A 287282-nucleotide genomic window follows, 5' to 3' on the forward strand; every position below is an offset into this window, starting at 1 on the left:
GAAACTTCCCGGCCCGAGCCGCCTCCGCTTTAAAGGCCGGGGTCCCGGTCCCTCGGGGACGCGCGGCGCCGCGGAGGGGCGGGCGGGCGCGCGGAGGCGGCGGCGGCGGCGGCGGCAGCTGCGCCGGTCTCCCCAAGGGTTAACCCGTCCCCGCAGCAGCTGCCGCGCGTGCCTTGCGGCATCTCGCCAGGAGAGGGTACAGCCCGAAACGCTCTTGACGTCAGGCCGGAATTCCTGTTGTGTTTAGGAACGGCTCGGGCAAAGCAAGCCCGCGTTGGCTCCCCGCACAGCTCGGCGGGCTGCACGGGGCCGGCGGCTCAGGACTCGTCCGGCGCTGGGGGCGCCTGCGCGCGCGCGGGGGTCCGCGTGGCTCCGGGACCTGCCGGCCGCTGTCTGCGCGCCCCAGGGCGGAGGACCGTGCCTGCCGCTCGCCAGGAGACCCCCCTTCTGCGGGAAGCCGAGCCCAAGGGGTGGAGCACCAGGGAGCCGAGGTGAGTGCCCGCGGCGAGGCGGGTGGCCGCGAGAGCGCCCCGCCAGCGCGCCTCGGCGCCCGGATGCCCGCCCGGAGCCCCGCTGCCGCCGCCGCCGCCGGGTGCATGCCTCCTCCGAGGCGCGCCTCCGCCGGCTGCTCCGCTCAGTGACCGCCCTTCCAGGCAGGCGAGCCCCGGCCCGGCTTCCCCGAGGGCCGCACGCCGGTGGGACCCGCGGACCCCCAGGCGGCGGCGGCGGCGGTGGCGGGGCACGGAGCCGGGAGGATGGACGAAACCGCGGAGCGCAGCCTCCCGGAGCCGGGCAGCCAGGACTCCCGGGCTGGCGACGACATCGAGATCGTCGTCAACGTGGGGGGCGTCCGGCAGGTGCTGTACGGAGACCTCCTCAGCCAGTACCCCGAGACGCGGCTGGCGGAGCTCATGCACTGCCTCGCGGGGGGCTACGACACCATCTTCTCCCTGTGCGACGACTACGACCCCGGCAATCGCGAGTTCTACTTCGACCGCGACCCGGACGCGTTCAAGTGTGTCATTGAGGTGTACTACTTCGGGGAGGTGCACATGAAGAAGGGCATCTGCCCCATCTGCTTCAAGAACGAGATGGACTTCTGGAAGGTGGACCTGCGGTTCCTGGACGACTGCTGCAAGAGCCACCTGAGCGAGAAGCGCGAGGAGCTGGAGGAGATCGCGCGCCGCGTGCAGCTCATCCTGGACGACCTGGGCGTGGACGCGGCGGAGGGCCGCTGGCGCCGCTGCCAGAAGTGCGTCTGGAAGTTCCTGGAGAAGCCCGAGTCCTCGTGCCCGGCGCGCGTGGTGGCCGTGCTGTCCTTCCTGCTCATCCTCGTCTCGTCCGTGGTCATGTGCATGGGCACCATCCCCGAGCTGCAAGTGCTGGACGCGGAGGGCAACCGCGTGGAGCACCCGACGCTGGAGAACGTGGAGACGGCGTGCATCGGCTGGTTCACGCTGGAGTACCTGCTGCGCCTCTTCTCCTCGCCCAACAAGCTGCACTTCGTCCTGTCCTTCATGAACATCGTGGACGTGCTGGCCATCCTGCCCTTCTACGTGAGCCTGACGCTCACGCACCTGGGCGCCCGCATGATGGAGCTGACCAACGTGCAGCAGGCGGTGCAGGCCCTGAGGATCATGCGCATCGCGCGCATCTTCAAGCTGGCGCGCCACTCCTCGGGCCTGCAGACCCTCACCTACGCCCTCAAGCGCAGCTTCAAAGAGCTGGGGCTGCTGCTCATGTACCTGGCCGTGGGCATCTTCGTCTTCTCCGCCCTGGGCTACACCATGGAGCAGAGCCACCCCGAGACGCTGTTCAAGAGCATCCCGCAGTCCTTCTGGTGGGCCATCATCACCATGACGACAGTGGGCTACGGGGACATCTACCCCAAGACCACCCTGGGCAAGCTCAACGCGGCCATCAGCTTCCTGTGCGGGGTCATCGCCATCGCCCTCCCCATCCACCCCATCATCAACAACTTCGTCAGGTACTACAACAAGCAGCGGGTCCTGGAGACGGCCGCCAAGCACGAGCTGGAGCTCATGGAGCTCAACTCCGGCAGCGCCGGCGGCGGCGGCGAGGGCAAGGCGGGCGGCTCCCGCAGCGACCTGGACAACCCGCCGCCGCTGCCGCCGCCGCCGCTGGAGCCGGGGGCCGGGAAGGAGGGCGGCTGGAGCACGCTGAAGGTCTCCCACAGCGACACCTTCATCCCCCTCCTGACCCAGGAGAAGCACCACAGGACCCGGCTGCAGAGCTGCAAGTGATGAGGGCCGAGTGGGCGCGGGTGCGGGACGGTGTGACTGGCCCCTCAGGGACGGCCCGGAGGGGCTGCCCTTGGTCCCCCAACCCTGTCGTGAATGAACGCCAAAGGCCCCCTTGGGCACCTCTGATGAGGCCGGGTAAGGCCCCCCGTGTGTGGCTGGCTGTTCAGGAGCCGGGGGAGGGAGGGGGGGTGTCCAGGAGCCCAGTGCAGCGTGGGATGGCGGGGGTGGTGTTTTGCTGGTGGCAGGATCCCTCGCCCAGCTCTGTATCTCTTTCAATAAAGCCCCCTGCTCTGTGTCCCCACCTGTGTGGCCGGTTCTATCACAGACTGAGGACACCCCCCCCCGGCCCCCCCAAGACGTGGGAGGTGCAGGCCTGCCCCTGTGCCAGGCTGGGAGGTAGGTGTGCGGCCCAGGGGGGCTATTTCTAGTTGAAAACTAATTGAAGAAGGACTCATATCCAGGGTTCAGCGCCAGGAGCCTTGCCACATTCCTCGGGGCTGTGTGCCCATGACTCCGGCTTCCTTCTGAGGAGAAGCGTGCTCTCCGGGCGCTCCCGGATGGGACCAGTTCCCAGGGCCAGGGTCCCCGAGCAGTGTGGTCACTGCCCATGCTGCTCGGCCCTTTTCACAACTTCTGTCCTTGCCTTCCAGCAGCCCTGCTAGCTGGGCATCCCCACTTCACAGCTGAGGAAACTGAGGCCCAAGGTCACACAAAGGAGGGGTTCCGTCCGAGATCTGATCCCCAAGCCCTTGCACTCTCTCTGACACCAAGAGACCTTAGGACAGAGGCATATTCTTGGGTCCATGAGGGGAGGCTGGTCCTACCAGTCAGGGCAGGTGTTGGGCTTCCTCAGGATGGGCGAGCCTGTCCTCCAGCCCGTCTGGAACCTTCTAGAACCAGCACCTCTGAGGTATCAGCTGCTGGGCGGGCCTAACCATGCCCCTGGTGGTCCTCTGCTGGCCTGGTCGGAGAGCCCCTGGGTTTAAAGCCAGGGGAGTGAGGAAGTGATTTCTGAGATGCCTTCCAGCTGGGTTTTCTCTGCTGTCCCTCCCCGACTCCCTTACTAGCTTTGTGGTCTCTGGCCTGTCCAGTAAACCCTCTGATCTTCCTTCTGAATATGCCCGAACTGGGAGTGTTAGAATGAACCCCAGAGTATCCTGGAGCTCTGCACTGTGCCTGGCACATAGTAACTGCTCAGTAAACGGCGTTTGTCCCTGCTCCCCTGGGCTGCCCACTCTGGCCTCCTCGGGCCGGGGCTGCTGGACCTGCAGGTGTGGGTGTGTGGGGGAGGGCAGGGCACTGTCACACAGGCCTTAGTCAAAGGCAGCCTCCTTGGCACGGAGCTGGAGTCGGACCCCACAGGCCCCTCTCTCTGGGTTTCCACCTCCCGGGAACCTGAGTGCTGTCCCTTCTCTCGCCGAGGCACCTGCTGCTGCTGGAGCCTGTGGGGGAGTGGGGGTGGGGGGGTGGGGAGGACCCACTGGGGGATCGGGGGAGGTGGTCCCCCATGGCACTGTCCTGGCCGGGTCTTTCCTCCCCTCTGGGACCTGGTTTTCCCGTCTGTACAAGAAGGGATGATTTTCTGGGCTTCCATCCCCACCGACCTCCCAGGATTTCAACACCCGGAGCTGCAGGGCCTGCTGTGCTGGGGGTGCCAGGGCCTGGGAGGCTGTCATGTTGGAGGGGGCCTTGGAGGGGTCACTTGGGAGACTCAGGGCCACCCTCGTGGGGTACAAGTTCCTGGCCAGTGCTGTGCACCGTCCCCCATCCCCCCACCACGTTTCCAGGGAGATGCTGGGTCAGGTGCCCACGGTAGGAAGGCAGAGGAAGGAGGTGGGTTGGGGCTGTGGGCTCAGGGGGAGGGAGGAGGGCCTGGGGAAGAACAGACTGGGGCAAGGGCTCAGTGGGGCCGCTGAATGGGGGGCTGCCTCTCTGTCCCCCTGCCCTAGAGCCCTAGAGAAGGGGGCTCTGAGCCCTGAGGGGGAAGGAGCTGGGGCAGGGGGCAGCCGGAGAGAGGCCAGGAGAGGCTTTCCCAGCGGCCCACCCAGGGTCGGGGGGGAGCATCTGTACACCCACCTGGAAAACACCTGGGGCCCCTCTCACCCACTGTAAGGAGGAGGCTGAGCCCCGAGAGGTAAGTGTTCTGCTCATGGGTTAAGATCGGGCAGGACCCAGGGCCCAGGGGAACCCAGAGTGTGACAAGTCACCCTCATCTGGTGCCATGCTTTGTCGTAGAGGAGTGTCCAGGGGCTTCGGGGACTAGGTGGAGGGGCAGCCGGCTCTCCCTGGGGACTCTCTGGTGTCCAGGCGGCAGCTGTACCTATGACATTAGAACCTGGGTGACACCCAGGCCTCCGTCTCGTTTCACACTGTGAGGTGCACACAGGCACCTGGAGACCTGGCTGCCGTGCAGACCTTGAACCGGCGGCTCTGGGCGGGCCCTGCGGCTCTGCACCCCCAGCCAGCTCCCCGGGGGGGCTGCACTGTGTGGTCCGTGGATGGTGCTCTGAGTGGCGAGAGGCCAGAGCAGGGACTGGGGGGCACAGCCCTCAGACTGTGTTTGGACAGTTCATGAGTTCAGAATGGTTGGCATTTTTTAAATGGTTAAAGGAAAATCAAAGAAAGAATAACATTTTGTGACATGTGAAAAGTACCTGAAATTCACATCTTTGTGTCTACAAGTCAAGTCTCATGGGAACAAAGCCACGTCCATTTCTCAGGTTTCTCTGGCTGCTCCCCAGCTGCAGGGGCAGAGGTCAGTGATTGTGACGAAGATGACACGGCTCTTTAGTACCTGGCCCTGTACGCCCAAGTTCGCCAGCCCAGGGGCACAGGAAGTGAGGTCCGAGTCCCGGAGCGTTGCCAGCACCAGGAACAGCCCGAAGACAGACCATGGAGGCTCCTTGGAGCACGAGGGGCGAGAGCTGAGCCTCATGTCTCTCTCCCCACGTCTCCGGGGCACGGCTCCCCTCTTTCTTTTCTGAGAACCCCTGGTTTTCTGTGGCGGGTCCTCTGCAGTCCTGGCTCCTGCTCTGGAAGCCGGCCCCTTGCCCTTCTCTCCTGGCCTCTGTCTCATCAAATACCCCCCACCGGGGGCCCATGTCACCTTCCCTGACGGGAGTGAATCTGACGAACCTCCTGTAACCTGCTCATTTCTATCGAGAGAGAGAGAGAGAGACAAAGAGAGAGAGAGAGAGAGAGAGAGAGAGAGAGAGAGAGAGAGAGAGAGAAGAGAGAAGAGAGATGTGTTTCCTGGAATCCCAGAGCATCCAGTGGACAGGAAAGCAGGCACCCTCCGGTCCACGCCCACCCGCCGGTCAACACCGGTGCGGATGGGACAGCTGTGCCTGCAGGTCATGAACAGTCCAGGCTGGGCTGGGTGGCAGGGGCAGGGGCTGCATTCAAGGTCTGAAGGCCCCCGCCAGACTGAGGGTCCACCTTGCTCCCACGAGGCGGGGAGCACAGGTGATGCCATCCTGAAGAAGGAGGCTGTGACTGCGTGGCTGTAGGTGTGAGTACACACCGCTCATGCCATGAGCTCGCTCTCCACAGCCCAGTGGGTGGGGACGCGGGGGCCCGGGGAGCAGAAGCAACAGGCTGGCGGCAGAGGGAGGAGCTGTGCCCGTGGCCTGCGGCCCACACGCACCCGGAGCCCAGTGGGGACCCTCCCCTGCCCCTGGGGGCACTTGGCATCCACAGGCCCTCCCAGAGTTTGCCCCCAGCTTCCTGCGGGGTGCGGGGTGCTGCCGTCGGACCTGTGCGGAGGCATCCCTGCAGATGGCTAGGTTCCGGCCGTGGTGTTTCTAGGGAAAGAAGAGAAGGGAGACAGTTTCTTGGGCAAGCAGCTTTGGAGCAGCTGTCCGGGCCATGCGGAGTCGCGGAGCCAGCCTGGTGATGGTGGGAGGTGTCTGGAGCCTGAAACCCGCCAGCTGGGGTCTGGAGACACCGCGTCCGGTGGTGAAATGAAACAGCCAGAAAATGGGGGAGGGGACTCTGTGACCTGGAGTTCTGTCACAGCCAGTCCCCGAGGACACGGGAGAGAGGCAGGTAAGACCCTAGCAACTGCCAGGGTGATGGTAATGGGAGAGCACCCCCGATTTATAGGGGCCCTATTCATGGGGAAGTTGGGGCGCTGACAGGCAGGGGCCCCTGCCTTTCCCATCCCTGGCTGTGAAGGGGCTGCCCCCGCCTCCTAAGCCCCAGCCGGGCTCGGGGGGCCCCCCTCCGCTGCAGGAGGATAATTACACGTCTCCCACAGTCCCCTGACGTCTCCCTGGGTGACGAGGGACAGGCGCTTCCAGGGAGGCTGCCCCCCTTTCCGCCCGTGAGAAGACGGACAGCTCTGAGCACTGTGCTCGTGGGACCCCATGCGGCAGGTTAGAAAGGGGGTGTCAGCCGCATCCGGGAGGTGGAACCCCGCCCCTCCCAGATGCTTTTCCCACTTGAAGCGCCCGAGATGCAGCTGCAGAGACGCTGCGGGTGACCCAAGGGGGAAATCGGAACAGACAGGAGCGAGGGTTAGGAGACTCCCCCCTCCGGGATTTCGCACTTCTGAGGCTACTGCCTGCGGCCAGCAGCCAGCCCCCACTGCTGGAACGCTGACCCGTTTTCCCTGAGCAGCCGTCCAGAAAGGTAGGGCTGCTCTGGCTTCAGGTGAGACCCTGGCGTCCCAGGAGGCACCGGCAATTACCTGTGGTCCCACAGCAGGAGAGAGAGGTCAGCAGGGTTGCCTCGGCCTCCCAGAAGGAGCTGGGAACCTCTCTATCTTATTCCATACGTGGGAAGAGAACACAGTAATCACCCCAATACTTCTAGACCCAAATCCTTGCCCAGCTCACGCGGCCGGGCGCCCCCTCCAGACCTCTGGGCCTCCCCTCCTCCGCTTCCTCTCTCTCACTCTGCCCTCTGAGATCTTGTTGCCCCTGGGTCTCTCGCTCCCTCCCGCCACAGGGCTGCTGCACGGGCTGCTCGTACTTTCTGGTGGAAACGTTCCCCTCCTCCTCCAATTACGTGGGGTTTTTCTGCTCTGCAGCCAATCACGGCGCCTTTCCCTGGCCTCCCTGTCCGGGCCCAGCACCTCTTCCTGCACCCTGTGCCTCTCTGCTGCACTCACGCATTTGCCGCGTTACCTTCACTCGTGTGATTTTTGTTTACATAACTGACATCTGTCTCTCCTACCAGACGGGCAGGTCTTGGAGGACAGGGTCTGGGTTTTCTGCTTACCCTTGACCTCCCAGGACACAGTGCACAGTGCCGAGCACACAGCATGTGCATGGTAAGTACACGGTGAGTGGAAGAGTTTGCCGGTCACCCAGGGAGACGTTTTAGCCTACTTATGTCAACAACACTTCCCAGCCTACCCGAGTCTCCCTCTGCCAGACACCAGAAATGTTTTATTCCCTCTACAGCTACCCCGACTGCTTTCCACAGCACGTACAAACCTCTGTGTCTCAACGCGTCAGCTCTGGTCAGGATCTCCTGATGTATAAAGTGAGGTTCGGTTCCCGTGGTTCCCTGTCCCCCCCACCCCCCAAACTTGTGACGGCCCACTCGCTGGTCCCCAGGCCTCTCGTGGCTGCATTGCCAAGCTGCAAAACACGGACACTCTGTTCTGTGACTATAATTATTTCTGCGCTTTGACAGTCCAGCTGATTCTAAATGAATTTAAACCAATAACCAGCATTTTAAATAGGATGATTATGTAACGGCCTTCGCAGCTGTGGAGAGGGGGTGGAGCCTGACGCTACTAGGGGAAGGGGCAGCGTGCACTGTTGCAACATTTCAGGTTGCCATGTGCCTTCCCAGTGCCTTCCCATCCTCACTGGGGCTGTCCATTCCTTCACTAGTTCTTGCCACAGGAGGGTGTGTGTTTCCTCTTGGAGGCATTCTTTTCAGAGCCGCCTGGTTTCCTGGTTGGAGGGGCACCATTCGCTCGTGGGGTCTATGGCACAGTCGTTATCCTGTGATCTTTTTGTTTGTGTGTTTTTTGATCCTCACCCAAGGACATGCTTATGGATTTTTAGAGAGAAAGGAAGGGAGAAAGGGAGAGAAAGAGAGAGAGAGAACAATGTGAGAGAGAAACATTGATTGGTTGCCTCCTCTCCATGCCCCGACTGGGGAATCGAACCCACAACCTTTTGGTGTACAGTACGATGCTCCAACCAACGGAGCTACCGGGCCAGACTGTCCTGTGCTCTTTCTTCACATTGCACCCCTGGGTTTGGTGTCAAGTTCTTTAGTTTCTTTGCTACGCTCATCCTCTTTCTTGGACTCTGTCTTTGTTTTGCTGGAGCTATATCCTTGGTTATCTCTCTCAGGATCGACCCATGGGTGATAAACCTTCCGAGTGTGCGTGTGTTTGAATGTGTCTTTACTTTGCCCTGGGACCGACGGGTGGACTAGACAACACTTCCCACGCTACTGCGTCCGAAGTCAGTTTTCTGCATGTTCCTTGGTTGGTTGTTTGATGTTTTCCCTCTGGAGGCTTTTAGGCTTTCCCTGCATCTTTGGAATTCTGAAATTCGTTCAGGACATAAACTTCCACCTGGAAAGTGTGCAGCCTTGTAAGCTTTTGCCCTCCAACACTTGGCAGTGACTTTTGATTTGGAGACCCAAGTCTTTCGTTAGCCCAGAGACATTGACTTTTATTGTGCTTTTGTTTTCTCTCCTGCATTTCTTCTGTCTTTTTCCCTCCTCCAAGGGCTCCTATTAGAAACTGAGGATCAATTGTACATATGTATTAATAATAACTTTGTTTTGTGTTCTCCTGCCTTTCTGACCTATTTTTTGAAGATTCCCTTGGCTTTATCGTCTGCCATTATTGATCTGGTGCTCGCCTATGTACATTTTATCCTTCACCCAATTACCTCCATTTTTTTTTTGGAATTATGACTCTGAATTCCCAAGGAATCTTTCCTTGCTGATTGCTCCCGGCGGACGGCAGCTGGGGGTCCCGTGCAGCTCGGTTCCCTCGGGCAGCGGGCGGGGGAGCGGAGCGGCAACGCTGTCTCTAAGGAGCCGGAACCTGGAGGAGCAGAGTGGGGGGAGTCTGCTCTTTCTAGGGCCTGAGACAGGTCTCGGTGGGAAAGGCAGAGCCTGGGCTCAGAGAGACCACTGCTCAACCCTCCTCTCGATGCCCCCAGCCTCAGCCCCCCAGCGCCTGTAACTGGACCTCACGGACTTCTGGTGAGGAGGACGGAAAGGTCCGTGCGGACACAGCTCTGGAGAGCCCTGGGTTTGCACGTTGGTTGTGAATGAGCCTTCATCGACTCACCCGGCACCAGGCCCTGGTGTCTTCCCACCCCCTCTCGCCGGAGTGCAAAGCCGCCTTTTGTCGCTTTTCACCCCAGAGCCGTCTGGCTTCGGGACTATATATACGGATGGATGTATTTTAGTCTTTTCTGGGCAGCTTCTCATGCATATTCAAATCCTAGCAGTTAGGGTTTTGGGAAGGATCCAAATGTTTGTTGCACAGTGTAATTGATCTTAATATAGCCACACCACCAAAGGCTGCGGGCCGAGAGCTCCCGGCTCCATACCTCCCCACAGCCTTCTGGGCCGAAGATCGAGACACCGGATACACTCCGCTCACGGCCTCACGGAAACATATCCTCAGGCTTGGAGGGGTCCTGTGTTTCCCCCGGGTTCTTGTTTCTCTTTGAACCTGGTGCCTGCTTCTGTGTTCACCATCCTTTCCACAGGTGACCTACCATCACAAGGGGGATACGAGGGAGGTCGAGCATGTCCCTAAGCTCTGGACAGTGACAGCTCCTCCCACTCAGATCCCGAGCCCCCTCTCGTGGCTGCCCCCGGGGCCAGCACTGCCTGGAAATGTCCACGGGAGGCTGTGGGCACTGTGGCAGAAAGGCAGCAGGCTTCCGGCCACCAGGCCTGGGCTTAAGTTCTTCCGTCCCTCCTCCCAGTGAGGGTTGGGACATGTCATCCCCTCCTCCCGTGGCACATGGCAGGGGAGGCCACACTGTGTAGGGGGCAAGTCCTGGGTTACACCGGCTGAGCTCACATCCTGGCTGACGGGGCTCCCCGCTGTGTGAGGTGGGGCAGAGGTCCCCACCTACAGGAAGGGGGTGGCGGCCATAGTCCTGAGCGGCTCCAAATAAAGCGCTTGCAGGTGTCCGAGGAGGGCGGGCAGGCAGGCAGGCAGGGCTGGCTGTGCGGTATTATTAGCACAGAACCGGCCAGGAGACGGTCACCCTTTCTTCCACCAGGAAAGCTCTGGAGATGTGGAAATATTTCCAAGCCTTTAAGAAAGTATTCATAAATCCATACTTATGACTGGCAACAGCAACCACAAAGGAGTATCTACCCCAACTGTCAGAAACCGAGACAGACGCATGGACGGAGAGCTGGAGGACAGCTGGGGGGGTGGGGGGGGTGGAGGGATGGAGCAAAAAGGAACAAGGTCTCACGGACATAGACCTCAGTGTGGTGATTGCTGGGGGCAGGGAGTGTACGGGGGATAGATGGTAATGGGGAAAACACAATAAAAAAGTTAAAAGAAGAACTATTTCCAAACTTTCAAAAAATACTTGTAAACCCCCATTGATGGTTGGCAATAGCAACCGAAAAGGAATGTCGGCCCCAGCTGCTGGGGGCAGATCGACGGGGCTGATCCGGGGAAGGACCCGGTGCACACCGTGAAACGTAAGTCACCTCCTGTGTCCTGAGCATCTGACACGAAAACATGGGGCAACCTCGCGTCAACGGCACATGCCCGGTGACATGGAAGGCACAGCCCATCAGCTGGGTGTGCCAAACGTGCCGACCAGCCAGGGAGAGCGGAATCTGCTTTAATAAACCCGAGGGGAGCTGCTGGCCGGCCCGGCCTGCAGGGAGCTGGGAACCGTCCCCCTCTGGACACACGCGTGAGTGTGTGTGTGTGTTTTCCCCAGGTCGTGGGCGGCTGCGGAAGCGCCCGCCCGCCCCGGCGTCTCTCGGTCCCCGGGATGGGGAAGGGGGCGGGGCAGGTCCCTCGGCAGGAGGAGGCCGGGCCGCTGCTCAGCACGAGGAGGCCGGCCGCGGGAGAAGGCTGCCTCAGGGAGAACTTGCTGTACGTATCGTAAGCTCGCTAGATGATGCTCATTACATAAAATGGAAATAATTCATAAAAGTGCAAATTAAAAGCATAAATCCCACCACATGGAGACAGCTAGCCATCGTTCAGACTTGGGTGAGACGCTTCCAGACCCCTCCCCAGGCGGACAGTGTTACGCCCGGGGAGCACACGGCTCTCTCCCCCGTGAGCCCAGAAGGGAAGGGGGGGCCACAGTGTGCTGCTGTCCCCCTCCCCGGGAAGGGGCTCTCTCCATGGCCTGCAGGCGGCCACCTCCTTGCTGTGCACTGGCGCTGGTCTTTTCTCGGGGTGTGCTGGTGGGGAGGGAGAGACAGACACAGAGAGGCAGAGATGGAAAGACAGAGCATGCTGCCTCAGGCTTCTTCTGAGAAGGACACTAACCCCATCAAAGGCCCCACCCTCCTGACCCCACCTAATCACCTCCCAAGGCCCCGCCTCCAAATCCCATCCCCCTGCAGGGAGCGACCCTCCACGCATGAATCTGGGGGATGCAAACATTCGGTCCATAACAGGGGAAAGCCCTTGTTAGGCACCTACTGTGTGCTGGCATGGTGCTGGCTGCTCTGTGTCCACTGCCTTATTTGTCCTCACACGCCCTGAAAGGCACGGGTCACTGTCCCCATCTGACACACCGAGAAATTGAGACTCATGGCAGAGTTGAGGTTTAAACCAAGAGAGAGCTGTGTGGCTACTCGGCCAAGGGCTCAGGAAAAAAGAAAATTCAAAAGTGGCCCCAGAGGGAGGGAAACCGCCTAGTCGGGGGGACCGGAAGGGTGCTCCGGCCACTCTCATGTCCCCTCTCTGCCCCCCACCCCCCGAGCAGGCTGTCCTGGGGAGGGGCGGCCGCAGGCACTGCTGACCCTCTGCCTCCCAGGAAGGGGTTCTCAGAGCCCTGTGGCTCGTGACATCAAGCCTCAAATTGGGCAGAATAAGTCCTTAAAGATAGTTTTCTGTGGCAATTACACTTAGCTGTTGAGCAAACCTTATTAGTAATTAGTTTGCCAAAGATAGCAGCCCCTCGAAGAGCAGCAGAAATGGTAATTACTGCAGCCGGCCTCTCCAGCTATTTCCTGCAAAAATAAACACCCACCCCAACCCCACTCACCACCCCCCAGGATCTCCCTGAACCATTTTAAACCCTGAAGCCCAGGGCCCGGGGCTTGCTGCTCACCAGGCATGCCAGCCTCTCTGAGACGCACTCTCCTGGTCCGCTGAGTCGTGAGCGCAGCTTCACCTTCACCACCACACCCTCGTGCCCTCGCCAACCAGCAGGGGTGTGGGGAGGGCATACTGGGGTGCTTCACTGCTATGGGGGTGTTTGCTGTGAACGGCGAGGGCCCTGCAAGCAGACGCCCAGCCAGAGCGCGGGGAGCCTGACCCGGGGCTGCACCGGCAGGGACCGTCACCCAGGACGTGGGGCCTTGTGCCGGGATGAAACTTATCCTCAAGGCCACCGGGGAGCCACCGGGGAGCCACCGGGGAAGCCAACGCAGGAATGCGACAGGATCTGATTATTGGGCAAGAGAAAAACTTTCAGTGGCCTGGGAGGTGGCTGAGACGGAGGAAGGGAGACCAGTGAGGAGGCCACGGCAGCCCCTGGGGGAGGAGGTGGGCTCCCAGGGACCTGCCAGAGGACAGAGCAGCCACACACCTGTGCTGGCTGCGCCCACGGCGTCCAGCAGGGCGGCGTGCAGCGGAGAGTCGAGTCGTTTGGATTTTTGTTCCCGCGTGACTTTGGATAACCTGAGATCTCCGTCTGCCGGGCTGACTCTCCCCTCAGGCAGTGACGGGGTTGGTAGCGGGGGGGCCCCAGGGGTGGGTGGGCTTCCCAGAGAGAATGCGGAGCTAGAGCAGAGGGGATTCCTGGGCAGCCTGCCCTTAGGGACCCGGTGCAGCCAGGCACCGGCCGAGGAGACCAGGGCACGCTCAGAGCTGTGTGAGCAGGACCAGGAGAACTCGAGGTCACAGGGCAGGGGTGGAGGGGGTCAAGTGCAGAAGTGACACCAGCAAATATGTTTTAAAAACGTGTTATGGTCAGCTGAGGACTTCCGGACAAGATGGAGGTGTAGGTAGACCCTCTGTGCCTCCTTGCACAACCAGAAGGACAAGAACAAATGTGAAAACAAAAACAACCAGAACTGCCAGAAAATCGATCTGTATGGAAGTCCAATAGCCAAAGAATTAAAGAAGAAACACTCACCTAGACCAGTGAGAGGGGCGGAGATGGCAGCTGAGTGGAGAGGGCTCACAGCAAGGCGGCAGCTGGAGGACCGGGCAGTCCCGCAGTCCCATGTGGATAAACTGGGAGGAACAACTGGGGAGCAAGACAGACCCACAATCCAGGGCTCCAGCAGGGAAATGCAGCCTTAGACCTCTGAGTGAAAATACCTATGGGAGGTGAGGCGGCAGCAGGAGAAACTCCTAGACTCATAGGAGGGTTCACTGGAGAGACCCACAGGGTCCTAGAATGTACACAAACTACTCACCCAGGAATCAGTGCCAGAAGGACCAGTTTGCTTGTGGGTAGCTGGGGAAGTGACTGAAATCTGGCAGAGAGCTGAGCAAGCGCCATTGTTCCCTCTCAGCCCCATCCTCCACACACAGTGCCACAACGCTGTGACGTGGGTTGCCCCGCCCTGGTGAATACCTAAGTCTCTGCCACTCATACATAACAGGTGCGCTGAGACAAAAAAAAAAAAAAAAGGTGCAAATGAAAGAGCAGAGCAAAGCTCCAGAAAGAAGAGACAAAGAGATAGCCAACTTATCAGATGCACAGTTCAAAACACTGGTAATCAGGATGCTCACAGAATTGGTTGAGTATGGTCACAAAACAGAAGAAAAAGTGAAGGCTATGAAAAGTGAAACAAAGGAAAATGTACAGGGAACCAACAGTGAAGGGAAGGAAACTGGGACTCAAATCAATGGTTTGGAGCAGAAGGAAGAAATAAACATTCAGTCAGAACAGAATGAAGAAACAAGAATTCAGAAAAATGAGGAGAGGCTTAGGAACCTCCAGGACAACTTTAAATGGTCCAACATCAGAATCATAGGGGTGCCAGAAGGAGAAGAGGAAGAGCAAGAAATCAAAAAGTTATTTGAAAAAATAATGAAGGAGAACTTCCCCAATCTGGTAAAGGAAATAGACTTCTAAAAAGTCCAGGAAGCTCAGAGAGTCCCAAAGAAGCTGGACCCAAGGAAGCACACACCAAGGCACACTGTAATTATATTACCTAAGATTAAAGATAAGGAGAGAATCTTCAAAGCAGCGAAAGAAAAGGAAACAGTTACCTACAAAGGAGTTCCCATAAGACTACCAGCTGATTTCTTAAAAGAAACCTTACAGGCAAGAAGGAGCTGGAAAGAAGTATTCCAAGTCATGAAAGGCAAGGACCTACATCCAAGATTACTCTATCCAGCAAAGCTTTCATTTAGAATGGAAGGGCAGATAAAGTGCTTCCCAGATAAGGTCAAGTTAAAGGAGTTCATCACCACTAAGCCCTTATTATGTGAAATGTTAAAGGGACTTATCTAAGAAAAAGAAGATGATCAAAAAATGAATAGTAAAATGACAACAAACTCACAACGATCAACAACCAAACCTAAAAAAAAACAAACTAAGCAAACAACTAGAACAAGAACAGAATCACAGAAATAAATGGATATCACAAGGAGGGTTATCAGTGAGGAGGGTGGAGTAGGAGAATGAGGGGAAAGAGGTACAGGGAATAAGAAGCAGAAATGGCAGGTACAAAACAGACAGGGGGAGGGTAAGAACAGTGTAGGAAATGTAGAAGCCAGAGAACTTACGTGTATGACCATGGACATGAACTAAGGGTGGAGGGGTGGAAGGGGTGTGCAGGGCGGAGGGGAATAAAGGCGGGGGGGATGGGACAACTGTAATAGCATAATCGATAAAATATATTTAAAAGGAAAAAAATTGTCAGCTGAAAACAACCACAATTTTTTCCTGATTACAAAAGTATTTTGCATTTAATTTAAAAAAGGAGAAAAGCATAAGAAAGCAGAACCAGTGAGGCAACCGCTGTTCACACATGGCTTTTCACCATATGAATGCATATCTACATATTTTACATAAACACGTAACCCATATACAGTATCTCCGTACGTATAAAACACAGTCACAGTTGCAGACGTAGTATAGACGTCATTTTGAATTCTGTATTCTCGGGGGCGGGTCATAACAAGTTCTTAGAAAACGCGCAGCACCACTCTTGGCCATATTGCTCATCAGGCGAGCCCCGTTTCTCTGCCACGAACACGGCATGGGGCGAGGGACACGCGGCGCTGTCCCCTCCTGGGGCTGAGGGACCGGCCTGGGCAGGAACTAGGGTAACCAGCTACAGGCAGAACTGGAGGCCAGGGCGGGACGGGAGGCAGGGGCCCTGGCTGACCCCTTCCCCTCTCCCTGGACCTGGCAGGGGGTGCCTGTCTTCACACCCCACCCATCGTTAGTGTTAAGAAACATTGCTAATGGCCCTGGCTGGCGTAGCTCAGTGGATTGAGCTCGGGCTGCGAACCAAAATGTCGCAGGTTTGATTCCCAGTCAGGGCACATGCCTGGGTTGCAGGCCATGGCCCCCAGCAACCGCACATGGATGTTTCTCTCTCTCTGTCTCCCTCCCTCCCCTCTCTAAAAATAAATAAATAAAATCTTTAAAATTAAAAAAAGAAACATCGCTAATGCAAGAGGGCAGGACTAGCATCTCTTTTTGTCGTTGAGAAGCTCTTGCAGTGCTAAAACCCACCAAGCCGCAGAGGGCCAGCTCCCTGTGTCTAAGCCCTTAACCAGTTTCCTGCTATGAAGCAATCTGGCGGCTGGGCCTCCAGCAGCCTGTCACCGCCGGCCCATGGGTACCCGGCCAGGCAGGAGGGAGGGACAGCGGCAGGAACAGCGGCAGGAATCACCACCCTGGGTCTGCTTCCTACGGGGCAGCGGAGGCCATGCACACAGGCAGAAAATCATCCCCGCGGAGTCCGGTGCCTTCCCAGGGAGCCCGTGGCTAAGACGCTAAGACGCAGCCGGTCCCTCTGGCTGGAGGCGGCGGCTGGCTCACTGCGGTGTGTTTGTGGCAGAACCATCGGTTGTCGCTTGCTCGGCTCAGAGGGCTAAGGCCCGTGACAACCCCCCACACCTCGGCGAGGCAGAGCCGGGGGCCTTGGCTCTGGAGGCCCAGAGAGACGGGAAGGAACTTTGGCAAGGCCACACAGCAGGGCACCACCCGGATCTTCTCCGCCCGTTACCCAGCTCCTGGTCAGAACATAATGTCCGTGACTGGATTTTATTCTCAAAGGACTCCTGGGAGACAGGCAGAGCTGGGAGAATGGCGTGACGCCCCATGGGTGGGGATGAGGGTGAGGGTGAGGATGAAGATGGTACAGCCTGAGTGACCCGAGTGAGCGTTTACTAAGGCCTTCCTCTGTGCCAGGGTCTCTGCCCGAGACCTCCTGTCCGCGGTCTCCTTTAGTTCTCGCAATAGCCAAGACTCCCACGGATGAGGGGACAGGTCCAAAGTGGCCACAGCACTCACTGCCACCGTTTAGATGCCGATCTCAGATCGCCCAGGAAGGGTGGGGCCCAGCCGCCCCCCGGGTGTGCCTCAGAGCCCCCTGGGCAGAGAGGGCTGCCAGTTTCCTCCCTCCCTCCTGCCACCTACAGTTCCCAGGTGGATGCCTGATAGGTGGCTCGCTTGTCCTTTCACCGAAAGGAGAATGGGGGTGGGGGGGTGTCCTGAGCTCCCAGCTCCGGCCCTGAGACCGCGTGTCCTCTCCCCCCACTCTCCCAGTGTCTCTGGGGAGCCCCCTGCAAGAGCGCTTCCTGCTGGTCCTCCCCCGCCCCTCCACCTGCAGCTCCCCCAAAAACTCACCGGGGAGGAAACGTGGACCTGGATCTGGGGCGCTCTGGGGCACTGGCCCAGGGGGAGCCTTCTCTGGGCTCCCACACCCCCACCCCACAACTGTCGACTGACCGTGAACATGCCACGTCCCAGGCTCCCGGTTCCTCAGGGCGAGTCCCCACTGATCTTCTCAGCCCCGCAGAAATGGCCAGCGGGGTGGCTCCCCAGGTCCCAGCCTGGCCCCCTGCCAGCAGGCCCCCACCCCACCCCACTCCTGGACCCATGTCACAGGACACTGTCCGCCCCCCCGACCTTGCTGTGCCCTTGTGGGCACCCCAGCCTGGCCAAGCGTGGCCTCTTCTGCCGGGGCTGCCCTCCGCCCCCAGGCTCCCGCCCGGAAATGCCAGTCTGTGAGTGGACGGCCTGGCTACCCGGCTGCAGAAGGACGAGATCTGGGCGAACGCCGCCCGCACCCGATCAGATCAGTTACCCCCTCCGCTGTCCCTGTGGCGTTTCGTGGGTTCCTCCTCGGTGGCCGTGCGGGTCTGCCTCTCCATCTCCTCACCGAGGCCAGAACTTTCCCGGGGCACAGGGCACGCCCACTTTTATTCCTGGTGGCCAGCCTGTGCTGAAGGGGGGGTCTTGTGGGGGACTCTTTCCCCTACCCCCACCCCTGTAGGTATAATCTAAAAGTATAAGAAGGAGTTTGAAAAGCCTTCTCACCACCCTGGTGCCAGCAGAGCATCAGGGACTGGGGAAGAGGGGGAGGGGACGGGGTGGCTGGGTGTTCCTGCGGAAGAGGCCCACGGGGGCCAGCGGAGCCGTCCTGGGAGTCCCCAGAAGCCCGTGCAGGACCACCCACTGCCCTGGGACGCAGGCCTGAGCCATGTTGGCGGGTGGTCAGGAAAAGGCCCGAGGAGAGGGGCAGCCAGGCCACAGCCACTAAGGTGACAGCCCGGGCTCTCCAAATGTCCCCGTGTCCACCTCCTTTCCTCCGGGAGCACAGCAGACCTGCTGCTCCGGGGTCCTGGCACCCACGGCAGACCCGCCCAAGGCCCCCTCTCCACTGCGGGCCCCACTCGGCTCCAGGCTGGTAGGTGGGATCCCGCTCCCCCCTCTCTGGAGGTGCTACCCGTGTCTTGAGTGACACAGAACCCCATGGCCAGTTTCACGCTTGGCTGGCACCACCTTGAGATTTGTAATAACTTTTGTACAAGGGTCCTTGTTTCTTCATTTTGCACTGGGCTCCAACCCATGTAGTGTGCCCACCGCCCCTGTTTTTTTTATGGAGGCACAATTCTTGCACACAAAATTCACCACTTCAATGGTTTAAAAATATACACTTCAGTGGCGTTTAGTACAAAAATCACAAGGTTTTAGCGCCATCACCGCTGTCTAATGCTAGAACACTTGCGTCACCCCAAGGGAAACCCCTCTCCACTAAATGCTTGCCTGTTTCTCCGTCCCCCCAGCCCCTGGTAAGGAGCCAGTAATAACCGTCTGCATGGGTTTGCCTGCTTTGGACACTTTGTACAAACGGGATCGTCTGTGTTTTCTTGTGTCTGCCTTTTTTTTTCCACTTACGTTTTTCAAGGTTCATCCGCACTGTAGCTTGTACCAGAGCTTCGTTCCTTTTTACGGCTGAACACCATTCCACCGTGTGGATGGGCCGTGCCACGTAAATCCACACATCTGCTCACGAACGCTTGGGCTGTTTTTCCTGGGGGCTGTTGTGAGTGACACTGTTGTGCAGGTTCGCGTGCACGTTTTTGCTGGGCGTGCCCTTTCGTGTCTCTCTGGAATTCACCGGGCACAGCGTGGCCGTGTCACAGGGTAACGCTCCGCGTAGCTGTTCGAGGAGCTTCCAGACCGCTCCGCACAGCCGCCGCCCCATTTCCCAGGCCCACCAGCAGCGCATGGGGGTTCTGGTTTCTCCACATCCTCGTCAACACCTGTTTCCCGTTGTGTTGATGACAGCCGCCCCCGTGGGTGTGAAGTGATGTCTCACCGCGGCTTTGATCCACGTCTCCCTGATGACAGATGGACAATGTGGAGCGTCTTTTCATGTGCTCACTGGCCACTCACGTGCCTTCTTGGGGGGACTGTCCCACAGACCCCTCACGGCTGTGTTCACAGGCTGCGTGTCTTCTGCTGTTGCCTTGTGCCTCCTGATCTGGGGTCCCTCGAGGTTCCGTCCCCCCCCGCCCCCGTCCCCAGATCCTCGCCACAGCCCACCCCCTTCCTCAGCGACAGCACGGGCAAGTTGGCTTCTCTTTCCAAAGAGAGAGCACAGCAGGAAACTTGGGAACTTCCTACCATGTCCTCCTTTCCCCCCCTCGTCCCTTGCAAGGGCGTCCGTTTCCCTTGGGGGCCTTTTATGTGGGTGTCATCCTCCCTGTCCCGGGTCCAGGTACGCTCTTCGGGCAGCGTTCTCCTGACTCACTTGAGGTTTGGGACTATTTTTAAATGCATCCATTTAACCTTAGACAATTAGCATAATTCTGAGATTTCCTCCGTTCCTTCCTCTCTGGGAGGAAAGAAGGCCATTTGTTCCCTGGGCTGAGGATTCATCAAGACGCTCATCAGTGAGGGGCTGTCCAGGGGCCCTCCATGTCTGCGGCGGAGCCCCCGGCACCGAGTAGCGGCCCCCTTCCTTCCCACGCCCGGCTCAACGTGTGTTGTGCTGTGAAGATTCCCAGCGTCTGCAAAAACAAACGCAGTGGTGGCTGGTGGTCCGAGGAGCGTCCTCTCCCTGGCAGAGCTTGGGATTTCGGCCCCCAGGATCCTCTTTTATCTCTGACGCCCCTTTCCCCCAGCGCCCTCCCCGACAACCCGCTGACGTCCCCTGCAGAGCAACATGGCACAGCATGCCCTGGCTCCCGTGGGCTCTGCTTGGGTCTGTCAGAGGATCAATGTTTGTTTAAGAGTAAAATTGCAACTCTCGTAGAAATGGAAAACGGACACAAGCCGAAGGTCTTTATTTAGCTAATGAACTAACGTGAGATCCAAGTTTACAGGAGAGCCCCAGGGAGACCCGGACGCCGGGATGGATCGGCTCACAGGTGCCAGACGACTCCTTCCACAGGGCTGGTAACCGATGGCCGTTCCACAGGACAGAGTTATCTGCATTTCCACAAAGAGAAATCATTTGCCTCCTCATCAGCTCTCCACAGTGAACTTCATGCTTTAAGAAGCTGCCTGAAAATCACAGAAAACCAAAGGCAGATCCTTGTAGCCTCAGGTCACCCCAAGCAGGTCCGCTAGGTGATGCACAGCAGCTCATTAAAAGTACATCCGGCCCTGGCTGGTGTAGCTCAGTGAATTGAGCATGGGCTGTGAACCAAAGCATCGCAGGTTCAACTCCCAGTCAGGGCACATGCCTGGGTTGCAGGCCACGGCCCCCAGCAACTGCACATTGTTGTTTCTCTCTCTCTCTCTCTCCCTCCCTAAAAATAAATAAATAAAATCTTTTTAAAAAAGTACATCTGATCATCTGATCATTTTCACTCCCTTCAGTGGTGCACAATTTTTTTTGGCAGGTCACACGCCTTGGGACCAGTCGGTGGTGGCCGGAGGGCAGAGTGTTGTGAGTGGCCCAGCTTGGGGGACAGGTACGTCCCTACAGCCCCTGATCCGTCCAGGGGCGTACACCCAGGCCAAGCTCCAGGGGGCCCATCCGAGGGTATCGGGGTCTTTCCCAGAGACGGAGAAATAGTCGTCATTGTGCTGATACCTCCAACTTGTCTCCTAGACCAGTTTTCCAGCACTTTATTTTTTTAAGGGAGGGAGAGAAGCATCAACGCGTGGTCGCCTCTCATGCACGCCCCCTACTGGGGACCCGGACTGTAACCCAGGTGTGTGCCCTGACTGGGAATCAAACCTGCAACCCTTTGGTCTGTAAGCCAGCACTCCATCCACGGAGCCACACCAGCCGGGGTGCAGTTTCTAAAGTCTGCACGCCACTGATTGTGCACAGTCGTCCCCCTGCTCAACAGAGGCTCGCCCGGACAGTGCGAGGCAGGCTCTGCCTGCTGCCGAGTGTCATCTACACGCATCGTGCACACACACCTACCATGGCCATCACGGCTCGCTGAGCGCTCCTTCCAGTGGGGAAGACAGACGGCACACACAGGCGAACACACACGTAATATTACTATTTCCAGCAGAGTCTTAAGAAGAAAAGGGGTGAGGTCACTGGACCAAAGGTGAGGGTCGGGGTAGGGTGGGGCACCCAGGGCGAGACCTCGAACATGAGGGGGGCCAGCCGTACAGAGCCCACGGGTCTCCCTCACGTCCTGGGGCTGGGCCCCCGAGGCCGCGGGGGCGTGTTTGGTGACCAACTGGAGCAGCTCGGACGGGGGCCCTGAAAGGCATTAGGAAGACACAGCTCGGGTCCCTCGCCTCCCAAGGGCGGGGGCCTCGGGAACGCGCTGCTTGGGTTCCTCCAAATGCGCACGTAGTGTGACACGGCTGCTGTCCCCTACACAGTTAGCCATTCCCTTGCTCCTCGGTAACACTCACGGGTCTAACTCACGTGATCCATCCCGGGTGTGCTTTCCCCGCCCCCTGCCGGGTCTAATTAGCGCCTTCTCCGGCAGACAGGAGGGTGGGCGCTGGCGGACCCCACAGTTCTACCCCCGACGTGGGGACTGCCCGCTGTGCTTGGAGGGCTGGGCGGGGAGGGTGACACCGGGGACCCTCCGCCGAGGAGAAAAATAGGCACGACAGGGTCCCGTCCACAGAAGGCCACGGACCACCTGGGAGCTCAGGGTGGGGGTGGGGGGTTCTCAGGGAAGGGGGAGGGGCGTTTTGGGTGGGAGGACTCACACCACCCCGTTCACCCTCATCTCCAGGCGAAGTCACCGTGCTCCCAGACGCTGGTCACCAGGATTTGTGCACTGGCTGCTTCAGGGGCTGAGCCCTGGCTTCCTGGCCCCCAGGATGGTCCGTGAGGCCCAGGGATGAGCAGATGCGGCTCTGGTCTCGCCCACCAGTCGGGGGTGCTCCCCTGGGCTCCAGCAGGAGCCACGGCGGCTCTCTGCTCTGCTCCGGCCGCCGGAGGGGGGCGGCGGCACAGGGGCGACTGTGGAGTTAATAGCCCAGAATTCAGACTCGCCCTCAAATGACCAAGTCCCCTTCCTATCAGCTCGGTTTTTTGAACAGTTTGGGGGCGTCCTGTGAGGCTAGACCACGCATCCTCAGCCCAGGGGCATTCCCACCCAAGAGGACCAAAGCTGGCTCTTGGTGGAAACTGTTCGCTCTTTCCATGTATGGAGCAGGGGCGGGTACTGGGTGCCTCTGGGCGTGCAAACGAGAAACCAAAGTGCGAAGGCTCTTCGGGGTCGGCCGTGAAGACGCTCCTGGGGAACGCTGCGCGCGGTGGAGGGCGTGGGCGCCGCAAGGAGACACGCTTCATCCATTCCGTCCCTCGTTCAGCCCCCGTTGCGCCCGCTCGGTCCCAGGGGCCGGGAGAAGGGCAGCGAGTGCAGTCCAGGGACAGACCCACCGGCGGGGGGAACAGAGCATGCGAAGGTGCCCTGGTTTGGGGGAGCAGCGAGGCGGCGGGGACGGGGGCCGGGCGGAGAGGAGAAGGAGGCCATGAGCGCAGAGGGCTGGGGTGGCGCCAGGGCGCGCCGCGAGAGGGCGCTCTGCGTGGGCCGGGAGCCGGCGGGAGCTCTGGGCCCCAGGGGACACGCTCTAAGGCAATCTGGAAGGGTCTCCCCGGCGGCGGGTTGCGGACCTAGTGCCGGGGACAAGGCTGAAGCTGGGAGACCTGTCAGGACGCGGGACGGTGGCCCCGCCCAGGGTGGCCGGAGGCTGGACGGACACTCAAAGGCGCCGCTGGACCCGCACTCCTTCTCCAAGTGCTGCGGTCCGTGCTGGTTCAAGTCCACGTTACAGGACTGACAGCTGGAAATGGAACATCAGCGTGTGAATGACAGGGCTGTGGACGCGGGGCCGCGCGCCGGGCCGGGTGTGGGCGCAGCGAGCACATTTGCGACTCTGATTCACACGCCGGGGGACACACGGACGCTTCCCGTCCCTGCGGAGCGGTGGGGGAAGGCTCGTGTGTGTGCGTGTGTGTGTGTGTGGGGGGGGGGGGGTGCTTAGCCTGCGTGGGTGACCACTGTGTTCTCAAGGAACCACAGAGAAGCCGCACGTGCTCTTTTTAAAATGTTCAGGAGAAGTTGGGAGGGGGAGGGTCGTGAGAGTCATCTCAAGTGTTTAGCCTTCGTGGGTAGGAGTCGATAGAAATGGTTTCAAATCAATAAAACAGAGGCAAAGCTGAAACACATGATGAAGGCAATGTGAAACGAAAGCAGGCAGTTTACACTCTGAAATGTTCCTCGTCGGTAGTGCTTGAAATTGTGTTTCCATGTGCAGTTATTGCTTCTTTTTTTAAAAGATTTTATTTACTTATTTTTAGAGAGGGAAGGGAGAGAGAGAGAGAGAGAGAGAGAGAGAGACATCAATAATCAATGTGCGGTTGCTGGGGGTTATGGCCTGCAACCCAGGCATGTGCCCTGGCTGGGAATTGAACCTGGGACACTGGCTCCCAGCCCGTGCTCCATCCACTGAGCTACACCAGCCAGGGCCAGTTATTGCTTCTTAACAAAAAAGTATGTTATCATCTCTCTCTGACTCCACAGCCAGAACTTGGAGAATCTGAGGAGTTCAAAGACACAGAGAGAAGCCTTCGGTTTTCCCAGCACAGAGAAGGCCGGCGAACTTAGTGAGTGATGTCATAAACTGAGAGGTAACACTCGTAACAGTGAGATCCCTCTAACACTGTGTGAAGTAACAATTCCACGGAAAGCATGAAGTGCAGCGTCTGACACAGAGCAAGGGCCAAACAAATGTGCCTTACCGATCTTCCTGTTGTTATAATACTCTTCATACCAGTGATACTAATATATTGATCACAGTGGAGAAGGGCCGTTAGGTGTGACATTGTATTGAAATAATAAGTTCACATATATTTTTGTACCAGTTCAAGAAACGTGCCGATTCAACCCCAGGAGGTGAGCCCACACCGGTGGAACCCCCCGAGGTCATTAACCATTATTTTGAAAGAAACTGTTCCCCTGTTATGGGAAGATATTAAATGAAAATGCTGTGTTTCAAAATGGTGCATTTCACTTGATGCCAGCTTTGTTAACAGGCGAAGCATGTATTAAATGAGTGCTAATAAATATTTATCGGATGAACAGATGAACTGATGACTATGCATGCGCATCCCCCCCACACACACACTGTCCCCCAAATGCTAATACTGTTCATCACTGGGGAGGGGGGTGTGGAGCAGTTCCTACTTTCTTCCTTTTTTAACTTTGCATTTTCTGGATAATCCACAACAATTCGTGCTACCTTTGTAGTACAAAGCCAGCAAACAAACTGGGGACAGGAACAGTAGGAAGTCATTTAAAGGTCTATCAGAAACTCTCAAAAATTGTTCCCATCAAGACTTGTCATTTAGTAAAGAGTGTTTGGGCTGAAAATGCATCATGGTCAGAGGAAGGTAGCTCCATGCTAAATGACCTTTATTTATTAAAAAATATTTTATGTATTTATTTATTTATTAGAGAGAGGGGAAGGGAGACAGAAAGAGGGAGAGAAACATCGATCGGTGGCCTCTCCCACACCCCCAGCCAGAGACCTGGCCTGCAACCCAGGCATGTGCCCTGACCGGGAATCGAACCTGTGACCTTTCAGCTTGCAGGCTGGTGCTCAACCCACCAAGCCACACCAGCCAGGGCTAAATGAGCTTCAGGAAAGGGGTTTGGGGCCAGGAGCCCCATTTTCTCTTCATCTTTCCCACGTCACAAGTACAGAATTGTTGACCGGTGCCTGGGAGGAAATAACCAAGCTCAGCAGGGTCGGCCTCCGAGCCCAAGATGGATGGTGAAGTAACGCACTTGTGGGGGAGGGGCCCGAGCCCCAGCCCAGCCGTTCCCTCCCCCGGAATGGGGCCGAGAGCCCGGCACCCGACATGTCTGGGCCGGATTTATCCGCTTGGACATATCCGATCCTCCCTCCAGGTTGAGGGAAGTCCTTGTGGGCCACGCTAAACGTGGGCTAAGGAATTCCTCTCCCGCAGTTCCCTGAAAAGCTTGAGGTCGCTCCATGCTGCTGCTCATGACGACGGCTGCTACCAAATGGGTCGCCTGTTGGCCAGGAACAGTCACTGTGTTTGTGATGAACCGTGAATGTGTATCTTTTGAAAAGTCGGGGTTTCAATTTTTGTTCCTGTCATGGCATCACGGTGCAGGTCATTTCGACACAGGCGCTGCTCTTCCAATGGTTTTAGAGCTTTCCTAAAAAGGAATCACACTATTTTTAAAAAATGGTTTTTCCCTAAAAACAAAGGGGCTGTCGATTGTCTCCACAGGTAGGCGGGACAGGGTGGAGGGCAGCGAGACGCATTTCTGGGGGCGTCTCTGCCTTCCAAGCCCCCCGCCCTGCCCGCCGGCCCCACGCCTGCCTCAGCCCGGCCACAGAAGTACTCGGAACAGGAATCTGAGATGAGCCCCTACCCTCGAATTTTCCATAGTTTTCAAACAATATCTTTTCTTTTTAGTTATCTGGAAATATGCAATGGCTTCCAAGGCTGTGTAGCCTGCATGCAATTCTTTCAAAGGCAGAGCTGCTGCAGCAAGAACAGGGAATAAGTGTCTGTAAGACATTAAACTGAACCGAAAGCAAACACAGTGGCAGTGGCTTTGGCCGGGAGAAAGGCCAGGGACTGGGAGGCTCGGGGAGACTGTTCTCGGGACTTAGGGAGGTGGCGGCGGGAGAGGGTGAAGGGACCCCAAGTCTCCACTGGGAGACGCTTTTCGTGCGCTGCCTGGCTCGGTCCCTGCAGGACTCGGTGACGTGCTTGCCGGTGGTGGTGGTGGTGCTGCCGCGGGGCCCTCCACAAACCAGGACGGAGAGAACCTCCGCTCCGCCAGGGGAAAACTCCCGCAGGGGGCATCAGACTCATCTTGTGTTGAGGTCTCGGCGCTCCGGGGCTCCACTCCCCACCCACTGTCCTCCTTCCTGCAGCCTGACCTGGCGCAGGGCGGGGGCAGGGCTCCCGCCGCCGAGGGGAACTTAGACCCTCTCCCCCAGACCCTGGCGCGTTCCCTCTGAGGGTGGGGAAAGCCGTGGAGAGCAGAGGTCCGTGATAGAGCCTCTCCTATACGTCAGCCGGGCGACCGCTCGGCTCGCTGCCCGTGGAGCAGCCCGGCACCCAGGAACGGGCGAGAGTCACACCCAGGAGCTCTGCTCTTCACTCAGCTCTTATCGAGTGCGGGGTCATTCACTCAGAGTAGAACAGCAGCACACGTTCATGTCCTGCTCACACTGTGGCAGTCTAAGAGGAATATCTCACACACACACACACACACACACACACACACAGAACAATCCTCGGGGGACAGTGAACCCGGGTCCCAGAGTCTCAGTCTGCGGGTCCAGGAATCAGCACGGTGGGGAGTCCTCAGTGTCCTGCAAGGAAGGGTCTCCGGAGCCAGGTGGGCAGCAGGGCAGACCACATCCTCAGCCCAGCAGGGCAGAGCCCCCAGCGGCCGATGCCCAGGGAGGCCAGCACGGCGTGGAGCAGCGCTCTGGGGTAGGGGGTTCGGCCGTCTCAGCAGTGGTCTGGAGCCTGCCTCAGTCATGCCCTTGAGAGGGGTGCACCCCACCCTTCTGGGCCTCTTGATTAGTGTCTTGGCGCCCCTGATGGCACGTGGGGACTTCCCCCGGGAGCCCGTCTGTGGGTGGCCCCGCTCTGCAGACACGGCTGTTCTGACCACGGGGGCAGGTAGCTTGGGTGCGTCTCCCTGCTGGATGTGTCCTCTGCTCGCTGGCCACCCTTCCTCGGAGAGGAGCGACGAGAGGGCGGGACAGAGCTGTGCCTGGGCAGGCCCACCTGCGCCGTGAGGGAGCGCCCAGGGGAAGGAAGGTGGGGGGCTGGCCGAGGGAGGAGGGAGCCGAGAGTCCCGGCAGGAGCTGAGTTCCTCGGCCCGCCACGGAGCCCACGCCAGCGTGGGAAAGATGTGATGAGGAGGGGCGGGGCACAGCAGAAAGAGGTGAGACCTGTACGGGGTCAAGTGCAGGTGCTACAGGCGTGAGGGAGAGAGGGATCGGGAAGGTCAGGGCAGATACCAGGCATCAGTGCATCCAGGACAGTGTGTATCTAGGTAAGTGGGGGGGGGGGCCCCGCTAGCTGGACCCCGTCGCTAGTGACCCAGAGTCCCAGGAACCACCGAGTGGGGGACAAAGAAAACCCAGCAGCCCTGCATGGGGCCCTGAGTCAGTCAGACTCCATCATTCCTTCCAGATTTGTCTCCCAGCTCTGCGGGTGTATTTAAAGGGCCCTCCTACAACGGTTCTGCTCCAAGTCACCTGCCTCGGTTCTCCCTGCCCTCCGCCTCTGGGACACCTGAAGGAGGTTCATTCCTTTTTTGGGCAAAACAATTACTGTGCACAACACAGGCTCCTTTTCTCCTGCCAGTTACCTTGACGTTATCACTTGCGCTTAAATAGAATCGGAACTAAAAATAGGCGTGCATGAAGCGGGCTTCCACCTGTCTCGCCTCGCTTCCTGACACCTGCGGCCCTGTGTGCTCTCCGAGCAATGCAAAGCCGCGAGCAGACTCCCAGACACGCCCCCCCCCCCCTCGGCTCCGGCAACCGGGAGCCCACCTAGGGAACGGACCTTGGCATGGAGGGGGGGCAGTCCCTTTCATCTCTCAGCCTCCCGTCTCCCCTTTATTTCCCAACAAGCGAGGGAACAGAAGCGGCAGAAACTCGAGCTACTTTTTTGGCCGTGGCTCTGGAGGAAGAAGAAGGATGTGCAAGGCGGGCGGCCCCTGCGACGGAGGCGTGGGCCGGGTGTGCTGCCTTTTTAAATGCCAAGGCTTTCTGTTGCATAAGCACCGAGCCGGAATGGAAAGGTCAGAGCTGACAGGCGAAACTCAGACTCAGAAAAGCAGCTACCACTTCCTCTTCTCCCCGCCGCCTCCCTCCCCAGGGGCAGCTCGCTGGCGTCACCCCAGCGCTCCCGGCGTAGCGAGGAGGGGGTGCCCGGGAGCGCAAGCCAAAATGATAAAAAAAAAATAAACCGGCTTCAGGAAGTGCTCAGTAAAATGTAATAGCTGCTTAATGTCTTCCTTACACATAAAACGGTTTGTGGCAACCAGAATCCTATTTTTTTATTATTACAGAAAAGTCTCCGTTGGAAAAGAGCCAGGGAGGGTAACAGGTCCCTGCAGGCCTCAGCTCCTTCTCTTCTCCTCACAAGGAAATCGCGGGATTCCTCAGCCAGGACACGGGGCCAGCCCAGCCTCTGTCCGCGGGGGTCTGGAAGCACCAGACTAGTACCGTTCACCACACGCCCACCAGGGGCCGGGCATGTGCTGGGCCTGGTGCTGGTTGCGGGGATGCTGAGGCCGGAACAGCAGAGGCTCTGCCTTCCTGGGTCCCCAGCAGCCTGGGAGAGACAGGCTGCCACGTGGCCACCGAGCAAGGAGGCCAGGCCCCGACGGCGGACCGGAGGTGGTCCTCCAGGGCAGCCCAGAGAGCGAGCATGAGGCCGGGAGATGGGGCCCCTGCCAGTCTCTGCCGGCTGGGCTTCGGCTTCCAGCCCGAAGCGGCCCCTTCCGTCCTCCGCATGCCTGGGAGTCCTCACGTGCAGGCGCCTGACGGATGCAGCCAGCCTCCGACTCTGTCCACCCCAGGTCCAGCGGCCCTGCTCTCGGTGCCACTGGCCTCAGCCCAGCTGCACCCCAGAACTGCCTGGGGAGCAGTCAAATGGTGCTGCAAGGGCCACAGGTCCTACCAATGAGGTCAGAAGCCCCCAGGGATGGGACCCAGGCAGCAAGGGGTTCTAACGCCTCCAGGTGGTTCCAGTGGGCGGTGGCCAAGCCCGGGAGCTCCTGCCTGCATTGCACCCTTCCGACAACCCCTGCTCTGCCCCCAGCGCCTGCTCTTGGGTGTTCCTGCCGACCTCTGCCCCGCCTGAGAAGTCACATCCATTGCCAGGTCCCCGGCTTCCCAGCCTGGCCCGTCCCCCAGCCGGCGGCTCCCAGCGCCCGACGGACAGCTGGAGGCATGTAGCAGATGAGTCGCACTTGTCAAGGGTGCGGGAAGGAAGCTTGTAGCTCTGGTGCCCCATATGGGTTTCAAGAGTCTGTCGCGTCGATTTGCTCCGAGTCCCCAGGAGAGGAGCCGTGCTGGGAGGAAACCCACGAGGACAAACAGATCTGCTGCCCCGGCGGCACCCGCCACGGGGTCCTCGTCGGTGCCGACAGTGCACCAGCGTCTTGGCCGGCTCCGGGAGCTCAGAGCACCAGCGACACTCCCCATCTCCAGGGCTACGAGGCGCCCTGCTCCGGGCGTTTTCCGTTGTCCCTGTGGCCCCACTGTGCGTGGGGGAAAACCAAGCCCAGAGAATAATCGAATGTTCAAGTTCATCCAGGTGGCAAACGGAGGAACCCAGATTCAAGCCCAGACGTGACACCGAAACTCGAGTTCTTCCCGTAGTAGAAGCCCGAGGTCTGGTCACCGCTGGAGTTCAGACGGATCAAATGACCCGGCCCTCGGGCCAGACAGGCGGCCGTGGGCACTCCTGGTCCCGGCGGCCCCCGCCTGTGCCTCAGGTGGACCCCAGCTGGGAGGGACAGCTGGCCTTCCACACGGACAGCGGCACCAGGGTGTCCGGCCGCCCGGGCCGCCCCGCGGTTCAGTCATCTGGGCCGAGCTGGGGGATTGGGGTTCCCGCCCAGCCTCCTGTGGGCCTGGACGGACGGGCCTGCCGGCCAGACCCGGGCACAGGGCTCGGTGTCCAGTGGGCACGGGGCCTGTCTGTCCAGGGTGGCGCCCCGCTCCCGGCCTCTCTGACCAGCCGCCTCAGTTCCCAGCCTGGAGGTTTCTTTCCCCTGCTCCGAGGTTTCCCCCCAGACGACAAACCTGGCTTTCTGGCTGGAGTGCTGTGATTTTTATTTAAGCCGGGACCCACTTAGGGATCAAATGACACGGACGAACAGATTTAGGATCTGGTGTTCGTTTCTCAGCAGGGGCCGGGTGCGCAGACAGCTCGGCGATGAAGCGTGTGTGCGGTGCTTTCACAGTCGTCATTGGCCTCGTGAGACTTTTCGGGCAGATAAACATTTCGCCAATAAAAGACCAAATTCCAGAACCCTTTGCTCTCGTCTTTGCAGCTTAATGCCCCCTGGCTGGAGAAAAATAGCCCCGGACAACCCTGGGGTTTTCAGGCGGGTCCAGGGAAAGGAGTTGGCGGTTCAGGGGTGCGGGCGTCTCGGAGACCCAGCCGGAGCTCAGACCCCGGCCTGTGTGCAGCGTGGGCTCTGTCTCGGGTCGCTCTTCACGACGGGCCGCGAGGACCCAGCCCTGGGCTCTGCGCCTGCACGAGCAGCCGGGATGCGGCCGGGGCAGGCGCCCCAGGCCAGCCATCCTCGCCTCCCACCCCCGTGTGCTCGCCCCCGCCAGGCTCCTGCATCCGGCTTCCTGCTCTGGCAGCCTGCAACACCAGCTGGTGGCGGAGATGTTTTCTCATTCAAGACAAGGAGCCAGACTGGGGGGGGGGTCTCTGGAGGGAGGACCCTTCCAGCGCTGGGGGTCCAGGAATCCGGAAAGCAAGAATGGCCTCCCTCGGGCTGGAGGCTCCGGCTCGACCCCAGAGACCCCGGGGGAGGACGCAGGGCTCAGGTTGGGACATGCTCCCCACCAGCTGCCTTTGGGCCAGAACGCTGGGCCTCCTTAGTCCCTGAAACAGGTACACCCGCCGGGCAGGGCAGAGCGGGGCCCACGGGGGGGTGTGTGCCCGCCGGTTCACGGGAATCCGCTTCTGCAAGGCCACACTGTGCGACGGGTGACAGGAGACTGGAACAGTTGCCACGCGGTCACCAAGGCAGGACACGTCCCCAGGCATCCGGTGACGGCCCCCGGGATGCATCTGTTCGTCAGGGAGAAGCACCTGGGGGCTCCGCTCACCTGGGCAGGTCAGCCCGGAAGGAGCACCCCGATGGGGTGCTGATGTGCGGGTGCTGCGGGGGGGGGGGGCCCTGGGTACCCTCCAAGGCCAATGGCTCGTCTCAGCTTTGTCCTGTGGTGGCATTTGTCACAGGGCGGCAGCCCAGTGCCCACGGCAAGGGGAGTTTCCATACAGTCTGGTCACGGGACAGTGACCCCCGCTGCAAATAACGTCGTAGCATCTGGGGAGCACCGTGCGGGCCCCTTCAGAGACCCACACCTGCCCCCAGGACACGACTGCCCTGCGGGCTGCCTGTTTATTTTATTTTTAAAATATTTACTTACTGATTTGAGAGAGAGAAAGAGACATTGATTTGTTGTCCTGCTTATTGATGCACTCACTGGTTGGTGCCTGTATGTGCCGGGACTGGGGATCGAACCTGCAACCTTGGTGTACGCTCTAACCAACCGAGCCCCCCGCTAGGCTGGGCCACCTGTTTAAATAAAGGCTGCAGAACTGACGCCAGGCGAGGGAGTGAGGGAGGCGGCGGGGGTGGGCTGGGGGGAGACACAATGGGGATTGCAGGGAGCTGGACAGACCCCAGCCACCCGGGAGGGTGAGTCCCTGGGTCTTAAGCGCTGATGAAATGGGGGCTTCTGGGAGGAAGGCCAAGGACCGTGGTCAGGAAACCAGGGTGGCGGGCAGGGTCAGGGGGAGCGCCTGAGCGCCGCCAGCGGCTGGGAGAAAGCAGCCCGGGCTCTGCGCCCATACGCGTCCACCGGAGCCCCAAGGGGAAGCACCCCTCTGCAGAGAACGGACGCCCTGCCTGCCTCGCAGGGCTCTGTCGGCAGAGTGAGCTTTCCCGCCGGAGTTCTGGAGGACCCCGTTCTGGCCTGACGTCTCAACTAAGCGCACCTGCACAGACCCCGTTTCCGGGTCCGCCCCCGTTCTGTGGACACGAATTTGGGGGAATGGCGTCCCATCCAGTACCTCTGTCCTTTGTTCTGGTCGCACTCATGTTTAACTTAGATTTGCACGCGCGGCGTCTTCCTGAAGTAGCTCGGGCGTGCACGCCTACACACGGCTCACCACGTGACGGTGCGTGCGTCGGCAGAGCACACTCGAAGGCGTTTCACAGACGCGAGGAGACCACGGGCCATGTCACGGTCCCAGAAGAAACTAGGGGGGCTCTAGGATGAGCCCGCCACGGTTTGGAGGCAGGGGGTCTGGCAAGCATGGGGGGGTCCCCTTGGTGGAGAGAAGGGCAAAGCTCCGACCCTTCCCCCCTCCCCCACTTGAGGAGCCGGACCCCCCCAGACTGCCTGCTCCGTGTTGTGCTCAGTGTCAGCAGCCGTCATCTCTGATGTGTTCTGTTGTCCAAAAGCAAACGAGAGCCATAAGACACAGCCCAGAAAGCCTGCTCGCGGGTGGACGACAGCCTTCGGGGCCGGGGGTGTCAGTGCGCACTGGCCGGTGTCCCACCGCGGAGCTGCAGAGCGGCTGGTGGTCTCGGAGCTGCCCCCACCTCCCCCTGCCGGAAGGCCGGTCCCCTCGGGCACCGCAGACGCTGTGGTGCCAGGTGGGGTGGGCCAGGTGGGGTGGGCCAGGCTGTGGGTGGCGCCAGGTGCAGTCAGAAGGGCAGCGGGGCGCCGGGGGTGGGTCTGACCCCAGTGGAGGCTTCAGTCTTAGGGGTCTAGCGTCTGCAACACCCTGCCCAGAGGTCAAGTGGGGCTTTTCCAGCTCAGGCCCCGGCTCTGACCCTTGGGAAAGGCAGCCTCCCCCTCGCAGAGCTCTCCTGCTGAGGGTCCAGCCTCCAGGGCGTTGGCCTGGGGCGTCCCGGTGACCCCCCAGCCCCCCAGGCCGCGCTCGTTCGCACTGTCTCTCTGTACTCCCGATGCCTTGGCCCTTCCTTCTCTCTCGGTTCCTAAGACCCACGAGCTGGTTCTTCCTGGAACGTTCTGGAGGCTCCTTCCTGCTGTACTTGACCAGCCAACTGGCAGTGCGGGCTGTGTTCGGAATCCAAGAGAAATGTTAGGAATATAGAAAAAACATGCCAAGGACAATAAGAAGAAAGTGGTGACGGCCACCCCACGGCGTTCCGGGGGAGGACGTCCTTCCTCTCAGACGGGGTCTGTTCTTCTGTCCAGGGGACTCTGGGGGTGTGGGTGGCAGGACTTCCCAGACCGGACCGGACCGGACGGGCGAGCGGTGAGGCAGAAAGAGCGCTCCACGGGGGCCGCCTCTCCACTGAGCACAGCAGGTCTCAGCCACATCCGGGCGAACTTGCCCACAGGGCAGGTTCTGTCGGGGGGGGGGGGGGGGCAGGGCTCCTGCGTGGGGGCGAGGCTCCAGAGTCAGCTCTGAGCCACCACGGACCCAGCGTCGGTAGTAAGCTTGCTCTTGGCCTTGGGATTTCAGGCTTGTCTTCCTTCTTCCTTACACTTGCACGTGCTGTTTGAACGTTCCATTCCGTTCTGTTCTGTTCTACAGACGGCCATGTCCTCTACCCTCCTGTCTCCCTCCCAGACAGGGGGGCCCAGCCCCCCCCAGGGGCCGGGCCATCTTAGCAGCTTCATTCCCTCGGCCCCTTGTGGGCACCCCACCCCGCCTTCGGAGTGAAACCGTGGTCAGCACAGCACTGCTGAGAGATAAGCCGGGGCGTGTTAAAAGTTGCCCGAGCTCATTCAGGTGGAGGTGGGTCCCAGGCGGGCAGCACCAAGCCAGTGCACTGCCCACAGGTGTCCGGCCCCACGTCTATTGAGAAGAAGCAGGAGCGAAGCAAGGAGGCCGCCCGATTGGCTGCGGCTGCAGCAGACGCCGTATTTGGGAAAGCCCAGCTGGCTGCCTGTGGCTGGTTGTCTTTAAGTTTCTGTTTCTTAACTTTGAGGCAACACAGGCTTAGGCTATGGCTTGCTTACTAGGCTACCGAGGCATTAGAACCTGCTGTCGCGGTCCCACTGGGGAAGAGCCACAGAGGGACAGCGTGCTGTGAGGGTGGCCCTGGGCAGCTGGATGGCTTCGGTAGCTCCCGCCTCATCCCCAGGAGCCATGGAGCCAGGCCTGAGACGCCAAGTCAGAGCCAAGCCATCCTCAGCAGCACCCCTTCTGGCTGACCTCAGGCTGATGGCCCCCCCGTGTTCAGTTCAGCCCCGCAGTCTGCCCCTCCCTGGGGCGCGGCGCCAGTCCCTGGCCTCGGAGCCTGCTCCCGGCTAAATCGGCACCGTCCTCTTCTACCAAAGCCCCGACAAGAGTCTCACCGGTCTCGGCATCAGTCAGAGCCACGCTTTTCCTTGGCAACGGGTTTATTTTTACCTTACAGACGCCGAGAGCCGAGGGAACAATCGTGTTCCCTATTCCCACCGGCGGCGGGAAGGCTCAGAAGCGGGACGCGGCTGGTGCTCGCAGGCGCCGAGGGCTCAGGGGCGGCACGCCCTCCGTGTGCGGCAACCTCCCTCCCGGCTTCGGCTCACTTGCCTGTGTTTACTTTGTCTTTTCGTATCTTTCTCTTTTTTTAATAAAGAGAGAATCTTTTTTTAAATATTGAAATATTTTTTAAAGATTTTACTTATTTATTTTTAGAGAGGGAAGGGAGGGAGAAAGAGAGGGAGAGAAACGTCAATGTGCGGTTGCTGGGGGTCGTGGCCTGCAACCCAGGCATGTGCCCTGACTGGGAATCGAACCTGTGATACTTTGGTTCGCAGCCCGCGCTCAGTCCACTGAGCTACGCCAGCCAGGGCTTTGTATCTTTCTTATCATTAGGTTTCCATATCTATCTTGAAGTAGTGTTTGTCTATTTCAAGATTTCTCCTCTTTTCTGGAAGGAGGTAGATGATGGAGAGATGGCTGCCTGGCTGGCTGGAGAGATGGGGTGAATGGGTGGCGAGATGGATGGATGGTGAATGGATGGATGGTAGATGGATGGATGGTAGATGGATGGATGGTGGATGGATGGACGGACAGATGGATGCATGGATGGCCTCGGAGACTGCTCCTGGCTAAATGAAGCTAAATGGAACCAAAAGTGAGCATGGACAGATGGATGGATGGATGGATGGATGGATGGACAGATGGATGCATGGACAAATGGATGCATGGTGGATGGATGCACGGACAAATGGATGCACGGACAAATGGATGCACGGACAGATGGATGCATGAGTGAGCAGAGGGAGAGGGAGGGCCGAGTCCTCTGCTCTGGTGGGTCTGGATCTACCAGTACGCCCGGCACTGTGCCACGGGGTCTGGTGTGCTCTCTGAGAAGACGGAGACCCACCCCCCTCCCAAGAGCCCGCTGCCACGAGGCTGCGTGTGTGACGTGAGACCTAGAGACCTTCTCTGCAGACAGCCGCCACGCCCCCAGGTCCTGTGTCCACAGGATCTCTCCCCTCTTGAGTGCTTTCCACACGCGGCGTGACCCATGAATCTTGGTGGGAGGGGTCACCTCTTCCACGCAGAAAGGAAGGGGCTAACGAGCCGAGGACCGAGTGTCTAGGGCAGAGGTCAGAGAGGAAGCTGTGTCCAGGTCCGGCGTTCAGGGCATCTGGGTGGGAGTCCAGCCGTCTCAGGGCCCTGGGAACTACCACAAAACCAAAAGTGAGCAGAGAAGACTGCGGGAATCTGGAGCCTCTGCCTCGAAGCCCGTAAACCCCACCCCCGCGCAGAGAGACCCTGGGAGCGGGCTCTCGCTCCCCACCGCATTCTCACCAGCTGGGTCCCCCGGTTTCCGAATTCCCAGGAGATCAGCAGTTTCCTCCTTGCACTGTCTAGCGCCTTCCCCCCTGGACTCCCTTCCCGCCCTCGTTCTGCATTCACAAGAACTAAGTGCTGGCTGTTTTCTGAGCGAGTCGGTACGGTTTCTCATGTTCTATTCATGTCTTCCCCGAACGGTCTGTGGACCCAGCGGCAAGATGACGCTGTCCCCCCTCTTGGTAATTTTCCCGTTCCCTTTGATCTTGTTGATGTTTCTTATTCTTTCTTTTGTCGTTCCACATAAAAGTGATAGGTTAAAATTAAAATTGCAAATGTCTCTTTTCATTCCATTCTCCTCAAGAAAAGTTGTGGGGCTTCAAAGGTTTTCAGCCAAAGGAAAGGCGCTGAATCTGGAGTTTATTTTTGGAATAATCAGTTCCCCGCCGATCGGCTCAGGGGTTGCGTGACTAAATGTGGGGAGGGAGTGGGGGGGCCCAGCCCCGGTGACTCACCATATCAGAGCCTTCCCTGCCGCGGAGCTGGGGAGGGCAGAGCAGGAGAGCTCAGGCTGGGAGGAAGGAAGAGGCCAGACCCCACAGGATGACACGCAGGACAGAGTGGTCTTGTGAGCACTTGAGAAATCCCTTTCAGAGCTGTTTCAGGGAGCGGATCAGGGAGACCAGTGAAGGGGGTCCTGCAGTGACCTGGCAGGTGGATGGGCAGATGGATGGACGGATGGTGGATAGAGGGACAGGTGGATGCATGGGTGCTCTTTGGATAGAGGGACAGGTGGATGCATGGGTGCTCTTTAATAGTGACCTCATGTAAAGTGCCCCTGAATCAATTAAAGGGCAGGCTCAGGACAGGAAAGATGGAGAAGCCACCTTTCAGAGGTAGAACAGCCTCTTGCCTGGGCTTCCGGGCGGGGTGCGTAGATGTGGAGAGGGAGAGAGGGACCCGAGGAACGAAGGCTGCATTTGGCCTTGAGAGCTGGGTGGACATGGGTGTCACAGGTGGGCGTGCGTGCCCTGGGAGGACCTGTGCAGAGAGGTCAGGTGGGGGCGGGGAACGCAGTGCCTGAATCTGACAAGAGGGGGCGCCACCACATCCGTCCCACCGGTGCAGAGAGGGGGCCGGAGAGTGTAAGGTGGGTCACTTGCTTGCCAGACCCCCGCCAAAATACAGTGGAGTCCGTGTTTGCACCCAGCCTTCCCTCTCAGCAACTTAGAACCTGAGCGAGTTGATGTGATTACGGTTTTCAAGTGATTGATTTACACTCTTAAAGAGTGAAGCATGACTTTCAAACGTTGATGGGGATTCACAGACAGCAAGTCACTGAGAAATGTCTCGCTTCCTCAGTGCCACCTGGCACGCCGTGTGTCACCCAGGACCGAGCGTAGGACAGTCTCAGGGTGACAGCTCCACCCGGGGTCCCCGGAGTGTGTGGGCAGCGCCCTGGGCGCCGGGGCCCTGCCCGCCTGGCTTTCCCTGGACCGGTTTGAGGAAGGACCTCACACACACAGTCTCCATCTTCGCTCTCCATTGCCATCGACAGGAATAATAGGCCGTTCTTGCTGTTGCCAGTTCTTACTAACTTGGAAAGCCAGGTCATCTGTGTGCAAGGTCGGGCCATCTACCAACGAGGGCCAGAGAGAGAGGTTATCTCACGGAACAGTGTGCCCTTAGGGGCTTCGAGGTTCGGGCCACACAGGGATCTTCTGGGTCCGTGTCCGTGGTCAGAAGGTCGCGGGAGGCCAGGACGGAGCCCTCACCTTCCAGGGTGAGGCTGTGGCTTTTGCCTGAGGCCACCGATGACAGACACCGCCAGTCAATGGCTGGGTAAGGTTTCTGTTTTCTGTGGTCAGTGTGTCTGGCTGAAGAGACTTGATTTCCAGCCGTTCAGGCTCCCTGCCAGCGTGGGGCCGCAGCCATGCGACCTGGCACTTGTTACGGGAGGGACTGTGTTCCCCCAAAGCTCAGTCCGAACCCCAGGTACCTCGGACTGAGACCTTATTTGGAAATATGGTCTTTGCAGACACCATGGGTTAAGATGAGGCCCTGATGGAGTAGGTGGGCCCCTAATCCAGCAGGACTGGGGTCCTTACAAGAAGAGAAGAGACAGAGATACCGAAACGCACAGATGGGACATCGTGCGAGGACACAGGCAGAGAGTGGGGGACGCATCTACAAGCCAAGGCCCGGCCAGGAGCGCTGGCCGCACCGGGAACTGGAAGAGGTGGGAAGGAGCGTCCCCAGGAGCCGTCAGCAGGAGCCCGGCCCCACCTGGCTGCAGACTTCCAGCCCCAGAAGTACAGAGCGAAAGGACGTGCTCTCTCAGCCCCGGGGGTGGCACTTTGTCCCCGCCGGCCGGGAGGCCAGCACAGCACCCAACCAGCAGAGCTTCGGACCACGGCAACCCCCCCCCCCCCCCCCCCGTGTTGCGGAAGGGAAAACCTGGCTCCCGGGCCCCTTCTTCCCGCCGGGTGGGGACCTGTGGCCCGAGGTACAGGCGCGGGGACCAGGGCACCGAGCCGACCTGCCCAGGACAGCAGGGCAGACAGACATGACAGCTGCCAGAACAATGCTCTCCCCCCCAACCCCAGAGCAAACCAGCCACATCCCCCAAGTGACACCCCCCCGCATGTCAGACGCCGGGGAGACTCGGAAGTCTCTTCGCAACGATGCGAACACAGACATCGCAGCAGGTAAACCGGAACACGCCAGAACCGTTGTTGTTCTAACGAAAGCCGCGAAGCTGAGATCCTAACAGAACAATTAAAGTCCCAATTAGAACACAGAAAGCTCAGCCACGCTGGAGAACACAGTCAGGATTCACAGGGCGGGGGCGTGACACTGGGGGAACCAGAGGAGAGCTGGGGACGGAGCAGGTTCACGGAGCCCGGGATGAGATTTACAATCAGGAGATGCCCCCAAGACGGCGGCGTCTCATGAATATTTCAAACCCCCGGTGGGGGGGGTGGAGAATCCAGCCCTCGCCCCGGCAGGGAGGCAGGTTACCGGCAGAGGAAGGGTGTGAATCACAGCTGCCTTTGTTTTCTCCAGCGACCTGACTTCCCTAAGACAAACGAAATATGTGCGAAGGCCCCGGCTCGGCAGAAAACAACGTGCCCAGAGAATTAGTTACCCAAACACGTTGTCGTCCCTACCTGCGGCTGCGGAGGGACACTCTCAGACCTCAGGAGGCCCTTATTATAGGGCGCTGGGGACGGCAGACCAGGGCCCCTGACAGCCCCCCTTCTGGGCGGGAACCTCACACGCGAGGAAACGAGCAACGCCGACATAAAAGGCCGTTAATTACGTGGAGTTAGACCAATTGCAGAGGGACGTGGAAATTGATTTAGACCCACCTCGAGCACCGTGCGCCCCAAAGAGACTCCAGGTGCTTCGGGGAGTGAAACGACGTTAAATATGGGAAATCAGAGGGAAAGTTGCTGAAGACGGATCGGAGTATGTATCTCGACCTCAGAGGGAGGCCAGCCTCTTCGACGTGGAATCAATACAAGACATTTCCGTGAAAAGAGCATTTGCCTATTTTTGTTGGCAATTTACATCCCGAGTATAGCAAACGCCAGCCAACCTAAAGTCTAAAAACATTTCTGACTATAGTGTGGTAAGCGTCAGGTGTGGCACCGGGCACCCATGTGCCTCCCCATTCCCGGGCGCAGCCCGACGAGGCGCTGGGCTGCCTGAGTCTGGGGTCGCCTGTCACAGCAGCCATAGAAAAGGGGCACTTTCCCACTTCTGGGCTGAGTCACCAAAAGGGTTCCCGCTTGACCCGGGAAAGCCAGGGGCCCAGGCGTGTCTGAGTGAGTGAGCCGGGCCTCCCTGGTCTAGGACCCCCCATGCCTCCAGGAAAGATGCTGCTGTTATCTCTGCTTTATACATCTGGGAGGCACAGAGAGGGTCAGCAACCTGCCTGACGTCACACAGCTGTGTCGTGGCGGTTCCAGGACTCGAGCCCAGGCAGTCCGCCTGTGAGGCTCTGCTCTCATCCCCGGCTTCCGTGTGACGCGCTGGTGCCTCACAATTTTCAGCAACAAAACACTGGAAACGATCTCATTGCCTAACAACAGGACTCAATAAATCACGACACGTCCACTCGGCGGGATTACGGAAGACAAACAGGGAAGGAGGAGCCGCTGGGGAGACACTGACAACAGTGAGCACCGAGAGCAGCGGAGCGCGGGGCTGTACCCCCCGTGCGGTTGCCACCGGCCGAACAGAGCCTGACCGTGACGAGGAGGACACGGGGGCCTTGACCGGGTGGTAGGAATGCGGGGCAAGGCGTCCTCTGTGTCTCCTTAAAGTGACGGAGGTACCGAGTGCACAGCACAGGGAGCCGGAGAAGCGGGACGTCGTCACGGACAGACTGGTCCACCAGACACCGCGGAAGCTCTGTGACTGCCCAGAGCCACGCGGGTCACACAGGTCGTCTGGGAAAGGGACTCACGCCCCCGCGGGGCTCGCAGGCTCCTTAGCCTGTCAGACCAGACCTCGTGCCCACAGCCTTGGGTGCCGCCGGGCCCCGTGACCGCCGCCCTCCTCTCCCTGACACCGCGTGAATGTCAGTTTGCGACACTGTCACATAGTGTCGTGGAGCCAGACTGGAGAGGCCTCCGTGTGCCTGACAAACGGCAGGACTGTCCTCCGCCCTCTGAAAGCAACTGTAGATTCACCCATTCATTCATTCATTCACTCAACACCCACTAAACCCAGGGTATGAGGCTGGGACACCGAGGAAATGAAGGTCTGATCTTGTGCCCAGAGGACGCCGGGGGAACAATGATACTAGCATGGTGTGGTTTTCCCAGCAGGAAGCCCACGGCCATGTGGGAGAACACCGGGAGGCTTCCTGGAAGAGGCAACATCCCTACAGACCACAGGGTGTCGGACAAAGAAGGGTGGTGGGGGAGCCGCAGACTCCAGGCTGAGGAAGGAGAAGGTGCGAAAGACTGGAGGTGGGGAAGCTTGCACGTCTGGGCTTCAGCGTGCCTGGCGTCCCGCGTGGCTGGCTGTGGGGTCTCAGGGGGGAAGGATGAGGGGTTGAGGCTGGAGCAAGCAGGGGCCCATCGCAGTAAGGGTCATGAGTCCCGCACGGCAGGAAGCACAGACACGTTGTCCCAGCAGCAGAGAGGGGAACCGTGGAGGGGCCTGAATGCAGGCCGGGAGTCCAGGTGAGCACTGCTGTAGAGGTGGGGGAGGGGGCCACGGCCCCCAGGAAGCGCCCAGAGTCACCCACGCCCGTCACAGCACCGAGAAGCCATGTGGGCAGCTGTCCATCACCTGCACGGCTGTCCCTGCCGCACCGGCATGTGACTGTCACCCAGGGGCCGGGCGGATCTCGGGCACTTGTCCTGCCGCCTGCACAGCCTGGATACCGAGAGACTCCCAGCTCCTCCCTGGCGCAGAGCCCTGAGCCTCGCTGTCGGACCGGCTGGCACTTGGCTGGAGGAAGCGTGTGGCACTGGCTGGCGAGACGGCTCTGTGGTCTTCTCAGTTCGCCGCGGGCACATCCCCTCTGCCTTGCGTGTTCTGCAGCTGCTTCCCAGGCGCCATGCGCAGTCCCCTGTCAGGGACTTCCCCGCACGCCACCGGGCGGATCGGGGCTTCCCAGCCGTGCGCCCTCTGCGACCCCAGTGCACTGGCGGGAAGGGGGGGGGTCTGATTCCACCGTGTCTCACCTCTAGCACAGGGTGGGGCCCTGGCAGGTGTCTGTGGGGCTCAGCAGAGCCCTGCTCCGCGGGCTGCTCGGCCACAAAGCCCCCATCGGAAACCCCGCACGGGCTGCGGCGGGAGGCGGCCACAGGGGCAGGCCGCGCTCTGGGTGGGAAATCCGCGTCCTCTGCTCCCTGCTGGGTGGTCCTGGGTTCACGTGTCAAAGGCCTCGTTTGGTTCAGGGGGTCCAGACTTCTCGTGGGATTAGGACGGTTCCTGATTTCCGGTGCCGTGACCTCAGGACACAGCAAACAGCAGACGAGACACACCCACTGTGAGCCGGGAACCCAGCGAGCCCACCAGCCATTCTCCCACCTGTCAGGACGGGCTCCCCCGCAGCCGGGTGGCCTGGGACACGCTCCCTCCTCTTCCCTAAGCAGCCTCAGGTGCCCCTGCCCTTGTGGTCCCGGCGTGGGAGGGGCCCGCAGTGGAGAGACCACCTGGATGTGACGTGCGGCTCTGCCACTTCCTCCGTGTGTGACCGGGGCCAAGTCCCAGGTCCTCTCTGAGCTCCGTTTCCTCATACGCAAAACGGGTGTGAGGACAGCGGAACCGGTGGCCGAGAGCTGTTGGGAAGAACTAATGAAATGACACATGCAGAGGGCGGCTCGGAACGGCACCCGGGAGCCCCACTAAGCGCTCAGCGGTCACCAGCTGTTACCCTTCATGCCTGTGCCCACGCTGGGGCTCCTCGGGGGCAGAAACCCGCGTTATTACCCAGCGCCTGGCAGCACCGTCTCGAGTGACTGCGGAGGGCGGGGGGAGGAAGGGGAACAGGCAGGAACTATGACATGTGGGATGTCAGGTAAATAATTGTGCCTACAGTTACAAGGCAATTTCATTACCTTGAAACAAGTGTAGGGAATGTCAGAAACAATCGCAGGCATCGGCTTTGGCTTCAGTTAATCCGACTGACAAGTTACAAAATAATCATGGTCTGTGGCGGGCACGAGGGACTGGAACCAAGTGGAGTCGTGGGACCAACAGCCGATGACCGAGAGAGCCAGGTGGGTGGGGAGCAGAGGGCCTGAGGGGCGGGGCTGGACTCCTGCTCCATCACGTGGGGGTCATGTCAGCCGGGCAGGTCACAGACGCTCCCACCTGACTTCTCTCAGGGTAGCTCCGCCCCTTTGGGGTCCCTAACAATCGAACTAAAGAGCGAGAGCAAAGCGTCTCATTATGGAGGAGCAAGCCCGGCGCTCAGTCGATGCTCCTCCTCCCTCAATAGCCCGAAAACTCTATTTATGCTTCAAAATTGGAGACTTGAAAAATCATGCAATTTATTTTTTTAAAAAATACATAGAGATCCACTCTAGAGTAACTCTCGAAGGGTAGACAGTTCCCAGGCGCCAGTGAAACCTACTGGCCGTGCAGGTGACAGCTGAGGGGCTGTGAATGACCCACGGCCAGCCCCAGAGACGTCGTGACCACTGGACTCTGACCGTGGCTGTTGGCTCCAGTTACGTGGGGAAGGAGGCTTCCGGGCCAGGAACAAATGCACACAGCGCCCCACCCTCAACCCCGCGCCGCACACAGGGGGTCCGCACGAGGGGTTTCCGGTGCCAGGGCAGGCGAGCGACAGAAGATTTGCCCAAGTCCAGTTTGTTTCCCGGACCCGAAAACCAACCCGTCTCCGTGGGACCGGCACCTCAAAAACCACGTGGCATCCACTTCTCTCCAGTTCAGAGACTTAGCGAATGTCTTATTAAGTAGCACGCTCCAAAGGATTTCTAAAATTATCGAACAGAATTCTAAATTATTGTTTTACATTATTTTTACAAGTGTTGGGGAATACCAGATGGCTCATAGGAACAACGGATTCTGCAGCTACCCTTTTATTCTTGTAAAAAATTGAATTAAGAGCATTCACGGGTATTCTAGCTCGGAAACCTAAGCTTTCCGACGGCAATCAAAACTTGCACTGGCCCAGGGTGAGAAAAATCCGTGGAGCGGAATAGCCAGTGCAGAAACAGACCTACACGTTACGTGTGAGCACACGAGCGAAGCGTTTCAAACCGGCAGGAAAGAGACAGACAAAGCAAGAAATGGTGTGCTTACAATGGGCGATCCATTTAGACAGGAAGATGGCGCCCCACCTCACATCCCACACCTAAATTCAGGGTGCATTAGATAGCTAAGCATGCCTTTAAATCTGGAAGGAAATTTAATGGCCTTTAAGTGGAAAAAAACTAGCTCTGCCCGGGTAGCTCAGTGGGTTAGATTGTCATCCCAATAGGCCAAAGTGGTGGGTTCGATCCCTGGTCAGAGCACATACAAGAATCAACCAATAACCCTGGCTGGCATAGCTCAGTGGATTGAGTGCAGGCTGCGAACCAAAGTGTCCCAGGTTCGATTCCCAGTCAGGGCACATGCCTGGGTTGCAGGCCACGGCCCCCAGCAACCGCACATTGATGTTTCTCTCTTTCTCTCTTTCTCCCTCCCTTCCCTCTCTAAAAATAAATAAATAAATAAAATCTTAAAAAAAATTCCCCCCCCAAAAGAATCAACCAATGAGTTCATCAGTATGTGGAACAACAAATCGGTGTTCCTCTTCTTCTCTCTCTCTCATCTCCCTCCCTCTTCCTCTGTCTAAAGTCAATATATTTAGAAAGAAAGAAAGAAAGAAAGAAAGAAAGAAAGAAAGAAAGAAAGAAAGAAAGAAAGAAAGAGAGAGAAAGAAAAAAGCCAAATGCCCAGTTAGTTTTCACAATGAAGTCTCTCTGATTTTGAAGCCTGAATCTCTTTCTCCCCCGGAGGCCTCCACACTTTTCGGTGACAAGTGAAATTACTCGGTTCTTACGCCCACGCCCCTCCTCCGCCCACCCACTCCATGCTGAATACCAAGGCAGAAGAGAGGAAATAGAAATTCTAAGACCTCTTGCAAGAAAGCAACCTCCAGCCCACCTTTTCCTGTACAGTCAGCTTCAGTCCCCCCCACCGTCCCGTGGAACGTTTCATTATTTTCTGGATGAAAGGAAATAGGAAGAAAGGCATGCTTGTACCGAGGAGAGAAAGCATGCCGATGTTCCCGTCAGATGGCGAATGCAGAGAAATCACGGAAACCGGGTCAGCTGGGGGGGTGCTGGGAGGGGGACCATGGCTCGGGGTAAGTCAACCGACATCAGAGGCAGCAGATGAGAGGGAACCGTGCCTGGACACAAAGGTGGAGGGGGCAGGGTGAGTGAGAGAGAGAGAGAGAGAGAATAACCAACACCCAAGCATACCCGACAGATAACAAAGACACAGACCAGAACAAGGAAGACGAGCATCACAAGAAAATTCCAAAGCAAACCCACTGGTGTGCGTGAACCAGTGTTCCACGGGCCGAAGAGCTTCACTTTCACTGGCTGAGCCTTTGGGCCTCCGTCCCACCTCGGCCAAGTCTCCCTGCTCTTTCCAGAGCAGAGGACAGGCCTCCGGAAGTCAGGAGGCTGGCCCAAGGTCACGCAAACAGGGCGTGACGGGCGGGGACACGACCCCAGGCCTTCTGATTTCACCTGGGGGGGCGCAATTTGTATCGCTTTATGGATGCTTTGTCAAAATTAACAGCAGGGAAAGGTGAAGTCAGGGAACTGAAGGGAAATCCCAGAGGTCCCAGAAGGACGACAAGAACCAGTCTCCAGGCTGTCCCCGAGGGCCACACTGAAGACCGATTCTGGGCATTTGGTACTTTGAAGGCAGTATTGCATAGTGGCTGCCACCCTTCCTATTTTGAAAAGAAGGATTTCAGCGCGGGCTGCGAACCAAAGCATCGCAGGTTCGATTCCCAGCCAGGGCACGTTCCTGGGTTGCAGGCCATAACCCCCAGGAACCGTACATTGATGTTTCTCTCTCTCTCTATCTCCCTCCCTTCCCTCTCTAAAAATAAACAAATAAAATCTTAAAGAAAGAAAAAGAAGAAGGATTTCGTGCCGGGAGACTGGTGATGGAAGCCCACAGAAGCAGTGTCCATGGCTGCTCCCCTCTGTACCCTGGAAGCACCCGGGAAGCACCCGCCTCCTCTCCCGGCCTGGGCAGTGAGCGTCCCCGAGGCGCCATGCCCCAAGCGACAGAGCCCGGCTTCCAGGGAGGGCGCTCACAAAAGCCAGGAGCCGCAGCGTGTATTTTTAACGGACTTCCAGACGGCTCTCTCAGGACCGGACGGTTCTTTCTCAGCACGCTGCCCCCCGCCCTCCTTCGGGAGACGGGTGTGCCGGGGGCCCTGCGGAAACAGCTCACTCCCAGGCGCACGGGGGCGGGGTGGGGGGGCATCTGGCCCAGGCTCCCAGGTCCATGCTCAGGGCACCCGGTGGTTTCAGACCAGGCAGCAAGGGCAGAGGCTGAGGGCAATTTCCAGAACCAGAACCAGACTAAAGCTCCTCAGGGCACTGCCGTTTCGCTGAGCGCACAGGTCAGAGCGGAGCGATCGCGCCCTGTCGGGATTAGACCAAGACGTGCAAGCTGGACGTGGCGTAGGAATCCTGCAGGAACCTGGAGGGAGCGGCCAGAAACCTGGGGAAGGGGACAGGATCTGTGGTTCCGCTCGGGAGGCTCGGACTCCAGCCTCCCACGCGCCAGCACCGTGCTCTGAGGTGACTACCCCTCTGGCTGAGATTTGGTGTTTTTCCCGGCGAAACAGTGCAAGGCTGGCCTTCCAGTTGGAAGAGGGAGAACGCCCCCCACCCACCCCCGCCCCAGAGCCCACAGCCTAGAGTGCAGTGGCTGGTCGGCGTCATCTGGAGTGGAGGCTGCTCACAGTGCATCGGAGCTGGAAGGAGTCCACCCTGCCGCCTGCCTGGAGGAGGCGTCAACCCAAAGGGGTGAGAAGAAGCTAGCAGACAGGCCAGAAGAGCAAGGAGAGCCTGGGGTGCCAACTGGCGGGGTTCAGGGTTTGCCCTGAGGGCGTCTGTTTGAAGCAAGGGGATCGTGTGCTCAGATTCGCACGCTGGGGAGATTTCTCGGGCTTTACCTGGAAGGTGGACCGAGGAGAAACAAAACTGGTCAAGAGGCTGTTACAACCGGCTACCCCAGAGGAGGCCCAGGTGTGGACTTCTTCCAAAGAAAATTCGAGATGTTGCAAATGCAAGAGCAGCAGGTTCCCAACTCCCTCGAGGGGGAGGAGCGGAGGTGCCAGACTGAGGACCACTCAGTGGGTCTGGTCAGCCGGTAGCTCTTCCAGGCCTCAGGTGACAGGCTCAGGTGGACAAGCGGGCACGCGTGACCCCATGCGGACAGAGGCTGGAACGCCAAGAGCAGAGAAGCGACTCAGACCACTCGGCCCATCGACAACAGAGCCGGGCTGGGACTCGGCTCTGCTCACTGTGTCCAGGGCTCTGCCCTCAGCCACCCCCAGCCCTGCCCTGGGCCTTTCTTTGCTGGAAAGTGCTGGAAGGTGGATGTGACATGCACCCCCGCAGGGAAGGGGAGGCCTCGGGAGAGCGATGAAAGCATTTCTGCCGTCATGGAGATGGCACCCATACCTTTAAACTGGGAGCTTTAGAATCAGCTGAAGGGCTTTTTATTTTAATATAGCAGCTGAGAGGCAAAATCAGGTCCCACTTGAAGTGCTACTAAAATCTGCTGCGTGGGCAGCACCCTTAACAGCCGCCCACACAACAGCCTAATTTTCACTCAGGAGTTGCTATTGAAAAAAGGGGTGGCGGGGGAGGTGACTCAGAGCCACCAGCAACTTTGAAGCTAGCTTCTGCAAATCCCCAGTGGAGGGAGCGGGGACCCACCCAAGAAATCAGAGTGAAGACTCGGAGCCGGCAGCCCTGGGCACCGGCCTGGAAGCTGGTCACCATCTGGTCCCCCAGTGTGTCACCATTCTGTGCGTGGCCGGGCCCGGGCCCACACGGTGCCCCTGAGCCCAGATCTGCCGAGGTAAACGCATCCGTCACCAGGCAGCCATGGGGGGTGCCGGAGGAGGTGATGTCGGTTCTCCCGGATCCAAGGGACCTCTGGGCCCCACCCTGTCACCTCTTGTGTCACTGGGAGGGTTGTCATTGGGGCAGGATGGCTTCGGTCTCTGTCCAGCAGAGGTCAGGCCTTGTCTGTCCCCTCCCCCAGCGGCAAGTCTCTGGGAAGGCGCCAGGCTCTCCGGGGCTGGCCCTTCTCCCTCCCCAGCGCCTCTGGCCTCGGAGCCCACCTCCCAGGGGTGACTTCTTGGGGCCACGTGGCCCGAGGGCTCCACCGACCGTGCTTTGTGAACACCGTGGGCTGTACAAAGGCCACCTGCTGCTCCCAGCAGGAAAGGAGCAAAGCACAGGGTGGACCGGGGAGAGCCTTCCCCCAAAGCCCGGCCAGCGGGCCATGGACGGTCCGGCTCCTCCTCTGCCTGAGGAGCAGGCCTGGGAGGAGAAGGTTCCAGAAAGAAGACCACAAGGAGGGGAGACACACAGTCCCGCACCAGCCAGCGAGTGACCCCACGCTGGGGCGCTGTCCTCAGGCGGGGAGACCTGCACACGGGACCGCAGGGAGCCGAGGCGACACTCCCTCCTGACCCGGGCTTTCGGACGCACGCACGGTGCCGGCAGGAACCGCCCGCCGCCTCCCCCGGGACCACGCGCTCCGCTGCCCTGTCACGGGGCGTGTCCCCCTGCGTCCCTCTGCGGCTCCACCCGCACCTCGCCGCATCTCCAGGGGCTGGTTTTGAAGGAGAACAGCTGTTTTTTATTTTTAACATCCACTGAGCCTCTGAAATATATCCACACATGGTTTAAAAACAGAACGATCGAGGATAAAAGTTTAAAAATCACACCACATGTCCTCCACCTGTCCCCGTCACCCAGCCACGCGTGGCCACCTCGGGTCCACAGCGTGGCCCCCCACTCACCATCTCCCACCTCGCTGCCCCTCCTGCCCAGACTGCTCCGTTACAGTTGTTTCTGTTGGCGTAGTTTAATGTCTCTAAAAATACTCAGGAAGCTCTGTGTCTTGTTCCAGCAACTTTATCGAGTATTTCCTAACGTTCTGTCATGTGAGGGGGAGGGGCGCTTTCCTCACATGACCCGGCGCCCCCTCCCCGCGCCCCCTCCCCGTCTCCCCCCACCTCCCAGTTTCATCGGCTCCGCCATTACTTTTGATTATTATAAGGCCTCAGAATAGTAATCCTTTGTCCGGTGTCTGTAATTAACTCCTGAATTAATAACTTAATTGCCTATAAATTAACGCTAAAGCTAAGGTCAATGGCGTGTATTGTATTATAATCACAGGATATTATCATCTCCTGTGAAGTAGTGTGACTGGACCCACGGGAAGAAAGCGCCGTGGCCTGGTGTCAGAGGCTCCCTCCAACGAGACAGTGATGCCCCGCAGGTCTGCATCCTTGGGCCCTCCCCCACCCCTCACGTCAGGCTCGTTGTCACCTTGTACCTGTGGGTCCACCATCACTGCCTTCTCAAAGGAGCTGAGGAAGCTTGCATCGTGGTTGAGTCCGATAGCTTAAATGTTTAGTACGCCGCGTCACCGACGGCGGTGGGCTCGTCCCCTCTGACACCTGACCTCCCTGGGCTCCAGGCCCACTCCTGGGTGGCGGGACTCCAGGTTGTCAGGTACAAACGCCAGGTCCAGTTTTGCAGTGTTGGGTGAGTCGCCCCTGCACAGCGCCTCCTGCTGGCGAGAGGAGGGGCGATTCCTGAGCTGTCCACACCAAGCGAGCCAGAAAATCTGAGTTTTATTTTCTCTTCCCACCCATCTAATTAGTAGGAGAACGCGGCCATCAAGTACACAGCTGTCCGGTATGTGAGGTCCCTGTGTGTGACTTACCAGCGATGGGGAAGGAGGACCTGGCTCGCACACACACCAAGCGGACCCTGGGTCTCTCCCCGGCCCACCTCTGCTCTGCCCCTGGCAGGTGAGGAGCAGCAACAGGGAAGGACCCGGGGGAGGGCGTGCCTCCCTCTCCGGCCCAGGGTCGCTGTGCAGGCCTGAGCGCCGCAGGCCAGAAACAGGACAAACGGGTTTCTGGTTGGAGGCGTTTTATCCCCGAAAAGATCAGGAAAACCGTGGGGCTGGCACTGACTTTCATGCAGAGACAAGAAAGCAGAGGCCGGCCTTGCGGAATGAATTTAAAGGGGGGCAGGAGGCTGTATGACTGCACCCCACCCGTCGTGGTCCTTCTGCCTGGCAGTCACACTGTCACGGCCGCCCCGTCCCCCAGCGCGTCTGAGGAGACATCTGGTCCTTTGTAGGTGCAAACACTTGTCTTCCCCTCTGAGGGCTTCAGAGAACTTTGCTTTTCCTGTGCTGTTCGGATTTTCGCCCAGATGGGTCCGGAGATGGGAGTTTCACAGAATGGTGTTAAAGGCTGGGGGACGAGATGTGAACACGGACCAGAAAACGAACCCGGCCCGATCCCCAGGTGGAGGGCAGCGGCAGCCATCGGGACCTCCGACGCATCTTGTGCGCGCCCAGCTCTGATCCCACGCCTGCGTCCCCCCCACAGTACCCCCTGCCCTGAATTTCCTCTCAGCCCCTGCCATTCTGTCTTGTCTCACTACATGCGTGTTCTACACACTTAGATTTGCGTGTTTTTGAACTTGATAAAAATGACATCACGCTTCATGTGTTCTCCTGGGACGGACGTAGGCTGCCCCAAATTGGGCCAGATTCGCCCACGTTGGTGCCTGCGGCCGTGATGTTTATCGTCCGTGACGTTGCACTGTATAAAAACGTATAAAAATGCCAGAGTTGGTTTAGTCGTCCTCTCGTCAGCAGACGCTTGGGTTTTCTCCAGTGATTCTTGTCCTTTTTACCGCTCACGCCACCGTAAATATTCTTGTGTGCTTGCTCGTGTGTAAGATGACCGAGACTGTTGAAACAGAGGGCGTGTGAAAACCAGTGTGGAGGGCGCTCGAAGGGATGAGCGCGGACTCAGCCCCTGGCCCGGCCATCCCACCCCGCAGGAAACACCCGGAGGAACCGAAGGCAGGGCCTCAAACGGGCGCGTGCCCACCAGCGTTCAGAGCGGCATTGCTCGCACGAGCCCGAGGGTGGAGTGACCGAGTGCCCGTGAGCAGATGGGAGGGTGAGCAGAGTGTGCTGCGTGCACACAGTGGGGGGTTTATTCGGCTGTAAAAGGGGCGGAGATGTGTGTGCACCAGACAGCATCGGTGAACTCTGAAAACATTACACCAAATGAGATAAGCCAGATCAGAAGAGGAAGAAGAAGGAAGAAGAAGAAGGAAGAAGAAGAAGGAAGAAGGAGAAGAAGGAGGAGGAGGAGAAGGAGGAGGAGGAGGAGGAGGAGGAGGAGAAACTATGTAGGATTCCACTTCCCGGAGGCACCCGGAGCAGTCCCATTCACAGAGACAGAAAGTCGAGTCGAGGGGGCCTGGGGCCTGGGGCCTGGGGAGGGACTTGAAGAGTCACTGTTTAATGGGTTCAAGGTTTCTTCTGTTCGGGATAATAAAAAGTTCGGCGAGTGGCAGGGTGACACTGGGAATGTGCTTAATGCCGATGGACTGCACCCTTCAAAACAGCGGAAATGGGAAAGCTTACGCCCTCTCTATAACCTGTGTACATAGCACCAAAACTTGAAAAGGGACCTGGGGGAAGGCGGAGGTAAGAATGAGGGACTGTCGCCGACCAGAGCAGACTCGGGCAGATGTGACAGCTCAGTGCAGCGCGGCGTCCCGGAACAGAAAGGGGGCGTCGACGGGCAAACCGGTGCGGTTCAGATGGAGGCCCGGGCCGGCTGCCGTGGGCCGGAGTCTGCCTCCAGCAAACGTAAGACTTGGGGTGGGGGTCGGGGGGCTCCTGGGGAGGGTGACCACACACCCCCTGCGCTACTATACCTTTGCAGCTTTTCTGTAGATCCCAAATCATTCCAAAATCAAGGGATTGTAAAACCAAAACAGGTGCCGGTGGCCCTGTGCCCTGCCCTAACGGACGCAGCTCCCCAAGGAAGGTGTCCCGGGAGGAGGGAGGGGGCCGGCGTTGCTCCCGCTGCTGCTGCCGCCGCCACGCGGAGGGAGCTGCAAACCCGGTCTCTCCCTCCCTCTGTGAAAAAAGCCCCCAGCGGCGCTCCGAGCCCCCCAAGCGCTTTGACCAGACACGAGGCCCCGTCCAGGCCTGGCAGCCACCCAGGGAGAAAGAGGAGACTTCAAAATTGACAAAAGTAGCCCTGGCTGGCATAGCTCAGTGGATTGAGCTTGGGCTGCAAACCAAAGTGTCCCAGGTTCGATTCCCAGTCAGGGTACATGCCTGGGTTGCAGGCCATAACCTCCAGCAACCGCACATTGATGTTTCTCTCTCTCTCTCTCTCTCTCTCTCTCCCCCCCCCTTCTCTCTCTCAAAATAAATAAATAAAAACTTAAAAAAATTTTTTTTAAAAATTGACAGAAGTGAGGTTTCCGCCCCCTCTCCATATGCATAATTGGTAACAAAATAGTGAGGGTTTCTTCCTTGTATTCCATTACCTGCTACACTTCATTCCTCGAGGAAAAAAACTCACTCTCAGTTCCCACGGCGGGAAGGGGCACGTCCGGACAGGAGTAAGGCGACACCCATTCCCACTCAGGGGCCTGTTTCCTGCCGCAGGTGTGAGAGTCGGGGCCAAGGAGGGACTTGCTTCTAGAAAAGCGTGACCGAGGGGGAGGGGCAGAAATGTGCCGCTGGCTGGCATAGGAGTGGGGGTGGGGGTCGCGGTGGGGGGGTGGGGGGTCCACCGAAGCTTCCTGATCGCCTGCTACCGGCCATCCCATCGGAAGGGGCCCCACGGGGTGCCTGGGCCTTGACCTCACTGCCCGCGGGGCCACCGGTCGCCCCCCTGCCTCCGTCACCCAGATCTTTGGGGGCGGAGGCTGCGCTCCATCATCTCTGGGTGCTCACCCAGCACAGAGCAGGGCTCCGAGGCCCCCTCCATCACGTGCGTGTCCTTGACGAGTCTGGGGAGAAAGAAGCAACACAACGGCTCAGAGGAAGAAAGACAAAGGAAGCCCGCGTTTCTCAAACTCCGTCGTCACGCGGCCTTGGGTCCTTAAGCGCGTGAATTCCTTAAATGCGCTCCGCGCCCCAACGCAGGCGCGTTCTCTGCGTTTTGTAGATCCGGACACACACCCAGGGCGGGGAGGCAGTTTTCCCCAAGTCGCTCAGCCAGTCAGCGGCCCAGCTACACAACTCAGACTCCCTCTCTGTCCGCTAAATCGGCCCCCTGCGACCCGGGGTCCGGATGCCTGCGGGCAGCAGGTCCCCGGCTTCCCCAGGGAGGGCGCGCCCCCTGCGGCGGGCTCTCCTCAGGCCACGCCCCCGCCCCGCCCCGCCCCGCCCCCGCGAGGGGCCGGGCGCAGGTGCCGCGGGAGAGGCACAGGGTGAGTCACAGCCCCCCACCGCGGCCCCCACTCAATCAGCAAGTCTCAAACCGAAAACCGTCACAGAGGATCCAGTCAAATTAGCATAAAAGCAATTACCAAGCTGTCAAGTCGCAGCAGAGGCCCAGGAATTTCAACAACTATCAAGGCATCGTTTTAAAATATTTGATCGCACTCACACCACTCCAGCGCGGGGATCAGACTCCTCCTGCCGAGCTGGAGATGTTCTCCGGGGAAGGCATTCCAAGCGCCCACAGGTAGTTTTTCCCGCAGAATGAGAACAGCGGAGTCGTGGAAGAGCACATTCTTGTGCAAATGGCTTTTGTGATATCTGCTTAGGTACCCGGAGAATCCACGTTGGTTCTTGGTGGGTGAGGATGCGGTGTCACAGCGTGCATTAGAGATTGTGACGGAATAACAAAGGGTTTTTACCCAGGTATCCAAAGACCACGTGAACTTTAAATAAGATTAAAAATCCGTCCCACTTCAGTTTTCAGGTGATTAACAGCACTTGCTGCCTGTGGGTTTAAGGCCACGGAACATCCCAGCATCTTTCCTTTGCGCACGGGAACTCCTGGGTTAGGGTTCCGCAGAGTGGCGGTAGCCGGCCCTGGTGCTTCTGGGGGACGGGCAGCTCTCTCCCAGGGTTTCCCCAGCGCCCCCCCCCAATTACTCCCCCATCCCCTGACGGTGTTCGCCCACACAGGGCTGTCCTAAGCGTGGCCGGATCCAGCCCTCCAAAAGGAAGAGAGAGCCACACGCCGCCGTGTGCGGCCGCGTGGTGCCGGCTGAGCAGAGAGGACAGCCGGAGTCTGCAGGTGAGAGCGTGGCCAGGAAGCCTGGCAGGTATTACGGTTTCATCAAGGACGCACCCTCGTTTTCCCCCGAATCCAGATTTAACATTTAACAATAACTGTCCGCCGCCCCCCCTCCCCCAGGAAGCTCTTTCATTCAATCAATCAAAGTGAATGTCTCGTTTCACTGAGTTTTTTCCAACAGAGGAGGCACCTGGGAAGGATGACAGGGAGAAAACAGGTGAGTAAACCTGTGGGGCACCTGTCTGTCTCCTCCGGGGGTTCCAGAACACTCTGCCCACTCAGAACGAAGCCCACCGGCACCCCCTCCCCCCCGACGCAGCGAACACACAGGCTTGCCCCCGAAGCCCACACCCGCCACCTCGCCGACAAGCAGCAGCCTGACATTTGACATTTGTGCAGGCGCTTCCGTTTAAGGTCAAAACGCCAAGTAAAGACTGAAGGAATTTGAATTTAGAATATACAAATCCCTGGTACTTTAAGCCAGGATCTCCGCCTGGGACCACGGAAGGAGTTGTTCGAGTCCTCGGGTGTACGACTGGAGCGAAAGCCCCCGTCAGGAAGGCTCTGCCTATGGTGGCAAACCCGTTGCTGCCCTGGGCGTGGACTGGGCTACACCAGCATCTCCTCCATGACTTGCTCCTTTGTTTGAAAGGCCCCCGAGCTCTGCCCAGGCCGGTGTGGCTTGGGGGGTTGGGCAGTGTCCTGCAAAGTGAAAGGAAGCGGGGTGGGTCCCCCCCTCAGGGTGCATGCCTGGGGTGCAGGCGCAAGCCCCAGTCAGAGCACCGGCGGGAGGCAACGGACCGATGTGTCTCTCTCACGTCCATGGTCCTCTCCCTCTCTTTCTCCCTCCTCTCTCTAAAAATAAATAAATAACTTTTAAAAAAACTTCCTGAGTTCCCAGGCACTGCGCTGTGTGCCAGGCGCCTCGTGCAGACGGCACAGATGGGGCCGCTGGCTGCAGAGACCGGACCGTCCGTCACTCAGACAATCCCACGAACGCGTCACCGTGACCTGTGATGGTGTCGGGGAAGGGAGAGGCCGGGACCAGCCCCATTTCAGGGCGGGCTTGCCGGGGAGGGCTTCCCGGCCCCCAGCCCCGCTCCCTGCACACAGTGAGTGTTTCATAAATGCAATAGGTTAGATGTTGACATCCCAACCCTCCGTTGCTGGCATGAGGAAGGGGGGTCTTGGGGAGGCTCCACCCTCACGAATGGATCAGCATCTTCATACAGGGGACCCCAGAGAGCTCGGTCACCACCTTCTCCCGTCACGTGAGGACACAGGGAAAAGACCGCCGTTCGTGAACCCAGAAACTCTTGTCTCGCTCCTGGAGCCAAGAGCTGATGCAGGCCCTGACCGTTTGCCGCACTTTGGTTGGTCCCCCTAACACAGACTGAACCCTCAAGGTCACGGTGCCCCTGGGAACAGACAGAGACCCATGAGACGCGGCAGCAGGTAGAAAACTCCTGAGCAGAGGCACCAGGCATAACGCTGGCCCAGGCAAATACCACCTGTAGGAATAAAATGGGATCGTTTGAGCACCACTGTATACACACTGCCACTGTTTACGAAATGACACTGCCGATGGCAGTGCTCAGTCCTGCTGCGTTTCCCAGGTCAGCGCTGCCCCAGAGCCCCAGGAGACCCAGGTTAGACCTCCAAGGGAGAAGCTCATCAGGACTTAACCCGGGTCCACATACTCTGGGCCGAGTACCTCGACTGGTGGAGAAATACGTTCGCAGAGAGGATTTCTCTCCTCGGAGGGGAGGGGCGGGCGGTGCTGGGATCGTCCCAGACGGCACAGTGGGGTGAAGGGCTCCAGAACCACTAACTGTGGGAGCTACAAGGGACCCCAGAGATACTGTTCCTCAAACCTTCCTTCCTGCAAGTGAGAAGGCGATGCCCCACGAAGTCACAGCGCCCTGCACACGCTCACTCGTGAATTCAGGGGAAAGAAGAACCGAGCATTCGGTCCAGCGCTCCGTCCACAGCGCCGCACTACGAAGAGTGTAGGTGTGACCACGGACGGCATGTCAGGCTGGAGGAGGAGACCTCGGGGCCGGCCCCTCCGGCCTTGCTGTGTTGTCCTCGGCTACAGGCTTCCCTTCACGCTCCGTAAGTCGATGACCTCCTTGAGGCTCCAGAAGACCCCACGCGACGTGCAAGCTCACCTTATGGCGTGACTCCCTGCATACAGATCCAGGAGGGCGAGAGAGGTGGGGGGACTTGTTTTAAAAAGTCCTTTCTTGAGCGTGGGCTGTGAACCAAGGCATCGCAGGTTCGATTCCCAGTCAGGGCACAAGCCGGGGTTGCAGGCCACGGCCCCCAGCAACCACACATTGATGTTGCTCTCTCTCTCTCTGTCTCTCTCCCTCCCTTCCCTCTCTGAAAATAAAGAAGATAAAAATCTTTTTAAAAAAGTCCTGGCCCTGGCTGCTGTGGCTCAGTGGATTGGGTACCAGCCTGTGAACCAAAAGGTTGCTGGTTCCATTCCCAGTCAGGGCACATACCTGGGTTGCAGGCCAGGTCCCCAGTAGGGGGCGTTTGAGAAGCGACAACATATTAAAAAAAAAAAAGTCCTTTCCTTCTCTGTTGGTGAAGATACTGTCTGTAGTGGAAAGAAAAAAAATGCATTATCTTGCCTAATAAAACTTGCCAAGGTAAGACAGGTCCAGGATTGGTTAACGTCGGGATTTGGTAACATCTCCAGACACCCCAGTTCCTTCCACCTCCCCCTTGGACACACTCAGCAGGTCGCCCTGTCTTCAGGCTAGCCCTCCTCACGGTGGCAAGACGGCTGCCGCGGCCTCAGCATCACGTCCGAACCAAAGGCTTCCATTGGCCAGAGCTGTTTCTCATACTCATAACCTAAACCAATCATGAGCAAGGAGACTGAGACCCGGGCGACTGGACTGGGCCTCCTCTGAATCCTATGGGCGGAGTGGACATGTACACCAAATCAGCCACGACGACAGAGAGCCGAGGATTTGAAACAAGGAGCCCGCTGCCCACTGTCCGTGGCGGGGTTCCCAGCACTCTCTTCTTCTCCCCTGCCCCCTCTCATTTTTTTCAGTCACTAAAAGCGAGGAGTCTCCATCCAACAGCACGGTCTTCACAAAGGAGTGTTCCGAGGCACCAAGACAATAGGCGCGCCCTGCGGCGCTTATGATAATGGATTTAAATTCTACTTCATTTTGTTGAAAAGTCATGTTCAAAATTCCCATTTCCCTCCCCTGCAGGGGCCCGCGCTGTTCAGCTGCATACCGCCAATGGACCGCTAAAAGCCTGTGGGAGCGCGTAAGTGAAAATGAGAACAAGAAAGCTTTCTTCGCTCTTTGTCCTCACTTAATATCCTGGGGCAGCACTTGGATTCATGTATTCGGAGTGATACTGCGGCTTGCAAAAGCCCAGGAAAGCTCCCAGTGCTATAAAAACAGCTCTTAAACACAAAATTCTTGCAGGAACTGAGTTTTTTTTGTTGTTGTTATTCTGTAGCTTAAAAAAAAACCCTAACAAATAAAAATAATGGGACGTTTCTAACTTGACAGCATCCATGGTTTTAGTGCCAGGCTGCGGCAGAAGGGGCTGTTGTGCAGAATTTCCAGCCGCAGGGACGGTGCCCACTTTACGGGAGTACGTGGGGGGGTGGGGTGTGAACATGCATTTCCCAAGGAGCTCTGAGCTCGCCTCCTGTGTATGCTGTTGGCTTCGTTGCACTAATAAATGCCCTTTCCTGGTCCCCAGCCACCTCAGGGTGACACCCACAGGGGCTCAGCACTCACCCCGCCCTGCGCCCCCACCCCACCCACACCCCTGTCGGCCAGAGTCGGATGGGGTTCCCTCTCACCTTTGTTCCCTCACACAGAGGGTCCCACGGTCTAACATTCCCTCCCCATCACGCTCCCTCCTCTGCGTGGATGATCCCCCCGGCCTCCGAAGCCCTCTTTCAAATCCAGCTTCTCGGCTGCCAGGAGCGTGTGGCTGAGTCCCAGCCCCACTGCCGTCCACTGTTCGGGGATCCGGGCAACCCCCACCCCCGGCAGGTCCTGGACGGCCCCTCCCTGCCCCCACTGCTCCAGCAAAGCCGCCTCTGCCGTGGCTGCCACCTTGGGCCCCACGTTGTGACCGTCCGTGTGGGTGGGGTCCAAGGAGATGAGCCCACCTAGAGCACAGGCCCCACCCCTTCCAGGCCCTGCTCCAGGGGCGCAGGCTCCCAGAATTCCTGCCCAGATGGCCCCAAGTCTGCTCCAGGCCCCCAACTCCTGCCCACTTAAGGGGCCGTGCTGGTGTGCAGGCCCCCAGGCCCAAGGAGGAGCCAGGAGTGTGTGGACATACATGCCACCCTCAAACACAGGTCTCACCCTGCAGGGGAGAGGCAGGCGAGCTGCGTGGGGAGGGGTCATGGGCCAGCAGGGGCCTTCTACAAGCAAGCCTGGCCTTCTAGGCGCCTGGGTCAGACAGCGCTGTTTTGTGTAACAGTTCGTTCTGGACGATGGACTGGGGGCCTCCGTGGGCTTCCGCACACACTGGGATCGGGTCTGGGCACAGGCCTCTCGCCTGCTGCTGGGCATGATAGCCCTGGGAGCGTTGGTAGTGCAGGTCACCCTCCAGACACTGGGGACCGGCTGGGGTCGCCATCACCTGCTGGGGACCTGCAGGGTAGCCAGGCAGCTTCCCCAGGGGACACTGACCCCTCCGGGGCCTTCTCGTGAGAACTTGGTGCTGACCAAGTTCCACAGAACCACGTGAGAGTCCCAAGCAGGCAGGCGTTCGGTAGAGACGGGTTCTACTGGAAACCTACCCCCGGCAATACTCACGGTGCGGGTTTCGGCTCATACTCAATTTTGAGGACATTTCTTCATCAGTGGTGCATTCCAAGGCCAGGTTACTGGCAGTGCTATGGTGTCAGGACAGAATCAGCCCTCTGCTGAGCGCGTCTCAGTGCATGTCCCCAGGGACAGCCCTGTGGGTGGGGGGCACAGTTTGGTATCTTCTCACCCTGACCCTGCGGTCCCCCAACACGGACACATGGACAGCGGCACAGAACCACAGACGTCTGGGGGGTAGCCACTGGGATTGTGGTGGCCTGGATTTTGCATGTTTGGGTTTGTTTGGTTTTTTTTTTTTTGGTTCCCCAGATACTTTCTGTAGGGTGGGGGCTGTTGCCTTAAACCAGAAGTGGGCACAGGTCTCAGGCCCCTTCCCCTCCCTCCCAGGCCTGGTGCTATTACTGGGCTGTGTGTGTCTAATTTTGTGTCTAATCTTCTCAGCGATCCTCCAGCAGACGACACAGCTGAGCTGGGAGAGGGCTGGGTGCTGCTTCACTCAAGTTCACAGCCCAAGTTCACCGTGAATCCAGGGCTTCACAGAAGACTGGCTCTCAGAGCCCCACAGCCTTGCACGGTGGGCCGGGCAGGGGGGCACCGGCAAACGGCGGGCGGGGGAGTCACTTCAGGCCTCCAAGCCTGTGCAGAAAGGCCCTAGGCCCTGCACTCCCTCCAAAGGCGTCCGCGAGCCGGGGTCGTTCCGGGCGGCTGTGCACCTTCCACGTTGAAGACAACGTCTGGCCACAGATCCAGGTGGCCCCCACGGACGACGGAGTCGGGCCTGGCAGAGAGAAGCCTGGCGTTTCAAAAGATGTCGGCTTCTCAAGCGGTAATAGGCCATCGCTGGAGGGAACGGCTCTCCTTCCATTAACGACACCGCTTAACACAAGAGCGTAAAAAAGCTTTTAAAGCTTCAAGAGCGAATGCATGTTTTCTCTTTAAAAGAAAAAAGGAATGTCCCCAATGAATGTTCTGCCTTTAGAAGGGTCCCCGAATGATTTTTTTTTTTTGCCATTAATTGCACGGTCCTAAACTCATCCGGCTGTTTCCACAGTTCCTCCAGAAAACCGAGTGCAGGAGCAGCATCGCTCAGAGGTAACTGGAAATGTGCTTCGACAGAGAGCTGTGGTCCCCCGCCCTGAACCGCTGCCTCTTTCCGGCAGAAAGAGCTCAGGGCTCCCCCGGCGCCCTGCTTGTCTCCAGCTCCCCCGGCCAGAAGCCTGCCGTCTCTCCTCCCTCCCCGAAAGCCCCCTTGCTCTGAATTCCAGGCAGGTAGCAGCCCTCTTTCCATTGCTTTTTAAAATTTTTATTAATTGATTTTAGAGACAGAAAAGGGGAGAGGAACACCTGCTTTCTCTCCCACACACTGATGCCCTCATTGGTTGATTCTCCGATGGGCCCGGACCGGGGATCGAACCTGTGGCCTCTGTGTGTCAGGGTAATGCTGTACCCAACTGAGCTGGCCGGTCAGGGCTTCCTTCCTTCATCGTTATTATTCTATTTCATCTTTATTGTATGTTCTCCCATTACCCTTTAGTCTCCATACTCCCCTGCCCCCCCATTTCCATTGTTTTGTAAAACAAACATTTTCCTTGAACCCTTTTCCTTCCCGATTGCCTGTCACCCTGATATTTCTGTGGAGCAAAGGGAAGGGTCCCCATTATTAAACTTCAGCTCTGAACCGAGAGATATCTTTGGTCTACCAGTTGTCTCCCCAGAAGCAACCAGTGTCAGCCCTTTCTTGGGGTCCCCCCGGAGAGAATCTGCATGGATACCCAGGCCTGGGTGCCTGGGCTCTCTCCCCGCACAGATGTTCACAAACTGTGTAACTCGTCCCGGATGACGCTGCATGTTTACACCCTGACGTCACACACAGCCCACGCTTCCGAGCTGCCTGTCATGCACACAGTGTGGTGGTGGTGGTGGTGGTGGTGGTGGTGGTCTTGGGTTTTTCAACTAAACAGCGGTGACATCTGACAACAGTGGTCATTTCGCCTGTCCCTTACCAACTGGAATGCCTCATGTCTTTCTCGTCAACCAGTCAATGACGTGTCACCATAGTCTGAGGCAGCTTCCTGATTTCTCCGAAGGGCACTGATCCCATTCATGGGGGCGCCACCCTCGTGACCTTGTGACCTCCCAAAGCCCCAGCCCCAAACAGCACCCCATAGGGGATCAGATCTGTACGTATACACTGCGGGGCAGGGAACACAGCATTCGGTTCGCAGCACCCACTCCGGCCCCTTAGGCGGGACAGTCAGCCTGGCGTGCAGAAGTCCCCAGGGCTGGCTGGGTCGCGTCACTAGCGGTGCGCCCCATCCTGTCGGATTGGTCCTCGCTGCTGCCCGCGGCGGCTGCTCCGCTCATGAGGACAGTTCAGGAGCACGCTTCGCCGTGTTCCGTGCCCTCGTGTTTAACGTGACACCCTCCGCATCCGGCGCCCAGGCGCACGGAGTCTCCCTGGACTTCGTCATGCGTCTGCTCTAGGAGCGATGGGCATGAGCGACCCTTTGAGACCATGACGCTGCCACCTCTCAGGGCTGAGACGGGCCTTTCCGACCCCGCACAGGTGAGGCTAAGGAACGACCCTCCGGTTGTACACCTGGGGCCCCCTGCCTGCAGGTCGCCCCAGACCTACTTGTCGGTCGGGGACACCAGAGGCGTCAGGAGCACACGATCGGGCCCCAGCTATGATGACTAACATCCGATCGAGGGGCCTTGGTACCACCCACCACCTCTCGGGGCCTCGGTTTACTCGCCTGTCAGGAGGAGGAGTCTCGGGTCCCTCTGGGGTTGCATGCTCTGGGACTTCGTGGCCAGATAATGGCAACGTGATTGCCACGACCCCAACCACGCTTTCACTGGCATGGGCCCACACGTGCTGTGGGTCCCGAAGGGTGCTAGCTGTGGCTGGGGGAGCTGCACCAAATCTCAGGAACTAACCTGGGAGGTCAGCTGTTCTTAGCCCTGCAGGGACACCGGCCAGACCTGGAGCCGAGCCCAGCAGTCACCTGCCACTGTCCCCATGGCAACAGAGAGGAGGGCGGCTCTGTGGGACTCACTGTCTACCTCCAAATGGGCTTTCTACACAGAGTGTGTCAGCATCTTATCCGCGTCCCACAGAATCCGGGAACTGACCTCCTCTTGGCTTCTGACGTGTTTCCCCCAAGATTCCCCCCAACCTGGGGTCAAAGGGGGGGCCAGTAAAGAGGTCCGCTGAGTCCCCAGGGCTACGGCAGCCTCGAGGCCAAGGATGGGGGCCGCACCCACGCCTGAGCAGGGACCGGGTCTGAGCAGGGACCGACGCAGGGAGCAGGCTGCCTTCCAAAAGCCAGCCTGGAGGTAGATGCAGAGCTCGGTGGAACATTACACAGCCGTGAACAGGAACGGAACTGTGACATACACTACAGCAAGCACAGACCTTGAAAACGTGGTAAGCAAGGTAAGCCAGACACAGACAATCACCGCGTGTTTCCCCGTCTAGGAGGTCCTTGGAGCGGGTAAGGCGACGGGAACCGAAGGCAGGACGGAGGTCGCCAGGGGCTGGGAGGAAGGGGCGGGCAGCGCCATCACCGGCCGGGTACCAAGTCTGTGGGGGAGGACAAGGAAGTCTGAAGCTCAGGCAGAGCTTGAGATGGGTGCCACCCCACACTGGGAGCCACCGCATCGGACGCCCATGGGTGGTGGAGTTCTTGAATACCGTGTTATGTGTATTTTACCGCAATTAAACAAAACCCTATCGAGCCAAGAATGCTGGGTCCTGGCATCAGAAATGAGGAGGAGGTGGGCGGGGGAGCCATTTGCTGGGGGCAGGGATGCCGGAGTGGGAAGGCCAAGTCCGGGCTTATCCCCTCATCCGGCGCAGAGACCCGGGCCAGGCTGGGGTGTGAGGGGACACAGGGAGGCCACGCCCTGGGCTTGGCCTTTGACCAGACTTGGCCTCCAAGCACCCCTGGCACTGCTGGGGGGCCTACAGCTCATCCTGATGGTCCTCCTTCTCCTCAGCAAACCAGGGACACAGTCAGCGCCAGCCTGTTCCTCTGCCCCCGGCAGGCGACAATGATCATTATCAAGAACAAGAGCATGGTCCACTTGTCACCCTGACACCGGGAGTCCAGAAGGTCCTGTTGAGTGTGGCGTCCCCGTCCTCCCGGGTGTGACGGGCCGTTCCCCGGACAGGAGTGACATCCTTTGTAGTCATTCCATTCACAAGAAGCGAGCACAGCTCGGGGGGACTGAAGCTGTGTAATTGTAACACTGAGTGACTTTGCTCTCCCATTGACAAGACAGCGGCACCAATGCGATTTGTCATCTCATTAGGCCACACACACTGAAACCAGAGAACACACCGAAGTCTGCGAGCAGAGCTCCGGCCCGGCAGCAGCTGACTCAGCTGAGGCGAGGGGACCGGGGTCCCCGCAACCCCACCCCTCCCATCTCCCTCGAAATCGGACGGACCCACCAGTGGGTGCTGCGCCAGCCACCACCACCACTTCCGACCCGCAGCTGCCACACAAGGGGCTCCGACACCAGCTCGTCGGTCCTTTGTTATGACGACACGGAGCGCCCTGTCTCGGGTCCCCAGCAGGCAGCCCGGGCGGGAAGCGGAATTATTGCTCTGTGCCCCGCCCCCCCCCGTCTTCAGGCCATGGAGGTCCCCCCGCTGGTGCCGGACTCCGCAGCGCTCCGAGGGGCGAGCGCGCAGGCGCAGGAAGACCTACGCAGGAAGACCTGCGCAGGCGCGCACAGACCCCGCCGCAGAGAACCCCACGCTCGCCCGAGACACGTGGGTACCCGTGTCCAGTGCTGGTCAGGCCACCGTCCATCCGCCTAAGTAGCGACAGACACTAACCACGCCATGAGCAACTGAAGCCCTTTAACAATGACACAAATTGGCTGAGAACCGAAATATAAAGGCTTTTTATGGGATAAATGTTTAGTCGTGGATATACGATGGCAATGACGTCTTGAATCTGTCCCATACGCTTTAAATAATTTGGGGGGGTTACATGCCCCACCTCTGAGCTGTGTTCACAAGAACAGCCTCAACGAGGCGCGGCCCCCCCTGAGCTCTCGTTTCCCTGCCGCCCGCCGTCGGGGCCGTGGACTTGAGCGTGCTGTTTCTTTGCACCTGGGCTTGCTTTGCGGGAAAACCACTGAGTGTCCCGGAGTATCGTGACCGGGGCGTGGTCGTGTTTCTTAGGCCGACACCCACGTTGTGCGTCAGTAACCAGCACGGCCGCAAGGGGCCGCGGGGGCGGGGGGAGGGCTCCTGAGCCCCGCCCTGTAATTCCCGATCCGTGAGAGCCATGTATCACGAGCAGGCGCCGCCTCTTCTTCCCGCCCACAGGCACCTGCCAGCCCCACCTGGCGGCGGCGGCGGCAGCGGCAGCAGCACTATTTTGGTGACCGGATGTTTTTAGTCCAGCATCCCAGCACCGGTCCAGCTCAGGTCCAGGACTGACCGTCTCCTTGGAGAGGCGGGTGTACGAGCCAGAGGAAGCGGAGAAGGCGGAGCTGTGCAGAAGGAGGCTCAGGTGTCCCCCACATTATCAGGAGCTAGACCCTGACCCCTCCCTGAGAATGACCCTGACCCCCGAGGGACTGTCCTCTCCCGGCAGAGGGGCCTGGAGGAGGGGCGTGGGGTTGGGGCAGCCTCTGACTGCTGGAGGGAGCAGGGCTGCCCTGGGGCTCGGGAACCCGGGGTGGACACCAACGTCCGGTCGACAACGCTAAGGCCACCGAGCCTGTGAATCTTTTTTGCTAAATGTTGACTCTCCTGTCTGATCTTTCAAACCCTAAAACTCCCCCCCAGGTATCCTAGACCAGCCGTGTCAGGCCTAGCGGGCTGGGCGAAGGGTGGCGTCTAAATGTATCAGCTTCAGTGTCAGTTCATTCCCTTGAGGCCCTCTGCAACACTGACTAGTGAAGTCGCCCCGTGTCCACGCCAGTGTCGGTTCACCTGCTTGAAATTCCAGACCTCTGTGGAGAGTGCTCCACGTTTAAGAAAAAAGGTGCACATATCAAACCGGATGCCTTTTCCTGTGCGGCTCTGTTGAAATGTACGGTGACTGGGGAGGCGTGTATTGTCGCCAAACCCCAGAGGTCCCCCTGTCTCTCTGTCTCTCCCCCCCCCCGCCCACATTGCTCTGTAGAGTTAATGGATTACACAATCTTAAAACCACGTCCTAGAACGCAGTGGGCCCGAGATGGGCTGGGCAGGTGCCAGCTCTTACCCTGGTGGCCCCCCGGCATTCCTTTTACTCCCCAGTGACCTCATCCTGTCCTCTCTGCATGGACGCACTGTGCCTCCGAAAGCTCCCGGGCATGTCCCTCAGGGTTACGCCAGCGGTATTTTTTTTTAACTATCCAGGCAGGGAAGAGCCGCTCGCACGGCTGATTAAGGAAATGACACGCTTGTACTTTCTCAGTGACGGTGTCGGTTCTGTAGAAGTGTAAGGCGGCTCCGTAGCGCATTCGGCATTCCCAGGGTGCTGCTCCCGCCAACCGTCACCCAAGGGAGGAGCCCGGCTCACCACCGCTTTCTCCGAGCGTACGGGGCGGGCAAAAGTAGGTTCACAGCCGTTCATACGGAAAGCAATGCAATCGTTAACAAGGGATAATACAGGAGGAAACTGTGTTCCGTGTGCTCACAACTGCGAACCTGCTTCAGCCCCACCCCGAACGGGAAAGAGCCGCTCTGATCCGGACGCACAGAGTCCCTGATCGGAAGCCAGGCCAGAGCCCACGGATTGTGGGTTTGCAAGGGGAGCTGGGCAGCCTCCCGAAGGCTTAATAACAATGAATCCTTAAAGCTCGTTTCTCCCCACCCCCATCCCCACGGTGCAAGCCTCCCCCACCCCGCCCCCTGAAAACAACTGCACTTGTAACAGATCAGCTCCGCAGACCCGTTTTTATCTTCGTAACAGAAATTACCTAGGAAACCAGATTTCCCCGTGGCGCCCTGTCCTTCCCACCTAACGCATCTATTGCTCTCGTTCGGCTGAAATGAAACAAGGTAAGTAGCACGGCCAGTTCCGACAAGGTTGATGCTACCGTGTCTTTCCTTGGTTTCACCGGTGGTAACTCCGCCAAACCACCTCAATGTGTTCTTCAAAATTTTAAAAACTTCGGTCGAAGGCACGCAAGGTTTACCACCTTAACCGCGTCTCGGTGCCCAGTTCAGGGGCCCTCGCCCCGCCCAGCTCCCAGCTCTGCCCCTGTGAGACAGCGACTTCCCCTTCCTACCCTCAGCCCCTGGTGACCACCAGGCCATTCTGCCTCTGACCTTGACCTCGCTGGGGACCTTGGTAAGTGGAATCATGCATGGCTTGTTCTTTTGGTCTGGCTTATTCACTTAGCAGAATGTCTTCAGGGCTCATGCACATTACGACATATTTTGGAATTTCCTTCCCTTTCTTAAATTATTTTTTAAAAATTAGTCCTCACCTGAGGATATGTTTATTGATTTTTAGAGAGAGAGAGACATCGGTGTGAGAGGGAGACATCAAACAGCTGCCTCTCACACACCCCCACTGGGGATCGAACCCGCAACCTAGGTATGCACCCTGACCAGGAATCAAACCCACGACCTTTTGGTGGACAGGACGATGCTCTAACCAACGGAACACCCGGCCAGGGCCGAATTTCCTTCCTTGTTAAGGCTGAATGATACCCCACAGTACGCCTGTGCCACATTCTGCTTATCCATTCATTCGTCAGTGGACACCCGGGTTGCTTCCATGCCTTCGCTGTCATGAAGAATGCAGCTGGAAACATGGGTGCGTCTCCATATAATGGGGCGTTTCCTTCCATAAAGGGGTGAAGTACTACACTGAGCCACACATTGCAACGGGATGAGCTTTAAAAACATTACATCCCCAGAAAGAAGCCAGAGACCAAAGCCACATATATTGTGTGATTTCATTCCCAGGAAATGCCCGAACCAGGCAAATGCGGGGAGACAGACAGGCCCGCGGCTGCTGGGGGTGGGGGCGGGGCGATGGAATGAGACTGCTGATGCCGATAGAGCCTCCTGGGGCGGGGGGGAGGGTAAGAGGGTGTTCTGAAGCTAGACGGTGGTGACAGTGGTCCAACTTTGTGAATAAATGGAAAACCACTGAATGTGCCCTTGAATTGGGTGACTCTGTGGCCTGTGCATTATAGCTCAAAAAATTTTTAAGGTTTTATGTATTTATTTTTAGGGAAGGGAGGAAGAGAAACATTGATGTGTAAGAGAAACGATAGGTTGCCTCTTGTGCACCCCCAACTGGGGGCCTGGCATGCAACCCAGGCCTATGCCCTGACCAGGAATCGAACCGGCGACCTTTCAGTTAGCACTCAGTCCGCTGAGCCACACCAGCTAGGGCAATGGCTCAACTTTTTTTTTTTTTAAGATTTTATTTATTTATTTTTAGAGAGGGAAGGGAGGGAGAAAGAGAGAGAGAGAAACATCAATGTGCAGTTGCTGGGGGCTGTGGCCTGCAACCCAGGCATGTGCCCTGACTGGGAATCGAATGTGCGAAACTTTGGTTCACAGCCCGAGCTCAATCCACTGAGCTATGCCAGCCAGGGTGGCTCAGCTTTTTAACAGAGCAGCTGCAGCAGCATCCCTGGGCTCCAGGCCTGCTTGTGCAGGCTGGGAGGAGCCCTCCAATGGGAGAGGAGAAGGGGGATGTGACCTGCCTGCAAACGAGGTCCTAGTGACCTGGTCCTTCAAACCTGGTCTCTGGGAGGAAGGATCAAATCACAGGAAGGGACCAAGCGAACAGCACAGTGGGGACAAACGTGCAGGCGGTGGCCACAGTGCCGGTGGAGCCCGGGACAGGGAGCTGGAACAAGACAGGACATGCGGCCAGCAGCCAGGCCAGCGGAGAGGACAGCGCCGTGCCTGGGTGACCGCCAGGAGGTGGTCCTGAGCCGGGGGCGCACTCTCTCCATGCAATCCACGGGTGCCTCCACTCTGAAAACTCAACCAACTAAATCCCACTGGGATGTGTTTCGGAGAGCGGACCACCTAAAGGGGAACCCACAGTGAAACATCGCGCTAGGAATCCAAGACTCACACGACCTCCCCGTCGCAGCGGTTTTCACCCTGTGCACCCCACGGACGTCTAACACGTGAGACACCTGGCTGGCTAGTCGGGGGCACCGGCCACTTTCCCCTTAGTAAGCAAAAAATGTATTTTTTGGTGTGCTGCAAAACTTTAGTCATTAGTTTATGTGAGCCCCGAGATGAAAAAGGTTGCAAATCGCTGCTCGGCTGGATAAAATGTTTATTACAGGGTTTATGGGCACCCACCCGGTTCTCCCCGGTTTAGTCACTTGGAGCAATAAACAACGGTTCCTTGCATACCGGGCGTCAGACACCGGGCTTCTTCCATCGCTCCCTCAAGACGCACGCCCCCTAGGGGCAGCCGAGGTCCAGGCAGGCCCCGCCCTCCGCGAGCTCACCGCGAGCTCACCCACCGCTGTACCCGAACCACCACCAGGTGGGAACCACCTGCGCCCATCCTGTGCCAGCTACACTGTGGCCCGACATCCCCCCATCTCGAAGGTGGTCGGACACGTTCATTAGAAGTGCCGCTCCTGAAGCCCCACCCGAGACCTGCTCCGAATCTGAAATCGGAGCAGGTAGACCCCAGGTGATTCCTGTGGACGGTACGCTTTGAGAGGGGCTGGCCTCGCCCTTCAGCTTCCCGTGACACCTACTGCGCAGCCTCGGACAGCCACCCGAGGGGCGTCCGCCCCGCGCGGCCTCGCAGGCGAACCCAGCGCGCAGGTTCTGTCCCCATCCCGGGCAGGCAGCTCTCAGCTGCGTCCCACGGGCTGTCAACAATCCATGACGCCTGGAGACCCACGATGTGCTGAGCGCGTACTCGGAGCCAGGCTCTGGGCTCTGGGGTCTCCTGCACATTGTCCTCCTTGGACCCCTCCCCCCCAGACGGCGGAAGGGGCTGCCGTGCGCCCAGGTTTGGAGACGGCTGCAAGCCCATGACCCAGCGCAGCACTCTCCGGGTCTAATGGCGCGCTGGGCGAGTGAGGAGCTGGCAGAAGAGAAGATTCAATTCAACCAACGGGCGATTTTCTCCATCACTGAAATGTTTGTCCTGAAGCCCACCGGACTGGAGCTCGCCAACGGCAGCTGGACACGTGGGCTGCGGTCTTCTCCCCGACCGTAATCAGGCCGGCATGCCTGTTACTGCCGGGGAGACCCAGAAGAGCGGGTCCTGCGCGGTCTTTGGCAGTGAACCTCCGCGGAAGGTTCCGAGTCACCCCGCTCACACGAACAGGGGAATTCTTCCAGGTGCCCACCTGCGGCCTCCTCGCCCAGGAGCCGGGCACCGCCCCCGGCACAGGCCAGAGGCAGGAACCTCCTCTCTGCAGAGTTGCGGGAAGCTGGCGCCCAGGTGGCGCGCCCTCTCGGTGACGGAATGAGACGAGAGGCTGTCATTGCTCAGTGAGAAGGACCCACGCAGTCCCCCACCCCTCAGCCCTTCTTCTCCTCGTCATCCCAGCAGAGGGAGCGAGTGGGATGAAGGCACCCGGGTGTCCCCAGGGTTCCAGCACGGGAGCCCGCAGGGAGAGGGACCCCACCCGCATGCCCGCAGCCAAGACACTCCACCTCGGGGCTCCATTGTCCCCCGGCACCAGCCAGTGCTGGGAGGTCACAGTGCCAGCTCCCCAGCACTGGCCCCATGCCAGGCCCTGTCCTAGCTTGTAGCCCTGCAGGGCCAGCAGGAGGGCCATCAGTGTTCCTGGACATCAGTGTCCACAGCTTCACCGTAAGACGCAGCTTGCTGGGCCGCAGCCCCGACACGGCTGCAGGCAGCAAGTGAATGCCCAGGCCACCCAGTTACACTTGACGTTCAGATGAACGACAACAATGTGTTAACATAAGTGCATCCGAGTATTGCAGGGACAGTGTTCATCGGCTGTCTGAAATTCAGATTTACCTGGAAGTCCTGCAATTTACCCGGCAACAGCACCCTCAGGGTTTCCGAAACACCCCTGTCTGGGGGTGGGGGGAGCTGGAGGATGTGCTTTGACGTCGGTGGTGCCAGTCTGAGGGCCACCCTGTGCGGACCCCTAAGGAAGGTGATGCGACACCCCATTTTACAGGGGAGGCAAATGGGGCCCAGAGCGCGGCCACGGCGGGGACCCAGCAGCCTGCTCGCTCGAGGTCGGCCTTTCAGCCCCCAGGCTCCACCCGCCCCCGGCGAGGTCACTCGTCCCCTGCTCTCGGGCTGTCTCCTTGCACACCCACCCCTCCCCAGTCTAGTCTGAGCCGCACCCCTCCTCGCTCAGACCCAGCGAGGCCCCCGGCTTCCTCAGCCTAAAACCCGCAGTGCAGCCTCCCGGCTACCGGCTGGGCCCAGCTTCCTCTCGGATCTTCGTTCCTTACCCCCTTCCCCGGCCACTCGTCCTGCCTCAGGGCCTTCGCATGTGCTGTTCCCGCTCTTTCTCAGCACGTCACGCTTCACTCAGGTCTCTCCTTCAGGGTCGCTTCGTCAGACTCTTCCCAGTCACCGCCCTAAGGTGGCACCTCTGTCACTCGCGTTGTCCCTTCGTCCTGACGCGGTTCTTGGCAGTGCCGCTCCCCAGCTGACCTCTGGTGTGCCTTTGTCCTCAGGAAGTCCTGTCCGTCGTTCGCCCTGTTTGTCTGCCCCACTAAAAGGAAGCAAACCACACGTGTGTTCTCAGGGCCTGGCATGGAGTGGGCAGGTGAGGGAAACGCTAAATGAATGGATTGTGTGTTCGTCATGTCGTGACCCTCGTTGCCTGTGCATGATGCCACCCTGTCCCACAAATAAAGGTGGAAGCTGTATGGGCAATCAGCATGCAAAGGAACTCTTGGAAAAGCCTGAAAAATACTAGTCACCACATTAACCGGCTCTGGGAAGTGAGCACAGCACCGAAACACGGGGAGCACCGCAATACGGGGAGCACCGCCCAGCCCCACTCTCGAGAGCCGGTCTTGGTACCGCGCCGCTCGGAACCGAAGGTGTTAACGCACACGGCTGTTCCCTAGCAGCCACTCTGCATGCAGGCTGAGGCCTGGAATTAAAACGTCTCCACTTTTCTTTAGCCAAATGGTGGTTCTAATTATAGCGTTCAGGCTGGCATGCATATTTATTTACTCCTCCCCAGCCCCGGCTGATAATTAAGACTTAGTGCGGTCCACCTCGGAAATGGTGACACGCGATTGCAGAGTGTTCCGGGGCTGCGCACGATCAGAGCAGGGGGTGCTGGAGGCTGAAGGCACCCCCATGTCTATAATTATGCCATCGTGTTACATCGAACACGCGTGCCCAGGGCCTGGTGCACACGCAGGGAGCGCGCACCTGCTGGTCTAGAGTCCACAGACCAGCCAGCGCACAGCGGCCGGGGTCCTCAGTTCTGACCCCGGCCCAGCCCCTCCGGGCCGGCAACCCCAGGGAAGCCAGTTGGCATCTGGCCGGGGTGCCTCCTTTGTGAGCTTGTATCTGGACGTCGGCATGGCCCGTAGCAGGTGCTCAACAAACAGTGCGTGACTGCATGAATTAGTGAATGACGGGCACTCGGCCCCACTGCGGTGTTCACTCCTGGCGGCCTGTCTCTTACCGACACTGCCCTACAGCGACAGCAGCTCTGATAGCGAGGCGGCGGAGTGGGCACTGCAGGCCCAGAGGCCGCGCACACCAGCCCTCAGCTTCGGATTAGACAGTCGTGTTGGCCTGAGGCCCTGAGCACTTGGAGCAGAGTCTGCGGCAGGAAGACAGGAGGACAGAGAGCTCTGCAGAGGACGGCTGAGGGGCACGGGCCAGCGAGCGGCCACTGGGAGCCCCAGGCCCCCATCCTGCTCACAGGGCCCAGCACCCGAGGGGGGCAGAGCGCTCTCTCCTCCTGCTGAGCCTGTGCTGAGCTCGGGTGGAGGGGACGCCCAGGGGCATGGGGTTGGGTGGGGGCAGGGGAGTGCCGGCGGCCATCAGGTCGGGTGGTCCGAGGAGTTGGGTGGGGGCTGGCCCACTCTGCTGGGCACTTGGGAGGGGAACTCAGTCTGTTCACCCACGTGAGCGTAGCCACCGCTGCCCAGTGGCGGGCTGGGAGCCCGCTGTGGGGTTCAGAGCGCTGCAGGCAGGTGAGCAGGAACACCCCGAGACCAGGCCTTGCCCGGGGTCAGGACGCAGGACGGGCAGACTGGGCAGGCTGGGGTGCACTGGGCGGCTGGGGCCGGGCGGCCCTCACGAGGCCAATGAGTCTCACAGGAGACTCCGAGGTCGGCCGCCAGCAGGCAGCACCCCTGGCAGGGGGATGGGGGGCTGAGTGCCTCTGTCCAGACTGGGGGCGCCAGGAAGGCTCCTCGGGGGTGGACGCCGAGGCTGCAGGATGAGGCTCGTTCTGGGAAGACGACCCACAGGCATGCCGGGCACATCTTTTCTCGGGACCGATGAGTGGTTTGGTGTGGCGGGTGCAAAGGGGGCCTGGTGAGAAGCAGGGAGGAGGTGAAAGGGAGGGGTAGGCGCCAAAACGTGGAAGGCGAGAGGTGCACGCCAGCGGGGGGCGGCCACGGGACTGGGGGAGGGGGGAGGGCGCTCTGTGCCACGTGCTCGAGTTGGGGCGGGAAGGCCGGCTGGGTGCCGGCGGGGGGGGCGGGGCCCCGAGGTTGTGGCGAATGAATGGGACTCAAAGGGCGAGGAAGAGGATGGGGTGCGGAGGAAGGAGCTGTGACCCCGAACCCGGCGCAGACCCTGGAGATGGCACTCGGGTGGCCCCCTGCGACCCCGGCAGTGAAGGGACCGCCGGAAACAGCCCGAGGGGACTTCTGGGAGCACGCGGTGCTTTACGGGGACCCTGTGCCGTGCCTCGGCGTTTCAGGGTCACCGCCGCGCGTCCTGAGCCGGGCAGGCCCCACCTGCGGGCCGTCGAGGGAGAGTCCGCGCCAAAATGTGCCGCAGATCGCCGGTCGCTCCGCCTGCCCGTGGGACTCAGCAGGGAGCCACGAACAGCTGTCCGCATTCCCAGCTGAAATATTAGAAGAAATATTTTCGTGTTGTGGAATGTCAGTCTCAGCTCTGCCAGGATCTTGCTGTCATTGCAGCAAATTCCTGGGCTCCTTGGAAGGCTGAGGCTGAGGCTGAGGCATCGGCCCAGAGGTGGGCTGCGGAAGGACCGGGGTAACGTCAGAGACGTACAGGCCAACAGTCAACCTACAGCTGCGACTCCACGGCTGCCCCTGTCCTCACAGCTCTGCCATCGTAAATTCACCTTCCCAGGTTTTTAAGAAAAGGGTTTATCTATTTATTTTAGAGAGGGCAAGGGAGGGAGAGAGAGAGGAAGAGAAACATCAGTGAGTGGTTGCCTCTGGAGCGCCCCCTACTGGGGACCTGGCCCACAACCCAGGCATGTGCCCTGTCTGGGAACTGAACTGGCGACCCTTTGATTCTCAGGCCAGCCCTTAATCCACTGAGCCACACCAGCCAGGGCTGACCTTCCCCATTTGATGGAAGAAGTGGACACCAGCCAAACACGGAAGCATCGGGGGATGTCGGCAATGGTGCCTGGCCGGTCTCCATGGAGACCCCCGTGGGGCCTGGGCTGTCCCACGTCATGGCACCTGGAACTATAACTCTGGGTTCCAAGGCCCCTGAGATGCCACTGAGCCTGACCCTTCACCTCATTTCACAGATGCAAAATCGAAGCCAGGGGGGCAGCAAGCAATAAAAGTAAACTATTTTTAAAAGGTTGATGGGTGCCTAGAGGAACCTAAAATGAAGCCAGAATAGAGTCCCGAGGGCTACAGAACGAGCCAGAGGCGCTCCCCCCAGCCCTGAGCGGGCCGCAGTGCCTGCCCGGAGCTTCTGGAGGCTGTGGGTCCCCGTGAGGGCCTGGCGTGGGCCTGGTGTGGGCCTGGCGTGGGGCCTGGGAGAGGGAGGAGTTGGTCATTAACCTGCAGTCCCCTCCCCTTCCCTTCCTGCCCTTCCCCGGTCTGGAGACGTCGCCTGAATCCCAGGTATTCAGGGATCGTGGGGCTTATTTTTTCCATTAACTCAGGCCTTGGCCTTCCCCGGGGCGGGGGGGGGGGCGGGGAGCCCACGTCTACCGAAGACCCGCAGCCCTGGTCTAGGCGTTCTGCGGTCACCACACTTCTCGGGAAGGAGCGGCTGCGAGCCCCAGAGAAGAGGCGTGGGAAACCGTTTCTGGTCACAGTAACTCACGTTGCATCTTCGGAACCAGGCCGTTGACCACCTGCGGGAGCGGAACACCTGGGAGACCTCCTCGCAGATCAAACGCAGGGACCGGGCAGGAGCCCGCAGCGGAGAAATGGGTCGGTGGACGGGAGAAAGGGGAACGCCGCCCGGTTTTCCAGATTGAGGAAAAGGTGGGTTCTGGAAACACGCTAGCAAGACTGATGCATTTGAGCACAAGTTCCAGCGTGGAGTGATTTTGAAAGGAAACGCGGGAAGGAAAGAGCTAAGTGCGGGAGCAGGTGCATGAGGTCCCCACGTTCTTACTCCCTCCCAATGGGACGGATGTCATTTCCCTGCAACGAGGTCGTTAGGTGACACCCGGCGAAGGCGCGGAGCCACACCATCCTCATCTCAGCGAGAAAGTTCCCGTCTTCCCACCAAGTCATGTAACGACAAAAGAGCAGCCGCGGCAGCGCCCGGAGCTGAGGAGTGACAGATGGCCACTGGCGCCTTCGGGGTGACAATCCAGGAGGCCCAGAGTCCGGGAAAACGTGCACAAGGAGTCGGGACAGACAGAGGAGAGGGGAAAGAACAACACACACACACACACGTGCAAACACGCACGTGCACACACACGCACACCGAGCAGGTTCTAGAAGAAAAATAAAGGAGGCCGTGGGCGACCATCATGCCCTGGGTTAATGAGAGGTCAGCCCCGGGGACTCGCCCGCAGCAGGGCGTCCCCGCGGTGCAGTGTCCAGCAGAGACCCAAGGGGGAAGGACGGCCGGGAGAGAACGCGCAGATCCCTCCGCGGTGCCGGGACACCCGAGAACGTCCCTGCGGAAGGAGAACTGTGCACCCCGTGACGCCGTCCCTGGAGAGTGATGGAGAATCCAGGTATTTACAGGCAAGTAGGAGCCCGTGAACGTCCCACTGGGTCGCCAGTAAAGGAAATGCTAAAGGACGTGTGCCGAAAACAAGAAAGTCGAACCCGAAAGGACGGGCTGCAACCGGCAAAGGACGCAGTAGATGTGCCGGGAAGACCGGGCACTAGCCGAGGCTGCAGCTGACGGGAGAGGGAGTAAGACACGGTGCAGCCGACATAGCGCGCACAAAGGGCATGTCAGATCGGATAAGGGATTGCAGTGGGACGTCCTAAATTTTGGGTGCTTTATGCAATTTTTGGTACTTGAATAATGTTTGGAAGAGAGAGAGAGAAATTTCAAACCTTTGGAACCTCAGTTACGCGCACAGATTAAAAAATTTTAAAAAACAACCACTCAGATAATGGGCGATTTTCAAAGAGCTCAAGAAGAGGAAGAGAGGAGAAATGGACATTCTTCAAAGCGGGATAAACAGAAAAGCCGAAGTACAAAAGTTCACATTATCAATAATTGTAATAAATATACGTGAACTAAGCTAGTTAAAATGGAGAAGTTGTCAGGCTGGATTTTTTAAATTTAGGACCTGATGCTGTTTAGGAAATACCTGAAACCTAAAGATTCACACCTAAAATAAATGGACGGGGAAGACACAGTGGGCAGACACTCGCGGAGGGAAAACGAGTATTGTCAGGTTATCGGGGGAAGAAGGCCACGCGCCCGTAAGACAGCGAACCGGCTGCCCGGTGACACAAGGCGGCCGGAAGGCGTGGTCACCTGGAACCCGCTCCATCTGATGACGCGGCCAGTATTGAAACCCACCCTGTCGGGACCCCGTTTCCTCCCTCTCGGAAAGGGAACGAGGCACGCGGCAGAAACAGCGCTGCGAGGATTTGGGGGAACGCGGAGTGGGAACGTGAGTCATGAAAGCCGGACCCGCTCCCCAGAACGGGAGGTCGTCGTGAAGGGGAAAGACACCCACTGCGCGCCGTGGAGGAGAGCAGGCCTGAGAGTCTAGGTACAGTGGGGCTGCTGGAAGCTTCTGGACCGCTCTGAGGTCGAGGACCCTTTGAGAAGCTGATGGTCACTACAGATCCGGTCCGCACCCCGAAACGGCATGCCTGCAGAGCGCCTCCCAGGTGATACCGAGGGTTGCACAGATGCCTTGGAGGGCACCCTGAAATTCTGCAGGGCCCTGATGTGCAGAGAAGAAGGTGGGGCGCCTGGACCCCGAGTCACAGGAGGGATGTCTGCAGAGACGGGCCCTCGCCTCTGATAAACGCTGGCTGGCCGGAGGTCGGAGGGGCAGCCTCCGCTACCTGAGGGCCCTCGTGAGCCCGGCCCTCGGCGGCTCTGGAGGCGGAGCAGAGGCCAGGGTGCGAAGCTCGGTAAGCAGGGAGCTTCTGATCGGAGCACACTGGTAGGGAGCTCTTTGTGATGGACATGGTCCAACAGAGGCCAGGAGAGGATGCTGTGGGAGGGCCCACTGCCTCCCGAGGGAGGGAGGCTGGCCCCTTGACCTCAGACGCCCCTGCCAGGAGCCCTGAGGCTCCACAGGGAAGGCTTATGTGTGGGCGGGTACCCACGTCCCTCCTTCCTTCCACAACTGTTACCTGAGCACCTACTACACGCCAGGCACCCTTCTAGCTGGAGGGGCACCTGTGGTGGTGTACCTTTAGTGAGGGGAAACGGGCGAGGAAGGAGATAACATGAGAGAGATACACGCTAAGAAGGAAACAGAGCCCGAGGCCAGAGGCGGCGGGAGAGCTGGGTGGGGAGCTCGCTCCTGCGGGTGAGGAAAGGGATGATTCGGAGCGGAGACCTGACTGGCAGGTAAGAGCCCAGCACGGATGGGCCAGCTCCCAGGTTCAACAGGCAGGCAGATGCAAGGTGGGGCCAGCCAGGTGGCGCTGGCACACAGGTGGGGACACGAGGCTGAGGGACCCCCCCCCCGTTTCAGTGCCTGTTGGGGGCAGCGCTCACGTGCTGGTGTGGACGAGCCCCAAGCCTTGGATCCGAGATCTGCGTCATCACTGAGCAAGTGGAAACCAGCCCTGCCGGCAGGCAGACCGAGACGAACGAGATTCCAACCGGCACGATTCTGCCGGCAGAACCACAGCGGCAGCGAGAATGAAGGACCCCTGGCAAGGCCACGCTGCGGCTGCACGTGACCCCCTCTCCCCTCCCCCCCACAGTCGCAGGCACAGGGAGGCAGGCAGGGCGCCTGTCCCCGCTGGCCGAGGGCCTCGGAGCCTCCGGGGGGGCTCTCCTTGCTGCAGCAAGGCTAGCCAACCCAGCCGTGGGGACCACAGGAGTGTTCTTGGGGCCACTCCACTTGTGGGCTTCACGTGCCCATGACATTAGCCAGCCTTAGCCAGGCAGCTCCCCGACGGCTTCACACACACAACCCGTGCCACTTCCGGGTCGACATCATCCTGGGCGGTGACCGTCTTTGTTGCCGCTGTCACCCGAGGGCGTGGGGCTGGGACTTGGAGGGAGGCGCTGGAAACTGCGTCTGCCCCCAGGAGGAGCCGCGTCCTCGCCACCCGCGCTGCCTTGCCGCTGGGCTCCCAGCCTCCTGCGTGCCGGCCAGGGCAGGAGCTGCCACTCCCCTCCAGGTCGGACCCCTAAGTGCTCGCTCTTTGTCTCTCTGTTTTACCTCCTTTCTGCACAGGAAGTCACTAAGTGGTTTTCAGCCCTAATGCAAAACGCAAGAGGCTTCCCGTTCTGGGATGCGTGTTCCCGGAAGAATGCACGGTGTGAACGCGCACACAGCCCCCGTCCCGGGGGGTCCCTCGAAGGAGAGGGGCCCGAGTTCAAACGCACCATTAGAGCCTGTCACCCGGAGCAAATGTCACGCACCGTGCAACAGCAGCACCGTAAGGGGCTCCCCAGGGCCAGGCGAGGTCTGGGGGGGGGGCTCCCAGGGACCCCTCCTGTGCATGGACTCCCCCTCAGTTCCTAGAACCAGCGTGTCTAAGGCAGCTGCCTGTCTTCGCAGCCGTCACAGCAAGGCTGATGTTGGCAAAACAAAGAGCTGGAAATCGTGACAGCTCCATCAGTAGACGGAGCGCTCTCCTGCCCAGTCTGGTGTGCAGCCCCAACACTGGCTCTGTCCCCCCACCCCCCGCCGTCTGCTAGGAATGTGACTGACAGCTGTCAGAGACTGTCCCGAGACCAGTCTTCCCCTCCTCCCCAGGCTGGAAGCGGACAGGAGACGCCCACTTGGAAAGGGAGCGGGGGCTCCGGGCAGCCCGGCTGCCTCACCTGGAGCTCGTGAGCAAGCCCGCTGAGCTCTCCGCACCTGCCTCTCCACCCACACATCGGCGCGAAGACCCGTGGGGCACCAGCCTGAAATCACCCAGTCCCGGTGTCAACACTTTCCTCTGGAAGGGCTGCAACCTGTCACTGGTCACACAGGCTGCATCTCAGGCTCACCCACCACCCATTTCCCATCTCTGTCCTTTCTCTGAAACCAAGGAACTTTCCCTTCCGTTCTCTGCTTCTCCCCAGCCGCCAGCCCCCAGCCCTGGGCAGAAACGGAACTGCTAGTTCCGGGCAGAAGAGGGATGCAAAGCTCTAGGCTGCCCCCTGCTGCCGCAGACGAGTGTTGCCATCACCCCCAGTTCTTTCCTAAAAGGCCCTGGGCTGCAGAATAAGGTTAATCAAGATGAGGCCCCGGAACATTTTTCCGGATGCTGAAAGCGGCCGCACCCGGGCAACCCAGAGTCTACAGAACACAAACCACGGAGGCATACTTCCAGTAGCCAGAGTTAAACCGTTTACACGGGACACCAATAACCCATCAGAAGAGACCAGGGGTGGCGGGGGATCTGGCCCTGGCACGGCCAGCGGGCTCAGGGAGGGCCGTGGTTTTCCTGAGCCCCCAGGTTCTGCGCCCAAACCCCGATGCCACCACCCCCCCATGGCTGTCACGTGCCACCGAGAAGTGCAGGTGGGCCTCCTCTCCAGCCTGGAGTGGGACTCGACTTCTATTTTTAACCCACTTGTCTACCAGGAAAGATTCACACGAACGCCCAGAGGCCAGGCTGGTATTGGAGCGGAGGATCTGATGCTGAAAATTAGCAGGGGGCCTCCCGGAGAACGACGGGGAGGTGTTCAGCGTTAGGCCGCAGCGTCCTGTCTCGGCCTGGCTGGTGGCCCAAAGCACAGACCCCGGACAGGAGGCCGGAGCAGACCCCAGCGCCCGGCCCTTCACTCGCCCCCTCCCTCCCCGGACAAGTCACTCGGCCCCATGAAGCCTTTGTTTTCTCAGCCATAAAGTGACACTGACACTAGTCACCTGGTGAGACGGGGTGACACAGGAAGACACCATGAGTAAAACGCCTGGCGCACAGGAGGGGCTGAGCAGAAGCTGGTCCTTCCTACACCCGGTGCGTGGCAGAAGGAGTCTGAGTCCACGGAGGTTGTCGTGGGTGGCGTCACGTTCACCCGAGAGCCGTACACTGGAGGCCTACACGCCCCTACCCCTTGTTTGGAAACCAGGTCCCTGCAGATGTCACCGGTTCCGATGAGGTCACACCGGAGTTGGGTGGGCCCCATGGGTGCACCCACGAAAAGATGGCTGCAGGAAGAGAGACACGCCTCCAGGCCTTGTGAGGGAGGCGGCAGGGCCTGGCGTGCACGGCTGCAGGCCGGGGGTACTGGGGGTGCCGGCAGCCACCACCAGAGCCGGAAGGGACCAGAACCCTCCGTGTTCCGGAGCAGGCCTGGCCCTGCCGGCACTCGATTACAGCCACGTCAGCAGCCCAGGTCCCAGATCGCCTTCCTCCACGAACCCTTAACCTTTAAATACAAACAGACCCTGCTCTTATGGATGGCTGGGGCGGTGACTCCCGGTCAGGTGGCCTGTCCTTGCCGTGCTGGGGGCACAGACACCTAAGGGGGGACGACCACCCCCCCAGGGAGCCTGCTCCCAGCCCTTGGTTTCCTCACAGTTTCTTCTTTACTGGGAAACTCCAAGGTCACTGACCGCCAGCCTGTCTCGGCCGCAATGCTGGGCTCTCTCGCGCGTCCCGGCCTTTGCCCCTGCCCCTGCCCCAGTCCCTCCACCTGGCAGGTCCTTTTCACCTGCGAAGACCCAGCTCCTTGGAGCCTCTTACCTGAACGCAGAACCCCGAAGAGGCGCCAGGGGCTGGCACACGGTGCGAGCTCAGGCGTGTTGGCTGAACTAGTCCTCGTGCCCTGGGGTGCCGCGAGCACGCCGCTCTGCAGCCCACGCGTGTTTCCCAGCCACGCAGAGAAGGAGCCCGCGCCCGGCGCCGAGCAAGAAGCCCAGAGACCTGGAAGCCGGGGCCGGCGGCGCCCCGAGGGGCTGTGTGAGGAGGGGCCCGGGCCAGAGCAGCGCAGCTGCGGGTGCAGGACACGGGTGCCCCACCTCGGGGCCTCACCGTTTCCTTCGGAGGGCCTCCTGGACTCCAGGCCGCGCTTCAGTCAGGAACGGCGTGACCTCGGGCAGTCACTCCGCCCCGCTGGCGAGGGCCTCAGTTTCTTCATCTGCCGAGTGGGGCTGGACACCCCCGCAGTGGTTGGTCCAGAGGGCCCGGAGAGGTAAGGACGGTGCCTCGAAAACCCTGCAGGTCTGCGCGGATGGAGCGGACTGATTCCTCGGGCCGCGTTGCTCCTGTCCCCTTATTCGGCGCATGCGCACAGCGCTCCCTCGCTCCCTCCGCTCCCAGAGACGTACCAGTGACACCTGGTCTGTGACCACAAGGCACCCTCACTGCCACCATCCATCGCACATGCATCCAGGAGGGGCCGCACAGGGTTTGTATTGCCCCTCCATGGGCCTCCCAGAGCAGGGGCTCCCCAAGGGCCAGGAAGCTGCGTCCCAAGCCCAGTCCTGTCTGGGAGCCCAGGCCCTTCCCTCCGGCCCCAGGAGCCAGGCCTGTGGCTCCTCGTCCTCCTCAAGGCTGTATCCAGGTCTCCAGCCGGGGGTGGGGGGCGCACAGGGCAGGGCAGAACTGAGGGGCAGCTGAGCTGGGCCTGGCGTGGCCCCAGGAACTCTCTCCACCCCACTCTGGGGCTCAGACGTACCAGGCAGACACACACACACACACACACACACACACGCGGAGCTGCCCGGTTCCCGGGGCAACCGTCAACACAGGCCGGAGCTCAAAACACAGCTGGGCACCACCGCTCTCCTCTGAGCCTGGAGAGCTGGTCCCCAGGGGCCCCTGTGAGCTCGGGGTCCAGAGGGGCCGTGACTCCTCACTCCTCCTGGTGTCAGGAGGAGGGGTGCCCTGGAAGAGGTCCCAGCTCGGGCAGAGGTGCATCATCTCTCTCTGTCTCTTCCTCTCTCTCTGTCTCTCTCTCTTACACACACACACTCACTTGCACCCATGGGGAGCCACCCCATCTCTGGCCCCCAGAAAACCACATCAGTTGGGTGCCGACTGCCCTCCCCCAGGCCTCCAGCCCTAGTCTCCCCCACCACCCGGCGTGGCCCGGTAGCGGGCAGGAGAGCCGCGGGTGGCCTGGCCCCCCGGGCTGAGCGGGAGGCCCTGGCAGCGGACGGGGTGCAGCGGGACCAGCTGTGGAGGGAGCTGCTGGAGGCCGAGCAGCGGAGCCAGCAGCGCTGGTGAGTGCCTGCCCGGCCTGCCCTGACCCCCTGACCCCCAGCCCGACGCGGGGTCCAGAAAGCTGCTGGGGAAAGAGAGACCCAGGTGCGAGGGAAGCCAGGCCAAGTGCATGGGCGGACACGTGCTGGGCTGAGGAGCAGGAAGCCTGGGAGAGGGGGTGGGGGAGGGGGACAGCCGGGTCCTCCCTGACTCGGGCCTAGAAAGTGGGAGGGAGAGCAGGCTGGGGTCCCCTAATGCAGGACGCCCCTTCGTGCAGCCACTGGGTCCAGCAACTCCTCGGGGAGCCGCCCAGCCAGGCTGCAGGGGCACACAGTGGCCTGGCTCCCCGGAGCCGCGTTCCCAGGTCAGGGCAGCCGGAAGCAAGCGCAGAACAGCGAAAAGACGGGACAGAGGCCCGGCCGTGGGGCCCCGGGGCTGGGGAGCCTGGGGCAGAGGGGACTGTTGTTACTGCGAGTCTTCCGAATTGCTTGAGGGCTGCACAAATCGATTCAGATGATGTATCGAATGGTCTGCGGTGGTTACGTGGCCGGCGCTGCCAACGCGTTTCCGTTCCAGGGCCCAGAACTGGAGTTTCCTGAGCGACTACGACCCCTTGGTGAGACCGCTCGTCCGTCCATCCGTGCGTCCGTCCGTATCCATCCGCTGTGGCTGCTGCGCCGGGAGCTCGGGTCACTCACTGAGCGTGGGCGGGGGGAGGGGGGCCGGCGGGCGCGGGCCAGGGGCGGGGCTGTGCAGGGCCCGGACAAACGCAGGCTGGTTCCGAGAAGTCCGGAGTCTGGTGGGGAAGACAATGCTGGCGTGCAGCGTGTAGAAAGTCACCTTTCCCGGCGTTTCTTGATCTTATGAAGAAGAGCCGGCTGGAAATGGGGCTCGTCGTTCCTGCTGGGGAAGTCGGCAGCGAGGGGCGACGTGGGGTGGAGCCCCCCAGCGGACGTGCGTCGGGGTGGAGTGCTTGGTAAACCGATTCCCGCCTCAGAGAGCGCCGCCTCCGGCCTGTCCTCCTTGAGTGATTATTTCCCAAAACGCAAACCTGCCCGTGTCTCTCCCGGGGTTCAGATCCTTCATCGGGTCTGCCTCCCTTGCTCACCCCACACCGAACCCCCGCACGCTCTTAGCCATGCCTCTGAGCATGCTGTTCCCTGCCCGAAATGCCCTTCCCGCCTTGTCAGCCCGATGGGCTCCTAGGCGTCCTCCAGGACCCCACTCAAGGGCCTTCTCTCCTGGGGGATCTCCCCGTCCTGAGCGGGCCTGACCAGTTACTCTGTCCTGTTCTGTAAATCCTCACCTGAGGACGGGCTTACTGGTTTTAGAGAGAGGGGGAGGGAGGGGGAGGGGGGGAACTGTTGGTGTGAGAAAGACCCAGCCGTCTGCTGCCCCTCGCATGTGCCCTGGCTGAGGACCAGCCCCGCAGCCCCGGCGTGTGCCCTGCCCGGGAACCCAACTCCAGACCTGCTGTACCCCCACGGGGGACGGGGCGGACACAGGCGTGTTCGCTTCACGCAAGTCTGCGGGGCTGCGCAGTTACCACCTAACGCACTTTTCTGTGTGTTGGTGAAACCTCGAGTAAAAATTCACCAAAACCCCAAACCGGCCCCCATGGCCTGCAGAGCTCCGCCCTCGGGCGCGCGGTCCTGCCACGCTCCGCCACCCCAGAGCTGGCGCTCTTCTCAGCGGAAAGTGGGGCGTTACTTTAATGCTTCAGGGCTCTGGGTGAGGTTCAAGGCGACCCCGTGCCTGCGCTTGTGTGCAGTGACCGGTTTCACTCTGACTCATCCTCCTGCAGCCAGGGCGGGCCGGCCCCGAGGGGCCCTTCCTGTGACGCATCGCCCACTGCCGCGACGGTGTTAATTAAAGGTCTCTTTGTTCGCAGAACCACTGCCACCACCACCGCAGAACCCGTGGCACTGCCAACACAGGCGGAGCGGGGTCTCAGGTGCTTCCCCGTGTGACTGACCCGTCCCTCTCTTCAGGGCAACAAGAAGGAGCCCGTGAAGCTGCCGGAGCACGCGCCTCTCTTTTCCGACACCGTCCCCCATTCCACCAACCGGACCGTGGGCAGCAGGCTGGACACGCCTCTGGGGAGGACCCTCATCGGCCTGGACTTCCTCTTCGTGGAGGGCGTCCGGAAGAAGAAGCTGGAAGACGAGCTGCAGCCCGTCTAGGAGGAGGAAGAGGAGGAGGAGGAGGCGGGGGAGGCTCGCAGGGCTGCCCCAGGTGGGTGAGGGGGGCGTGGGGGAGCCTGTGGCTGACCTGGCCCCGTGGCCCCATCACCGTCCCGGAGAGTCCTTCCAGGTGGCGACCCTCATCCCAGGCTGGAGAGGCGTCCCAGTGGGTGTGGGTGTGCACTGAGGACACACACACACAGACACACACACACCAGTCCTGACACTCCTCACCCTCCCGAGGACACAGTGGGGCCATCGGTCCCATGCGACTGGGTGTCCAGCAGGGGGGTTGGAGCTGGAACCGGAGCACCTTCCTGCAGGGCCCACGCCTGGCTCCACCTAGAGGGCCCCCCGCCCCCCGCCCCCCCAGCTTCAGGAGCAAAGCTGGTGCCCACAGATCCCAACAGGATCGGTAGCGAGTTTCTACCTGGGACAGAGAACCGCCTACCGAACACCCACTGTGTACCTCTCAGCAGCCTTCGGGGGTGGGGTACGGTCATCCCCATGTCAGAAGGTGGACACCGAGGCCTGGGGAGGCGAGGGCTGGCCCAAGGTGTGCAGCCTGTCAGGGTCAATGCCTCAAGGGCGGCTGGGGCTGTGTGACACCTGAGTCCCAGGCCCCACATCCGCCACGCCCCAGGCTTCCGGCAGAGCAGCCGGCGCAGGGAGAGGCTCAGAGCCAGGCAGCAACCCGCTGCCTGTGGCCCTGCCCCTGCCTGCAATCCCGCCAGGCAGCTCCTGTCCGTGGCCGGCCAGCGGTGAGTGCTCGTTCCACACCAGAGGAGGAGCAGGGCTCCACCGCCCGAGGTCTCCACATGAACAGGCAGGGCAGCTGGTCACAGGGCCCGGGTCGTGGCCCCCCCTAGGACAAGCAGAGCCCAAGACAGGCAGGGTGGAGCGGGAGCCACCCCATGTGGCAGACCCGGGACTCCCAACCAGGGCCACGTCAGATGGGGACCCGCCTCCTTCCCACTTCCACTCACGCGGAGACGACTCACTGAAAGTGGACGCCCGCCGGGTGGCAGACTCCAGAGGCTTCTGCAGTTGCTGCTGCCGCCGCTGCCCCCTAGCCTTTCCCACCCGCGACGGCTTCTCCCCGGTTTACACCTCCTGCACGCGGTAACTGTCCATGCGACCATCACCACCCAGCGGTGTCTGCGGAGCAGCTGACTCTGCGGAAACCCTGGGGGACGCTCCGTCGACCGTCCAGACTCCCCTTGCCAGTGACACCTGAAGGGAGAGCAGAGGGCTCGCCCCCTGTGCTCCCGAGCTCCGCCCCGCGCCCCTTCCGGAGGCTAATTTCAAAAGTCCTCTAAGTATGCGTGAGGTCACATGGTTTGTATTTATCCAAACGGCCAGAGTGTGGCTGCATATGAGAAAAGATGTATTTGGCCTGGCTGGCGTAGCTCAGTGGATTGAGCGTGGGCTGTGAACCAAAGTGTCACAGGTTCGATTCCCAGTCAGGGCACATGCCTGGGTTGCAGGCCACGGCCCCAGCAACTGCACATTGATGGTTCTCTCTTTCTCTCCCCCTCCCTTCCCTCTCTAAAAATAAATAAATAAAATCTTAAAAAAACTGAAAAAAAAGATGTACTTGGGTATTTTTTTAAGTGACAACTATGATTTTAAAAGCCGCGGACTGAACAATTTCCTTACTTTTAGATGTCATGTTTCCCTGCGGGTCCCCAGCAGGAGTCTAGGATTAACCGCAGTTTATATTTTTAAAGTGGCATTTCACATGGCTGAAAACCAATCGCATTAAAACAGACAGTCTGAAGACTCAGAGTTCAAAATATGAAAGTTTATTTCACACAGGCAACCAAAACATCTAACAAATATCACTTACATCCTGCAGATGTACACACCAGAAGAATGCCCTTCGATTACAAGGGGAAAGAGAGCTTTTAAAAGTTATGGCTTATAAACTTTTATAGAAAAACGCAGTGCACAATAATCTTGTCATGTTTAGAACATGCAACTATAATGAGAATAAAATCCAGAAGAACTCGGCAGAACCCGGGAATATAGCCATTACTGCATATATTTCCAATATACAAAACCTGGTCCAGGTCAGCTCTGTGTGATACTGAGTTCTAGTAATGGTTACTTGTGAGGATGTGGCCCTTTTAAGACGGCAGCACGGTGCTTGAGTGAGAAGGTGACCTGCTTCATCACAAGGAAGGCACCCAGCAGGACGTTTCGTTAGGAACTGCTGGAAGGCACGGGAGGAAGGGAAGGGATTGCTTTGGTGCACGAGCTCAAGCGGGTGCGCGCCTGCTTGCCCTGACACACTCGCTGCAAGCGAGGGAGGTGTTACGCTGGATTCGCTACAATAAGGCCCTCCTCTGACACCTGTGTTACAATCAGACCTTAGTCCCGGAAGGCGAACCCTAGTCCTTTATTACAATTCCTCTTCTGACGGAGCAAAATCCCACCCCGTGCTCACTTGTGCTGGGGAGAGGGCTTATTTTTTAAACGATTCCGAAAGCTGAAAAACAGATGCAGTTAGCCCTTTGGAGAGAACTTGATCGTGACTTCTATGGGTCAAAGCGATCTCAGACTGAGTTCTTGGACGGTCTCCAGCCGTCGGGTCTGAGCCCTAAACCTACTTGGGTAGCGGGGGGGCGGGGGGGAGAGCCGGTTCACACGAGGGTTTGAGGGGCTCACGTCTAAATACCTTTGGCTTCGAAGGCTCTGAAACGACCAAGTTTATGAAAGACTTGACTTAGCAATGAGGCGTCCTGCCCTTTGGTCCAGTTATCCGACTTTCACCTTAGGTGCGAGACTCTCGTCCCCATCACTCAGCCTTGGCGGCCGGCCTCCGGTAGCGCAGGACCGTCACTGTCACCCACAGGTTCAACGCCAGCATGATCACAAAACGTGTGAGGACTGAAAGCCATCGCCAAGAGAAAAAAAAATGCACATTAAATGTGGTTTTCACGTGATAGAACAAAAAGTCCTTCTGCTCTAGGAACCTAAAGAAAGCTGCACTCCCCCCACCCCACCCCCGCGAGCTGCCCCCTGCCCCCAACAGTGAAACTCATTAGAACTGCGAGTCTTGAGCACCTGTAGTTCCAAACGAGGTTCCCACTATTTCTGGAGACATGATCTTTCTCCTGTCATGACTGCCCTTGGCCACCCGGCCTGACTCCATGAATAATAATCTATCTTTGTCAACGCTGAAATCGGAGGAACCTGGTGGGGGCCGATACTGTGACTTTAAAACCGCCTTGCCCATTCTCAGGGCAGTGAGCGGCGTGTCGGAACCCCCCCCCTCCCCCCACGCACAGGCGAGGCAGTGGAGAACATTCTGCTACGGTAATTCTGAAAAAGGGCGCCAATGTCAAAGCACAGTTTGCACCGAGCTGACCCTGAAAGTGTGGCTCTTTAGGAAAAGAAGTGATGGGGACTCGGGGAGTGCCGTCCTGATGGAGCAGGTGTGTGAGGCTCAGCGCACCACCTGCGCCAGCTGGGCTGCGGTGAACGGCTACCACCCGACACACGGGTCGCCTGCGGGAACCGCGGTCGCCTTAGACACCAAACAAGCCGCATCACACACATTCTCGACTTCCAAAGCTTCATTTCCTGTCCGTGGGTGGGTCTGGTTTCAGCACGTCTGACTTCTTTCGTGCCAAGAATTCGGGGGCTGGGGCAAAGGCCTGTGTCCGTTCCCTTGACCCAAGCTGACCTTGGACCCCAACACGTGTACCCCTCTCTCAGAGCTGATGACCACATGGGAGCCAACGCTTCAACCTCCAGGAAGAGATTAGCTGCTCCCGCAGCTCCGAGGCCACGCCCCTCGAGTAACCAGGCGCTCACTCACGTGGAAGGGGTCTGTGTGTCAGGGACCCGATTGTCAGGCTGGGTGACCCCGTCTGTTCTAATCCTTTCCCAGAACCTTCTTATGGGAGTTAAAAAACAGCCTACAGAATTACTAATCTTTTCAGGGTAACCCAAGTATCTTTTCCTCCATCACAGTATCCCTTAAAAAAAAAAAATAAGGCAAGGACACGGAGTCAAATGAGCCTGTCGCCCCTGTGCTTTAAAAGGCGGGTCCATCGGCTGCTGGGGGGCGATTCTCCAAGGCTCTGGGCCCCGTGGCCGGCACCTCCTCCCTCCCTCCCCTCCCCGGGCCCGGCAGAGCCCCCTCCAGCCCTCCGGGCACTCTCCCGGGGGCGGACCCCGCACGTGCTTGGCCCCTGTGTGCCCACCCCGTCCTGTTCTTTCAAAACACATTTCACACTATTTTCCAATAGCTCGTGGTGTGACGACTATGCATTTCCATCTGGAGGGCTCCATTTCCACGGAGACAGCGAGCGACTCGGGTGTGCGTGTTCTCTGGCAGAGCCCACGCTGCCGGAGACCAGGACTATACCGGGACCGGCCTCTGGGTGGCGCCAAGTGACCCTATCTGTTAAGCCCTAAGGCGCTTACACGTGCAGGAAGCAAAACGAAACGAACAACCGGCAGGAAAACACTGGGCTTACTTGTGAGATCATTGGTGGTCATCACGGTCGTTATTATTCTTGCTGTAAAGGAAAATATTAAGCCATAAATGGCAACTCGCTTCTCAGACATCCTGGTGTTTCGCTATGTCTTTCCATTTTAAATACAGGGATGTATACTAACCGTCCTTGAAAGACTTCGGTAGTGTGGAACACCGAATAGCACCAGACTTCATAAATACACCCAAGCCAGCCCTGCTTCCCGGCCAGCGGCTCCGAAGCTGCTGGCCAGCAGCTGCCCTCTCCGCAGGGCCACCCGGTGCCACCCAGGGGAGCGGGGGTGGGGGAGTCTGTCACAACAGACTCAACATTTTACAACAAGGTGGGGCCTTCAACACAACCATGCTCTTGCTGCTCTTCAAAGAACAGAGAGAGGACTCAAAACGGTGCTCAGTTCGGGGTGAAAGGTGTGCTTTCACTTAGTTTCAGTGCCTGGACGACGGCGCTGGCAGAAAATGGAGAGTAGTCGGCGTTCAATCAGCCTGTGCACCTGGGCTCGCTAGCAGGGTCTGTCTAACAGCAGTTTGCAGAGGACTAGAGCTGGGACTGACCACGCCCCCACCTGCCCTACAGCCCAGGGACCTCGCTCTGCTGGGCGGATGCTGGGGGCTGGGAAGGCGCCCCCCCCAGCCGCCCCCCGAGGAGTTCAGTTCTCACTGGCACAGGTGTAGGAAGCGAGGATCCAGGTCAGGGCGCTCACGGCCCCCGAGTCCCGGCTCTTCCACAGGTACTGCAGCTGGGCGAACTTACTGGCCGCGCTGATCAAAGTGCAGAAGTTCTGTTTGCAGATAAAACGGGAGAAAGTTCGGAGTCCCTTCGTTTTAAAAAAAAAAAAAAAGAGCACCAGAGGCAGAAAGCGCTTTTGAAGCAAAAGTGTCAGGCCAACTAAGGACCAATTTGTACGAGGGCAAAACCCACGTTAGTGGAAAAGAACGCCGCGGTGAGACGTTGGTGGGGGACCCGCCGACTGCACCCCTGGAGAGTGAGCGGGGCCTGGCGCGGGTGTGCAGAGGGGAGCCAGGAAGGAGTCAGGCCTGGGCACAGGGTGCATCCCCCCACCCGCCGGTAAGAGAAAGTCCTACGTGTCTTCACACGGTGTTGTGCTTCGGCACCCGGGCAGGCCATGCTGCTTTGAACTGACGGGCTCTTAAAGTCACTGTGTCAGCTCTGGCTTCCTAGCTCCTCCTCCTCTCTGTGGCTCCGAGACCCTCAAGCCAGCATCTCTTCCCCAGCGCCCCAGTGCCTGCCACGGAGTAGGTGCCAGCAAGCCAGCAGGGACCGCAACAGCACTCAACGAGGGGAAAAGGAAGCTACTTCATGAACTATTAGGGTGCCAAGTTCATTCACTGAGAACTCGAGGCACAGAAGAAACGAAAGAACCCTGTGGCCTTTGACCTCTGGACCCAGTCCTGCCCCGTCCAAGTAGCCGCTCCCGAGATCTTGGAAGACCTTTCTGGAGGGTGGCCAGACTTAAACAATAAAAATTTGGGGTGTCCAGTTAAATTTGAATCTCAGATCAACCACAAATGATTTTTTAACATAAGTTATGTCCCATACATACTATATTTGGGGCACAATTATACTAAAAAATTATTCATCATTAACCCGGCGTCCCTACGTATTCGCGGTCTCGCTGGGTTGAAGCCTAACACAGTTACGTCCACTTTCCAAGAACAGGCCGTGGACAAGACGTCGGGAGAGGAATTCGTGAGCCGAGCGAGGCGGGCAGTGGCTGGTGCCCACCAGTCAGCTCCCTCCCGCCTCTTCCCGCCGCCTGGGAGAGTCGGTCTGCGGCGAAATGCCTCCTCACCCCCCACCAGAATCCCGTTCCCACAGCGCGGGGATTTGGGCCCTGCACCAGGAAGGAGGAAACGGATAGGGTGCTTGTACCCTCTTCCAAAGAGGATGGAAAGTGGGGGGAGGGGGAGAACAAATTTAACAAAATAATGAGTATGTGGCCAATATGTAACTATTAGCCAGACAGGAAGCTCTTTATCTTACACTTAGTTCTTCATTCTGCTGCTGCGAACTACCTCCCCAGCCTGGTTCTCTAGACCCCAAAACGGAAGTAAAAACACCTCCACACGCTGCAGTAGGAATCATGTCTTTTCCTGTTCGGAGAACACTGCACTTCCTCCCCACGGCCCTCGGCACGGCTGCAAACCCAGCCGGTCGAACACTGGGTCTATCGCGTTCTTTGCAGGGCGGGCAGGCGGGCGGGCGGCCGGGAGAGGACAGAGGGGCAGGCCGCTGTTGCACGGCCGGGACTCTCACCATGGCCAGGTCTATGATCCACTTCTGCAGGGCGAGGACGAACCACGACGCCACGAATCTTACCGAGCGTTAAGGAAGTGGCTGAGCTGCGGCTCCAGCAGCCTGCCCCCCGCCCCAGGCCCAGGGGGCTCCACCTAGAAGCCAGGTGTGCAACCGGGGGCGGCTCTGCCGGCACTTGTCGTAGTCGGAAAAGACAACGCCGGTGTCAAGTGCGCGTGCGCTAGGAGTCCCCAGGACCAGAAGCAGCTCAGGGAAGAAAAGTACAGAGAACTCCGGGGTCGTGCACGGACCCTGGGGGTGGGGACACCGCCCCCTGCCGGATGATCTTAATTTCTGGCTTCATCCCCGACCTCGAGGAAGCGCCCACGCCATGTCACCGGTTAAGCGCTGACAAGAGGGGCCGACCTTATACAGGAGGCATCTCCTGCAAAAGGGGTGTCCCGTGAAGCCCTGGACTGACCGACTCCCCCTTTTTCACTGCCTCCGGCGGGACGGTGCTGCCGTGAGGACCGAGGAGCTGGCAGGTGGAGGAGGGGGGTCCGGTTTCCACCCAGCTCAGTGGTGCTGAGGCGCACACAGCACGGCCAGAAGCCGAAGGGGACACAGGAGCGGAAGCGGCCAGGCAGCGAGGGGCTGCCCACGACCTCTGCTGGGACGAAGGGCGAGTTCACTTTTCTCTAGACCTTGGTCTGCTTATCTGCAAAATGGACTTAACACTCCTTGCCCCGTCTTCCTAGTCAGTGCCTTGGGGCTCACTTGCAGGGACCCAGCAGGTGGCTGCGATGATAATTAGGAGCAATATTTAAATGAAGGGACTGGAACAGATAATGCTCTGTGCTAAGAGTCAGTAGACTACCAGTAAGCCGGTCAACTCCGGAAAGGCGGCCTGGAGCTGGGTGGATGAGATCTGGTTTTAAAACGTCTCTAATCATAGCTCAGTGGATTGAGCTCAGGCAGCGAACCAAAGCATCGCAGGTTCGATTCCCCGTCAGGGCACATGCCTGGGTTGCAGGCCACAGTCCCCAGCAACCACACATTGATGTTTCTCTCTCTCTCTCCCTCCCTTCCCTCTCTAAAAATAAGTAAATAAAATCTTTTCTAAAAAGTCTCTAATTTTTTAAACTAAACTTTGTGGTATTTTTTTTGTCCAATACCTTGCCATTGCACCTCATTCTGTTCATTCCTGACACAGTTTCTAAAACTTGACCACCAGCTGCAGCTACTAAGATCCCAGAGGTGACTATTTTTTGTAGGGTGGCCAGATCTAGCAGATGAGAACCCAGGGCACCCCGTTAAACTCGAATTCCAGATCCCGACCTACATCCCACGTGGCCTGTCAGCCCCCACTGACGCCCAGGTCTCGGCGGGGGGGGAGGCCACTGACCAGGGAGACAGCATGAGGGCACCTCTGCGTTGTGGAGGCATGTTCGCTCACATGGAGTCTTGCATTTGGGATTCTTTTGAGTTTAACCTGAAAGCCCCATATCTGGTAAAGGGCCCTGCTGAGTAATGTATATTGTTTTCTTTTTAAAGATTTTATTTATTTTTAGAGGGAGGGGAAGAGAAAGAAAGAGAGGGAGAGAAACATCAATGTGTGGTTGCCTCTTGTGCGCCCCCTACTGGGGACCTAGCCTACAACCCAGGCATGTGCCCTGACTGAGAATGGAACCGGCAACCCTTTGGTTCACAGGCTGGCTCTCAACCCACTGAACAAAGCAGCCACGGTGGATTCTTTTGGATTTAACCAAAAAGGCATGTATCCAGTAAAGGGCCCTGATGAATAATGCACAATGTTAGCGGACAGCACCCCGGGGCCCGTCCCTGACTCCCTGATGCCAGAAGGATACAGGGTGAGGTAGGGCGCCACCCGGTACACGTTCCCGTTGAAGTGGAACACACAGAGCAGGAGGATGACATCTGGAGGGAGAAGGTCCCAGTGAGAGGGAGGAGGGGCCCCAGGGCCGCCCCGGGCACGGGGGCTGGGGGGGGGGCTCAGTTACCTTGAGCGATGAGGATGGGGTACTCCAGGTAGGTCAGCAGCGGGTACTGGTAGTAACACTGGTATCGGAGAAACACCAGGAACCTGGGGAGAGGGAGGGCATGCCTGAACTCGGGTGGATGGTACGGGGAGGCCAGCCGCGCCCAAGAGCTCAGGCTGGTTGGCAAAACTGGAGAAGTCAAGGAGGGAGGCTGAGAAAAGGGCGGAACGTTCATTGAACAAACGCCGCCATTTCTGGAGCATCCGGTACGGGCTGGGCTGTGCGCGTATTCTACACAAGCTCTGTCAAGTTCCTTAGGGGAGCCACTTACAAACGGTTCCTGCAGAGGGCAACCTGCTGACCGGGGTCAGAGGACAAACCTAGCTGCCTGTCCCCAAAGCTGCCCTGAAGAGCTGCCCCAGTAAGAGCGAAAATGGCAGCAGCCGCCTGTCAGGCAGCTCCTCTAGCAGGCTGTCCGGGCCCCTCCCTGACCCCCAAGCACCTCCCGCCCTGGCCAGCTCTGGGGGTCCCCTCTGCACCTAGTCTTCTCACTAGTGTCACTCTGCAGGACCCCAGCCTCCAAGTGCAAGCTGACCCCGGCAGGACCCTAGGACAAGCCACCTGCCCAGGGGAGCTGCACCCCACTGCTAGAAGGCCGGGTCTGGCGAAGGTGCGCTGCCAGAGGAAGTGACACAGGTGACAGGCCGGGTGAAGGTCGAGCCCTCGCCCCTTGGATCTCGGGGAAGGAGTGGCAGGTGTGGGCAGGCTCCCGGCTCTGCAGGCTCGTCAGTCTCCCCCACACGCCACCGGGGCCAGCCTCATCGTCCCCAGCTCAGGGACCCCCCCAGGGACCGAGGCCCTTCTCCCTGGCCTTCCGCCCCCCAGCACATGCCCTCTGTCTGCTCACCCCGCCACCCACCTGACCAAATGTGAAGGCCACTTTGAGCCGGTGTCCCCATCCCCCAGGGCCCCTCTACTCTTCGGTCCCAGCCCCCCAGCCCGGGGCCCCACATGGAAGGGTCACTTGCAAACCTGTGAGGGGCCACACCTCCGCCCCTCGGCCTTGCTCTTCCAGACAAAGCCTCTCACAGGGTGGGAGCCCAGAGCAGGCCCCCTCGTCGCCTGGGCCCCTCATCCCACCCGCCACCAGGTCTCCTCCGGCTCCCGGCTCCCTCCCTTCCAGCCTGCAACGTCTGCCAGAGCCTGGGAGATACGTCGGGCTGGGGGCTGGGCTGGCAGGAGAGAAGCAGGAAGGGCCCGGCCCAGCCAAGGACAAGGGGCTTGGCCACTCGCCGGGTTTCATATACTGGCTTTTTCCACCAACTCAGGTTTTCCCAACCTAGTCTTACCACCGTGAACTTGCATTCAGATCTTTAAATACCGAGCCACGGGCTTCACCCCGGGTTTGTGATGCAGGAACCACCTCCAGGAGCAGCCTCTGTTGGTCTCCGCCCACCTTTCACAGACGGAATCAAGTGCCCCTTCTCCACTGGCTGCCCCCAAAGAGCTCTCCCCACTCTTCCAATCCACCCCACCCCACCCCACAACGTGCCGTTTAAAAAAGCCACAGGGTCCTTGGAAAAGTCCGGCCCTTTATTTTCCAGGTGAGGAAACCGAGGTCTGAGACAGGGAGTGAAGGTGAGGGTGGGTTTGGGAAGGGACAGTCAAGCCCCTCTGGAGGAGAGGGATCGGTTGTCTGAGAAACGTCCTCCCGCGAACATCAGAGAGCGACTGTGATGCGCGTGCACCGGACAAGCCGAGCGGGAGCGGCCCACGGCTGGGATCCTAGTGCTGTACTTTTGCACAATGGGCAGGCAGTGCACTAGGTTTGCTCACACCAGCATCACCACACACCGGTGAGCGGTGCGGGGCCCTGTGGCATTACCTTGGCTAAGAGGCCACTAGGCGACAGAAATATTTCAGCTCCATGTTAACCTTATGGGACCACCGTGGGATAGGCGGTCCATTGTTGACCCAAACGTCGTTATGCAACAGGTGAGCGTGTAAGAGTCTCCGGGCGTATACGAGAGTCTCCAGACGCAAGCGGCCCGGCTCGGAGCCAGGCGGTTGGTTTTGCCACTCACTGGGGGAGCAGTGACTCACAAGGTGTCCGGTTTCCTCTTCTGCTAAGTGGGCGTGCGCGGTCGATGCCTCACCACGGGGGTTGGTGGGCAGCAAAGGGCAAGGGGCCGTGAGTGGCCCCGGGAAGGGCCCTCCCCGCAGTCAGGGGGTCCCGGCCCCGCTCCCGCCGCCCCTACTTAATTACGCCCGCGGCTCTCCGGACTCCCGCAAGTCAGAGGCGAGGAAGGAAGGGCACCCCGGCCGCCAGGGCCCTTACCCCGCCAGCTCCAGAAGCAAACTCGGGAGGCTGAGGCCCCGCGCACTACGCGCCGCCAGCAGGGCGGAGATCTGCGGCAGCTTGAGCGCCGTGCACACCGCCAGCGTGCTCCAGTTGCAGAGCTCCAGCAGCCCCAGGGCCATGGCGTCTCGGGGGGCGTGGGGCTCCGCGGACTCGGGCGCAGCACGACCGGCAGCAGCTCAGCACTCGGGCCCCTCGGGTTCTTCCAGTCTTTCCGCCTTCCCCTGCCGCCAGCCACCGCCCATGTCGGGGTCCGCCCTTGTCCAGCTCCGCCCAGCCGGGTTCTGCGCCCCGCCCCGCCCCGCCCTCCCCGGATGGCTCCGCCCTCGCCCCGCCCTCTGCCCGAATGGTCCCGCCCCCTGAGGCCCAGCCCGCCTCCAGACTCCAATGGTCGGGGCCTCCCCTCCCTCGTCTGCACCAGCAGGTCCCCTTCCCGCCCGGCTCCCGGGCCGCCCCGCCCCGCCCCGCCCAGCCCCCCGCAGGAAGGATGAGGAAGCAGATTCTCGTTAGCTTTTCCCGGGAGAAACTCCCAGCCCCTCACCGAACAGTTAGTCGCTCTGGGGGGGCGCTGCGGTCGCCGCCCCGACCCCTGTCGGCCAGGGCAGGAGACTGCCGACTCAGGAAGCTGCCACCGCCTCTGCCCGGTGCTCTCCAAGCCCGGACCGACCGAGCCCTCGGGCCCCAGAAGGCCCCGCCCCTGTGCCTCCGAGCTTCCAGAAAGGCCCCGGGGCCGTGCTCCCGCCTTCCGAGTCTCCCGAGCGCCACGCTCGGGCAGAAGCCCCGGGAAGCCCGGGGGCCGGGTGTGTCTCACCGCCCAGGGCGTGTCTCACCGCCCGGGCTTCGCACAGCCACGCCCTCGGCCTGCAGCAGTGACCCGGGACTCTGCACCGAGACCCGGGAGGCTTTGGACAGAAGGCGTGACTTCTGTTCGCGGCTCCCCGCTGGACCCTAGGGAGGGGCGGGAAATGGGAGGGCAAGTCCAGTCTACCCTGGCGTGGCTCCGCTGGAGGCGCGGGGCCGCCACGGCAGCGTCTGCACGGGAAGGAGATGGGGAGCGGCCGAGGGCCCAGATGCTGGGCTGGGCAGCGAGAGGGGCGCCGCCTGTGCCGACCTCCACGACCTCTCCCCCAGCCTGTGCTCGGATGCTCCGAGCACGAGGAGCCGGCTGCACTGGGCCGCAGACCCGCAATGCCAGATGCTATGGGACCTAACACTGGAGTGTGCCACCGCCCAGCAGCGAAGGGACGCCAGTATTCACTGCTTGTTAAAGCAGTTCCTTTAAGAATATGCTATCCTGGATGAAGAGCCCACGGTTTCTTCCCTCCGGGAAGGAAGGGAACAAACATCGGAGCTATCCCAGGTACCCCACTCAGTTTTCCTATTTAACCCTACAACCACCCCGTAAGTGAACAATCCCCAGGTTACAGATGAAGGCGCAGGCTCTGGGAATAACCTGTCCCAGGTCAGATAACCATTCAATATGCTAGGAAAGAACCCACTGACTGCCAAACAAATGCTTCTAGAAAACCACCTGTCGGCGTGGTTTCTGACGGTACAGGCACCTTGCCTCTTCCCTTCATCCTCCACGCGAGGCTAGTGTAGGTGTGCATGCCCCTACACCACCACCATCAAATCGGAGACAGACTCCTGGTGGAAACTCCGTACTTCGTATTTCTCCCTGTACGAAGTGGTGGGGACGAAGATTCACAGGTCACCTGCGCTATGGCTTGGGTGTAACCCATCCTCTATCCCCATCTTTCAGAAAAGGCAAACTTTGGGGGTAAACGTTAGCATTCCAGGAATATTTCACAGGAAAAGTATGAAAATGCTCGTGTCTTAATTATTTATTTATTCTTGATATATAAAAAGCAGGCATAATATACAATTACATTACTACAAAGATGCAAGAGTCAAAAAAAAATCAGGAGGGAAGATTTTCGTTCAAAGGGGACAGCTGATCAAACATGTATGATCATCTAAACCATGCAGTTCATAACTTACTACAATGTCAAACGAAGCTCGTTGGGGGGGGGGGAGACCGAGGAGAGGACCCCAGCGTCACGGTCAGCGCTGTCACACAGAGCTGGCCTTCAAAGTGCTTCACAGCTCGGCCTCGGCGGCAGCTACCCTCGCAGGGACAAGGGACGCGGGAGCCTGGTTCCAGGGCGGGCGGGGGAGTCAGTAGCAGTGAGTGTCAACACAGACGTGACTTGCTCTCAGTGGACTTTTAAAAACACGTTTCTCAAAGCATGTTTCAACAAGGTAACATAGTGTTTGTTTTACCACCAGAATCCTAGACACGGATCAGCAGCAGCAGCATAACGTCTTACACTTTGTGGTTTGGCAACCTAGAGCGTGTCTCCTTGAGGCCCTGTGGACCGGCTGACACGGGGGAGGGGAGACCCTTCGGAGCCGGTTCCCGCAGCTGCGGCGCAGGTCAGTTCAAACTACACTGACCTTGAGTTTAGGTGGGTTGGTATACCTAGCCTTCAGCTACAGCATTTTAAAAGTTCAGAGATCTTTAAAAAATTCTTGCTTCGAGATAGCGTTTTTTAAAAATTAATACTTTTCAAAAACTCACTATACACTAATTTCAACAGTAATACAAGTTTCCTTCTACTCCTCACTATCCCCACAAAAGTACAAAAACCCAACTAAGAAAACCCCGGTATTCGCTACTTCTCAGTTCTCAATAGGAGGTATTTAAGGCCCTGGGAGAAATCAGGGGTGAGGAAACAGGCAGCTTTCAGGCTTGTGTCTGCCTCGGAAGCTTGGGAGCCTCAGGAGAACAGAGCTGGCACAAAACGTGGTGGTTACACCAAGTCGATGTCACACTCCGTGAGTGCTGGGGAGAGGACGCTGGGGCAGGCGCATGCGCCACTCGTGTGCGTGCAGGAGACCGGCAACAGGGTAGAAAGCACATTCTTACCCAAGATCAGAATCTTTATTAATTAAGCACATTTCCATTAGTTGGACAAACGACCTTATAAATCCTCATGTCAAACCATATAATGTGAAGAATCTCCATGGGAGAGATTTTTTTTCACCCCTTAGAATACCGCCCCCTCCCGAGTCACGTCAATACTCCGTGTCCAGTTGCATCACACCATGATTCTCCGTAGTTTCCAATATATACAGCATTCGAAATTTTAAACGTTTGTCATTTTTACTCAAATAGTTCAATTACTCATGTGTAAACTTCAAATTATTTCACCTTAATAAAGCTTATTAAAAATATATATATACTCTCCAATTCAGAATAATATGATAGAACCTCCCATAGTGTAACAAAATCTTTATATAAAATATTAATTCAGTCTCCTTTTAACAAGTCTAATGAATGGAAATATTTATTCTATATAAATTTTATATATTTTTCATTTTTAAATCTTACTTTAAAAAAATTCTGTGCCCCCAAACCAGAACTGCAGAACGCGCGTGCCGGGGCTCGGCCTACGGCGCGCGCGTCCACTTCCAGCACAGGCGGCGCGAGCGCGCGCAGACCGCACTGGGAGAGGAAGAGAACTGTTTCGGGACGCCGGCGGGCCGAAGGCCCTTCTTCAGCTTCCACAACAGCATATGCAGCTGGGGACCCAACTCTTCAAATATCTCCACACTGACCTCAGAGGGGATCCGTGAGAAATGTCCTCGTTCCTTCATTGAAATAGTAAGGGATGCTTTTCAGCATCACACCAGACTGTGCACGTGCTCATGTATACAGAGACTGACAGAAGGCTACATGATTCTTTTACCTGATGCTTACCACCGGCGCGTGCTGTCTCAGTGCAGGACGCACACTGGCGTGGGACGGTGAGAAACACGGCAGGAGTGGCCCTGCATAAACTGGAACAGCATTTGAAAAATAAAAGGCAAGGGGCCTTTGAGGCCACTTCTTCCCAATCACCAGTTTTCACAACCCAATACTGAAATCTTGTCATACACAATTGTGTGTTTGAGGGATCACATTTAAATATTTAAAATATATCTAGAGTACATTTTAGTTTTCTTTACATTTGAGATAAATGCTGAATGTGAAATGTAAAAATAGTCACAAATGTTATTACCAGAAATAAAAATACATCTAGGGTAGTCAGCAAATTCCAAGTGTTTCAGAGTCACCCGCTAACACTGAGAGCTGTAAAAAGGGCTGAATGAGTAATAGACATACATAAAAGATATATTAGTTCTAATACTATCCATTATTGTTTCTATCACCAATATTTAAAAAAATTCTGTTATACAATCAAAATAGGCTGACGTTGATAACTATTACGTGTAAAAATAGTGCACTATTTTCTTCTGCAAAGCAAATTTGCATCCTAAGAGCTGGTAAACACTTGTTTTTCTTTTTTTTTAATACAGAAAAGGGCTAAGACTTTGAAAAAATTAAATTAAGGCATTCAAAATGGATAAAGTTGCCTATCATGAAGCATTAGGAAACTGATATACTTAAGTTCAAAGGTTCTGTTACAGTAACACGAGCATGCAGCCCCGACAGGTGCGCGCAGATGACGACGGAGACCCAACGGTATGGCTTCACACGAGTGCATAGTCGCAGCCGCAGTTCAGTAACGACATCTGATCAATGTGTATACAAAAATAAAGTGGGGAGTCTACAAACCCTCTTGCAGTACTACAGTACTCTCTCTATGTGCGTATGTATGCACGCACACACGCACACGCACACACACACAGTATAACGGTCACTTCTTACTGATGCAGTCTGTATCACTGTAGTGAAATCCATTCCCAGATTCTTCTGGTGAATATGCTGGTGAAATCTCTCTGCTGGAGCCGAAAAAATGATTTCTTTAACTCTTCTTTAGCTCTTCTCAATCCTTTTGTGCAATGTAGTGTGAGTGCCTGCCAGGAGAGCTTAATGGAACAAGTCCGGAAGAATTGCGTATGATGTTCTTACTCGACCGACCAATGACTTGGTTCAACCTGACGCTCCAAAGAAGCCCCAAAAACTCTCCGAGATTTACAATGTATATTGCAGGAATAAAGGGAATATATATGTATCTGTATACGCATATGTATATGTATATATATATATATATATCAGTCTCTCAGAAAATATAGCTTTTTAATAAATTTTGGGCCATCATATTTCAGTCTCGTTTGAACTGGAAGCATATGATCACCTCGAATAACGACTGCATTCACAGAAGGCAGTTAGCTGGAAAGAAAGGAAAAACAAAGTTAGCCGAGATAGTGCAGCAACTTAAGAGACTGCTCAGTTCTTTGAAGCAGCACTCCATGCGCACCCTTCAACTCCACAGTCTTCCGGTCACTGCACTTGAACACCTGCACTGTGCGCAAAGCATGTCTACCGTGTTCCTCTTCTAATCCCCGGGCACATGCAATTATATCCCTTCTCGCGTTCTCCCACACTGGCTACAAACGCAGCACACAGTTCCAACCCGGCAACTAACTGTCAGGGTTAGACACCGCGTCACCGAAGCAGCTCGCGTGGACCTGAGTCCGACCTGGAGTTCACCTGCCAGCTGCCCCCTGCAGCTGACAGAGGAGCAGGCTTACGCAGCAGGCTCTGCTTGACCGTTTGACCCTTAACATCTGTCTAATTTTAAGGAACTTGATTCCTTTAAGGAATGTTAAGGAATCAAATTTAAGGAATGTTCGTGGGAACATACATGTCATAGTAAATATGTAAAAATACTCTATCCCCTGGTTATAAACAGATCCCCAATATTACATGACTCAAGTATGCTTTGCGATGTGCTTACTTAGGTTAAGACAGGCCTTAGCTTAAATCCATTCCATGCAAAAAGTTTAACTCATAAGATTCAATTTTCATTAAAGCTACTTCAGCCATTATTAACCAAATTATTTTACATTTTCTAAAAGCACAAGAGCTTTCACAGCATATCACTGGCATTCTTCAGTAAGAAAAACATTAAATTTCCAAAAAGCAAACATTTCACAGCATCACAAAGAAAACCAGATCAGAAACAACCCTTCCACAGCACTCACTACACTTAACTAAGTTCTGCCGGTTTCAACACTTGCAAGGCAGAGAGAAGCGAAGAGGAGGGGGCAGGCGCGGGGGAGGAGCAGGAGGGAGGGAGAGGGGCATCCCATGCTATGTTCACAAACTGACATGGTTTAGGGACTTGAAAACATGGTAAATTTTACTTCTCTGAATGTGGTTTCTTTGGAATGAACAGAAAATACCACAATTAGCTAGCTCCTTTTGTTATTTCTACATGTTTCATTCCTGAGATAAAAAATTATATAATTCCAATTGTATTGAAAAATATATAGCCAATAAAGAATCTGAACATAGCATTTCACTTTTATACTTAACAAAAAATTTCAGTTAGAAACTTCTGAAAACTATTTTTCAAATATATACTATTAAAAACAACTTAATAAAATTTCAAAACTAGTCAAAAATAATGAAACCCAAGTGCAAACCACATGCGCTACTTGGAAGTACTAAAATAACTCATTTTCCACTATTTGATTTACCCCATTCATTTCTTCAGAAATCAAAAACATCGTCATCATCATCATCATCATCATCATCACCACCACCATCAACATCATCAAATGACCAATCCCAGTCTTTAAATGCCAAATCAAGCAATCTGCAATAGGAGGTTTGCAAGTTTATACTGTAACACTCTTTAGAAGCGGCAGTTTAATATGTACAATCTCAAAGCCATACTTTGTGCTACAAGCGTGTTCCCTTTCCCTCTGCCAGTAATAACATGATTAAGGTGGAAATACACAGGAAAATCTTCTTTCCCTTTATATATAAATGCGTGGGGCTCATGTTGGCCAGGTGCGCTTTCCAGAATACCCGAGAACTGGAGACAAAGACAGTATCTGGAGTAAGACACGATCTCCTCCCATCAGTCCCAGGTGAAGATACGACCGCCCCGATGCCCAGTTCGATTTGAGACCTCTGGGCGCTCACCACCTGTCAACATGCCCTCACGGAAGCGCCCAGACTGCCCACTCGCACTCTCTAGAACAGCACCACGTGCCCTAGTGTAAGAGGGAAACGATTAAGAACAGCTTTCTCCACTCCGGGGCACCCTGCTTGCCCAATGGGTCACCCACAGTTATGCATTCATTCCAGGGAACACTAGGGACAAGGGAAAACCAGGGGGGTAAGCAGCACTAGCAAGTTATCTTGGCTACATAAAATGGACTTAGAGCGGTAGTATATGTAGTCTTTTCTTTCCAATCCCCATAATCTAACACTGCAATCATCTTTATTTAAAAAAATAGAAGTAACTTTTTCGAGGTTTAATAACTGTGCTGTTCATGAATCAACTTATGCCAAGGAATTCATGTGGCCCCTAAAGTCTCATCTGTGATCACTACCACTGGTTCTGAAATTTTAGTGTAAATGATTTTCCCGCTGCTATTTATAATGTATACTCCCAGGACATATTCCAAGAGATTCTGATATAATGGGACTGAAGGGCAAATATTTGCATTTTATTTTTTTAAAAGATTGTATTTACTTATTTTTAGAGAGAGGGGAAGGGAAGAAGAAAGAGAGGGAGAGAAACATCTATGTGTCGTTGCCTCTTGCATGCCCCCTACCGGGGACCTGGACCACAACCCAGGCATGTGCCCTGACTACGAATCGAACCAGCAACCCTTTGGTCCATAGGCCAGCACTCAATCCACTGAACCACACCAGCCAGGGCTATGTTTTAAATAAAAACCCTGAGATAAATTCTGATGCAGATGGTTGACTCTGAGAATCACTGACAGGCTAGGTTGATGGATGATCAGTCTAATTTAAAAGTAAACCAATACAAATTACTCTATTCCAAAATGTGCTAAATGCAGAGCAATTATTTGAGAAAATATATAGACTCAGATATAATTATTTACTCACTTAATATGTATCACAACCTAGTGTACACTCATTTTTACAGGCTTACATAGAAAGGATCTTGCAGCGATGGCTGGTTTCAACTGCCCTGCTGGGAGGCAGATCAGCAGGCCTCCCGAGTGCCCAGGCCCCGACTTTATGAAAAATCTGCCTCTCGATCCTTCCGAAACCCTTGGAGTGTGTGCCTTTCAAATGTTCAGTCCAATCACTAAGTTCTTAGAGCCGTGCACGACAAGACTTCCCCTAAAAACTCTCCTTCACCCCCTTCCAGTCTTCTCTTTCTTGTTATTTTAACTTAAGAAATGTTTCTTTAACCTGGTTTCTCCTGCTGTCAGTTCTTTCGACCAGGATCTCATCGAGTATAAATGTGCCAATCTCTTGTGGAAAGACTTCAATCTGAAGAACAAAATAAAAACTCCCGTGGCATAATGGGCACGGTCCCTTTCAAGCTGGCTCAGTGCCCTCTCCCCAGGGTCATCCTCCACCACTCCGGTCTTGCCCTGGCCCTACAGAGCACTGCGAACACACACGGAATTCTGATAGCCTAGACCCTCTGCACATCACGTCTTGCCTGGAAGTATCTTTTCCTGGAAAATTACTGGGACTCCATTTTTTTGACACCTTTCTTGATGTCTCCAGGCAGAATTCTCCATACTTTTCCTTTGCTGGCCCATAACATTTGTGAACCTACTGTAAACAACATTTTAAACAACGCTGCAATTATCTGTTCAACTGTCTCCTCCACTGAATTAATCAATCACTTCAGGTCTATGAAACTTACCGCCAAACACTGCTTGGGAACAGGCGCGCTTAACCTGGAGTCTAACTAGCAGAGTGCGAGATCACCCAGTTCTCCCCACCTTGCCAACGCTACATTTCTTAACCTGTACCAGTTTGGCCGGTAAAAATGATTTTAACATTATAGTTTTAATTTAATTTCTCTGCTTCATAATCAGGTTGATCACTTCATACTTACGGCAGTACCTGCATATTCCTCACCAATTTTTATCCTGTATAGAGGGAATCTCCTTTTTCTTAACGATTTCTTTGAAAACTCTCTACAGAAAGATGGTATATTGTAAATATATGGGGTTTTTAAAATTTACAAGGCTTTAATTTTTGGTTAGTCAATCTTCGATTTTATTTTCTTCCTTTGTTTTTATTCTCAGGGAGTTCTTTTACAACCCAAGATCAGACACATATTTTCTTCTACTTCGTTTATGGATTTTTTGACACTTCAAGTCATATATAACCTTATTAGTTTTTCCCAAATAATTATTGTTAAATATTTCCTGATATTTAGAATTGGAAAAGAACAAAGATAAAATAATGATGACATAATAGCTCCCTCCATTCCTAGTTCAAACTGTGTCGGCAATGCCTTACACTTCCTAAAACTCAGTAAATGAGAATTTTTTGCATGTGTGTGTTATACTCTTCTATGTGGCTTAAATATTGCATTTAAAATAAAAGCTCTTTAAAAGAAAAATAATTAAAGAGACACGGCCCTCAGCAGAGGCCAGTACTTTGTGTCTGGCATTGCAACAAAGGTTTTCCCAAACTGTCTTCATCGAAAGTCCGCACTCTGCTCACCAATTTCCTAACTTCCCAATGTGGTATTTTAACATCAATTCAAAATCACCAAGAAAACACTTCTCCGGAACAGCATTTCCACATGCTTTACAAACTGTCAGTCTGTTTCTCTCTGCTCGACTGTGAGGCCGTGCAGCGCTGGGCACGGGAGAGAATGCCGAGCGCGGAACTAGACCGGGGCTCCGGGCTGCCGGGCGCGGCCCTGGGCGCACAGTGTGTCTGCGTCTCAGTCCCGTGGTCTGTTAGGTGGGAATTAATGCTGAATCACAGCGTGACTGTAAGGGCAATTTAGTCCAGTTAAAGAAAGTGTCTGGCATATATACTATGCCCTCAAAAATGCTAATAATAACAACAACAGCAGCTAATACTTATTTAACTATCACTTTAAAACGATTCACCACAGAAAAGGGGAAGTGGTGCAGAGAGTCAATGGGAGAATCAGAACCGGGTGCCACACGAGTCAACGGGGAAAATGTAATGGTGCAGCTGTTAACAAAGCAGACACTGAGGAAAAGTTAAAAAAAAAAAGATTAGGTGTATTTATGGGTGTTCTGTTACAGCATTTATACCACATCATAGATATATATATTATATATAATATATATTTGATCTCTAACAAAGCCAAATATTTGTTTTTAAGAAGACTCCATGTTAAACTAAAGCTAGACCGACTAGTCCTAAGAGTAGTATTAAGTGAACACAAATAAATAGCTAGATATTAAATTCCTGCTGATACACACCTGAAATTCTGGTCCTAAATTTTCTTAGATGATCTTTTAACAGCTCCACCCGCCTTTCCAGAGGAGCGTGTCCTACGTGGGCAGAGCACTATCTACGGGAGCCACGCCGCGCGACGTCAGGCGCGCACACAGGGCAGACCGAGGAGCCTGCGCCCCACACAGGCTACGTCAGTCAATGCCTGTGGCGACAGGCGCACGCTCTCTGGAGCAAGCCGGCCCCCCCACTCCGGAACTTCCCACCACTCGGTAGCCTGCCCCTGCTGAGTTAAAAATGTGCCTCTCTGCTTGGCTCTCGTTCTAACACATCTAAGCAGAAGTACTTCATACTTTAAAAATCTTTATTGCTATTTATGATCACCCATCCTTTCAAATAATTTCTTCAGAACACTAAACACCCTCAGTTTCTTCACGTGCACCATGAGTTACACTTTCCAACAACTCAGTAGCCCCTCCTTCTCCTGTGCACACCCTCCGATCTGTGCTCTTCTTAAGCGTGACACCCACAAAGGAGTGCAGACTATGCGCTTACTCATGTGAGACAGACACAGACGCAAGAGGTAAAAAGCAGTGGAGGCAGAGATGTTAAACCCAACAGAAATACTGTTGCAGAGGTATAATAAAATACAAAACTGTATTTTAAATGTACCCATCTTTACATTTAAAATTTCAAAGAGTATATTAGATTAAAAATCTTCACAAAAATACTCTTTACACTTTACAGTCAGTTTTGCTATTAGTTTTATCTACATGTATAGTTGTGAGAGAAAGAAATCCCTATTACTTACTGTTGCTATGCAAAATGTATTAAAAAAAAATCAATGAAGAATGATTCGAAGGGCAGGGCCAGAACTAAAACAAAACAAAAAGTAACAAAAATCAAAAGTAAACATGCTTTCAAGTAGACCGTAACCCTGAACCGGGGAAGCAGGGAGGAGGAGGGAAGTGAGAGAACATGTGACTGAACACGTGCCCGCCGGGTCTGAACACCGCCCCACAAACAAACCCCACGTGCCATCACATGTAGTGAAGTCATTAACTCGTCAAACACATCAAAAGAATGAAATATATAAAAAGACTAGACTTCTTGTAGTCCTGAAACTAAACAAATTATTTGCACTTCTGGAGTCTGAATCAAAAAGAAAGATAATACCAAATACGCTCCACAGGAGTATTGTAAAGATCAAATAAGAGAATTAAATTATACACAGAAGCACTTCAGAAGCTGTAAAGCACTATATATGGTAAATATTAAAACAGCATTTATGCATTAATAGTTCTACAATATTAACACTGGAAATTTAATAAGTTTTAGATGTTTGGCACATGGCACACGAAATGACCTCAAGCATCTCTGAATTCTTTAAATTTCTTCAGCTTAATTACTATCACATAATCACTAATTTTGTAATATTTTTTAGCATATCTCACACAAAAATTCAGTATTTTCACTGCTGTAACACCAATTCTACCTCTGTCATTCTAAATTATCTCCTTGAGATATCAGTTTCAAGGAAAGTTTCATATAAGATGCTTGTGGTTAGAATGAAAAGCTTTCTGACAACACAGCCCACGCACGTCACCACTCACACACTGAAGGTCCTGTGTCAGGGGACGAAAAGGACACCTGCAATCACACGCCTGATCGAAGTGCACACCTCACCCTTCAGCTGACCAAATCTTCACTGTAACCAATAGCTGTATTTACAAACGTTGCAGTACCCAGTAAGACCAGAAATGGTTTATTCTGAATGAGTAACCACATTACTACAATGTCGCCACATAAAATGGCTCCCCTCAAATATTTCTGTGCATTAATGCTACTCTCTGATCTCACCCATATCCCCAACTCCACTTCGATTACAGGGAATGTCCACTTTGCCCATTAGTTACTCTCCGCATTTTTAAAGGTGATCTAGATTGCTCTTTAAATCAAAGACAAACTATTACTTTAAACTCAGAAACCTCAGTTAAGACGGAGGACCCCAGCCCTGCCTCCCCAGTCACCCAACACAGAAGACGTCACCACGCTGCAGCATCGCACACAGCGTGCGCGCCCGACACTCGGAGGGCGGTGTGCGTGTTACGTCCACTAAGTCACGGGGTCAGTCGCGTGCTCGTACTTCTAAAACGGTACGATTACATAGAGAAACGGGACAAAATGAGCCCTTTATGTGTTTTTGGTTGAGTTTAATATATGTGTGTGATTCGGTAAATAAATTTATATTACATTCATCTAAATCAATGAATGAGACATGCAAACTTAAATAGTTTCAAACATTTGGCATTCCATAGTTAAGTAAAATATCAAGGAAAGGAAAACTAATTAGAAAAAAGTATAGTTTAAATATGAAGAGCAAAATATTTCTAAACACTATAATCTTCACATTTTCAGTTATTACCTTGGTTTATTCGGAGCAAGCTGTCGACTTGGCCGTCTAATAGACTGGTTCTGCGGTATCTTCATTGAAGTTCTAGGCGAGGACCGTGCAAAAGGGTCCGGAGCTGGAGGCTTTTTAGGTATCTTTTTCACCAGCCGACTAACCCACTTTTGCTGTTCTTCTGTAGAATTTGCTAATATCAACAGATTCTTTGCCGTTGAAATATCATAATACACTATAAAATATTTGAAAAAAATTTAATGTGTTTAAAAACGATTCAAACATAACTAATATTGATAGAAAAGTAAGTTACTGTTTACCTTTGCAAGGTGCTATAATCTCCTCCTTTTTGTCCATGTGATCTTTATGGCATTTAATATGGCAGCGGCGGCACTCTAGAGCAGGAGGGGGTTTGAACATATGCCACAGCGGCTTCATACAAGCCTCACAGTTGGTTGGGAAATGATAGAGAGTAGGAATAAATTCATGTCCCTTGTGGCAAATATAATTGGACTTTTCTCCCATGGGCTCCACTGGGAATTCTTGTTCTTTCTTACTTTCTCCTTCATTGGCATACAGAATCTGTAAATAGCAAAAAGCACAATGAGGTATTTCTAAGCATAAGTAATTTTGTATATAGTAACATTCTTATAATATAAATGAAATTAAATTAACCTAAATCATTCAATAAGAAGAAAATGCGCCTGACACTGAAATGTTAGTAAGTTCTGCCTCATCATGAGCTTATATGAGAGAAGTCATTACACCATCACTTTGGTTCATTTCAAAAGAATCTATCCTGTTCAAACGGTGCCTTCTTTTGTCCTCCATGATATCTATGTTTCAGCAGTTTGATCAGATTAAGCTAGCAAAATGTAAATTTACACTTGAGGGGTGCCAGAAAGTTGTTCTGGAAGGCAGCGTTCAAAATAATCACCCGAAGAACTGTGGCAGCCGCACAGCTGCTAACTAACTGAAACACAGCTGTAACGGAAAAGATCTGTGTCTGCAGAACCGATGGAGAAAGGAGAACGGGGGAAGAGGGGAAGATGTGTGACACGCTCCAAGCTGACACGACGAGCACCAGGAAATAACCCCTCCCAGCACACCAAGCACAATGGTTTTTATGTGGAAGGGACTCAATAACTAATTGTTGGTTTGACTAATTTTAAATATTTTATTTATTTATTTTTAGAGAGAGGGGAAGGAAGAGAGGGAGAGAAACATCGATGTGGGAGAGATACATCAATCAGTTGCGTCTCACATGCCCCCTCTACTAGGGAGCCTGGCCTGCAATCCAGGCATGTGCCCTGACCGGGAATCGAACCAGAGGCCTTTCAGTTTATAGACTGGCATTCAATGCACTGAGCCACACCCGTGGTTTGACTAACTTTAAAATGAAAGCAGTTAAAAAAAGAATTTGGCTTCACTTTACATCAGAAGAAAAGGGCTACTGGATGCAAAATTTAACTTTATGAGCAACTTTTTTCACTTTCTAGAGAGCAGAGCATAAAACCAAAACCAGAAGGAGAAAGTTTAATGCTTAAAAAAATCATAAGCAACCTCGAACAAAAGGTTGGCAAAGGCAAGAAACATGATATAAATACACTACAGACTTTAAAATATAAAATGGAGAGGAATGAAGACATATGCAGACAGCATAGGCATGAAAGGCACAGAAGAAATGAACCACCTTTAAGTGGGACTAAAACTGAAAGGGAATCTGAAGATGGCCCAGGAATAAAAGAATTTAATATCACGTAACTCTTAAAATCTCTAAAAATGAGAATGGAAACAAAAACAAAAAAATAACAATCAACCAACCAAAAACAAAGTGAAACTATGTTTACCTGAAATATCCTTGGAATTTCTTTAGCATCTGCTCTATATACATCTGTCTGTGTGACTGGCCGGACATGAAACAACTTGCTATAAAAAATTTTTAATAAAGGAATGAAACATTACCAAAAGATCAAATGACACTAGTTACCCTGTGCTAGTCAGACATTAAGACTGGTTACTTTGGCCCAGGTTAGGAAGTCGAAGAATACCCTGCTCTATGACATCCATCATTCCTTGAGATTTGGAGAAATTTTCAGTAAGTCAGAAAGTTTTATGATTAGTTTCAGAAAACAACATAGTAAAGACACATGAAGTAAAAATGTTTTGGCTAACTTCATATCCTAGACTTCCATCTGTATGAAGCAAATATAAAAAATGTACCAACAGTACAGCAGGAGCTATCCTGTATGAGTAAATACATATACCATATGAGAAATACATTACATTAACTTGACAAAAAATGGCATTACTCTCTTATACTGTAGAAAATGAAGTTCTTAAATATTCTAGTAAAAAACACTTACTCTATATCTAAAACCATGTAAGGATTAGATTGTTCTTTATCTTGTTCACTGTCATAGAAAAGAATCTTCTTACTGCTCACAATCACATACTGTTCAAAAGAGGAAGGGAAGAAATTAAACAATGATTAAAATTGACATATATTTTATTTTCTTTTAGCAATAAAAATCACATAAAATACCTAAGTTAAAGAACTAAAAGTTCTTAACACACCCTTAGAAAAGTCTTCTTTAAAATAATAAAAAATGTTGCTTGTATATAATTTGAATAAGCAAATTAAAAATGAATCAGACATATTTTTAGGCTGATGTGGCTTCAAGATCCAACAGCACAGGTGACCTATTGCTGTTTATGCTCCACTCAGGTTAGTGCATCAGACCTAACACCTGACGGGACACTGTCAGGAGGACGGCCTTCGGAAGGTGGCTAGGTCAGGAGAGCAAAGCCCTCACGAAGGGGACGGATGGTCTTGTAAGGGGGGTTCCGAGCCCCTTCTGCCCCGGGAGGGCTCAGCGGGGGTCTGCGGTCCGGAAGAGGGCCTTCACCACAGCCCAAGCACGCCGGCGTCCTGGACCTCCAGCGTCCGGAACCACGAGGAGTAAGTTTCTGTTTTTCCTAAGCTACCCAGCCTGCGGTACTGTGTTACCACGAAGTACCTGAATGAACTGCACACATCAAAAAGGAACAGGATAACATCAATAATCACAGTAACAGAGGAAAAGAAGTAAGGGGGTCTTTCTGTCATATCCAGAGTTGTTTTCCCACCAAAAGCGCCAAAGCACGGGTTTCTGTTTTCTTATCACCAAAACATGTTTTATTAGTAACAATCTATTAATGACAAAGTTACTTTTTACAGAGATACATAAAATTGTATCACTCCAACTCAGAAAGCACAAAGGAGGTGTATGCGTCTCAATGCCCCAGTTACGTCAGTTAGGTGTACCTTACAACGGCAGAAGTGAAAGGGCTGTAGCCAAACCCACCAAGAATGAAGCGAAAGGCCATATTCTGAAGCACCACTTACCTTTCTAACCCATCCGAACTTCTTAGTGTTATTTCTCACAGGCAGTGAAAGCCATCCCTCTAGTCTTGATTCTATAAGAAAAACCCAAGATATGAGGAAAAATAGAAAAATTCTCCTAAAAAAATGGGAAATTTAATACAATTTTAACATAAAAGTCACAAAACAAATCAATTACACCCTTCAGAATTTAACACTGCACATTATCTGGGATATAATAATAATGCAGGATCAGTATAAGCAAGCTCTGCAATGCCAACAAAATCCAGGTTATATCACATTGGAAATACATATTCTGTAGTTTATAAAGTCAAACGCCCCACTGGTTAAATCCAAGCATTTGCAAAGTCCAGCAGAAAAGTTGCCAGAAAGAGAAGCAGCTCTCTGTTCTCACTAATCAACCTGAGGTGGAGTCCCCTGTTTTTCCTCTGGAAGGAGGCCTAGCTGTAGATATACCACACGTTTTCTTCTACGAGAAAACACTTTGAGTAATTCCATGTTTGGGAAAAATGAACTTTTAGAATGGCTGTAATAAAATGAAATAGAATTGTGTACATTATAGATTAAGTTTGATTAATGAGTAGAAATATAACCAAAAGATTTCTAAATTCCAAAACACCAAAATCAATAAAATTCTTGTAAAGGAAACTGAATACTTAAAATTTATTCTACTGGCATTTCATTAATATCTTTTAATAAACTAAGTAAAATAAACGTTTTGACATTATTCTAATAAGAAAAGTACCTATCACTTGTTTTACATCCACTGCAGGTCTGGGCCGTGCGAGACGCCTCACACAGACTCTCCTTACTCCTCCGTGCCCGCAGGAAGGTCACACAGGGACGGCCTCCGACCCCAGCCCCCACACACCCTCTCACCTCCCAAACTCTCCCACAGAACACTGTCATCAAAACAGCCTGCATGGGCAGCCCTGGACACGGTCCCACACCAGTTTAAGGGGCTAAATCAGATGACTTCTAACAATAGGCACAAGACTGAAATAATTTGTTGCTAAGCTCTAAAACAACTTCAATACAACCACTTGTGTTGTGTATTATATACTGATGTATACCCAGGAAATGTGGTGACAATGTAGCATTTTGCCATGTATAATGCGTATTTTTTGGCCCCAATTTTTGAGGGAAAAATAAGTGCGCATTATACACGGGAAAGCATTATACATGGCAAAATATGGTAACTATTGTTATTTTACTTTGATTTTTTTAATTTTATTTTTTATTGTTGTTCAACTACAGTTGTCTCCATTTCCCCCCACCACTCCCCCCAATAAGAGGCTACATTTTATCTCACATTCAACTGTTCCTACTCTAATTTTCTGTGGCATCTACAGTACATGTTTTTGTACTTATGCTAACTTGGTGTTAAACATAATTTTATGTGTTTTCTGTCCAGTTTCTTCATTTGTACTACAAGGACAAAGATCAGGTCAAATTGTCTTGTACTCTTTTAAGGCCTAGCGAAATGGTGCCTAGGTGAGCCCTCACTAAAAACCCAAGCGCATCCTCTAAGACAGCCTACATGTCTTTTCTGTACTGTCACTCTGGATATGAAATTTCAGAAAGAATTTCTACTTGGTTGAAAATGGATAAAACAGGCTGTGAAACCATACGCTCTTAAATGATGCAAAGCACTGCCTCATTTCTTGTAAGCCAACAAAATAAATCCATCAATTGCACAGTAACAGCAATGCCGTGTGCAGACACCCTGAAAACAAACTCTTTGTTCATGCAGCGGTCTCTTTTTAATTGAGACTAGAGCAACTGGTTAGGGTTAGTGAATGGTTAATGTTTCAAAGTTTTTCACGAGGACTAAAATTAAGGACAGTGAGAAAGGTGAGAGGTTTTCGGGATATCACCTGTATCATCAGGTCCCGACGAAACAGGTAAGTTAGGCAAAGAGTCTTCTTCTGAGTCAGAGTCAGAGTCAGAGTCAGGGTCAAGGAGCGGGCGAGAGCTGGCAGGCTTAGTGGCAATATTGAGGGAGGTGGAGGAGCGCTGGTAGGAGAAGGACAGGGACTCCACAGTGTGTGACTGAGTGATATGGACTAAACACCCAACACAAAAAAGGTAAGAACGCAGAAAAGAGTTAAGAGAAGAAAAAATGAAAACCTAAAAAGAGAGCTACCTGAACTATATAGTGAGCTAATTTAAATAACTACATATGTGGAATTTTCCTTTGAGTTTTTTAATGAAAAATTTCATCAAAAATCACTAAGTAAAGGAAGTTTAAACTGTTGTTTGAATCCTCACTCCAAGGAGTAGGTTTTTCCCTTAAAGAAATGACATTTTTCCTCAAGAACCAAGTCAGTCACAGGGCTTTAAAACAATCATCAGATTTATATTAAAGACAAAAGTCTTCTAATAAAAACACACACAAGGGCTAAAAACAAGCTTGTACCTGGAAACCCATCATCCGCCTCGGCGTCCCCGGGCCCACTGCCTGTGCTGGAGCTGTCCATGCCCATGTGTAAGGCCTGGAGCTGCGACCGCAGCTGCTCAATGTCACTGTCTTTGCTGTCCAGTGTCATCTGCAGTTCAATTCGAATCTGGCTCTCTTCAGCTATTTGCTATTGGAAAGTAAATTACGTTATATTAACTGGATGCCACATATCTCGTGACTTTGCTTCTTAGTTCAATAATTATTGACAGAAATGTTCTATAACCAATAAAATATACGCAGATATTAAAATCTACTTCTTAAAACAGAAGTCTTCAGTCTAGAGTTCAAAAAGCGTCCTTACGGCCTGCATTTCATTCAGTTCTTTCTGATACTTGATCATCTGCTGCGTCAATTTTTCGCGTTCAGATTTAAGCTCCATGTGGAGCTTTCTATTCTCCTTCTCTTTTCGCCGCACATCTGTGTCGCTGCCGCGTTTGATAGGTTCTTTTCGATTCATGATCTCGGCCAACTTATTCACAGCCTTAAAAACATAAGAACAAGAATATGAATAAATAAAATACATTATGCTGATGGTATCTTGGTAACTCACCCATAGCAAGTTATACAACCACTGATAATCTTCGTCGCTTTACACAGGGCCACCCAGAAACACCTGACATTAAGTAACACGCCTCCTTTCATTACTTTTTATCCTTCCCCAGTCTGTACTCTGTTAGTTTTTCACTCATGTTTTCTGAGAACTGTGACTTGAAATGTTTATGGGTTCGACCTCATGTCACTTTGTCACTTTGAGATTTTAGTTTCAAGAGAGATTTTTACTTGCAGTGGCATCACACTGATAAAATACATGTCCCACCACAGAGCAGAGCCCCTGGGACCCACGAGCACGGGTGGTGTACATACAACCGTGAGCGCTGGCGGAAGGTGGTCAATAATCACAAGTACCCTGTCACAGACTGACCCTTTTCCAGGCTGTCAGCAAATGGCCACTCTCTATAGTTTATTAGAAAGAAAAAAAACCTTATCAGATTATGATAAAAAACTAGGAGGGAATGTGACTGGATATGAAAAAAATCAATAAAAAACTTAAATAAACATTGACCTGGACAATGTTAATCAAATCTAGCTTCTACTAACTTGGCAAAAATCAGATAACTGTGACTGTTCATAAACACTGATACATTCAATGATTGCTGTGGACAATCTGTAACACCAGAATAAACTGTAAAAGACATAAACTAAAAAAATGCAAAATCCTATCTAGAGTTTATTATACATACTTGGGTTTTGAGTGTTCTCTCTGTTAACAGCTGCTTCTCGAACTGTGCTTTAATAGCTGCCGCACTTATCTCTTCGTCTTTCAACCTCGACAGTTCTGAAAGATGGAAAAATGTAAACATTGTATCTATAACTAAGCCACTTACAACTATGAAGTATATTTAAAATAAACATTCTTTGTTAATACATACGTTCTTGGGCATCTTTCAATTTGTTATTTAATTCTTCTTTCTCATTTGCAAGATTGGCAACATCACTAGTTAGTGTCCTATTAGTTTCCTCAAGCTAAGAAATTAAAGTAGAATAAATATCACACTCCAATTACAAATTTGTTATAAAGTAGTAATTCAAAATGAAAATATCCTAGAACGTTGCTACAACTCTTGTTTTTCTAAGTACATCTATCTCTAGATGTCCTGTCTTTGTCACCTTCCCAAACTTCGCTCTTGAAGAGATTTTCCTAACCGCAATAAACTTCATATGCACCCCCAGAAGCCAAAAAAACTGTCCTTCTCTCAAATACCCCTTAGGCAGTACTTTTAATGAGAAAAACATTTATTTAAATAAACTGAAAAAAGCAAATAACTATAACAAAGCTCTGCATTCTACCATAAAGAATAAACAAAATTAAAAACTGCAGTATTTCTTTCAGAACATTATTTTAAAACAGAAAATAAAATTTTACTAAAGAAAGTTGATGTTCTTCTGTGTTCTCTCCAAATCCTCCTGCTCTTCCTTCCTGAAGGAGTTTTTACTGTGAACTCTGTGTTTCATCCTTTTCCTTCATGACTGTATATTTTACTACATCAACATGAAACAATATATAGTGTTTTATGTGATTTTAAGTTAGCCACGAAGAGCACCATGCTGCATCTATCTTTCTGTAGCTGCTTTCACTCAGTATTATATTGGGTTGTTGACATAGAGGCTTAAGCGATTCATTTAACTGATACGGGAGTTTCATATTCTACCACATTCCATCCATCCACCCATTCACCTACTGACAAGACATCTGAGTTTTTAATACTACGGACATTCATGCTGCTGTGAGCACTATGCCTGGATCCCTCTAGCAATTCACTCTAACGTGTGTGGACTGCCTTTGGATAATATGAATGTTTAAAATTTACTGGAGATGACCATACTATTCTATGTGATACTAAATCTACATGCTTCACAGCGATAAATATGAATGCCATTTTCCAGACATCCTCCAACATTTAAAATTAGTCGAGTTATTGAATCTCTGCCAATGTGATGAGTATAAACAACGCTGAGAAGCTGATGTTTGAGTGGTTGGAAATCTTGTAGCTGGCATGTATAATTCTTCATTTAGATCTATGTTACAATATCTTCCTAGTGCTTCTAAAGATGATTTATGATATAGTAATTTAATTATAATAAAGAAAGAACCAAGAATTTACTTACAGACGCAATTGTAGCATCTTTTTCACTGAGTTCCTGTTTGTGCCTAGCCATCATCTCTTTGATCTCCAGCTCTTTCATGATTTTCTCTTTTTCCAAGTCAGAATATTGTTCTTCAGCAATTGAACGTGCCAGCTGCTCAGAATCTGCTTTGGTCAAGGTGATCTCCAGCTGAGCAGCCAAGGAGTCCCTACATTTTAGAGACAGATCATCTTAATGTTCAATTTTTCACTATGAAGTCACAGTTTGTGTCTAATTCGCTTCATTAACCAATTTTTATTTGGGTGTAGCAGGCCCCCTTCTGGGAGCAGGGTACGTGCCTGTGAACCAAAGAGACAGGACCCTGTCCTTACCTCTCATCCTGTAATTCCTGTTTCTTCTGCTGTAACTCCTTACAAAGCTTGGTCTTTTCTTCGCATTCTTCTTTAAGTTCCCTAACCTGTGTCTTATAGAGGGTCTACACAGAAAAATATAACGAACATAAACCACCATCACCATCAAGAATATTATTTTTACATTTGAAATCTATCTACACAAAAAGTTGAGTACATAAAAATATATTCATAACACTGAGTAATGTTGAGCCACTGAACAAATTAATAGTTTAATGAGCTTTTCCATTTTCTTATAATCAACCAATTAACTAATAAGTTCAGCTAATGATTCAGAAGCATAATTTTCAGCTGGATATCATACTAGGATTTCTCATTAAATGATACAGATTGGTAGGGATGAAGAGCCAAAAAAATATTACTAATTTAGACTAGATAATTTTGTTGGCTTAAATTGGTGAAACAGAGACAACAGCTACTATTTCATATTTTAAAACTGAGCTCAAAAAAGTATGAAGTTAAAATAAAAATTTTATGTGTTTCATTATGAAAACATGGCCTTCCTCTAAAAGCAATGCTTTTAATCAATTTCATAAGGGACAGGCGTGTGCTTACAACTATTTTTCTAACAATGATAATCTATTCTAAAGACAAGGATCATTCTCCAGGCTGTGCAGCAATTTTTTTTTTAGTTCTACAAATATAAAAATTTTCAAACTAATGTGTTTGGAACTTACTGAGAAATACTGTTCTGCTTCAAGCTGATCTTGGAGCTCTTTCATTTGTCCATCTGCATCTTGACGTTCTCTGTGGTAATATTGAGTCAAATGTTAAATGAGTTACACACGTATTAAAACCAGAAACTCTTGAAATGTAGTGTGAGAACCCCCTGCGAGTCCCTCGGACCCTTTCAGACACTCCACGAGGTCAAATCATTTTCATAATGCTACATAAGCATCACTGTTCTTAACTCTCATCCTCTCACGAGTGTACACGGACTTCTGTTGAAGCTAAATGACATATGACGTCATCACTCCAACAGCTAATGAAATGTGTTTTTATGTTTTTATATTTTAAAATTCTCTCAGTTTTAATTTCTAAGACAAAAAAATACCATTAGATATATCTCAGATAAAAAAAATTCTATGGTGATCAATAATTACAAAAAAAATTCTATCCTCACCCGAGGACATTTTTTCATTGCTCTTAGAAAGAGGAAAGGGGTGGGAGAGACAGATGTGAGAGAGAAACATCCATCGGCTGCCCTCTTGTACACACCTCAACTGGGAATCGAATCCAGAACCTGGGTATGTGCCCTGACCAGGAACTGAACCTGCGACTAACCGGTCTACGGGACAACACTCCATCCAACTGAGCCACACCAGCCAGGGCAACCTCAGTAATTTTTAAGAGTCTAAATTACATATTCTTATACATGCACTATAATCAGCCATTTATGCTAAGCAAGTATAGAATTAAAAGAGAAACCCAAAATTGGTTATCTCATATGACTGAATGGGAGAAGGCGGGAGGGGAGGTAAAGAGTACGGAATTTTATATCTAAATGTAGATGGTAACTGCACAGATTTTACATTTTGTAAAAACTCAGTGAGCTCCACACTTATCATCTGTGTACTTTTCCTGTATGTATGTTAATCTTTAAGAAAGAAACGTGTACTTTCTCTGTATGTTAATCTTCAATACAGAAGTAAAATTAAATTATAAATAAAATTAAAAGCGAGCCTAATACCCCATTTAAGAGGTTAGGCTGAAATAAGTTAATTTTAGGCTTCTTAAATAAAGCAAAAATGAGTGCTGGCTGGTGTGGCTCAATGGACTGAGTGCCAGCCTGTGAACTAAAGGGTCACGGGTTGGATTCCCAGTCAGAGCACATGCCTGGGTTGTGGGTCAGGTCCCCATTAGGGGGGCCTGTGAGAGGCAACCACACACTGATGTTTCTCTCCTTCTCTTTCTCCCTCCCTTCCCCTCTGTCTAAAATAAATAAATAATTTTTTTAAAATGCAAAATTACAGTTTTTCAAAATGTTATTTTAATATATTTTCTAAGTGCATAGAGCACTAGAGTATATCCTGGAAAAATGTTTTAAAATTTTACATGGTATTTGCTTAACAATGAAACATTTCCAGGTCCCACACACTAAAGGAACAGACAGACAATGCACGGACAACGGACAACAAGCTCGAGAGCCAGCCCCGAGAAGGAAGGTGAGGAGCACGGGCGGAGAAACCAGACATTCTCTTCCGCTCCAGCACCACCACCCCCTTCCCACTGCTCTCTCATACTGAGGCGGCAGCAGACAAAAGTGCTGGGGAAGCAAGTCCGATCTTAAAGAACAACAGTGGCACAACGCATTACTTGTACGGGGAAAAAAGAGACAAATGGTCAAGGAAATAAATGGTAAAAAAAAAAATCCCAGATAAACCAAATTTAAAATATTATATGTGGATAGTTTTGCATATTAGTAAAACTTTGTTTCAAATAATTAACTTACTTTCGAAGTTCAGCATTCTGTTTTTCCAAGTTTATTTTCATTTCCATGAGATGATTATTCTCTTGTTTTAACTGCTTTTCTGACATTTTTAGTGTGTTGACTTGCTGTGTTTGCATCTTCAAGTCATTTTGTGTGAGGCAGCGCTTTTGAGTTTCCTGCTCTATTTTTAATGTCAAGTTTCTAACCTAAAAAATAAATTGTGTACCTTGATATGTAAGTAAATAATTTTGATTTTTTTATCAATGAAGCTGGCAGCCTATATGATGACTCAAAACAGATTTTTGTCCTTATGTAGTAAATTCATTTCAGAGTAAAATATATTTTTTGTATTTTTTATGGTTATAGTTTTTAAATAAAGTATGGTCTTTATGGTAAAAATAGCTCAAGTTCTTAAAATTATGATTCATTTAATATATTACCCAAATTCACTAAAATTAAAAGGTCATAGAGTAAGAAAAAAAATTTTAATTATGAAACCATCATTGTACCTTACAAATAAACCCAGTTTACTATTAATTTATTAAATAGTTTATTATTTATTAATAAACATACTTACATCTTCATTTAGCACATCTTTCTGTTTAAGGAGTTCATTTATTTTCTGCTGTGACTGTTTAAAGTCACAGTCTAATATAGAGCATTTTTTCTCAGCTTCCAGCAGCAAGTTCTCTACTTTCTGTTTTAAAATCCTTTCTTCCAAGAGCTTTTTTTCCATTTCTATTGCCACAAAATTAACATAAATTTACAAACAAAAGAACCATATCAAATACATGATGCAGTATTAATAAAAATTGTAGCAAATGGTGCTCCTTAAAAACATTTTTTAATCCCCAGTTTAATATTTTCATCATTCCTGTTACTGTATTTGAAACGTCAGCAGTTTTGTTTTTGAAAGTTAGGTGTTTCATTTGCAGGGTATGCCTCTGCAATATTACGTCCGTTCTAATGGAAGTAAAATAATCCTACCTTTATTTATGGCTCTAAAAGATATGAGTATCTTTTAAATACAGACTTCTTTTATTTTCCTGATATTCTGTGCCTCTCACTGTTACCTGCCTTTCCTGACAGTCAGGTAGATTCTCTGACCTCTTTCTATGGCTCTTTCCGTCTTGGCATATTACTAGACAAGGGTAAGAGCTACGTTTTAGGGAGGTGGAGGGGACTGTGCTCTGGAGGCAAACTTGTGGAGTTTAAACCACTTCCTAATTATTTGACTGGTCAAGTTAATTAACCTTCCTGAGGCTCAGTTACCTTATCTCTAGAATGGTAGTAACAGTACCTACCCTCGCAGGGAAGTTACACAGATTCTGAGTTAGTATATGTGTAGCACTTAAATGATGCCTGGCGCACGGCAAACAGTAAGTTGTCTCTATTAAAAAAGAATTTTTAATGAACCAAGAAAATGTTCACAGTATTGTTAAAAGAAAAAAAGCAAAACTATGAAAAAACTGAGAAAGTATACAAGTGTCACCCTGGTTACTAGGATTATGGTTAATCTTTACTTAGTTTACACTTTCTTATATTTTCCTAAAGACTTGCAACAGCTTTTGTTTTATTAATCAGAAAAGGCTTTTAAAAGCCTTTTTCAATTTCAAAGTGTACAGCAGGCAAAGTTTATGTCTAATCAAGTTACTCCCTATTAAATGTAAGGTATTACAGCTGAACTTACCTTTTGATACCCCAATTAGAAAACTTGTTCAAATCCAACTAGGTCCCTCTGCTCCTTCATACCTGAAGCTCAATGTCTAGTTATCATTTACTACAAAGTTATACTAACTAAAAACTAAGCCTACGACTTTCAGTTTTTAATGAATTGTCTTCAAAAGTGTAGAAAAATGAAACTTTTTCACATATCACTAATAACAGCTAGCATTTCTAAGCACTGTTCATGTATCATTGCACTTGGTTTTCACAATAATCTAATACTTTAATTGTCCCTTTATTGGAAACAAGGCACAAAAGTTTAAGTAACTAGGCAAGATCACATAAGTAGTAATTCATTGATGGTGAAGTTATATTCTTAATCAAAGTAGGCAATAATATGCAGTGGAAAGATCAAAGGATTTAGACCCAGATTTGAGTATCACCTATAATATTTAAGTTTTATGTACTTATGTAAAATACCTAATGCATCATACATCTTAAGACAGTGCTGTAAAAAGGAGTTTAAAAATGGTAGTTATTATTATACAGAATTTATTTTCATTATTTCAGAGAATAATCTATGAACAAGTGCACTCATTTAAAAAGAAAATAATCACCCTAATGTGGGCATAGAAAATAGAAGGAGGCATAAGTGAATTTACCAAGGTGATGAAAAAATAGATTCTACACTTTGTTTGGGTAATAGTTACATGTGTACACTACAAATATGAAAAATGTTTGCATTTTATTGCACCAAATTGTACCTCAAAAGAAATTCCACTCTGTCTTCTAGGCCATAGACAGGGAAACAGGGCCACCAACTTCATCTCTTCTAACCCAGTTTTTCCAAGTAAAGCACCATTTCATCTTTCATCAACCCGAATCAGTGCCTTACACTACCATTAACAAAAACCTTCAATTCCAATTATATTCACTAAAAACCTAGTTTTTGCTAAGTTATTCATAAATGTTATATTTTAACATGAAATAAAGTTTCTGTTAAGAGTTTTATGAATCTTTCACAAGAATATTGATTCACTTTGGAATTTCAAACCCATCATAATTATAAACACTCAGTTTGGAAAATAAGTATTTAACCTAAAACAATTCCAAGATACAGGCTGGCTTGTGGAAAAGCAAACTCAGTTATCTTACCCTACATTTATCAGTATTGCATGGTTTTGATCAAATCTAGCTAGTATCTTCTTTATGCCAGAGCTCCAAAATGTCAGTGTGCTTCTATTTTAGTTAATTCAGCTATTATTTTAAAATATTTATCTTGAAGAAAGTGGCAGGAACCACAAGCTGATGAAATATCGAACTAAGTTATTAACAAAAGAGCACCCCCCCCCAAATCTGAGGAGTGTAGCAGGACTTCATATTCTGTATGCCTGTCACCACCAACAGCACCAAAATACTAAAAACGTTGTTGAATTCTGTTGTCTGGGCCCTCTTGCCTTAGAGATGACTGTTGCTATGGGGAGGGGACACACATATGTGTAAAGCTTCCGTGACAGTGCTTCCCTCCCAGTATTTGAAAATAAAATACAAACAAGTATTTTCAAAATCAAAGAATTGATTGAACACAGAATCAAGTCTTAGTAAAATGCTACAGGAAAACCCTCATAAAAATGTGTACCTTTCATGGCTTCTGATTTAGCTTCTTCAATGGATTCATAAATCTTATTTTTATCTGCCAGCCGTGCTTTTGTAGCTTTATGTTCAGCTTCTTCTTGTTCCAAGCTCTGCTGTATAACTTTTAGTTGGTATGTCATATCTATCTCCATGTTGTTCTTCTCCTATTAAAGATTAAAATGACAGCTATAACAAAAAAGACTGGCTGACGATTTCAAAAGCTTATGAGGATTTTTTATAGACTCACTAAGAATGCCCAATACTTTCCCTCCTCTATCCATTCCGATTCCTGTACAAGTCATCTGTGCCCTGTGCCAGCTCTCTTCCCACTACCCCCACTGCCGCACCTCCACTCCACTACTCTGAGGCCATGCTGAGATCATTCGATCTCAGTCAAGTGACCCATGATATTCTCAATATCAAATTCAATAGACACTTTTCAGTCTTCCCTCACTGGAACTCACTGCTGCCCTGGAAACTATGTGTCACCGAACTCAATTGGTTCTCCCCCTCGTGTGCTCACCTCGCCTGGCGCTTGTGAAGTTCCCCCCCGAACACCCCCTGAATGCCGGTGTTCTTGGAAGTAGTGTCTTTAGCCACAATGCTTCTCCTTTTCCTATATTATCATTTCTCAAACTTTTAAAACATACCAAATGTTTCCTTTTGCTATATCAATCTCAGGACATGTATTTTAAGTCGAGAATCTTTAATAATAGAAGTCAGTTTATGTTCTACATATCCTCAGATGATTTTCTAATTCTTTGTTTTCTATAGTTCGTATCATAAATGTAGGTATTTCTTTTGTGTTTTAAATAAAATCCTGAATACTGAAAATGACTTTTTACACTAATAATTCACCAATATCTGTCCTGAAAAAACCACTGCTCTAAACAAATTCTTCCCAGATGGGCTCTTCCATTCGCATGACTCCAGCTACTGCTATACCGATGAATCGCAAATACTGCTATAGCTCCTATTACCATGACTTACTGCTTTGTGGATGCCCTAATGTGGCTGTCTCACAGGCTCCCCAAACTTATGACTAAAATAGATCTATCATTATTTCCTCTACGAGAGCCATTCTTCTCTCATTCTTTATTAACCGATGGCACTTGTCTCTTGTCACAAACTAAGCACCTGAACTCATCCTGGAGTGCTTGCTACTCACATGCCACATCTAACCAACTACTAACTGCTGCCAAACATGCCTCCCCCAAACATTCCTCAGATTCACCCTTATTTCCATCTTTTTAGCCACGGCACTGGTTACGTCTCCATTACCTGAATGCTTAAGAGGCCTGACTAGCCTCTACCACTTACCTCATCCTCCTCGAATCTACTCTCCACATGGTACACGGTGATTGACCACTTTAAAAATCTTCAGTGACCAGTCCATTACTTAAAGAAACTATTAACAGAGTATTCAAAATCTTGCATGATCTAGCTCACGCCTAGCTCTACAGCCTCACTCTGGCCACTGAATTCCCACTCTTGGAGGGGAGGACCAGACTGGCCTGCTATTTTTGTAGAACTTCACTGGAACACAGCCACACCCATTCCTTTAGGTACTGCAGCATAACTGGGTAGTTGCTACGGAGACTCTAAGGCCTGCAAAGCCTAAAATATTTACTACCTTTCTCTTAAAAGATTAAAATTTGTTGCCCCTGCTCTATATTCCAGAAATATTGAACAGTTTGTAATTAACTAGGCAGACTAGCTTTTTCCAACTTCCCATCCTCGGTGCCTCGGCCTGTGCTGTCCTCCCCAACTCGGAGTGCACCTCTCCCCTGCCGACCGGCCTGCCCTGTCAGGGAGTCGCCCTGTGCACCTGCTCATCTCCCTCATCCAAGCCGCCACCATTCAACTTACTACGCTGCACTGTAATTAGCGCTATGATTCATTACTACTTTAGAAATCACCCATTAGACTGGACTGCATGCATCCTGATACTTCTGCCACAGGTGATACATTACATACTTAAATGAACAAATAAGTAAATGAAAAAATATTAACTTTACAGAGCCTAGAAATTATCCCTAGCTTACAGTATTTAAAAAAAAAACAAACTTCTAGCCCTGGCTGGCGTAGCTCAGTGGATTGAGCGCGGGCTGGGAACCAAAGTGTCCCAGGTTCGATTCCCAGCCGGGGTACATTCCTGGGTTTCAGGCCATAACCCCCAGCAACCGCACATTGATGTTTCTCCCTCTCTCTTTCTCTCTCTCTCTCCCTCCCTAAAAATAAATAAATAAAAATATTTAAAACACACACATACACCTTGTTAAAAAAAAAAACTTCTAAATGCTGAAAGTCATGATAATTTTATGTAACTTTTAAGACATGTAATTAGTGAAAATGTGAGCCTTCCTTGGACCCCTAGAGAGAAGCATCCTCATTATGCACACTCCAGGAGAGACCCTCCCCCCATAAGCATCCAGCATACTAAGGGCTGCTTGTGTAGTGCTATGGCAAGCCTTACAAATACATATGTATCCCCGCTCTACACAACCCAGTCTAAATGTGAAAGAGTCCATGAGTCTGCAGAAATAAATGATCTCCCTCATTTCGGAATAAGTTTTCCAATCCGAGACTCTACAGTTATTTTCTAACACAAAAATAAAGCATCACGTGTTCTACCTTTTCCAAATCAGTGAACCTCTCCTGTAGTTGTCTCTTCTCCATCTCTACTTTTGTGAGTAAGATTTTGCCACTCTTCAAATCTTCTTCCAGGCCAGATATTCTACCTAAAATGACAACATTTAAAAAATGATAAACCCACAAAGTGTATGTGTATGTATACTATATACATATAAAGTATGTATGTATATTTCTATATAATTATATATAGCATGTAATTATATGTGTATAATTAATATATCACATAAAGTGTATATATTAAGAATAAGAAATCTGGACATCACCTCATACTTTGAAGCAGTTGTTTATGAAAAGTTTTACAACTGTTGATATGGTTGATATTAGTATGGTTGATATAGCTGAGATACTACTTTACAGTTAACTCAACTGGAATCCAATCTACCACCTTGGGAGGTGGCTTAATACTTAAAATACTTCAAACTATTTGAAAGTAAATCTCTGGCTCACAAAATTTTACATTAATGTATTTCTAATACTCTAACTTCACATAACAGAATAATAGTATATTCAGAAATGCGCTACCCCAGCACATTATCTGTCATCTAAATTTATTTCTGAAACATGAATCATTAAGATGAATTCAAGTGCAATCTCTCTGTTAATACCTTGTAAATCATTAATGATCTCTGATCCATGGGTTCGGTCCCTCCTTTCGGATTCCAGAACCGACTGCAGATTGATAAATTCCTTTTCAAGTTTTAACTTGGCGGTCTCCAACAGGCAATTTTTATCCTGCAGATCTCTATTGTTAGATTCCAGCTGTTGAATCTGTTTTGAACTTTCTGCCTGGCTTTTTCTTAACCGGGCTGCAGTATCAGATTCTGTTCGCAGCAAAGCATTGGTTTCATCCAGCTGTTATTCCATTCGAAGTTAAACAACAACAAACAAACACATACAGGTGTATATAATGAAAATGCTCCAGTTTCTTACCCCACAACAAAGTATTTAAAATAAACAAAAACTTAAAAATATGTCCTAACAATTTCCTTTTAAAAATAGAGGCAAAATCCTTTTGTACATTGCCAATTAAAACTATTAACAGGCAATCATAAGTAAACTTCAATATCCTTATTACAAATTGGGATCAACTTACTTGTCTCTGGAGTTGATTCACTTTCTCAGTGGATATCTGAGAATTCTGATTTCTTTTTTTCAAATCTTCAAGTTGATCTTTTAAACTGTTAACTACGATAAAAAGCATTTTAGTGGAAAGCTTCAACGCAATACATACACACACACAATTTTTTTGATAAGTATTTAATATTCTACACCACAAACCATCATTTTCCAAATTTCGTTTCTTGTCTGCTTCATGATCAGCTTTCCGCTGATATTCTGCATTTTTGTGCTGAAGAAGAGCCTTTTCTCTCTCTAATTGTCTTAATGCCGATTCCACATTTTTCCTTAAGGTAATCTGAAATAGTGCTTAAAGTTATTATCAGGAAAAGAGCATGTATAAAAATCAAATAAAAACAAAAACTATTTCAGTTATTTCAAACAGATAAAAAGCCTAAATAAAAGCTGTAACTACTGTATTATTAAAACTATAATGTTTCCATATTTTTCAAATAGCACACTACTCTTGAATAATCAATATTATAAGCATTTTGTTTACTACTGAAAGCAAACTTTCTATTCCATCACCATCTTTAAATAATAAAAACCTGAATCTAAAATGTTATGAATAAAAATTTTATAAAGGAAACAATGGTTTCTGTTTTTAATCCATGTCAGTAATACAAACACATTTTTTTACTTGAAATATCTATACATTCTAAATTAACTCAAGTTTTACAAATACGTAACAAAAATGAAGCCTATTATCATGATTATTCTATAATTTCAGTCCTGTCCACCCACGCTACAGCATGGGTTTTATTACAGATGAAGATATGAATTAACATGGTACTGGGAGAACTCTGTAGATAAGTCAGGCACCAAAACTTTTTATGAACAAAAACGTCAATGAAAGGGCAGGGCAACTTTACCTCTTCTTCTAGCTCCTTCACTGCTTTCTCTAGGCGAGTATTAACAGATCTAAGGAATTTCAAAAGAAACAGTAAACAAATAACTCCTAGCTGACAAAAAAGCATTTACTATAAATTTGAAAATAATCATATAATTACACTTTTGGTAATATGTTTAAACTTAAATTTTATAATATACTATTTAACTATCTCCAAAACATACTTGCACTTCTGCTCCAGCTCCTCTTTGGCTTGCACCTCCGTGCTGAGGTGCTCTTCTAATGTGTACAGTTTTTTCTGAATCTGTTAGAAAACAAGACACAAAGTTTGCTCACACTTTGTAAGTGTGAGGCTTAAAGAAAACAATGACAAGCTCCTCTTTTCTTTCAACTTAATATAATCTCTATTGTACAGTATTTGTATCTTCTAATGTGATGTTTATTGACAGAGGAAAAAATCCTCCATCTCTTGCTTTCTGTCTATGACAGTCCACATGTATGTGTGAACACACTAAGTAAACATACAAATGAAGCTCTAATCTTGGCAAAGTTCTTTCATGACACCAAATTTCTCATTCGTTATGAATAAAGGATATCCTCTAGTGTTCTTCTGCAAAGAACTTATTTTAAAATATTGTTAGCATTTGTGCTTACTAGATAAAAGGTCTACATCCAAAACAAATATTCAGAACATTTTATTGAACATGCTCAAATATGTATTAGTGTTACTAAAAATAAGACTATAGCCCTGGCTGGCATAGCTCTGTGGCTGGAGCACCAGCTGCGAACCAAAGCATCGCAGGTTCGATTCCCAGTCAGGGCACATGCCTGGGTTGCAGACCACAGCCCCCAGCAACCGCACATTGATGTTTCTCTCTTTCTCCCTTCCTTCCCTCTCTAAAAATAATAAAAATAAATAAATAAAATCTTAAAAAATAAGACTATAAGTTCTTCTTTATATCTTCTTACACAGTGCCAGGCACAGTACTATAAAGAGTTGTAATCAATAACTCTTTTGAATAAATGATAGCTAATTAATTACAAGTCATCTCTTTGTTATTCTTTAAATCTTTAAAGGTCAGATCTGTCAATTTTTAAACAAACTAAAATTACAGAAGGTGTTAAATAATCCATTTTGGAACATTATTAGCTTTACAAAGGGTTTAACTTTCTGGATTCCTCTTGTGCCTTAGATACAGCAGCAGGCACTTGACAAATGTGGTCTCATTAATCCTAACAAAACTCCTAGGAGGATGGTAGTGTTATATCTACTCAGGAAAGAAACTCAAATCCAAAAAAGGTCAAAAACTGGGCCAAGATAGCACAGCTCATAAATGACAGTACAAAAATACAGCCCAAGTCTTTCAGATTCTGAAACCAATATTCTTTGTAGTGATCAGATTTTCTAGTTTCTTAAATATTTCATATACCTTAAACAAAACTGTATTTTTCCCTAATAAGAATATATAGGCCAATGAACTAGTCAAATTTAATAGCTATTGCATTAATATAATTTTATCACACCTGTTATCACATGCCAATGAGAAGTTCTTGCTGCCAATTATAAGTTTTTGGTAAATAAAAACAAAAACTACATAATATTGATTTTGAATAACAGATCTGTAGGAGCAATAATAAAAGGGATACTTGGTAGAAAAAAGGTTGGGAACTTCTCTCTTGAGAGATGTAGCACTGCAAACGCTAAGTGAAGTGAGGCTTTATCAGAACCCGGCCAGAGTGATGAGTTTTTCTGTTTTTTCAAGATATATGACATCTACATACCTCTTGACTTTCCTATTTAAAACAAAGAAACAAACAAACAAAAAAAACATAGAAAACATTAAAATGCTTGTTTTTCTTTGTAAAAGTCCTAAAACAAATCATACCAAAATTAACCAACCAAATTTTTTAGTTTTTATAAGTTTTGAAGAAAAAAATGGTTAGCATAAAAAATACTATACCAGTTGATAAAATTATCCTTTTATATGAATTTATTGCTAAATACTCAAAATTTGAATCTCTCCACCACTTGTGTACTCTTACAACTTATTATCTGTACTTTTATAGAACTAAGACTATAAAATTTTCTAATTGGAATTGTAACTGTTCATAAACCTACTCTATCACTTTGACTACTAAAACTTAGCCTAAAGCCATGTATAATTCATCATTTTACTAGCCATTGTATCTTACACAATTATACCTACCAAAGAAATGAATTATTTCAATGTTATACTGAATTATATTACAACAAGGAATGCCATCTAATGATTCAAAAAGTAGCATCAAATAAACTTTTTAAAATACATGGGCATTACTAAAATATTTGAACAGGTAATTTAAATAGAAGAGTAAAACTGTATACATACTTCATTTTTCCTCGACTGTACTGAATCATTTTCTCTGCCAGGTGGAGAGTCGCTTAATAACCTAGAAGGGAAGGCAGGAAAATAGTTGCGTGTCACTTGAATCCATGTTCTAATACCAACTTGTTCTCAGAATTAAATTCCAATCACACAGATTTTTTTTCTCACTTCAACTTATTTTAAATGAACCAACATCTTCCCCTCTAGATTTTTAGACCATTTGCAATAAAATGAAATGCTAAACTTTTCTTGCCTCTCTCTCATTGGATGTTCTGTTATTTAACATTGTTCAGATTGGAGTCACTAACCTTCCCTTCTTTATCTCAAGTTCCTGTAGCTATTTTATTCTTCTTTCCTAGACATTTTCTAGGAAGAAACACCTCTCCTCTTTTTCAAAGATAACATCTTTTGATCTCCAGGGCTTAACACATAGACGAACACTTCTATTTAACTCTCATCTCCTCTCTTTCTCAGTGCCAGTCAACACGCTTGCGTCTCTCCAGGCACTGATCAGCACACAATCCCGAGAACACTACTGGCAGCAGGGTGACCAGTTCCTCCTGGCTGGCCTGGGGTTTTCCCCAGTGTTAGCATGAAAAGTCCTGCACCACATCCTAGGAAACCCCTCAGTCTGGGGCAAATCATAACGTGTGGTCAGCCCCATCATCACACACGGAAGTATGAAAAAGTTTCTCCAAGTCTTTAACGCTTCACTCAACTGTTTCACAGTTTTCAGTGGCTCCTCACCACCTGTAAAGTCAGAAGTTCCTCAGCACAGCACACAACAATCATCTACTGCAAAATTCTCCCCCTACTCCAACTTCAGGATGCTTTCTAAGCTTACTCCCCAAAACTCACTTCAGTTGACCGCTATTTCTTGAATGACCCATGCCAGGCTCTGTGCCAGAGGCAAGGACTCAGGCAAGGACACCAGCGTCTTCTCACGTCCTCCAACCAGCGAAGTCCGGGAACGCCCACCCGATGCTCGGGCCCCCGGCATCGCACTGCGCTGCTCTCAGCGTGGGCTTGCCTCCCCTCCTCGCCACTCGCACCTCGGCCACTCAGAAAGCCCTTTCCTGTCTTTACATTTGGCTAAAATGCCACCTTCTCCCTGAGGTCTTACCTAACTTTTTCCTACCCTCACCCCAAAGAGATGTGACTTTTATTTTTCATCCAAACCATGTCGGTTTTGGGGTACCTTTCTTAAGGCAAATACCACATTCTACCCTTCATGATGAGTATATCATCTTCTCATACCCCTCGTTAGTTGACAAGTTCCTTCAAAAGCAGGTATTTGGTCGTATCTACAGCCCAAACAACACAGAGCATTGCCTTGCATTTATTTGTAAACGAGTATCATATAGCATTTTAGAAATAAAATAATGAAATTAAATTAACTTCTTGATAGTCCTTTTGAAAAAAACCCCAAGTTTAAAACAAATTAATACTTTTCCTTATATAATCCAGTCTCGAAGTAAGACAACTCTTTATAGCTAGACTCTGAAGACAACAAAAATGTAACAAATTACATACAAATTTTCTCTGTAGTAGGTAAATCCTATAAAAGGCAGCTGATTTCCCACGAAGGCTTTAGGAATGGGGAAGGTTTCTACATCTCCTTTGTCATCTTCAATGTCATCGAAATTGCTGCTGTCTATGTCACTGCTGAGTTCAGGTACCACCGGGGCTGCCGCTATTAGAAGAAAGGAGTTATTTCATTCATAACAAAAAATAAATAAATAAACCACCCCTGCTTTGTTTTATACTACTAGCTATATATTATATTAATATCAACACACTGTACGTCAATGATATATAATAACAATATATTTTTATGATATACTATAGAACTCTTTAGTAACACGTTTTCCACATTTAGTGAGACTTTTCAAAGAATTACAATTTTATTAAGTATTTTAGTACCATATTAGATCAGTTTTAAATATAGATAAATCAATTAAAAAAGAAAAGCAATATATTACTCTAGGTATTAAAATGACAAGCAGCAATGCATTCTTTGGTCTTCAGTTTTCTACGTTCTTTAAGTAGAAACATTTCTTGTTCTTATAATAAATTACTGTCAAATATTCATAAGGTTAAAGTGAATTACCATGTTTAACCTAGTATTTACCGGAGTATGGTCTCCATATAGTAATTAATTACTGATTTATTAATTCAAACACCTTCAAATTAAAACTTTACATTTCCCCATTCTGCAAAATATTGACATACATAAAATTTAACTTCACAAATTAAGAAACCTATTAAGATTTACTATAAAAGTACTGCGAAATATTGTTAAATACACATTTACTGTATGCTTACTTTGCTAAAATATTGAGATATTAATTTAGTTATAAATATTGCCACTGAACAAATCTGAAATGAAACCTCTCAATTTAAAAATTAGTTAGCATTAAATATATAAAACATGCTTGTTAATTCAAAAGACAAAGCAATTTAAAATGTGATGGGATGGAAATATTTAAATTTACTGACTTACTCTCTCTTATGTTATCCCAATTCCATTGATCGTTCTTAAAGAAAGGATGTTGTTTTATTTCTTCTACCCCATTTCTCCCAAGTCGTACCTCCCTAAGCAATGCAGATAAAGGTTATATAAAAAGTAAGGTTAGGAAAAGACAAAAATATTAACTCTTATCTCGACAAGGATCAACATAAGGATCACAAATGAGTTTGAGACATCTTTTTAAAAAAGCTTCAGCATAAATATGTCTCAAAAAAAAAGCTATCAAGTAGTATATAATCTCTACAGATAGGTTAAAAAGACTGTAATATATGTATTGGGCTGGCCAAAAAGTTCACTTGGTTTTTCCCATAGGCTGGTTCTAGTAGCCTTTAGTTGTCTTTAACTTCATTGAAAACAATTTTGTTAGACTGTATTGTGACAGCTGTCATATCAGCATGCATTTTAAAAATCTTATCAAAATTGGGGAATTCTTGTATAGCCATTTTAATATTGAAGATAGAGGAAAATATGCAACATTTTTGGCATATTATCCTTTATTATTTCGAAAGGTAAAAACGAAACTGAAACAAACACACACAAAATTTGTGCAGTGTATGGAAGAGGTGCTGTGACTGATCGCACATGTCAAAAGTGGTCTGCAGAGTTTCCTGCTGGAGATTTCTCCCTGGGCAGAGCTCCCCGGCTGGGCAGACCAGTTGCAGTTGGTGGCGATCAAATCAGGACACTGACTGAGAACAATTAATGTTTTACCACATGGGAGATAGTCAACATACTTAAAACATCTAAATCAATAGTTATTGATGAAAATGAAAAATGTGCTGTTTATTTTACAGAAAACATCACATAAACTTTTTCACCAACCCAATAAATGCCATGGAAAGTGAAACATTTCAATCTGTAGTTTGTGTCAAACAAAAGTACACGAGACTTTCAAATAAAAAAGTTCACCTGTGCATGCCAAAACCACATGACAAACTTTAGGATGTAAAAGGAACAATGATCTAACTTCTAGCCCAGAAGAACTATCAAAACCTCTCTAATAAAAGTTATTTTTAAAAATCTCTCCCCTTCTTAAAAAGAAATCACATACTATATTTGAAGCTATCCATATTTACTCTGATAAATTATATTTCTATATTTATACTAAAATTATTATTCTGAATGCAAGAAAAATGTAAATAATTTTACTCTGAGTCTTTGATTAAAACTGAATGAAAAAATGTTTTAAAAACTATGAGAATAAAAAGCATTTGTTTTTTTTACATGCCCCGGAGCAATGTTTAATATAAGGGAAAAAACCTATGAACTTTAGAGGGAAGTGCTCCTAGCCACACTAATGGCATAAAATTCTTTTTAAAACTGCAACCTCCTCCCAATAAATTGCTACAGCAAATCTTTCATGAACGGTACTCCTTTCAATGACATATGCTATATCCTATTTTATCTTTGACAAATTATGGTCACCCTATCAAAGCAAAACAGTGTACAGTATTTGTTCTGAGTTTATCAGCACAGGTTGTACATTAATCATATAATTAACAAATATTAAAGTTTTATCCTACAAATGATTGATAAACATAAAAATGATTAATTTCTATGAGGAACAATATAAACAACTTCTGTTGCTTCAGATGGAAAAAAATTCATAATATTCAGTTTGATGAGAATGAGGGAAAGAATTATTGTTAGTAAAAATATTTTCTGATGTGACTTCTCAAGGTCAATTGAATTCTCAGAATTCCACCTGTAAGATTTTATCCTACAAAAAGTGTACAAAGGCCACTACAAAGATGGTCAGTATAGTACTTCTTATAACGGCAACTAGCTAACAAATATAAGGTGTGTGAAGAAATCACAGCATTTTAAAGTTATAAATGGCCTTACTCCTTAATCTATTCTGATCCCATCATTTTATGGATGAATAAAATTATTTCCAAAAAACAGTAAAATAATCTCCCTAGAATCATAAAGCTCGTCAGTGACAGTCTGGGCTGGAGAGCGGGCAGCCTTGCGCATGTGTGGGTCCTCCGATGCCACGACCCCTGTCACGATCCCCAGTCACAATGGCGAGTGGAGCCGGAGAGGAACTGCAGAGCGCGCCAGGGAAGGAACTCTGTCTGAACAGCTGTTTAGCTTCCCTGTCTGAGGTCGGTTTTCACAATGTTGTTCATCTACTTTGTTTTAAGAAATATAGAATTTCCAGGACGGACCTGCTCATATTCAAATGCAAATAAAAACAGGTTGGAAAGAAAGCACTCGAAAGTTAAACACGAACAGTTTTTGAGATTATAATCTGTTGAGTATTTATCTGCACAAAAGGCTCTTCTTTCAAAAATTGTGCAACAGGGGTAGCATGGCTTAAGCCCCCTTAGAGGAGAAAAATGTCAATAATACAAAAGTTTTATTTCTCTCAAATGCATTATTTTACAAAGTTCTATTATTTTTCTTTTTAGACACGAGGGTTAAGAGTTAAATTACAATTGGGCTGCAAACCCAAAATGACAAGGTAACCCAACCCCAGGCTTAGCAGTAAGAAAAGGCTAACCCAGAATTAATCCAATTTAGATAAGAAGAGGATTGATTTCATAGGTAACTAAGAGTTAGGTGTGCCTTCATCTCCACAAGTTGGAAGCTGAAGGTGCCCTCTCCCCAGAGCCCATCAGTGCATATCACCTGTCTGTGAGGAAGGCACAGATGAGATTCTTCGCGTGTTTGGAAATCTCTGCATCTTCGGGGAAACACAGGGAGTTCTTATGATCCATAATTCTGCTGTATGTTCCCACAAGTGAATCTGCATAAAATGGAGTATCCCCTAAAATTCCAAGAAAGAAGACATTCAGTGTAAATGTAAATTCAACACTTTTCACCTAATACTTATGTTAAGTTTAAATTTGTCATGTGAATGAAAAAATGGTTACAAGCCAGAAGTCTCATTAAAAAACAATCAGATATAAACCAAGGATATGTTTAAATTTTAACCATACCAATGAATCATCAACCCTTATGAGCAAAATAAAATCAATGCTAACCCTACAATTTTATGGGTTTTTAAATAATGGGAAACAGTTTACTGAGTTACTAAAGGAAAAGATTACTAAGGGAAGTCAGATCAGACTCCTCTAGAGCTTGATCGGAATCACGGATCAGGCTCTCTCGAGTCTCTAGCTTTGTTATACAAAATGGTGGCCACTAGTTACATGTGGCAATTTAAAGCTAAATTAATTACCACTAAACAAAATGAAAAATTCAGTTCCCCAGTCCACTGGCCACATTTTAAGTATTCAGTGTGGCCAGTGCTACCACAGAGAAGGCACAGGTATAAGCCCTTTTCATCATGATAGACTGGGTGGTGCAGCTCTAATAGGAGTTAGACCAGCCCTATTATTTTATATATGGGGAAGCCAAGCCCAGGCAGATGACATGTGATTTGTCTAAGATGACACATTATCTGAAGTTCAAAATGGCAGAAACGGTATCACAATGTAGTGTTTGTGAGGACTGATGACTGTGACAAAGAGGCACTGAGATAAGTGTAAAACAAAAAAAGTCGAAGGCATCATTTTTGTCAGTACTCAGCTAAAGCCACAAGGCTTAAAGGCCCTGCTGGTATGCCTTAACTACAGGTCATCTTAGTCCAAAACAGACTTTTCCAAATCGGCCTATCCAAAACTTCAAAAGGGGTACTCAGGTAGGTAGTTTTCAACTTGTTTTCAAAGAGGAGCGGAGGGAGCTTTGAATTCAAGATTCTTCTAGTGCCATTTTTAATTGCAACAGAAGCCTTTAAATGAACTCCAGTGCCAACCAACCTGAGCAAGCAGCAGAGTAAGCTCAGAATACTGCAAATCAGTGCCACCGAAAATCATTAAATTTAGCTCTCAGAGTGGAAAACAGTGGCAGAAATTTAAATGGAATCTTCAAATGAGCCATGTGACTTCCTACAAAGTGTATTATTTTCTAAATCCTTAGGAGAGTCTAGGGAAATAATGGAATATATTCTATTTCAAAAGACTACAAGATACACCTAATGCATCATCAGATTGGGCCAGACGTGGGGAGAATGGACCGCTACCCGGAAACATGGTGAAAACCAAGAGGCCCACTACAAAGGTCTAAAACAAAGCTGGTCATGCCATGACATAATACCAAGCATAGCAAGATCGATGCTATATACCCAGGATGGTCAACAAGGGAAAGCAATTTATGTCACAAAAAAGTTCCCTGCCTAATTGTTCCTTAAATTTGGGATTTACCAAAATGTTCTGTATTTTTTTAAAGCAATAACAATACTCAATAATTGTACAGATTTTATAGATTTTCTACTACCAATTTCTTTTAGGGGAATCACCCACAAAACAAATTCCTCATCTTCTAAAAATATATTCTCAGCTCTGAAGTCATTTCATATAATATTATTAGCTCATCACTCTTGCCTCAGAGAGCAGCCCTGGCTACGTCTCCCCTCCTCCCCGGCCGAGTGCCTCGGTCACTGGCTCCTGAGCCGGAAGTGTTTGTGTGTCCTCATACTCACGAGTGGGAAATCTTAAGAACGTAAACCTATGATGTACAACACTTAAGCCTTTTAAATTTTGATTTAGTTAAAGTGAAAGAAATTATTAAATTTCTGGGACTGAAATATTATAAAATATATCTTGATACTTGAATAGTCAATAACTACATGATTTATTTTACTGGAATTTCAAGCCAAATATATAAACAAGTAATAAATACAAGAAATACAATGAACAAAAATCACTAACATAATTACATAAACAAACTAAAAAGTATTTTTAGTTCTCTATGATTACTGGAACAAATATGAACAGCTTTATATTCAAGATATTTACAACAAATATGATTAATCAAAAAAGTCTTAGAATGGAGGCCCACTATAGCTGTTAACTTGCTTCTTGTTGTATTTTCTTAACAAAAAGGTCTGCTGGAGGAATATTTCCCAGCAGTATACTTTCAATTCCTTTCATATTCTATTCAATCAATTTCCCAGTATGAGATTTGGGTTTAATTCTCCAATTAACAATCTGTCACATCAGACACTACTAATTCAAAGTTTTCAGAAATTCTACTTCTTCCCTAGGACACATGCAATTAATATCCTTATATTCCCAAATTCCTGAACTAGAGCTAAAGTATCATGAGATGGATTTGGAAAAAAAAAAAAGTTAAATATTTACTTACCCACCAGCATCTCAAAAAGGAAAACACCCACAGACCACCAATCACATTCTCGCCCATAGTAACCATCACCCCCTTGTGATTTCAGAACCTCAGGTGATATATAATCAGGTGTTCCAACTGCTGTGTCACAATGCACCATGCCTGTCTGGGGAAATAGCACAGATAGAGAGAAGAGGATGTGTGTAAAATCACACATAAATAGAACTAATTTGTTTATTACATATAAGCGACATAAACTGCTCCCAACAGAACTTCACTGCTGACATGGCTTTGGCAGGACAGAGAACAAGTGCATTATGAAATGCATAAAAATTTGGGTATTTCCTTACCTTGTTGGAGTCATAGTTAGCAAAACTAAATTTATCTTTGTTTAAAACTCTAAAGTCTAGATTTGAAGTGTTTCTTTTATTTTTGTTTCTCAACAAAACGTCAGCATTTTTTTAATTGCTTAGTACTTACTTCATCCATCTTCATACATGTGCCAAAATCTGCTAATTTCAGATGTCCATGTTTATCCAAAAGCATGTTGTCAGGCTTCACATCCCTGTGAATTAAACCCATGGAATGGATGGCATCCAGAGCAAGAACCACTTCTGCGGTATAAAATTTGGCCCATTTCTCAGGCACGTCATAGTTACTCATGAGGTTTACAAGGTCTCCACCAGGCATGTACTCCATCACCATGTACAGATACTTATCGTCTTGAAAGGCACAAAAGAGCTGAAAAACAAAATGGTAAAAAAATTTTTTAGGGAAAGACAGAAAACCCAAACCATAAACAGAACAAAAACCAAAATCTGTTATTACTGTTATTGAAAAAACACACAAATTATTTTATGTACAAAACTAAGTTGAACTTTATGAAATTTTCGATTTTAGATTGATTTGGACATCTTTAAAGGAAATCAATTACAGACAAAACTTTGATATGGGTATCTTCTTCATAGTTACTAACAAAATATGTATAAATAAATCACGTTCCCTCCTGGAAAATACAGGAATCTTTTTACACAGAAATATTTGAAAAGAAAAAGAATGCAGAACATAAAAGGTGAAAGAATAACAGAAAAATTCATAACGAAACCCCAAAACACTGCACATAACTCACAAAGGGAGCCGAGGCAGCAGGAGCTGTTCACAGACTCGGCGGCTGCAAAAAGAGGGGATGAGCGCCACGCCCCTGGAAGGGCGACTGGTAGCCACATTTGGAGCAGGTCCTTCCCCTCTTTCCCCTTCCCCACCTTCTTGCTTACAATAGCAGCAAGTGACAGTGTTACCTGGACCCATACTAACACAGTGGCACTGACACCAGAGAAATTAAGACCCCAAGCTAGGCTGCCCCCAGGAAAGACACAGGAATCACAAATTCAAAAGGAAAGTTATCCATATTCCATCCCCAAATTCCATGCCCCACCCCTCCCAGAAAAAAGCAATCACAAACAGAAAAGGTTTCCCCAAAGAGTAAAAGAGAGCAAAACCAAGAAATCAACATTTGAGTAAAACAAACATCATGACATACAAAGAACTGGAGAAACAACAAAACTGTCCATATACACATGGATTTATATTGAGGTTTTCTATTCCATTTAGTTACTTTATTTTTACTCTTACCACCAAGTACCACAGTATTTTAATTTGTTCTGTTAAACTTGATTGATATTGATTAGGGTCCTTAGATTTATGGGTTTATAGATTTCATTAAATTTGGGAAAATTCTGGCCATTAGTTCTTCAACTATTTTTGCTGTTTCTGCTCCTGTCCCATGACCTCCAACCCCTTTCTCACACTGGAATTACTCATGTCATCTGCTTGATGTCATACAACAGGTAACCGATACTCTCTTTGGTATTTTCCCCCCAATCTTTTTTATTTTCTTGGTGTGCCTCATGTGGTATAGTTTTTATGCTTTGTCTAGAGAAATGAAATAAAAGGCTTGTATGCAAATGTTCACTATTTATAATAACCCTAAAGTAGAAACAAATTCAAATTCCCAGCAACCACTAAATGGACAAAGAAACTGAGTATTATGCATATACTGTTTCCACCCACCCAGACATGCTGCAGTGCAATTCTGATGGCAACAACACCTAGAGTTAGTATCAGACCCCACAAGTTAGAGCTCAGCCCTCCACAAGACTGCCCTCACCTCAGACATCAGCCACACTTTCGGAGTCCCCAGGCTACCAGGGTGACTCCGAGAACTATACTTACGGTCCCAGTTTTATTACAAAGGATGCACACAGGGTAAAGTCTGAGAGAGAGCACAGAGTTCCTATGCCTTCTCATGGAATCGGAGTGCACCACACTCTGCACGTCAGTGTATTAACCAGTCGGGAAGCTCCACTGAGCGTCAATGCCCAGAATTTTAATCAAAGTCTCGTTACATAGGCATCATTAAATAAATCACTGGCCATGGGATATAACTGAGTCTTCGGCTCTCCTCTCCTCCCTGGAGTTTGGGCAGCTTGGTCTTTCTGGTGACCAGTCAGGTCCTGTCTCAAAGCTAGCAGAAGGCTACAGGGAGTTGTCTCATTAGCACGACAAAGATTCCTATCACTGTGGAAATTCAAGCACATTTAAAAGCTCTCTGCTATGAACTGGGGACAAAGAACACATATTCTTTGTTATCCTATGCCATACAATGAAATATCACTGAGCACTAAAAAAGAAATGAAGTACACGTATGGCATGAACTTCAAAACAGTACACTAAGGGAAAGAGACCTGACCCAAAACACAACTATTGTATGATTCCATTTATCCAAAATGTCCAGAAAAGGCAAATCTATAGAGACAGTAAGCACATTAGTGGTTGTCTGGGGCTGGAGGAAAATGGAAAATGACTATAAATGTGTACAAGTTATTATTTAGGGATGCTAAAAATGTTCTAAAATCAGATTTCAGTGATGGGTACACAACTGTAAATTATTTCCTAAAAATCATGGAATTGTACCAGTTGATATGCAAATAACTTAATAATGCAGCTTTATTCACAAGAGACAAAAAATGGAAACAACCCAATGTCCATGAACAAGTGAATGAACAAACTGTCATGTATCCATGTAAGGGAATGCTATTTGGCAATAAAAAGGAATGAAGTGTTGAAACATTACATCATGGCTCTGGTGGTGTGGCTCAGTGGACTGAGCGCCAGACTGCGAACCAAAGGGTCTCAGTCAGGGCACACGCCTGGGTTGCCAGCCAGGCCCTGGTACGGGGCGTGTGAGGGGAACCACACATTGATGTTTCTCTCCCCCTCTCTCTCCCTTCCCTTCTCTCTAAAAACTAAATAAATAAATCTTTTAAAAAAAAGGAATATACTTATCATGGATAAGTCTCAAAACGATTTTGCTCAATGAAAGAAGCCAGGTGGGATGGGATTAAAGTTAGATTGGACACTGGAGAAAAAAAGATAAGTGAATTTAAAGACATAGCATAGAAACTATGTAAAATGAGACACACCAGAACAACAACAAAAAGGCTGTGAAATAATAATAATAAAGAAAACAATACCAATTACCCACAGGACAACATCAAGCAAATTATATATGTGTAACTCAGGCCAGAGAAAGAGGCTGAAGAATTGAGACAGAAGAAATACTCGAAGAAATAATGGTCAGCTCTTTTCTGGCTGGAACCATGGAGGGTGCGGAAAATAAGAAAAAGGTCCCTGCTGTGCCAGAAACCCTTAAAAAAAGCAGAGGAATTTCGCAGAGCTGAAGATCAAGCACCTGAGAAAGAAGTTCACACAAAAGATGCTTTGAAAGGCAAGGAGGAAGCTTATCTATGAAAAAGCTAAGTACTATCACTTGGAATACAGGCATGTACAGAATTGAGTCGAATGGCTAGGATGGCAAGGAGAGCTGGCAACTTCCATGTACCTGCGGAACCCAAACTGGTAATCGTCATCAGGATCAGAGGTATCAATAGTGTAAGCCCAAAGGTCCAAAAGGTGCTGCAGCTTCTCCGCCTTTGCCAGATCTTCAATGGTATCTTTGTCAAGCTCAAAAAGGCTTCAATTAACATGCTGAGAAATGTAGGACCATATATTGCATGGGGGTGACCAAACCTGAAGTCAATAAATGAGCTGACCTACAAGCATGGTTATGACAAAACCAAAAACAACAAAAAACTAACTGCCTGACAGATAACACGCTGACTCCTCAATCTCTTAGTGAATATGCTTCACCTGCATGGAGGGTCAGAGCCATGAGATCTGTACTGCTGGAAAATGCCTCAAAGAAGCGAACAACTTCTTGTGGCCCTTTAAATCGTCTTCTCCGCAAGGTGGAATGAAGGAAAAGACCATCCACTTTGTAGATTGTGAAGGTGTTGGCAATAGGGAAGATCAGATCAACAGGCTTATCAGAAGGATGCAGGAAGGTATCTACCACGGTTAATTTGGTCAGTTAATCCTGTGGAGGTCACAGCTGATCTCAGAGATACAAACTCTCTTCTTAAATATTGTTACATATATCAGGTGCATACGTTCCAGGTCATGACTACCTGCACATTTGTATGTGAATGTTAAGCCATAATGTTTAAGCCATCATTTTGGTTATAACACGTTTTCGTAAGGGTGTGTGATATTTGATAGTAAATTGTATCTGAGAGATACCATGAATTCTGAAGTCATTGTTGGCATACTTTACTTCATGAGCTTCAAAGTCACTGTTGTATTTTTTTTATTTACCATTGAAAATGTCTGGAAAAATATATCAATTTGATAATCCAGGAGATGTTGAACAACTTCAGCGAATACTACTCAAGTCCAATGATGAGAATGATAGAGTCAAATGTGAAAAGGAAGGCGATTTATAAGAGGAAGATTATGTGGAAGTTCGTTCAGAAGATTCGGATAATGAGCAAGATATTTTTAGTGAAGAGAGTGAAGATGAATTAGACATGAATGAAGAGTGTTTTTTTGGAAAGGATAAAGAATCAAAGTGGAGGGGAAATCCAGTAAGAAAACAAATTAGAAAGCAGCCACAGAGTATTTTGTGTCAACTTCTGCTAGTTCAGCTGGACACAAAAATGTCAAGACAGAACTTGAAACTTTGAACTGATTTATCAAAAATAAGATTTCAGATCTTATTTTATTATATACAAATAAATACATCAATTCTATCTCAAGCCAGTTTTCATGAGAAAAGAGGTGCTAAATGAATAGACAAAACCAAATTGAAAGCATTTCTAGGCCTCTAATATACAGCTGGTTTAATTGCAGTAATCAGCTACATTTGCAGTATTTATGAGCTACAGATGGTAGTGGGACTGAACTTTTTACACTTAAAATATCTTTACAAAGATTTAGGTTTATTCATAATTGTATCAGGTTTGATGACAAACTTACCCACTTAGTATGCCTGAAAATGGACAAATTAGCATGAAGTTTTTTTCATTCATGTGGCAATTTTTTGTAAACCTCAAAATTGTCTTCTGTAAGCAAGGTATCAAACTCCCAGATCATTTAAGTCACAGGCGGCAAACACAAGGCCTGCGGGCTGAATCCAGTCCTCTGCCTTGTTTTATCCGGCCTGGCACCTTGTTTCTACCTGGTGGCAGAGCCGAGCTCCTTGCCCCTAGGTTAGGGAGTAGTTACATTTATACAGTCCTAAAGTTACATCCGGCCCCTTTGAGGGCAACCATGAGGTTGATGTGGCTCCCACTGAAAATGAGTTTGACACCCCGATTTAAGTATTCTGCATATGCATTGATACTGCTAATTTTACTCCTAACATTTGTTCAAAATGTCTGTAAAATTAGCTATTAGTATAAAACAATCTTTAGAGAAACAAAGCTAGTGAGGGGTATCACTGAAAGAAGGCACAACAGAATCATCAATTCCTTACTAAGAGTCAAATACAAGGCTGAATTAGGAACCCAAGACTGTCTTACATTATAGGTAATACATAAAGGACTGCAGAAGAATTTTCAAAATCTTTATTGCATGAAATTGTTTTTTCTTAAGTTGCCGATGGTTTATTGATAGTATTAAAGTAGAAAGATTCAAACAGCTCCACATGGTGTTTTGAAATTCATCCAAACTGCAGGCTGGGTGACCTGCAGGTTTGAGAGGCTGCCCAGTCCAAGAGCTTGCGTGAAGTTTTTTTTTATTTTTAGACAGGTGGATTCTTATTTTCATTACATAAATCACAAGAAAGAGTAGACAGGAGATAATGGCATACTTTTAACCAACCCAACCCCATTCTTTGTAAAGGGATTAAAAAAGTTGTAAGTAATACTTGCTTCTATAAATAAATGTAAGTTTTACAGGTCATGTCCATATGAATACTACTTAGGGACATTAAACAAGTATATAAATCAGATCTTATTTAAAATAAGTGCGTTGTCACTATGTAAAGGAGATATAGGATATTTAGCACATAAAAACAATAATTAGGAATGATAAGCACTTACAAAAAAGAGAAATACACTTATAAAAGTCAGTATGCTTACCTGAACCACCCAGGGACTGTTGGCAAAGGCCATAATATCTCTTTCTTCCCAGAAAAAAGCAGAATCTGATCTTTTTATCATTTCAAACTTACTAAGAAGTTTCATAGCATAAACCTTCTGTGATGCTTTATGACGAACCTGTTGATTTTTAAAATGCAAAAAATTAATATTTTAATTTTATGAGAGAAAGGTGAACAACAGATCATACTATAATGCTATTATTAAAAGACTTTAGATACAACACATAATGATCCTTAGGTAACTAATAAAAAGTAAAAGAATATCATTTCTAATGAAAGAAACAGGAGAAAATTCTCAATAGCCTGAATATTTCATAAAACATACCATACCACCCTCTTTAAATGCCAAGTTCAAAATACAGCTCTCATTTCATCTCAATAAAGCTGAATTCTTGAAGCTTCATTCCCTCATGTAATTGAGCTAACCAATTTTAAGAATACTGTAAAATGAGAAACTTATAAGATATGTACATGTATCCTTCACTATCTTAACATGAAAAGAACCTAATAAATGTAGGTATTGAGGAATATTTGTAATTTTGTTGTCATCCTTATTTCTTTCTACATATCCTATTTAAGAGGTTTTTAAGGGAAATAAGCTATCAACAATGCAGTTATTTGATTAATTCTTATCTTCTTCATTAAACTATAAATTCTGTAAGGGCAAGCACAGTGTCTATTCTGACCTCCATTTTAGAATATAACATAGCAAATTCACAGAGCCAATCAGATTTAATGATTATAATAACTAACATTTACTGGATAATAATAAATAATAACTGCTAACATTATGCCTGGATATCTAACAGGATGTTTGAAACTGAACTCCAAGTCTTCCCCCGGAACTTATTACCCCGTCGTCCCCACTGCGGTGAATGGCATCTTCGCCCTTCCAGCTGCTCTGGCTAAAGCCCTTCAGCCCCTCCTTTCCTCTCACACAGCTCCTCCAACTCATCAGCAGTCATGGCACTGCTGCCTTCACACCGTTTCTAACTATGTCCACTGGTACCGCCCCCATCTAACATTTCATTTCAACTTCCTGCAATAGTCTCACCTAGTTTTCCTGCTGTCACTCTCACCCACCAACAATCTGGTGACCTCTCCAAAATATAAACCATTTCCTGTCACTCCTCGCCTTAAATAACTCTAACAGGTTCTCATCTCATCTCTATATGTCTTGTTCCCTCTGTCTGAAATCACCTCTTACAGCAAGCAGAACCCAGTCCCTCACTTTAAAATCCCTGCTCAAATGTTACCTTCTCAGTGAGGTCTACTCTGATCAAGCCACTTAAACTTTCAACTCATCCTCCCCCTCTGCTGCCCACACATTCCCTGTTCCATTCTCTCTTCCTTGCTTTTGCTCCACTGCACTTATTACCATCTTATACACTATTTTTAACTTATTTATTATCTCTCAGCACTAGAATTTAAACTCAATGAAGGCAAGGATCTCTGTTTTGTTCACTGCTTAGTCGCCAATGTCTACGACAATGCCTGGAACATAATAACCTTTCAATAAATTTGTTGAAAGGATAAATTTACTGTGTGATGCTTCCTATGTGGCAAACACAGAGTGTTTTGATAAATGGACTATCTTATTTAATGTTTTCTCTTTTTTTAATATTCACCCTAGGACATGCCTATTGATTTTAGAGAGGGGGAGGGGGGAAAGAAACATGGATGTGGAGGATAAACACGGACCGGCTGCCGCTAGGACACACCCTGGGCACGAGCTCTGCCTAGGAATCAGACCTGCAACCTGCCAGTTTACGGGACCATGCTCTAACCAACTGAGCCACACTGGCCAGGGCCATCTTATTTAATCTTCATAACAATCCTAATGAGGCATTATTTCCACTTGTTACAAATGAGAAATTTGAGGCACAAAGAAATTAAGTAACTTGCTTGAGGACTACATAGATAGTGAGTAAAATGAAGACTTCAAGGTTGTCTGCATCCAAGAATCTGTACCTATGCTATTTCCACACAGATATTACCCGCAATTAGGATGCTTTCCCCAGAACAGGGCCAGACTGGGGCTGTTGAACCAGCCTCCATTCACTCAGTGCCCCTCCCCTTTCACTCAGAGTATGCCAGTCTTTGTACAACAGATTGTATGTTCATGTACTGAGGACTGGAAGAAAGAAGATAAAAGGTAACTGAGCTCCTGCTGACAGATCAGACCTAAATGACAGCGAGACCTAAATGAGCTAGCCTACTCCCACCTTCCCAATTTAAACCTTGTCGTTTTCCTCTCCTTGTTCATACTTCAGGCACACTTACCTTCTTTCAGTTCCTCTAATATATCTTTCCAGAGGATCTTTACTGGCAACCTGGAAGGTACTAGAAAATCTATCACAGTTTCCTGACTTCAACTCTTCCCCAGAGACTAGCCCTTCTCTACTTAACTGAAATATAAACTCGAATGAGTGACCACCCTATCCAAAGCAGGAATTCATTGCTCTCCACCCTAGAACTCTTACTTGTTTTTTTCCTAGCACATACCATACTTGTAATTTTTTTATGTTGTTACCTTATATTTATTGTCTATCTCCCATATTAGAACGTAAGCTCAACAAAGGGTAAGATTATTGGTGCCTGTTTCATTCTCCAGTATACATACCCTCAGTGCCAGGTACAATGACATCACTGGCAATTAAAATAGATACTCACTAAATATTTGATGAGTGAATTAATGTCTGAAAAAAAACTTTTATATTGGCCAAACTATAAATTTCCAGTTATAAGAAAAAATCAACAGGTAATATTTCTAGTTATCATTCATCAAGTACTGCCCACATATGAGATCAATACTTTTATTATATTGATTAAAATAAGACCAACCAGCCCTAACCAGGTGGCTCAGTTGTTGGAGCATCGCCCCACACACCAAAAGGTTGCAGGTTCAATTCCCTGTCAGGCACATGCCTAGACTGCGGGTTCAATCCCCAGGTGGGGTGCATACAAGAGGTCAATCTTTCATATTGATGTCTCTGTCTCTCTCTCTCTCTGTCTCTGTCTCTGTCTCTCTCTCTCTCTCCCCCGCCCTCCCCCCTTCCTCTCTTCCTGCCCTTCCTCTCTTTCTAAAATCAATAAACATATCCTTGGGTGAAGAAAACATTAATTGATTAATTAATTTAAATAAGGTCAACCAAAGGAATGCTCATGTCCTCCCCAGAAAAGATATGGAAGAACCATACTTTACAGATCTGAAAATTTATAAATGCAATAAAATTTCAGAAAATTAGGCAATAATGTACCTGTTCAGTAAAGAGAGTGCCTCTCCCTCCATCTACCCATGCAAGAAAAGTTGTTTGTTGAATGGACAGGAACAAGTCATTCACAGAAAAGACAGACAAGTCTTAGCATGAAACAATAAATATGTTATCACTCAGAATCATGCCCTTCTGGCTAGGATAAAGTAACTAGTACCAGCACACCCTCCCACTGTAAACAACCATCAAAATGACAAGACAGAGTCTGCCTGGTAGTGGGAACAGAGAGGGGACCACAGAGAGCCCTGAGCAGCCCCACCACCGCTGCCCGAGAGGAGCTGCAGCTGCCCACAGCTGCCCACCATCACCGCTACCATGACCAGTGAGGCTGAGATCCAGCAGCTGCCCTCCGCCAATGCCACCCTCACCCTTAGCACTGCCAACACCAAGCCCAAGCCTGGCACCACGGGTAGCAGTGCAGGGAGTGGTGGCCCACATGGCCTTGCCAGTGGGGACAAAAAGGTCAGCGCAACAAAGGTTTGGGGAATGATTAAATGGTTCAGTGTAAGATAGGGATATGGTTTCATCAACAGGAGTCACACCAAAGAGGATATATTTGTACAGCAGACTGCCATAAAGAAGAACAACCCCAGGAAGTACCCAATCAGTGTAGGAGATGGAGAGGCTGTGGAGAAAAGGTGCAGTCAGTAAATGTTGCGGGCCCTGGTGGAGTTCCAGTGCAAGACAGTAAATGCATAGTAGACGAACCATTATGGACACTATCCACGTCACAGGGGTCTTCCACCAACTGTCGGCAGAACTGTCAGAATAGTGAGAGTGGGGAAAAGAAAGAGGGATCAGGGAGTGCTCCCAAAGGCCAGGTCCCACAGTGCCACCCTCTGGTGGGTGACGGTTCCCACCTTATCGCATGCAGAGACCCAGTGGGCATAACCCCCAGTCTTCCAATCACAGTCCTCTCTCCTATGCAGGGAGAAGGGACGGAGGGTGCTGACAACCAGAGTACAGGAAAACAAGGTAGACCAGTAACACAGAATATGTGTGGGGCTACAGACCACGATTCTGCAGGAGCCTTCCTCACCAAAGGCCGCCTAGAGAGGACATCAATGAAGAAGATGAGGAAAACCAAGGAGATGAGATACAAGGTCAGCAGCCACCTCACTGTCGGTACCGTGGCAACTTCAATTACCGACCCAGGTGCCCAGAAAACCCTGACATGGCAGAGAGGCAAAAGCAGCTGATCCACCAGCTGAGAATTCATCTGCTCCCGAGGCTGAGTAAATGCAGGCTTACCATTCATTCTACCAGCATCCAGATTAGTCATCCAAGAAGCAGAAATGAATATGAAATTCCAGGAATAAGAAATGAACAAAAGATTGAGGCTGAAAACCTTAAATGCTTGCTTTCTGCCCACTGACCAGATAACTAGAACAATCTGCATTATCTGTTTTATTGTTTTTACCTAAAGATGTCTTTTGGGTAATGATCTATGTGTTGTTCTTTTTTTAAAGCCTCATTTTTCTCAATACACCTTTAAAGGTTTTTAAACTGTTTCATACCTGGTCAAGTTAAAATTTTTAAGAGCCTCATTTTTAATATGTAATAACAGTTTACAAGTTGATTTTTTTCAAAAAGGTCAATGAACTGCAAACACCTGTTAAAGGTCTTAAATAAATTAAATATGTGTGGGTAAAAAAAAAAACACAACAAAATGGCAAAACTCACGAACCAACAGTTTTCAGGCCTTTGTCAATAGGCAGCACAAGACTGTAATCCCTGGGAGAAGAGACACTCACCAAGTCAGCACCATAACTATCCAAACACTGTCTCAGCCAGCATACAGGTGATCATCTAAACTAAGCATAGTGGTCCTGCCGAGTTGAGGAAGCAGAGATCAGAGTTCAGGATGGGTAAGGCAGGTAAGATTATGCTGGGGAGAAACAGGAAAGTAAAGAGCAATGCAGAGGGAGGTGCCCAGAAGTACCACGTGAGTGAGTCCTTGGCTAAAGGATGAAATACCCAAAGAGAAAGTACCCAGGGTTTACCGGAGAGCAACTGCTATCGGGTTGATCACAGAAGAGAGACACTACAGTTTAAACAACATTGAAGGGACATTTGATTTCCAGTCACACAAGAGTGGAGAAACCTTGCCAATTTTTTGGACATCCAGGTGAGATTAGGAGAAAGAACCATGCTCTGAAGCAAGGCCTACTCTAGCACTCCCTAACAAGCCCTAATAACGCCGAACCCTAAAAGAGCAAAAGAGGAGCAGAGTTGAGAGGGTCAGTCCTCCCAGCAAAAAAAACTTGGGAAGCAACTTGGTCTTTTCACAAACGTACATTTCCAAAGTAAAAAACAAAGCCTGCACAAGGTAAGGGTGATCAGCAAATAACTGGACAGCTTGTTAAAATGAAAATAAACATTCATCAAAGAAAAAAACAACAGAATCCAGAGTTTCTATCACATATCAATTAGGACCAGTATATAATTTAAAATTATGATAGGTAAAAAGGAAAACGTGATTCATCATCAAGGAAAAAATAAAAAACCCCAATAGATGTTGGACTTAGCTAACAAAGAAAATATGTTAAAGAAAAAAATTTAAAAATAGTCTTGAGGGAACACAGGGAAGTATCTACAGGAATGGAAACCACAAAAAAGAACCAGGTGGAAATTCTACAACTGAAAAAAAAAATACTAAAATGGAAAACTCATTGGAAAGGCTAAACAGAGAATGGAGATAGAAGGAGCCAGTAAACTTGAACTCAAATTAATCTGAAGAATAAAGAGAAAAATTAATAAATGAAAATGAATTCATCTTGGATTCCTGAAAGACATTTTTAAACAGTCTAAAATAAGTGCAAATATAAATGGACTAAACACTCCAATTCAGAGGCAAAATTATGAGAACTGATTTAAAAGCAAAATCTAACCTTATATATTTTAAATAGAAGACCAAATAGGTTGAAAGTAAAAGGATGGGATAAGATACACCATGCAAATGGCACAAATAAGAAAGTGAACACAGCAATATTAGTAACAAAGTAGACTTCAAAGCAAAGGGAAAAAGAGGGTAATTCAGACAAAAAGGAGTGTAACACATCAGGAAGGCATAGAAATTCTAAATATGTATGCATCTAATAAATAAGCCTGAAAAGTCATGAAACAAAAATTGACAGAATTAAAGAAAAAAAACTGACAAATCCATAATTTCAGTTGGAAATTTTAACATCCCCTCTCAGTACTTGATATAACAAGTAAACAAGACTTCAGTATGGCTATAAAGAAAACAGAATGAGAACTGTCTAATCAAATTACAAGTATAAATAAAGGTTATTACATCAATACATTATATCACTTCTCATTTTAAAATATTTTGATACTTGAAGTATTCTGATATACTGTAACTCTACACAAAAAGACTCCTATATGCAAAGGGCCAAATCTGTTATGATGAGGGTCAAAGGTTACATCCATCTTCTATATTAACTTACTAAACTGGAATAACAATTCCTTTGATTTATATAGTATTATGACACTTATAGAATGCTGAAAATAAACCCATGAAAAAGCAATATGAAAACATGGGTGGGGCCCTGGCTGGTGTACCTCAGTGGATTGGGTGTGGGCTGCAAACCAAAGGGTCACCAGTTCAATTCCCAATCGGGGCACATGCCTGGGTTACAGGCTAGGTCCCCAGTAGGGGGGCACATGAGAGGCAACCACACACTGATATTTCTCTCCCTCTCTTTCTTGTTCCCTTCCCCCCTCTCTAAAAATAAATAAATAAAATCTTAAAAAAAAAAAAAAAGAAAAGAAAAAGGAAAAACACAACCACGGGTGGGGAACAGGGGATTAAAGGACAAATCATCCTAGTCTTAAAACTGGAAATACCTTGCACAGCAGATAGACCAGATTTTTAACTGATTTTTATGTCCAATAATCAATCATCTCAAAGCAAATGCTCATTCCGGCACTGCTGTTACATGTTGTCTTAAAAAATGTTTAAAATGTTGTTAAAAAGAGGTTGCTATGGTATCCCCTCTTCTATATTAATGCCACTCTTCAAACCTTCACTTACTCTAAGAACAAATTAAATTTTGAATTCTTCCTAACTTCATTACAAAAAGCAACCCATATAACATGAGTCAATCAATTAATTTATACTGTAATATTATTACTTATGACTCAGACCATAAAAGAATTTTAAGAATTCTGTTGTAAAGCATAGCTATGAACAGAAACAAAGAGATACTTATCAAATGGTAGAAAATAGTTAAATATTTGTATGTTTAATCTTTTATAAATGAATTAATGAAACAAAAACAAGTCTGGGAGGAAAAGGCCATTCATTTAAATAAACAAAAAGTTACACAAACAAGCATAAGATGATTTTCTAAACATGAGAAAATGCTTATTGACTTTATTTTTGGTGATTCTTTATGCAAAACTATTTCACTCTCTGTGTTTCCATAGTACTTATAATAAACTAATATTATAATTAGTTGTGTACATGTCTGTTCCTTCAGGAACAGAATACAAGCATTAATATGTGGGGATGCCTAGTGACTGGCATAACGGTGAACTGTCTAACTCTGCAAGTTCAGCAAAATCATATCTATATATATAAGATCTATAAAATGTTTAATAAATAAAAACTATTTGGGGTAGATGCTTTAGTTAATGAGGCCTGAGTTTCATTTAATCTATTGTGACAGAATACGTAATTGGCTCACAACACAAGAATCAAGAACCACCAGCTTACAGTCTTTGACCTGATCCACAGAACCAACATTGGGAGGCAATAGTTGTATTCATGCCAAACATCCACTTTTAAAATTCATTAGCACTAGTACTACAAAGTACTACAATAAAGCACTATTACTTTAGGAAAGCTGGTTTCCATTGATCTTCCTTCTGACAATGTCCCTTTCTGAATGGTTCTATTATAATCTCCCTCAGAATCTCCGTATATTCCCCTTTGTTTTTAGCTCCTTCTCTTCTATTCAACATGGACGGATAAAACCAGTAAGGCACAGTAGCTATTCATTATCACACTGCACAGAGTGCTGCTTAGAAGCAGGGATTTAGATGTCAACAAACCTGCACAAACGTCCTACCTATTTATGAACTATGTGGCCAATTAACCCCTCTAAATTTCAGTGCCTTTGCCTACATAGGAATCTCACAGAACTGTTGCAAAGATAAAATGAGATAAAGAATATAAATACTTAGCACACAGAATATACTTAATGATGCTCCTAGTCTAATGTTTCTATTTGTTACAGAAAAGATTGTTAAATTCCTCAGTAGGTGTTGCAAAAACACCATATAATTGACTATATATACATATATGTTAAATAAAACAACAACAAAAAACAGTCAAAAAGAGTTAACAGTGGTTTCATCTCAGCTGATGGAATTCTGGATGATTTTTATTTTCTTGTATTTGTTTATATGTATTTTCCACAGCTAATATGTACTTGTTTTTTTAAAAAATTTTAAGTGAATAAAACATTCTTACATGTACCTAGAGACATGCTTGGAAAATCCTAAAATGAGCCTAGTGCTCCTGAAACATTTTTGGACAAAAACTTCTGAAAACCATTCTAAATAAAGTACCCCAATGGGGGTAAATAAAGTACCCCATTTGAGGCTTTCACGTTTATTTTTAATATCAAAATAATAGATTATTTTTACAGGAAGATCCAATGCACCTACTTGACAAACCTGGAGCAGTTACCGTGCGCCACTAAGGTTTCCACTGAAGAAGCAAGAAAATGGTAGCCTCGAACTTTGTCTGGTCTGGTTGCAGCAACCAAGATTGAACGGGGGAACACAGGAATTACAAAAACGTGGAGGGAGCAAAGTAATGTTTGCAACTCAGAAATAATCTTGTAACCAGCAAAGAGCCTGTCTTATTCCAAAAAAGGACTAAAATTTTTGAGTTTACATGACACGTGTTAGAAAATAATTTCCCTTACACTCTTGCCTACTGGTTGATTCCACTTTAAAAGCATAGTTTAAACCAATTAAATTAAAAGCAAGTGAGTAAGGGGGGGGGACAAGATCCTCATCTCACATCTGTCTTGAGTTCTGTCACTGAGGGCCTACAACGCCTCAGCACACTGGATCCTCAGGAAGCACCTGAACCCAGGAATCAGGAAGGATCACAGTCAATTCACTTCAATGAAAACTTTCTATGATTCAGGCTCTGTGTTGTACAGAATGTAAAAAGGCAAGAAAAATCCAAGTGGACCTATGCAGTTCCAATGCATATTGTCTGAGGGTCAGCTGTGTAATTAGAAGATGCAGAGGAGAGATCACACTCAAATAAAGGTCAGGAAGGAGAGTAAAGGGAAGCAGGAAATTTTTCTTATTTTTTAAAATGAGCACTGAAAACAGAAAGTGAAACAACGTGACAGAAGAAAGAGGTAAACAGAGTATACTCTGAAATTAGTAGCCTGCCCAGAATGAATAGTATCTAATGGAAAATATGGGTAAAAAGAGAGAATTGCTGACTTCTTAAGACTGCTTGAAAGGCCAGGATGAAGACTTTATTTAGTAGACAAGGGAACCAGGAATGCAAGGAGATACAATGAATATATTTTAGAAGGATCAATTTGGCAGCAGTTTGTATTAAGCAGATTAGATCTCTTCTCATTCTTTGTATATCTCAATATAGAGAGGAGAAGAAATAAAGAAAACATAATGAAAACAAAAACATGTATGTTAAAAAAGCCCCATAGCTGATTCTATTACACAGGGACTGGAGGTAGGAGTGGTACATGAAAATACAAGGACAAGTAGTATGGAGAAAAGACAGCTGAACAGCACTGGGTCCAGCTGAGCCTGGATAGCATGAATCTACAGATAACTTAATAAGCATAGTCTTGATTATTTTCTCTATCAGCACTCCCTAATCTAAAATCAATAGCACGATGTTAGCCGAAGTGGAAAACAAAGCAGAGCACAATGTATACGCTCATACCTGACTAGGGATGAAAGGACATCTTGGATAAAGGTCATGGCAATGAAAACCAAAAAAGCAGAGAGACTGAAGAAATATTAGAAGCGGGACTTACTGAAAAATTAAATATAAGAAATGAGAAAAAGAGAAATCAATAAAATGATTCCTAATTTTTAAAAAAGAGAGGGCGGGGAGAAAGAAAGGGAGAGAAACACTGATGTGTGAGAGAAATATCAATTGGTTGCCTTCCTCTCATGTGCCAACTGGGGACTGGGTCCACAACCCAGGCATATGCCCGGACTGGAATTCAAGCCAGCGACCTTTTGCTGTGGGGGACAATACCCAACCAGCTGGGCCATACCAGTCAGGGCATGACTCCTAATTTTTTATTTGAACACCTGGGTTGACATTGGAATCATCTATCAAGATGGGAAAATTAGAGGAGGAACAGATTTGTAGAAAATTAGTGAAGTTAGAGGGAATCTAGCATTCCAATTTCACATGGTTTAGGTAGTTACGACACATGTTAATGAGATGTCAAATAAGCCATCATATATATGAGTTGAAGAGCAAAGTAGACAGTTCTGAACAGTAGCTATAAATTTGAGCCTTGACATCACAGGTATGCATAGGCTCACCTTGGGAGAGAATGCAGATCAGAGAAACAAGGGTCAAGCCTCTGGGAATTACATCAGGCCCTTGATTACCGTTGTGCTGTTCCACAGCGGCGTGCCACAGCGTGGATGAGGGGGCAAATCCATCCCCTGCCAGGGCTACTGTCTGTGGAGTCTGCACGGTCTCCCACGTCTCCATACGTTTTCTCTGGGGACTCTGGCTCCCTCCCAATCCGAAAGATGTGCACATTTGGTTAACCGGTGTGTCAAGTGACGGCATGTGTGTATGTGAGTGCACCCCGCAGTGGAATGAAGTCCTGCCCAGGGCTGGTTCCCACCTTTGCGCCCTGAGCTACTGGGATAGGCTCTGGCTGCCCTCAACTCTGAACTGAAATAAGTAGGTTGAAAGATAAATTATTTTACTTGTTTTGATTAATCTTCTTAAATGTATGTATAACTCACATCTATCTCAATGTTTAATATTAGAAGGGTTTTGGGTCTTTACTTAGAAGTTTGGTAATGTTTTTGTGGCCACAAATACAGAACTTAACTCTTGTTTATATCAACTAGCCTATGGTAAAATGGCTGCATTAAAGTATGCCATTTCCCTTAAGGTCACAGCTTCTAAGAACCTACTGATGATGTTAAGTGAGGACTTACTTTATAATATTTAGAAGTCAGGTGAAGAATGAACCACTAAGAGATCTGCAAAGAAAGAGCCAGGAACATAGGAAAAGTAGTGTTTCAAGAATAAAGAACAACTGAATACTGGTAAGAGCCTGAGTAAGACGAAAAGTGAAATAAAACTACATATGAAACCTGTATTTGTTGGTATAGAAAAATGGTTTTGACCACACAGCAAAGAAAATGGACCCTGAAGTCGTCTGCCTAGGTTCAAATCTCAGTTCAATTACTTTGTAGCTATGTGAATTTTGGCAGGTTATTTATCCTATCTACCCAAATTTGTCCATCTATAAAATGGGCATAATAGTAAAATATCTATCTAGAAGAACTGTTGTGAAGACTGGTTACTAAATTGCTTAGAAGCCTGCCTGGCATGTTGCAACTAGTATAAAAAAGTGTATACTACTATTTATTTATATATATATATATATATATATATATATATATATATATATATAAAAATGCAAGTTACAAAACCACTTACATAACATATATAAAAAACACATATATTACACATAATTTTAGAAACAGAAAAGTTGGGAAGTTACATATCAAAGTAATAAAAGTAGTTCTCTCTCAGTAGTGGAACCAAAGGTGATTTTAAAAACTATAATGTTGGCTTATTTTCTCATTATTCTACAATGAACACATTCATCATATAAATAAAAAAAATTAATTTCAAGGGGGAATTAGAACTGATGCAATTTTTATAACTCAGTGGGGAAGGGAAAGGTTTCAACTTTCCTAGAATACAAATAATTAGGATAAAATATAACTTTCCACTGAAAATAATTTGACACTACTTTTCCAATAGTCCCCAAATGTTTCCAATTATCAGTGCACTCCACCTCACCCTAAACACTTTAGAGCCCTGAGAGTGGGAATGCATTCGCATGCTCACTGTATAGTTTTAAGTAAGACAACCACCAGGAAACTATTTAATGTCACTTAACACTTTTCTTAAGAACATGTGGAGTAGACAATATCACAAAACCAACAAAAGATAAGGTCCCCAGATGCCAAAATAATAAGATATAACTTCAAAAATTATCATGCTAAAAATACTTGCACTGTTAACTATGAAAACTTGTTTTTATACCCCCCAGTAAAGAATCACACATAAGTAATTCCTAATATATATGCATTATGTTTTAAAAGGGTTAATTTATAACCCTATTCTTAGAAATCAGACTGCAGCTGCATTTTGAAACTGCAGTACTGGCCAGCGTACAATAAGAGCCCCATGAATGCGGCAGCCTTATGTGAGTGCCTATACAGTGTGCTGCCAGTGCATATAATGGCTTCTGACATTCAACAGACATCTGTTAATCAACTGAGGAGAGGACTATTGGAAGAACAATGTATATTATATTAACAGAGATGAAAACTCTGTATTGACCTTAAGAAAACACTTGCAAGGCTACAATTTGTAACTTTCTTTTTCAAAGCAAAGCGGGTTATATCCAAGAGAAGTTAGTAAACATAACATGGAGTATGCATATTGTGATCAAAAAGGTGATGTCACTGAAGCTCGTCCCAACATACATGCACACTGTCGCTGGCTGAACTGTGTGTTGTGCTTTCCCCACCACCCCCAAAGTCGCATTTTGAAGTGCAAACCACGAGTACCTCAGAATGCGACTGCAGGTGGAGATGGGGCCTTTAAATAGGTAAATTACAACGAGGCTGGTAGGGCGGGCCCTAGTCCAATCCGACTGGTGTTCTTATAAGAGCAACTTAGTATACCAAGGCAGTCCAAATTTTATTTACCACATTACCAGTAACTCTTGCCTTGATAACATTCAAGGAAAACCACTCTTTAATCCATAATAACTATTAAGCAATCTATTCCTTGAGTTCTTCACATCCAAGTATAGGTCATTGTTCTGTTTAAATTTCACTTCTATCTGGCCAATGATCTTCCCAATTGATGATTTCTGAATTTGGGCTCATCATCTAAAATTATCCTCATACTTCAGTTTTAACTCATTTGCAAAATTATTCAACATTCCACCACTGCCTCCATAAAATTTATTTTTTTTCCATAAAATTTATTAATAAAATGTTTAGTAAAAGAAAGAACCCGAGAACCGAGCCCTGAGAATCTCTGTCCAAGGTACCATTCATGCCTTCATCAGCCTCATTAGAATTACAGCTATTAAATTAGTTATAATTTAATATAATTTAGCTGCCTACCCATATGCTTATTCATTGACATTTCTACATTATCACCCTCATGTATATCAGACTTTTTCAAATCTATTGTGGATACATATGACGCCTATTGCACTACCCTGATCCTCAAGTTCAATAAACTTATCAAAGGAAGCAATGAAAGGGAGGAAAAAGACAAATGTTAGCCTGCCATGACTTGTTCCTACTTGTTCCTAGAGAAACCTGGGCTAGTGGTATATAATAATCACCGCTTTCCTTGGTGCTCAGTCAAGAAGAGTAAAACACTGTTGAGTGGAAAATGGAATTTGACTCCGTAATTCAACTGTAAGGTCACACACAGTAGTTTCATACTCAGGTGATGGAAACAGAATTATAATAGTTTCTCATTTATACTATAAATGAAATATTTATTGCAAACATTCATAATATTTTTAGCTGGTTCCATTATGACCTGTAAAGATAAATTTCATATTTACTTTCAGTTATTAAGGTATCTTTGTTGGGTTTCTCATACATCTAAATTTATCAGTTAATTAAGCAGAGGTGTTACATTAATCTGAACATGCTAAGGAAAATACAGTAGTTCTGATAAAATATTAGCCAGGCAGATCACGTGTGAAGCCAAGCTGGCCTTCCTCTAAATCACACTGTTTCACAGCTAGTAAGAGACCTGGCATTTACAGCATAATCTCCTCCTTTCACAGAAAACCACCCTGAGGCTCTCAGAGATGGAACGACTTGACCAAACTCAGAAAGCTAGTTCTGGCAATACTGGGCAGAGAAACTACATGTATCCCAGGGTTACTGAAAATGTCTTACAAAACTATGTGGTCAAAACAACAACAACAACACAAATATGTTCTTACCAACTGGACCTCACCAAAAGCACCTCTTCCAATAACTTTTACAACATCGTAGTCTTCTGCCTTCATCTGCAGACCTCTGATTTTTTTCACAATTTTCTCATCTACAATAAAAAGATTGCCACATTTATAATTCAATCATAATTATACACAATATTTTAAAATAATCACATTTGTTAACACATTCTTATTTCAAGAAAGTGGGCAAAATCTATCAGTTTTTAAAGGTTGCCACTTAAAAATCTAAGCTACACATTAACTTCATGTCAAAGAACGAAAATGCTATGGTTTATTAACACATATAAGCAAACACCGCTGATTACCGAAGAGTAGCAGTTAAGCTATTCTGTTTCTGACTCTGCTGCTTGGCAGGTTGCATGACAGCTGCAACAGTGATGACTCAGCAATCCTGAGTGCACTCTAAATCATGGAAGAAAGCTGCCCTACAAGTACTTGCAGAGCTAACTTACTAATGGATTTTGGCAGCTTGTTTCTTTTGTAATCACACGTTGTGGATATGGTAACTATACCAGCAAATAGTAAGAGTCACCACATATATGGCAATAATTGTTACTACATTATGTCTCATTAACTACACTGAAATATCTACATTTATACAAACATAATTAAGTCTTCCAGATAATGTAAAGGTAAATCTTAGAATTGTTAATATTAATTTAAAACTTCTCTTGGAATTGCCATAAATCATCTGTCCAGAAACTAGTAGTCTTAATAATTTATACAAAACCTGGAACTTTATCTACTTTATTATACTACAATTGGTTCTGCTGTTTTTCTTTGAAAATGAAGAATATCAAGTGGTAAGCTAAAAATTACTTAAGTTAAATAAGTTAGTAAGTTTATGAACTTCAATAATATTAATCAAATCTCTCATCATAGTATAATTATGGGATCAAATATGAAGTTTTAACATACTTACATCTATTTAAGAAATTGTCTATATTCTTGTTTTTCCTTAAAGCAGGAAAATCCAAATCAAGGACCAAGGAATTTAAGCCATCCTATTTAATAAAAAATAAAAAGAGGAATAAGTTGTTATAATTTCCAAGCACTTAAAAAGTCTTTACATTTTATCATATATTGTTCTCACTGAATGTCCATCCACTCTGCTAGGAAACTGCCCAGTGGCCCCACATCCAGCACCTTTAACTGGTTTCCTGTCTCTGTCAGAGGACATTAAGACTGACCCTACCATGTTTTCCTTTGTTCTTTTAGCCAACAGAAAAAGTCATTTTTGAAATATGCCTCCACTATTATTTTGGGGGGTTAGATGTCTTTTCTCTCTTCAAATGTCCAGTTAAAAATTCAACAAACTTCTGACTTTAAAAAATACACCCAGACTAAGGGAGTTGCCATTCACTCAACAATCATTAACTTTGTGCCTAGTACAAAGAATAGAAAATCCAAAAATAAATAAGACACTAACTATCCTTACCTTCAGGGAACTTTAGCCTCAAAATTTCATTTCCCCTAAAAACATGAAAACAGGATGATATATTGTTCTGATTTCTACTTTCTTCTTTAAGTTTTCTATATTTTCCAGGCTTTCTACAAGAATGCATTAAATTTAAAATCAAAATAGGAAAAACTATCTACATATAATTTGGTGGGTGTGAAAAAAAAAACTAAGAAACAAACTCTCAAATTAGATATGCTTATGTAGGAAGCCGTATTTCTAAAACACTATCTTATATACTGTCTCATCCCCAAGTATATTTTATCCTGAGGAGGGCTCAGGACTCATTTTAAAAATCCCTGGCTGGCGTAGCTCAGTGGATTGAGCGTGGGCTGCGAACCAAAATGTTGCAGGTTCGATTCCCAGTCAGGGTACATTCCTGGGTTGTAGGCCATGACCCCCAGCAACTGCACATTGATGTTTCTCTCTATCTCCGTCCCTTCCCTCTCTAAAAATAAACAAATAAAATATTTTAAACAAACAAACAAGGGCTCAGATTAAGTGACTTAAGACTTGCCCAAGGTCATGGTATTAGGAAAGGACAAGGAGCTAGTACCCTAAATCTTCAATCTTTCTGCCGTATAGACATAACCCATCCCCCTAGTCCCAATGACCATTAAAACCAAAGGGAACTACTATCTTGTAAGGGTAAAGAAGCCAGAGGGTTGCAGACAACGGCAGAAAGGAAGGGAGGGAGCTGGAGGATTCAGCTAACTTGGAAGGCAGGAGACTAACTGGAGGACTGATGAAGACAAAACAGCAATAAAGAGACCTTTTGGGTACTATACTTTACCATTCAGTTATATTTTAAAATTTTTCATTATTTTAAAAATCTCAGTACTTTATGAAAACATACTTTTGTTTCCTTTTTCTTTTTTTTTTTAATTGTTTTTCAAGTACTGTTGTCTCCATTTTCCTCCCACACTTCGCCCTGTCCAACCCTCAATCCTACCCCTCTTTGGCTTTATCCATGGGTCCTTTATACATGTTCCTTGATGACCCTTCCCCTTGTTTCCCCCATTACCCTCCTCCCTTCTCCCCTCTGGTTACTGTCAGTTTGTTCTTTATTTCCATGTCTCTGGTCATATTTTGCTTGCTGGTTTGTTTTGTTGATTAGTTCCACTTATAGGTGAGATCATATGGTATTTGTCTTTCACCGTCTGGCTTATGAAAATATTCTTTAATAACAAAATGGCAGAGATGCTAAGAGTAGGCTATAAACATTTTCAATTGCAATTAAAATAATTGTTATCCCACTGATATCAATATAGACACACAAAACAATCTAGATTCTCCTTAACTAAAAGAAAAAGAATAGATTAAAAATAATAAATATCCAACCTCCAGTCAAGTTGAGACTGCTAAATTCACTTTGAGACTAGCCACCCCATGAGAACAATTCCGTCTCCAGGACAGCGGAACTGCTTTTCAAAGATTTCAGCATTTTATCATACTAGGCTATTAAATTTTTTTAAGTTTAAAATGTAAAATCTGAATCACTGATATTTTTAGGTATGTCTATATTTATACTCTGTATTAAAATTTCAAATCACAGACAGGTGCTTTCATGTGGAAAGCATTGTTTTATACCATTAACCTCCAAAGGGAAGAAAAAAAAATTTAAATGATAAGGCTTTAAGCTTCTATTATTACAAGAATTAATATCTTCCTCTAGTTCAGACTTCCCAAACAAATAGAATATAAACATTTCATACTGAAATGATAAAGTGCATTAAAATCTCCACCCACACATAGTGAAGACAAAAGAAATCTTTCTTAGAAACAAAACTACAGCTTGACAACATCAGTAAAAGGATTGAATCCTTGCTTACCCCCATACCCTCCCCAAGTTGTCACAAATAGATGGGAAAAAATCTGGAGATGGTTTATAAATATTTCCCATAACATCCCCTACTAGTGTACATTCAGAGTGCTTTCTCAGCAGTTGAAATATTTGAGTAGTTGCTCAACTAAACAATAATACCATTTTGGTTTTTTAAACCATGTTTTAAAGAACAAATACTATTTCATTTGTGTACCATTTTATTTTTATGTAGTATTTATTTTTGAATGGACTATGGTACTTCAATCTGCTAATAAGATATTAGAAGAAACTGTAGAGAATAATATGTAATTGTAAACTTATAGAAATATACTTGAGGTTTTATATAATTTTATGTACATAAAATTTTATGTAAATTTACATTTTAAATGTATTCTATTTAATATCCCTTTAAGAAATAAATTGAGTTATTTAAGGATACTGATATTTTTAGTACATTAAATTAATACCAAAATCCAGTTTCTGGGTTAGCTCAGCACTTGACTGAAAGCCTTTATCTGTGGCCTTCCACATCATGCAATTTCATATGAACCTTAAACAGTTAGATTGTTTTTTCAGTGTCTGTGAAAGTGATCACTAAAACTGAGATAAAGAAAAACATCTTTAAAGACTAAAACTCACATTGAATAAAAGTGTACAACCAAAACTTCAAAGCAATGAAGAAAATTAGCACTATCATTTCCCCCATTTCCAACTGCAGAGAAATGGCAGGAAAACCCTTAAAAGTCATAGTCCCACTGAAACAAAACAAAACAAAACAAAACACCACCACCACAAAATATTCAAGGACCAGAAAGAATAATGACAAGCAGCAAGTAAAAGATAAGTCACAAAGATCTACTAGATTTCAAGGCAGAAAGCAGTCATACCAATGACTGATAATTCAAAGGGGACCAGAATCAGACCAATTACTGGGAAAACAGCTGGAGTGAAAATCACAGTTCCTAAGACAGTGACAAAATTTCTACTGCCCAAGTTTTACATGAAACTACCTAACTAGGTGAGTCAGACACAGCTTTCAAATGAATCTTGAGCTAACCCCCCAGAGCTTGCCCAGCTATTAGATTCTGACATCTTCAATACTACCAGCAGAGAAATGTGAATCAGCTCCAACACCAGAACTTGAGTTGTCTGTGTGGGAAAAGTTGGCAAAGGAGGAAGGCAGAGAGGAAAGTGTGTTATCTTACTGTCTTTCTGAATAAACTGGTACAAGCCAACACCCAATTTCCCCCATTACAATTACTATGGTGGAAAAAATATACATAAAATGGCTTATTTCCCTAAAATTTCCTGAACACAGAACCTTTTATACTTTAGTTAAGAAGGAATGAAGTAGTGGACTTGAATTCACTTGCATTATAAACTGCTTCTAAATATATAATTGTTTTTAAATATCTAAATAAAATGCATCCCCCCAAAAAAGGAAGCAGGTTGGAAAGCCTTCACCAACCTAGAATGTCTAAAGTGATAAGCACAATGATGGAGAATACCTTGTAGGAATTTCAATTGTTAACTGCAGGACAAATTATCCTTTAGCTGAAAATGTTCTAGTTACGAGTTGTCGGCATATGACTAGTATTGAAAGCCATAAAACTGGGTAAGACCATTACAGAGCAAGGTGGAGAGAAACAAAAAGAACCGAGGACGGGGCCTGGGACACACCAGTACTGAGAGACTGGGAAGCAGAGGGGACTGCGAAGGCACCAGCACGGGAGAAGGAACGTCAAGACCGCTGTGGTATCTTGGACGCCAAGTGAGGAGGGCAGAGAACAATCCACAAAGTCAACATGAGTGTTAAGTAAATCAAGACTAAGAATTTAGCCACTTCAAGGTCATCAGTAACTTTTTAACAGCTATTCAGATTATAAACTTGATATTTCCAAATCAATGTTCACCACCTTCTGCATAGTTCTGTTTTACTGTAACTGCTGTACTTTCATTTTAAACACAAAACAAAAACTTCCTTTCAGAAGTTGCTGTGAGTTCACATTCCCAGATCCTAAATAATCTAACCTTCAACTTAAATTCTTCAACATAAATTATGTAATATCTTACACTTCATAGTCTATCTACCAAAAGCTGTAACTAAATTATTCAGTCAGTACAGTATTTACTATTAACAGTAAGAATTTTTCTTGACGACTTTGTGCCACGTGCTGTGCAAACCACTTTACGTGCAGTCAATGTTTTAATCCTTAGGACAAGGTACAGGCCAGGCACCCGTACCATCATACCCACATCAGCAGGCACAGAAATGGAGGCTCAAACACTTGCCCAAGCCAACACAGTTTACAAGTGACAGATTTAGAATTTTATGAGATGTTTGTACTTTAAAGTTCTTCCTCAATAGAATACTGAACATCTGATGTACAGATAAGTGACCAGGGAATGTTATTTAAATGAATTTGTAATACATCTCCTCCTATTATTACAACTATAACTACAAATACAAAACTAAAAATATAGGACCAAACAAATGCATCATTAGCAAACCAAATACAAATTTTAAGCCATCCTATATGCACACAGAACAGCTTATTAATCTTAAGTATATTCCATTTTATTTTTATAGTACACTATTTCACCTGAAAATAGTGAAATCATATTAATTGATCTATCATTTATCAATATCAGTTGCATAAATCCTTATGTTTATTTTACAATATAGCCTTTTAATTACATTAATCTAAAATGTCAGCCAAATTATATGACTGGGTGCAAGTGTCTTGCACGTGTTTTGTGAACATGGATTAACTTCATTAAGTTAATTTATTAAGTTTGAATATCTAATTTAGCGAAGAAAAAGAACAGTTTTCCTGTTTGCTTAAACGAATCTTTAGCTACCTATAGCTACAATAAAATCAGCTGGTAGCTCCCTACTGCCTCAAAACAGTAATAGGTGGTACATTAATGAAGTAACAGGTATCTAAGAGAATAACATTCATATCTCAGACTATTTCATAAAAGGATAATTATATCAAAAATTCGCTTAAACCCTGAACTCTGGATTGTGGGGACCCTCCTTAAACAAGGAATACCATTCACACTGATTTCAAGCCTCTCTAAAGTCTGTATGTCTTTGAACAGGCTCCTGATCTCTAGAGCCCTAATTTGTAAAACGGATATAATAGCCTATAAAATCCTTCTGGCGAGCTGTTGTCTCGTATAAAACTGGCTGTATATAGTCAAGCACAGAAAAGCAACAGGAGTGGTATTGTGACCTTTGCCTCAGGTTCCCATGTGGCTCAGCACCGGCCAGACAAGACCCATTTCACCCATTCGCCCTTTGGCCTCGCTCACAAGCACGGCTTGGCCCACACTCTTCCAGCTCTTGCCTTCATGTAAAACCTTGATTTTTGTGTTTTGTTCCTGGATTTTTGCATTTTGATGAAATATTAATCATAGTTAATGGTGATATTTTACATCCCTTAAGTGTTGTGCCCAAGACAAGTGCCTCACAGGCTTCACCCCAGACCCAGTCCTAAGAAGAGACTGAAATCTCTGTAATTAAAGTTATTAACTAGTGTATTTCAGTGATTTTCCATCTTTTTCATCTCATAGCACACAAGCTACTAAAATTCTGTGGCACAAAAAATGTCTTTTTTTTTTTTTTTGCCAACCTGGCCCAAAAAATAGGTATCATTTTGACTCATGCACACCAGACAGCTATCATTGTACTGGACATTGCCATTTTTTAATTTGACAATGTAAAGGAAAAGATGTCAGTGCCCCTGACTAAATAAATAGGTACTGCATGTTTAAAAAATTCTCTCTGGTGTATTTTAATTTTAAAGGAATGTGCAAAGAATCACAATATTAATTTGATTAATGTTTTAGAAGAATTAGTCAAATATTTAAGTGTAAAGTTAGTAACAGTAGTAATGGTGATAGTACTTGCTCTGACAATAATAATAAAATAGCTGCTATTCATAGAGTGCTTGGATACCAGAAACTATGCCAAACACTTGGTATAACATTTAAGTTTCATTAAGTTAAAATTAATCATTTAATTCTCCAAGCAGATTGTGGAAGAGATATTATCATCATTTTTTCATTTAAAAACATTATGCCTAGATAACTTAATTTCCCAGAACTGCACAGCTAGGAAGTAGCAAGGTTGGGACTGAGCCCAATGCTGCTTCAACTACTTACTATTATTTTAAATATCTTAAGTAGGTTCTAATTTTTTTCTAAAAATATTAAGTCAATGGGAAGATACGAATGAAAGTACTATTCACAATGTATTATGTTGCTCAGAAACACATGAACCAAATTAAGCCAAGTTATACTTATATTACTGGACTTTGTTTTATAAATCAACAATGGTATCTTTTCCTCTAAAAACAAAGTTTTCCTCCTCAGAAAAAGTACATTTTATTATTCCCTACGGAATAAAATAGAAAATCAGCAACTTAAACGCGTCCCCATTATAAACTATCAGAAAAATTAATATATCTGTCTGAATCATATTTTTGATGTAACACTGGTATTCAATTGAAAAACTACTGAAGATAAAATTAGAGTTACTATTCTAATACTGATTACGAACAAATCAGACTTTTAAAAGATGCTTTTCATATTTGTAACTCACAAAATTAAGTATCATACATAAACTTTGGGACAAAAAAACTGCTCATTAGGATATAACAAATATATACAAGGGGAAAAATGCTGGTATTACTTGTTCTCCTATTCTGCACTAGTAGTACATATAAAAAGCAAATTAGCCCTGACTAGTATAGCTCAGTGGATTGAGCACTAGCCTGCGAACCGGAGGGTCACTAGTTCGATTCCCAGTCAGGGACACATGCCTGGGTTGCAGGCCAGGTCCCCAGTGGGGGCCACGTGAGTAGCAACCACACACTGATGTTTCACTCCCTCTCTTTCTCCTTCCCTTCCCCCTCTCTAAAAATAAAATCCTTTAAAAAAAGACAAATTAATAAAATTACATGGCCTCAGTATCTTGATATTACAATAATAATGTAGTTCACCAGCATCCTTTTCTTAAGGCAAGTGTTCAAAAGCAATATTCTACATACACTGGTGGCAAGGTCTGTTTGTATTGTGTGCTCCATCGGAAAGGCACTCAGGGAAGACTGGATTGCTTAAAAGGAAAGTAAAGGCATCTAAAAGCAGAACAACCTACACTTGATGGGCATTTGGAGCCTAAAGGAGTGGGAAAAAAAAGAAAAAACGGCTTTTACTGCAAAGTCTATCCAGTAACTGAGGGTGTTGGAGACGATGAGGACCGACAACTCAAAGCAACGTTTGTTTACTATCTTTCCCAGGTAGGGAGGAGAAGCCACTTTGACAACAGACCTATTCCAAAATTTTTTAAATTTTGAAAGTAAAACAAACAGATAAAAAGCTTTGTTTACTAGTGCTTTGTTCACAGAAGGTAAAACAACTTGGCTACAGTTCCACTCAATGACAAAAAAAACAGTCCTCTAAACCTGTTTCCAGCCAACTGTCCAGTTAATTAAACCAACAGAACCTTCTCTTTTTTAACTAGAAGTCTGCCCATATGGTTTCCACCCACCAAGAACCTAAACACAGAAAATCATTTTCCCACAAGTTATGAAGTTAAATTTCAGCTTTATCTCCAAAAAGTCCCTATTCATAAACCACTCAATAAATTTTGGATATTATTATTTCTACTATTTTCAGTATTACCTAAATATAAACTTTGCACTTATGGATTAAATAATTCAAGAGATGTAGTGTTCAAAGGTGTTTTACATTTCACTTTAACATCCAAACCTATCGGCATGTCTTTGATTACTAACAGATGGAACCAAAAAACATCTCCTCATTAATGTACTGTGTTCCATAAAGAAAACTATTTTACTTTAAGAAATTTCATTCATAACATCTATATCACACAGCTAATCTGACAAATAATGAAGTACTGTTTATGAAGCCAAATGAAATAAAAGTCTGAAAAGTACTAGTTGCTATTACCTCCTTTTGTTATGAATGTGTTTATATTGTAATCAACTTTAAACACTCTTTTATTCCCAAGTAGTTTTTAATCTTCAATTTTATATAGCTTAAAATTTTATTTCAGCTGATTAAAATCTGGGAGACATTGCATACAACACATAAGCATTCCAAGCAACATTATTTACAATAGTAAAAATTCAAAGTCTTGAATTCAAACCTAAAAGTCTTGAACAGAAAAACAAAGTGAATTTTACCAAAGTTTATTAGAGCTATATTAAGAAATCAATCCTGGCTGGTGTGGCTCAATGGATTGAGTGCTGGCCTGAGAAGCAAAGGGTCATCGGTTCGATTCCCAGTCCGGGCACATGCCTGGGTGGTAGGCCAGGTAGGTCCCCAATGTGGGGCATGTGAGAGGCAACCACACATTGATATTTCTCTCCCTCTTTTTCTCCCTCCCTTCCCCTCTCTCTGAAAATAAATAAGTAAAATCTTTTAAAAAATAAAAAAATCATTAAAATCGATGGTTATAGTACAGTGTAGAGATTATAGTCAACGGTATTTTAATAACTATGTATGACGCCAGCTAGGTACTAGACTTCCCAGGAGGATCACTTCGTGAATTACATGACTGTCTAACCACTATGCTGTATACCTGAAACCAGTATGTCAACTGTAATAAAAAATTAAAAAGTAAAATAAAGGTTTCAAAATAGTGGTTCAAAAGACTATGCAACATAAAATACTGATATTTTTAAAAGTACATTATATAAAATTGAATGTGTGATCATTCTAGTTAAAGGAAGTATGCATATGAAAATTACTGAATGAAAATGTAGCAAAGTAAATACAGTAATTGTGATAGCATGGTGAATTACAAGGTTTTATTCTTTTCTTTTCCTGAATTCTAACATTTTTGTGATGCTACTTTGTAACTCAAAATAAAATATAGTAAACACTAAGTGAACAAGATCTAAAGTACTAGAGAACACACCTTAATAAATTTATACTTAAAAAATACTCATGTATTGGGTTGGCCAAAAAGTCTGTTTAGTTTTTTCCACACTTTTCATTTTCACTGTTAATTTTATTGATTTGGATATTTAGAGTATGTCAGCTGTCTTCCACTATGGACTCCTAATGGGTAGAGGCCAGGGGTGCTGCTAAACATCTTCCAGCGCGTAAGACAATGCCATGGCAAAGAATTATTTGGCCAAAATGTCAAAAGTACCAAGAAACTTTGCAAACCACTTTTGACATGTTTGATCAGTCACAGCACCTTTTCCATACACTGCACAAGTCTTTTTTTGCATTTCAGCTGTGTTTTTACCTTTCTTGAAATAATAAAGCATAACATGCCAAAAATGTTTCTTCTTCCACCTTCAATATTAAAATGGCTGCACAAAAATTCACCAATTTTGATAAGTTTTTTAAAGAATGCACAGATATGACAGCTGTCACAACACAATCTAACAAAATTGTTTCAAATGAAATTAAAGACAACTAAGCACTAGTGCCATCATATGGAAAAAAATTAATGGACTTTTTGGCTAGCCCAACATTATCTATAAGTCTCCATATCTCTACTGAAACATATCCTATTTTAAACTCCTATAAAGATCACAATAAAAATTCAAGTTTTGAGCAAAAGCAACATTTATCTGGACTCCAGAGAATTCCCGGGAAGGAGGCAAGCAGAACATATGATTTGTAGAAGGCAGAGAACAGTGATATCTAATATCTAATATTGAAGGCACTCACTCCTATGGTCTCCTTAATCTTATCACCACCAATAATTACAATACCTCCATAATCTCAGTTTTAGACATCCTACTTACCCTCTACCCTCTTATCTTTCCAGCTAATACCTGGATTCCAAAATATTTTTGATTCACCAGGGCCCTTCGATCCAGACACTATCATTTTCTACTGTCTTTTACCCTCTCCACACTTGTATTGACTCTTTATGTACTTAGATTCTTGTCAATCATACCAGTCATTGTCCTGCACTTACCCTCTTGCTTCCTGCCACTTAATCATACTCTCCTAGAAAAACCACTGCACTAGCTAAATCCAATTCTTTTTACTCAGCACTTCTATCTCCTAGACCTTAAGAAGAGCAAACAGACTTCCGGGCAAGATGTAGGCATAGGTGGAGGCGCTGTGCCTCCTCGCACAACCAAGATAGGGACAACAACAATTTAGAAACAGAATAACAACCAGAACTGACAGAAAATTGATCTGAATGGAAGTTGGACAACCAAGAAGTTAAAATACACATGTTCATCCAGACCAGTAGGAGGGGCAGAGTCAGGCAGCCAGGCACCGGTTGTGGGACTGGGTGCATAAGGCATCTGGGGTGCACAAGACCACAGCGGGTAGACCCTGAGCATGCAAGCGGCACTGGCAGACCCCGGCCGAGGGGTGGCAACAGGCAGACCCAGCAAGGCAGTGACTGTGAAGCAAGGTACTGTGCACAACCCAGGATCCCAGCACTGGGAAATAGAGCCTTGGGGCACTGATTGAAAACACCTGTGGGGGTTGAGGCACAGGGAGAGACTCCTAGCCTTACAGGAGAGGTCCTTGGAAAGTCCACCCACATGAGAATTGGCACCAGAGAGGCCCAGTTTGCTCGAGGGAACAACAGAAGGGACTGAGGTCTGACAGAGAACAGAGCAAGCACCATTGTTCCTTCTTGGACTCCACCCCCACATACAACATCGCAACCCAGCGACTGGGGTGCCCCACCCTGGTGAACACCTAGGGTTCCGCCCCTCATACGTAACAAGCGCAACCAGACCAAAGTGGGAAAGGAAAAAAAAAAAAAAAAGGCTCAAACAGATTTGAAAGCTCCGCAATCAGTACTTTTAAGTGACCAAGAGATAGCCAACCTATCAGATGCACAATTCAAAGCACTGGTGATCAGGATGCTCACAGAGTTGGTTGATTTTGGTTGTAAATTAGATGAAAAAATGAAAATTAGATGAAAAATTCACATACAATAAGTGAATGAAGAAAAATGCACAGGGAACCAATAGTGATGGAATGAAAGCTGGGTCTCACATCAATGGAGTGGACCAAAAGGAAGAAACATACAACCAGAAAAGAATGAAGAAATAAGAATTCAAAAAAATGAGGAGAGGCTTAGGAACCTCCAGGACATCTTTAAATGATCCAACAGCTGAATTATAGGGATACCAGAAGGAGAAGAGGAAGAGCAACAAGTGGAAAAGTTATTTGAACAAATAATAAAGGAGAACTTTCCCATTCTGGCAAAGGAAATGGACTTCCAGGAAGTCCAGGAAGCTCAGAGAGTCCCAAAGAAGTTGGATCCAAGAAGGAACACCAAGGCACATCATAATTACATTACCCAAAGTAAAAATGAAGGAGAGAATCCTAGAAGCAGCAAGAGATAAGGAGACAGTCACCTACAAAGGAGTTCCCATCAGACTGTCAGCTGATTTCTCAAAAGAGACCTTGCAGGCAAGAAGGGGCTGGAAAGAAGTATCCCAAGTCAGGAAAGCCAAGGACCTACAGCCAACATTGTTTCCAGCAAAGCTTTCATTTGGAATGGAAGGCCAGATAAAGTACTTCTCAGATAAGGTCAAGTTAAAGTTCATCATCACCAAACCTTTATTTTATGAAATGTTAAAGGGACTTATCTAAGAAAAAGAAGATAAAAAACATGTATAGTAAAATGACAGCAAACTCACAATTATTAACAACCACACCTAAAACAAAAACCAAAAGAAACTAAACAAACAACTAGAACAGGAACAGAACCACAGAAATGGAGATCACATGGAGGGTTAGCAACAGGGGGGTGGGAGGAGGAGAGAGGGGGAAAAGGTACAGAGAATACATAGCATAGATGGTAGGTAGAAAATAGACAGGAGGAGGGCAAAAATAGTATGGGAAATGTAGGAGCTAAGGAAACTATGATGCATGGACATGAACTAAAGGAGGGGAATGTGGGTGGGAGAGGATGTGCAGGGTGGAGGGGAGTGAAGGGGGAAATGGGACAACTGTAATAGCATAATCAATAAAATATATTAAAAAAGAATACAAAGACTCAAAAAAAAACACCAACCCAGAAAAACAAGAAGAGCAAACAACCATGCTCAAGTGGCTCTCAGCTTACTGGCAATCCTAGACTATTTCCCTGGTCCATTTTCTCTCCCATTTCCCTCCCAGGTTGATTACAAATTTTTCCTCTCTCCTCCTGGATACTTTCAATTTTTTCCCTTCTCTTCACAAACCTTCAACATCAGCTCTCCCAATCTCATTCTCAGCTAAAGTCCTGACTTCTTAACTGGAGAACTGAAAGGGTCTGGGTGCAAAGGCACTCCAACAGCAGTGAACCCACCGGCACCCACACTGCGATTTTGAAACACTATTCTCCACCAAAAGGCTCCTTGAAGAAACGGCTGACTCCACGACTAGAGCAGGAAAACTATGACTGTAGATGCTATAGAGTACGGAGGTGCACAGGGAATAAAATGACACAGAACTACACATATGCACTACATCAATGCCAATATCCTGATTTTGGTAACGTCCTATAGTCATGTAAGACATAAACATTGGGAAAATTAGCTGAAGGGTACACAGGACCATTCTGTACTACTTCTGCAACTTCCTATGAACTTATTTCAAGGCAAAAGTTTTTTTTAAGTGAAGAAATATACAACGATTGATGGTAATGTGTCAAAAGGACATATAAGCCAGCTTGAAAGGGCTCCCAGTGGCAAACCTGGCACAATTTGTATATTAAAATAAATAAAGATAGCAATGCAGTATAACCCACTGAATAAAACAAGAACTTCCAATATAAATTGATATGAATAAATTAGTTAATTTTCTTTCTTACAGTGAAATGCCTACTAATAAATGCAGAATACTTGAATTAAGAATATCACCATTTGGCGATAAAAATATATATCATCATGGTAAAAATTAATTTAGTTGAAAAACAGCAATGGATGCTAAAACTAGTGAGTAAAAGTAGGAACAAAAACATGATTTGACATAATCTCAAGGTAACCCCTCACAAAATACTTATTAATTACAAAGGGAGAGGGGGACTAATAGAAACTTGGTACAATCATCTTTAATCAAGTAATCAAATTTAACACTACCTAACAAAATAAACTGTATGCCACCAAATAGGATTCATTAAGAAGAACACATCACTTCTGTGAAATTGTAGCCAAAAATACAGTCTAATACTCAGGCAACATTAAACAAACCCAAACTGAGGATATTCTACAAAATGAATGTCTTGCAGTCTTAAAAAAAGTGAACAGCGCAAAAATCAAGAAAGACTGAGGAACTGTTCCAAATTGAAAGAGATTAAAGAAATATGAGAGCGGGATGCAATGCATAATTCTGGATTAAATCCTTTTGATCTAAAGAACATTACTATTTAGGCAACTAACAAAACTTGAATGACGTCTCTAAGCAAAGTATATATAGACGTTTTTTAAACTTTTCTGTAAATCTGAAATTGCTTCCAATAAAAGGGGTTTTTTGTTTGTTTTTTAAATCATACTGATGACTCAGAGCCTTTGGATTTGCTATTTCCTTCTAACCGAAATGCTCATATTCGCATATCTGTATGACTAGCTCTTCTACTTCCACCGGTTCTTTACTTAAAAATCACATTTTCAGGAATACCTTAGTATCTTAACTTGTGAATCCCTTAAAGAGTCAAATCTTCCTCTTTGTTTTACTTTTTCTCATTACCATAAATCATTATCTTATATGCCAGTAACTTAATAAATTATTATTTTTAGCTCCCCATTAAAATACAAACTGATGGCAGGGAATTTTTATCTGCTTTGTTCACTGCTACATTCCCAGGGCCTAATCCAGGGCCTAAACTAGGTCTTGGCACCTGGCAGTTGCTAAACAAATATTTATTAAATGACGATGTACACAAAGTCCTTGGAACACAAAGGACTTAAGATACAATTACAAAATAAGTTCACTTTCCAGTCATAGCAAGGGAATACTGAAACAGGTAAAAAGAACTCCACTGTTAATCTGATAGCTATGGGACATCGGGCCAACAAATATGTCTCTGGCATAAACGAATGAGCTAATGTCCCTGCCCTAAGGAGCTTAGTAAGCAAACCTATTTCCATCAGAAAGCAAAACTGTAATACTGCAGCCAGCTCAATAGCAAGAAAATATGTCAACAACATGTGGGAAGTACAGGAGAAACAATCCAAATGATGAAAAATACTAATGGAGAAATCAAATTTTCTCCAGAAAAAAAAAATGACAGTAAACTTATATTCAAATACAGTCAGTGGTATAATCCAAGGGACGTTATTATAACCAAGGTCTCATATTTTACTACCCCATTTCCTTAAAAAACTACTGAGACTATATATATAAAGCTAATCACAATGATCTCAGTTTACAGTATTAAAAATATACAAAACAGTTTATATTTAAGAAAGATAGTACCAAAAATATGCAAAATGATCTTATAATTTCTACACATGAAGTGGCCAAATCAGTAGCATCTCATTCTATAAATGCTTTTATCTCCTTTGCCACCAGATAATACAACAAACCTTCCTTTCTTGTAACTGTAATCAAAATGACAGGCATCAGCTTTTTAAAAATTCCTCTAAACAAACATACCTGAATCTAACCCAATGCTTCTGACAATGAAAGTACACACACACCTCTACCTGTGAGTGTGTTATATATACTTAATCATAAACATGGTTGATTATCATTAATCAAGCTATACACATGACCATCCATCTTACAACCTAACTGGTTACTTGATAGTGAATGAAATCCAAATTTATAAATCAAATTCTAATTTCTAATAGAAATAGGATTCTATACCTGAAAACCTATTTCAGTCACTTTCCTCACCAACCACACCCTCCAAAAATCACAAAAATTAAAGAGAATATAAAACACAAAAATGTATCGTAGTTTAACACTCTTAAGTATGAAATCAATCATTTACTATAAAAGCAATGTCAAAATGTTTTCTTTAAGGGGTTTTACGAATGAGCTGAACTAATTATTCAAAATAAAAGTCAAATGAGCATGGCTTAAAGATAACTTTCTTTTCCTGGTAAATCCCCCTGTAACAAGCACTGGCATGTTTAATTTCTTCTCTTAATTTAGTCCATGTTATGGGAATCTGCTCCCAAAATTTGGTGAATTGTTTTAAGGAAAGTAACTTGACTATAACTTGAAAGCATTTGTGTTGCCTGATATTAAGGCTGACTGCAACCCTTAGGAAAACCTCAACATGAGTTTGGCCATTAATGTAAAGTCTTACTTACAATTAAAAAATAAATAAAGGGTTAAAGCTGGAGCTGGGAACCATAAGTCAAGTAGATATTAAGTGGGAGATTCCTATACTTCCTGTGCTTAGTCGTATGGTTCAGGCTTCATAAAAGATACTGCCAACATTACTGTGACATATGCAATACTGAAAGAATTCTGAGGACACAACAGTCACTGACTCATATTGGGTTGGCCAAAAAGTCTGTTTAGTTTCTTCCGTAAAATATAAGACACATTTTTCATTTCCACCAATAAATGTATTGATTTGGATATTTTGAATATGTCAGCTGTCTCCCGTTATTGGCTTCTAGTGGGTAGAGGCCTGGGGTGCTGCTAAACATCTTCCAATGCATAAGACAGCCTAACAGCAAAGAATTATTTGACCAAAATGTCAACAGTACAAGAAACTCTACAAGCCACTTTTGACACATCCAATCAGTCACAGCACCTTTTCCATACACTGCACAAGTCTTTTTTTTTGCATTTCAGTTGTGTTTTTACCTTTCTTGAAATAATAAAGCATAATATGTGAAAATGTTGCATTTCTTCTTCCATCTTCAATATTAAATGGCTGCACAAAAATTCACCAATTTTGATAAGTTTTAAAAAATGCACACTGACATGACACCTGTCACAACACAATCTAACAAAAAGTTAAAGACAACTAAGCATTACTAGAGCCATAAAATGGAAAAACTAAACAAAATTTTTGGCCAACCCAATATAAAAATTTTGAATTTAAAAGGCAAATAACCAGATTATGTAAATGTCATCATACTGCAAGCATGATCACAACAAAATATTACATTTTGTAATTATTCTCAAGAATACAAAACAATATTTTATACATCCTAGCATGATCAACATTACAACTTATTATAAATCCATGCTCCATGGTCAAAATTTATAAAAAATCTAAGTTCTGTTGAAGGAAGAATAACAGGTTGTATATAACATTTAGTGATTACAACCTCTATTTACAATTATTTTGTTATGCTAAATTACTTAATTCTCTAGAATCTTGATCTAAATAAATGATACTAATTTTCATCTACTTTCAGTCTTGTGATAAACACAGCAAGGAGGACTCCACCTCTATGAGAGGAAACTATCTATTGGAAGAGTCCCAAACTATTCAGAACAATGAGCCATTCTGTCCTATATCTGAGCATTTATCCTAGATTTTACCTGGTAAGACTGAGGTTCTCTCTAATTTTCTCCTGCAGTTCTCAACTGGCTCTGAATTCAGCATGAGAATGGTTATGCATCAAACCCCTGAAATTCCAGTATCTAGTACACTGAACTGGGACTCAAGAAATAAGTAATTTGTGGACAATGAATGGAGATTTCTACCCCCACCAATGACAGACTTAATTTGCTGCAAGCCAATCCGGTCTCAGAGACTAAAATAGGGAGGGGGCTGCAGGGGCACCTGGAGGTGAGAGCCTCAAGCTGACTACAGAGCGGCAGCTCAGAAGCTGAGAAGCTACAGAGATGCCAGGACTCTCGTGGGTTCCGGAACATAGAAACTGAGAGTGCTGGACTCACAAAGAAGGAAAAGCCCAGGTTTTTAACTAAGTTCACTAAAGGGTTATACTCGAAGAAAAAAAAAATCAACAGACCAACCCTCAAAAACATTGGAAATCTGCCTCAAAACTCTTCCATCACTGAACAGAGCAAGGCATCTACCTCGACCACCCATGGCTGAAGGAGAAATGACAAAGATTACCTTACCTAATTATCTGAGCAGTTTTTCATATACAAGGTCCAGCAGTCAGACATTAGCAGTGACACAAGATAAAAATAAGATATAAAAAAACAAGAAAAAATAAAATTTTAAAAATCAGACCTACAGGATACTCAGAAATTGAACACAAACTTCAAAATCACTACCATTGATATGTTCAAGATAACTAGAGAATTTCATTGGAAAACCTAAAATGTTATCAAATAATCAAATAAAATTTCTAAAACTTGGTGGGGGGAGGGGTGGGGAGAAAATGCTAACTACTGTAACTGAACAACAATAATTTTTTTAGTTCTAAAACTTAAAAACAAAATTAAGTAAAATTAAGAATTCGATTAGATTAGACAGAACTAAGCCCTTAAGTGAATTTTCTAAATCCTTTAAAAAACATTTTTCTATTGTATTTGAGATGAATTTATACAAGCTCTTCATATGAAGAATATTGTGGCAAGTGATAAGCCAGGCAAGTATGATGCTCAAATACGGACGTCCTTGAGAAATTATTCATCTCCTTAAAAGACATTTTCTGCCTTTGGGGACATATAGTTTTTCTCAGTTTATCTTTTAACTTTCTCATTTAGTTTTGTTTGCTTTCAGTAAATGAAAACTACCATTTTTTCCTTTATGATTGCTGCCATAGCAATTATGTTTATATCAGATGGGTATTTGCATAACTTCATTTTATTTATGCTTTTTCATTTTGCCTTTATTCCCTCTGGCTATTTTGAGTTTATTTTGATGAATGTTTATAAAGTGAGAAAATAGCCTCATTTCTCCCCTCAAGTCTTAATGAACATTTTAAAGTTCTTCATTATTATCATAAACTTATACTTCCTACTTATTGTAAAAATATGTAACACTAATTGAAATAAGGGAAGAGGAAATAAACTCTAACCTTTTCCTAGAACCTGCATAAATATATAAATGCACCTGTGTAAGAATATCCTTTGATACCTAGATGTAACTAAAATGGCTCAAAAGTCCTTTAGTAGAAGTAATGGATAAATGGTTTATAATACACCCAACAGAATACTACAGCACTATTAAGAAGAATGAAGTTGATCTAAATGTATTAATACAGAAACATGAAAAGGGTACTATAGAAATATTGTTGAATGAGTAAAATATATTATGATGTAAAAACATAAACAGGAACAATTATTCATATAGTCAATAAATTGCATTTCAGAGTAACAATAATGCTCTCCTCATAATCTAATGTAGCAATCAAAAACATCAACACAAAATGTTTTTTTGATTTGCTGCTCTCTTTACACCAATATGTGCTTTGTCTATAAGTTCTATAAAGGAATTGATTCAGACTTTACATTGAAAACATGAGTGTTTTAGGACTACATTTGCTGGCACCAACATAAATTTCAACATATAGTATGCTATCATTCATGAATAAAATATGGTATTATACCCTCCACATTTTACATGCTATCAAATTTGGTTAAGTTTCAAAGACAAAATATTAATCTATACGTAGTATATGTAATTAAACAACATATATCGTTATTTTTGCTTTTCATGATTTTCAATAATTTTAGAAAATTATTGAAATCAACTTGTAAGTCACAAAGCTATATCATAATTAAATTTGGCTAGTATCCCAACATACACAATTGACTATTTTGTTTACCACTGAAAATGTTCTTTTTTTAAAATAAAGATTTTACTTATTTATTTTTAGAGAGAGGGAAAGGGGGGGAAAGAGGGGAACATCGATGTGTGATGGCCTCTCACACGTCCCCTACTGGGGACCTAGCCTGCAACCCAGGCGTGTGCCCTGACAGGGAATTGAATCTGGAGACCCTTTGGTTAGCAGACCACACTCTAGCCACTGAGCCAGACCATCCAGGGCTAAAGATGTTTTCCTAATAGCTAAACACTATTGTGGCATGGGATAAAACCAGGCAAATATGATGTTCAAATATGGACGTTCTTCAGAAATTATTCATCTCCTTAAATGGCATATGCAAAGCTTTCTCCCATAAAAACATACAAAAAAGGGGGAAATGTACATTAAAAATGAAACTATAGCCCTGCCCAGTGTAGCGCAGTTTGTTGGAGCACTGCCCCATAAACCTACAGGTCACGGGTCGGATTCCTAGTCAGGGCACATGCCTAGGTTGCAGATTCCGTCCCGATCAGGGCATGTGCAGAGGCAACCAATCGATGTTTCTCATTCTCTTTCTCCCTCCCTTCTCCTCTCTCTAAATCAATAAGCATATCCTTGGGTGACAATAAAAAAAAGAGAGAGAGAGAAAGACTATAGTCCTTGAGGGCAAGGAATATGTAAAAAAAAAAAAAAAAACCCCAATTATTCTTTCATTAAAATGTCATGCATATTCCCATCTACAGGCAAAAACCTATAAAAATGGACAATCCAATTGTGTAAGGTAAGATTAAGGTAATCAAGTCAAGGTCCTTAAACTCAAGGGGTTTATATTCTAGTAGAAAGCAAACTTAAAGCAAATAGTTACTATAAAACATAAAATTTTTGTTAAAAGGATTATAGTCAAGTTACAGACATACCCCCGTAATCATTGTTACAAAACTAGGAGTACCCTTACAAAGAACACAATGTCCAAATAGAGGGGAATGGTAAAGCAAATTATGGTGTAAACCACTTAATTCAATATTGTGGTACACTTGTTTAAAAAAGTTTAAGAAAAAATCAACAATTTCATAAGGAAATCCTTATACTACCATGTTAAGAACAAAACTGAATATGAAGCACATTCCTAATGGTTTAAAAAATTAACTTTAAAATACAGCAAAAAACAAAAACTTAAAACAGTAAGAATAGCTCTGAGTGGCTACAAGGTTTTATTTCTTACTCTTTAGATTTCCCACTTTTCTCTAAGAGTCATATATTACTCCTATAATCAGGAATGTAATAAACGTCAGAAAAGATATCCATAACTTTTCTTGGCACAGTATTTAACAAAGAACAAAGTCCCATTTGTCAGTTAACTGGGTGACACTCTGTAAAATAACCTTTGAAATTTCCTCAAAGTATAGTGAGAAACTTTCATCAAAATGTAGCCTGGTAAGGAAGGCTTGACAGAGATGAAAGACCTCACTTTTCCAAACAACCTCTACTAGAAATTAAAACCAGTAATTAGAGTATTAAATGACATATCTAAAATAGTAGTAATAGCACCCAATACCTTCTTCAGGCCACAATCTACTTGGCTACATTTCAGAGACTCAATAGATGCTCCACATCTGTGCTGTCCAGTATGGTAGCTACTAGCCACATTGTGACTACTGAGCACCTTAAATAAAACTAGTGCAACTGAAGAACTAAATTTACTTTATCAAAATTAGTTTAATCAACTTAGCCATGGGTAGCTAGTAGCTACCATATTGGGCAGAGAGATACTTCCATACATTCTGAGGCAGCTCTCTTAAAAATAAAAAACCCACTGAATAGAACTACCCTCAACTGGTAGCAGTCAAACGTAAAAAGTTGGAAAAAAAAGTAGGTAAGTACTATTTAAAAAAAAAAAGGAAAAAATAAGACATATATCCAACATCAAAGGCTGGTGAAAAGGGAGGCAATGAACAGATTTTAAAGCTCAAAAAAACTCAGAATTTATACACTTGTATACATTTATCAGTGTTAAATGATTTTTCTTATTAAATTTACAACCATGAATTGTCAATTACTAAAGAGAAATATCATACCATATTTATAAAATAATAAAAGTATCATTAAGCAATTCTATAGCTGGCTGGCATAGCTCAGTGGATTGAGCGCAGGCTGCGAACCAAAGCATCGCAGGTTCGATTCCCAGTCAGGGCACATGCCTGGGTTGCAGGCCACGGCTCCCAGCAACCACACATTGATGTTTCTCTCTCTCTCTCTTTCTTTCTCCCTCCCTTCCCTCTCTAAAAATAAATAAATAAAATCTTTAAAAAGAGAGAGAGATACAAAATTATTTTTTAAAAATCTTAAAAAAAAAAAAGAAAAAAGAAACTCTATAGCACAGTAAACATGTGACCAGATGGGAATGGCAAATTCTTGTATAGTATTTCATTTCCTATACTCAAAAAAAAAAAAAAAAAAAAAAAAGGGAAAGACTCAACAAACTAAAAGGTCACACAAACAAGGACTTATTCTTAATAGTTCTGGCATCTATCTCTTCCACCAGTAAATTTCTCTTTCAGGTATTCAACCAATCTTCATTTCACTTAAAAGATAACAGGTAAAACAGGTTCTAAAACACCCAGGCTTTACAATTATTTTGCCATAATATTATAAAAATTAAATTTCTTTAAGAAGTAAATGTTTTAAGTGATCATGTACTCGAAGTAATTTTTGGCACTCTTATGCCCCTAGGATGTGATGTTTGTCCTGTGACTGCTATTAATGTCATTACAGAGTAATAAGAGTACAAAATAATGAGAAAATGACAACCAAAAATACATCAAAACTTCTCAATGAATTAAGAGATGTAGAATTGACCAGAAGAATCAAGCTGTCTTCCTCAGAGCCTAAGTACCATAATTTAAAACTAATCATACCTAAAACTAAATCTTCAGTTGGTGAAGGACACTAGCACAGTTGAAAAACTTGAGCAAAGGCTAGGTCGAGGCCTTAAAAATAACCATTATCTATGGTATAACTCTGAAGGTTGAATGACCACAATTTTATGGTGGTTTTCAACTCTGCAGATTCAGAAAAGTTAAACTTCTCATTATTCTTTATTAAGTGAACAAAAATAAGTGCCCTGAAACAGTTAATTAAATCATTTGTAGAGGGCACCCCTAAGTAAACAAATTAATGTAGCAACCAGAAGGTGTCTCAAGAACAAAGACTTAACACAAAGGCATTAAGAAACTTACGACTTAGTGGGAAAATTACGTGATCTGGAGTCAGAAAGACTTGAAATGGAATATGAACTCCATCTCTTCTACCAACTAACATAACTTTTTAACCTCAAAAGCATCGGTAAACAGAGAAAATAATTAAACACTGCAGGATTGTTATTAAAAAATGAAGGAATTAAAATGTCTGTAAAAATACAAAACATATAGATAAAAGGAACTAGAATAAAGTGTATAACATTTAAAAACCCAAACAAACTGCCCTTTGCTATACATTTCTAAACATCTAATTTCCTTGGTAGTATTAAAGAAATGATGGTAATTTTTAAATACCTTACTTTGAATTAGGTTCAGTTACAAGAGACAAAATGTCCCTCCTATGCCTGCCTCAATACAGTTAAGGTATGGGTACAGTAGCTCCAATGATCCTCAGGGACCCAGACTCCTCCGCTTTGTTACCATCAGCCTGAACATACGACTTTCACCTTGACACAGGACAGCTAGCACCAACACCAGCCATTAAAAAGGAACAAGAAAGGGATACATAAGTTTGCTATAACGAGTCTGCCTAGATGCTACTCAAAGTTGACATTCTATAAGCCACAACTTACTCATGTGGCCAATCACACACAGTATCAAAAACTTGTTTTAAGAAGTGTGTGTGTGTGTGTGTGTGTGTGTGTGTGTCTTTATTCTACTCACCCCAAATGAACTAAATCCCAAGGGTTCTCCCAGTACAGAAGTAGTACAATACAAGTATCTGGTCCCGTAGGGGTCTGCCATAATTTATCTACTTTTCCAATATTCTTTACCACTACACAGAATTCCTTCAATAGCACTATTTCATTGTGCAGTTGTAACTTAACATTTACATTTAAGAAAGACATCAACAATAGGTCCTTTGATGACACAGTAAGAATAACAAAAGTAAACAATTCTCCATGTGCCAGTATTAAGACAAACACTTTACATAAATTACCGTGTATAATAAAATTATTTCATATAGGTCTTACTCTGGTTTAATAATGGATTTTTATTTAATGTTTAGGGGATTAAGTTAAAATACCTATGACCTCCACTTTCAGCCAAGTTGGAATAACAGAGACTGTTACACAACCACATCAAAGGGCAGGACCGTAATACAGAAATATTTAGCACCTGAAAAGGCAAAAATAAGTACATCTGACAACCAATGAGAAATTATCTAACAAGCCAAAGAACACAAACATTCAACACATAATAAGTAGGAAAAAATCCACTGAAATTGATCAGAAATGACACAGATAACAAATAATACGAGCACCAAGACAGTTATAACTGTATTCATTATATTCAAAAAGCTATAGGATATAAAAAGGAATGAGTACTGATAGATTCTACAATATGGATGAACTTTAAAACTTTGTAAGTGAAATAAGCCACACACAAAAAGGCAAATATTACATGATTCCACTTATATGAGGTGTCTAGAATGGGCAAATTCAAGGACAGAAAATATCATTATAGTTATATTAATATTTAACATTAATATTAATATTGACAGTTATATTGTTATAGAGTTGACCAAGGACTGGTGGTAAGGGAGTAATTAATACCTAATAACTAACAGAGTTTCTGTTTCCAGTGATAAAAAGTTTTGGAAATAACCCTGGCTGGTGCAGCTGAGTGGATTGAACACTGGCCTTCGAACCAAAGAGTTGCGGGTTCAGGTTGGGAGGGGACAATGGGGTAGAAAGGGGGAAGGGTTTTCAGATACAACAACTATAAAGGACACATGGACACATGGCTATTGAAGGAACTCTGTGTAGTGGTAAAGAATATTGGAAAAGTAGGTAAATTATGGCAGACCCCTACGGGACCAGATACTTGTATTGTACTACTTCTGTACTGGGAGAACCCTTGGGATTTAGTTCGTTTGGAGTGAGTAGAATAAAGACACACACACACCCGGAGTTGGGGGTGGAAGCAGGGGAGGGAAGTGGGGATAGCTTGGGAAGGGAGGAGTGGTGGAGGGTAAGTGCAGACAACTGTGCTTGAACAATAATAATTTTTTTTTAAAGAGTCACAGGTTCGATTCCCAGTCAGGGCACATGCCTGGGTTATGGGCTGGGTCCCCAGTTGAGGGTGCATGAGAGGCAACCACAAATTGATGTTTCTTTTCTCTCCCTCTCTTCCTCTAAAAATAAATAAATAAAATCTTTAAAACAAGAAAAGTTTTGGAAATAGACTGCAGTGATGGTTGTATAATACTATGAATGTACTCAGTGCCACTAAACTGTATACTTGAAAGTGATCAGAATGGTAAACTTCATGTTATATATATTTTACCACAATAAATAAAAAAGTGATTCAGGAAACACTGAAAGTGTTAAGAAGAGACACATATTAAACAGGACAAAAATAAATTAAAAAATTTTGAGATAAAAATACCATGTGTGGGATGCAAATATGTATTAGATGGGACTAACAGGAGACTAGAAATTGCAGCAGACAAGGAAACTTGAAGGCACAGAAACAGAAAAAGTATCCAAAATGAAGCACAGGGCGGGGGGGAAGACCAAAAAATAAATAAGTAAACTATAAGCAAGTTTGTGAGCCAACATGTGGCAACCTAATATACCTGCAATTGGAGTCACTGGAGAGGGAAAAATAAGAGAAGAGAAAAAAATAAGTAAAGAAATAAGGGCTCAAAGTTTTCTATATTTGATGGAAGTAACTGTACAGGTCAAGAAGCTCAACCAGTCTGAGCTGGTGTGGCTAGTGGATTGGACACCAGCCTGTGAACCAAAAGGTCCCTGGGTAAGTTCCCCATCAGGGCACATGCCTGGCTTGAGGACATGCAAGATACAACCAATTGATGTATCTCTCACACATTAATGTTTCTCTCCCTCTCTTTATCCCTCCCTCCCCTCTAAAAATAAATACATAAAATCTTAAAAAAAAAGAATCTCAACCAAAGCCAGAAACAAAAAACAAAGAAAACAAAAGGTATACCACAATCAAATTGATTAAAACCAATCAGAAAAAGAAACTCTTCTGAGAGAAAACAAAAAACAAAACTTATTATGAACAGAAAAATAATGCATGTCAGAAGACAGTGGAGCAACATTTTTAAAGTACAAAAAGAAAAACAAAATTTATCAACCTAGAAAATGATATATAGCAAAAATGTCTTTCAAAAATTAAAATGTCAGCCTGGCTGGCGTAGCTCAGTGGATTGAGCGTGGGCTGCGAACCAAAGTGTCACAGGTTCGATTCCCAGTCAGGGTACATGCCTGGGTTGCAGGCCATGACCCCCAGCAACTGCACATTGATGTTTCTCTCTCTCTCTCTTTCTCCCTCCCTTCCCTCTCTAAGAAATAAATAAAATCTTTAAAAAAAATTAAGATGTCATGAAATGAAAATGAAAATACAACTTATCAAAAATTTTAGGTGGCAGTAAAAGCAGTGTTAAAAGACAAACTTAGCCCCATCCAGTGTGGCTCAGTTGGTTTGCCTTCCTCCTGCAAACCAAAGATTCCCAATCAGGGCACATGGCTGGTTTGCATGTTCAGTCCCCAGTTAGTGCACGTACAAAAGGCAACCAATTGATGTTTCTCTCTCGCATTGATGTTTTTCTCCCTCTCTTTCTCCCTCCCTTCCCCTTGCTCTAAAATAAAAAATTAATTAATTAATTAAATTTATATAGACAAAATTATGCCAATAAATGTAAATTCAGGAAAAGAAAAACCCTAAATTCAGTAACTTAAGCTTCCGTAGGAAAAGTAGAGGGGAAAAAAGGAATCATTTAAGCCTACAAGCAAAAGAAAATAAATTAGAAAAGAACCTCATACTCATTAGGAAGGCTACTACCAAAAAAAAAAGACCATAAAATAACAAGTGTTGACAAAGACATAGAGAAACTGGTACCCTGTGCACTACTGGTGTAAATGTAAAATGGTGCAGCCACTGTGTAGAACTACATATACAGTGGTTCCTCACAATTCTACTTCTGGATATACTGATAAGAATGGAAAACAGTGTCTCCAAGAGATATTTATAATGCCATGTTCATAGCCACACTATTTGCAATAGCCAAAAGCTAGAAGCAACCCATGTGTCTATTTACAAATAAATGGATGAACAAAACCTAGCGTATACAGGTGATGGAATATTATTCAGCCTTGAAAAAGGAAACTGTAACATATGCTACAACATGGATGAACCCTGAGGGCACTAGGCTAAGTGAAATAAGTCCGCTGCCCACAGATAAATGTTGTAGATTCTACACATAAGGTTCCTAGAGTGGTCAAACTCAGACACATAAAGTAAAAGCGTGGTTCCCGGGGGGAGGAGGAAACGGGGAGCTGTTTTTCAATGGGTTTAGAGTTTCAGTTTTGTGAGATGAAAAGAGTTATAGATCTTGGGTGCTAAACAATGTAAATGGGCTCAACACTCCTGAAGTGTACTATTGGTTAAGATGATAAATTGTATTATGCAGTTTTTACCACAATATGTGCTTTAGATTTCTTCACTTAAACTTAAAACTTTATAAAGGAAGTGTTATTATTAATCCACATTCTACTGAGAGGTAACTGATAGGTTCAAAGGTTGAATAACTCACCAGGTGACACAAGGTAAGGAATAACTCCAGAATATGACTCCAGATCCCGAGTTCTTCAACACTGTCAATTGCCTTTGTTAAATGGTAATTACTTTTATGAAAGAAGTATTATTTTTACAATGGTCATAATAAATATAGGGAGAAGGGTTCCTGGCTAAAGCAGTTTATGTATTGCGTTAAACAGCACGATAGTGTTAAATTTAAGATTCTATACACAATGGAACAATTCCATGTTTATATCCCAAACAATAAGTACTTCACTATATGTTAATTGTTATGCAAGAATACCTCTATAATACACATTACCAATATTGTCTAATTATCTATATAAAGAGTAGTCTTTGGTGGTCCTATAAAATTTTATACATGTACACATATACAAGGGTATGACTAGGTGTTCTGATTTGTTTTAATCCAATGTCGCTGATTTTTACAACTTTCAACAATCTTTTCTTCAAATTTTTCATTTAATTTTCAAAATAATTACACGATACCAGTTATTTGTAAATGCAAAATAATCAGTTACACATCAGTTCTCAATGACAGTTTTACTCAAATGTCCTAATACAATATGATGAAAATGACATTAGTACAAAAAACATTCCATTCAAAAAGGTTAAAATATGTTCTCTCTTTTATTTAGAAAAAAAAAATATGCTGTGTGGGCTTTCTAGTTTTCCTTACTGAAACATATATTATCTTGAAAGAAAAAAAGACTTCAGCCAAAACTCCACATAACAAAAAGCCTGTGGCCTGGGTAAGAGCTATTTTCCAAAGGCCTACACAAGTCCCACACTGCCAAGCCAGGCAAATGAAGACAACTACCCTGCCTCTCCTCAGAGTCTATTACAATCCCACTGTGTGAGAGGCAGAGTAGCCTAACCAAAGAAGCCTGAAGCTGTACTGCAGAATCCCACCTCTGCCACTAAGAAGCAGTGTGACCTCAAATAAGTTATTCAACCCTTCCTTCCTTCAGTTTCCTTAATCAATAGGATCAAGAAAATAACAGTATCTATTTCATAGGGCTGTAGGAACCCAAACGGGTTAATAATACACATAAAATTGCCAGAAAAAGCAGGTATGTGTTTGTTACTGTTATTATCATTGTCATCAACACTATATCATCGTGCAAATCGAGTCCCTCCACCTTTGTAATGTTTTTCTACTATTTCCAAAGTCCAGTGACTGCTACCATTTCTTAATTCACGATGTTCGCTATCTGCTGCTCAAATGGTAAGGCACTGTGCTCACTTCAGCAGTACATGCACAAATGGCAAGGCACTCTTTTATTTTTTTTATTTTATTTTAATCATTGTTCAAGTACAGTTGCAAGGCACTATTTTATATTATTGAATGCATTGCTCTTCAATTCATCCCTTAACTTTCCATTTGACAATAAACTCTATCTTCCTAAATAAACTGTAACTTCTTAGAAGTACCTAGATTATGCCTTAAACACTATATGTGGTAGAAAGTTTTTAAAAATTGCCAATTGCACCACTGCATGACATTGCAGTTGTGAAGAGGTCCCTTCCCCTTTCCTGAGTTATTGTTCCGTTTCCTCACTGGCTTGGTCTAATGGTCGGTGAACAATACCTACACTAATACTGGGTTTCAGTGGGTTTTAAAGATAGTGTAATTTCTTCATCATCATCATCATCATCATCATCTCAGCCTCTCTCTAATCTTGCTATTCAAACAGAAAAGGCAGAAGTTCCCATTATCTCCTTTATTTTAAAAGGCATCATTACCATTTTCATTTGTATCTCAGCCAAATCTGTAAGAGAAGATTTGGAGATATTTCAACCTAAGTGCTTAACTTCGCTACCGCAACCACCCTGCAGTCGGACAGCAAACCAGGTGGGAGCAAGAGCAGCAGCAGTTCTCCTCACAGGAAGCCTCTGCAATAATCTGGGAGTTTATGCCTCTCATCGCCAGAAGGACAAAAAGGTCAGTGTCCAGAAAAAGGAGAAACAAGACAGATAAAAGTCCAGGATTCAAATCGCTGCTTCATTATATCAAGATGTACTAATGTGTAGAATTCCACACATACCCATATCCAAAAACTCCACACAAACCCTTTAAAGGACATAAATAAGAAGTCATCACTAGATCACTGAGTTGTCCATCACACTGTAGACCTCCAGTCAGTTCGGATCACAGAGGTTAAACACTCTCTGCACTGCAGACATTAAAAACAACAACAACAACAACTACAACAACACCTACTACTCTCTTTTGGAGAAGATCAGCCTGAACCTAAGGGGAATTTTAGAATACGTTGAATAATCACTGATTTTTTAAATACCTATATTCTGACATTTGAAGTCATTTTAATGTTAGAACACATGATATCACCCTTTTAAGATATCCATCCAGATTTTTCCAAAAATAATAGCTATCGATTTCTTATACAGAGCTTGAAGTTTTACTTTAGGAAATAAGCATAATAATGAGCAAAGAACACTATGTTGGAACTCTAAAGACACAGATTCTTTGCCAGTTCTGCCATTGATTAAGATGCATTTCTTTGAGCAAATTACTTAACCTCTACACACTTTTCCGCCTCACTGGGAAAACATGAAGAGTAACATCTGCCCTACATGTTAAACAGATTGTTACATCGAATGAGACAACATGCAAAAATGCTCAGTAAGATACTAAACCTAAAAAAAAACCCCAAAACTAAACCTTTTTACTGAAGAGTAAATAAAACATTTACTGAAAGAACTGTTGTGATTCTAACAGATATATGCTACTCAGACTTTTTGACTTTAATACAGATAACAGATTTTTCATTATGTTTTTAAAAACTAGGCAACTAACTGTGATCTACCTATAAAGGGGTCATGTTTTTAAAGAAATGTTTGAAACCATATTTGAATCTACAAGTATTTCCAAAGACAATTATATTTAAAGTATGTGTCATTTTGATGCTACTGAAAAATAAAACAAATCTAACAAATGAATAAAGCACTTTAGAACAGTGCCTAGCATATAGTAAGAACTATACGTCTTACTAATATCATTGTTATTGACAATAACTTTAATAATATCATTTAAAAAACCTCTACTCAATGTACTAAGTTTCAAGTACTTAACATTAAGAACTCATTTAAAATATCTATTTTTTATAGTTTAAAGAAAATTTTATGCCTAGCATTTATTTATATTACCAGCTTCCATTAACCATATTTTTTAAATCCTAACCCGAGGATATATTTACTGATTTTATGGAGAGAGGGAGAGAGACAGACAGACAGTCAAACAGACAGAAAAACAACAAAGTGAGGGAAACATCAATTTGTTGCTTCCCATATGCATCCTGAACAGGAATTGAACCTGCAACCTAGGTACACGCCCTGACCAGGCCTGAACTGGCAACCCTGTGGTGCACTGGATGATACTCCAACCAACTGAAACACCTGGCCGGGGCTCCATTACCCACATTTTATACTCACACACACTTCTTACAACAGAAACGCTCACAAGAAGAGTGAGTTCACATTAGCAACCTCTACTCGGAACACTTCTCTAAGGAAATCCTCCTTTGATTTCTATAAACCAACTGTCCACTATAATTAAATACCTAAGTAGGTCAGTTTCTGAAAAATATCACTGCAAATACAACTGACCCTTAAACAACTTTAGGGGGCAGTAAGGAACACTGACCCCTAGAATCCACAAATAACTTTTGACTCCCCCAAAATGTAAGAGCCTACTGTTGATCAAAAGCCTTACCAATAACATAAACAGATGATTAACACAATATTTTGTATGTTTTATGTATTATATGCTTTATTCTTACAATAAAGCTAACAGAAAAAAATGTTATTAAGAAAAGCTTAAGGAAAATCCTTACAGTATTTTTGAAAAAAATCCACATAAGTAGACCCCTGCAGTTCAAAAACATGTTGTTCTAACTTGTGTTTTTCAAAGGTCAATTATTTATATTTGTCTTCCTCATCCAGAATCTAAGTTCAAATCAAACTAAGTACAATGAGGCATCCTGCATATCAGTAATATTTGGGGAGTTTGTATTTCTATTTTAAGCATAAGATCCCGTAAAGATGGGAAGGAAGCAGCTTCAACTGAAGTTGTTTAAAATGGGTAGAGTCTGAGAGGAGCCCTGACTGGTGTGGCTCAGTTGGTAGGGTGTTGTCTAGCAAAGCAAAAGGTCGCTGGTTCAATTCCCAGTCCAGGCACATGCCTGGGTTATGGGCTCAGTCCCCAGCTGGGATACATGTAAGAGGCAACCAACAGATGTTTCTCTCACACATCCATGTTTCTCTCCTTCTCTTCCTCCCTCCTTTACCCTCTCTCTAAAAATAAATAAGTAAAATCTTTTTTAAAAAATTTGGGAGGAAAGGGAGGAGTCGGTGACTACAGATTGGGCTGGAGAAGGCAGCAGAAGTCAGATCATTAACAATCTTGTAAGAAATAATCAGTACTTTTAACTTTTCCCTGATTAAATAGGAAATTAGTTATTTAAGTATGTTAAGTTTGGGAATAACATGATTAGACTTCCATCTTATAATAAGTAGGCTATAGAATGGACAGGAAACTATATACAAGTTGGAAGAAAGAACACCAGAAAAGACAATGCCGTAACAATCTAGAAAAAATAGGATGGTCACTTGAAGTAAAAAAGTAGCAGTAAAGATGGAAAAGTGAATCACTTTTAGGAAGTAATACTGATAAGATCTGGTGATTGTCTGAATATAAGGTCAAGGATGACAAAGCACTCAGATTTCTTGCTTGATGCAAGCCAGATGGATAGTGGAAACAATCACCGAGTCGAAGATCACAGAACATGAAGGACATCTGAGAGCAAAGGAGGAAAGAACATAGTTGTAGGTATGTCGATCTTGAAGTCTCTGTGATACACTCAAGTGGACATGCCTAGGAGGTGATGTGAGAGCCTGAAGCTCAGAGACAAGCTTCCAGATGGAAAAACTGAAGTCATCAACATGCAAATGACAAAGAAAACCCTAGAAATAGATACAAGCTTAAGAAGACAAAGAACATGTTAAAATAAGAAAGTTCCCATTTATCAGAGGAAGAGGAGGCACCAAAGGGGCCTGAGGAGTTAGAAATGCTTTGAGAACTGTCACAGACGCCAATAAAAGGCAGCAAATCGAGAAGTGTCAAGTACTTCTGAACATTCAATAAAATGACAGTTTTATCAGCAAGGAAGCCAGCATGATATTGAAGAGAGCAGTGTTAGTGAGTGATGGGAGAGGACAAATTACAGTGTATTAAGGAATAAACAGAAGCCAGGGTCCTGGGTACTCTCCTCACAAGGGGAAGGGGCAGAAGCTAGGACGAACTAAGATTTTGTTCTGGGGGTAATTTGGTTATTTGTTCCGTTTTAGGTGAAACATTTGAACAAGTTTAGCAAGATGAGAAAGGATCAGAATTAAGGGAAAAATTAAAGACAAATAAACAAAGCACAGCTGGGTAATCAGCCTGAGACAGAAAAGACATCGCATCCAGTGAAACAGAAGGAAAAGGAAGAACAAATGGTACGGAGGAGATAAACTGGTGAGTCAAGTAACAGGAAATTTAAGGGACCTCATTTGACGGATTCTATTTTCTCAAGAAGTAGAAATACCATCTGTGGAGAATACTTTGTTTCTGAAGTTTAAAGAAAGAAAAAGAAATGTTAAAATAGCCCCAACGGAAAATGAAAGAACTGCTCTGCATCCCTGACAGCTTGTGCAAGAACTGAAGGCCATGAATTTGAGGCACCACTAATCTGGACAGTTGTGTAGTTTCTCTCCATCACTGCTCAACACCTTTTATGCAGGCCAGAGACAAGCTGATCTAAAATCTAGGTTTTGCCAGATTCACATGGCAGAAATTCAACAGGGCAAAGAAATTGAGAAGCCTAGCAAGAGGTAAGAAGTAGTGGACAATAAATTCTTGCCTGCTTATACAGGAAGCATTTGGTAGAGAGAGGTCAAAGAACTGCAGATGTCAAAAGCATCAATGAATAAATGTAGTAAAAGGAAAAAAGAATAGTGCCAGGAGCAGAATGTTTACATTAATGATCTCAAAGGTAAAGCTGATTTCACATAATGGAGAGGTCTAGAGTAGCTTCCCAGAAGTGAAATGAGCTGAGTGAAGATGAAGACCACTAGAGATGAGGAAAATATGAAACCAGGGTCCTGGGTACTCTGTTCACATGAACACTGAATTCACCTGGAATGGTGGCACAACCTTGAATGGAAAAGAAACACTGAACAGAAGCCTACGTCTTCAATGAGCAAGAGATGTATACTCCAACTATTTGAGACTCGACAGAAATTTTAACAGGAAGGTTTTACTGGCACCGTGTGCAAAGTAATAAGGAAACTCCCTCCCACCCTTTCCTACACTGAAATATGGAGAGAGTAAAAGAAGGTACAAGTTCCATTTAGAGAGGCTTTCCTTCAGGAGAAAGACAGGTGCTGTTTAAGGAAAGATAAGGTAACATTCATTAAAGAATCTGAAGATGCAAGTAATTATTCTAACTTTAGAACAAGGGTGAGAAATGTTTGAAAAGGAGGGGGAGAAGAGGAAGGGGAACAAGAGTAGATGACATGTATATTAAGGGCTTACATCTTGGGCAGGAAAAGACAACAATGAAATGAGATTTGGTGAGGTCACTGGATCGATTTCAAAAGTTCTCTGGAAAGACACCAGCCCTTTCGGAAGTCTGCCAGTGTTTGGAATAATTGCAATTAAAAAAGTCTTCCTCATGTGTGAGAAGACTCATACCGTTTTGGAAAAAGCCAAATGAAATTTGGAAGAAGTGTGCTGGTTTAAAGCTACATGCTAAGGCCATCAGACAAAAAGCCTCATTTGTTGGGCCTGGTCTGTAAGAACCAAAAACGGCTCACCCTCTATCTCAAATTGTAGAAATCAATATTTGTCCTTGACTGTAAGTGACCCCAGTTTGAAGCTCTGCTATATATTTCACAACACCTAGTAGGTTGTGATAAAAAAGAAATTTTTTAAAATCTCACAACCAGGTAAGACATTCCTCCTTTAGACTTCATTCATTTGTAAAATGAAAGGGCTGAACTAGAACTATTGCCATTAAGTTAAGAGCCAACCCTCCCTGTCCCCACCAAAAGGAGAAGGGAACAAACCTTGCATGTGAACGCCCAGCTGGAAATCAGACTAACCATTTGGTAAAGCTCCCTAAACCCATACTGGGCGCTGCAGGCTCTGTGCTAGATACCAGTAAATAAGAGATATAAAAATGACTACCACATAACTACACGAGATGATGGATACTAAGTGAACTTACTGTGGTCATCATTTTGCAATAGATGTAAGTCAATTCATTGCTGTGCACCTTAAACTTATACAATGCTGTATGTCCATTATATCTCAATAGAACTGAAAGAAAAAGAAATTATACTTAAAGTACTATGCCCCATTATCCTAAAAACTAGGAGGTTTTAGTGCCCATATTGCCAATAAACTGAGATATAAAAGTTAAAAAAAATGAATGTGTGTTCACAACCCTAGGACCTCCTAATGTGGTATACAAATCATAACACAATATGATTATAGTTGGTTGTAAGAGCCTGACCAGTGTGGCTTTGCGTCATCCCAGAGTTTGGTCCCGGGTCAGGGTGTGTGCAGGAAGCAACCAAAAGATCCTCCCTCTCTTTCTCCCTCCCCCTCTCTCCAAAAATAAATAAAATCTTTAAATGAAAAAACTAATTGTTTATAAGAGACCTACAGTAGTGTATGAGCAAAGAAGTCGTCACTGCCTAGGGTTGAGGGAAAGAGGAGTTACAGAAGACCTCAAAGAGAAAATAAGTTTAAGGTAGATCTTAGAGAATTAAAACCCAGGAATGATTAATAATAGGTGCTCAATCTCACTGGTAATCAAATATTAAAATGTATATAAAAACAAAGGGATATACTAGCTTTTTTTCACCTAACAGATTGGCAAATAATGTAAAAAGCTAAATGAAGTATATGTATCTCATCACTATTGGGAGAGTTCTATTTGCTAGTCTTTTAAAAATGCAAATTGAGATTATTATGGAATTTTAAATTTACACATACTTTAACAATTCCATTTCTAGAAATCTACAAAATATTCATATATGTGCACAAAAATATTTAAAATGATGTTTGATGCAGCAATGTTTGTAACAGAAGAAAAACTGAGTATCTATCCATATTTTTATAGTAAAATAAATTATGGCAAATCCAGATAGTGGAATACTCCACAGCCCTTAAAAACAACTAGATAAATAATAAATTCTCACTGGAAAACCTCCAAAATAAATTTAAAAAGCAAATACAGAACAACAGGTATGGTATAGTGCATTTTGGTATTAAAAAAAAAAACAAAAAACCCTGCCCTGGCTGGCGTAGCTCAGTGGATTGAGCGCGGGCTGGGAACCAAAGTGTCCCAGGTTCGATTCCCAGCCAGGGTACATTCCTGGGTTGCAGGCCATAACCCCCAGCAACCGCACATTGATGTTTCTCTCTGTCTCCCTCTCTCTCTCTCTCTCTCTCTCTCCCTCCCTCCCTCCCTCCCTTCCCTCTCTAAAAATAAATAAATAAAATCTTAAAAAAAAAAAAACCCTACAAGTATTAGTGTGTTTTTTATATGCAATGAAAATGGATGTAACATTTTGTTGTTATATGCACAGAAAAAGGGAAAGTGATATACTAACATGTTAAAAAGTAGTTATCTCAGAATATACACTTCCATATTTTTAATTTCTTTAAATAGACATGAATTACTTTTGTAATTCAAAAAAAAAGAAATTTGTTTTATTTTTTTGTAAGCTGACAAAGTAGAGGAGGAGAGGAATCATTCCAGGTAGACACAAAATCGAAGAATATAAAAATACATGGTAGATTCAGTTACCAGTAAATGGATGTTTGCCTCTATCCCTGGCCCTGCTTACTTCCTCTTCACATCTCTGAAGAAGCTTCTATCCTCCAAATCCCACCATCTGCAAGCCATAAATCCCACCAAGACTTGGTCCTGATACTCTCTCCAGATCCTGAGGGCCTTCCAAAACCCTTCCCAGCCCCTTTTATTGAAAGAGACAAAAAGATAGGCACCTAAACACTGACAAACCACAACAGATAAAGTAGTTCATGCTGAAGTCTCCATTCTAAGAAAAACCACTGAAATAAATTTCTTTAAAAAGTAGATAAAATTCATTTCCTAATTCATAAATGCCACAACAGGAAAATATATAATTTATCACCATAACAGTGGCTACCAGTAGGATTCTCCGCATGTTCATTTTAATTATGCCTGGATACTAATCCAGTTTTTCCTAGCCTATAAATTCTAATTCCATGGGGTTGTTAAATGGTTAGCAGTAGACTTAAGACCCAACTCTGTTACCAAATTCTAAACTCTTAAATCAGCTTTGAAATGACATGATCCAAGAAAACAAAACAGTTACTGATTACAATCGCCACCAATGTAAAACGGTCACATCATGTACTATTAGGCTACTTGTATACATTTTTTCTACATGATAAAATTATAATTATCCTGGTATGCCTAAGGACCAAAATTTGTATCACAGGTAAGACAGCACAGCATATGCAGTTTGCATATTCCAAACTATTCTTCATAGTTGTTCCAAAATGGACCTTTTTTAGTAAATGTAGGACAAAAGTTGCTTGTTTCAGCCAAAGGTAAGAATTGTTGGTACAACCCAAATTCTCCTTCAAACCTTATGTGAAGCATGATTAACATTTTTGCAAGTGAATAATGCAAAGGTTTAATAATTCTGTAACTTTTCTTTATATTTATATATCAAAATTGCTTAAATTTTATATTACATATGAACACCAGACTCTTGATAGTTCAAAATCATAACTACTCAAAAAGCAAAATAAACTTTAGCTGGGAAAATGTGACATTTGATATGTAGTAGAATAATCCAAAAAATAAATATAAACAAATATTCACCCAATGCAGCTAATTATGCTCAGTGAATTAAAAAATAAAATGCCAATTATTTTATACTTTAGAGAACCTAGTATGTGTCAAGTAATGTGCCACCTCTTGGTGGCGGTGGGGGGGGGAGGGGAGCAACAGGTTAACACCAGGAAATTGACTCTGCATGCAGACAGATGCCCTTTCAAAGACACTGACAGGCATATACAACATGTGCTGTTTCACAAATAGTTCCACAGTGTGTAAAAAAGCTGAAGCTCTGTGCAGTTTACAAAACAACAGCGAATATAGTTTAGTTCCTCGCTGGATTTAAATCCACATCTTGAGGCAGACAGATATAGTCTTGTAAAATATTACTTGCAATCAAGAAGATAATAAAACATCTAATTAATTAATACAAGTCTTAGGTCTTCTGACCTCAAAGCCAGTGTTCTATCCATTATACTATTCTGTCTTTTATTTTTTTAACATTTATTTATTTATTTTGAGAGAGGGGGGAAGAAAGGGGGGAAAACATCAATGTGTGGTTGCCTTGTGCATCCCCAGCTGGGGACCTGTCCCGCAACCCAGGCATGTGCTCTGACTGGGAATTGAACCAGTGACCCTTTGGTTCATTAGCTGGCACTCAATCCACTGAGCCACACCAGCCAGGGCTACTCTGTCTCTCTACTAAAAATACAATTAAAAATAATCAAGTCACTTCTTTTCATTTTTACCCATCTTTACTTCCTAGACCCCCGAAAAATTATTTTAAAAAATTAACTTGTATTTTCATGTTAATAATGCAGGTTAAACAGGATCCATTTTGACTTATTTTATTTTTTTCATTGATTTTAGAGTAAAAGAGGAAGGGGGATAGACCAGCAGACACCGAGAGAAGCATCAAGTTTGCTGTTCCACATATTGATGCATTCGCTGGCTGACACTTGTATGTGCCCTGACTGGGATGGAACCCACTACCTTGACATACTGGGGCGACGGTCTAACCACCTGAGCTACTTGGCCAGGGCCATTCTATTCTGACTTTCAGTTCCCTCTTTCTAACTCCCTCAAAAAAAAGAAAACTGGTAATTAACTTCTTAAAAATGTATTCAGTGTTTTATGTTACAACTTTCCTCTAAAAAAACTGATAAGCCAGTTGAGCACTAGTTTCCTTTAAAAAAAATTTTTTTATTTATTTATTTTAGAGAGATGGAGGAGGGAGGGAGAAAGAGAGGGAGTGAAACATCAATGTGTGGCTGCCTCTGGCACACCCCATACTGGGAATATGGCCTGCAACCCAGGCATGTGCCCTGACTGGGAATCAAACCGGTGATGCTTGGTTCACCTACTTTCCTTTTATCAATTCTAAATCTAGTTTCATTTGTATCATCCGTTGTTCTCCTATTATGGAAATGTCTCAAATATTGAAAAAAAATCTGTTTTCAGTAATATCTTCAATTTGTAGTATTACAGCTTCCTCCTTTTTACAAAAATACATGCTTGCAGAAGAAATTGTTTTTTAGAACTATCAGCAAAATTCTTTCAGTGAGTTTTGTCATTCTTTTATAGTATATCATCTTTCTTTTGTGATTAAATTCTTCTTTAGCCTAAATATAACATTACCAGAACATATTCATACTCTAATTTTAAGAGCTGCAATCATGAATAATATATTCCTTTTAAGCTACAGTTAGAAATAATGCCTTAGAATTTTTTAGCATGGACATGCCATAACAAATCATGAAGAATCAAATTAAATTCCATTTTGTCAAATATTTAGAAATGCTGGTACAATGCTTGTACACTGAAGTACTATGGAATAGGGATTCTAATCACCAAATTGTAAAATGTTTCTAAATGAGAAAAGCACTTCCAATGAAATGTTACTACATGTAACAGGCTTCTAAAGATAAGTGCAGAAGTTTATTAAGTCATTGAAAGAAGAGCCACCCAGTTTCAAATCTGTTTCACATTTATAGTCACATTTGTAGTTACTTTTCTATTCAGCAATAATTTAAAAAGATGAACCATCACAAATCTTTACTGCTTTAAAGATACTTTGTATCATAAATGTTAATTAATTGTGCCTTGGCCACAAGTATGTGGAATTTTATTAGCCACAAGATAAATAAAATCTACAAAAAGTGAGTTGGTATTTCAAATACTAAAAAAGACAAAAATTAAAACTGCTGTTAACTATCATAAGAGTCAATAAATGTAAGTTTTAATTTTCAAATTTCTGAAATATGTACACAACCCTTAAAAAACAAAATTAAAATGGACAGGAAATTAAACCCACAACCCAGGTATGTGCCCTGACCAGAAACTGAACCTGCAACCCTTGGGCCATGGGACAATGAGCCAACCGACTGAGCCACTCTGGCCAGGTCTGGTCATCTCTTAATTTTAAATGATGTGAAAAAAAATAATTGCAAAGAATGTGCATGTTAAAAAATCTAAACAGTAACATGTTAATAAGATGATTACTTAGTGTAAACAATAACTTAAGGGCTGCGTTGAAAATAAAATTTTAGCCCTGGCTTGAAAGAAAAGAAAATTTCAAAATAGTTTAATGTAAGGATTTTGAGTATTTTACATTTTTGGCTTGCTTTTAAAGAGACCACAAAATAATTTTTGAATGACTGTATTATTTTTTAAAATGCAGGTATAGTCACAAATATAAATATACCATGGTGTTGTAGGTGCTATGCTCTGAAAGACAATACGTTTCTAAATTAAATCAACTGTCAATTAAACAATCAACATTTTTCTATAACCATTTATTAAATATGAAACATCAAAATTATGTATTTCTAGGCCAATAGTTCTCTATAGCCTATATTTCTCGCGAAAGGATAAGATGTAATAACGTTTCTATATTGAAATTTTGTATTATATTTTACCACAATAAAAAAGTATTTTTATTTCTATTTGATATGTCTTGTCTGATTCTCTCCCTTCAGAAAAGCTTAGCAAATTAAATTTCCTTCTAAAATAAGAAAAAGAGTCCTAGTCTGATTCCTATGGAATATCTTCTCTAAAAGGAGATATATAATGTAATGACCCTTGACATTTCAGAAAAGCTTGCATCTCTCCATGTGCCAACCTTTTCCACACATACAAATCTGTATGCCAAAGAGATTTCAACCAGTATCTGTTTCTGGTTTCTCAGTCAGTACAAGAAACAACACCGACTGTTTCTCAACCTCTGACCTGAGGATTACCTGCATAAGAATCACTTGAGATGCTTGTTTAAGTGCAAATTCCTGGCCCCTACACATCATGTACATCATTAGATCTGACACTATTTCCATCAAGCATCCTAGCTGTGATTCTGGCTTCCATCAGATAATTCTGACTTTCTGGCTTCATCCAAGCCTCAGTGAGCCACAAAAATAAAGGAAGAAAAAAACAAAAAAAAAACACCCAAGTGTTCACCTTTCCTCAGATACATTTGGGACCCTATGGCCCCTCTGCCAGTCTTTGAATTACAATATTGCACCCCTCAGCTCAGTGGTTCCCACATTTTCCTGCACTTGAGAATCACCATGGGACTTAAAGAACTCCTGATCCCCAGGTCACACCACAGAGCAATTATGTTAGAATGTCTGGGGGTGAGAGCCAGTCTTTCACATTTCTGAAGGTCCCAGTTGAGACCTATGTATATATGAGGGTCTGGAAATCACTGCCTAAACTACAGGATTAGGAAGATACAGATTAGAAAAATCTTAATTTAAAAAAAGCCAGGCTGTAAACTATACTGGTATTAAGTTAAATTTTTCAACTCCTAAACACACACACAGTCTTCTGTTTATTTCAATCCAGTAGGGAAATTTTTAAAATGCATTCATTAAAATAAAGCTCCTTTGAGATTACCTTTTTTGAATGCAAGACAAAAAAAATTGTTTCCCACTGAATGCAATATAGGATCATAGCATACATCTAAAGCTCAGAGAAATGTTCATTATTACCTGGTTTATTACATTAATTTCAGTGATTCTATTTGGACAAAATATAATCATTAAGGAAACAAATTAAAAAATTCAAGGTTCCTCTTTTAGATATTTAAAAGCAACTCTGAATATTCAAACAAATGTTTCTAAATCTAGAATTACTGCAATATTATTATTGACACTAACTTTATATTTTGCATTATCTCTTTTCCCAGTTTCTGTCTTGGTATCTCATTTCCTTGAAAGAAAATTATCATTTGGCCCTGGCTGGCATAGCTCAGTGGACTGAGCTCGGGCTGCAAACCAAAGTGTCACAGGTTCGATTCCCAGCCAGGGTACATGCCTGGGTTGCAGGCCATAACCCCCAGCAACCGCACACTGATGTCTGTCTGTCTGTCTGTCTGTCTGTCTCCCTCCCTCCCTCCCCTCTCTAAAAATAAATAAATAAAATCTTTTAAAAAATACAAAATATTTTTAAAGAAAGAAAAAAAAAGAAAATTATCATTTTATGTGTTTTCCCCTGATCTATACTAATACCCATAGATTCTGATTGTATGATCTGTTAGCACCTGATGAAATCTAATGGTTCAAAAAGAAAAAATTTTTTAATCTTGACTCTTTCTACAAAGGCAAACTAGTCAACCATAACACAATACCATTTTTAACCATTCAACTTCAACTTGAACTTAATTCACTATGTAACACAATAAAAATATTCAAATGTATAAAAGTCCAAAGTGCCACAAAGCTAAATCCATAATAATGTTATTCCAAAGTGGTGAACAGTTTTCAAAGTCATACTAATATTTAGACATCTAATACTTGAAATATTTCCTCAAGGGTTTCAAATGTACAAAAATACATTTCACTAAATATTGCAGGCCTCAAAGTTCATGACAACTGTGCTTAGTGCTCTTTCCTTTTAGAAAAATAAATATCACTATAACCAAAAATGTTTTTAATTCTTCTTTAATATATGTAGGCATCTTAAATTGTAAAGAACTTCTCCTAAAATTTCCTTCACTGCATAAATGTCCCATATGTGATTACCTTTAATAAAAACTCAAAAAAATTTACAATAATCTAAAGCTAAAGGAGAAACTTCAATTGCAATAACCATGCCTTTGATAGCAATTCCCACTGCTGGGACTATACCTTAAGAATCCTGAAACACCAATTCAAAAAAACTTATGAACCCCCTTGGAAACAGCCTAAGTGCCCATCAGTAGATGAATGGATTTAAAAACTGTGGTATAGGCACACAATGGAATACTATGCAGAAGAAAGAGAAAGAAGGAAAGAAGGAAGGGAAGGAGGAAGGGAGGGACAGAGGGAGGGAGGATCCCTACCCTTTGTGACAGCAAGGAAGGAACTGGAGACTATTACGCTAAGTGAAATAAGCCGGTTGGTGAAAGACAAATACCATATGATCTCACTTGTAAGAGAAACCTAATCAACAAAATAAACTAACTAGCAAAACGGAACCAGAAACATGGAAACAGGGAACAGACTGACGGCTACCTGCCAGAGGAAAGGTGGGAGGGGACAATGGTAGAAAGAAGAGGCAGGGAACAGTCAAAGAACATGTATGAATGACCCACGGGCATGGACAACGATGTGGGGATGGACTGTGGGAGCAGGGGGATGGGCAGGACAGAGGAGGGCAAAGGGGGAAAAATTGGGACAACTGAAATAGAATAAAGAATTTTTAAAAAATAGCTGAAGAAAAATTTGTTAATGTTTTAAAAAAGAACCATGCTGAAATACAAGGCAAAACAGTAGGGTAGAATTGATACACAATGCACAAGACAGGTACTTCTACATTTGAAAAGAACACTGCTCCTTGGTTAAAGTCCAACACTTCGCACATAACTGAATTCCAAAAATCAGTATCTAATGCCAACTGTGAACAAGAGGAGGCAACAACTGTATCTGGAGGTTAAATTCAGATGGGTACTCAAAGTATAAGCCAAAAGCCAAGTGTAATATATAGTGTTTAAAACACCCTCTGGAAACCACCCTCATAGGAACCAAGTTAAAAAATTAATAATAACAATTGTTTCCTGATCTTTATGTAGAACAGGAAAGTATAGAGACAAATGTTGGATTAAGATGGACAGAAATAAGTTCAGAAGCCTATTCAACATGCTCAGAAAGGAAAGATGAGCACATAAATGAAGAAACACTCAAAGGACGTACATTTAAGTCGGAAGTACTTCAACTTGATCTGTAGCTTAGGAATACCCCAACTAGTAAAGACTGCCATTATCAGGGTCTACAGGGTAGACTCCACACAGTTCAACAAGGCTTATTCATCACCTGGAAGCAACAGGTATGATAGCAAGGTTGGGGGGCGGGGGGTAGGGGAAGGCTTAGTAATAACTAGGCCTTCAAAGTGGAGATTCTAGCTAGTAGGATAATTCTACCTACAAAGGTCTCCCATCTGTATTATTTATATATTCTATTGTTTTAAACATTGGCATTAGCCGGTGGTATACAAAATGAAACTCCCTTCACCAGATCATACGCATGGTAACTCAGTAAAAATCAAAAGAACAAGCAGAGTTAACAAGCACGTGAAACAGTGCTCAGCATCATTTGTCATTAGTAAAATACACTGCAATGACTACAGTCAGAAGGCAGCCAAGAGTGTTCCCTAAGGATGTGCAAAAACTGGAACCCTCATAAAACAGTGCAGCTACTTTGGAGAACAATTGTCAGTTTCTTAAAAGTTAAACATAAGCTCACCAAATGACCCAACAATCCCACTCCTTGAAATCTAGCAAGAGAAATAAAAACATATGTCCACACATATGGTGAATTCTAAACAAAATGTGGTATATCTATACAATGGAATATACTTCAGCAATTAAAAACAAAATATTGACACAGGCTACAGCATAGATGAACCTCAAAATATTGTGCAAGGTAAAAGCAGCCAGAGAAAACAACTGTATATTGTATGATTCTACTTATACAGAATTTCCAGAAAAGAAAAATGTATAGAGACAGAAAACAGATCATTGGTTGGCTGCGGCTGGAAGCAAGGACTGACTGCAAACATGCTCAAGAGAATTTGGGGGTGATTAATGAAAATGGATTGTGATGGTTGATAACTTTATAGCTATTAAAAATCAGTGTATTACCCACAATGGGTAAATTTTACAGTATGTATACTACACCTCAATAAAAAGAACTAGCAAAGCTAGTAAACAATGATACCTATGTTAAAAAACCCTGCTGACTGCTCTCAAATGCTAGACTTTTATTCCAGAGCTAATTGTAAGCACAAATAAGAGAGTGAAACATGCCTTGTCAATTGTACATCCTCAGGCTACATTTATTTTTCAACCAACAATTATCAAGGAATTACTGCAGGGAAGACATTGTGTATGGCTCTCCTTTGTTTGCTACTGAACACCACTAGGAAATGTAAAGGAAAGCTACCTTAACTCTAAATTCCCTTATATAACTGTTTTAAATAAGATGCAAAGAGAACAAGGAAAATGAAGAATTTCAGTTTATTAGAAAAAGAAACAGATTACTACAAACAGTAAATACAGGGGTGGACAAAGGAGGTTTATAGTTGTATTAACAATGCAATAATTAACAAATAATAATACAAGAAAAAACTGTTTCAAAAACTCACAATTGTAAACCTCCTTTTGCCCACCCTGTATTTTAAAGCTAAATAAATCAGTATGCTTGATAAGACCTGAAAATTTTTCAAAACAGTCATTCATAGTGACTTATAACAATTCTTGGTTTCTGATCAAAATCTCTCATGCCCTTTGATTTTGGTTTTACTCTTGTTAACAAATATTGCCTTATTATTCATAACAGCCAATACACTATTTTAAAGAATTCAACCCTGTGCCCTGGCTGATGTGGCTCAGTTGGTTGGTTTCATCCTACAAACCTAAAGATATTGGGTTGATTTCCAGTCCAGGGTACATACCTAGGTTTCGGGGTCAGTCCTTGCTTGGGGCATGTAGGAAAGGCAACCAGTCGATATTTCTCTTCCTCTCTTTCTCCCTGCCTTCCCCACTCTCTAAAATCAGTAAGCATGTCTCTCAGGTGCTGATTTTCAAAAAAAAAATTCACCCTGTGAACCCACCATTTCATCTGCCCTCACTCATTAAGTATGGTTTCAACACAGGCATTGCGACATCACCAAGGTATATAAGAAGGAACTGGATGTTTAACCAGAAGAAAAGTTAGAGGGGAGGGGGAACAGATGACACACGATAAACGATAAAGCTGTTCAGCCCTCCACATGAGATGTCTTGACTTCACCTAAAACACTGAATAAAATTAGCTTAAATCCTTTCCAAGACAAACTGTTTCAGCACAGTCCAGAAGATATCCAAATTACAATTAATTTTTCCTACCTGACCGCCAATTAATTCCACCACCCAAACCTATCCTCTCTGCACATACAAATGTTCACTTACCTCCCTTCCTATAGGTAGATAAGACATAAGTGTCAGGAACATAGATCAAAATGTTTACTTGGGAACTACTTTAATATCTCTTCAAGCAGGGGTATATTTCTACAAATAACTCCTTTTACTTAAAAAAGAACTGTTCATTCAACAAATATTTACAGGACACAACAATTGGAAGACAAAAAAGACCCATCTCCCAAAAGAGCCTGTACTTGGTCCATCAAATAAACTAAAAAACCAAGATGTATATAACTAGACAACACTTAGTAGGTGAAGCATTCCTCATCACAATCATCCAGATAATTAAGCTAAAGTCAACCTGCTCTGCTCTCTTTCTATCTAAATAAAGGATTGCTAGAGGAGGCTCTGCGATTCATTTCTATGGCCTAAAAAACAACCCCAATAATAATCCGTTAGAAATTAGTTCCAAGTCTATAATCTCTTTAAAATAACAAAGGTAATTAGGCATTGAATACCAAGTGACCAATTATAACAAAAAAAAAATTGTAAAGCACTTTAGATATCTGAACAAACAACCCATACGTTACCAAAATGAATCAATGAACTATATAATCATTCTTGGACATAGAAACATTCCGCAAAAGATTATCAACGCTGACCAAAAACAAACCTCAGTGTTTCCTCTGTCACACAAATACACACATGAAGGGAAATGCTAACCACTGTGACTCAAACGGCTTCCGAGAGGTAAGTGAGGATCACGTGGGACAACCAACTGCATAATTTAATCATACTTTACAGGGAGGGAAAAAATAAAGTACAGATGGGAGAATGACTCCAATCAAGAGTAAAACGAGAAGAGACAGTTTTAGTAGAGCCTGAATGCCACCATGATTTCACACCGGTTTAAAGATTAAGCTTCACATAAGCTAACCTACCAACAGAAAGTTGTTTTGTGTTTTTTCCCAGAAGCTATAATAAAATCGTTCTGAGTCATTCGCATTCTTTTCACCAGTAAACCTTCTCACTGACAGCTCACATATACTTTTAATATTAGCACAAAACAGGATTTTAAGTATAGTTATAGAGTATTGTTGCCATGGAGAAACTCAAGAGGTCCAGATGGAGACCAAACCCATAACCATTCCTGTCCCTCTCCCCCAAGCACCACTCCCCAGACAGGAGGTTTTATGACCAGAATACAGAGCCATAAACAGAAGCTCCCAACTAATGTTTTGGGAACTCTAATATTTAGTCAAATCTTCTGATAAAATTCTTGTACCCCTACCTCATACTTTCCCTCAGAATTCCAAATGGAATAAAAATAACATTAAAAATAAAACCATTCTAAGCCCTGGCCAGTAGGTCAGCTGGTTAGAGGCCAGTCCTGACAAGGGCCCAAGATCGCAGGTTTGATCCCGGTCAGGGCACAGACAAGAATCAACCAATAAATGCTTCAGCAAGTGGAGCAACAAATCGATGCTTCTCTCACACTCTGTCCTCCTCTATTAATAAATTTTTTAAATCAGTAAAACCATTATAGCACTAAATGAAAATTCAGGTATATGATACCACATTCTTGGTCATGGAGAATGTCCTAGACATGACATCTAAGCCAGGAATCACTCTTCAATGAGAAGACCAAGCAATTTGACTACATAAAAGTTTCTTTCATTAAGTTTAAAAAATGACAAAGCACATGTACCATGTAATTTTATGTTTTTTAAATACTTTTTTCAGACATATACATACTAAAATATGAACTCAAACAGTGATTATCTCTATGTGAGGAGACTATATACAGGGTGGGGCAAAAGTAGGTTTAAAGTTGTGAGTACAGGAAACACAGTTTATTCTTGTATTATTATTTATTAATTATTGTATTATTTTCCATACAAACAACTATAAACCTACTTGTGCCCCACCCTGTATTTAAACAACTAAAAACAGCAATGACAAAATCTGATGTCAACTGTCACGCCAGTAATGTGTCACCTCAACAAAAGTGCACAGTGTGTGGCTATATATACAGAGATTACTGGTCAACAAATGAATGGACTGAATTGTGTACTGAGCATGCACAATGTTTCATTTTTTAAAATAGCCTTTATTTTAACTTAGAAAACACTTTAATAAAACAGAATGTAAGGCTCTGGCCAGGGAGCTCAGTGGGTCAGAGAAGCATCCGGACACCCCAAGGTTGTGGGTTCTATCCCTGGTCAGGGCACATGCAAGAATCAAACCAGAAATAAAGTGGAACAACAAATCGGTGTTTATGTCTCTCCCTACAAATCAATAAATTAAAATTTAAAAAACGATAAAAGAGAATGTATACCACACGTGCAAATGGCTTAGGTTCAAGCTCAGCGTAATCCTAATGATTATGAGTAACATCAGTAAAGACCCGAGATGCAAGTCTGAAAAATTTCTATCTGGGACTGAATACGAACCTGATGAATACTGCACTATTTTTAACTGAACTTTCTGGCCTTGGGTCAAAGTTTTGCTAGCAAAATGCCACAGTGAAAATGCTGGGAGGGAAGCCCAGAGTCTAGCTCCGGCCTGGGAGAAGCTACGCCCTTCAGGTAGACCAATCCCACCCCCAGCGCAGATGTGCAGAGAGCCACGCTCACGTGGAAACACGCCACGCCACACGCGCGTGCAAATGGGACAGGGCACAGCACGCTAGAGCCTCCGCACACCGCGAGGTGCCTCTGCGGCCGCGGCCGGCCCCTGCCCTTTGGCCCGACGGCACTGAGTCACTCCGCGAACCATTCCAGAACCTCGAAGGTCGGCCGACTGCTTCCGAAGAAAAGGTGCTCGCTGCAAAGGGCGGAGACGCCGGTTTTCTCTGACGGTCACTAGGGTTTTCCCCGCGGGGAGAACTGAACATGAGTTCCGGGAGAGAATATTCAAAAAAAAAAAAAAAAAGAAAAAGAAAGAAATCCACGGATCGCCCTCCCGGGCTCCAGTCCTCCGGAGCTCCCTTAAGACCCAGAGCATCTCCTTCTGGTTCTCCTGCCCCCCACCCCGGGGGGCAAAACCCCACACCCCGGGTCCCGCGAGCGCATCTCCGCCGCACGCCGACCACGCCGTCCGGGAAACACGGCCGTCCGTCCAAACAGGAGCCACAAGCCGGCGAACGCTCCGCAGCGCCTTCCTACTTTGTAAAAAGCACCGTCCTTGCTCCGTCGAGAGCGAGGGGCAGACTCGACGTGGCCGCTGCCTGGCGTTTCGAGGGCCGTCGCGGGGACGGGGCCCGACGAAGAGGGCTCACTCCGCTCTAGGGCTCAGGCTGGGGCTTTCGCGCTGGCGCGACGGTCTCGGGAAACTCAAGGCAAGAAAGTCAAGTGCGCTACACGGCAACGGTGAGAGCTCCAAGACCTCAGACTCGGGGGACAGAGGGAGGGCAGCACCCGCGGCGGGTGGGCAGGCACTCCCATCGGGGGCAGCACCAGGTTGCCCCTCGCTGGGACCCGGGTCCCCTCGCAGCACGACACGCTCCCGCACTGGCTACTCGGGGGGTCTGAAGGCAGGCGAACCCTCCGCCCGGCCTCCCCCGGACCCGGAGGGCAGGCGGGAAGGAGGAAAGGGGTGGTTCCTCCCGGGGCTCCAAGGAACGCGCAGCCGGGTTTGACACCGGCTCCGGGGGGTCCTTGGCAGGAAGCAAAGGTGGCGCTCCACGCCGGGAACTCGGCCGCCGACCCGGGCCCGGCTGCCGGAAGCAGGGCGGCGTGGGGCCAGACCTCCCCCGCGGGTGGGGGGGCGCGGAGAGGCGGGCCGAGGGGGAGACGGGAGGTCGCAGCCCCCGCGGGGAGGGCTCCGGGCGCCGGCCACTTACCAGCAAGCTCTCCACGTTGATGGGCGAGCGGGGGTCTCGGATCAGCGCCTCCAGCTTCCTCTGGCGGCTCGCGCCCGCCGCGTCCCCCGGCTGCTCCTCGGGGGCGCCGGGCATTTTCCCCGTCGGCGGGGGCCGGCTCATGCCGCCGCCGCCGGGCCCGCACTCTGGCTCCCCGCGCGCCGGCCCGGACGCCTCGGGGCCTAGCGCCGCCCCCGAGCCGCCAGCCCCGGGCGGGGTTCCGCCCGGGCCCACGCCCGCCTCTAGCTCGGGCTTCGGGTCTCCGCGCCGGTCCCGGGCCCGGGGCTGTCCGAGGGGCCGGCCTCGCCCGGGAGGCCGGGAGCGGAGCGCGGCGTCCCCGCCCCTCAGTCAGATTCGCGCCGCCGCCGCCGCCGCCGCCGCCGGGTCCGCTCGTCCGCCGCGAGCTCGCTCCCTCAGGACTCCGAGAGCGGGAGCGGCGCCGCGGCCGCCGCCGGGCCCTGCCCGCCCTGCCCTCCGGGGCTCGGGTGGCTGACGCCCAGGCTCAGGCGACTACGGCCGCCGCCGGCCCGCTCCCATGGTCTCCGCCGGCCGCCCCAGTCCCACAAGCCCGCTGCCCTCGCACACTCCCGCGCCGCGCGCAGCCGCTACCCACAAGCCCCTCGGCCGCGGCCGCCGGCGCGCCCCCGCAGCCCCGCCCCGCCCCGCCCGGCGCGCGCCCCCGCACGCCCCGCCCCGCCCCGCCCGGAGCGCGCCCCCTGCGCGCCTCGCCCCCGCCTCTGGTCGCCCCTTTTCCTCCTTTTTTTTTTTCGTTTCCTCCAGTCTGCTGCGCGTTTCTACTTTCCGAGCCCTCCCTCCCTCCTGGCCCCCGCCTCCTCCCCGTTCGGAGTTCTCAGAGGGTGAACGGCCGTGTGTGCGGTCACTGCCGGACTCGGCCCGCCGCGCGCCCCGCGCCAGGGGCGGGGAGAGCGCGCCCGCGGCGGGGACCCGCCCGCGGCTCGGCTCCCGCCAGAGCGGACCTCGGCGGGCGACCCGGGGACTCCGAGGCGGACCCGACCACCCCTGCCGCCCGGTCCCGAGGCCGCTGTGTGGGGGCGCGAGTGGGGGCTGGTGGAGGGATGGATGGGTCCGCGCCCCCCACCGCCGCCCGGCCCGGGCTGAGTCAGCGCGCAGCTATGCGGGTCTTGCATCACCCGCGCCAAAATAATAGCGACCGCCAGTCGCTGCTCTCGCCTGCAGAGCTCTGAGCTTGCAGGGGGCCTGCCAGGGCCACGGAGATCTTCCTGGGAAGGCCGGGGGGGGGGGGGGGGCGCGGGTTGTGCAGTGGGAGTCGGAAACTGGACGTGGACTGGCGGTTGGAATCCTAGTCCTGGGGCAGGAGGGCCTGGCAGAGCTCCTTCCGGCCCCAGGGCACGAGTCCTGGAATTCCAAAAACCTTTCTGCGCCTGCCTAACAATCCTCTCCCAGCCTGGGCTGAAACCCTAATCACAAGACAAGAGAGCGATAGAAAAATGCTTTCCATCCGCAGGCCTTCGCGAGGTCCTTGACTTTTGGGGGGCGGCAGAAGGGCAGTTATGGGGGGCCGCTCCTCCACATTCCTGGCCCCTCGCCATTGGCCAGATCTACCCAGGGCGCAATCTGAAAAATATGTGCCAAGAGCTATAAAACTGTTCATTGAACCCCCTTGACCCAGTAAACCCATTTAAGGAAGTAACATTTCTAAGGAAATGATCCAAAGAGGGAAAGGAGGGGGGCGAACTTGTATAAAGATGTTTACAGCAGGACTATTCAGAATGTTCATAATGGCCCAAACCTGGAATGGACCCAATTGTCCAGCCATTGGGGAGGAATCCAAACAAGCTCTGTCACATTAACAGAAAGAATCCTGGCATATGTGCAAGATGCATGTCAAGCACATGAAAGTTTTGGCAAGCACACGAAAAGATGTATCGGAAATAAGGTTAAATGAAACAACAAATACGAAATAGCTTGTACGCACTATTTAAAACTATGTAAAGAGAACAGCTGTGAGAAGGAGAGAGACTACAGCTGTTTTTCAGTGGGATGTTTTTGCTGTAAAGATACTTAAGAGAACATTAAATTTTCGATAATTGAAAACTACTGTTGAATGGGCCACTCCAAAAAAAGCTACAATCTGATACCCATTAAGTAATGTCTTAAGAACCATTCTCACTGTCTTGTCAGAGATAAGCCCACATTTGGCAACTGAGTTCTAAAGCCCTGACCTTGTAATAGTAACATTTTAATCAGTAAATGTTCCAGGAGCCTCATTTTCGGTTTTGTGTTAAAGCCACCCTCCCTTGGACTTAGGCAGGAGGAGGCCCTGCAGGATCCAATAGAGCTTTTCCTTGTCAGATAATACCACTGACTTCTGGTCAAAAGTTAAGTGCTTCAGAATGTATGTGGAGTGACTCATTCATACCTCCACAGACCAAACCAAGAGGAGGGAATGAGCCTACACTCCTGCTGTATGGGGGGCAAAAGAATGAAATAATCCATGATTACAGATCCTTTTTTCCTAAGAAGAACATGATCTGCAAGGCAAAGGGAACACCATGTGGTTCTCAGGTTCCAAACTAATTTTTTCAGTGACTGGCTGTGTGTTATGGAACTTGGTGGCCTAACAGGAAGCCATAGTCACAAATACCAGACATGAAAATTCTATGTAAAAAAAAAAAGTAGTGATCCACAAGATACAGGTAATGGGCACCTTTCGCTATGGTCATTTACATAGGCTAGAAAAACTCATAGTGTAGAAGATCTTTATCCGAGGCCTCATCATTGTCTGCGTGGAGGAAAAGAAAACTATCTCTTGATACGAGTTAAACCTTTTTTATTTTATTTTATTTCCTTCTTGGTCAGTAAAACAATTCTTGTTTTACCAAAGTAATACACAATGCATTCTTGTAAAAGGTCGAACAGACCAGCAGTCTATAGAACACACCTTGAAAAACTACTCTCCCATATCTCCCCCCACCACATTCTCCCCACACACATTCTCTTATCATTCAAGACCTTGATTCATTCTCATACATGTGTATTTGTATATACCCATATGTATCATTTCCCCACACATACGGCATTATACCATATAGTCTTTCGCAACTTGATTGTTCCCCTTGATTGGTATGTCTTAGAGATATCTCCATGTCCGTACAAAGAAATCTACCTCGTTCTTTTTAACCGCTGTACAACATCCCGTAGTACAGATGAAGCATGCTTTTATTTACTCTTGATTAGGGAGCATAGTAGTTAAGGACAGACTTTGGAGACAGAGTGTCTGGGTTAAAATCCTGCCACCGCCAAACACAAGCTCTGTGTGTCTGGGTTTCCTTACAATGTTTGTTATAAAGTGCTTCAGTGAATACTGGCCCTTGGTAAATATTAGTTATTATTAGTATGTTCTCACTGTCACAAACATGGTTACAGTTGGCATTCCTGTATTTTTGCCTTCGTGTGGACATTTAAATAGTATCGACTCCTACAAGTGAAATTGTTGTATGGAAGAGGAGGCACGCCTCAGATAGTTACAGATATTGCCAAACTATCCTCAGAAAGACTAGCAGTTTACATTCCCACACTCAGAAGAAGAAACTGCCAATTTCCCTTTATCTTTGCCAATATTAAATACTATAAATCTTTTCCGTTTTTGACAACTTGATGGGCAAACAAAATGGTGTCTTGTTTTAGTTTGCATTCCCTTAATTACTACTGGAGGTGAGCATTTCCTGTTTCTACTCCTTCTGAAATCACCTGTGCATATCTTTTGTTCACTGGACTTCCATTTTTCTTACTAATTTGTAGGAGCTCTGTATTTATTATGGATATCCCTCCTTCTTATAACATAATGCTAAAACGTGTGTTCTAATTTGCAATTTTCTTTTCTTCCAGTCTGTTGTTTGTCACTTCCTTTTGTTTTCAGGATCTTTTTTGTCAAGCCACTGTTGTTACCTTTTATGAATTCACATCTGCCAATAGTTTCCTTTACATCTTCTAGGTTTTATGTCTGGGTCAGGACTGAAATTGCAATACTGGAAGGAAATGGCAGTTCCCTGATAAGTTCCTAATAGTTTCCTCGTCATGTCAATTTTATCTCATCCCCTGTTGAGCCACAGAAAGAGGGTCTCCCTGTGCCCTCTCTTTTCAGAGCAGCTCCTGCTGCAGCTCTGTGGTCCTGTCCCAGATTGCTGGGGTCCCTTTTAACACTGTCCCTTACGTGTCCTGAGCACGGGTGTGACAGGTGGGACCTGGATAAGAAACTCTGTCCAGCACTCAGGAAGAGTACTCGGGGGAGTAAACCCGGAGAGCAGAGGGCATGTACACAGGCGGGCCTGTGTGTGTGTAATAAGGTTTTGATTCCGCCATAACCAGCTTGATCTGCAAGACTTAGCAGCTCCACCCCATTTTATATGAATTTTGTCTATGTTTCTTTTCTCCAGTTCTTCATTCCCAGCCCATTTCTAAGTGGCTGGTGCCAGGTTAACACCCACTACCCAGCAATGCCTTCCCAGCTACCCGGGCCCTTCACAGCCCGGACTGAAAGAACAGAGCTCCCTCCCTTCCCTCTCTGGTTTGCCTGAGACCCCCCCTGCTCTGCTCCAACTTTAATGCGAGCGATCTGCCTCTTCCCCAGGAATTAACCCACCCTTTAGATGCAACCTTACCCTCTCCACCCATAAATACGGCTATATGGACCTTTTTTTTTTTTTTGGTCTTTTCATGTGGTGCTTGCAATTACTTGTTTAATGATAATAATTATTATTAGGCACAAGGGTTTACTATGTGCTAGGCAATGTGCTTTGTAGAAATTACCTGACTTCTCAAAACAGCCTTTTGCTAATGGTACTATTACTATGTCCATTTTCCAGTGATGTCAGAGGGACTCAGATACACGATAATGGAGTGAATACGTGAATTAATGAATGAAAATAATGAACTCTGAATGGTCTGGGCATCACCAAAACACCTCACAGCCTTTCCCATCTTGCTTCACATCGCAAGCTGGTGTTGCAATGTAGCAAGGTGCCTCTGTCCCACAGAAGCCAAGATTTAATAACAGAATAAAGGCATGAACCCTCAATTCAAAGGGGTCATTATTTTTGTAAACTCCACTATTATAAAGGGTACAGGGTTTAATGGTTTATGAAATAGAGTTTTATCCTACGTTTCATTCATGGTACTGGTAATAACTCCCAGCATGAATGAGAAAATTGCTGTATCCCTCTGTGAGTCAGTTTCCTCATACGCACAACAGAAATAATGAAGCTTGGTTGTCATTAAGGCTCCTTAAGATCTCCAGATGAAAAGATACTGGGTGCGTCCAAGACAAATTATTCACCAGGATCCTACGAAAGGTTCTCAGAGGAGAAAGCGCTGGTCACAGCTCAAAAGTCTACTTGGAAGTAAATGGTAAGTCCCTCCAAAAAATACATACATGTGAGGGAGGACCCCAAAACTGGAATTTACTTATAAAAAACTGTGTTTATTCTTACATGTTTAAACATCAGACACTTTCAAAGCACTCTTTAGCTGATGCAAGACGCCTATGGAGACATTTTTTCCACTGCTCACAACAGTTTTCAAACTCATCGATTTTTATGCCTTTTAGTGCTTCTGCCGTTTTTTGTTTGTTTCACTTCTTCCACATTGGCAAAACCTTTCTCTTTGAGGACTTTTTTTCATCCAGGGAAATGAAACAAAACAAAACAGAGTCACTCTGGGCGAGATCAGGTGTATAAGGAGGGTGGGACGCCAGGGAGGGGGGTCTTCCGGTTTCTGGTCAAAACTGCTGAACACTCAGTGGTGTGGGCAGGTGCACCCATAAATCACCCTTCATGAAATGGGCACACGTGTTGAAAGAGTCTTCCAAAAAGTTCACTGGATGCAGCCTCTCACAACAACACCAGCTGGAACACTGATGCAGATGGGTTCCTAGAACACTCCCCTAGCTGGGGAAGCCTGTATGTACTAGAAGGACCTGATCCTCCAGAAGATAATTCTGTGGGGGTTTTTTGTGGGGGGGTGTCCTTCTTCATATACACATTTGAAAAGAGTGGTCCCAGGAAATGTCTGGGACCCTGGAAAGCTCAGCTCTGATTCTGGCCCTGCTGGTTTGGCGGAAGGCCTTGATGCCATATCTGGCAGCCTCATTTTCCCCATTAGTGGGATGGAAATGGCCCCAGGATGTGTTCTCTGCTCAAAAACCCTCACTGGATCCTCTGATTCTGTCGCTCTGCGTGGTGGGCGCCTCCAAGCCAGCAGAGGCACGACAGGGGTGAGACGTGGGACCCAGCAGCAGTGTGGGAAAGGGAAGTTGAAGGAGGCCAGTTCGGGAGACGTTTTCGTAGCCCACAGTCCACCATCTGTGAAGAGGTGGTTTGTGATCAGAAGTCGTGCAGACCTTACGAAGCGCGCAGAGAAGAAAGCTAAGTTAGAGTGGTCGGTCACTAGAACACAGGGCTAACCCTTCGTTTCCATGACCGCCCGCCTTATTGCAAAATGAGAAGTCACTTGAAACATCCTGGCCTTCAGAGCAGCCCTTTGATGACGAGGGTCACCCTGTGCTCTTCCACTCACTGCCTCGACCTCCCAGTGAAGTCCGGGCCTTCGTGCGGCAGACACAGAGGAGGCGGGCCCACAGCGTGTCTAAGCCCAGGCTGGTCGGGGTGGTCCCCACCTCTGGACAGGCAGTGCATGGTTGTGATGAGGGCACTTGCAGAAGCATCCCAGGAACCTCGTATCCAGCCTAACTCTGTGCCTTCCCAGCTGTGTGGCCTTAGGAAAATTAACGCACCTCTCTGAGCTTCGGTTTCTCTCTTAGGGTTTTTGTGGGGACCAAATAAGAGAAGGCTTACACGGCATTCGACAGATTGGACAGGTGGTTCATTCTCCTCTGTCAGAAGCTGGCAAGGCTCCGGGCACTGTTCCTTTTACTTCAGTCATTCACCCAGCAAAGGTATTTGTGTGCTGGTAACAGCAGCAGGCGGCAGCAAAGTAAACCCTGTGGGCCCTTATTGGGCTTATGATCTAATCGGGAAGGGGGGCAGATATGACCCAAATAATCATGTAGGTGAGCAATTACAAATGTGGCGAGTGCTACAAAGGTGTCTGTAAGGTGCTCAGAGAATTATAACGGGAGCTTAGCCCAGGTGGGGATCACAGAACGTTTCCAAGAAACGATGTCTGGTGACATCGAAAAGGACGAATAGAGCTGGGGGAAACTGGGGACCAAGGAGAAGAGGGTGGCCTAGGCTGAGGTCAAGAGTTAAAAAACAAGTAAGGGAATCTCCTCACAGACAGGCAGGTAGTTAAGCCGTCTGCGGTGTGGTTGGTCAGGAGTGGTACCACCCAGGAAAGGTACGGGTCCGCCACTGGCGGACAGGATGCACTTGTGACGGCAAAGCACTGCGATTTAGCCTCACCGAGTTTCAAGAGTTTTATTCTGCCCGTCTACAACAACACTTGTATTTGCAGAGTTTTTTTGCGGCCATTTTTTTCTGAGTACTTTTGGTAGTAATCCTTAGAAGCAGGTGAATCTGAAATCACCCAAACAGAGTCTTGTCCTGATCACCGCTGAAGAGATCACCATTTCCCCCCCTTTATTTAAAGGAGCAGATCCCAATGGAAAATACAGAAGCTGGACACACGAGAACTGGATTCAGGCTTCGGTGCCACCATCTCGGGGCTATGCGACCCTGGGCAAGACACTACCTCCCTGAACTCCAGTTCCTCACCTGTAAGAGCTGATCCACAGAGTTGATTCTCATTAAAGCAAGAAAATGAATGTGAGGTGCTGTGCAAGCCTGACTCCTGGCACACGTCCAGAGTCTTTTCTCTGGAGACAGAGAGGGAGACATCCAAGGTGACCTCTAAGCTTTGTAGGTTTCACCAGTCAAGTAGCAAAGACTGACTACTGCATCCAAAGGCTGTACATGTATTTTAAGGTAGATAAAAATGGATGAGTTTTTAAAAAAGCAGAAGTGGTGGGATAGTCCTTTGTGCTTCATTTGCACTTTTTCAGAAAAAAAAATATATATACATAAAACGGGTAGATAGATGATAGTTAGACATATCGTGGCAGCCAGCAGAAGCTGAACGCCAGTGAGCGTATCCTTCAAGCCTTTCCATCTCTCGCCTGTTTCTTGTTGACATTCTCACGGGCAGTGTTTGAACAGGGCCAGGCTGTTTGCACGCAGTCATTGTTCGCTGTGGCCCAGCAGGATGCATACGGGAAAGCCACACAGACTTTGACAGACGTCACTCCATCACCCAGTGCCGAGAAGATGTGAGCCACGAGTCTGAGGGCCAGCTCCTCTTTCACCTGCCCCGCCACACCCCTCAGAGAGCTGGTGCTGAGGCTCTGCAGGGGAGCTGAGAGCTGGGAGCGAGGAGGAGCCCAGAGGAGTGGAAACCCTCTGGAGGAGAAACACCAGTATCACAACTTTGTTGCTGGACGTGGTAGAGATTCCCAGAGCATCAGGGCATCAGCCTTCAAATACGGGGTCCGGCACAAACAACATCCCTTTTTTATTACATAAAAATCTCTTATAGCCCTGACTGGGGTAGCTCAGTGGATTGAGCGTGGGCTGTGAACCAAAGCATCACAGGTTCGATTCCCAGTCAGGGCACATGCCTGGGATGCAGGCCACGGCCCCCAGCAACCGCACATTGATGTTCCTCTCCCTCTCTCTCTCTCTCCCCCCCTTCCCTCTCTAAAAATAAATAAATAAAATCTTAAAAAATATTTTATTACAAAATCATAAGCATGTAATTTTGGAACACGAGAATATCACACTCAAGCACACCCCGTGACATTGTAGGCGAAATGTTCACATTGCTGTCCATCTCGTGCGGGACATTCGTGCACCCTCCCAACCACACTCAAGCAGGCGTCACTTCCGCCAGACCCTGTGTGATCCACATGCTCGTCCCAAGACAACGTGAAAGCGAGTTGGGCATCAGTGCATCCACACGCCCTCCCAGCCTCAAAGAACGGGAACGGCTCCAAGGGCTCACTCTGGGGCAGCCTCTGTTAGTGCAACTCACAGCGGTCCCGTGCGGTGCCCTCTCCTCGCCAGCAGAACGGGTGGCTGCCCATGACGCATCACAGACTGTGACTGGGGCACTCAGAGATAAGGAGGTCGGGTCCATGGATCTTCTGCTTTGGTGAGGGGCCCGGCGAGGAGTAGGTGCTCAGCTTCCTTAGCGCCTGAAAGATGGGCCGACTAAATGAATGAACATAAGGCCATAAATGCAAGCAAGCTGCACGGGCCAGAAGAAGGCACAGGACTGGGAGTCTGAAGGTGGTGTTGGCATCCCAGTCCCGCTCACCCACTGTGCAGCTGGGCATTGGGCTGGCTACTTCTGCTTGTTCTGCACTCATTGTCCACCCTGCTCTGTGTCCCAGGGCTGACCTCTCTGGACCACCACCCAGGGCCCCCTTGCCCTCTGTCTTCTGGCTGGGCTCAGCCAAAGGGAGTCCCTGGAAAGAAACCGGGGGTTGAGGACAGAGTTTCTCCCCCTTCTCCCTGGCTCATCCCCCAGCAGCAGCTCTGCACCCGGAACCTACCTCTCCTCCCCCACCCCTGGCTGCATTCCATTCTCACTGGGCTCCGGGGACACTGGGTATTCCGTTTGCCCTGGTGGCCCGAGATTGGCACTGCTGCTGACCACTGGGTGCCCCATCAGGCCTTGTCTTCCTCAGCTCTGCCCACACCTCTGCCAAGAGTGCCTTCGTGGGGACCGCCTGAGTCCGTTCGGGTTCCTGATGAGTAAATTTAATTTACTCACTAAATTAGCACAAGTCACAGGACTCCTCGGTGTCAGCTTCTTCCACTATGAGATGGAAATAACAACACTTAGGGTCCAGCACTGTACTTGAACATGGGCCCTCGGTAAATATTGGCTGTTTGAATAAATGAGCGGCTGGGTGGATGGATGGATACCTGTGAGGATTAACGACAAGATGTTAATGTATGAGGCACAAAATATTGGTTATTATAATTCTCATTCAGCGGTCAGTGAATGTAACAGATAGAGTTAACTGTCCTGATATCACAAAAGGGTCGCGGGTCAAGAATCAGGGAAACCCAGCCCCAATGTTTCCTTGTGTTCATTGTGTGATCTCAGGTGATTTCATTTCCCATTCCGTGCCTCTACTCTTTCTCCTAGAAGGCAAAAGAGCTGGAGTTGACCTCCAAGAGGCCCCCCAGCCTGCACAAGCACGAGGTGTTCCAGAGAAACTGCGGTCTGAGCTGGAGGACGCAGGGAAGCGCCCAGGGCAGAGCTGGTAGGCGCCGGAGACGCAGACGGACATTCCGGGCAGACGAGAGCTCAGTCGATCCTGGCGAACAGGAACAAGCCTCTCGCTGGAAAAGAAGTTGCCGTGGGGACTTGAGGGCCCTGGACGTCAGGCTGAGGGACGAGCACTGTACAAGGAGGAGACGGGCTGTGCCCCGGCCCCGGAAGCCGCAGGAGAACGGAGGATGGCTGCCTCTCTCTGCTCCGCCCACGGGGGCGCCATCCGTGTCTTCATCTCCGGAGGGCAGCTGCCCCGTCCGTCTTGTGATTCCTTTCGCTGGAGGTCACTTGTCAGATTAGGGATGAGGGGGAATGTCCTGGGTGAGGAAACCATGTGGTAAGAGATATTTTGGGCGCTGTTCACATCTTGGCAAAAGAACTTGTGCCTGTCATGACCCTGCTTACATGTAAAAATCTGTTCATTTGCAGGAAAGTCAATGGCAAGGTCATCGAAAGAAAGTGATTTTTTAAAAAAATTATTGCCAAAATGTAAATCCAGAAAAAAAATTTTTTAATGGGCCTTGAGCAAGAAAGATCCTAGGTATTGAATCAAAACACTTGGAAAACTATAAAAATTGTCAGTAGGAATCACAATACTAATGCAAGACACATGGAGTTATTTGAAATGTGGTGAGCTGTGTGAGTCTAGGCATGTCCTTCATTCTCGGGCCTCAGTTTCCCCATGCGTCACATAAAGGACTTAAACCAGATGGGGGGTTCTAGAAGCCTCTCCTTCCCCAGGCAGGGCCTGCAGCTCCCGTTTCGCTGCCCTCTCCCACTCTGTCCAGCGCAACATTCCTGGGAAGGCACACCTTCGATCCGGGCTGACTTGACCTCTGTCCCCTGCACGACCTCTCGGAGCACAGGGGCTGGGGAGCCGAGGCAGTCGCTGGGCTCTGGCTCTCTGCGTAGCTTTGGCTGGAGATGAGGGGGAGTCGGCGCCAGCCTGCAGCCACACTGGGCCTCTGGGAAGGGGCCACCTCCCCATGAGCCAGCCTGGCCGCCACTGCTGGTGGCAGGACTCGTCCCCTCCACTGGCTGTTCCGCAGGGCGGCCCCCACTGACCACTGAGCCGCACGCTGCTAGCTGGGGCGGCAGTCACGCTGAGATGCTCCTCTGTCTGTGGTGCCATCCTCCAGCTCGGAAACGTGGGCGGCCCTCCCCCAGCTGAGCCATACTGGGGTCCCCAGGAGACACCTGCCCTGTGAGATGCTCCTCAGAAACCAGACCTTGTCACTTGGGTTTGGAGAATGCAGCCTGCTCTGTGCCCCTCCGCACTGCAGGGTCCCAGAGCTCCGAGAGGTCCCAAGAGGCAAGGGACTCATTCGGGCTCATCAAACCCAGCGTATTTCCAAAAAATAGACTCGCATTTCACCAAAGGACTTTTGTTTGTTTGTTTGTTGTTCGGTGACTCCAAGCAATGTGTCTCGGAACAGCAACCCCCAGCAGCACGCTCCGAGGAGCACTGCTCGGCGGGTTGAAATCCGCACCTGCTGGTGTTCGGGGAGGGCCGCCTCCGTTGGGGTTCCCACGCTCGGCCTCACTTTCCACCGCTCCTCCGCACCCCCGAAGGTCCCGGGCCACTGCATTATTAGTCGGCAGTGGATGATTCGCGTGTGTGAATGTTATGGAAATGTGAACTCGGAAAAAGAAAAGGAAAACAGAGTCTTAGGCAAAAACATTACCTGAAGGACCCTAGGTATCAGTTCAGAAGCACTTGAAGAGTTAAATAATACTAAATATCCTCCCACTTTTTGTTTTCATCAATGAACTATGTGTTCTCCCTCTCCTGGCTGCGTCCATGCGGCTCCCTCAGTCTGGGAAGCTTATGTTTCCCCTTATGTTTACCTACGAAAAGCCCGTTTGGCTTTCAAAGCTGTACTCGAAATGCCACGTCTTCTGCAGACCCTCCCCGAATCCTGTCCCGAGGATTTATTATTCGTGACTCCGTGCTCTCACAACGCTTTTCATGACCTTCCACTACAGTGATTTTCCTTCTGCTCCCTCCGATGGTCCGGGGTAAGGGCGGCCATTATCGGCACCCCCCCCCCCCGGCCCCCAGGCCAGGGCTGGGCGGCATGTGAGCGGCACACTGGTGAAAACACTGAAGACAGTCCCAGTCCTCTGTGCGTCTGGGTCCCCTCCCCGCGATGGGGGGCCCCTCGGGGCCCATCTTGGGAACCTTGTCCGCAGCCATCCCTCCCTCTGAGTCTGTCTCAGCCATACCGGGGGACGTGTGCTCTAACTCGCCAGGAGGTGAGAAAATCTGTTGAAATCGGACAGAAAATGTCTCTGAGCCCTAAAAGGAAAGAAAATGAAGAGTTAACGAGCAGTGTTTCCCAAATTAGGGGATCACTCATCCTCCATTCAAACAGTCAGGAAGGAAATGGCAGGCGAGGAAACAAGCACAGGGCACCCCCACCCCCAACCCCCGCCCAGTGGGCAGACCGGGCATCACAGCGCAAAGCCCGGGCATTGAAGGTGGGGCTGTCGCTCCAGTCTTTTTCTTCCGGACCCAGTCCTAACAAAACAATGTCACCGTCAGAACCATCAGATGAGGAGTGACACCGCCTGAGTCAGCGGGTGGCAAGTGCTGGCAGGGTGACACGGAATCCCTGCTAAAGAAAAACAGATCTGGGCGGCTGGGCGGAGGGGCAGAGGGTCCTCCGACTTCCCTGGTCTCCCCCTGCGTGGGCACTGTGGTCCAGCGTCTGTCGTCACAGCGGTGCCCAGATCACCAAGAAAACGTTAGCCCACCTGCCGGAACCTCTCTGTCACGGCAGTGAAGTGTACAGAAGCTATCTGGGAAATTTTTCTCTTTAAAATGATATGTGTTTGGCCCTGGCTGGCGTAGCTCAGTGGATTGAGCTCGGGCTGGGAACCAAAGTGTCGCAGGTTCGATTCCCAGTCAGGGCACATGCCTGGGTTGCAGGCCATGACCCCCAGCAACCGCACATTGATGTTTCTTTCTCTCTCTCTCTTTCTCCCTCCCTTCCCTCTCTAAAAAAAATGACTTGTGTTTGCTCAAGTGGTTGACATTTCCCCCAAGACATCCTCACAGGTCATTCCTCGGTCCCCAGGTCTTTGCTCCCACATCAGCTTCCCCAACACCTTGACGCCCAGCCCTGCTCACCCCTGGCGTCCCTCAGCTTCCTTCCTTACCGCATTCTTCTTCACACCAACTGTCACCTAACAAAACAGATGACTTATTGTTTGCTGTCATCCTTCTCTCCTACCCCGTAGGGATGCAAAGTTCACGAGCTTAGGGGCTTTTGTTCACCGCTGGATCGTGGGGAACCCTGTGCCCAGCACCTGGTAGCCATTCCTTCTTTATTTTATTTTATTTTTTTGTCCTCACCTGAGGACGTTTTTTTAACTGTTTTGAGAGAGAGAGAGAGAAAGAGAGAGGAGGACAGAAGAGACAGAAACATTGAGGTGAGAGAGAAACATCGATTGGTTGTCTCCCATATGCACCCCAGCCAGGGATCGACGCCCAGACTAGGGATCATCCCCGTCCAGACTGGGGTTCCCACTCGCCCACAGGTGGACCGGGGATTGAACCAGCGACCTAATTGTGTGCCCTGACTGGGGATTGAACCCACAGCCCTTTGGTGATGGGACAACACCCTAACCAACTGAGCCACACTGGCCAGGGTGGCACTCATTCTCTATTGAATGAAAGCATGAAGGAGTAGATTTAATGATTTAAAAAACACATTTCAATTTTAAGCAGTCATACTATGAAAATACAGCTAAATGCAGAAACACTCTATGAGGATTTTTTTAACGTAAGGCACATTCATTCACTGGCAAATATTTATTAAGGCCAGACACTGTGCATTACGGATTCCCTTACGTTGTCTACACTCACACGTTGAAGTGCCCCGCGACACCAGGCGTTCCGCCTGCAGCGTCACTGACACTCTTGGGGTGTGTGTGCGCACACACAGCGTCTGGCTCCTCCCTCAGCTCGCCTGAGACCTTATCGCCTCTCCTCCATCAGGCTTTGACACATCTGCTTCCAGGCGTCCGTCAGACGATTCTTAGAAGTAGGAAGAGGTGATATTGATTAGAAAGGCAGTGCTTTCTATGAGTGAGCCTAGAATCAATATTTAACCACTGCTTATTGTGATGTCTGAGGTTTGCAGGCAGAGATCGCGTCCTGCAAAGGGCAGTGCGTGGAGAGCCGGGCGACTTGCGTGCAGCCCTGGTTGAAGAGGCCGGCGATCTTGGCAAGGTACGCAACCACAGACAGCCCTGCTTTGTTGTTGTTTTAAAACAGGACTTTATAAACTATGCAGTGCTGTGCAATTTTATGGGGTCATCTTCATTTTGGTAAGAAGTAAAAAGTGACCCTGGCCGGCGTGGCTCCGTGGATCAAGCGCCGGACTGGGAAGCAAAGGGCTGCCGGTTCGATTCCCAGTCAGGGCATGTGCGTGGGTTCAGGCCCAGGTCCCCAGTAGGGGGCATATGAGAGGCAACCACACACTGATGTTTCTCTCCCTCTCTTTCTCCCTCCTTTCCCCTCTCTCTAAAAATAAATAAAATCTTAAAAACAAAAAAGAAATAAAAAGTGCATTACGCATCACCAGAAACAGAGGTTACACCGAGTCCCGATGACGAATGACCCCTGAAGTGCCTGGGGACCCGTCTCGACATCGTGGCCAACTTCATGACTATGCTATTTCTGTGTCACCTTCCCGTTTAGAACCTCAGTGTCATCACATTCCAAACAGGTTTTTACCTCGTCCCAGCGTGCTGGGATGGCATCTCCCATTCCGATGGAGACTCACAGCTCTGTAGGTCTGTCGCAGGACACTGAGATAGGCTCCCATCCTTTCTGCAGCCTTCCCTGGCAGTTCCTAAGAGAAGTGTAAACACCTTTCACTCATTTATTCACTCATTCACTCATTCTCTCACTCATTCACTCCTTCAGCCAGTACCTGCTAAACATCTGTTGCGTGGCAGAGGCCGTCCTAGATGCTGGAGACAGCAAGCGGAAGAAGACAAGAGGCCTGGACCGTCAGCGATCCAGGTTGAGCTGGACGGCCCGTTTCATAGACACATCATTGCCACACACACTAGGACACACGAGGGGACAGGAGGAAGACGCAGGGGGCCGCAGAGCGAGGCCTGCCTATTTTGTCCGGAGGAGACAGAGACCCCTCGTACAGAGACACATATTGGTGGCATCTGGGAGGATGGGAGGGAGTTAGCCAGGCAGGGGCGGGAGGAAGGCATGGCATAAAGTAGGGAAAGGATGGGAAGGCCCAGGAAGCTCTCCCATGGGCATTTGAATAAGCATTGATTGTGCGCCTATGGAGTAAAGCCGATGAGGGTCAGATTGTAAAGCACTTGAACGCCACACGCAGGACAGACGTACAGCATGGCTGAATGTGAACCGGAAGACCACAGAACATGACTCCCTCGTGTAAAATCGTGCATCTTCACCATTCAGACATTCAGCAGATACTAACCAGGGCTGACTACGTGTGAAATACTCAGAACGCGCCCTGGCTGGCAGAGCTCAGTGGATTGAGCTCGGGCTGCGAACCAAAGTGTCGCAGGTTTGATTCCCAGTCAGGGTACATGCCTGGGTTGCAGGCCATGACCCCCAGCAACCGCACATTGATGTTTCTCTCTCTGTCTCCCTCCGTTCCCTCTCTAAAAATAAATAAATAAAAATATTAAAAAAAAAACACTCAGAACGCCAAAACAAGAAGCACAGACCGCTGTCTCAATAAAACACGTCAGCGAAGTGCCCTTGATTACAGGGGTGCTGCGCAGGAGGCTGCACCCAGCCTGGGAGGGGGGAGGGGCAGAGAGGCTTTGCCAGGGAGAAGTGACACTTCAAGCTGACTGTCCAAGGGTGCATAGGAATGAGGTCGGTGACAGGAACAGGAAGTGTGCCAAACAGAAGCAGAAGCGTGTGTGCAAACGTGGCGACCCGAGGAGGGTGCCGGAAGACGTCAGTGCGGCTCCTGTGTAGAGCACACGGGACGGATGCAGCCAGCGTGCTCAGGGCCTGGGGTCTATGGCCAGAAGGTTGGGTTCATCCCAAGGGACGCCACGGAGCGACCGGATAAGATCTGTAATTTGGATGTGCGCATCTATATCCATGTCACTGACATTTCCCACTGCACCAGTTTGGTGTACGAAATCAAGTCATCCTTCCTTAGTATTTGAATCTTAATGCCCAGGACCACCCCCAATCCAGATTAGAAGACTCTGTCTCCAAGATTCTCTTGCCCAGATATCTCCAAAGACCTCCCTCCCCGAGAGGCTGCTCTGCTCACACCGCTGCTCCCCGCCAGACCCAGGCGGGCGGCACGTCCCGCTTAACCACGCTGACGACCAAGAATGGACCTTCCCTATTGTTCTCCACAGTGCTGCAGTAAGCCTACAGTTTATACATTTCAGTGACTATGCATAATCACATAAAAGGCTCTTTGGTCATTTGTAAAAAGAGATCATATTCTACACAACTTTATGCATCCTACTTTTCTCACGCAACAATGCTTTCCGGAAATCATCCCTAGTCAGTCATCTGGGAAAGCTCTGATCTTAATGGCTGCATATATCGTGATGTGGAAATAACATACTTTATTCATCTGTTCCTGTGTTTACTGATATTCACTTTGTCTCTGGCTTTGGCCCCTGTGAACAATGCTACAACACACACACACACACACACACACACACCCTTGTTATGTATTCAACTTGCTTGCTTTGCAATGGAGTTTCAGGAATAGGATTTCTGGGGAACAGGTATAACCAGTCAACAATATTTCTAATGCATGCTAAGTGCTTACGTAGTGCCCACTACATAGTAATTACTCAGTAAAATAATATAGCTATTCTTCTCATTATTCGAGAAGGAGTTACATTTTGGAAAAGTGTAGTTATTTGTTAGATCTGCATTTGGGTAAACCACATTCACCTTACAGATTTGGGTTTTCTGTAATCACCAAACGAACAACTGTCCTTTCGTTGTTTATACAAAGTCCAGAGGAAACGGGGACTTCACTGGAAAACTAAAATAGACATGAAAGTTTACCTCCCCGCTTCCTCCTTCCCATTTCAAATCCATTTCCTCAGCGAGGGAGGAACTCAGGAGCCAAAGGCGCTGCTCCCATAATTGGACATTCGTGTGTTGTATTTTCTTTTTTTTGTCATCAGCTGATTTGTGTATCTGATTTGAAAGAGAAAAAGAGGGCTCGTCGAAGCGGTTTCCCTGTTGTGAACAAGGAAGCATTTACAGCCTTTGGATGAGGTCAACGGACTTGCTCCTGTGTCTGTGGCCACCCTTCCCAGGGCGGAGGCTGGGAGGGGGACCCCAGGCGGTTTCTGGCTGGAGGCCCCCGCCGCACGCAGTCCGCGGCCCTCCGAAGCGGGCGGCGCCGTGCGGAGAGAGAGGGCTGCGTTCGTGCAGAACGGCGGGTTCTGGAGGCGCGCGCGGCTCAGCCGCTTGACCAAAACATCAACAGATTTCAGACTCCAGGCTGCAATGGAATCTCGCAAGCTGGCCGAGGGCCAGGGGCTGGGCCGGGGACGCGGCCCGAGCCCAGAGTGTCCGGGAGAGGCTCTGGGAGTGAAGAGGCACGCACGCGGTTTGAATGAAACAGGAAACAGGAACTGTGTTCGGCGATCGCTTTGTTCCCCTTCTGTCTGGATGCCGGCGAGCCGGGGGGCGCCCGGGGCGGCCGGGGAGGCCTGTGCGGTGTCCTGGAAGCCGCACTATCGAACTGGACCATGTCAGTGCCAGGTCCACGCCCGTAAAAACAAGCTTCGGGCTCACCGGCCTCTCCGGCGCCGTCTGCCCCTCCTGCCCTCACGTCCCCTGCCTGCTCCACGTTTTAGTGGGTGTTTGACTTCGGACTGTCTGGCTCTCACACACATTTTTGGCTCTGTGCAAACCCCTTGGACGGAATTCTGCTCTCCTGGGTTGACCTTCGTCACCCCCTCATTCGGCCTTTGCTCACAGGCTGTAGATTTCCCCTCTGCGGTCCCTAGCCCTAGGACTCTGTGCATCCTCCAGGTTGTCCCCTGGGCAGAGAGGGACTGGCCTTACAGGGACAGGGTCACCGAGCCTGGGGCAGAAGTGGGATTTGTCCTGGACTGCGGAGTAAGCCAGTCCACCTTGCTGCTTCCCTATGTAACACATGCGGCTCGGGCTGTCCCCGCCCTGGCAGAGACGGGCGTTTTGTCTACAGGAACATCCCCGCTTGAACAGATTCGGCCGAAGTTCGCACCACGCCGTCATTAACCAGCATTCGTAATGTCACTGACCTGCATCAGTGTCAACGGCACCACTTTCCTGCTGGAAGTGCCCTCTCCCCAGAGGAGGCAGGAGGAGAGGAGCTGATTCACACTGAAACGCCCACTTTCTCCCCCAGCCTGTTCTACACCCACTACGCCTTGGTCTTTAACAGGCTCCAAGGCCTGGTCCTTGTCTTTGGGGCACCTACTGCATGCGAGGCCGGGCCCGAAATCAGTGTGGTTGGGGCAAGAACAGCAACGCTAAGAAGTACTAGGCTGCGTCCCTGGCTTCAAGGGGCTTACGGTCTGGCTTTGGAGACCCACGTGCTCAGAGGTGAAATGTCTCAGGTCAAGGTTTGCTGGGTGGCCAGCCCATGGCAAGGGGAAGGAGTAAGTGGTGTAGGAGGTCAGAGAGGGGTCATCCTGGGGGCTGGCGTGGAGAAGGTGGGGGGCCAGGGCCCACCCTTAACAGGTGGGGAAAGGAGGGGGGGCGGTATTTGCTAAGCACCTACTATGTGCCAGCAGTAGTGTAAGAGCCTTGGCTGGTTATCTTTGGTAATTCCCAGGATTGGGGCAGAAAGGGGACAGAAGAGGCTCTTTCCGGCAGGAAAGTGGTGCCATTGACACTGTCCACACTAGTGACATTAAGGCCTCCTCGTCTCAGCTGGGGCTGACCTGTGTGGTCAAGCTAGATGTTTGTACAGGTGAAATATAACCATGATGCGTATGTAATAAATGGGCAGGGAGCAAGCATGCTTCTCCAGTCACGATGAATTCTCTGAACCCCCGAGAGGCTGGGGACTGCGTGAATGGTGCGATGGGAAGAGAGGACGATGGGTCAGGGCATGGCCAGGGCCCTCGGCTCCCTTCTTAGCTCAGTGGTTTCAAGGTGAGAACAATTCTAGGAACGTCTGTGGCCTTATTGGCAAGTCCCACCCGACACATCATTTCTCCCCTCACGTCTATAAAGAAGTGATGAGACATGACGGAGAACAGAAACTAACCAGACAATGCATGTTCGAGTCCTTAACATGGTATTCATTCCCGTAGTCTGTGCAACAGGTGGTTTCTCGAACGCCTCTGACGCTCCAGGGAGACGGTGGGGAACCAGACAGACCGGCTTCTGGCTCTCGTGCTCACAGTCTAGTGGGGGACGAGGGCATGGAGTAGGGCGCCCACGAAGAACTATGTGATTGCAAAGTCATTGTGTAAAGTGTCCCGGGGCCACGCGGGAGAAGGAACACGGAGGGCTTCTGGGAGGGGGTGACCTTTAGGGTGAGACCTACGCAGCGGGAGGATCCGAAGGGGCGAAGAGTTGGGAAAAGGCTGCGCTCTCGGGCTGGCCGTGCAGCCGCCTGGCCTCAGGGAGCGGAGGGAACAGTGAGGGCCCAGCCCCGGGCGGCCGGGCGGCGTGAAGGCTGTTTGGCGAGTGTAAGTCACCTGGCCCGGCGCCTGGGGCAAACGGGAGGCACTGAACAAATGTTTGCTGAATCTCCAGGGTTCCTTTCTGACTTCGACCCCAGGAACCCCACCTTTGGTGTGGGGCCGGGGTATGGCCTGTCTGGCTCCTGCCCGAGCAGAGAGGCACAGGGCCGGTGGCGGACCCGTGACGGGGGCTGCCCCGAGATGCCCACTGGTGCCTGCGGTGGCTCCCTGGGTCCGCAGACGGACAGAACATGCTCTGCTTTTCCCTGGGAAGACGGCTGTCTGCTCTCTCCCGCCAGGCCACGCCAGTGACAGCGACCGTCGTCCTGAGCAAAGCAGACATTTAGAAATCTCTAAACAGAGCAAATCGCCTCTTCATTGCACTACACTTACAAAGTACATACATATCCGTCGTCTATCAATTGACCGCCACGGGTAACTTCGTAAGCCAGACAGGCAGGTACAAACCGCGCTATTCCACCGACGAAACTGAGACTCCGGGAGGGGCAGGGGCATGCCGAGGGTCTTGCAGATAATCGGTCGGTACCCAGACCCCCCACTTGGTCCTTCCTCCATGGCCCACCAAGGCCCACCGGTGTGGTCTGACCAAGAGAAGGCCCTGGGAGAGGACACGGGTGGAGAGGCGGGTGCTTACTCTCTGCTCCCTGTTGACGTTCAAGTGCAAACACCCACTGCGTGTTGTGCTCTGCTCGGCACTGGGCTAGTCCCTGGGGAGGCATGGGCCTCGTTGAAGGTGGTGGTGGTGTTTTAAGGCCTGGGACGGCAGAGATGTGTCACAGAGGAATGCGGGTATTTCCAACCCCTGCTGCAGCCTGACCCCGAATCTGAACCGAGCACCGGCCCGTGCTAACACAATGAACCTCAGACACATCGCCTGCCCTGCCTCTGTCTGGCAGTGTCTGGGCCTCCGTGGACCGAGGGGCAAACCAGAAGGCTCAACTGCCTTCCTCAGCCCAAGTTCCAGAGCAAGAGGCAGGGTGCAGGCCGTCGCTGAGTCTGCCGTGGGTGAAGCTGCCCCTTCAGGCTTCCCTGCTCTCCTCCTCGGGGGTTCCTCACTCACCTCCCCCACTCCTGGCTGGGTGCTGAGCGTCTACCACGCCAGGGAGGATACTCCCCACTACACACAGACTCCCGCCCGGGAGACTTCCTTGGGCCCCCTGTGCTGGATCCCCCGCAGCCCCAGGCTCCCGGAAGCACCCACCCCCTGTCCCAGCCATGGGTCCCCAGGTTTCCGAGTGTTGTTCTCTTCATTTAGGACTGTCCTCCCTCCTCCGGCCAGACCCCGACTTGACCTTCAGATCCCAGCTGGGCTACTGCTCCCCGGGCACCCTTCCCCAACCTCCTGTGCTTCGCAGAGGCTTGCACCCTGGCTCCTGGAGCCCCAGGAGCTTTTGAAATGAACCCGTTTGGGTCTAAATCCCCGCTGGACTGTGTCTCGTTCTCCGTGGCACCTGCAGCAGCGCCTAGCCTAATGCTCAGCACACAGTAGGTCCTCACAGTGCCGAGTGAATGGGGGAGCTCTTACTTTCCACGCCCTCCACCACACTTGCACCCAGAGCCCCCCATCCCCCCGCTGGCCGTGCACGGGAGTCTGCCCCGCCCAGCCTCAGAGTCTCCGCCCCCCTCCCCTGACTCCTCCCTGTGGGTTTGAAAACGATTCTGTTTAAAACTAATACCAGCCCCTCGCCCCACCCCCCACTCATCTTCCAGCCGTCGGGTCTCTTTGGAATCCGCTCAGACGGACGCACCAGGGCGAAATGCCACCGTTTTTAACGAGAGAAAATGTGGCGTCGGGGAGCAGGCTGGCCCGGGGCCAGAGGGCCCGCCCCTGCCCGGGCTCTCGGGGCGCCCTGCGCGAGCCGGCCGAGCCCCTCTCCTGCCCGGGCTGGCCTGTCTCTCTCTCTGCAGCCCTGCGTCGCCTCTCCTGCCGGGCTTCCCGTCGCAGGCGTGGCTCGGGGCCGTTTGAGGTCTCTGCTGGCATTTCTGGAATGTCTGTCTTCCCCCGTCCCGCTGGTCCCGCTCCTTCGCGTGCCGGGGAATCAAGGGGCCTATTTATACTGGCCTGGGCGGCCGAGGAGCGCATCTCCTCGCTGGGCACTGAAACCCTTGGGGTGTGAGGGGCGGACTGTGAATGGGCTGGCGCCTCTCTAAGGCAGCGGATGTGGCGCTGGCGCCCCCTGGCACGTGACCCCGGCTGGGAGCAGCCTCCGGCCCAGCCCTGGTGCAGGGCAGCTGTCCCAGAGCCCGGCCCCTCCCGCCGGCAGAGCCGCAGAGCCCCCCACCCGCTCCTCCTCTCTGGCAGAGAGAGCGCTGAGTTCACGGCTGGCTTTGCGGGTCGGTGCCCGGCCACCAGTGATGGCGCTGTCCCCAACCGGACTGGTCCCCAGCCTCCAGACGGCCCCTAGCGTCGACAGTGCGCTCCCACGCACCCCAAACAACAAATTCTCTGCTCACAACGCTGGGAGACACAGGTGTGACTCTCCAGCTCACACAACACCGCGGCAGCTCCAACGCCTCCCTTCGCCGTAAGGTGACAGACTTCTCCAAACAAGCTTCCCCCCACGCTCCCGCACCCTGAGAACGCACCCCACCCGCAGCCGGGCGCATGCAGTGCGACCTCGTCCCACACACGCTTTAGTGAGCTGGGCTGGAGGCAGGCAAACGACCCAGGCAGGGCCGGTCAGACGTTCCCTCTCGAAGTTTCGATTCTCAGCGCACAACTTGGTGTTTCTCACCCTCCGCCGCTAGGCGCTTGGAGGGTAAGGCCCGTCCTGGCAGGCTCGGGGCGGCTATGCTGGCTGTGTGCAGACGGAGCCGCGGAGGCTCGGGACAAACGATGGATGACACGGTCAGGCGGTGGCCCCCAGGTCCCCCGTGACACAGTTCTGACAGCTTCCCCGGTTCTGCTTCTGGTCACTCGGGGGGCCCTTTGGGTTCCTGAGACGACGCCCGTATATCTCTTCGTAACAGAATGTTCTCCTCGGGCTGACGTTTATGTAACACGACAACCTACTAGAATTTTTTTCAAGTTTCGACGGAGAAAATCTAGCAGCTGTTATCTGGAGAGACAGAGGCAGAAAGGGCGCTGCGAGGCCGGCCTGGAGTGGCCTCCCCGACACATGAGCGGCAGGCCAGCGTGGACCCAGCTCAGCCAGGCCTGCCGAGCTCTGTGGAGCTCCGGGTCGGGCAGGCGACCCAGGGAAGGCCGAAAGAGGAGGACCCCGTCTTCCCACCGCCGGAGACAGGGAGGCTCCGGGAGCAATCATCTCAGGTGTCCCGGCCAAACCCGTGTCAGGGCAGGGCAGCCAGGCCATGAAATTGCCATGGCGCCTGTGCCGAAGGCGGGGCTCCCCCTGCTTCCCGAGAGCCCCCGGGCACCCCTGGGTTTCCGCTTCTCTGGCCACAGCCCGGGAGCCCCCACCGCCCCTCCCGCCTGCCCCTGCGCAAGCCCCCAGCCCTTTGCAGTCTCAGAGGAGGAGCCGCGGGCTGTCTCCAGTCAACCCGCCGTCTGAGAACCGGCTCCCCGCTCTGCGGTGAAAGCCCCGGCTACAGTCCCATTAACATCACCTCTCTTGTGTAACCACCAGTATGGGGGACTCTGTGGTCTGCGATCAGAAGGACCTGGCCCATGTCACAGAGGGGGGACGGTGTGGGGACGCGGGGCCTGGGCCCTGGTCAGGCTCAGACCTGAGCGACCGCAGTCCAGAGGCCTCTCCGTCAGCGAAACGGCCCTCAGGGCCGCCCCGTGGCTCGAACCCGTGTTCTCCAGGGGGCGCAGCATCAGCTGCAGAGACACCCCCGCCCCCACTTCACCAGGACTCCTAGAACCTTCCGGAAGCACGACTGCATGCTCACTCCCCCCACATCTCTGCAGTTCGGAGCTGGGGACTGAAGAGGACATTTGCTCTAGGGCCTTGGTCCAAGTGCCCGCCCTCTCGGGACTCCCTTTACTCCTTTATAAGACACAGGGCCCCTGATCTGGGTCCGTAGTGGGGTCCGCCGTGTCCTTCACACAGACGGTCCGGGGGGGGAGGTGGGTGCTGACTGCCGAGGGGAGTGGGATTTCTCGTTGGGGCCGAGAGAACCTTCTGGAATAGACCGTGGTGACAGCCACATGACTCTGATGAGACGGAACCCCCTGCATCACACGCTTCAGAAGGGTACCTGCTGTGGTGCAGGAATTGCACCTCCATAAAACTGTTGTTTTGTTTTTATTTTATTTTATTTATTTATTTTTAGAGAGAGGGGAAGAGTAGGAGAAAGAGAGGGAGAGAAACATCAATGTGTGGTTGCCTCTCATGCAACCCCCACTGAGGACCTGGCTTGCAACCCAGGCATGTGCCCTGACTGGGAATCGAACCGGTGACTCTGATTCTCAGCCCGTGCTCAATCCACTGAGCCACACCAGCCAGGGCTAAAACTGTTGTACAAGTTTTAGCTGTTGAAACAAGAAACCTCAGCAAAATTAGGTCCGGTTTTTCTCTCAGAGACCCAGGCCCTCTCGATAGGAAGCCTTTGCTGTTGCTCTGTGTCCTGTGTCCCTCATCACGGAGCCATTGGGAGCACAGCTGGGGCCACGGCTGGGAGAGTGGCCAGCAGCGCCTGCCGGCGGCCACCCTAAATGTCCCCTGCCTCTCAGACCCCTCCCTGCCCGCCTGGCCCCAACCTCCCACACTAGACTGTTTGGGGGGAGGGACGCAACCTTGCATTTCTCAGCCATGCCAACTGAGGGTGACTGGATACTGTAAGACATTTATTCTAAAAGGTGATTAAAAAACACACCTTCAGTCACGGAGGCCCTACCTACGGGGAGGTGGCAGGACATCCCTTCAGAGCCCAGGCCATGCCTCACCTCGTCCGGAGACCCCCTCTGACCCCCCCAGGCTGACGTCTGCCCCCAGGTCCCCTGGTGGATGCTGAGTAATATTTGTCGAATGCACGGTTGTTGCCCAAGCGTAGAATTTTTAGAAAAGAGACATTTAAGGAAATGAGAAAATTTGGTGAGAAACGGATTCTTGGCCCGGGGAAACTACACTCAGCCTCTGATTCGGAGGGGCCTGGCCTCCAGCTGCCCTGGGGAACCATGCACTCCCCCCCAGGTCACAAACATCGATGACACATTTCACAGCGCTTGGTGCTCGAAGCCGCCCAGAAAGGGCTTCATTGGGGGGGGGGGTCCTCTCAGGGGCGGGGCGTGTGACGTGTCAGGGGTTACAACGCTCCCCACCCCCGCCGTTTTTATTATTAGTCCGCCTATTAAGCAGGCGGAATCCATTCGAGATTAGCCCTTTGCCAGCGTTTCCGGGTTGAGTGATAAAGCACAAATATTTCCCTTTGCAAGACTCCCCGAACTCCCTGTAATATTTCTAGAGCTGTCACTCTCCTAGTCACAAAAATAAACCCGGCTAAACTGAGCTTCCCTTCCCCACTTTGCCTTTCCAAGCCATGCGGTGTCTGAAAGAGCCGGGTCTGTTGTAGCAGCATGGGGGGTGCCATGGTCTGCTGTGATAGGTGGTCCCTTCCCCAAAACGGTCCCCGTGCCTCTGGGAACTTCAGTGCTCTGATGAGGGACAGCCTGGGGTGGCTGTGGGGCCTGGGCCGGGGCTGCCGGGCCCCAGGCTGCCTCCTTCTCCTTAAAAGTAGAATGAGAACAGGTTTCAGCCGTTCGGGCTGCTGTAACAGCCTGCCCTGGCCTGGGCGGCTCAAACAGCAGAAGTTTTCCTCGCACACCTGAAGGCTGAGAAGTCTAAGATCAAGAGCAAGCAGATTCCGCGCCTGGTGGGCCCCCACTCCCTGGTTCTCAGAGGGGTGTCTTCTCGCGAGGGAGCTGGCTGGGGACTGTTGAATCAGGACACCAGTCCGACCCCCGAGGGCTCCATCCTCAGGACCTAATCACCTCCCAAAGGCCCAGCCTCCGAAGACCCTCCCAGGGGGGTTAGGGTTTCAATGGCAAACATGGGGGGGATGCAAATTCTCAGCGAGAAACACCTTGTGGAGCCCCGCCCTGGCCTTGCCGCCCCGGACAAGGCGTTCTGCTTCTCCGAGCCCGGGTTTCCAGCCTTCTTCGGTTGAGCAGAGAAAAAGCGAGGTAATACGTGAGAGGCGCTCGCTCCAACCGGACTCTTACGAAGTGATAACCCGTTATCCTCGGCCTCCTTGCCCAGGTAGGCGAAGGTGTTCTGGGGAAGTGCTGTCCCACACAGCGTGGTGACGATGGTTAACAATGCCGTAGCTTATATGTGAACGTAGCTAAGAGAGTCAATCTTCAAAGTCTCTCCACAAGAGAAAAAACGTTTGTAACCATGGGAGGTGATGGATGTTGACTAGATTTCTCGTGGTGACCATTTCTACGTATATAGATCATCATTCTGTTGTACACCTGAAACGAATATAATGGTATATGTCTAATCTATCTCAATAAGAAAAACACAGTGGGAAAAAGTAAATGAGTTTTTCTTTAACTCACTATATCATCCTGATTATTTTTATTGTGCTTCAGACCACAAAAAATTTTTTTTTCCACCCTGACCCGAGCTCCTGGACTAGCATTCAGGGACCAGAGATTAGAGGACTCGATTATGGCTTGTAAGTTGTCAAGGGTGGCATGGAACTTTAACCCCAGGAGCCAAACTTGTTGACACGTACCTTGCTTCTCTGTCAAACCGTCTCCTGGGCTAAATACACCATAACTCAAAGGTCAAGGCTGTGTCCTTCCTCCCTCATTAATCAAGGCTCATCTCTCCACACGTGTCCAAAGTCCACTGAACCCCGTCCCCTGGGTTAGCAGGAATGCCACCTCCCTTTTAAGGCTCGACCACACCTTGGGGGGTTGGAAGGTCACCTCTGTGCTCCTGTTTCGTTTGCTTCTGATAGGTGCTAACCCAGTACTTCCGGCAAGACCCAAAGGAGCTCTCCCACCAACGGTGCAAAGGGATGCCCACGGGAATAGCATATATCAGGGAGGCGGGATGGCTGGTAGCCAGGGAGAAGCTCAGGGGCATGCTGGGACACCGAGTTCCCGTGTGCGTGCAGGGACCACACGTTCTCCGAGGGGTCTTCGGGCTCTGGCACTTCGGAGCCCAGCAACCCTAAATGCCGGTCACTATAAAGGGGTCCTGAGTTTGGGTCTAAATTTCCTGGCAGATAATGTGAAGGAAGAACATAGTATTCGGTTGCATGGTTTTCTTCTCCAGACAAAAGAATGCATACAAATTGATTTGGAAGAGCCTGGCATTTTCCTGGCAAGAAGGTCCTGCCGGGAAGCTCCTGCCGAAACTCCCCCTGGGTGTCTCGGTGGGAGAGACCCAGGGTTACCGCATGGACCGTGGCTGGCACCGCCGTGTTACCCCAGACGCACAGACACCGTCCAGATTGGCGGTACTCATGGGGAGCTTCCCAAAAACAGAGGTCACGGGGCACAGCCTCACTCAAGGAGGACATTTCTGCCTTTGATGCTCCTGCGCTCCTCGGACGAGAACTGGAAGGATGTTACGAAAACGTTGCTTTGCCTGCTGCACTCGGAACCACGAGGAGCCCTCGCTGCGGCTTTACTGCAAGGAGCCAGCGCGCCCGTGCACGGGCTGTGGGTGGCTGACATTTTCCTTTAGAGCAAGCACACACGGGTGTACAAGTACCTGTGCATGTACTAACATGTGTATGTGTCTTTTTATGATGATAAAAACGTCATTCATTTTCTTCTCTCAGGAGCTGTTGGAGCCGTTCATGTCCTAGTATTATTACACGTTCCCAAAACAAGGAGGGGGGGTTGCAATATTTAGCTTCAGAACATTTTCCTACAGACATTGTGTAAAACTTGTGTTTTAAGATACACACTTAGGTAAAGGCACTTAACCTATCATGATATATCTTCTAATAAAGGCCAGCCATTAAATATCTTTCACATGTATAATTTTGAGTGGCTGTGTGCTTCACCAGAGCATTCTAACGTCCTGGAAGTGGACTCGGCAGGTAAAGGAAATGAACCTGTTTCAGATCTTGACTGCACGTTGCCGAATCGCCCTCCAAGGACATCATTAGTACACAGTCGCACAAGAGCCTAATGTTCACAGAGCTCACCAGCGCTGGGCACAGACACACAGGAGTACAGACTTTAGATTCTGTTTATTTTTTTAAAAATTAATACTTTAAAAAAGAGTACAGGCCTGGCTGGCGTAGCTCAGTGGATTGAGCTCGGGCTGTGAGCCAAAGCATCGCAGGTTCGATTCCCAGCCAGGGTACGTGCCTGGGTTGCAGGCCATGACCCCCAGCAACCGCACATTGATGCTTCTCTCTCTCTTTCACCCTCCCTTCCCTCTCTAAAAATAAATAAATAAAATCTTTTTTTAAAAAAGAGTACATACTTTAAATTCTATTTATTTAAAAAAAATTTTTAACAGGCGCCACTAAGAGAGTAAGTGTTCGCCTTCGGGGGAGAGGGAGGGAGCAGTGGTTGGGAGGCGCCCGCGGGGCAGCGGGGTCCTGACAACGCTCAGTTTCTGGGCAGCGGGTATGGACTGAGCTGTGTGGTATGTCATGCCCGCTTCTGTGTGTATCTTACAGTCCCAGTCAAAAGTTAAAATGAAAACCATGATGGATTTTTTAAAATGTATAATTTATTTTAACTCATAGTTAATTCATAACCGTTTGGTTTTACTCAATTCATCTTTTTAAAAATCCTCACCCGAGGACATGCGTACTGGTTTTACAGAGAGGAGAAGGGAGGAGACAGAGAGAGAAATATCGATCTGTTGCCTGCCCTATTCATCTCGACCGACTAGAGACCAAACCTGCAACCAAGGCGCGTGTCCTGATTGGGAATCGAACCCACGACCCATCTGTTTACAGGCCTGTGCCCCAACCAACTGAGCCACACTGGCCAGGGCTCAATTCACTTTTTAGCTTAGTGTTTTAAAACCAAAATAACAGGTTTCTCTGAAGTCTTTCCTTTTGTACCTTAGGAGGCCCCATGCCACTCTCAGGAAGGGCTGTCACACAGGCTGCTGTTGGGCCCGTCTGCCACTTAAACTTGTTACACGTGGCTATTGATAGAAAGTAACCCGTGCACAAAATTATTGATTGTCCCTTCAGAACCATTGGGGACATCAGCTCCTACTGGAGTGAAAGAGAAAAGATGAACCCACGTCTTTGAGGGAGGTGCACCGCTGTACCCACACCGGAGCCCTGCGGCTGTTCTTGAATAAAGGCATGCGAGAATTCTGCAGTGAACAATGTGATTATATCTTTGATTATCCAGTGCTTCCTAAAAATATTTGGCCACGTAGCCCTTTGTGAATGTAGATATTAATTAAAAATCCTACAAGAGTAGTGTCTTGTGGAACGCACTTTGGAAAACATTGAATTATTCTTCTAATTTTGCAGTTAGAGCCCTGAGGCCAGAGAGCGGAAATGAGGAGCCTAAGGTCCATAGTTAGAGCCCCTGTGTGGTCTGTTGAGTGGAAACCCAGGGTCACTTGGCCCGCAGTCACACTCACACATTCTTGAGTGTTTACAAAAAAGAGAAAGAGGCCTGGCTGGCGTAGCTCAGTGGATTGAGTGCGGGCTGCGAACCAAAGCATCGCAGGTTCAATTCCCAGTCAGAGCACATGCCTGGGTTGCAGGCCATGGCCCCTAGCAACCACACATTGATGTTTCTCTCTCTCTGTCTTTCTCCCTCCCTTCCCTCTCTAAAAATAAATAAATAAATAATAATAAATAATAGAAAAAAAAGACAAAAGGGGGAGGATAATGTAACAAACACCGAGGTGCCCATCGTATAGCTTAAAAAACAAAACATTGCCCACGCCTTTCAAAAGCCCGTCGTGGGTCACACCCGCCTCCGCGTCCTCACAGAGGTGACTCTTGGGTCGAACTCGGTGCTCTCTGCCCCTCCCCACGGTGCTGCGCCCCACCACTGTATTCGTTTGCCGGGGCAGCCGTGACAAAGTGCCGCCGGCAGGGTGGCTTCAACGCAGGCCTCGGTTCTCTCACAATCCTGGAGGCTGGAAGTTCAAGATCGAGGTGTCGGCAGGGCCGATTCCTTCCGAGGCTCCCTCCTTCGCTTGTGGACAGCCCCTTCTCCCCGTGTCCTCTCCTCTCTGTGCCTGAGCCTCCTCAGCCCTGCTGGTCCGTGTTCTAGCCTCTTCTCCTTATAAGGAGATCAGCCATTGGATCAGGGCCCACCCTCATGCATTTCTTCCAACTTCATCACCTCTGTAAACACTGTCTTCAAAGACAGGCACATGGGGAGGTGCTAGGGGTGAGGGAGGACTTTAGTCTGTGGATTCTGGGGACGCGGGTTCGGGTTCGGCCCTCCTGTGAGTAAAGCGTTTGGCATTACAAACAGGGCCGCCGCTGACATTCTCTCGCAGAACGCAGGGTGGCATTTACTCGGCAGTGTGGAGGGTGCCTGCCTAAGGAGTGGAAACGCTGAGCTATTTGGGGCATTTACTGCCTAGAGCATCCTTGTCCTTTTTGATCCACAATGTCATGAGTCACGTTGCCAAGTATACAGGAGACTGTGTCTGAGCTCCCCAGCTTGGGGGTCTGGTCGTCTCTCTGGACCGATTTGTGAAGGAGAGGGCCTCTCCTGAGGGCTAGCCCGCCCTCACTCTCCTATCAACATACTGGTGTCCTTGCTCCCGGGACCTCAGAAGGGGACCTTACTTGGAAACAGGGTCATTGCAGATGTAACTAAGATGAGGTTATACTGGAGCAGGGTGGGCCCCTCATCCAACGTGCCTGGTATCCTTACAAAAGGGGGTCGTTCAGAAACAGACACACACAGGGAGGATGCTGGGTGAAGACAGCTCCCTACAAGCCGAGGAGAGACCCCCGGAACGGAGGAGTCTGAGCAGGAGCCAGCCCGCCCACACCTGGATTCGGGCTTCCAGCCGCCAGCGCTGGGATGCGATGAACCGCATTGCTCTGTAAGGCTCCCGGTCCACGGCGCTCTGTGGTGCCAGTCCTGGCTGATGACGGCAGCATCTGTTCCGCTCCTCGTGCTTGAGCCTCCACCCCCAGCTCTCTTCGCCGCTTGCAAAGCCAGCACTAGCCTAGGATGGTGAGTTAGGGCGTGTGGGTGCAGTCAGGACTGGCAGTGCTCGGGGTACTGCCAGCCACACCCTGTACTCTGAGCCCCACGATTAACAGAAAGTACAGAGCAACACGACAGGCCCGGGCTCCCAGGATCCGGGCTGAGTGCTCGGTCGGCCACGAAAGGCCTGTGCATCTCTGACAGGCTGCTGACCCTCTCTGGCCTCTGGTGCCCTGGGCTGTGAAGTGGTGGCTGCCGGGGGCTGGGGGAGGGGAGGATGGAGAAGGATTATCTAAGGGGGACGGAGCTGCAGTTTGACGAGATGGAAAGAGCTCTGGAGGTGGAGGGGGGTCATAGTGGCACCATACGACAAATGTACAGTGTTTAATGTCTCCGAACTGCATGCACACCCAGAGGGGTGACGGCGGTAAACTTCGTGTGGTGGGCACCTCACCACGGCTTTCAAAATGGGGAGAAAATGAGGCTGTTAGGCCTGGGATCTTCCAACCGCTCTGTGTATGACACAGCATTTTAGGTCACGGAATAAAAATATTCCGCCGCCTCCCACTCGCTGCAAGGATGATTTCGGTTTTCTGAGCCAGGGATAGCGGGGTGGTTCTCTCGCGTCTTCAGGACGAGGGTTGTTTTTTTGTTTTCCGTCTTTTTGAAATCTGAACCTCTGCTGGTGTTGCAGATGGTTATCTGAAAATCCATGACAAGACTGCGTGTGTGAGAGTGTGTGTGTGTGCGTGTATGTGCTGGGATTTCTTGCCGTAGCTGCTTGCCTGACTTCCCAAGGATGCTGTGGGGCCAGGGTCGCTCAGGGTGGCTGAGTCCCAGCAGAACTCGGCCAGATTTAAACCAGAGCTCAAAAAAGAAAAAAAAAGTGTCAATCTTCCCGAGCCCTAAACCAAGGTCAATGGACACGGAACAACCAATGTGTTCCAAAGTTTCAGGACTGACTGGGGTTCTGGGGCTCCCTGCCCAGCATCCAGCTTCCTGGGGTCATAAAACAGGGTTTATGGCCCTTTTGGTTGGACCAATAAGTTTTACGATATCCACAGCGGCCGAGCGGTTACCGGGGAAAGCAAGCCAGCCAGCCAGCCTCCTCTGGATCCTCGCTGTTGGCCCTGGGCGGCGCTGGCCATCGGTGCGAGTGAGTGACTTCCCCAAGGTCGCACAGCCCTCAGGGCCTGGTTCAGATCCAGGTTTTCTGATACCTAAACCAGCGTATTTTTTAAAAAATATTTCATTTAATTACTTATTTTTTTAGAGAGAGGGGGAAGGAAGAAAGAGAGGGAGAGAAACATCAGCCAGTTGCCTCTTGCACACGCCCCCAACCGGGGACCTGGCCAGCAACCCAGGCCTGTGCCCTGACTGGGAATCGAACTGGCAACATTTTGGCTTGCAGGCCGGCACTCAATCCACTGATCCACCCAGCCAGGGCTCAAACCAGTATTTCTTTTGTTGTTGTTGTTTTCAATGTTCCTTAGCCCATTCTGATGACAACTCTAGTTGTTAAAATTTTATTTCTTAGTTCAGTTAAACCTGAAGTTGCCACACCTCTGTAGGCTGACGCCTCCCAGGCCTGGGTGACTCAGACCCTGTGTCGCTGTTTGGACCGCTGGACTACATGCTTCGTGAGGACAGGGGCTGGATTCATCGAGTGCTGGGCGAGGGTGGGCAAAGGTACATGCCTCACAGATGTGAACGCAGAGGGTGAGCGGCCGTGCCCACAGCATGCTGCGCTGGAATCGGGTTTGCGGCAGCTCCCTCCGATTGGTGTCTGTTCTGCCTCCTGCAGGGGGTTACTGCTCGTGGACGCTTAGAATTGCCACCAAGACCCCCGTGCCCGGAGGGCCTGCTTGCCAGGCAGCTGGGCATGCTGTCCTCAGACAAGCTCAGCACCTGGGGCTGGCTGGTCCTTCCGGGGCTGGCTGCGTCCAGTGGGGAAGGTAAGAAGGCTGGGCCAGGTGTGCCCAAAGGGAGGCAACCATGAAGATCTTCGTGGCTCCAGTGTTCCTGCAGGGTCAGCGAGGGTATTGCTGGGCTTCACCTTGTCCCTCTGCCCAACCCTCTTTCCTTCCTGCCCCCTCCCAGGTGAGGGTTGCAGCGACACTCCTTAACAAACATCCTGTCCATAAACGCTCCTCAAAGTCTGCTTCCTGGGAGACCAGCCTGCACCGGCACCCGCTTCCTGGGGAGCGGCCCTGCACCCGAAGGCGCCTCTTCCCCAAGCCGCACAGGGACCCCGTCCTCAGTGTGGCTCCGGCTTCTGGGGTCACCGTCCTCTGGGCGTTCTCGTGGGTGCTTCTGAACCCACAATTCTCAGGGCCCGTGAGTGGGGCTGCCTTTCTGCGGCAACCCCAGGGATCTGCGACCTTCTCATTGGCTATGGCGGCCGTCGCCCGACCACTTCCAGCACAGAGGGACACACTGCGCGCACCTTGCCCACAGCAGCTAACGCAGCCCGAGAGCTACCCAGGCCAGGCGGTGCGCGGCTGCATTTCATCTTTGGCGTCCCGAGTCCCTTCTGTCCCCAGAGGGGAGTGAGCTGGTCAGGCGCCTGTGAGAGCCAAGAACTCAGTGAATGCCGTCGCTGAGGCCCTTCCAGTTGGTGTCTGCCTGCTGTGGTGGGTGTTTATGTGGAGGAGGATGTGAGATGAGAAGAGTTCATGACCCTTTTGCCCAGCAGGTGGGCATTACTTTATTATTATTATTATTAAGGAAAGCCTAAGGAATAGAACCTCAAGTAACTGAATTCCTTCAGGGGTATCACAGCCTGCCGTCTGCCCGCCCTCCCGCTGAAAGGGAGTGAATGCATCCCTTAGGATTCTTTGGTTGCAAGTGACAGCAGTGAACTTGACCTGCTCTAACAGCAGAAGCCGGCGGGGGTGGGGGTGGGGTGTATTTTAAGGTATTTCTCTCACCTAAGGTCATAAATGTTGCCAGGACCAGAAAGGGGTCAGACACACGATCTGGGAACTCTGCATCTGTGCATCAGTCTGCATGTGTGTATGCACACATGTGTGAACACACACGCATATGTGCACATGCAGGTATATGTGTGTCTGTTTCTGCATGTGTGTACATGCCTGCATTTGTGTCTTTCCCCAGATCCAGTGCCTCGTGGTGGCAAATAGCCAGCCGTCCATCCCAGGCTTTATTGTATAAGCATTTTAAACATATCAAGGTACTGACTGAGCTCTTCCTTGGACTCAGGCCTCAATTCCGGGGACATATGGTTCTATTGGCAGGTTTCAGTCGGATATTAACTTCTGACGCAATTAGGCGAGGGTACTGGGGAGGGCCCTGGAGTCCGAACCCGCTGACAGGGCCAGCCCTGCGGATCGGATCGACAGCCCCCTGAGCGAGCACTCCCGGCCGGCCTTGGAGAGCAGGTTGGGGCAGAGGTTAGCTGGGCGGTCCCTTTGCTCCCTGACCTAGATCATGATGCTCCCGCGGCAGGCTACAGTCCTCAGGCCCCCGACGAGGCGGCTGGGAGCCTGTGCCGATGCCAGCACACTTTTCTTGGGCTCACTTTGGTGTGGCCCCCTGTGAGGCACAGTCTGGCCTTCATGGATCAGACACGCCCACGGGGGACCAACAGGGGAGGTGAAAACACAACGAGCTTGAAGTGGGAGGCGACCATCTGTGTGCAACGGGAGGCTACCAGTTGTCCAGTGACATTCACGTCCCAGGTGTTTTATCTCTAAACTTCTCGCCGAATGTTGCAGGAGGCGTTTTCACGGGTCCATTTTGCAGATCAGAAAACGGATGCTCGGGGAGGTTAACGAGCTCATCCGAAACCGCATCGCTGGTATGTAATGGAACGTAGGCTTTGATTCCCAGGCTGGTCGGTCCTAAAGCAGTTGTGTTCCCAGAATGATGCATCACTTCCTAAATAACGCATAGGTCCCACAAGCAGCACCTTAGTAATTCAAACACTGCATGGTCCAGGAAAGCCGCCAGAGGCCACGCGATGCCAGATGCGTTCAAAGGAACAGCAAAGCGTTCCAGACGTCAGTCATTTATGGGATGGGACGTCCTCCCTAAATTAATTTGTTATTCCTGCCTTGTGCTCACTGATTGCTCTGACAATCCTGCTGCTGTTGACTTAGTCTAGGCTCACGGTGCAAACCAGAGCGGCGTGGGGAAGGAGGGAGGCCTAGGCGCTTAGCTCCCTGGGTCTCTGATTGAGCAGGGGATCAAGGGCAGTGGCCGGTGTGTCCACCGTGCAAGAGGGGGCGGAGTGGAAAGAGGGCTGGCCTGGAGTCCCAGTGTCTGGCTTCTCCCTCTAGTCCTGGCTCTTACCAATGCTGGGATTCCAGCTGGCAGTCACTGTCCCTGGCTCCTGCTTCCTCATCGCTACGATGGTCTCATTGAAGCCAATGTATTCCTCTCTCTGCATTGTAGTAACAACGGCTAGCAGTGCACAATAACGATGAAAGTTACTATCTAATAATAAGCTGAAATTTATTGTCACATTTATTTCTTCACAACTCTATGAGGCTGATCTTCGTATTAGCCCCATTGGACAGATGACACAACGGAGAGCCCAACGGGTGAAGTCATGTGCCCAAACCAAGTCGGCCTGGACCCAGAGCCTAAGCAGAGCGCTGGTCCACTGGCCTGGGTAGAGTCTATCACTTGCAAAACTGTTATTATGGTCACACAAGGCCCCAGTCCAGGGAGCCCAGGGCATGACCTCTGCAGGGCAGGCACTGGTGTAGAGGACAGATACACTGAGCCCAAGTCCCTCAACTTCCTCATCGTCACCAAGGAAACCAGCTTTCCCCGGCTGTTGCCATGGAAACCATCTCACCTTCACCATGGAGACAGCCAACTGGAAGGCAGCTCCTTGAGTGGGAGGCGGTAGCCACGAAGGGAGAGGGAGGGATGCACCCCCAGACCCTCCTTTGTTGCCTGGGCAGCAGCGTCCAGGAGGAGCCCGGGGCCTGGAAGTTCCCCTTCGCTCAGGAGGGTGGAGGCGTTCCCGGTGCGGCCAGAGGCATAGCGCTGAGGCCAGGACGTCCCTGGAGACACACAGGTTCGAAGGATTGTTTTCTGAATGTGTTTCTAGCAGGCGGCCTTTCCTCCAGCCGGCCATTGTCCAGGTCAAAGGAAATGCCCCAATTTTCACGTCTCGTGAATGCTGGAAACCCGCCAGGCCAGGTCCTCTCTTTGTCTGATTTGGTTGCAACCTGCTGGGTGGCGTCGGGTAATGCAGCCACCTCTCCTGGCACCTGCCCAGTGGCTCGAAGGGGCTGTCTCAACGTCCCTTGGGAGGCCAGGTCTCCAGCCCAGTACAAGTGTTTTTAGAAAGCATGGGTCCCCGGCCAAGGCTGCTAGACTTCAGTTTTGTGGGATAAAGACATAAAAGTTTATAAACTGCAGCTCAGACCGGTGTGGCTCAGTGGGTTGGATGTCGTCCCGCAAAGCGAAAGGTTGCTGGTTTGATTCCCCATCAGGGTACATGCCTGGGTTGTCGGTTCGGTACTTGGTCGGGGTACGTACAAGAGGCAACCCATCCCTCTCCCTCTCTTGCTCACCTCCTTCTCCTCTCTCTAAAAGTAAACAAATGAAATATTTAAAAAAATTAGAAACCGTGTTTATCCTCCAGAGGCAGGGTGGTGTGATGGCCATGTGCACGCAGGAAAATCAGACTGCCTTGCGTGGGCCCGGACTCCGTGACACGCTCCCTCCCGGCAGGACAGGGGCCAGCTTGCCTTTCACACTTTCGTTTCTGTGGAAGTAAAATTGGATTAATAAGAGCATCTATGTTTTAAGGTTCTCGGGGTGTTTCAACGAGATAAAGTGTGCAAAGCTCTCGGCACAACACCCAGCACATGGCAACACTCCGTACAGGCCGGAAACTATTGCCACTCTCACCATGATTTCCCAAAGGGTATTCTGACAACAAATTAAGCAAAAACAAACAAACAAACAAAAGCAGAAGCACCCAGTCTCAGTCAAAATGACAGTGACCCCGTTGTTCCCATTGATTCTCCATCCCACCAGGGCGGACACAAGAATCACTGGATTTAGTGACACAGGGTTCTTAGTGCTGTAAGAGGGAAGGCTTTTGTGATTCTCAGCAGCCCCGATGAGCCGGAGGGGTGGCCAGGAGCCCAGGGCCAGAGGAATGAGAGACGAGGGGTCTTCGGCGGCCGGCCTGAACCCGAGGCAGACCTCTCCTCATGGGGCGGAACCGTTCCAGGGAACGAGGAAGCTCAGACCTGCACCCTTCACCACCACCCTCCTCTTCCATTTGTGACGGAGCATGAAGCCACACCAGCAGCTCTCCGTCCCAAGGTGCCAGTCGGGACCCAGGGCCTCCAACTGGCTCTGTTCTGTCCTGCAAAAGCCGATGCTGTGGGCCTGGCCCTGTTCGGCTGTCCGGCACAGCAAAACCCAGCCCCCCGCCCTGAGGGCCCGCGGGGCAAAAACTCTAAGCAGAGGCCTGTTGGAGAGGCGGCTCGTCCTACTTAGTGCCCCTCTGCTCATCCCCGCGGGGACCGGGTGCTGGAGGCAGGAGGAGGACCAAGGAACACAGACAGAGCCAGGAAGCCTGAAGATAGCAGAGGCGGAGGGAGAAGCCTTCGGAGTCAGGGTGAGTAAGCACTTCGCCACTGGGCTTCATTTAGCTTTTCTGTAAAATGGACTATCTGGTCTGGTCCGCCTCACAGCTCCAGCAGAACAATACTGGCTATGACAAGGTTGCAGGGGGACAGTGGTTCCAGGTTTTGTGGGACTGAGCCTTGCTCAGCCTGGAGGGCTCTTTTTTAAGACGAAGAATACTAATTTACAAATCCAAAATTAAATACGAAACAGAATGTTTACTCAGGAGGAGGAGGAGTCATATCGAATTACAAATAAAAAGCTGACAAATACTATAAACATCACAACATCCGGAAAAATAGCACTTTATTAACTGACTTGTATGCTTCGATAATACTTTTCCCTGCTTTTTTTTTTTCTTTTGGCTGTGTACACTTGGATAGCCTCTTTATAGGACAATCATTTTGTAACAGCATTTTCTTGTATATAGTGTTTTAAGATTTCAGTTACAGTTTACATTCACTGCTGTCCTAGATTAGTTTCAGATGTAGAGAATAGTGGTTAGACAATCACGTCATTACAGAGTGGCCCCACTGATATTTCCAGCACCCACTTGGCATCAGACAACACACCGTCATCACGATATCATTGACTGTTTCCTGGGCTGTACCGTACAGCTCTGGGACTGTGCTCTAACTTCCCGTCTGTGTTTCCCAACCCCTTCACCTTTGTCACCCAGCCCCCACGCCCCTCCCCCTCTGTCCACTGTCGGTCTGTTCTCTGTACCTATGAGTCTGTTTTTGTTTTGTTTGTTTATTTGGTTCTTTAGATTCCACATATAAATGAAATCATATGGCATTTGTCTTTTTCTCTCTGACAGATTTCACTGAGCATAATACTCCCCCCTGTCCATCCATGATGTCGCAAAATGTAACAGCATGTTCTATAGAGAGGTTGTAAAGTCAGTTGAGGGTATTCCCTAGCACGGTTGTTCTTATGGTGCCCAGCTAAATCTGAATTCAGGTAAGCGGTGAATAATATGCAAGTATAAGTAGGCCTCCCAATGGCACTGGACACACACACGGTTAAAGGTTGTTCCTTGTCTCCGCGGTGTGCGCTGTCCTGCGTACCCTGCTCTGCACCCTGCCACCTGCCTCCCCTGTTTCTCAAAAGCCTGTCATTGCCCTGCTGGGATTTCCCCCGCCTGGAGCATTCTCCCAAGTCGCTACCGGGGGAAATGATAGGTGTTGGGTTACCACACTGTCCCATACAGTACTTGGGACTTATACTAAGAACGTATCTGCTGTTTATCTGAAATTCCAATGTAAGTGGCTGTCCTCTGTTGGAATTTGTTCGGTCTGGCAACCCTGCTTTTACTGTCACGTGTCAGATGGCCTTGGGGAATGATGTGTCCCCTGCGTCTTCCCACAGAACACTGTCCCCAGCAGGTCTTCTGTCCCCACGGAATATAGCCATTCCAGTGTGCCCACTCCCCTGAGCCTGTTCATCATTTTCCCTACCACCCGCTACCGCGATCGGCTGTTTCAACATTGCTCAGTAGCAAACCACAAAGGGGGCTTTGCAAGGGAGGGGCCTGATATCTCGGCTTCATTAGCTCCATGGAAACCCAACTCTGCGTTAGGTTCGACCCTGTCCGCTCTGGGAACTTCCGGTAACGTGGACTGCTTCTCTTTCAGAGGACAGCTGAGGCTTCCTACCCTGGGGACAGGATGATGCTACATGCAAGTTTTTAATGGTCACCATGGCAGAGAGTTTTAAACGTTATTTTAAAAGAAAAAAAACAGTTTGGGTTGCCACTATCTAGGCATTTTGAAGCTCAAAATCCTCATCCTTGAAAGATTTAAGGCATCAAGTTCATGCACAAATGGAAACATATCTGATGACCGGAAGCCATTTTCCCAACACCCCAAACTAGTTAACGCTTGATGCGCCCACAGGCTGCAGTCAGTGGCAGAAGGGGTGGGGGTGGGGGATGTGGAAGGGAGCGGAAGGAGAAGCAAGAGGGCTAAATAGTTATTGCCACGTGACCCCGAGAAAAGGATCCTGGACCAAGCCCCTGGGGGAACGGGCAGAGCAGAAACGCCAGGCCTGTTTGGAAGTGGGCTCCACAGAGGGCTTTAGCCATCCTTCCAGGGCGGGGCCCTGACGTGACATGTTCCACAGAGAATTTCCCCCACTGGTCCGGAGGACTGAGGCGGAAGAAAGAAAGCTGCATGCTTTAGGACTGAGACAGCCCTTGGTGACGACACCGCCACCACCGCGGCCAGCACCACATGTGGGCGGCAGCCAAAAATGTCTGTGCTCCCCGGAGGGTAGAAAGAGAATAGGGCCGAGAGTGATCTTGAAGGTGGGACAGGCACTCAGGAATCTGACCCAGCAACAGAGAGCAGATGGGAACACGTGTGCCTTCAGACACGTCCATGCGGCAGCATCGGTAAAAGCGACTGTGCCCTGGGCACCCTGGAGTCATGGACATGAACTTCACCCGTGTGGGCGAGGCCCCCGGGGCACAAGTTTCAGGTGTTAGATTGTGCCGGGATCCAGAGTTGGCCGAAGAAGCCATGAACTGCCCAAGATAAAGTACCAGCCGCCTATCAGAAGGGAGGCTCCACATAAAAATGGAGAGAAATGATAGAAAAACAAAGTTTCACGCCCCACCCCAGGGGAGTTGGCAAGCTGAGGTTTCACAGCCACCACACAGGAATCCAACCCGGATGACGTGAGACCGTCGTTGAAGTCCCCAAGTGCAGTTTCTGCCACGTGATCCATGCACGGCAGAGCCCGGCGGGATGGTCTCATCTCCCACCAGATCGGCCCCGTCCACACTCTTCTCCACCTGCTCTCAGATGTGGGAAGCTGACCTCCGGGCTGCCCACAGTGGGCGGGGCTGCCCTCTGGCTTCCAGATGGGTTTGGCCAATGGGAGGCCCCGGCAGGAACCGGGAGGGGGCAGGAGGAAACAGCGGTGGAGTGTGCATTGCTTGGACTTGGCCGTGGCTCCTGCCCGGTGGCCTTCTCCTGTGGACCCGGGTCCCTCTCTTTGCTGCTCTGGCTCAGGGGGCGGCGGCAGGGGCTTTCCTGCTCCGACTGTTCTCCGGTTGCTTCACTATCCTGTCCCGATTTCCCTTAACGCCGCGCACCCCTTTGTAAATAGTTCCTTCGTTTATCCTCCCATGAATCACCTCTCCAAAGAGCGCCATCTGTTTCCTGCTGCAGCCTGGATGACGTAGCTGTCGGCGGTATCACTTTTAGTCTGAGCACCGTCTCTGGTTTCCTGCGCCATCCTGTGGAGTCGGCAGTGCGTTCTGGGCCCCAGTTAAATGAGAACGTAACTTTCCACCTTCGGGGGGACGGTGTGAGAATGAAGCGAAGTAATACAGGTGAAAAATGCTCTGGGAAAAAAAGCGTGATACTAACTCTATTATTAGAATTATTAAAAATAATAATAGTAATTAAGGCTGTTCCTGCCCGTGATCGCCTGTGATCCGTCTCTCTCCTCTCCAGAGCCGGACGGAGCAAGACTGAGTCTTCAGTTCTTGGCAAAGCCATCGTCCTTTGTTGTAAAGCAAACCCTGTGCCGCTGAAAGGTGAAATTTTGCGACCAGATATGGCACACGATTCTCAGTGCTTGGGCACAAGGCTTTGTGCGGGCCCAGGGGTCCTTCCTGGGGACAGGCCCCACCCTGCCCTTGCAGCCTTTGGGCTGGGTTTGTGCAGAGCCCAGCCTGTGGCCCTGCTGGTGCCTCTGGAGCGCCAAGGCTCCTCCCATCGGGGCGGAGCGTGGGTGGAGCCTGACTCAGCAAGACCTGGGGTGGATCCAGCTGCTCCAAGTTCCCTGCAGACAGAAAACTGCTGGTGGAATAGGCAGGTCAGGTGGGCTGGGATTACCGCAGAGCAGAGAGTGAGGACAGCGGCCCCACACGGAGGACAGTTTTCGTTTGTGTCCGTTTCAGAAAAGGAGCATGTCCTTTGAGGGCCTCTCCTGCCCGCTTCCAACCTCTTAATGCAGCAGTCCGTGCATTCCACGGACACTTCTTCGCAGCCGTCCTCTCCACAGGACAGGCCTAGGGAGGGACACCGGGTCAACAGGGTTTTTCGGGGGCTTCTGATGGATCAAGAAATCTCCGCCCCAAGTTGTTTAACACCAGGAGTCAATATCCCTGAAGCTACAAAAATAACGCTCATGAATCAGTTTACAACTGGGCTGTATTCAGCAGAGACCTGCCTATAGTGAATTACTCAAACAGGTTTCTGTTTTCTTTTTCCTTCTTCTACTTGTAAAGAGGTGCAGAGGCAGACAGTCTTGGAGGGTTACAGCTACTCGAGAAGGGGTGGCTTTTGTTCTCACTGCGTTCTGATGGGGGGCTCACCTCTGTGCATCCGCCCTCTTTGCCTGTGAGACAGGACGAGGGAGGTCAAGGCCAAGGGGGAGGAGCTACCTGAAGATGCCAATCAAGTCTATTTTCTTTCAAAAGCTGACGCTGAAGTCTCACCTGGGATATCCCTAACACGCCTGGGTTCCATGGGCTTCTGTGGTCTAGCCTGGGAATCAAGACCCTCACTGATTACGTGGGAACATCCACATTGACCTCAAACTCTGCGACTCAGTTGACCTTCTGGACATGGACGGAAACCGGAAACCTGTGCTGGAGAACGCCCAGATAGGCCTTGATCAGACATGTGAAATCCCTCAGTGAGGCTGGACTTGGAAAGTTGGGTGGGGTTTGGACACCTGGAGAGGAAGGAAGAGGAACACAGGTGGCACACCAGCGGGACAGTGATGGGAAGAGGCAGGGGGCTTCGACACTCGCGGCTGCAGGCTTCCCCGAGCCCCGGCTCTGGTCAGGGGACTTCTCCCCAGACGCTGCTCGTCTGTCTGGCTCTATCCGACCGCGACAGTGTCTGCAACCTACACCCTGGACCTTCTCCTCCGGGTTCCTGCCATTGGCTCAAGTAGTGGGGGCAGAAGAGTGAGACGGAGGTCTTCCAGAGACTTCCAGATTTAAACCAATCCCATGGACATGAGACAGAATTGCCTATAGAGAATTCTATGACAGCCAAGTGCCTGGGTATGTATTTCTCTGTGCCAGAGAGCCTCATCTCTCTTGAAAAGAAAAAGCCCCACATTTAGCCAAAACAGGGAAAAAAGAAGTACTGTTGAACAAATAAATACTCAGGACGGTTGTTGAGAATGCTAGAAATGATGAACTGTGTGAAAAAAATGCCCGTGGCGAGTTGTCAGCAGGCTATATTTGGGGGGATCCAAATCCGGGGTCCTCGCCAAGCAAGTTCACACAGCCCTGGTGTTTTTCTGTGTCTATTTATAACTATCCACACATTCACTCGCCAAAAATGCAGTGGACGTTCAGCTTCGTTCTGAAAGGACTAAAATGTTCTGGCGGGGTCAGGTTGCAGCACGTGACTGCCCCTAATTCAGCCTGAGATTAGCCTTACTTCCTGGAGAAGGGACTCATCAATGCGCAGGAAACAACAGCATCGGGTCCTTCGGGAATTGAAAAGTATGAGAACAACGTCTTCATTTCCTTTTGAGAAATGCAATTCACATACACAAAACTTCATTAAGCACCGACTCTGTGAAAAGCTCACAGGCAGACCTCAATATGAGGAAGACAGTCTCCGAGCCCCAAGCGGTTTTCTGGCGAGGTACAGATCCTGGAATAAAATATATGAAAAGGATGATCGGTGCCTTGATAGAACTGCTGACAAATGCATTCGACACCCAGAAGAGAGTGAATGTAATAAGCGTTTGATTGTCTCCAGGCATCCATCCCTGCCGCTCCCTTCGGGGAGGCACGTGGTTCCAAGGAGGTAGATTCTCCCTCCCAGCTTCGGAGGTTGGACACGGGACCTGGCTTGGCCAATGAGTGCACGCCGTACCCCCAGGCACAGTGATTGGCTTGGCGGTAACCATGCCCTCTGAGCAGCCAATCAGGGTGAAGATCAAGCCTTTGGCCGGAAATGCTGAAACAAAGACTCGCCGGTTTTTGTTGGAGGCGAAGGGAGAAGCTCCGGCAGCTGCTGAAAGCTGTTTTGCACCCACGAGATATCAGTCTTCGGGTGAAGATTGACGGCAGGTGATGCGTAAAGAGACACACATAAACCAGTCCCTAAATTACCGGAATATTCCTTACCTAATACCATTTAGAAGCAAGATTTGGGAATTCATTCTGACCTAGTGATCGTGTCATGAACTATTAATAGAATGACCTTCATTTTGTTTAGCGATTTCAGATCACTGAACAAGAAGGTCCCCTCGTTTTGCTCTCCGGTTGCCTGATGCAAAGTTGTGGGGTTCTCTCAACAAACCTACGGGATTTCTGTATGATGGTGAGAGCTGGCTTTTGGAGGGTCCAGGCAGAATCTCAACAGCGTGTCTCTTGGGCCTTCTCAACCATCATTTGGAGCCACCGCCTTGGCCATGTTTGTGGGCAAGGTGGACAGCGACACCCATGAAGACAGAGTGGGCCTGGAGTTGCGATAAAATCCTACATTACGTGGGCTGTAGGCACCCAATTTGACCACTTGACATTTTGAGTCTGAAGAATCTTTCAATTCCTCAAACTCTGGCAGGAGTAAGGGAACATCTTGGATGTTTATAAAATCCGGTGACCTCTTTAATCCAGTCCACTTGAAGGAATAGATACATTTCTGGGACCCCAGTTTCCCGAGGCGTTGCAGAATGGACGTGTGCCGTCAGCGCCCCCTACAGGTCTGAGGCGTGTCTGCCGAGGACTTCTGGGAGGTCCTCTGTGAACACGGGGTCTGGAGACTCAAAATCGGGTCTCACAGGGGGAACACTTCACCTGCTTTGAATCGACCCACTGTTCTGCTGGGAGCCACGCGGTCCAGTCTGGGAAAGCACCTGGGGCTGAGCCGGTGGAAGGGCCTAAACGTGCCACAGGAAAATAAGGAGCCGACCAGGAATCCCAGGGCCCAGTTAGCAGGCTCCTTCCACAAAACGCATTTCCAATATTCTATCATTGCTCTCCTTTGTAATCACTATAGATTCATGAGATAAAATCGTCTCTGTGAGAACCCTGAGCCAAGAAACCACACACACACACACACACACCTGTGGTGTATTAAGTTCACAAGTTGTTTCTCAAGAAATTTGGGATTGTCCCAAACTTTACATACTAGTTTTGGCTAATCCATTCATACAATAAATGTTGTGATATGCAATAGGTATGTGACAGGTCTTGTTTTAGGCACCTGGGGAAAGCAAAGGCCAAGGCAGACTAGGGTCCCATCCTGAAGGAGCGTACCAGTGCGGAAGACACACCGCAAGCACATGTATAACATGATTTCATGTGGAGATAGTGCTGAAAAGGGAACAAAGCAGAATAAAGGAGTGGAGTGGCTGGTGGGGCACACTCTTCTAGAAGAGAGTGGTCAAGGTCAGTTCAGTCAGAGCACGAATTGTGAGACAATAATCCACACCACGGTGTGGGTAACGAGCATTTTAAGAGCAAAAACAGGAAGTGCAAATGTCCTGGGGCAGAAATGAGCACGCTGGGTTCTAGGAACAGCAGGAAGGCCTCAGTGTGAGAGCAGAGGGAGTTAAGGAGACAGTGGCGGAAGCAGGCAGGATCTCAGAGGATGTGGCGCGGAGCTGGGTGTCGCTATGAGACGGGCAGCCACTGCGGCCCTCGAGCAGGGGAACGATGTGACCTGATCATGGCGTTAACACGTCACTCTGGCCACTGTGTGGAGACTCAAGGAGACCACGTGTGGAGCCAGGGCCTCTCGTCGGGGCTGTCACAGAAGCCCAAGTGAGAGGTGATGGTGGCTTGCTGGCAGTCCCTGAAGGGGTAAGAGTAACCTCAGAACCTAGGGAAGATTCTGAGGGTGGAGCCCTTCAGTTCTACCTTGCTGGCGAGCTGAACAGGGAAGCGAGAGAAAGAAAGAAACCAAGCGTGAGGCTGGGGTTTGGGCTTGGGTAACTGGGCAATTACCTGCAATTGAGTAGGCTGGGGGAGGGGCCAGTTCAAGTGGGTGGGTGGAAGCAGCAGTTCTGCTTGGACACGTTGAGCCGAAGAAGAAACGTATTAGTCATCCAGCTGGAGATGGCAAGCAGGCGGCTGGCCGGCCGTCAGGAGCAGGGGCTTGATGCAGCACTATCTGGGGGGAAGTAATTACAGAAATAGGAGCTCCGCTCTGCAAGACGTGTGACAGCCAGTCGGGAGTCTGCTCCTCTCCCCGTCTTCCCTTTCTCTCTTGTGACGGGGTGGGCTCGGCTGGTCCCTGAGGGTCCCTCCAGGTAGGCAAGGGTAAAGTAGAACATTAGCATTTACATGCACGGAGCAGCAGGAGCAGGCAGGGCTGCTGCAGTTGGGACACACAGCCAGAAAGAGCTGTAAGACCCAAAGGGGACTAGCAGCTGATCTCAGGAATCGGAACTGCACTTGCGGCTCTGCGATGCAACCATGGCTGCCGCTCCCTCTGCAGGCGGAGGTGCTGGGGAAGGAAGCCCTGTGGCAGCCGCAGGGGAGGATGAGCTCGCTCAAGGCAAAGCAAGACCTGCGGGGAGGGGCAGTGAGGTGGCTGCCATCAGTGCCCAGTCCCCTTATCACCACGACCCACAAGAATGGGCACCTGTGTCTGCCCGCAGCACTGCTGGTCAAGAACGACCATGTCCAGCCCTGGCCGGGCTGCTCAGTTGGTTGGGGCACCGTCCCATACACCGGGAGGTTGGGGGTTTGATTCCTGGTCAGGGCATATACCTAGGTAGCAGGTTCGATCCCCCGTTGGGGACCATAGGGGAGGCAACCGATGGATGTCTCTCTCTCTCTGTCTCTCCCTTACTCTGTCTCTCTCAAATCAATGAATATATGCTCAGGCGAGGACTAAAAGGGGAAAAAAAGAATGAAAATGTTTGGAGGAGGTCTTGTTTCGTTGTTTGCTTTATCCTTTTCGATGCTGCCCTGAATTGCCCGGATAGAATTCCGGTTGACGTCGTCCTGTCTCTGTTGTCCGAGCGGCCCTCCGTGGAGAGGGGCAGCCGCCTGTGTCTCGTCTGGCAGCGTCACGAAGTGTTCCCCTGTCTCTCACGTCATCTGATTGGCAAAGCAAGACGGGGACCCTCTCACCCTGCCTGACACAGGGAGAAATGGGGCTCAGGGAGGGCAGCTCGCCCAAGACCACATATATGGACCATACACGGACATAGTGCTTGTTTTCCAGCCCAGGTTTTATGGAACCCTAATTCTTTTCTCTTTCTTTTTAAAAAATATTTTATTTATTTATTTTTAGAGAGAGGGGAAGGGAGGGAGAAAGAGAGGGAGAGAAATATGAATGTGTGGTTGACTCTCGCACCCCGCACGCCCCACACTGGGGAACTTGGCCCGCAACCCAGGCATGTGCCCCGACTGGGAATTGAACCCGTGACCCTTTTGTTCCCAGGTCAGTGCTCAGTCTACTGAGCTACACCAGCCAGGGCTCTTTCCTCTTTCTGGATATATGAATTCATGATTTGGGTGAGTTTAAAGGTCACTGCCTGTCCCATCTTCTTTATTAAATGGTTTTATGGCCCAAAGCTAAAAAGGGGAACTTTTTTAAAAGGCATCTTTTGGGCAAGTACATTTTCTTCTGCTAAGTCAACGTTCCAGACTGCGGAGCTTCATGAAGATGCCTTGGCCACATTCCCGGATGCTGCTGCAGCGCAGGAGTTATTGGTGCTTTCCTGTTTAGATGGGGATCGAATTAAAAGTGACCTGGCTGCAGATCTGCAAGTGGCTAAGAGTGCAGATCTTCCTTGTTCTCATCACAAGAAAAAAACTGTTACTGTGTGCGGTGACGGATGTTACCCAGAGTCACGTGGGGATCATTCATTCCATAGTATCTACAAGTACTGAGTCATTACGCTGCTGTGCGTCCGAAGCTGATACAATGTTATAGGTCAACTGTGCCTCACTAAAAACGACTTTGGTTTAGTTTTTCACCTTGCGTTATTAAGTCTTTCTTAGACTGCTCAACTAAGGAGACCTGTGACACACTTCTGAAATCGTTTCTTTTGGGGGGGGAACGCAGGTCAAATAGAGCCATAAGGCAGTGTGACAAGTTTAACAGTATTGGGCTTTCTCTTCTGCAGTGATACTTAGCAGAAGAGAAGGAAGATTGCAGCAATATACTATTGGAGGGAAGATTTTTTATTTTATTTTTTAAAGATTTTATTTGTTTTACTTTTAGAGAGAGGGGAAGGGAGGGAGAAAGAGAAGGAGAGAAACATCAATGTGTGATTGCCTCTCACATGGCCACCACTGGGGATCTGGCCTGCAACCCAGGCATGTGCCCTGACCTGGAATCAAACCGGCGACCCTTTGGTCCATAGCCTGTGCTCAATCCATTGATCCACACCAGCCAGGGCTGGAGGGAAAATTTAAATATAATGAGTTCATGCATTTTGGTGTAGATGAGTTGTAGGATGAGAGGGCCAGCTCACTCTTACCCGGAAGAGCTTTATAATTTTTGCTATTGCTGCGTAACAGATTAGTCCCCCAATAAGATGTAAAGCACATTCCTACCCTCGTTGACTCTGTGGTAAGGCGTCGGGACCCTGTGAGTTGCACAGCCCCAGCCCCACAGCGCTCCTGGGCTCTCCAGGGAGCCCCACTGGCCCCACTGCTCCTGAGTGATCTGGACTTCAGCCTGGGGCTGGGAGAGGCCTCTTACCTTGGACTCCTGACCTGAGTCCTAGGTGTAATGACTCCTCCTCCTTCTATCTTCTGTTTCTGTATTCTTTCGAGTTTACGTCTTTTTAGCCAGTCCTTCATCACTCCAATCTCCTGTTCCAGTTAACACGTCTTCATGTTAAATTTTGCCCGTTCACATTAGCATGGGGTTCTTCATACGACTGTCCAACAAATATTCAATCCCTCTGTCCTGGTGACAGCTATCTCTAGAAGAAAGGTCTTGGTAGCACACTGGATCGTAGCTTCGTCAGCATATGCCAAGGGAGCTGCTTTCCCTGGGGCGACTCGCCCACGTGGCGCCAGCCCACACAAGAGCTCCTGAAGATGCCGCAGGCCTGATGCTGACGTCAGGTGGATGTGAGAATTCAACACAGCTGATCCCTGGCTCTGCGTCCCCAGCTGGAATCGTGAGCTTTACCCGGAGAAGATGTTCCAACCGTCTGTGACAAATGAGTCCTCAAATGCTCCCTCCGATCACTCGTTTAAAGAAGCCCAAGTGAGCTTTCCCCGGCTCGGGTTGCCGTGGAAGGTTGCCCGAGAGGGAAACAGCGGGCAGAAATCAAGTGGAATGTTTCCTAGGGCAGGGTAGAGAGAACCAAGCATGAACAAGGACGAGAAGTTCAGCTGCTGGAAAAACAGATGGAGATTCCCGATCGAGAGGCTGCGCTTTCAGGAAAGGGGGCCGTGCCGGTTTATTTTTGAGCGGGGGTTGGAATGATCCGCGCTTCCCGGCGTGCGTTCTGCATACCGACCTCTCCCCTGGTTTGTTTTCTCTACGCCCATGTGCCCTTTGCCCCACTTTCCTGAACTCTGTTTTAAAGAAAAATTACTGGGCTGCCTATTTTCATAAGATGTTGGAACTATCATCCGATCCAACGTGAAGGGGAAGTCCAAATGCCATATTTCAAGGCATTGGTGATAACTTTCCAGATTCGCTGTGGCGTCATTTTGGGTCCGTGTGCCGGAAATACCTCAAATGCAGTTCCTGAACTGAATGTAAATCAAGATCTGGACAGCTACCCTAGGGCGCATCTCTGCGCACATATATGCAGCTCCGCAGAGACGCGGCGTGCACGCTTCCACAGCAGTGCCAGGCACGCTCTGCCCGCTTGCGACAGCCTGGTCAGCAAACTGCAAATTCAGGCTCAGAGACCAGTCCTGCTGCTTGGTTGCTTAGTCAGGTGGCCTCTTCTCACCCGGCCTCACAACACTGCGTGCATCCATACCCATCTGTCCTGGTCAGCGCAAGAAAGACTTGCTCAAAGCTCTGGCTGGCGTCGCTCAGTGGGTGGAGCTCGGGCTGAGAACCAAAGTATCGCAGGTTCGATTCCCAGTCAGGGCACATGCCTGGGTTGCAGGCCACGGCCCCCAGCAACCACACATTGATGTTTCTCTCTCTCTCTCTCTTTCCCCTTCCCTTCCCTCTCTAAAAATAATAATAAATAAAATCTTTAAAAAATGGCTTTCTAAAAAGATTGGAAATCTAGTTCCACAGTTAACTCTACAATGAGCACCTGTCTACAGATAACCACTCTGGCTGGTGAGGGTATTTTCGACCGACACTCTCACGAGAGCATCTGAGAGAATTTTGCCAAGTGCTGGACACGATGTCCAGCTCCTTCTGAAAGCTGACAAGTGTGGGGCAGTCGGGGGCCTTGCTATAAATAGCACGTCAGTGTCCATCACCAGATCACACGCCTGCATGAGTGAGTAACCGGGTGCCAGCGGAAACGACTCTGAAAAGGGTTTGAACCAGGCGACATTCCAGTGTTTCTGGTCAGCCTGGTCTTCTCCAGCACCGGCACATTTTTTAATTTATCCTGATGGAGCCGCCAATGCCAATGGGAGGTTAAGAAATATTTCACTAAATGAGAGAAGTCAGATCAGCACATGGACGCCAAACAGGTGAATGCACCACGACCCGCCCCCCCACGCGGTCCGTCTCCTCCCCAGGGGTCCGTGGCTGCCTCTTCTGCCTTCCTCTCCTGCTCGCCTGAGCCTGATCCTGAGCTGCTCCTGTTGTCGAGGAAGAGTCTTCGATCAGGGTCCTCTTCGATCCTTTTTCACCATTTTGTAATTTTTGGCATATAGATGCTATATGTGTTTTCCTAAGTGTATACCTATGTATTTCATTTTCTTTGGGGTAAAGTGTAAATGGTCCTATGGCTAAAGGTTTTTTTTAAAAGAAATTGAGTTATTAATAATAAAATGCACAAATCTTAAGTGTGTTGATCAGTGGGTTTTGGCAATGGTGTACACTGGTGTAAGCGCTGACCAAGGCAACCTGGAGGACACCCGTCACCTGTTTCTGACACCCTTGTGCCCCTGAGAAGTGCCCGCAGTGGTGCTGCGCCCCCTAGTGGCGTGCGCGCCATTAGGTCTTACCCCAGAGGCTGGAGCAGCCACCGGTCAGTGGGTGTGTGTCTTGTTCCCCCACCAGAGGCCCAAGCATCAGTGTGGCACCTCCTTCAGAGACGTGGGGACCTCTCCTCACAGCTCCTCGGTCAGGGTGACCCTACACCGTGTCCTGGGGCGGTATGGTAGCTGCTTCCTGAGTTATTAGTACCTGGTACCTCCAAGTCGCCTCTTGCTACTTGGGCTTCCTTGTGTTAACTCACCTGTGTTCCTGTGCCCTGGCGGACACGGTACTTGGAAGCAAGAGACGGGTCTGTCGCCCGCCCTTCGCACACAGGTCTCACTAGAACATCTAAGGTCACGTGCTGCTCTCCGGTCACAGGTCCGAGGTCACAGACCAACGTGACCTTCTGCGGGGCGTCTGCTGTCAAGGTCTCTGCGGGCTGCGTTTGGCCAAGAGCAGACACTGTGACACAGCTGAGAGGTGCTGATGCTTCTTTTTAAAAATTTAATCTTTATTGGGTCTTTAAGATATTTAATCTTCATTGTGTATTTTTCCCATTACCATTTAGTCCCCTTATATCCCCTGCCCACAGCAGTCACCCTACTGTTGTCCGTGACCACGAGTCCTTTTTCCTTTTTGCCCAACCCTCCACCCCGTAACCTCATCCCACCCCCACCAGCTGTCATCCAGCCGTCCCTCCATCTGTGAGTCTGTCCCCATTTTCCATGTTAGTTCAGTTTGCTCATTAGATCCCACATGTGAGTGAGATCATATGGTACTTGTCTTTCAAAAGCTGATGAGAAAATTGGAACCTCTCCAGGTGAGGGTTATTATTATTTTTTTTTTTACATTACCTTTTTTTTAAATTTAGAAGTATATATTTTTTAAAGATTTAATTTATTTTTTTAGAGAGAGAAGGGAGGGAGAAAGAGAGAGAGAAACATCAATGTGCGGTTGCTGGGGGCTGTGGACTGCAACCCAGCCATGTGCCATGGCTGGGAATCGAACCTGCGACGCTTTGGTTTGCAGCCTGTGCTCAATCCACTGAGCTACGCCAGCCAGTACATTACCTTTTTCATGCTGATTTCTCAACAGCTGTGACTTTTCTTTCCAAGTTATTCCATTTAAACTCTAGTATGTAAAAATTAGTATCAATTCACTTTAATCAACCATCAACCAGAATGAAATCTGAAGTTTTTTAACAAATGCCATTCTCTAGCATTTGCATAATTGAAATAAAAAATCTAGGTAGCTGTTATATAAATTTTTTAAAAACTTACTAATTTTAGAGAGAGAGAAACATCGATTTATTGTTCTACTTACTGATGCATTCATTGGTTGTTTCTCACATGTGTCGAACAGGGGATCGAACCCACGACCTTGGGGTACTTTCTCTAATGGACTGAGCCACCGGTCAGGGCTCAGTAACCGTTAATTCTCCACTAGATGGCAATCACTACACAAATCCCTTAGCCTCCCCTCACATCCACCGTCCACGAATGGAGTCGGGAGGGACAAGCGGCGGGGGGGGACAGGACTCTGGAGGTGGCAGCCTCCCCCCTGACAAGTGTGCTCACAGCACAGAGGTGCCCCTCTTCTGCCGGGGGGAGGGACAATCAGGCATGCGTGCTGGAACTTCTCACACAACGTGGAAGTGAGACGGGGTAATTTTTTTCTTTTAGTGTGAAGTTCAGCGTGTTGGTTGGTGTGTAGTTTTGAAAAGTCAAGCTTTGTTTTTAAATTCTTGGGAACTGGGCTGAACAGGGTCAGGTCACTTTCCTTACTGAGCAGACGCATACCGAACACTCTGAAGGCACAGACGCCAGTGGGGACCAACCCCGCTCCCGCAAGCCAAGGCTGCCAGGTGCCCGGTGTGGGCTGTGCTGGTGGAGCGGCGGGAGGCGGGGCTGGAGCTGTAGCGGCAGAGCAGAGGAAGACAGTTCCAGGCAGCGTCAGGGCAGAGGCAGCGGGTGGGAAACTGTGATGGGTTGCAGGCCCAGCGACCGGCCCCGCGTGGTCTGGGTTCAGGGCCGGTGTGGCGGGTGACAAGATGGGAGGCTGGCCCGGGGCGGGCCGGAGGCCTCCTGGGTCGGGAGTGTGGGCGCCTGCCCACCTGAAGGAACCACGGGAACAGCCCGGGTTTGGGAACGGGGTTAAGGGGCACTCGAGGCTGATCACAGGCAGAGACGGCAGACGTCAGGACGACAGACGTCAGGACGGAGAGGGAGGGAGGGCCGGGAGCCGGTTCTGGGCTGCCGAGCAGCTGCACCAAGCAGACAGAGTGACGGGAAACACCCCTTTATGTAACACATCTTCGGTTACAAAAGCTCTTTGTTTACATCCTCTCACTTTACCTCGGACTCGCCTGTCATGCAGGACACTTGTCACGTCTCACAAGGAGGGAGCCGCTGCTCAGAAGCAACGCTGCCACCTCGGGCCATGTTTCCTGTGCTGGTTTTGGGGGGACTGCCTTCCTTACCCCCTCCCCCATTACTCCTTCTCAGGAGGGGCTTTTGCTTCCTCCTTTCCCCCCTTTAATGCGGATGCCCCAGGACCTTTCCTGCCCTCCTGCTGTGCCTTCAGGAGCCTCCCTCCCCCACGCAGGCTCTGGCCAGCCACACGCACACGGACACCTGCTTGCCCTGCTTCACAGACCCCGGGTCTCTCTCTCTCTCACACACACACACACACACTCTCACACGCACACTGACACCTGCTCACCCTGCTTCACAGACCCCGGGTCTCTCTCTCTCTCACACACACACACACACACTGACACCTGCTCACCCTGCTTCACAGACCCCGGGTCTCTCTCTCTCTCACACACACACACTCTCACATGCACACTGACACCTGCTCACCCCGCTTCACAGACCCCGGGTCTCTCTCTCTCACTCACACACACACACACTCTCACACGCACACTGACACCTGCTCACCCCGCTTCACAGACCCCGGGTCTCTCTCTCTCTCACACACACACACACTCTCACACGCACACTGACACCTGCTCGCCCCGCTTCACAGAGCCCGGGTCTCTCTCTCTCACTCACACACACACACACACACACACACACACACTCCTGCCCACGGCCCGGGCTCCAGACCTGGCAAGCACTGCTCGGGGAGGAGGGCGAGAGCTGCACAGGGACGGGACTGGCCAGGGCCACTGGGGCACAGAGGTACGTGAGTCCTAAACACTCAGCCTTATTTTTCAACATTTTAATTTTTGATTCCTATTTTAAATTTTTTATCCATGGTTGTAATTTCAAGTTGCTTCAGATTTCTCTGTGAAGCGAGACGTTGAACACATGAATCTGGACGATGCTCACGAGAATCCCGTGTGGCAGACGGGCCAAGCACTGTTGGTGCAACTCACTCACTCACTCGCTCACTCACTGGTGTCCAAACGTTTATTGAGCACTGTGTACGTGCCCGGCGCGGCGCACGGCTCTGGGCACGGCGACGATTAAGACCCAGGCCCTCAAGGAGCTCACAGTCTAACGGCACAGGACGGGGCGGGCGGAGGCACAGGGCGGTGAGGGGCTTCCCGGTGAGGTAGAACAGCCAGGCCCTCGGCAAGGGGACCAGGGCTGGAGAGAGGACGGGGAACAGCCGGCTCCTCGGCAAGCCCCTCCGACTGAGGAGCGGGCTGCGGCGCGCCGAGACGCATCACAGAGCCCGCGCGCGGGCGAGAAGGTCCGGGTGGTTTCCGGCGGTCGCCGCCGTAACTGAGTCCGCGTCCCACCCTCGGCTGAGCCGCCGCTCCGCTCCCGGACGGCACGGCACTCCTCCGCGGGTCCCTGAGGGCGCGGGCCGTGCCGCCGGTCTGCGCAGACTGCAGGCAGGCAGCCCGAAGTCCAATTCCAGCACTGGGGACCTGGCCGAAACTCTGTAACTAAACGCGTGAACTTGAAGTGTACAGCATGTCTACGGCGCTCCTACATGGAGAAGTCTGAAAACAACTCTTCCCTAACCCTCACTCGGAGGGTTCTAATAAATTACAGGTGCCACAGGAGTCAGAGCATTTGCCCACGAGCTTCCATATACACATTGCTTTGGCTACACAAGGGCGAGGCGGTCACTCAGACGCGCACAGCTCGCCCAAACACTGTACAGCTACATACAGAGACGTCACAGCTAGATGCGTGCGCACACCCACCCGGCGGCCAGCAGCTGGCCGCAGACCTGACCTCGTGTAAGACAGCGCTTCTGTGGGGACGACGCGTGGTCCCTGGAGGAGGGGCGGGGCCCGCAGAGGGCTGTCCCTCTCGGGCCTGGCCGTCTGCGCGGGGTCTGTCGGAGGAAGCTCCTTCGGCAGGCGGGGTGTCCGTCTCACTGACAGACAGCAGTGAATTATAAAAAGTTTTTTTCGAATGCAGAAACCGTAGTCACCCGCAGAAGTCTGAGTAGAGAACTACGCCAAGGAGCTACTGGCCTCGCTGCTGCTGCTGCTGGCGGAGAGGGAGCGGACCTCTCGTGGGCGGGCGGGCGCACTGCTCCGAGGACCACGCCGGACGCCTGGCCGCCCACGGGACGCCCCAGAGCGCGGCGCACGCCTCCTCGGGTCCTCCCATCAGTTGCTCACCTCAAGCAGTTCTTCACTCGGCTGTGGAGGAGTTTCTTCTGGAAAGTAACAAAAAGGAAATGTCTTGTAAGCGAGGCTTTAAACGGCAATCAGGTAACAGCACATACACTTCAACCGCTTTAAAAAATGGAAGAACCCTGCGTATCCTCGTGTCAGTGGCGTAAGGCTAGCGTTTCAAGTCACCAGAGCAGACCGGACGCCAACGCGCGCCCGAGGGCGCGCCCGTCAAGGCAGCCGACGGCCTGCTCTCCAGCGTCCCCCCAGCACCAGCAGGGGCCTCCCCGCAACCCCCAGTTCTCACTCTTACCAGAACAGGCGGAGTTCCACTGTGAGGGTGTTAGAAACATTCCAAACTACGTTAGGAATTACCTGGTGATTTTTAGAGTTGTGTTTCTGTAGCTAGGGAGAGCAAAGCTATCTCAAGACCACAACGTGCAATTTTTATAACTATCATCATCGACATGTATGTTGTTTCCTTCGGTGGGTTTTCTTTTTGTTTTGTTGCTGATTTATTTTGCTTTGCAAAAACTTTTAGTTTGCCCTGGCTGGCGTAGCTCAGTGCATTGAGCGCAGGCTGCAAACCAAAGCATTGCAGGTTTGATTCCCAGTCAGGGCACATGCCTGGGTCGCAGGCCATGACCCCCAGCAACCGCACATTGATGTTTCTTTCTCTCTCTCTCTCCCTCCCTTCCCTCTCTAAAAAATAAAATAAAATCTTTTAAAAAATAATTAAAAAACCTTTTAGTTTGATGTGGTCCATTTGTTCAGTTTTTCTTGTTTCCCTTGTCTGAGAAGATGTATCAGAAAAAATACTGCTACCAGAAATGTCCTAGACTTTATGCCCACATCTTCTTCTAGGATTTTTGTGGTTTCGAGTCTGACATTCAAGTCTCTAATCCACTCTGAGTTTATTCTCGGGTGTGGTGTGAGAAGGCAGTCTTGTCTCAGTCCTGTTTTTGCGCATCACCTGTCCGGTTTCCCCTACACCGTTTCCCGGACGGGTTGTTCTCACCCCACTGTGCGCGCCTGCCTTCTCTGTCAGACGCCGACTGCCCGCGCAGACGTGGGTCCCACCGGGCCCTCCGCCCTGCCCCGCTGACCCGCGTGTCTGTGTTCACGCCTGCGCTGGGCTCTCTCCCTCACAGGGGCCTTGCCATGGGGTCGGGTGCCAGGCAGCGTGACCCCTCCAGCTCTGCTGTTCTTTCTCCAGGCTGCCGTGGCTGCCCGGGGCCTGTCGTCGTTCCCCACACGTTTTTGGAATATCTGTTTTCTGTGAAATATGCCATTGCTATCTTGGTAGGAATTGTGTTGAATCTACAGATTTCTTTGGGTAGTTTGGACATCTTAATGATGTTAAGTCTTCCTATCCATAAAATAGGGTATATGCTTCCCCTTACTCGTATCTTAATTTCTTTCCTCAGAAACCTACACAATTTTATTAACGAATGTCACCCAATACTTTTTTTAAAAACCACTATATAACTAAAAACCACTAGGACCTTGAACTTCCCCAGACCACAGAATCGGCGTGCTCACCTTCAGCAGGGTTTTCCGGGCGCTTGCCCTGCGACGACGCGCCCCCCGCACCTTCAGGCGCCCGGCCGCGGGGGCGCCGCTGCTCCACCTCGCACAGGTAGACGTCGATGGGCCCCTTGGTGCTGCGTATGTGCACCGTGATGGAGTCCTGGTGGGGGACACCCGGCAGCAGCGTGAGAGAGAAAGCACTGAGTGAGTGCGCGCAGTGTTCGCGTATGAGAACGGCGACCGTTTCCAGGGGAACTGCTGAACATTTAAGTTCGGGCGGTTTCCTTTCTGTGGTGTATTTGAGAAAATCACGTACTAAACTTTAGTCACGTTAAACCCACCGGCCAATCCTCGCTGCTAGCACCAGCTGCGTGCCCACTGCGCACGGCCGCAGAGCCACGGCGTAAGCGCCCGAGCGCTCCAGAGCCGTCGCCAGCAGCCGACTGGCCCCGGGGAGGCGCCTGCACGGGAGCGTCAGCACCAGAGCAGCGAGGATCCCCTGCGGTCTCAAAGGGCAAGGCTGTGTTCGGCTCTCCAGACCACCGGGGCGCTAACAGGAAGGGGCACTCTCAGTCCACTTGGGAGGGATGATGACGTCAAGACAAGATTAACACCTCGTGTAAGTTAAAACACTAAGATCCACGAGGTAACAGGAAACTGGGAACTTCTACCGAGAGTTACGCTAACTTCTTAAGAAACGGTTCCAGCTGCAAGCGATCCCTTCGCTAGAAGTTCTGCCTGCAGCGGCCCCACTGAAGGCCCATCCCCCCTTTGGTGCGGGTGGGCCTGGGCCGCACACCTCACCGTGAGCCCGGACACCCTAGGGAGACGCAGGCCTTCAGCCACAAAGCCTCGTGGGCACCTCTCCACAGCCCCCCACACCAGACGGTGGGCTGGAGAGCACGTGCACCCAGCCACCAGGCGCCAGGCCGGGTGCATTGTGCGACCTGACAGGTACTCGTCAGCAGCGGAGGAAACCGACACGCTGCTCAGACGGCAGCCAGCTGAGGGTGTCACACGCAACACAATCGGGGCCAGCAGACACCTTCCGTCTGCAAGAGGGGGACGGGAAAGGCTTCTGGCTTCGGGGGCTGTCCCACCCGTCACAGCCACACAACTCTGCCCGCAGAGTGAAGGAGCCAGAGCCCAGAGCCGCACACGCGGGCCCAGAGCACGTCCCAACAGAACTGTCTGCGGGAAACCGGCAGGCTGCGCCGGACCCGAGGGCCGGGGCCACCCCCGCACGAGGCACCGCATCTCACCTGGGCAGAGCGGCGCCACCGCACGCCCATGCCCCCTGTCTACCACCCACGCACTTTCCGCCTCGCCGAGCAGGGCTGCCCGAGGGGCCCAGGTGCACTGGCTTTTAAACGGGACTCTGCAAGGTCAGGCGCCACCAAAAGGCTCAGCAAGGTTTGGCGATCTCAGCCACAGGGAAAGACCCAAGCCTGCCAGTCACCACAGAAGGGGCTCTCAGGCCCCGAAGAAAGTATTAAAACACTGGCAGTTAATTAAAGGGGGGGTGGGGGAGAGGTCGGTTAAGTACCCGTGAAATGACTCAAACATAAATGTTACTTAGGATGCTTGGGATGTCTCTAAATCCAAACCAACTGGGAAACACGCCCAGGAAGTCGAGACCTGGGTGTACGACGGAGTGAAAGCAGGCTGCTCCTTCGTCAGCTTACGAGACACCGCCCAGCAGGACAGGGGCTGTCCCCTGGACAGTGGTCTGCCGGGGACACAGGCAAGGAACTCCCCATGCGGAGGAGAACCCCTACGGCAACGCCGACATCACCACGAGCGCCGTGGGCTGGCAGAACTGCTGCCCTATCACCAGAACGGCCGCATCCCCCGACTCTCCCTCCCCAAGCAATCCTCTGGTGACAGTTATCCTTTAACACAAGCACTCCTTCAAGGGAAGGAGCGTGTTAAGAAGCTGACAGCTTGATAGTGTTTTCATTCCCAGGGCAAGTACTTTTCATTTTTAACACAGAACGTATGTCCCAGCGTCTCCACCCGTCTGTGCCGAGTCGGGCCCGCGAGTCCACTCCCCAGAGCCCTGGCTGACGGCGGCCGTGCTTCGGGAACCCGGAGACTGAGGCCCACCCCGGGGGTCCCCTGGGAGGCGTCGCTCCTGGGTCCAGGACCAACTCTGAGGCCACGCTGTCTGGGGCTGAATTCTGGTCCTGCCTCTTCTGTGTGACGGCGAGGGGGCGGGTCCGTCTTTCTGAGCCCCAGGCCCTCCCCCTTTATTAACAGGGTGGCGCACGACCACGCCACTCGCTGTCACTGACAGCAGGGGGCAGTGTGCCCAGCGCCTCAAGCGGCAGCCACGACAACACACAGCCTCCGCAGGGGCCCCGCCCCCTTTAACCCTTCTCTAACTCCAGGACCACCTACCTCCCTGGGCGCTGGGACGTCCAGCCTGGTTTCTGCCGGGGCTTTGACCGCAATGACGATCTGCTCGTGGAAGGCGCGGATGCTGTGGATGTCCTGGTACGTCACGTACGCCAGCGTAGCCCCCAGTCAAGGATCTGTACGCAGGGCCTGCTTTTGGGGGAGACGCCTTAGCTCTCGTCGTAGGGGGATGCAAGGGTAACGTCAGAATATCTTAAGTTTTTATGGGACACAAATAGGGAGGACAGCTGATTAAAACATTTTCATTCATAATTCTTACTACTTTAGGAACGATTCTTAAGATTTTAGTGTTTTACAATATTTGTAACTCAATTTAAAGAGTTCTGCCCTGGGTGGTGTGGCTCCGTGGATTGTGTCGGGCTGCGAACCAAAGGGTCACGGGTTTGATTCCTAATCAGGGCACATGCCTGGGTTGTGGGCCAGGTCCCCAGTAGGTGGCGTGCGTGAGAGGCAACCGCACATCAATGTCTGCCTCCTCTTGCTCCTTCCCTTCCCCTCTCTCTAAATAAAGTAAAATCTTAAAAAAAAAAAAAGAGTTCCTTTAAACTGTACTACTGTGATTCTAATGAGTTTCTAAAGAAAAATACTAATAAACTGAATTCCTAAGAGAAACACCCTCGTAAGGCATCAAATCCACCCACCCCATCCCACTCCTGTGGACTTCTAAGCCTCACTATGAGAACCTCTGCGGAAAAATACTATTTTGGTGAGAACCCCCTAAAATGCAAGGTGGAAAAACACCTGTAAAGAGTATAAACGACACCGAGTAAGTTTTCAGGATCAGCGCCAACTCATGAGGTTTCTCTCATCCGAACTCCTGTCCCACTCCCCACCTGAATCTTTGCACCTGTCCGTCATCTCGCCGGGAACTGCCCCAGGGAAGTGCTTCACTGGGCTGCTCAGAAACGCTGGGTTCAGAGCACCTGCTGGGCTTCGGTTCTCTGATTCCTTTACCATCATCACACCTGGCTTTTAACGTGTTTCGTTCCTCTGCCTACAGCCCGTTAACATTCAAGTAACTTAACTCCCTCAATAAAATACGTGACTGTAACCATAACCATCCCATTCTGATTGTCATACGGTAGCACTTGTTTCCCGTTCAAGAGCTACTGGAACCAGAGTTCAGGCTGGTGTGGAGTTTATATGAACTGGAAGCCTGGGACAGCTCGGAACTGGTGAGCCCTGGCCCAGGGGAGCCCGAGGGTCAGCCGCAGCGACAGGCCCCTGCTCTGACCCCAGAGCTCCCGGGCTCGGGTGGCACCACCTCGCACTGCCCCGGGCTCCGTGGTCTTGAGCTGCAGCGCAAAGGCCGTTTCAGTGCCCACTCACCCGGTTCCAGGAATAAAATTCAATCCACAAACGTGGGAAGATGCGCATTTCACAGAAGCCAACAACTATCTCACCGCCTTTATCACAGCAGCCGGATTATGGACACGAGCAAGAGCGCCCCACTTGTCTGCCTGGAGACACGAGCGCCAGCCCTGGCAGCTGCCGAGACCCCGAGTGCTCGGCGCAGCCGCTGACCCAAGGGTGGGTCGCCGCCCCGAGAGCCAGAGGCTACGCCGTATCCCTGCGCTGTGTTGTTGGGCCGGTGTGAGGCTGTCTCACTAAACCTTTACTTACTCTCACTCCTAAAGGTCTGATTCTGTTCTGCACACACGCATTAGCTAACCCCCCCAAGCTAACTCTACTACTTAAAGTAGTCGCCTGCTCTGGAAGGAGGAGAGTCTTAAAGGGGCGCGCGCGGTTAAAGGATATCTCTCGTTTTCCTTGTTGTCCGTCAGCTCGAACAGCTGCTGTGCGCAGTCCTTGATCAGCTCGTCCAGCGCGTCCTCCATGGCGGCCAGGTCGGACAGCTCATCCTGCAGCTGCTTCTGCTGGGGCGCGGCCCCGAGGCTGTTGAGGTCGGACCCTCTGCGGAAGCACGAGAGGGAAAGGCCCCCATCAGCGACACCCAGGTTGGCGCAGTGACAGGACGCAGACCAGAGGCCACTGGACCCCTGCTCTCCACCGTCGTAGCCGCCGCACAAGCTTCCGGCGCACAAACTGCTTTTTGTCCCCACCTCTGGGCCCGTACACAGGGACTTGGAAAACCAAACACATCATAACCCTACGGAAATGAATAGCAGCGACAGCTTAACGAAGCTTAATTAAGTAGGGAAAACTTAATGAAGTAGCAGGGAAAGCCTAATTAAATGACAGCCGGATTAAAGCGTCATTAGCTCCCAGTTTCAGCTCCAGCTCTGCTACACACGGAACGGCTTCGACAAGCTGTGTATAACCTGTCATCCCTTTCATTTCTACCCACGGAAAACGAGGAGCCCTGGCTAAGGGACAGCTCTTCTGCTGCTACAACTCTGAGTCCTTGGTCTTCCTAACTGTGCACATTCCATCTGGGTCCACCCGGACGTAACGACTATATTCCCTGAATATGAATAGAACGATTCATTTTCTTTAGTTACTACTGTTTAGCCCAATATGGTAGGACCTGAGTAACAACTGGTATTCATGTTTTCTTTGGTCTTTATGGGCTGTTACCAATGTCTTTAGCTTGCTAGTTTTCAAATCTAACCCCCTTTAGTGATTCAGAATACAATCGGATACTGGCCCTTTAAGTGCCATTTAATGTGATTTAGTAAACGCATTCAAGTGAGAATTCCATCTGCTTTTCTGCACCGCTGGAAAAACTGCCTCCTTTATAAGCCCCTTTTTCCTAGTAACTAAGTTAATTACTTAGAATCATTTTACGATCTTTGTTGGCAGCTTCTTCACTTGCCTGAAAGGTCTCTATGTACTTATGTGCTGACACTGTCTCTCACCGTATGTTTGGAACTGTTCCAAGATTACTCACCTGTTGTGAGTGTAACGGCTTTCTTCTTACATGCATACACACACACATACACTTATCTGTTTCGTAAGGTGCTCCTTCCTAACACGGGTTAAGCCTGTACCAGCTGCCTTTCAGATCTTAGGTCTGTGATTTTTCCCTGTGGGGCCACGAGTCTCTGAGTGCGGTGGACGGCCTAGCTGCGCCGTGCTCGCGTGGGGAAGCAGAGGGGCACCCGCTTTCCGGCGGAGCAGGGGGAAGCTGGCCCGAGGGGCGGGGGTCGGTGTGTGTGCCCCACTAGCACAGGAGACCCCCGTTCGACCGCCTTCGCTGGCGTCCCCGTTACCAACATCAACCGGAACTGAGGGGGTGTTCTGAGAAGCGAGCACCTTAAAATCAGTCATATTGCACTTAGCTCACCCACAACACCCTACTGTACGACTGTTAAATAGGAAAATGTTACGGGCTGCGGAGACAAGGCGAAGACAGCTTCCAGAGCCAGCCCTCTCTGAAGGAAGCCGCACTGACCGTGCCCCCCCGCAGTCAGACGCGGTGGACGCCAGCACGCGGCACTTCAGCCGGCGCGGCTCCGCCACCCCGAGCGGGGGACGCGGGCCCGAGGCCCGAGGCCGACTTACATCCACCGAATGTGGTTCTTGGACTTCTTCTCCACCAGGTCGATCCCGTCCAGGACGTTGGTGATGTCGTACACTCTTCGCTTCCGCACCCCCAGCTTGGTCGCCACCTTGTTCAAGTCCAGGATGCCCCCCGGCGCGTTTCTGACGAGATCCATGAACTTCCGAGTTAAGTAGACCAGGGACACGTCAAAACGAGGTCTCTTCACTTTTAGAGTTTCTGGGAAACAAAACAAACCCACTTGTAAAATTTTAAATAGGATTTCTTTCTCAACTCTTTAAAAAATCATTTATTTCCTCTTTATCAGTCGACACAGACACCTATAGAAAATCCACACACTGACCAAGTGTCATTGCTAATTTTTACAAAACAGGTTTTTCAAACTTGATAAAAATTAACCTGTCCTAGGTAAACAAAAGTGTTAGACTTAAAGGAACATTCAGAACATGCAACCCACGTGAATTTTTTTAAAGATGTCATTTATTTTTAGAGAGGGGAAGGGAGGGAGGGAGAAAGAGAGAGAGAAACATCGATCGCTTGCCTCTTGCAGCCCCCAAGCACGTGCCCTCACTGGGAACTGAACCAGCAACCTTTCAGCTTGTAGGACGCCGCCCTGTCCACTGAGCCACACCAGCCAGGGTGCAGGCCATGTGAATTTTAGAGGCCTACTGCACCTTATCGGACAAAGTGGTGAATTTGCATTTGTAGCTACAAAACTTAAGGAATGAAATTAGAGGTGATTTTTTAAATTAATTTTCTCATTTGGTCTTCAAGGTGAGGAATTCCTTATGAAGCAAAGGCAGAGACCTGGCTTTGTCTGTTTCAAATGTTTCTACATGTGTCAGAGTGTGACCCTGTCTGGCCAGGTTTTTAGAGAGCTCAGGTCAGAATTCTATTAGGACAATTAGGAGAGACCTCAAGGGGAAGTGGCATACCTGATTTTTACAACATTCACTTCCTTATTCTAACAGATAAGCAAACAAAGGGAAGAAATCTCTCCAGTCCCCTCGCTCGCCCACCTAATGCTTCTGGTTTTTTATATGTACTCTGCCTCTCCACACACACACATACACGTGTGTCTATACATGTAGTTCCCAAGAACACAGGAATACAACTGTTCTTTAACACGCCGCTTCTAACTCAGCACTGGGAACACCCCGGCTGCCGACAAACACCCTCTCGCCGGACGGTGACGCACAGCAAGCCGACGACGGCCGCCACCGCTGCGCCGGACACGGAGGGGAGCTGCCGCGAGGGTGGCTCCTCAGGAGACCACACGGGGAGGCTTTCTCCTTTAACGCGGTCCACAGGCAGCCATGGGTGTTAGCCACGCCTGCCGCGGCAATTGCTGCACAGTCCAGGTAAATCAAACCCTACACACCTTACACGTACACCGTGACAGAGGTCGGTTATGTCCCAACAAAACTGGAAAAAGGTATTTTCTGTTAACGGCTGCACACTATTTAACATTGTTCTCAACAGCTGCGTAACGTCTACCACCTGCACGGAATGTGTGCTGCCTCACCCGACGCTGGAAGTTCAGACTGCCGACAACTGCGTGACCCTGCACAGCACCGTCTCTTCGGAGCCGCATTTCCACGAGCTCCTGCGAGTCCTTCCTTCGGAGACGCCCCAACCCGTGGGTCGCTAAGCCAAAGGGCGCCGCACAGGAGCTGTGACCTGTGCCTCGAACCCCGCCCTCCGGGCCGTGCGCCCCTCAGCTGGGGGCTGTGTCGGAGGCCCTGCTAGAACTAAATATTGGCACTCTTTCCACCCCACCCAACTTGACACTAGAAAAGTTTGGTTCGATGTGCAGAGGAAATAAGTTCACAAATAGCCCAGTCGTCCCTCTAGCGGGGGGCACGGGGTGTCCCTTCTCTCTGCTCCCGCAGCAGCACGGGGCACGTGAGCGGAACTCCCGCCGTCTGCACTCGGGACGGCCGCCCGGACCTCCGCCCCCCTCGGGCAGCTGAGAGGTCGCCGGCGGTGACTCCCAGAACGGAAGCACACATTCTACAGTGTGAATGTCCGCTGCGTGCAGATCACCCCATACCTGAGATTGACCAGGGTTAAAAAAAATTAACTTTAAATGACTTACGGGTAAGTCCCAATTCTACAATAAACCCCGGGAGACTGCAAACTGGTGAGCCCACCTTTAGGCAGCACACAGTCACTCACACTAGGTCACCGACAGGGCCACGGCGTCTTGAGCTCAGAAGTCGTTTCCCGTCTAGTCCCACCACAGACGACAGGCACGGGGCACACCCCTGGAGCACCAGGGTCATCGCAGGGCAGGGACAGAAGGACTGAGCAGGCCCTCGGGCTCAAGGCCCCCAGCAGGGGAGTGAGGCACTCGGCCCAGCACCCCGAGGTGAGTGCTCGGAGAGGCGCTCGGAGCCGCGTGAGGGAGAGTGAACAGGGGCTGGAGAGAACTTGGGACAGAGAAGGGGAAGGTGGATGTGAGGGCGTTCCCCTCTCTGATGGGGGTGATGCCCGCTGAGGACGGCCAAGGACACACGTGCGAAAGGAGCGCACGGCAGGAGGGCAGGGCAAGTCTGGGGGGCCCCCAGTCGGCACCACTCCCAGAGTGGGCAGCACCGGCCTCCCAGGGCCCTGTCTGTCTGTCCGTCCATTCCCTGCCACCTGGTTCTTTTAAGGGGGTGAGGTGGCTTATCAGTTTCACACGTAAACGAGGAGGCAGGGCCTTCTCCGGGGGGTGACAGGGCATCCCCAAGAAGCTTCCCGGTGAGTGACCCCACAGTTCCGTTTCCGTGTCAGAAAAGCCACCCGGCCGCAGGGAGGCTCCCCGCTGGAAGTCAGCAGCAGGAAGGGCCTGGGGACAGAGGTCCCCGTTCCTGCCCGGGAGTGGGAGAACCTGAGCCGCAGCCGTCTCTCTGCCAGACAGGCGTGGGGCTGAGCCCCGACTGAGCGCGTGACTTAAGCTCTCTGGGCCTCGGTTTGCACATCTGTGAAATAGGGACAGTTCACACCTCCACTACGAAGGGCTGTTGTGAGAGGCCATGCAAAGAGCTTAAATAAAACAGGGCCAGGCATGGAAGACGCAATAACGGTTCGACATTACACCCCGTCGGTGGTATGGGACAGACAGGGCCCTTCCAAGGCCAAACCCGGACACCGACTGTGGGTGGACTGTGACAAGGGCGGGGGAAAAATTCAGGTCTGGCATTAACACGTTCTATGTGGGCACGGCTGCACTGTGTGTCCACTGAGGACAGGACCAGATTAAGGGGGAAGGAGGGTGAGGCCTCCATCGCAATTTCCAGAAGGACAGGGAACTGCAGCGACTGGCTCCTGTCCCCTTTAGCTGACTCGAGCCCTGGCCCACGACTGGCTCCCGAGCACAGGAGCTCGGAGGAGGCTGGGAGGTGCTCCTGCACCACGGGCAGCACGACCCTGCTCTCACAGCCTCTGGGGAGCTGCCAGCCCCCAGCCCCCGGAAACTCCAAGCTTTACAGTTTGGTATACAAATAATAAATATTACTTAAGTCACTCATCAACTGACGCACATTTAAAATAAATCATTTCAATCACAAGAAGTTCAAACTATTAGGTTGGCCAAAGAGTTAGTTTAGTTTTTTCCGTATGATGGCTCTGGTAGTGCCCAGTGGTCTCCAACTTCATTCCAAACGATTCTGTGAGACTGTCTTGTGACAGCTGTCATATTGGTGTGCATTTTAAAAACACTTATCAAAATTGGTAAATTTTAGTGTAGTCATTTTAATAGTGAAGATGAAAGGAAATAAACATTTTTGGCATATTATGCTTTATTATGTCAGGAAAGGTAAAAAAACACAGCTGAAATGCAAAAATATCTTTATGCAGTGTGTGGGGAAGATGCTGCGACTGATCGAACGTGTCAGAAGTGGTTTGCCAAGTTTCTCGGTGCTACTGACACGTGGCCAAACAATTCCCTGCCTCGGGGCTGTCTCATGCACTGGAAGATGGTTAGCAGCGGCCCTGGCCCCCACCCACTAGAAGCCAATAGCGGGAGAGAGCCGACACACTCAGAATATCCAAATCAGTAAAGTTAATTGTGAAAATGAAAAAAAAAAATGTGTCCTTTATTTTATGGAAAAAAATGTAACGGACTTTTTGGCCAACCCAATACAATCCTAAAACCTATTCGGGAATCAACTTACTTCTCATGGACACATATTGCACATTATCTTCTAAATTAATCCTTATTTTTGATGGCTGGAAAACAGAAAAAACACCAGAAATTTAACTTAGTAATTTAAAAACAGCAATGCCCACAAACAGCACTTTAGCAGGTGACATATAGTTGTTCCTCTCCCCGCCCCCCACACTCTGGGGTAACAATCTGGGTGTGAGAAGATCAGTCCCCCTTCCAGATTATATCTACTCTGACTGTGATCACATCTGACAGTGTCGCAGGTTATGATTTGAGAAAGGGGTGGGGGAGGAGTGGCGAGAAAACACAAACATGAGAACGCATCGCTGAGTGAACAGTAGCCTGCTGACTGCATCAGACCCCAAGGCTGGAAAGAAACACAGGCCACTGGCCCTGACTCCGGAAGACTCGGGAGACATCGGATACGTCTGAACTGAAAAACGCTCACCTCTTGCTATTTAAGTGTGAGTGGCTCCCCAAAACTGGCTCACAACCTTTCATAGGCAGCCACGCATTCCCACGGTAATTAAAGCAAAAAGAGTAGCACTTTGCAGGATGGAAAATAATGCATGCTACACAACTAGAAACTCAAATTTAATAAATGCTTTCTTTTACATACCCGAAACAACCAGGAAATTAGTGGTAGCTCCACTATCAATGCCTCACCATTTTATCAGCTATTTAGAGGGAGTGAGAATTTACATAATCTGGCAGTAACATTTACAATACATTTAGAAACTGTTTTTGTAAAAATAAAACCTTTAGCCCTGGCGGTGTGGCTGAGTGCTGTCCTGTAAACCAGAAGATCACTGGTTCGATTCCTGGTCAGGCACAGGCCTGGGGTGTGGGTTCGGTCCCCAGCTGGGGTGTGTACAAAACAAAACCAATCATTGCTTCTCTCTCACATCGATGTTTCTCTCCCTCTTTCTCCCTCCCCTCCCCTTTCTGAAATCACAAAGCATGTCCTTGGGTGAGAATAAAAACAAATGAAAAATAAACCAAACCTTTGGATAAAGCCATGTAAGCAGAAACCCGTACTAGCCGCACGCTCAGAACGAAGTACAAGGCTGCTGTGCCTCCATCAGGCAGGTTTAGCTCCCGCCCGAGGGGAAGCACTGGCCCCGGACTGGCTGTAACCCCACCAGGTGCCCTAAGGATCACAGGACTGCAATGGACGCAGTCCTGGACACAGTTCTCGTAAAGCCAAACGTCGGCCGGCCGGGTGTGACCAAGCGTCACTGCTAGTTTTACACTGAACCCCTCTGCTAAGGTAAGGCAGTATGAGACAGAGTCTGACTATCCCAGCAGATTCCTGAAAAACAATGCATCCTCGTCACGGCGATGAGAAGCACACACAAACACATATCCCGAGTTGTTACACACCTTAAGGCCTGTTTATGGGTTTTCTATTTGGTCCACGACCCGTTACACATCTGCAGTGTGTTACTGAAACGACTGTAAGGCTAGAGTAAACTTGCCACACTGTTCGTGCAGTCCCGAGACTGCGCTGCAGGAGGGTAGACAGAGCAGAGCCTGCCCTGCCTGGCTGCAAAGAGGCTTCAGTCCCGGACTTACAGGAGCAGGTCAGGTCCTACACACGCAGCACTACCTGCTCTGCACGCCTCCTCGAAGGGCACCTCTTCTGCTCTGCACCGCTCCTGCAATCAGGCCTGGTCACACGGGCAGGGTGGCTCTCTCTCCCCTCTATTCTCTGCTACAAAGGCAGGTGCAGTACATGTTGGCGGTACTGGGGTCTGCAGGAAAAGGCTGCAACAGCATCCACTCATTTTCTGTCTCTGAATGTGAAAACATCTCCTCATCTCGAAGGAATTACAACAGCATCATGGCCTGCCAGGGGCAGACACCCCTTGCGTCTAAACCCCACTGGTCTGCAACCCTGGAGATTCCAAGTGCCCCCAGTAACGACGCATTCATCTCCTTCACATTCAGAACAGCTCTTGGCCCAAGACCCGGTTTGGGACTACCAACTACTGGCTTCCTAGATGCGGCGGGCCCTGACCTTTACCTATGACGCCGTGCAGCGATATAACTTTATTGCCCACTTTCCAAGGTAACGTGAAGATTAAATGGGAAATTTTGTGAATGATGAAATCTTACGCAACCACACATTATTGTTTTCCTATCTGAACCAGAGTAGTGCCTGGCGCAGTCGGGCACTTGGTGAGTGCCCGTCACACACTCGGGAATGGAGACGGAGACAGCACCGTGTCAGCGGGGCTCTGCCGGATAAACAAGTCAGCACTGCGAATCGGTGAGCCCGGACAGACCCCGGGTGACGCCGCCCTCGTGGGTCCCCTCTCTGAGGGTCGCCCAGAGAACACGAAGCCCCTTCCACTGTCCCAGTGCAACACTCCGAGTCTGAGAGACGCCCCAACACTCCTGGCGAGCCTTTCCAGCTACTGGACTTGGGTGACCTGCCCTGGACACGCAGGCAAGGAGAAGGAGCCCTTCTGGGAGCAGACGGGACGAGACAGGACCTCTCCTTCCGAAGTGACTGTGGCCTCAGAACAAACGTTTCCCCACACAAAAGTCAGGGAGCTGTTAGAGAAAAGTAAATGCACGGCCACCCTGCGCTTGGCCCCACATCACCAAGACCCCTGGGATCGGCAGTGCCCCCCACCCCCGGAGAGAGCGACAGGCCTCTGCACCCTCACGTGGACCAGGAAACGGGACACGTGGACCAGGAAACGGGACAGGGGGTGGAGTGCGGAGGGGCACCCACTCGAGCTGAGGGACGGAGAGGGCCCCTCAGGGATGCCCACTTCCCGTTGGTTTTGAAACACGCTCAGCCTTCAGAAAACGCGCAGAAAGAGCACCAAGAACTGCCATGCCCCCTTCACCCGCCCCGCCCAAGGCTCATTTGTTACAGCACCGGCTCTGTCCTGCTGGTCTCTGCACACACACACTCCTCCCCCAACCACTGGAGGGTGAACTGCAGACTGCTGGCTAGCTCAGTGTGGGGCTCTGGGACACTCCCCCTCACAACCGCGGCACAGCCACCACCGAGTCTGCTCAAGATGAAGCGGTTTATCTTAAAAGAGCCCGTCAGGACTCCTGGGTCAAGATGGAGGCGCAGGTAACTGCCTGTACAGCAAAAACATGACTAGATACAAAACAAACTTCAGCCTGGCTGGCGTAGCTCAGTGGATTGAGCACGGGCTGCGAACCAAAGCATTGCAGGTTCGATTCCCAGTCAGGGCACATGCCTGGGTTGCAGGCCAGGTCCCCAGTGGGGGCCACGTGAGAGGCAACCACACACTGATGTTCTCATATTCTTCTCTCTCTCTCTCCCCCTTCCCCTCTCTAAAAATAAATAAATAAAATCTTAAAAAAAAGTCACAATAATGTATCTTAAAAAAAAACCAACAACAACAACAAAACAAACTTCACCCAGCACTGTCATAAAACTGAGCTCTGTGGAAGTCTGACAAACAAGGGTGTAGAGAAACCACCTTCATCCAGACAGGTAGGAGGGGTGGAGACGGGGACGGGCAGTCCCACAACCGCGTGTGGTGGATAAAACACGGGAGGGACACCTCGGGAGCGAGGGGTCAGCCCCAGTCCAGACCGCCCGACCCAGGGGCCCAGCACCAGGAAGGTAAGTCCCCCTAACTTCTGGTAACCACCAGTGGGGGAGGGGGCAGTGGAAGAAACTGCGTCCTCTTAAAGGGCCTGCGATGGACTTAGGACTCACACAGACCCACCCCCTCTGGGATCCAGCACCAGGGCAACAGCGGAAGGGGCACCAGTGGCAAATGGGGAGAAAGTGAAGCGTGAGTGGGGAAGACAGCCTCCTCCCGGACAAAACTCCAGAGGCCAGGCAGCGGCCCTGTCCCCTCTCCCAGCCTCCCCCACACAGAGCCACAGAGCAGTGACCCGGGCTGCCCACCCTGGCAATCACCTAAGGCTCCACCCCACACAACCTAGCAGGAGCGCTAAGACGGAGTCAAAGCAGCTCCACCTAATGCACAGAAACACAGGGAGGCACCCAGACGAGGGGACAAAGAAACAAATGAGAGGAGGGCCGCTGATGGCCACCGCAGTGCGCAGCTCTGGGGACCTGCTTGGGGACCGGCTCTCCTGCTGGGCGAGTCGGTGCCTCCCCAGCCACTGTGCGGGCCGCTCCACGCCCCCATTGGAAGACCCAGCGTTCTAAATCTGAGCTCTCAAACAAAAAACAAACAAAAAAGAGTTCTAGGGGCTAAAGCCTTAAGCACTGCTTCTAAATTAATTAAAATTTCCTCTGTACAGATTTTACTTTGTACTGATTGCTGGTTTTGGGGGATAATATCCCTTTAAGAACCCTTTGAAAATAGGTATTTCTCCAAGGTGACTCTATTCTCACTCATTTAAATTTTCCTTGTTTTTCAACGTGTAGACTAAGTTCCACCACCAAGGACATTATTTCCTCCCTTCTCAAAATCCAGCTTTCAAGCCATTTACCCAGAGAACATCCAACACTCAGCCAGATACATAACTAATCTTTGCATAGCAACGCACTTCTTTGCATTTAATTATAAAATACCTCCAACCACCGGCCCGTTAAAAAACCCTGAGATATGTGTTCAAATTGCCATTTCACAGGCAGGAGAGTAAATGGTCATACGTTCAAACGTTTCCCATTCACAGAGTACCTACTTCATTTACTCAGTGACTACTTACCAAATCTTTCTGTGGAAGGCACCAACTATGCTGGACATAGGACAATGAAATGGACAGTCACTACACTGAGGGATTCGAGAGCCACACACTTCGAAAAGGGGGAAGGGGGCAGCGGGGGCTTTGGGAGCGCAGCGGGTGTTGTGCGAACCCCGTGTTTGGAGGTCAGGGAAGGCTCAGACAAGTGACCTGCAAATGTGACCTGACAGGGGCCTGGCTGGCGTAGCTCAGTGGATTGAGCATGGGCTGCGAACCAAAGCATCGCAGGTTCGATTCCCAGTCAGGGCACATGCCTGGGTTGTAGGCCATGACCCCCAGCAACCGCACATGGATGTTTCTCTCTCTCTCCCCTCTCTAAAAATAAACAAATAAATCTTAAAAAAAAAAAAAAAAAAAGAAATTAGGAACTTAATGTCCAGTACCCTGTGCCCTATTTAAAAAAAAAAAAGTGACCTGACACGACAAAGAAAAGTGTGTCTTTAAAAAAAAAAAAGCTTTCTTGGAAAGGGAAATGTGGATATGTAAGGGCCCCCCAAATTATGAAAATACATAGAAAAATTGGGGCAAAACTAGAAGCAAGAATACTGGTTTGGAAAACACTGCAACAATCTGAAAAAATCAACAATGGTTAGAAGTGGCAGGTGCTGGTGATTGAGTTTTAATCAGTTTGGGAAGACGGCGGGGTCAGCCTGGGAAAGGGAAAAGGGAAAGGCACGCTCGGCCCGGGAGCTCGGGCAATGAGGCGGGGGCGTCAGCATTTAGCAAGCGAGGAGACAGCAAAGTCCTTGCTTGCTAGCGAGAAGCGAATGAATTCAGTTTTGGACACATGCGTTTCAAATCTAAGGAGAGATGTCTAGTGGATAGCTGAAGAACTCTGCGCTGGGTGCACAGATTTGGGAGTTATTATGACATGGTAACTAAAACTAATAGTGGATAAGAATGTCTAAGACCAAAAAAAATAATAATAAAAAAGAATATCTAAGGCTTCAAGGGATGTGTGCAAATTCTGATATTAATTAAGTGGTTTTTCCATAGCTAGAGCTCAGAGCTTTCACCATATTCTCAAAGATTAAGACCACCAACATGGGTGGTAACAGAAGTCATGAGGGTGGTGGCAAATGACATCCTGGGTGAAGACTGAGTGTGGAAGGTGGACATCAACAGGTGAGGGATGGGAAGGGGAGGAGTCTGCCGGGAGCGCGAGGAGAGATCAGAGGAGCAGGCGGAGCACCAAGAGTAGGTGTGTGAAGAAGCCATTCAGTGGTGAGAGTCTCCAACAAAAGTAAGTGGTCATACTTATCAAAGCTTTGGAGATAAGGAGCTAAGCAAAGGTCAGCTGGAACTGACAATGTTGCTGGCGACCTTGGTGAGAACAGCCTTAGGGCTGTGCTTTGGGCAGAGGTCCCCACCCCCGCGGTAGGTTAGGGTGGTAATGACAGATGAGGGAGTAGACAGGGAATGCAAACAGATTTTTTCAAACAGTTGGGCTGTGCAGAGGAACACATGCAGCAGGTGGAAGGACATACAGAATTATGCGAGGAGTTTTTTTAAGATGGGGTGAATTCAGGATGCAGTTTAAGTAGTCGTGAATTTATGGTATGGAATCAGACACTGTGAGGTCAAATTTAGGCTTTTCTACATACTGTCTAACCATGGGCAAACCACTTGATAATCCCAGATCTATTTTGGCAACTGTAAAACAAGTCCTTATAATCTCTTAGGCTGCCTTGAGAAATTAAATAAGATAATGTCTAACTATTTTTGACCACTGAGTCCCCATGGGGACTGGGCATACTGACTAGTTAGAGGAAGAAACCAATACAGAAATTGAAAATACGGGGAGATGGAAAATGACAGATTCACCAGCAGCCCTGAGAACCAAGGACAATATACTGTATCTAGTCTAGAGCAGCAGCAGAAATTAACTTTTTGCAGGAAGAGAGCCCAAACTCCCATTTCTCTAGGTCAAACAGGACGCAAGATAATTTGCTGAATGTGGGGTGGGAAATGCGAAGTGTGGACGAGCTTTTACATTGCTGCAGTTAAGCGGGAGAAGGTGAGGGGACGCCAAAGAGAAACAGCTTGCAGAGATGCACTGAGGGCGACTGGAAGTAGAAAAACGAGATTTCTGACGCAAAGTTGTGCAACCGTCTCCATAACTGCTGTGTAGTCCCAAGGTAAATGCCAAGGACGACAACACATTTGAGACTACGTGCGGAAAGAATGCAAGAGTTTGAGCGAAATCCGAGCAGAGGAGACCGAGGAGCCGCCATCGGCCCGCGCTGGGGGAGCTCACGACCCAGTGACATTCTGCCCAGCTTCCTTGCGGAGGGGAAGGAACGGATGAGCCTGAGACCCTACCCTATCCCGAGCCGCGCCAGGGTTGCGGGCGCCCAGGACCCAGGACGTCCCCGGGACTTACCAGCAGGCCGTCCACGTTGATGGGGTCTCGGCACCGGCGGCGCACGGTCTCCTCCGCTGGGTCCACGAGCAGGCTGGGCAGTTTCCGCGCGGGCCGCTGCTGACTCATGCTGCCCGGCCGGCCGCCCCTCGCCCCCCGCGAGTTGCCCCGCCTTCTCCGGGTCGCGTCGGACACCGCCCCCAACACGCCGTTCCCGAAGCCAAGCGCGAACAGAGCTCGCGGCCTGTTAGGAGGTGCCCCCGGCTGGGCCCGGCTGCGGACGAACGCGCCACTGCCCACGGCCGCGGGAGTTATCACGCGGACGGCAGGAGAACTGGGTAGCTGGGCACTCTCAGGGAGCCGCGACCGCCATCTTCCCGCATGCGCAGTGCGCCGCCTCCAGCGCGCCGTCCGCGGTGCGCATGCCCGCCGCACGCTCCGAGCCTCGCGCTGGGGCGGGAGTCCGCGAATTCCCGGCCGGCGGCGCCCGCGCGGAGGAAAAGGAAGAGGTGGAGACGGGATCCAGAGGAAGGGGCGGGGCGGGGGAAGAATCCAATCAAACCAACCAACCAACCAAACAAAAAAAAAAAGTCCCAAACAGGCAGGCGGGAAACCACAAAGTTCCTTGGAATGCCTGACGCTAACGACGCTGGTAGCTGCAAGTTCGGAGCTGGCCGAGATGTTAATTTATACTTTTTAATTTTTTTTTAAGATTCTATTTCCTTTCAGAGCGGAAGGGATGGAGAAAGAGAAGGAGAGAAACGTCAATGTGCGAGAGACACATGGATCAGTTGCCTGTCGCACAGCCCCACCTGCGGACCCAGGCATTTGTCCTGACTGAGAATCGAACCCGGTGGTCTGGCGCTCAGTCCACTGAGCCACACCAGCCAGGGCACAGACTTGAATTTATTCTTGAGCTCCCTCTGCAGCTTTCAGGCATTTGACCAGGGCTAATGCTTCGATGTTGGTGACCAAACAATTGTGGAATTGTTTACTTAAATGCTTCTATCTTTTCTTTTTCTTCCTTGCTTTCTCTTTCATTTGGTGAATAAATTATTGATAGCCTGTTCTATCAGTTACTGCGGTGGGCACGGGAGCTATTTATTTGAAGTCCTCACAAATGCAATCTCGAATTCCAGAGAAGGAGACAGATAAACAGAACATACAAAGCTGGACCCAGAGGTGTGTTTTCAAATCCTGGCTCCTTCTTCAGTTACAGGACTTTAAGCAAGTTTCTTAATTGCCCTGGGCTTCAGTTTCCTCATCTGCTAAATGGGTATAATGACCATAGGTACCTCACGAGGCCTTTGTGAGGATTGAATGAATGAATGAATGAATGTAGATTACTTACAATGGGGGCAAGCATACCTTGCGAAACACAAAGGCATGGGGTTTGGTAAGTAAGGGGTGGAGGGCGGCAACTGAGCCAGGTGATTAGGCCAGAGGCTCCTGCCTAGCCCAAGAGGCCCAGCAGGGAAAGCTTCTGGAGGAAGTTGCCTCCCCAGACACTAAACTTCTTGAGGTCAGAGGCACGCTCTAATCTTTCTGTCTCTAGCATGCAGCACAGTACCTGGTGAAATGGTAAGTGCTTGGTACACATTTGCTAAACGAATGACTGAAGTGAAGGATAAGCTAGAGGAAGTCTCCAGCATGTTGGGTTTTGTTGCAGAATGGAGAATTTCCCAGGCAGTTAACAGATGCTTTTGCCAGCCAGAGTCCAGAAGAAGGCAAGCTCTGCAGACTAGGAGTGGCTGCTTTTATAAGTAAGGTGTTAATTGAACGAACATCTGCAGTCTGTAAATGGTCGGCATACATTTTCTCATGTGATTCATGTATCAAAACTGAAAGATGGGCATTTTGGGGGGTCCAATTTACAGATCAAGAAGATTAGCAAGATTACAAAAATTACCTGAAATCCTGGCGAGGAAGTGGTAGAGGCAGGATTTGACACCACAACCGATCAATTAATTTGCCTTCTCGATTCCTGAGAAGATGCCTGAAAAGTGACTGGAGTTTCTGTAGCCAGAAACGGGGTTGGGCGAGTGAAAGTGGGGTGTGAGGTCAGGATGGGGGTGGTCGCAAAGAGTCAGGGCCATGACACAGCCCTACAGAAATGTACAATACCTGTTCCTGGGCAGGAAGGCCAGCGAGCTCACAGTCTGCGAAGCCAAGGCCACCTGCTGAGAGTAAGGGGCCATGGTGGGATTGAAGATTTGGGAGACACAGCAGACACCCAGCAAATATTTGCACAAGGGTGGTTGCAGGGATGGGGGACAGGAGAGGAGACTGGCTTGGGAAACGTAGGGTTGCGGGGCCGCACTGGACATTGCCTCTGTGGTCCATGGCTGCCTCCATGTCTGCCATACATACGAGAGTTGGAAGAAGCAGTGGGCATGTGTAAAAGATGGCAGAGGAGAAATGGTGGTGGCAGGATCATTCCCCATTGATTTTCTGCGTGTTAATAGTCAGGGTGATGGGACATCAGGGCAGGAAGAGATCCTGGGGATCGTTCAGGAGAACTCGCATTTCACAGGGGACAGAACTGAGAACCGAGAGGGGAGTGACTTGCCTCAGATCAAAAAGATCTTGGCAGAGCTGGTTGCTTACTTTTCAGATCAGTATGTGTTTTAGGGAGTTGCGATGAGGACAAACAGGTGCAAGAGAGGAGCTCTGGAGAGCTCGAAGGATGCCAAAGAGGAGGGGTGTGGGAAAAGGAAGAGAAACCTCAGCTGGAGCCAGTCCTGCGTCCGCCCTTATTAGCCCCCAACTGGCAAGTAACTTAACCTTTAGGGCCCTCCGTGTCTATGTTTGTGAACCCGCAAATCTGCTGCATTAGAGATAACGCACGTCAAGTCCCCAGCGGACAATCCATCTTCAGTGGGAACAGGAACTTCACAATTTCACGGGGGCTGTTTACTACTAATCAAGCCTCAGAGCTTCTACGCCAGTGCCTGGAAGTGGTTGTAAAACGACATCAGATGGAACAAAGAGCAGTGCAGTTAACTCTTTGTTCCGAGTCTCTGTTCGGAACGTGACTAGTTTTATAGGCAGCTCCCAGGACAACGCCTGCCCACAGAAGTTGCCATTGGTCCGGGCGCATGGGTTCCGTCTCTCCACTTAGCAACAATATCTGCCTCAGAATGAAACAAAGGAGTCCTCCTGCAGTCAAATGCACCCCTGAGTGCAAATCCCCGGGAAAGCCCGCCCGAAAGGGTGCAGTGCAGTGCTGCTCTGAGGCTCGGCTCGGTGAGCTGCAAAGGGACAGCCACAAAGGGAGGGGAGGGGCCACTCCCAGGCTTGTCAGCCCCATTTCCAGAAAAGGGGTTTCAGCCTTTCCCTCCTCCTGATTCTCCTGATTCCTGTTGGGGGCGCCTGCCCTCCTCGTCATGGTGCCTGGACTATTGTTACCGCTTCCTAACTCATTTCCCTGCCTTTCATCTCTTCCTTCACCTACCAGTGCCGAGGGACTCTACCCTATCCTGTCGAATGAAACAGCTGCCCCTCCTTGGCTGGTAACTGCTGACCTCTCATGGGCAGATAAATTGTTCTGAAGCACAGATCTGATCTCATCAGTCTTGGGCTTACAATGTGTCCGGGTGCTGTGTTGTAGTGTCGTCCCCTGCACACTGGCCACTTGCCTGCCTGGCTGCTGCCCCCATCACACTTCTGGAGGGCAGGAGCTGCGTCCCCGCTGTCGGGAGCCCCTGACCACCTTTTCATGGGATGTGGGTTACATCATTTTCCCTGGTCCCGTTCCATTAATCTTCACTCAATCCCTTAAAATCTTCCCTTCACTGCCGTGTCTTCTCCCATGTTGTTTTCTTTGCCTAGAACATTCTTCCTTCGATGCCTCCTCGAGCCAACTCCTCAGGTTAGACATCCTTCCCCCGGAAGCCCACCCTGAACCCGGTTGAGGCCAGACCCGAGTCTCCTCCCCATGGCGTCGGATAAACCCCCGGGTTGATGCCCCCGATAGCATTTTACCATCAATGGGAATGTTACCTTATACCTAAACAAATCACATTGGGAAAAAAAGAATATCTTCTTTTCCATGCTACTTTGCCATTTCAAGTCTGTTGCAAAACAGGACAACACAAGATGAAAACATAACATTTTTGTCTCGAATCTTCCAAGTGTACCACACAGCAGATTTTGTTTGGATTCAACATAATCAAATTATTGCTAAGTTGAGCAGCTTCTATTTTTTCTTCTGCTTGAATTTTAGGCTGCACGATACTCCTTTTCTTAGAATGTTTTGAATATGTTGGTTTCAAGTAGTTTTATTTTGGAGAAAGCGTGCCATGCAGTCAGCATTGGGAACTGTCGGAAGTTCAGTTGCTGCGGAGTGTGCCTGGGGAAACCTGCATTCACACCGTCAGACGGTGGATAACACAGCAGACCCACAGCTGCAGGGTTTGAATTTGATTTGTTAGAGATTTTATCCAAGCAAAGCTTCATTGGTGATAATTCAGATGGGTTATTTGAATATTTTCTTTTGTCTTTTCTGTACGTAGGGGCATGATTAACATTCATGTGAATCGTGTTGAAAAAATAAATACCGTCGGCAACCTTGAAATCCTTTGCAAGGTATTTACATATCATTGACTTAGTGAAAAAAGATAAACCACAATACCCTTTCCTAAGAGAAAAAAAAATCGCTAAGCATCAGACAGACCTGAGAACACTGGTTTCAGGTTTACGATCCCAACATTTTAGTTTGGAAGTACATTTTAGTTCCGAAGCGTAGTTTGTTTGCGCGTGTCTTGTTGATTGTGAAATGTGTTCTACTTGTATTTTCACCTCCCATGAACTACCCCCAGGAGGTACACCTGTTCCACTAAACTCGTTTGCCCCGTGACTCTTGCCCTGGTTTATCTGTCTCATGGGGTACCTGCCAAGAGGACATTCGCAGGGCAGGTACGAGCTGGTCTATCATTTGCTGGGAGTGCCTTGACTCCCCACCAGGTGGAGCAGTTTTATTTAATACTTTAGAGAGTCCACAGAAGCAAGCTTCTGCATTTTGGACGGTCACACTATTCCTGGTAAAATGGGGGTGGAATGGAGTAGAGAAAGTGCCGTCAGATCTCAGTTTAAGGTTCCAGATGAAGAATTCCCAAATCTTTAGGCCACAGACTTACTACTGATCAGGGTGGGGGTTAGCATCTCTGGACTACACCGTGTGCAGAAACAAGCCAGATCCTACTGTTGTGGTTGAATTGTGTCCCCCACTCCTGCCCCCTTCCAAATGTGTGCATTGAAGTCCTGACCCCCAGGACCTCAGAATGTGACCTGATCTGGAGTTGGGGTCTCAGCAGAGATAATCCAACTAAGATGAGGTCATTGAGTTGGCCCCCAGTCCCATGCCACTGGTGTCCTCATAAGAAGAGGAGATGTGGTCACCGATACCCTAGAGTGAAGGTGATACGACGATGGCCACCTACGAGTCAAGGGAAGGGGCCGGGAGCGGGTCCTTCCCTCACGGCCCATAGGTGGAACCCATCCTGCTGACACTTGGATTTTAAGTTTCTGGCCTCCAGAACTCTGAGACAATAAATGTCTATTGTTGTAGCCACTCCGCGTGTGGTGCTTCATTGCGGCAGCCTGAGCTGGTGAACAGACCTCCCATTCACATTTCGGGGTGATTTAAGCAAGCTGGGGTTAAGCACCCAGAAAGCCAGGGAAGCATTTTCCCCACGGGAAGTGGTGATGAACACGAGCTGGGTTACAGTTTAGAGCTATATCATTGGAAGAGAACATGTTTTAAGTACTCTTCAGCCATTCAGAAGCCCCCCTTTTATAGAAACAAGTGGCGTGCTGCTCACCCATGATTCTAAACAACTGCGCATACACAAATGGGGCTTCTGAAGGCGTCACCCCGGCCACGCTGCCGCATTTAGTTGGGCGGTTGCGGTGAGTGTGACCGACCACCAGAGGATGCTGTTGGTGCCACGAAGGAGAGTATGTTGGTACGTGTGTGTCTGGACACGCAAATATGCACACACATGCAAATGTGTGGCAGGAGTTTGCATCTGGGTGTAGCCGTGTGAAAATATGTGTTGCAAAGAAATGG

At 49.1% G+C, this 287282-nt stretch overlaps 5 protein-coding genes, 1 long non-coding RNA gene and 1 pseudogene across 9 annotated transcripts; 3 read left to right on the forward strand and 4 right to left on the reverse strand.

The window, feature by feature from the left end:
- The first annotated feature begins 656 nt into the window (after nucleotides 1-656).
- Nucleotides 657-2376, forward strand: KCNF1 (potassium voltage-gated channel modifier subfamily F member 1). The gene has a single exon (XM_028516935.2). The coding sequence runs from the start codon at nucleotides 756-758 to the stop codon at nucleotides 2262-2264; it is 1509 nt and encodes a 502-aa protein (XP_028372736.1). The 5' UTR covers nucleotides 657-755; the 3' UTR covers nucleotides 2265-2376.
- Nucleotides 2377-80666: 78290 nt separating this feature from the next.
- C6H2orf50 (chromosome 6 C2orf50 homolog) lies at nucleotides 80667-84738 on the forward strand. Of its 2 annotated transcripts, XM_036027662.1 has the most exons (4): nucleotides 80667-80691; nucleotides 80941-81203; nucleotides 81760-81799; nucleotides 83175-84380. In XM_036027662.1, the coding sequence occupies exons 2-4, from the start codon at nucleotides 80965-80967 to the stop codon at nucleotides 83364-83366; spliced, it is 471 nt and encodes a 156-aa protein (XP_035883555.1). In that variant the 5' UTR covers nucleotides 80667-80691; nucleotides 80941-80964; the 3' UTR covers nucleotides 83367-84380. The 2 variants fall into 2 exon arrangements, with proteins under 2 accessions (XP_035883555.1, XP_028370183.1); XM_028514382.2 differs by lacking the exon at nucleotides 80667-80691 and having other exon boundaries at nucleotides 80716-81203; nucleotides 83175-84738.
- Nucleotides 84739-85144: 406 nt separating this feature from the next.
- On the reverse strand, nucleotides 85145-94757 carry SLC66A3 (solute carrier family 66 member 3). The gene is made up of 7 exons (XM_028516813.2): nucleotides 94466-94757; nucleotides 92149-92231; nucleotides 91996-92065; nucleotides 90149-90206; nucleotides 88532-88652; nucleotides 87857-87898; nucleotides 85145-86258 (listed from the first exon to the last, which is right to left on the reverse strand). Exons 1-7 carry the CDS (start codon nucleotides 94606-94608, stop codon nucleotides 86167-86169), a joined length of 609 nt encoding a protein of 202 aa, XP_028372614.1. The 5' UTR covers nucleotides 94609-94757; the 3' UTR covers nucleotides 85145-86166.
- A 1560-nt stretch (nucleotides 94758-96317) lies between these two features.
- ROCK2 (Rho associated coiled-coil containing protein kinase 2) lies at nucleotides 96318-207924 on the reverse strand. 3 transcript variants are annotated; one of them, XM_036027663.1, is made up of 34 exons: nucleotides 207301-207924; nucleotides 158338-158419; nucleotides 157401-157501; nucleotides 142839-142976; nucleotides 136840-137100; nucleotides 136381-136525; nucleotides 133861-133999; nucleotides 131200-131291; nucleotides 130230-130389; nucleotides 128700-128760; nucleotides 128113-128124; nucleotides 126555-126634; nucleotides 126353-126401; nucleotides 125643-125778; nucleotides 125458-125549; nucleotides 124970-125216; nucleotides 124344-124450; nucleotides 121714-121873; nucleotides 118987-119147; nucleotides 118431-118615; nucleotides 116656-116725; nucleotides 115940-116043; nucleotides 115590-115776; nucleotides 114353-114446; nucleotides 114164-114258; nucleotides 113224-113403; nucleotides 112881-113049; nucleotides 110465-110535; nucleotides 109443-109531; nucleotides 108927-109005; nucleotides 107397-107658; nucleotides 107098-107311; nucleotides 100979-101097; nucleotides 96318-99665 (listed from the first exon to the last, which is right to left on the reverse strand). In XM_036027663.1, the coding sequence occupies exons 1-33, from the start codon at nucleotides 207439-207441 to the stop codon at nucleotides 100992-100994; spliced, it is 4269 nt and encodes a 1422-aa protein (XP_035883556.1). In that variant the 5' UTR covers nucleotides 207442-207924; the 3' UTR covers nucleotides 96318-99665; nucleotides 100979-100991. The 3 variants fall into 3 exon arrangements, with proteins under 3 accessions (XP_035883556.1, XP_035883558.1, XP_035883557.1); XM_036027665.1 differs by lacking the exon at nucleotides 100979-101097; XM_036027664.1 differs by lacking the exons at nucleotides 96318-99665; nucleotides 100979-101097 and adding an exon at nucleotides 105676-106297.
- On the forward strand, nucleotides 139688-141064 carry LOC118501026 (annotated as a pseudogene).
- On the reverse strand, nucleotides 193374-195618 carry LOC118501027. The gene is made up of 2 exons (XR_004903593.1): nucleotides 193770-195618; nucleotides 193374-193539 (listed from the first exon to the last, which is right to left on the reverse strand). It is a non-coding gene; the product is annotated as an uncharacterized LOC118501027 (long non-coding RNA).
- A 54504-nt stretch (nucleotides 207925-262428) lies between the features above and the next one.
- E2F6 (E2F transcription factor 6) lies at nucleotides 262429-281614 on the reverse strand. The gene is made up of 7 exons (XM_028516615.2): nucleotides 281234-281614; nucleotides 274139-274193; nucleotides 269981-270197; nucleotides 268274-268429; nucleotides 266498-266612; nucleotides 264110-264257; nucleotides 262429-262611 (listed from the first exon to the last, which is right to left on the reverse strand). The coding sequence occupies exons 1-7, from the start codon at nucleotides 281339-281341 to the stop codon at nucleotides 262562-262564; spliced, it is 849 nt and encodes a 282-aa protein (XP_028372416.1). The 5' UTR covers nucleotides 281342-281614; the 3' UTR covers nucleotides 262429-262561.
- Nucleotides 281615-287282: the final 5668 nt, after the last annotated feature.

This window comes from Phyllostomus discolor, chromosome 6, assembly GCF_004126475.2.
Source record: "Phyllostomus discolor isolate MPI-MPIP mPhyDis1 chromosome 6, mPhyDis1.pri.v3, whole genome shotgun sequence".
Taxonomy (NCBI): domain Eukaryota; kingdom Metazoa; phylum Chordata; class Mammalia; order Chiroptera; family Phyllostomidae; genus Phyllostomus; species Phyllostomus discolor.

Excerpts from the sequence above, each read along its gene's own strand:
- ROCK2 (XM_036027663.1), bottom strand. The coding sequence starts at position 207,441 with ATGAGCCGGCCCCCGCCGACGGGGAAAATGCCCGGCGCCCCCGAGGAG. Across the intron at positions 157,502-158,337 it reads AGACAATTTCTTAAATAGAT|ATGAGAAAATTGTGAAAAAA; the intron begins GTAAGTATGTTA and ends TTTTTATTGTAG. Across the intron at positions 142,977-157,400 it reads CTTTTGGTGAGGTCCAGTTG|GTTCGTCATAAAGCATCACA; the intron begins GTAAGAACATAT and ends AAAAATCAACAG.
- KCNF1 (XM_028516935.2), top strand. The coding sequence starts at position 756 with ATGGACGAAACCGCGGAGCGCAGCCTCCCGGAGCCGGGCAGCCAGGAC.
- C6H2orf50 (XM_036027662.1), top strand. The coding sequence starts at position 80,965 with ATGGGGAGCCACCCCATCTCTGGCCCCCAGAAAACCACATCAGTTGGG. Across the intron at positions 81,204-81,759 it reads CAGCGGAGCCAGCAGCGCTG|GGCCCAGAACTGGAGTTTCC; the intron begins GTGAGTGCCTGC and ends TTTCCGTTCCAG. Across the intron at positions 81,800-83,174 it reads TGAGCGACTACGACCCCTTG|GGCAACAAGAAGGAGCCCGT; the intron begins GTGAGACCGCTC and ends CCCTCTCTTCAG.
- E2F6 (XM_028516615.2), bottom strand. The coding sequence starts at position 281,341 with ATGAGTCAGCAGCGGCCCGCGCGGAAACTGCCCAGCCTGCTCGTGGAC. Across the intron at positions 274,194-281,233 it reads TCAACGTGGACGGCCTGCTG|CCATCAAAAATAAGGATTAA; the intron begins GTAAGTCCCGGG and ends TCTGTTTTCCAG. Across the intron at positions 266,613-268,273 it reads GACAACAAGGAAAACGAGAG|GCTGGCGTACGTGACGTACC; the intron begins ATATCCTTTAAC and ends ACTGGGGGCTAC.
- SLC66A3 (XM_028516813.2), bottom strand. The coding sequence starts at position 94,608 with ATGGCCCTGGGGCTGCTGGAGCTCTGCAACTGGAGCACGCTGGCGGTG. Across the intron at positions 92,066-92,148 it reads CCCCATCCTCATCGCTCAAG|ATGTCATCCTCCTGCTCTGT; the intron begins GTAACTGAGCCC and ends TTCTCCCTCCAG. Across the intron at positions 86,259-87,856 it reads GACCACCAATGATCTCACAA|TCCTCACACGTTTTGTGATC; the intron begins GTAAGCCCAGTG and ends GATGGCTTTCAG.